Source organism: Salmo salar, chromosome 13 (genome assembly GCF_965601325.2).
Source record: "Salmo salar chromosome 13, fSalSal1, whole genome shotgun sequence".
NCBI classification, from domain to species: Eukaryota; Metazoa; Chordata; class Actinopteri; order Salmoniformes; family Salmonidae; genus Salmo; species Salmo salar.
Genome location: NC_138303.1, coordinates 15,799,762 through 16,088,119, shown reverse-complemented (window position 1 = coordinate 16,088,119; position 288,358 = coordinate 15,799,762). Strand labels below are relative to the sequence as shown.

At 43.1% G+C, this 288,358-nt stretch overlaps 2 protein-coding genes and 1 long non-coding RNA gene across 4 annotated transcripts; 2 read left to right on the top strand and 1 right to left on the bottom strand.

The window, feature by feature from the left end:
* Window positions 1-62,310: 62,310 nt before the first annotated feature.
* On the top strand, window positions 62,311-161,525 carry LOC106566490 (A-type voltage-gated potassium channel KCND1). The gene is made up of 7 exons (XM_014134563.3): window positions 62,311-62,483; window positions 64,457-66,366; window positions 140,865-141,027; window positions 141,308-141,391; window positions 157,542-157,637; window positions 157,854-158,101; window positions 158,683-161,525. The coding sequence occupies exons 2-7, from the start codon at window positions 65,252-65,254 to the stop codon at window positions 158,882-158,884; spliced, it is 1,908 nt and encodes a 635-aa protein (XP_013990038.1). The 5' UTR covers window positions 62,311-62,483; window positions 64,457-65,251; the 3' UTR covers window positions 158,885-161,525.
* Window positions 161,526-169,434: 7,909 nt separating this feature from the next.
* LOC106566489 (scavenger receptor cysteine-rich type 1 protein M130) lies at window positions 169,435-185,926 on the top strand. The gene is made up of 18 exons (XM_014134562.3): window positions 169,435-169,513; window positions 172,238-172,549; window positions 172,985-173,104; window positions 173,735-173,941; window positions 175,290-175,505; window positions 175,794-176,108; window positions 176,586-176,891; window positions 177,101-177,394; window positions 178,089-178,415; window positions 178,532-178,846; window positions 179,287-179,586; window positions 180,249-180,524; window positions 180,661-180,960; window positions 181,303-181,437; window positions 182,040-182,153; window positions 184,162-184,326; window positions 184,568-184,791; window positions 185,039-185,926. Exons 1-17 carry the CDS (start codon window positions 169,456-169,458, stop codon window positions 184,735-184,737), a joined length of 3,930 nt encoding a protein of 1,309 aa, XP_013990037.3. The 5' UTR covers window positions 169,435-169,455; the 3' UTR covers window positions 184,738-184,791; window positions 185,039-185,926.
* Window positions 185,927-194,622: 8,696 nt separating this feature from the next.
* Window positions 194,623-199,052, bottom strand: LOC106566517 (uncharacterized). Of its 2 annotated transcripts, none has more exons than XR_014379987.1 (4): window positions 198,310-199,052; window positions 196,168-196,335; window positions 195,133-195,266; window positions 194,623-194,939 (listed from the first exon to the last, which is right to left on the bottom strand). It is a non-coding gene; the product is annotated as an uncharacterized LOC106566517 (long non-coding RNA). The 2 variants fall into 2 exon arrangements; XR_014379988.1 differs by having other exon boundaries at window positions 198,379-199,051.
* Between the last annotated feature and the right edge of the window lie 89,306 nt (window positions 199,053-288,358).

Genomic DNA, 288,358 nt, shown 5'->3' with positions numbered 1-288,358 from the left:
CCTGGTCAGCTGGGTGCTGAGCTGAGCCTCCAGGTTGTTGGTGTCCTGCAGAAGGGGCACTTTGATCCCTAGATGCATCTGCATGCTCTTCAGATACTCGTCCATCAGGTCCCGTGCCTCTGAGGCCTTCTCCTCGGTAAACACCTGGCGCAGTATAGCGCTAGTGTCCAGTGGGGCCTTCTTGACAGAGATGAGGACCAGCTCCAAGATCATGGCGATGATCAGGGCTCTGATTCCCACGGCGTGAGGAACTCGAGCTAAGTCCCCCAGAGCAGAACCCAGTTTCTCCATGTAGGCTGGGGCTTGGGTGCCTGCATACTCCAGCAGACTGGAAAAATATCTCTGCAACACAGCTGTGGAGTCCAGCCTGGAGTACAGCAAGAAGGAACAGGCGATGGAGAAAAATAGATACTGTGAGAACCACTTAATTGAGTGTTTGTTTGTCTTCTCAGATCTCTTTTTGTAAGAATGTGTCAATTTCACCTCCCTCTCTGAGCGCCAATGAAATGTCCCTGAAGAGAAGTGGACAAAGGTATTTTTGGGGAGTGACACGCATGTAGCCAATAGGTATGCAGAACGCAAAGAACACATACATTTTGTAATTGTTTTTGTTTTTGAAACGAGAATGAAATCCCAACCCTTTCTCCTTTTGATATTTGTTTGTATGTTTATTTTGAGAGTTAGAATAAGAGGGTGGGTGAGAGGGATGACGGAAGAGAGTTATTATTGAAATGCTATACCAGGAAACAAACCCCAGTCTGGCATGGGGATAATATGTGGTCCGGTGTATTTGTATCTCCCTCCCCTCCTTACATGGGTGGTCCAAAAATTTAAAAGGACAGACATTGACTTACACAGGCTTACAGTAGAACCAAATCAGATTTTATGAAAGCACAGTGTTTGTTTTTTCTTCAATATGACAAGATGGGTGACAGCGAGGACTGGTGACAGAAGACGGAACTAAGTGACTGTGCTACCTTGAGCAAGCTTCACATCTTTCTGTTTGAAGCTATTGTGACTTGGAGATGAGACAGGCGATAAGGCCACTGAGAGACGTGTGTGTGTGTGTGTGTGTGTGTGTGTGTGTGTGTGTGTGTGGGGGGGGGGGGGGGGGGGGGGGGGGGGGGGGGGGGGGGGGGGGGGGGGGGGGGGGGGGGGGGGGGGGGGGGGGGGGGAGGAGATAACAGCATCTGCAGTATGATGAACGTTTATCCTCTGACAGGACTGGAGGAAAGTGATGTCCCTCTCTCACAGGCCCTGTGCTTGATACAGAATATGTCATGAGGAATCCACGTTGCTGCATAAACTGAAGTTCCCCACCTCACGTATATTGTATTGCAGTAGAGCTCTGCATTGGTGGTGGCTACGACTCACTGCTTAATATTTAATGTCAGATTATTTTAAGCAGGTTGTAGCAGGGAGGCAGAGTCATTTGTATGTTGATTACTTCCATATTGAATTAGTGCCATATTGTATGTGTACATTCAGCTGATGTGCCTAATCTAAAATGGACACAATCAAGCAACTATGAGGAAATGGATGTCCATCGCTTGGGTATTATGAACATGAGGAAGAATTTACAAAAAGACATTAACTTAGATTCAACCTTCCTTTTAGGAAACATTCATGTCAAGGTTACAATTGAATAATTCACTGAACTACGAGGGGATGCCTGAGTTCACTCAGGATTTTTTTTTTTTTGGGGGGGCTAGAGATGTGATAGAATGGTTCTCTTACACTTACATGGCTGATGTGCTAGCTTTGTACAGACAGGTGGATCCTCTTGGTATCAGTGTTGTGAGAAACTGTTCTTTGCTACTCACATTACAAACAAATGGCTAAACTTGGCTATTTAAGCATCCTTAGCAGTGTTGTTGTGTATGCCCCTGTCAGCCCCCATATAGCCTACATGGTTGTAGAAACCAGGCAACTACATACACCCAGTGGTCAGTTTATTTAGTACCAGGTCAGACCCCCCTTTGCATTCAGAACAGCCTGAATTCTTGGGGGTATTGATTCTACAAAGTGTGGTGTTCCAACGTTGCTCAATTGGTATCAAGGGACCTAACGTGTGCCAGGAAAACATCACACCACTGCCACCAGCCTGTACCGTTGACACCAGGCAGGATGAGGCCATGGACTCCTGCTGCTTTCACCAAATCCTGACTCTACCATCAGCATGACGCAACAGGAACCGAGATTCGGCGGACCAGGCAATGTTTTTCTACTCCTCAATTTTCCAGTGTTGTTGATCACGTGCCCACTGGAGCCGCTTCTTCTGGTTTTTATCTGATAGGAGTGGAACCCTGTGTGGTCGTCTGCTGCAGTAGCCCATCCGTGACAGGAACCGAGGAGTTGTGAGTTCCGGGTTTACCGCTCTGCACACCACTGTTGTACTGTGCCTTTATTTGTCTGTTCGTGCCCGCCTGTTAGCTTGCACAATTCTTGCCATTCTCCTTCGACCTCTCTCCTCAACGAGATGTTTTCACCCACAGGACTTCCGCTGACTGGATGTTTTTTTGTTGCACCATTCTCGGTAAACCCTAGGCACTGTCGTGTGTGAAAAGCCCAGGAGGCTGGCCATTACTGAGATACTGGAACCGACGCACCTGGCACCGATGATCATACCACACTCGAAATCGCTTAGATCACTCATTTTGCCCATTCTAACATTCAGTCAAACAGTAACTGAATGCCTCGATGCCTGTCTGCCTGCTTCATATAGCAAGCCACGTGACTCACTGTCTGTAGGCGTGAACCATTTTCGTGAATGGGGTACCTAATAAACTGGCCATTGAGTTTATTTTAGAGGTCAAAAACACACTAGTAAATTACTGCTATGTTCTCATGTGTCCCATTGCATCATGTCCAGTGTTTCCACACAGTGCGTACGACTTGTAATTTATAGATGTAACCTTAATGGTGCATGCCAACCAACAAACCAGGGGACACTCTTGGCAGACTGGGAGGCATAGCTTACCTACTCCTTAGTAACGCATAATCAGCTTTCTTTGTCAAGCTCATTGCGCTCTAATATACTTATCCAGTTACACACACACACACACTTCTCCATTACCAGCAGCTTTTGATTGATGTAGAGTTGCTGTCCCAGGTGCTTCTGAAATATCAGCTCTCTTAGTTCTTTCCTATCAGGTAATTCAGGTCACAACAAACTCACAACAACCTGAGCTTGTTGGGAGGTTGGTTTGTCTCGCAGGTTGTATCAGTGATGTGCCTTAATGAAAGTTGATACCTTTTATAGCTATACTTTCATACTGTATATACCCTCTGTAACATTACTCTATTTAGTCCAAGGCATCCGTACAGTGAGGGAAAAAAGTATTTGATCCCCTGCTTATTTTGTACGTTTGCCCACTGACAAAGAAATTATCAGTCTATAATTTTAATGGTAGGTTTATTTGAACAGTGAGAGACAGAGTAACAACAACAAAAATCCTGAAAAACGCATGTAAAAAATGTTATAAATTGATTTGCATTTTAATGAGGGAAATAAGTATTTGACCCCCTCTCAATCAGAAAGATTTCTGGATCCCAGGTGTCTTTTATACAGGTAACGAGCTGAGATTAGGAGCACGCTCTTAAAGGGAGTTCTCCTAATCTCAGTTTGTTACCTGTGTAAAGGACACCTGTCCACAGAAGCAATCAATCAATCAGATTCCAAACTCTCCACCATGGCCAAGACCAAAGAGCTCTCCAAGGATGTCAGGGACAAGATTGTAGACCTACACAAGGCTGGAATGGGCTACAAGACCATCGCCAAGCAGCTTGGTGAGAAGGTGACAACAGTTGGTGCGATTATTCGCAAATGGAAGAAGCACTAAAGAACTGTCAGTCTCTCTCGGCCTGGGGCTCCATGCAAGATCTCACCATGGAGTTGCAATGATCGTGAGGAATCAGCCCAGAACTACACGGGAGGATCTTGTCAATGATCTCAAGGCAGCTGGGACCATAGTCACCAACAAAACAATTGGTAACACACTACGCCGTGAAGGACTGAAATCCTGCAGCGCCCGCAAGGTCCCCCTGCTCAAGAAAGCACATATACATGCCCATCTGAAGTTTGCCAATGAACATCTGAATGATTCAGAGGATAACTGGTGAAAGTGTTGTGGTCAGATGAGACCAAAATGGAGCTCTTTGGCATCAACTCAACTCACTGTGTTTGGAGGAGGAGGAATGCTGCCTATGACCCCAAGAACACCATCCCCACCGTCAAACATGGAGGTGGAAACATTATGCTTTGGGGGTGTTTTTCTGCTAAGGGGACAGGACAACTTCACCGCATCAAAGGGACGATGGACAGGGCCATGTACTGTCAAATCTTGGGTGAGAACCTCCTTCCCTCAGCCAGGGCATTAAAAATGGGTCGTGGATGGGTATTCCAGCATGACAATGACCCAAAACACACGGCCAAGGCAACAAAGGAGTGGCTCAAGAAGAAGCACATTAAGGTCCTGGAGTGGCCTAGTCAGTCTCCAGACCTTAATCCCATAGAAAATCTGTGGAGGGAGCTGAAGGTTCGAGTTGCCAAACGTCAGCCTCGAAACCTTAATGACTTGGAGTATCTGCAAAGAGGAGTGGGACAAAATCCCTCCTGAGATGTGTGCAAACCTGGTGGCCAACTACAAGAAACGTCTGACCTCTGTGATTGCCAACACGGGTTTTGCCACCAAGTACTAAGTCATGTTTTGCAGAGGGGTCAAATACTTATTTCCCTCATTAAAATGCCAATCAATTCATAACATTTTTGACGTGCGTTTTTTTGGATTTTTTTGTTGTTATTCTGTCTCTCACTGTTCAAATAAACCTACCATTAAAATTATAGACTGATCATTTCTTTGTCAGTGGGCAAACGTACAAAATCAGCAGGGGATCAAATATGTTTTCCCTCACTGTATATGCAGTTGAAGTCGGAAGTTTACATATACTTAGGTTGGAGTCATTAAAACTCGTTTTTCAACCACTCCACAAATTTCTTGTTAACAAACTATAGTTTTTGCAAGTCGGTTAGGACATCTACTTTGTACATGACACAAGTAATTTTTCCAACAATTGTTTACAAACAGATTATTTCACTTATAATTCACTGTATCACAATTCCAGTGGGTCAGAAGTTTACATACACTAAGTTGAATATGCCTTTAAACAGCTTGGAAAATTCCAGAAAATTACGTCATGGCTTTCGAAGCTTCTGATAGGCTAATTGACATCATCTGAGTCAATTGGAGGTGTACCTATGGATGTATTTGTGCCTCTTTGGTTGACATCATGGGACAATCTAAATAAATCAGCCAAGACCTCAGAAAAAAAATTGTAGACCTCCACAAGTCTGGTTCATCCTTGGGAGAAATTTCCAAACACCTGAAGGTACCGCGTTCATCTGTACTAACAATAGTACGCAAGTATAAACACCATGGGACCACGCAGCCGTCATACCGCTCAGGAAGGAGACGTGTTCTGTCTCCTAGAGATTAACGTACTTTGGTCTGAAAAGTGCAAATCAATCCCAGAACAACAGCAAAAGATCTTGTAAAGATGCTGGAGGAAACAGGTACAAAAGTATCTATATCCACAGTTTACGTTTTAGTCATTTAGCAGACGCTCTTATCCAGAGCGACTTACAGTAGTGAATGCATACATTTCATAATTTTTTCCCCCCGTACTGGTCCCCCATGGGAATCGAACGAGTCCTATATTGACATAACCTGAAAGGCCGCTCAGCAAGGAAGAAGCCACTCCTCCAAAACACCGATTAAAATAGCCAGACTACGGTTTATAACTGCACATGGGGACAAAGATCGTACTTTTTGGAGAAATGTCCTCTTGTCTGATGTAACACAAATAGAACTGTTTGACCATAATGACCATCATTATGTTTGGAGGAAAAAGGGGGAGGCTTGCAAGCCTAAGAACACCATCCCAACCGTGAAGCACAGGGGTGGCAGCATCATGTTGTGGTTGTGCTTTGCTGCAGGAGGGACTGGTGCACTTCACAAAATAGATGGCATAATGAGGGAGGAAAATTGTGGATATATTGAAGCAACATCTCAAGACATCAGTCAGGAAGTTAAAGTTTGGTTGCAAATGGGTCTTCCAAATGGACAATGACCCCAAGCATACTTCCAAAGTTGTGGCAAAATGGCTTAAGGACAACAAAGTCAAGGTAATGGAGTGGCCATCACAAAGACCTGACCTCAATCCTATAGATGATTTGTGGGCAGAACTGAAAAAGCATGTGCTAGTAAGGAAGCCTACAGACCTGACTCAGTTACACCAGCTCTGTCAGAGGAATAGGCCAAAATTCACCCAATTTATTGTGGGAAGCTTGTGGAAGGCTACTCGAAACGTTTGACCCAAGTTAAACAATTGAAATGCAATGCTACCAAATACTAATTGAGTGTATGTAAACTTCTGACCCACTGGGAATGTGATGAAAGAAATAAAAGCTGAAAGAAATAATTCTCTCTACTTTTATTCTGAAATTTCATATTCTTAAAATAAAGTGGTGATCCTAACTGACCTAAGACAGGGAATTTTTACAAGGATTAAATGTCAGGAATTGTGAAAAACTGAGTTTAAATGTATTTGGCTAAGGTGTATGTAAACTTCCGACTTCAACTGTAAGTATTTGGACAAAGAAAAAGGTACACTGTCTGCTATAACGATAGCAGGGCCGGATCACCGCATCTGTGGCCCCGGGACACCTACCTCCAGTAGGCCCTCCCACCTGAAAAATGTATATTTTGTTATATTTTTTGGGGCCGGTTTTTATATGCCTTAACGTACCTTAAAAATGATGAGTTAAAGGAATAATCCACCCCCAGAAAAAAAAGCATGAAACTCCTGTCAATTTGCTGTAAGTGTGTAAAATATGTTTCCCATGATTTAACTTCTAAGTGGTCCATCCTGTGAAAATCTGGAAATCGTTAGCTACATAATTCTCGTCACTATATATAGGGGTAAACACTATCACATTTCATACCGCTTTTAAAACAATTACCTGCACTCCAGATCACCAAATCAGCCAATAGATGGTATGGGCATACTGTCTAGAACACATTCATCCGTTTATATGGTCAAGACAGTATACAGTACATTCAGAAAGTATTCAAACCCCTTGACTTTTGCCACATTTTGTTACGTTACAACCTTATTCTAAAATTGATTAAACATTTTTTTTCCTTATCAATCTACACCCAATACCCCATAATGACAAAGCAAAAGTTTATTTTTAATTTTTATTGTAGCAAATTTATTCAAAGTAAAAAACTGATATTACATTTACATAAGTATTCAAACCCTTTACTCAGTACTTTGTTGAAGCACCTTTGGCAGAAATTACAGCCTCAATTCTTCTTTGGTATGACGTTACAAGCTAGGCACACCTGTATTTGGGGAGTTTCACTCATTCTTCTCTGTAGATCCTCTCAAGCTCTGTCAGATTGAATGGGGGGCATTGCTACACAGCTATTTTCAGGTTTCTCCAGAGATGTTCGATCGGGTTCAAATCCGGGATATGGCTGGGCCACTCATGGACATTCAGAGACTTGTCCTGAAGCCACTCCTGCGTTGTCTTGGCTGTGTGCTTAGGGCCGTTGTCCTGTTGGAAGGTGAACCTTCACCCCAGTCAGGTCCTGAGCGCTCTGGAGCAAGTTTTCATCAAGGACCTCTCTGTACTTTAATCTATTCATCTTTGCCTCAATCCTGACTAGTCTCCCAGTCCCTATCACTGAAAAACATCCCTGCAGCATGATGGTGCTACCACTATGCTTCACCGTCGGGATGGTGCCAGGTTTCCTCCAGACGTGACGCTTGGCATTCAGGCCAAAGAGTTGGTTTCAATCATGGTTTCATCAGACCAGAGAATCTTGTTTCTCATGGTCTGAGAGTCATTTAGTTGCCTTTTGGCCAACTGCAAGCGGGCTGTCATGTGACTTTTACTGAGGAGTGGCTTTTTTCTGGCCACTACCATAAGGCCTAATTGGTGGAGTGCTGCAGAGATGGTTGTCCTTCTGGAAGGTTATCCCATTTCCACAGAGGAGCTCTAGAGCTCTGTCAGAGTGACGATCAGGTTCCTTGTCACCTCCCTGACCAAGGCCCTTTTCCCCCGATTGCTCAGTTTGGCCGGAAGAGTCTTGGTGGTTCCAAACTTCTTACATTCAAGAATGATGGAGGCCACCGTGTTCTTGGGGACCTTCAATGCTCCATGAATGTTTTTGTCCCGTTCCCCAGATCTGTGCCTCGACACAATCCTGTCTCGGAGCTCTACGGACAATTCCTTCGACCTCGTGGCTTGATTTTTGCTCTGACATGCACTGTCAACTGTGGGACATTATATAGACAAGTGTGTGCCTTTCCAAATCATGTCCAATAAATTAAATTGACCACAGGTGGACTCCAAGTAGAAACATCTCAATGATCAATGGAAACAGGATGCACCTCAGCTCAATTTTGAGTCTCATAGCAAAGGGTCTGAATACTTATGTCAATAAGGTATTTCTGGGGGGGGGGTTTTCTCCATTATTAAACATTTCAAAAAATCTGTTTTCGCTTTGTCATTATGGGGTATTGTGTGTAGATTGCTGAGGAAAATGTTTTATTTAATCCATTTTAGAATTAGGCTGTAACGTAACAAAATGTGGAAAAAGTGTAATGGGTCTGAATACTTTCCGAAGGCACTGTACATTTCGTTTAGATGTGGTCAACCTAAACAGTGTCCAAATGATTGAACAATTTTTCTCCTGCAAGTACCATGTCGCAATGCACCCTGCTTCTGTGGGAAACAGAAACGCATTACAGAAAGGAGGTGATAGGAATCCCATTGGGCATTGAATGGAAAATCGCCCCATCCAACTGACTGTCGACCCATCGCATTCACGTTGTCATGCTGTGTCTTGCGGTTGCTAAGCTAATCAAAGTCAGGGTATGATTCGAGACACCTGCCTATTTTCCTCAAAAGTAGGTAATAGAACAATTCCAAAGCTATATATTACAGAGAACAAGTAATCTCACATCTTGGAAAATATTTGCAATGTTTGTACTTCTTGTTTACGGAATTCATGCTAATGTTCGGTTTTTGAGTTAGCGCCCATTTAACTCCCATTCACAACTTGGAGAGCTCTCTTTGTCCCAGAATCACCCAGAATGCACCGCGTGTCCCATTGACGACGCATGGGCAACTTACACAATGACCGTTAATACGATTTAGAATGGATTTCCCATCTCCTCAAAAGTATCTCTGTGGGCAGAGATGCCATTTATAGCTCAGTGGCAGAGAGCCAGTGTTGCCAACTTAGCGACTTTGTCACTATATTTAGCGAGTATTTAGACCCCTCTAGCGACACATTTTCAAAAAATTGATTAGCGACAAATCTAGCGACTTTTTCTGGTGTTATTGGAGACTTTTGGAGACTGATGTGAAAGCACATATCATTCTTACTCTTCTCAACGGGTGCTGCCGTGGGCCCCACCCCTGTCCCAAAGCGCTCACAGGCGGCCCAGTCCTCACGCAGCAGTCCCTCCCAGCTGCAGTCAGAGCAGGAGATGTTCACCCCTCCGCGTCCAGACTGCAAATGAATAGCACATGCGGGAAGCTGGCTCTGACTGCTGGCTGATTCCGCCCTGGCTTACATTCAGGGCGGGATGTAATTGTAAAATGTTCTTTGTCTAAAATAAAGCACTGCACAAAAATAAATCACTTACTCACCTTGTCCACTGTGTGTGTGCTTCTCTGTGACTTAAGCTAAACATCTAGCTGGCTAGCTCATCATGTCTCAGTCTAAACTGTACACTCAAAAATACAGAAAGGAGTGGGAATCAAACCCTGAATTCAAAGGCTGGTTGAAGCTGTTTATTGGAGATGATACACAGGTATACTGCCTGTATTGTATGGCTGATTTCTACAGCAAACTTAATGATGTAAAAAAAAACATATGACAACTCAAAAACATACTCAAAAGGCAAAGCCTTATAACAGTTCCACCCAAAACAAGCTGCCATTTATGGTTAAAAAAATGTACTCTGCAAAAAAGGCTGAGGTCACCATGGCATTAGCTATCACTGAACACTGTTCCATGCTGGCATGTGATCACATTGGAGAAGCATGTAGAGCTGCTTTCTCAGACTCCACTACTGCTACCCACTTCAAAATGCACAGGACAAAGTGCACAGAAATGATTCATGGTGTTCTAGCACCATACTTTCTGAAAAAGTTGGTCGCAGATGTGGGTGACCAGCGTTTCAGCCTCCTCCTCGATGAGTCCACGGATGTAAGTGTTTCTAAGTACCTGGGGGTTGTGTTAAGGTACTTTAGTGACACCAAGCAGACAATTGTATCAACATTTCTGGGGCTTGTTGAGTTGGAGGGAGGAGATGCCAAATCTATAGCCCGTGCTGTTGTGGCTTTCCTCGAAGTGTTGTCTTAAAAAAGAGAAACTCCTGGGGATAAGGACTGACAATGCCTCTGTTATGACGGGGATTAATGGAATTTATGGGGTTCATAAAGTGCTGGAGGAGTATGGCCTCAAATATTTGGTTCTTATTTGCTGTGTGTGCCACTCTGCAGCTTGCTGTAAGTCATGCTTCCAATGACACCATCCCCCGTAGTGTGGAGTACTTGGTACGAGAGACTCATAACTGGTTTTCAGTGTCTCCAAAGCGCAGAGAGGCCTACAAGGCCATATATGAGACCATCAACTGTGGGGAGAAAACTTTACAGATAACTAATGTGTGTGCCACACGTTGGCTCTCCATTGAACCAGCGGTTTCACGCATTTTGGACCAGTGGGAGGAGCTTAGGCTGCATTTCGCAGTCACCAAGTCCAGTGAACACTGCTACATGGCTGAGGTTTTATACTCCATGTACAGTGATCCTCAAAACATATTGTATCTGACTTTTTTGAAGTCAGTGCTGGGTGAGGTACAGTTGGCCATCAAGGCTTTTGAGGGAGAGCAAGTAGATCCTCTTAAGCTACTTGATAGCTTGGTTCGCCTGATCGAGTCTGTGAGCAGCAGGGTGCTGAATCCACTGGCAAATGTTGATGTACTCAAAGGGCCAATAGATGGATACTTCAGTCCCAAACCGTACCTTGTTTACCTTTTTGAGTCAAAGACAGCTAAGCTCCACCTTGCGCCTGAGGATGAAAACAATGTCCGAATGTGGTGTATAGCCTTCACCATCTCCCTCACTAATGAGTTGAGGGTGAGACTGCCGGACAACATCAAAGCATTGCAGTACATGTCAGTTTTCAATGCGGAGGAAACTCTAAAGCACAATAAGAGCCCTGGAGAAATAGAAAAAATAGCCAAGCTCCTTGGCTACTCCCCTGCAGAGATAGACAAGATTGTCCAGCAATGGCGCGCCATCCATCTTAGTAAATGGAATGAGACAAAAAACACACTGGGCTTCTGGAGTGAGATTTGGAAGTTCAGGGATGCAGCTGATATCAACCCGTTTCAAGAACTTGCCATGGCTGCTGTGTCTGTGTTGTCCTTGCCACATTCGAATGCTGAAGTCGAGAGAGTATTCAGCCAGATGAGTGTGGTAAAAAGCAAACTTAGAAATCAGATGTCCTTGCAGACCCTTAACTCCATCATGTACATTTGATATGGACTGAAGCTGTCTGGTGAGGCTTGCTATGAGCACCAGCTGCCTGATAATGTTTTGCAGCTTTTTGACAGATCAGCTGCTTACTCATTTAAGTCAGCTCCCTCAGTTGCTGAACCTGCCATAGAGAGCCTTGACCAAATTGACGATGACCCACTCTTTCTGTGAGCCAACATGGCCTGTGTGTGTGTGGAGGGGGGTCTGGGGGAAAAAAAACTATTAACCTGAATTAGGGCCAGACTAGTTACCATAATTTTCTCACATTGCCATTGACTGTTTTTTCTATTGTCTCTTTTTGGACCATTTAGATTGTTAATGTAGATTGTATACAAAAAAAATGTAAAACATGCTATGGTTAAAAATGTTCATGTTTTACTGTGACTTGTTGTAGGCTCCTAAGTGGACCATAAAGTTAAAAACCAAACCAAATTAAGAAAACTAAACTTTTTTTTTTTTTTAAATAAACTAAAAAATAAAATATAAAACTAAGTAACTCTGCCAGTGTCTCTTTTGGGTGACTTTTGCCGGTCCCAAGCCCGGATAAAGGAGGTTGGAATTGTGACATTAAGAAAAACAAGAATCGACAGAAGAAAGTTCATTTGTAGTTCTAAACACATTTAGGGTGTTTTTTACTCACTTTTTGTCTCTCCCACGACGTTATTCCTCTCTCCTACAGCGTCCATCACAATTACATGCACATGGCCAATTATGCAAATTAGGCGATGACGTCATTTAGTGACTTCTAGCGACTTTTAGGACAGCCAATAGCTACTTTCCTTACAGAGGAGTTGGCAACACTGGCAGAGACGAACTACAAGTTGAACTCAGTGAGATATACTCCTAAATTGACAGAGCAGTTTGTTTTGGCAATTTTACAGCTAGCTAGTTCCTTCACATGCTGATATTGACTTTGGTATTATTGTGTGTAGCTACAGTTGAAGTCGGAAGTTTACATACACCTTAGCCAAATACATTTAAACTAAGTTTTTCACAATTCCTGACATTTAATCCTTGTAAAAATTCTGTGCTTCACGGTTGGGATGGTGTTCTTCAGCTTGCAAGCCTCCCCCTTTTTCCTCCAAACATAACGATGGTCATTATGGCCAAACAGTTCTATTTTTGTTTCATCAGACCAGAGGACATTTCTCCAAAAAGTACAATCTTTGTCCCCATGTGCAGTTGCAAACCGTAGTCTGGCTTTTTTTATGGCGGTTGTGGAGCAGTGGCTTCTTTCTTGCTGAGAGGCCTTTCAGGTTATGTCGATAGAGGACTCGTTTTACTGTGGATATAGATACTTTTGTACCTGTTTCCTCCAGCATCTTCACAAGGTCCTTTGCTGTTGTTCTGGGATTGATTTGCACTTTTTCCACCAAAGTACGTTCATCTCTAGGAGACAGAACGCGTCTCCTTCCTGAGCGGTATGACGGCTGCGTGGTCCCATGGTGTTTATACTTGCGTACTATTGTTTGTACAGAAGAATGTGGTACCTTCAGGCATTTGGAAATTGCTCCCATGGATGAACCAGACTTGTGGAGGTCTACAATTTTTTTTCTGAGGTCTTGGCTGATTTCTTTTCACTTTCCTATGGTGTCAAGCAAAGAGGCACTGAGTTTGAAGGTAGGCCTTGAAATACATCCAATTGACTCAAATGATGTCAATAAGCCTATCAGAAGCTTCTAAAGCTATGACATCATTTTCTGGAACTTTCCAAGCTGTTTAAAGGCACAGTCAACTTAGTGTATGTAAACTTCTGACCCTCTAGAATGGTGATACAGTGAATTATAAGTGAAATAATCTGTCTGTAAACAATTGTTGGAAGAATTACTTGTCATGCACAAAGTAGATGTCCTAACCGACTTGCCAAAACTATAGTTTGTTAACAAGAAATTTGTGGAGTGGTTGAAAAACAAGTTTTAATGACTCCAATCTAAGTGTATGTAAACTTCCGACTTCAACTGTATGTTTTCTAGCTAGCTAGCCAGCCAGCCAGCCCAGAGAGAAAGAGCATTGCATTGTGGGTTTCGTAGTAGAGATGCAACAGATTTCCAATAATAAATAAGCATTTCACGGTGAAGTCTACACCTGTTGTAATCGGCGCATGTTACAAAACATTTGATTTGACTTAGTCAGTTCATTCAACTTGGGTAACTAAACAACCACATATCACAGTCATAGCAAGTAACTCTGCTTGATAGTACTCCCTCATGTTCATTGTGCTCAGTTTTTTTTTCTTTTTTTAAAATTATTTTTATTTAGTTTCCACCAGCCTTGTTATAACGAGAATATGTAACATTTGTTCACAAAATTGTTGTTTTCACATATTACTTTTATTTAACACTGTTAATCATAGGAATTAGTGGTTTGGGTTGGATTATCCCTTTAATGCTTAAACTTAACCATAAACATTTTGAAATTTCACGTTTGGAACAACTTTTAAATATTACATTTGAGAACTTGGATGAATGTCTAATTTTGACTTCAGACTGTAAGAATTTGTAGAACTTTCTGCAATTCTATACATTTTGCCATGCGGCAGAGTGCAGTTTTACAACTAATCTCATGCTATTAAAGGTTGCTAGATCGAATCCCCGAGCTGACAAGGTAAAAATCTGTCGTTCTGCCCCTGAACAAGGCAATTAACCCTTTGTTCCTAGGCCGTCATTGTAAATAAGAATTTGTTCTTAACTGACTTGCCTAGTTAAATAAAGGTTAAATTAAATAAAAATACACATTTTGCCATGAGACTGATAGAACATTATTCAGTTTTAAAGCTAATTCCCTGCAATTCTACACATTTTTCCATGGTTTATGATGTGTTCATATGCTGCCACGGGGCCCCAAACCCTGCTTGCCCGGTTGGTAATCCGTACCTGAACGTTAGAACACTTTTTTCAACTTTAAAGGGGGTGATGTTCCTTTTTCATCTGGCTATGACATAAGATTTACAACCTGACCTAGAATTCCTTAAAATCAAATGCCGACCGCATTATCTACCAAGAGAATTCTCTTGGATCATAATCACAGTCGTGTATATCCCCCCCAAGCAGACACATTGACGGCCCTAAAATAATTTAATTTGACTCTATGTAAACTGGAAACCACATATCCTGAAAAATGTATCAGCATATCGTATGTGCGACTCGGGCTGATGCATACAAAGCCCTCCCCCGCCCTCCTTTCAGAAAATCTTACCAAGACTCCATTTTGTTGCTCCCAGCCAATAGACAGAAACTAAAACAGGAAGCGCCCGTGCTCAGGTCTGTTCAACGTTGGTCCGACCAATCTGATTCCACGCTTCAAGATTGCTTCGATCACGTGGACTGGGATATGTTCCGCATAGCGTCGGACAATAACATTGATGAATACGCTGATTCGGTGAGCGAGTTTATTAGCAAGTGCATCGGTGATGTTGTACCCACAGCGTCTATTAAAACCTTTCCCATCCAGAAACCGTGGATTGACGGTAGCATTTGCGCAAAACTGAAAGCGCAAACCACTGCTTTTAATCAGGGCAAGGTGACCGGAAACATGACCGAATACAAACAGTATAGCTATTCCCTCCGCAAAGCAATCAAACAAGCTAAGCATCAGTATAGAGACAAAGTAGAGTCGCAGTTCAACGGCTCAGACACGAGAGGTATGTGGCTGGGTCTACAGTCAATCGCGGACTACAAAAGGAAAACCAGCCCCGTTGTGGACCATGATATCTTGCTCCCAGACAAACTAAACAACTTCTTTGATCTCTTTGAGGACAATACAGTGCCACTGACACGGCCCGCTACCAAAACCTGCTGGCTCTCCTTCCTTGCAGCTAACGTGAGTAAACATTTAAACGTGTTAACCCTCGCAAGGCTGCCGGCAGTCTGCTCTTCCCACATGTTTCAAGAGGGCCACCATTGTTCCTGTTCCCAAGAAAGCTACGGTAACTGAGCTAAATGACTATCACCCCGTAGCACTCACTTCCGTCATCATGAAGTGCTTTGAGAGACTAGTCAAGGACCATATCATCTCCACCCTACCTGACACCCTAAACCCACTCCAATTTGCTTACCGCCCCAATAGGTCCATAGACGACGCAATCACACTGCACACTGCCCTAACCCATCTGGACAAGAGGAATACCTATGTAAGAATGCTGTTCATTGACTACAGCTCAGCATTTAACACCATAGTACCCTCCAAACTCGTCATTAAGCTCGAGACCCTGGGTCTCGACCCCGCCCTGTGCAACTGGGTCCTGGACTTCGTGACGGGTCGCCCCCAGGTGGTGAGGGTAGGAAACAACATCTCCACCCTGCTGATCCTCAACACTGGGGCCCCACAAGGGTGTGTTCTCTGTACTCCCTGTTCACCAATGACTGCATGGCCATTCACGCCTCCAACTCAATCATCAAGTTTGCAGACGACACTACAGTGGTAGGCTTGATTACCAACAACGACGAGATGGCCTACAGGGAGGAGGTGAGGGCCCTCGGAGTGTGGTGTCAGGAAAATAACCTCACACTCAATGTAAAAAAAAAAGAGATGATCATGGACTTCAGGAAACAGCAGAGGGAGCAGCACCCTATCCACATCGACGGGACAGTAGTGGAGAAGGTGGAAGGTTTTAAGTTCCTCGGCGTATACATCACAGACAAACTGAAATGGTCCACCCACACAGACAGCGTGGTGAAGAAGGCGCAGCAGTGCCTCTTCAACCTCAGGAGGCTGAAGAAATTTGGCTTGTCACCAAAACCACTCACAAACTTTTATAACTTTTATAGCTGACTCTGCTTTCACTTGCTCTGGAACATGATTATTTGAAGATAGGCTAGCCAGCCGTATCGATGGTTCTCAGTGGGGTGATGAGAGTAGTAGAATAGGATGGTTTGAAGAGTGGTGGATGGTCCCACTTAAATTCGCTTTTCTAGATACTTAGGACAGCTAATCAGCCGTACCAGTGAATGTCCAGGAGGTGAGCTTCTCGCCTCTACCTCGTGTTGATATTCAGAGTTTGAACCACTTTGGACGTGAGCTGCAGCTTACATGCCTCACTGGTCTGATATGTTAATTCTTAACCCACCGTTTTATTCAGTTCATTCAAAAGGGGCGGTTCGTGAGGCTGACACGCTCTCTGACCTTACTCAAGGGGCGGTGACTACTCACTTGTACAAAGTTATAGAAACAATTTCCTCTTATAGTTTCTAAGATCACATCTCTCTCTTAAAAATACTTTGATCATTTTTCATATTTCATACGCAACGTAGAGGATGGAGACTTTGAACGTGGAGACTTTTAACATTTTTAATGACATAACAAAATAACAACCAAAATTACATTATTATTCTTTAGATGGTCTCTGACCATTCATTCCCCACATTCTATGTTAGAATTATTGTTCCAGTATTCACTTTAGAACATGTTACAGTTTCCCGGGAAAACGTCTGTGAAACAAAGGCACATTCCTGTGTGAATTTGGAGAGGGAGATAGCTGAAAGTTCTAATCTTTGATTTACAACAGGGTGTGAACTGTCAACCCCCCACCAGCTCCCTTCTCCCCCCTCTATAGGGTGAGAGGTGGTCTGGCTGAAGTTATTTATTGGCAAGCTGATCTGACCTATTCGGATCCTCACCGGACAGTCATGACAATGTGGGGGGGTACAGGTTAGTTGAGGTAATTGTACATGTAGGTAGGGGTAAAGTGACTATCGATAGATAATAAACAGAGAGTAGCAGCAGTGTTAAAATAAATGGGGGGGATGTCAATGTAAATAGTCAGGGTGGTCATTTGATTAATTGTTCAGCAGTCTTATGGCTTGGGAGTAGAAGCTGTTAAGGAGCCTTTTGGACCTAGACTTGGCGCGCCGGTCTGCTTGCCGTGCGGTAGCAGAGAGAACAGTCTATGACATGGGTGACTGGAGTCTTTGACCATTTTTTGGGCCTTCCTCTGACACCGGCTGATATAGAGGTCCTGGATGGCAGGAAGCTAGGCCCCGGTGATGTACTGGGTCGCACTACCCTCTGTAGCGCCTTACAGTCGGATGCCGAGCAGTTGCCATACCAGGCGGTGATGCAACCGGTCAGGATACACTCGATGGTGCAGCTGTAGAACTTTTTAAAGGTCTGGGGACCCATGCCTAATCTTTTCAGTCTCCTGAAGGGGAAAAGGCGTTGTTGTGCCCTCTTCATGACTGTCTTGGTGTGTTTGGACCATGATAGTTTGTTGGGGATGTGGACACCAAGGAACTTGAAATTCTCTACCCGCTCCACTACAGCTCCGTCGATGTGAAAGGGGGCATGTTTGGCCCTCCTTTTCCTGTAGTCCATGCTCAGCTCCTTTGTCTTGCTCACGTTGAGGGAAAGGTTGTTGTCCTGGCACCACACTGCCAGGTCTCTGACCTCCTCCCTATAGGCTGTGTCGTTGTTATCGGTGATCAGGCCTACCACTGTTGTCATCAACAAACTTAATGATGGTGTTGGAGTCTTGCTTGTCCACTCAGTCTGGGGGAACAGGGAGTACAGGAGGGGACTATTGTCTTTGATATCAGATATTACATATAATCCATTAATTTTCTTTTTGCGTTTTGTTTGACCACATAGGGTATCACTAGCAATCTATGATGACATTTGCAGTAGGACCTTCTATACCATCTTAAATGGGCTCCTTTCTCAGTTCTTTCATTTTCCTCAGCTATCATCCCTGAATCATCCCAGCTCTCACAGCTTCCTTCAACACCAGCCAGGGAGGGGAAACCTGTGATGCAACCATTCCCTACATCAGTGCCCTCTTACTACCAGCAGACGCTGCTATCTCCTGCCCTTCAATGTGAGATGTTTTGAAGAGCACTGTAACATGTTGCTAAGGTTGTATTGATTCTCCTTCTAAGTGTCTGTGTAATGAAATCTGCCTGCGTTTTTTTTGTTTTTTTGGCCTCCAGAGTGGGTGTGCAGTGTGTCATTGAGGCAGTGCACGCACACGGCCATCCGGCGTGGGAGGCTGTCAGAGAGTGTGTGGGAATCTCCTAATTCAGAATGAAGGGTTTAAATCCAGTCTTTCTTGAAGAAACCATTTATCGGGGGGAAAAGAGGAGTCAAATGATCGTTTGCCAAATATCTCTCTTTGTGCTGTTTGATCCATTCCAGTAGTTGTCTGGAGATAATGAAAACGCCCTCCCTGGAGTTTTATTATACACTCAATCACCTTTTCACATCCCAAAAGAGATGAGAAAGATTTCCCCTCTACTATCTGAGCCCATGGAATAATCAGGATATTTTTTTTTCTCAAGTGTTAGAATAGCTCTTGTCTTAAAGGTCAGGGTTAAGAACTATATACTGTAGGACATGTCTTATTCATGTTGTACAAACTCAAAATATATATTTTTGAATGAGTGTAAAGCATTTGTCATACATTTTGCTTAGCTACTGTCTGACCGAACAGCCCATGCCTGTCCCAACGATTGATGTGATTAATTTGTGCCTAGGGTCAAGTAAAATACTAGACTAACCTCAATCATTTTTTTTACATCAAATGTTATTTTAGCTGGCTTAGATGTTTCCCCATGTGTTCTTGTCCCCTTAGGAATAAATCGGCCTTATTGTCAAATGAGAATATGGATTTTAAAGATGAACTGTTATAGCAGGAACCATTGGTAATGACCATTGCTTTATAGTTCTCTCGGGACAGTTAATTAATCTGGATAGTCCATTTCTCTGGGCCAACGTGCCCTGTCTGTCTGTCTGTCTGTCCACTGATGGCTTTTCCAACCTGTCCATTTCATTACTCTCCCATGCTTGTAAACTGGGCCTTATGATGCACTAGAGATGTGATTATATTGGTAGGAACAGTCCATTCAATTTACCATCAGGAGTCTATCTATAATGCAGTAGTAGTAGTAGCACCAGCACCAGCTGTAGTAGTAGTAGTAGTAGCACCAGCAGTAGTAGTAGTAGCACCAGCAGTAGTAGCACCAGCAGTAGTAGCACCAGTAGTAGTAGCACCAGTAGTAGTAGCACCAGCAGTAGTAGCACCAGTAGTAGTAGTAGTACTAGTAGCACTAGTAGTAGCAGTAGTAGCACCAGCAGTAGTAGCACCAGCAGTAGTAGCACCAGCAGTAGTAGCACTAGTAGTAGTAGTAGTAGCACCAGCAGTAGTAGCACCAGTATTAGTAGTAGTAGCACCAGCAGTAGTAGCAGTAGCACCAGTAGTAGTAGTAGCACCAATAGTAGTAGTAGCACCAGCAGTAGTAGCAGTAGCAGTAGCACCAGTAGTAGTAGTAGCAGCACCAATAGTAGTAGTAGTAGCAGCACCAGTAGTAGTAGCAGCACCAGTAGTAGTAGTAGCACCAGTAGTAGTAGTAGCACCAATAGTAGTAGTAGAAACACCAGCAGCAGTAGTAGTAGTAGCACCAGCAGTAGTAGTAGTAGTAGTATTTATTTATGTATTTATTTTCACCTTTATTTAACCAGGTAGGCTAGTTGAGAACAAGTTCTCATTTACAACTGCGACCTGGCCAAGATAAAGCAAAGCAGTGCGACACAAACAACAACACAGAGTTACACATGGAATAAACAAACATACAGTCAATAATACAGTATAAAAAGTCTATATACAGTGTGTGCAAATGAGGTAGGATAAGGGGGGTGAGACAATAAATAGGCCATAGTGGCGAAATTATTACAGTATGGCAAATTAAACACTGGAATGGTAGATGTGCAGAAGATGAGTGTGCAAGTAGCGATACTGGGGTGTAAAGGAGCAAAATAAATAAAATGAATAACAATATGGTGATGAGGTAGTTGGATGGGCTATTTACAGATGGGCTATGTACAGGTGCAGTGATCTGTGAGCTGCTCTGACAGCTGGTCCTTAAAGCTAGTGAGGGAGATATGAGTCTCCAGCTTCAGTGATTTTTGCAGTTCGTTCCAGTCATTGGCAGCAGAGAACTGGAAGGAAAGGCGGCCGAAGGAGGAATTGGCTTTGGGGGAGACCAGTGAAATATACCTGCTGGAGCGCGTGCTGCGGGTGGGTGCTGCTATGGTGACCAGTGAGCTGAGATAAGGCGGGGCTTTACCTAGCAACGACTTATAGATGACCTGGAGCCAGTAGGTTTGGCGACGGATATGAAGCGAGGGCCAGCCAATGAGAGACTATTTTGTAAATGACATCGCCGAAGTCAAGGATCGGTAGTAGTAGTAGTAGTAGTAGTAGCACCAGCAGTAGTAGTAGTAGTAGTAGTAGTAGTAGTAGCACCAGCAGTAGTAGTAGTAGCACCAGTAGTAGTAGTAGCACCAGTAGTAGTAGTAGCACCAGTAGCAGTAATAGCACCAGTAGTAGTAGTAGCATCAGCAGTAGGAGCAGTAGTAGCACCAGTAGTAGTAGCACCAGCAGTAGTAGTAGTAGCACAGCAGTAGTAGCACCAGTAGTAGTAGCACCAGTAGTAGTAGTAGTAGCACCAGCAGTAGTAGAGGTAGCACAGCAGTAGTAGCACCAGCAGTAGTAGTAGTAGCAGCACCAGTAGTCGTAGTAGCAGTAGTAGTAGTAGCACCAGCAGTAGTAGTAGCACCAGCAGTAGTAGTAGCACCAGCAGTAGTAGTAGCACAGCAGTGGTAGCACCAGTAGTAGTAGTGGTAGTAGTAGCAGCACCAGTAGTCATAGTAGCAGTAGTGGTAGTAGCACCAGCAGTAGTAGCACCAATAGTAGTAGTAGTAGCACCAGCAGTAGTAGTGATAGTAGTACAGCACCAGTAGTCGTAGTAGTAGCACCAGCAGTAGTAGTGGTGGTAATAGTACAGCACCAGTAGTAGTAGTAGTAGTAGTAGTAGTAGTAGTAGTAGTAGTAGCACCAGTAGTAGTAGTAGTAGCACCAGTAGTAGTAGTAGCACCAGCCGTAGTAGTGGTAGTAGCACCAGCAGTAGTAGTGGTAGTAGTAGCAGCACCAGTAGTAGTAGTAGTAGTAGTAGTAGTAGTAGTAGTAGTAGTAGTAGTAGTAGTAGCAGCACCAGTAGTAGTAGTAGTAGTAGTAGTAGTAGTAGCAGCACCAGTAGTAGTAGTAGTAGTAGTAGTAGTAGTAGTAGTAGTAGTAGTAGTGTAGTAGTAGTAGCACCAGCAGTAGTAGTAGTAGTAGTAGCACTAGCAGTAGTAGTAGCAGCACCAGTAGTCGTAGTAGTATTAGTAGCAGCACCAGTAGTAGTAGTAGTAGTAGTAGTAGTAGTAGTAGTAGTAGTAGTAGTATCAGCACCAGTAGTATCAGCACCAGTAGTCGTAGTAGCACCAGTAGTAGTAGCACCAGTAGTAGCAGCAGTAGTAGTAGTAGTAGTAGTAGCAGCACCAGTAGTCGTAGTAGCACCAGTAGTAGTCGTAGCACCAGCAGTAGTAGTGGTAGTAGTAGCAGCACCAGTAGTCGTAGTAGCACCAGTAGTAGTAGTAGCACCAGTAGTAGTAGTAGCACCAGTAGTAGTAGCAGCACCAGTAGTCAGAGTAGCAGTAGTAGTAGTAGCACCAGCAGTAGTAGTAGTAGTAGTAGTAGTAGTAGTAGTAACACCAGTAGTAGTAGCACCAGCAGTAGTAGTAGTAGTAGCACCAGCAGTAGTAGTAGTAGTAGTAGTAGTAGCACCAGCAGTAGTAGCAGTATTAGTAGCAGCACCAGTAGTCGTAGTAGTATTAGTAGCAGCACCAGTAGTCGTAGTAGTAGTAGTAGTAGTAGTAGTAGTAGTAGTAGTAGTAGTAGTAGTATCAGCACCAGTAGTATCAGCACCAGTAGTCGTAGTAGCACCAGTAGTAGCAGCAGTAGTAGTAGTAGTAGCAGCACCAGTAGTCGTAGTAGCACCAGTAGTAGTCGTAGCACCAGCAGTAGTAGTGGTAGTAGTAGCAGCACCAGTAGTCGTAGTAGCACCAGTAGTAGTAGTAGCACCAGTAGTAGTAGTAGCACCAGTAGTAGTAGCAGCACCAGTAGTCGGAGTAGCAGTAGTAGTAGTAGCACCAGCAGTAGTAGTAGTAGCAGTAGTAGTAGCACCAGTAGTAGTAGCACCAGCAGTAGTAGTAGTAGTAGCACCAGCAGTAGTCGTAGTAGCAGTAGTAGTAGTAGCACCAGTAGTAGTCGTAGTAGTAGTAGCACCAGTAGCAGTAGTAGTAGCACCAGTAGCAGTAGTAGCACCACCAGCAGTAGCACCAGCAGCAGTAGTAGTAGCACCAGCAGTAGTAGTAGCACCAGCAGTAGTAGTGGTAGTAGTAGTAGCACCAGTAGTAGTAGCACCAGTAGTAGTAGTAGCACAGCAGTAGTAGTAGTAGCACAGCAGCAGTAGTAGTAGTAGTAGCACCAGTAGCAGTAGTAGTAGTAGTAGTAGTAGCACCAGCAGTGGCAGTAGTAGCAGCACCAGTAGTAGTAGCACAGCAGTAGTAGTAGTAGCACAGCAGTAGTAGTAGTAGCACCAGCTGTAGTAGTAGCACCAGCAGTAGTAGTAGTAGCACCAGCAGTAGTCGTAGTAGTAGCACCACCAGCAGTAGTAGTGGTAGTAGTAGCAGCACCAGTATTAGTAGCACCAGCAGTAGTAGTGGTAGTAGTAGCAGCACCAGTAGTAGTAGTAGCACCAGCAGTAGTAGTGGTAGTAGTAGCAGCACCAGTAGTCGTAGTAGCACTAGTAGTAGTAGTAGTAGTAGTAGTAGTAGTAGTAGTAGTAGTAGTAGTAGTAGTAGTAGTAGCACCACTAGTAGTAGTAGTAGCACCACTAGTAGTAGTAGTAGTAGTAGTAGCACCACTAGTAGTAGCACCAGCAGTAGTAGCACCAATAGTAGTAGTAGTAGTAGTAGCACCACTAGTAGTAGCACCAGCAGTAGTAGCACCAATAGTAGTAGTAGCACCAGCAGCAGTAGTAGTAGTAGTAGCAGCACCAGTAGTCGTAGTAGCACTACTGCAAACTTCAAAAATATTAATTCAAGGCAGAAAATAGTTGGAGCACTCAACAAAAAAGGCAGATTAATTTAATTTGCTCACTTTAATCCATTGTTCTGGATCAGTACAAGTGACTAAAGTTTGGACGTCGAACTGATGTCTTCCTCTGAGAAACGTAAGTCACCTGTACTCATCCTGAACAATGGATTAAAGTGAGCAAATTAAATCAATCTTCCTTATTTGTTGAGTGCTCCAAATAAGAGGCGTTTTACTCTGCCTCTTTACTCTGTCTTGTCATGTTATCTTTATCTGGCAGTCGACCATAACCTTCTCAACATTATGGAGAAGGTTATATCACAGGCTGTATCACAACCAGACGTGATTGGGAGTTCCATAGGACAGTGCACAATTGGCCCAGCGTTGTCCGAGTTTGGCCTGTATAGGCCGTCATTGTAAATACGAATTTGTTCTTAACTGACTTGCCTAGATAAATAAAAAATATTTTACGTATTCAAATGTTGAAACCAACAGATCATGATAACATGTGACTCCTACATGGCTCTTTGTGGTCTTGGGCCTCCAGAATCACCCTGACTGTCTTTGTGGGCTTGGCCCTCCATTATCATCCTAAATAAATGTCTAAAAGTATTTGGTTTAAAATATACTTAAGTATCAAAAGTAAATGGAATTTCTCAGATGTACTCAAAGTAAAAGTATAAACCATTTCAAATTCCTTATATTAAGCAAACCAGACGGCACCATACATTTTTTTTGTTGGACGGATAGCCAGGGGCACACTCCAATACTCATACATAATTTACAAACAAAGCATTTGTGTTTAGTGAGTCCGCCAGATCAGAGGCAGTAGGGATGACCAGGGATGCTCTCTTGATAAGTGTGTGAATTGGACCATTTTCCTGTCAAAATGTAACGAGTACTTTTGGTTGTCAGGGAAAATGTATGGAGTAAAAAGTACATTATTTTCTTTAGGAATGTAGTGAAGTAAAAGTTGGCAAAAATATAAATAGTAAAGTACAGATACCCCAAAAAACTACTTAAGTAGTACTTTAAAGTATTTTTACTTTAGTACTTTATACCACTGAGTATCACCATGTATGCTACCTGGCTGTCTTTGTGGGCTTGGGCCTCCATTAACACCCTGACTGCTACCTGGCTGTCTTTGTGGGCTTGGGCCTCCATTAACACCCTGCCTCCTACTTGGCTGTCTTTGTGGGCTTGGGCCTCCATAAACACCCTGACTCCTACCTGGCTGTCTTTGTGGACTTGGGCCTCCATTAACACCCTGACTACTACCTGGCTGTCTTTGTGGGCTTGGGCCTCCATTAACACCCTGACTCCTACCTGGCTGTCTTTGTGGGCTTGGGCCTCCATTAACACCCTGACTGCTACCTGGCTGTCTTTGTGGACTTGGGCCTCCATTAACACCCTGACTGCTACCTGGCTGTCTTTGTTGGGCTTGGGCCTCCAGTAACACCCTGACTCCTACCTGGCTGTCTTTGTGGGCTTGGGCCTCCATAAACACCCTGACTCCTACCTGGCTGTCTTTGTGGGCTTGGGCCTCCATTAACACCCTGACTCCTACCTGGCTGTCTTTGTGGACTTGGGCCTCCATTAACACCCTGACTGCTACCTGGCTGTCTTTGTGGACTTGGGCCTCCATTAACACCCTGACTGCTACCTGGCTGTCTTTGTGGGCTTGGGCCTCCATTAACACCCTGACTGCTACCTGGCTGTCTTTGTTGGGCTTGGGCCTCCAGTAACACCCTGACTCCTACCTGGCTGTCTTTGTGGGCTTGGGTCTCCAGTATCACCCACTGTTTGTTGAGATAATGGTTGGGCTGACTGTTCACCTCTGTGCCAATACAACATGGCCATTTGGCCTGAATGAACACCAGACCTGTCTGCTGTATCAGCCGCTGCCAGCAGCATGGTTCTAGCAGATTAGGTTCCATAGCTTCAGTGCCAGCCAGGTTGTTGTGCCCAACTCAATCCATTATCCATGGGCTACCTGATGCTTAAGAAACGTTGACATGCCACAGGCAGACATGGGTATGAAACCGATACACATATCACAGCAAAGCAGGGCACAGCCTTTATCACTGAATGGCTGTGATATTGGTGCATAGATGGAATTTGATCTAATTGATTTCAATGAAGCAGAATGGCACATGATCATATTGCCTTCTAATAATGTCCTGACTAGTCCTTGTTCTTACCTACTCTACAATACTGTAGAAATACACAGAAAGGAAGTATGGTAACTGGGGGGACTTGAAGTGTACTACTGACCTGTTTGAAACGTACATGAATCTATTTATACATTTAAAGAGAACATTTTGTAAACAGTTGTCACAAACAATCAAGTAATTGGCCCTACAAGTCCCTTCTGCATGATGCATTGCAGTATGGTCCAATTAGAGCAGGGCAATTGTTCTGGTTTCTATTCGTCACTGATCAAATCGGATGTTTCATGAACTAAATAGGTTTTCAACTTACTCAGTGATGCACCTTATCTGTCTTGCATTCAAAGAGGTAGAATAGTATACTCACTCTCATGCACATACGAATCTATATTGACAAATGAATTGCAGAACAGAAAGACAAATCTATTCAATTCAATACAGTTGATGGTACTTTATTCTTGTGATCTCTGAATTGAGTCTTAATCAAAGAAATTGTAAGCTAGAATCCTTAGTTGAAACAATAACAAAGCAGTCACCCCTGCCTCTTTTTTTGGTAAAAAGCTGAGGGATGAGCCTGGAGAAAATGTAACTACTCAAATTCATAGACAGAGCTATGGATGCAAGTACTGACGATATATGGTGTCAAAATGATAGTTCTAACCATGTTTTGAGGCTATACAGTGTTTGTTTACATTTACATTGTTTACAAACATTGGAGTAAAACAAGCCTATTTTGGGTTGTCATGGGATATGACCGTTGAACTAAGCTCACAAGGCATTTCTAAGTTATAGACACTACCGTTCAGAAGTTTGGGGTTAGAAATGTCCTTGTTTTTGAAAGAAAAGAGTTCCTCTGTCCAGTTATTTTTATTGGTCAGTCTGACATATGGCTTTTTCTTTGCAACTCTGCCTAGAAGGCCAGGATCCCGGAGTTGCCTCTTCACCGTTGACGATGAGACTGGTGTTTTGCGGGTACTATTTAATGAAGCTGCCAGTTGAGAACTTGTGAGGCGTCTGTTTCTCAAACTAGACACTCTAATGTACTTGTCCTTTTGCTCAGTTGTGCGCCGGGGCCTACCACTCCTCTTTCTATTCTGGTTAGAGCCAGTTTGCGCTGTTCTTTGAAGGGAGTAGTACACAGCGTTGTACGAGATCTTCAGTTTCTTGGCAATTTCTCGCATGGAATAGCCTTAATTTCTCAGAACAAGAATAGACTGACAAGTTTTAGAAGAAAGGTCTTTGTTTCTGGACATTTTGAGCCTGTAATCGAACCCACAAATGCTGATGCTCCCGATACTGAACTTGTCTAAAGAAGGCCAGTATTATTGCTTCTTCTATCAGAACAACAGTTTTCAGCTGTGCTAACATCATTGCAAAAGGGTTTTCTAATGATCAATTAGCCTTTTAAAATGATAAACTTGGATTAGCTAACACAACGTGCCATTGGAACACAGGAGGGATGGTTGCTCATAATGGGCCTCTGTATGCCTATGGAGATATTCCCATAAAAAATCTGCCGTTTCCAGCTACAATAGTCATTTACAACATTAACAATGTCTACACTGTATTTCTGATCAATTTGATGTTATTTTAATGGACAAAAAAAATGTGCTTTTCTTTCAAAAACAAGGCCATTTCTAAGTGAACCGAAACATTTGAACGTGTGTGTGTATGTATAAAATCAATCATTAATTTATGTAAAAAAATGGATATAGCAGCATAGGATCCTAGCTGTAAGGTAATTTGTTGTTTTTCTCAACTACATCTATTCTTTATAGTAATAGCACAAAATAGTCTTAAATGTATAATCCATAACCGAATGTAGCTCTTTTGGGACACATTATCTGCCAATGTTGAGCATTAAAAATGAATGGGAAAGAGTGAAACTTTTTTTTGTTGTCAAGAGAGAGAGGTTAAGGGAGGACACCAATCATCAATACGCACAATGTGACCCAGGAGACAAAGAGATTGGCTTTAGAAGCAGGAGGTGAGGGAGAGAACAGCTACAGATAACTCTCACAGTCCAGCCCTTTTCTCACACTGATCCCACTCCAGAGGACAAACGGCCTTGACTCCCCCATTGCCCTGCATTGATGTTCCAGTCCGGAGTATAAAACAGACTTCAAAGAAATATAGACAGAAATAAAAAGAGATTACCTTCTGTTAATGGGCACTATCTATAAATCATTTACAGAATCATCATTATGAATAAATAATGTATTTCTGCCTCGATCTCCACCAATCTTCTAATAATGTATTTCAAATCAAATCAAATCAAATGTATTTGTCACATACACATGGTTAGCAGGTGTTAATGCAAGTGTAGCGAAATGCTTGTGCTTATAGTTCCGACCATGCAGTAATATCTAACAAGTAATCTACCAATTCCACAACAACTACCTTGTACACACAAGTGTATATCTATCTCCACCAATATTTTAATAATGTATTTATGCCTCTATCGCCACCAATCTTTTTACATTACTCACTCTCTCTCACCCGTGCTCTATTCATGCCCCACACAGCATCTTTTCTCTCCTTACTCTAACACTTCCCTGGATTTACAGGACGGGGGGAAAAGGAGACATAATTGAAATCTAATGGAGTCAATGAGGCAAGCAGTGGAGATGTAATCCTGGGTGGAGGCGAGAGAAAGAGGAGGCTGGGTAAATGAGGATATACACTGACTCAGAGCACCACAACTGTGTGAAGGACACATTCAAATCCAAACACACACTTGTGTCACATTACCTTATTAGTTTTGCTTTCCTTGCATCCCATTTCATTAAGAAGCTTACATTCAGTGCAGAGGAATGCAATTTGCTGTTATGCTAGTAAGATAGTGATGATGGATAATACATCAACAACATAGCTCAGGCAGTAGGAAGCTCTCACATCCATTTATATGCAGATGATACAGTCTTATACTCACCTGGCCCCTCCCCAGATTTTGTGTTAAACACTCTACAACAAAGCTTTCTTAGTGTCCAACAAGCTTTCTCTTCCCTTAACCTTGTTCTGAACACCTCCAAAACAAAGGTCATGTCGTTTGGTAAGAAGAATTCCCCTTTCCCCACAGGTGTGATTACTACCTCTGAGGGTTTAGAGCTTGAGGTTGTCACCTCATATAAGTACTTGGGAGTATGGCTAGACGGTACACTGTCCTTCTCTCAGCACATATCAAAGCTGCAGGCTAAAGTAATCGCTCCTATTTCACCTCAGCTGCCAAACTAACCCTTATTCAGATGACCATCCTACCCATACAGAGACGTAATTTATAGATCGGCAGGTAAGGGTGCTCTCAAGTGGCTAGATGTTCTTTACCATTCGGCCATCAAATTTGCCACCAATGCTCCTTATGGGACACATCACTGCACTCTATACTCCTCTGTAAACTGGTCATCTCTGTATACCTGTTGCAAGACACACTGGTTGATGCTTATTTATAAAACCCTCTTAGGCCTCACTCCCCCCATCTGAGATATCTACTGCAGCCCTCATCCTCCACATACAACACCCGTTCTGCCAGTCACATTCTGTTAAAGGTCCCCAAAGCACACACATCCCTGGGTCGCTCATCTTTTCAGTTCGCTGCAGCTAGTCACTGGAACAAGCTGCAAAAAACACTCAAACCGGACAGTTTTATTTCCATGTCTTCATTCAAAGACTCAATCATGGACACTCTTACTGACAGTTGTGGCTACTTTGCGTGATGTATTGTTGTCTCTACCTTCTTTCCCTTTGTGCTGTTGTCTGTACCCTGTTTTGTGCTGCTACCATGTTGTGCTGCTGCCATGTTGTTGTCATGTTGTGTTGCTACCATGTTGTTGTCATGTGTTGCTGCCATGTTATGTTGTTGTCTTAGGTCTCTCTTTATGTAGTGTTGTGTTGTGTTTTGTCCTACATTTTTATTTAATTTATTTGTATTTTTAATCCCAGCCCCCATCCCCGCAGGAGGCCTTTTGCCTTTTGGTAGGTCGTCATTGTAAATAACAATTTGTTCTTAACTGACAAGCCTGGTAAAATAAAAATAATACAGTATTTTGACATGGAATGGCAAATGAATACTTACAGAATCATCTATCCTTTAAATGTTTTGTTAAGTAGTTCAATGTCAAAAAATAATGTTGCTCTACAGGCATTTCCCACTGCACTATCCCAACCTGGACTAGGGGTTAGACGTAACATAGTAAATGAAAATCCGGGACACTCCAATTAGTATGATATGTTAGATTTCTTATGGTATGTATTAATTTGTGGATGTCCATAAACCATTTTGTATGATATGTTACGGATTACAGTTCGTATGATATGTTACGAATTGGATATAATATTCTTACAACGTTCCAAATTTGCTTAACCTTTTATATGTTACATATTCCAATTTGTTGTTGCTAACGTTAGCTAGGTGGCTAATGCTAATGTTAGCTAGGTGGCTAACGTTATCTAGGCTAGGGGTTAAAGAGCAACTTCCTTTAAAAAGCAATGAATCCCTTTGAATATGGCCTATGTGGTATTGATATGAGTCAGAAACAGTTATTCCAGTGTCAAACTTGACTACAAAGTGTAAATAGGATAATTTTGGTCTCATCTAAAACGGAGTTTGGAACATCCGTGTGTCACAACGGATTAATGAAGGTTGGGTTTTGATTTGACGATGCACATTTGCCCACTAACTTGAGATGAACAGCTGCGTTGATTGCTCTCTATCCAATAGCATAGACAGTGAGACAGACCTGCCCAGCAGCCTGACTTTGTTTACATAAGACAACACGTCTCACTTTTTTTTTTACTTGAGAAATACTGCACCAAACACCTTAGTTAGATGTAAAATTGTGCAACTAAAACATCCTCTGCAAAAACGGCAAAATTAATGACAGATTTCTTGAATTTCTTTTATTAATTCTGGGGATTTTGAGGTCATGAGGGACAACCAAACTGGTCAGGAAACACACCTCCAAGACAATTATTTTGAGCAACAGAAAAACACATGCTAATTGGCGTGTTCAGTGGTTCTTTAAGGTTAGGGTTAGGAGTTAGGTTAGGGTTTGCTAACATGCTAAGTAGTTGCAAAGTTGCTTATTAGCTAAAATGCTAAAGTTGTCTATGATGAAAATATACACCTACCCGTTCCCCCCCCGACTAACCACCCTACTTCTGTGTTTGCAGTTAAGTAACCTGTCTTATTTCACCATACCAAACGTAACATAACATACTCATTTCAGTGTCGCGGATTTTCATATACTATGTTATATGTATGGTCTATGAGACCAGTTTGACTATCCTCACCATCTCAAATGTAAAAAACACCAGTCTTTTAAGATTACTGCTGATCATTCAGATAATATTATCTGTTTCTCAAGTCATCACTGGGGCAGGGCTAGTAAATCATATGTAATATTAATATGAGCTCCCAGTAATTACATTATGAGATGTTTGATTTGTAGTTTAAGCCTAAAACAGTGCCTTCAGAAAGTATTCACACCCCTTGACTTTTTTTACATTGTTGTGTTACAGCCTGAATTTAAAATGGATTAAATATAGATTTTGTTGTCACTAGCCTACACACAATACCCCATAATTTCAGTGGAATTATGTATTTAGAAATGTTTACAAGTTAATCAAAAATGAAAAGCAAAAATCTCTAAAGTCAGTAAGTATTCAACCCCTTTGTTATGGCAAGCCTAAATAAGTTCAGGAGTAAACATTTGCTTAACAGGGCATAATAAGTTGCATGGACTCACTCTGTGGTCAATAATAGTGTTTAACATGATTTTTTTGAATTACTACCCCGTCTCTTTACCCCTCACATGCAATCATCTGTAAGGTCCCTCAGTTGAGCAGTGAATTTCAAACACAGATTCAACCACAATGGACGGGACGTTTTCCAATGTCTTGCAAAGAAGGGCACCTATTGGTAGATGGGTAAAAAAAAAAAGCAGACATTGAATATCCCTTTGAGCATGGTGAAGTTATTAATTACACTTTGGATGGTGTATCAATACACTCAGTCACTACAAAGATACAGGCGTCCTGTCTAACTCAAATCGAATCAAATTTATTTGTCACATACACATGGTTAGCAGATGTTAATGCGAGTGTAGGGAAATGCTTGTGCTTCTAGTTCCGACCATGCAGTAATATCTAACAAGTAATTTAACCAAACAATTTCACAATAACACCTTATTGTAAAAAGTGTAAAGGAATAAATACGAATATGTTCATAAAAATATATAAATGAGTGATGCCCGAACGGCATAGGCAAGATGCAGTAGATGGTAAGAGTACAGTATATACATATGAGATGAGTAATGTAGGGTTTGTAAACATTATATAAAGTGGCATTGTTTAAAGTAGCTAGTGATACATTACAGCAAGATGGCAAGATGCAGTAGATGGTATAGAGACAGTATATACATATGAGATGAGTAATGTAGGGTATGAAAACATTATATAAAGTGGCATTGTTTAAAGTGGCTAGTGATACATATAATTACATCAAGATGCAGTAGATGGTATAGCGTACAGTATATACATATGAGATGAGTAATGTAGGGTATATAAGCATTATATAAAGTGACTAGTGATACATTTATTACATCAATTTTTCCAGTATTAAAGTGGCTAGAGTTGAGTCAGTATGTTGGCAGCAGCCACTCAATGTTAGTGATGGCTGTTTAATAACAGTCTGATGGCCTTGAGATAGAAGCTGTTTTTCAGTCTCTCGGTCCCCGCTTTGATGCACCTGTACTGACCTCGCCTTCTGGATGATAGCGGGATGAACAGGCAGTGGCTCGGGTGGTTGTTGTCCTTGATGATCTTTTTGGCCTTCCTGTGACATCGGGTGGTGTAGGTGAGAGGAAGAAGAGGAAGGAGAGGAAGGAAACCACTCAGGGATTTCACCATGAGACCAATAGTGACTTTAAAACAATCACAAAGTTTAATGGCTGTGATAGGAGAAAACTGAAGATGGATAAACAATATTGTAGTTACTCCACAATACTAACCTAATTGACAGAGTAAAAAGAAGGAAGCCTGTACAGAATAAAAATATTCTAAAACATGCATTCTGTTGGCAACAAGGCACTAAAGTAATATTGCAAAAAATGCGGCAAAGCAATTAACTCTTTGTCCTGAATACAAAGTGTTATGTTTGGGGCAAATCCAATACAACACATTACTGTGTACCACTCTCCATATTTCCAAGCATAGTGTTATGGGTATACTTGTAATCGTAAGGGACTGGGGAGTTTTTCAGGATAAAAATAAATGTAGCCTAAGCACATGCAAAATCCTAGAGGAAAACCTGGTCAGTCTGCTTTCCTCCAGATACTAGAAGATGAATTCACCTTTCAGCAGGACAATAACCTAAAACACACATCTACACTGGAGTTGCTTACCAAGAAGAAATTGAATGTACCAGAGTGGCCTAGTTACAGGTCTGACTTAATCTACTTGAAAATCTATGGCAACATTTCAAAATGGCTGTCTAGCAATGATCAACAACCAACTTGACAGAGCGTGAAGAATTTTTTTAAGAATAATGTGCAAATATTAAACAATTCAGGTGACCAAAAACGTACCCAGAAATCCTCATAGCTGTAATTGCGCCCAAAGTTGCTCCCAGAAGTGTTGGCTCAGGGGTGTGAATTCTTATGTAAATTTGATATTTCTGTATTTAATTTTAAATAAATGTTCAATAAAAATCTCTAAAAACATGTTTTTACCATGTTTTCACAGGGTATTGTGTGTAGATTTTGAATTCAGACTGTAAAAACAAATTGTTAAATAGGTCAAGGGGTTTAATACTTTCTAAAGGCACTATGCATTGAATGACAGTCATTTCTAATAGGTAGATTGAAATCATTTTGGACATCTCTCAAGAGCATGTTAAGTTTAATACATTTGTTTTTGCATGTTTCCCATGTTGCTTTAGCAGGGATTGATATTTCCATAGCCCTCCACACATTCCTATTGTGACAGGAGGAGGGTGCAGCTGCTATGTGCCACCTTTTGTGAGGTCCTCTGAGTGGCGCAGCGGTCTAAGGCACTGCAACTCGATGCAAGAGGTGTCACTACAGTTCCTGGTTCGAATCCAGGCTGTATCACATCCAGCCGTGATTGGGAGTCCCGCAGGGCGGCGCACAATTGTCCCAGCGTCGTCCGGGTTTGGCCTGGGTAGGCCGTCATTGTAAATAAGAATTCGTTCTTAGCTGACTTGCCTTAGTTATATAAAGATTGCGTTTAAAAAAAAAAAACTAAATACAACTAAACATTAACAAAACACGTTGAAATGATAAGACAGAATGGAAAGCTTTCCTTATGTACTGCAGTTTAGTTTAGTTTATTAATTCGACCATTTAAAAAAACAAGCACACATAAAACTTGAAAAATCCATACATGCGCGTGAGTAAAATCATTGAGGATAACACAGTCTGTGAAGTGTTTTCATTGTGGTGAAACGGCTATGTGATCACATATACAATCATCAATAAATGGGGCGGCAGGTAGCCTAGTGGTTAGAGTTGGGCCAGTAACCTACCGGAGCTGACAAGGTACAAATCAGTCGTTCTGCTCCTGAACAAGGCAGTTAACCCACTGATCCCCGGTAGGCCGTCATTGAAAATAAGAATTCGTTCTTAACTGATTTGCCTGGTTAAATAAAGGTTATAAAATAAGAACATCTCAAAGATCCTTTCCAACATCATCTAAAGCACTAATGCTCATACAACAGGATATCCATCACAATGAACAATTCGTTTCGACAATCAATAGCATTATCTACAATAAGTGCTGACAATTGAAGTAGGGTGTGGCCTCGGAGAAGGAGAGTGGACATGGTGGGAGATGGGCACTCACGCCACACACACACACACACTTCCATGATTCAGTTTCACTGAATTTTGACTATGCCACACCGTCCTCCCACCGCACACCAACTTGTACACGTATAAAAGAGATCTGCTGGGAAACACTGGGCATTTAAATGAAAAACCCCGTCCCACTCAGGTAACATCTGGAAATAATTACAATTAGGGGATGCATGTCACGCTATCATTCGTCAAGTCGGCATGGAAGGGAGACATTGTGTAGAAGCTTTAGCACACTGACTATTATGAGATGACCATCATTCACAACACAGTAATCTACACTCAGTTGAAGGCCTCAGAGTGCAGTGTGTTCATTAAGCTACATGAGGGACTTTCACTATCCCATCAGCACCAGTTATCCCTGCAGCGATGTTGGTATCATACTGTGTCATTATGACAGACTGAGTCTACTGTGTATCTCATTGCTACAACTGTATGGGACCCAACCTGGTGAATGCCGCCCTTAAAATGAACTCATTTATTTTTCTTGGCCTCTTTTAAAATTGACTACCTGGATTTTAACAGGTTCTGTAGACCTAAAGCATAGCGTTGTCAGTGCACAAATTTATAATCTAGACTCTCTCTGAACACTTTGGCCCAGGGAGAGCATTAATACTGGGTCTAACCATGCTCCTGGGGATTATTCATTAGTCAGATGACACTGCGCCACCTCTGATACCCATCCTAACGTTGACATTTTAGTGCTACTCTTTTCCAGAGCAACTAGGGTTGAGTGCCTTGCTCAAGAGCACATCGGCAGATGTTTCATCTAGTCACCTCAGGGATTCAAACCAGCAACCTTTAAGTTACTGGCCTAATGCCCTTAACCGCTAAACAAAGACATACATTAGTCAGTTAGTCAATGAGGCCATGTATGAGACAGACAGTCAGTTAGTCTATGAGACAGACAGTCAGTTAGTCAATGAGACCATGTATTAGACAGACAGTCAGTCAATGAGACCATGTATGAGACAGACAGTCAGTTAGTCAATGAGACCATGTATGAGACAGACAGTCAGTTAGTCAATGAGACCATGTATGAGACAGACAGTCAGTTAGTCAATGAGACCATGCATGAGACAGACAGTCAGTTAGTCAATGAGACCATGCATGAGACAGACAGTCAGTTAGTCAATGAGACCATGTATGAGACAGACAGTCAGTTAGTCAATAAGGGAAAAGTAATCCCTACAATGACGTGTATGATAATTAGATCTGCAAAGGTGTCAATTTTGGAGTTGGAACTAAGGAAGTATTTTAATTAAGGAGCGAGTGTGTGTACAGATGATATCAGAGTGTATAAAAGTGGCCAGTAAGGAGTGAGTGTTCCTCCTGACTGTTCTGTTGCCACTAATGGAGACTAGTGACCTTCCTGATGGAAATCCTCTCTGGAGAGGTAGGAATTAGACATGCTCAAAAAGATATCTCTCTCTCATCTCTCTCCGCAAGGATATTCCTCTCCTAAGAATATCCCACAGTTTATCAATGTTGCATTTCATTCATGTCATGTCTCTGAGCTTCCACAGTTATTTGAGCAAACCATAGATGAGTAATGATTAAGATATCCTAACCGTCTCCCTGAGATGTCTTGTATTCTGCATTTATTGACTAAAGTCCCAGGATATCCAAAATGTCGGATACTGTTCTGTATTAATGTCCATGTAACTAAGTGTGTAGATACACCCTACAAACCATATAGATATTGGAGATGTGGACTCAAACAGGTCCCAGCTGTACAATACCACCCAAATCTGACTCTCTTTTCCAGGCAATAGTTTTGATGTAGAGCTACATTTCTCTGAGAAACCCTCAGTTCCCATTAGGTATCTCAGCCAGAGCAACTGGCCTAAATTGTAACTGTAATTAGCTGCTTACTATTTAAAGATCAAATCAATTATGCTGTAGCACAGCATTCAGCCACCTGTTGGGTAAACATTATTGAATGATTCTGTCCCGTTTGGCTAAACAGAAATATTTGTGATGAAAGAATACTACAGTATGCCATTTAAAATACATTTTTTTTCATTTGGAAGGAGCACATAATACTGTACACAGTGGTTAAGATGCCTTCATTCTCTGGAGGCAGTTTAGCTTATCGTTCTTTTTATTTGATTTGGTCCAATTAGAGTGAGATATTAGGCTTAATGGAGAAGCAACTGTATTACCAACTTATCTTGATGATCAAACCACCATCTACTCTAGTTTCTTTAGCGCTGTGGTACTTTTACTCATTTATTCAATACCAACTACCAATCCAATATTAAAATAGTGTTATTGTATTGTATGCTACTGTATTGTAAGGTATGATCAGAATCACCTTTATTCGGCAATACATTTACATATAATGTACCCAGAATTTGATTTGGTGAAATGGTGCTGCTGGAGTAGACAGAATATAAATGAAATAAAAGTTTACTGATCGCATTCACAGTTTAGCAGATCTTATAGCGAGATTCTTGAGTTACTAGCTCCTAACAGTGCAGTAAAAATGTCAGACAAGTACACAAATAATCAAAAATGAAAAACAATCACAAATGTCAGGACTAATCTAGTTAACAACATAAATAACACTATCAGTAATTAATCCTAATTCAGTCTATGCCAAAACCAACAATACAGTTGAAGTCGGAAGTTAACATACACTTAGGTTGGAGTCATTAAAACTTGTCATTAAAACTTCAACATTTCTTGAACTATAATTACTATAATTTTGTCAAGTCGGTTAGGGCATCTACTTTGTGCATGACACAAGTCATTTTTCCAACAATTGTTTACAGACAGATTATTTCACGTATAATTCACTGTATCACAATTCCAGTGGGTCAGAAGTTTACATACACTAAGTTGACTGTGCCTTAAAACATCTCGGAAAATTCCAGAAAATGTCATGGGTTTACAAGCTTCTGATAGGCTAATTGACATAATTTGAGTCAGCTGGAGGTGTACCTGTGGATGTATTTCAAGGCCTACCTTCAAACCTTCAAAACATACACCTTAGCCAAATACATTTAAACTCAGTTTTTCACTATTCCTGACATTTAATCCTACTAAAAATTCCCTGCCTTAGGTCATTGAGGATCACCACTTTATTTTAAGACAGTGAAATGTCAGAATAATAGTAGAGAGAATTACTTATTTCAGCTTTTATTTCTTTCATCACATTCCCAGTGGGTCAGAAGTTTACATACACTCAATTAGTACTTGGTAGCATTGCCTTTACATTTTTTTAACTTGGGTCAAACATTTTGGGAAGCCTTCCACAAGCTTCCCACAATAAGTTGGGTGAATTTTGGCCCATTCCTCCTGATAGAGCTGGTGTAACTGAGTCAGGTTTGTAGGCCTCCATGCTTGCACACACTTTTTCAGTTCTGCCCACAAACTTTCTGTAGGTTTGAGGTCAGGGCTTTGCGATGGCCACTCCAGTAGCTTGACTTTGTTGTCCTTAAGCCATTTTGCCACAACTTTGGAAGTATGCTTGGGGTCATTGTCCATTTGGAAGACCAATTTGCGACCAAGCTTTAACTTCCTGACTGATGTCTTGAGATGTTGCTTCAATATATCCACGTAATGTCCCTTCCTCATGATGCCATCTATTTTGTGAAGTGCACCAGTCCCTCCTGCAGCAAAGCATCCCCACAACATAATGCTGCCACCCCTGTGCTTCATGGTTGGGATGGTGTTCTTTGGCTTGGAAGCCTCCCCCTTTTTCCTCCATACATAACGATGGTCATTATGGCCAAACAGTTCTATTTTTGTTTCATCAGACCAGGGGACATTTCTCCAAAAAGTTTGATCTTTGTCCCCATGTGCAGTTGCAAACCGTAGTCTGGCTTTTTTATGGCAGTTTTGGAGCAGTGGTTTCTTCCTTGCTGAGCGGCCTTTCAGGTTTTCTGAGGTCTTGGCTGATTTCTTTTGATTTTCCCATGATGTCAAGCAAAGAGGCACTGAGTTTGAAGGTAGGCCTTGAAATACATCCACAGGTACACCTCCAATTGACTCAAATGATGTCAATTAGCCATGACATAATTTTCTGGAATTTTCCAAGCTGTTTAAAGGCACAGTCAACTTAGTGTATGTAAACTTCTGACACACTGGAATTGTGATACATTGAATTATAAGTGGAATAATCTGTCTGTAAACAATTGTTAGAAAAATGACTTGTTCCATGCACAAAGTAGATGTTCTAAACGACTTGCCAAAACTATAGTTTGTTAACAAGAAATGTGTGGAGTTGAAAAACAAGTTTTAATGACTCCAACCTAAGTGTATGTAAACTTCCGACTTCAACTGTATATGCTAGATTTAGAGTTACTTGGCAACTTTAGTTGTGACTGATACAAACCTCAGAATGTCTTAGAAATTAAAACATACATGGGTTGCATAATGCGACTACAGGCTATTTGAGAAAGTCGCAAAAAAAGCTTAAGCTCTTTTCCTTGCCTCAAGCTGCACAGCTGTTCTCTCATCAAGTGATCATCATATTTACACCCATCAGATTATTATCAATTTAATCTTGTCTTTACTAATATGTAGAATTAGTTTCGCTTTAGAATGGCCCATTATCCAATGGGCAGGAACAGGGATGTCATCTGTATGCACTCGGATAGTGAATGGAGGCCCACCGGTCAGTGAATGGTGGCCCACCGGTCAGTGAATGGTGGCCCACCGGTCAGTGAATGGAGGCCCACCGGTCAGTGAATGGAGGCCCACCAGTCAGTTTTTCAATGATGCCGGGTAGGCTACTTCGGTTTTATAGCGGAGCATGTGCTTAATATGAGCAGCTGAGAAATAAATATAAGAACACTTATTTCACTTCTCGCATTAACCACTGTTTGTATCACGACTCAGGAGAAGACCCAGATGCAGACAGTTTCAAAATAACAAAAGTATATTACAAAAACAGGGGGGCAGGCAAATGACAGGTCAAGCAGAGGTAAGTAATCCAGAGCAGAGTCAGAAAGGTACAGAACGGCCTCAGGGTCAGGGCAGGCCGAGGTCAGTAATCCAGGGTGGTGTGACAAGGTACAGAACGGCAGGCAGGCTCAGGGTCAGGGCAGGCAGAATGGTAAAAACCGGGAAAGCTAGAAAACAGGAACTAGAGGAAGACAGGAGCAAGGGAAAAACGCTGGTAGGCTTGATGAAACAAAATTAACTGTTAACAGACAGAGAACACAGGTGTAAATACACTGGGGATAATGAGGAAGATGGGGGATACTTGGAGGGGGTGGAGACAAGCACAAAGACAGGTGAAACAGATCAGGGTGTGACAGTTTGAGGAGCATGCTCTTGCTGCGCGACAGGTAATTCTGCCCAAACTCTGTATGCCATGGGCTCTCCAACCCTGTTCCTGCAGCTACCCAGTGCTTAATTTAGGAAACCAAGTGAAAATCTGTTCGGGAACATCGATTGTAACATGTTTTTGCAATAAAACATACAGAATTTCACTAAGCTGTTGACAGCCCGTCTACGCTGTCGAGAAAGGAATAAAAGAGAGAGAGGAGGAGATGGAAACTTACGGTGGTGAGATATTCTATGTAGCTAAAGGTAATGTCTCAGCCTATTAATTATGAAAATATAAAAAATGCCATATTACTAGGCTATTCAAAATCAAATACAAATGCACTATAATTATAGGCTAACTGTGAGCCTCCCTGCACAATCAATGAACCAACAGCATCGCCTAGGGCTATAGTTTCTCTCCTAGACTCGTGGATAGACATGTTTGCATTTTGGAGCGTAGCATAATGTACGTAACCAGTCCATCCAGTATGCATAATAATACAGTCCACACTCGAAGGCGTTTAACTTCTTCAAATTTATTATCACAGTGAGGTGAGTTTTAAAAGCAAGATACTGTTTTGATGATGAGTGTTTGATGTGATTTTTAGATTGTATTTGCATTGACGTCAGAGTGGTTAGAGGGACAGTAGAGCTCTGAGTACCAGGTCATTAGTGACCTGATGGTCATTAGCAAGTAGGGTACTACCAAAACATGTCCAGAGTACATAAAAGGAGATTACCGTGACTCAACGGTCATATGGAATTTTACTGTGGTCCTGACTCATGACTGCCGGTGTGTCGGTAATAAGGTCACTGCAACATCCCTCTGCCTGGCACTTACCACCATACCCCGTTCAAAGGCACTTACATTTTGTGTCTTGCCCATTCACCCTCTGAACGGCACACACACACAATCCATGTCTCAGTTGTCTCCAGGCTTAAAAATCCTTCTTTAACCTGTTTCCTCCCCTTCATCTACACTGATTGAAGTGGATTTAACAAGAGACATCAATAAGGGATCATAGACTATCCAGGTGAAAGCTGTGTCACAGAAAGAGCAGGTGTTCTTAATGTTTTGTGCACTCAGTGTATATTAGAATGAGATACGGTATGTGAAGAATGCAGTATGTAAATACACACTGTGAAAATCGGTATTAAAAGAAACAGGAAGTGTCCAGTGTTGAATTAAGCAATAAGGCACGGTGGTCATTTTTATTTATTTTTATTTAACCAGGCAAGTCAGTTAAGAACAAATTCTTATTTACAATGAAAACCTAGGAACAGTGAGTTAACTGCCTTGTTCAGGGGCAGATCGACAGATTTTTACCTTGTCAGCTCAGGGATTCAATCCAGCAACCGATCGGTTACTGGCCCAACGCTCTGACCACTAGGCTACCTGCCGCCCAATCCTTGGCCTGGCTAAGGGCTGTTATTTTGTACGACGCAACATGTAGTGCCTGGATACAGCTGTTAGCCGTGGTATATTGGCCATATACCACAAACTCCAGCGGTGCCTTATTGCTATTATAAACTGGTTACCAACGTAATTAGAGCACTTCAAATAAACGTTTAGTCATACCCTGGTATACAGTCTGATATACCACGGCTGTCAGCCAATCAGCATTCAGGGCTCGAACCACCCAGTTTATAATGTCTCTTTATATGATAAACATAAAACACAGGCGAAGAATTTACATGAATCCACAGTATGTACACTACATGATCTGTGCTGAGGTAAAAACAAAAGTTGTCATTCGCTATGAGTAGTGGTTTGTTTTTGTTCCACTGGCTGTCCTCCCAGAGGATGAGCAGATTTTGGAGGTGGCACTCAGAATTTTGAGAGTGCTTTCAAATGCAATTTCAGACACATTTCCATTCCATAGCTTTTAGCTCATAACTTTGTGTCTGAATTCTACCCAGTCTATGTGAGCTCCTCATATTTCATTCATGAATCTTAAATTATATACACTTGGTCCCTATTTCACCAGACTAACCTGTTCTGGGAAACAGAGTTATATAAAGGTCTCAAAGGCCTTGACTTTGCTATTGTATGCATCACACATACTGTCATTGTTTTAGTATTATAGGTGGCTAATTCAATTTTAGTCCTTGTGTCTTCTGGGTGATTTGAACTAGTATGAAATAGAGACGGGCGTAAAAAGGGCATGTGCCAAACAAATTTCACAGTAAATCATAGTGTACTACATGTTTATGAACATTAGAAAATGCAATGATTAATAGTGAAGGAAATGGATCTGCGCGTTCGAAAAGCAAGTGTGCATATATTTCAGCATGGTTTCTTTCCTGGTTAGCGGGCCAGGAAGTGTAATGTAGAGGTTAGTATGAGTATGTGAAGAATCACAAGTAAAGCTGTAGCCTGCTGTTAGATGAAGCTGAGTGAGCGTTTGAAGTGATGGAATGAAGTGCTATGCACAGGAGGGCTTTTTAAACCTCTCTGTAAATCATTCATAGAAAGGTGGCGATAAATTAAACATGAAACATACACTGCTCTCAGCTACAGGCCAACATGCATGGTGCTCGGATGGAAAGTATAATAACTCTTAATGTACTGTATAAAGAATAGGGTCATTGGGCTGCGTAGTACTGCTCTAAAATTTTAACATAACATCACTGAGTGGAAAATGAAAAAGTGTCAAGGGCTCATTTGTAACCAGGTTACTAAACATTACAGTAATGGGTTGTCTGATGTTGCTCACCAGACTCTGGTCATGTGACACGCTGTGCAAACATTTCAGTGGAGGGAGGAAGGAAACGAGGGAGGGAGAAAGGAAAGGCAATGTGTTGGTGATGGGAGCTAAGGCCTCTTAGCTGAGTTAACAAGAATGTAAAGCCAGCCACCAAACGTCCCTGGAGAACAGGAGGTGAAAAGAGCCCAGTGAACCACACAAGGCGAACTCAGCCAGACCCAGCCAGACCAAGCCAGACCCAGCCAGACCAAGCCAGACCCAGCCAGACCAAGCCAAACCCAGCCAGACCAAGCCAGACCCAACCAGACCAAGCAATGGAAAAAATTAAGAGGTCATACAGTAACTGTTACAGAGGAACACCAACACAGCCATCAGACAGCTACAGGGGCAGGTAGAGACCAGCCATCAGACAGCTACAGGTACAGGTAGAGACTAGCCATCAGACAGTTACAGGGGCAGGTAGAGACTAGCCATCAGACAGCTACAGGGGCAGGTAGAGACTAGCCATCAGACAGCTACAGGGGCAGGTAGAGACCAGCCATCAGACAGCTACAGGGGCAGGTAGAGACTAGCCATCAGACAGCTACAGGGGCAGGGAGAGGCCAGCCATCAGACAGCTACAGGGGCAGGGAGATAATAGCCATCAGACAGGCTACAGGGGCAGGTAGAGACCAGCCATCAGATGGCTACAGGGGCAGGGAGAGACTAGGCATCAGACAGCTACAGAGGCAGGTAGAGACCAGCCATCAGACAGCTACAGCGGCAGGGAGAGACCAGGCATCAGACAGCTACAGGGGCAGGTAGAGACCAGCCATCAGACAGCTACAGGGGCAGGTAGAGACTAGCCATCAGACAGCTACAGGGGCAGGTAGAGACTAGCCATCAGACAGCTACAGGGGCAGGTAGAGACTAGCCATCAGACAGCTACAGGGGCAGGTAGAGACTAGCCATCAGACAGCTACAGGGGCAGGTAGAGACTAGCCATCAGACAGCTACAGGGGCAGGTAGAGACCAGCCATCAGACAGCTACAGGGGCAGGTAGAGACTAGCCATCAGACAGCTACAGGGGCAGGGAGAGACCAGCCATAAGACAGCTACAGGGGCAGGGAGATAATAGCCATCAGACAGCTACAGGGGCAGGTAGAGACCAGCCATCAGACGGCTACAGGGGCAGGGAGAGACTAGGCATCAGACAGCTACAGAGGCAGGTAGAGACCAGCCATCAGACAGCTACAGAGGCAGGTAGAGACCAGCCATCAGACAGCTACAGGGGCAGGGAGAGACCAGGCATCAGACAGCTACAGGGGCAGGTAGAGACCAGCCATCAGACAGCTACAGGGGCAGGTAGAGACCAGCCATCAGACAGCTACAGGTGCAGGTAGAGACTAGCCATCAGACAGCTACAGGTACAGGTAGAGACTAGCCATCAGACGGCTACAGGGGCAGGTAGAGACTAGCCATCAGACAGCAACAGGGGCAGGGAGATAATAGCCATCAGACAGCTACAGGGGCAGGTAGAGACTAGCCATCAGACAGCTACAGGGGCAGGTAGAGACCAGCCATCAGACGGCTACAGGGGCAGGTAGAGACCAGCCATCAGACAGCTACAGGGGCAGGTAGAGACCAGCCATCAGACAGCTACAGGGGCAGGGAGAGACTAGGCATCAGACAGCTACAGAGGCAGGTAGAGACCAGCCATCAGACAGCTACAGGGGCAGGGAGAGACTAGGCATCAGACAGCTACAGCGGCAGGTAGAGACCAGCCATCAGACAGCTACAGGGGCAGGGAGAGACTAGGCATCAAAAAGCTACAGAGGCAGGTAGAGACTCGGCATCAGACAGCTACAGGGGCAGGGAGAGACTCGGCATCAGACAGCTACAGGGGCAGGTAGAGACTAGCCATCAGACAGCTACAGGTACAGGTAGAGACTAGCCATCAGACAGCTACAGGTACAGGTAGAGACTAGCCATCAGACAGCTACAGGTACAGGTAGAGACTAGCCATCAGACGGCTACAGGGGCAGGTGGAGACTAGCCATCAGACGGCTACTGGGGCAGGGAGATAATAGCCATCAGACAGCTACAGGGGCAGGTAGAGACCAGCCATCAGACAGCTACAGGTGCAGGTAGAGACCAGCCATCAGACAGCTACAGGGGCAGGTAGAGACCAGCCATCAGACAGCTACAGGTGCAGGGAGATAATAGCCATCAGACAGCTACAGGGGCAGGTAGAGACTAGCCATCAGACAGCTACAGGGGCAGGTAGAGACTAGCCATCAGACAGCTACAGGGGCAGGTAGAGACCAGCCATCAGACGGCTACAGGGGCAGGTAGAGACCAGCCATCAGACAGCTACAGGGGCAGGTAGAGACCAGCCATCAGACAGCTACAGGGGCAGGGAGAGACTAGGCATCAGACAGCTACAGAGGCAGGTAGAGACCAGCCATCAGACAGCTACAGGGGCAGGGAGAGACTCGGCATCAGACAGCTACAGGTACAGGTAGAGACTAGCCATCAGACAGCTACAGGGGCAGGTAGAGACTAGCCATCAGACGGCTACAGGGGCAGGTAGAGACTAGCCATCAGACGGCTACAGGGGCAGGGAGATAATAACCATCAGACAGCAACAGGGGCAGGGAGATAATAGCCATCAGACAGCTACAGGGGCAGGTAGAGACCAGCCATCAGACGGCTACAGGGGCAGGTAGAGACCAGCCATCAGACAGCTACAGGGGCAGGTAGAGACCAGCCATCAGACAGCTACAGGGGCAGGTAAAGACTAGCCATCAGACAGCTTCAGGTACAGGTAGAGACTAGCCATCAGACAGCTACAGGTACAGGTAGAGACTAGCCATCAGACAGCTACAGGTACAGGTAGAGACTAGCCATCAGACAGCTACAGGTACAGGTAGAGACTAGCCATCAGACGGCTACAGGTACAGGTAGAGACTAGCCATCAGACGGCTACAGGGGCAGGTAGAGACTAGCCATCAGACGGCTACAGGGGCAGGGAGATAATAGCCATCAGACAGCAACAGGGGCAGGGAGATAATAGCCATCAGACAGCTACAGGGGCAGGTAGAGACCAGCCATCAGACAGCTACAGGTGCAGGTAGAGACCAGCCATCAGACAGCTACAGGGGCAGGTAGAGACCAGCCATCAGACAGCTACAGGTGCAGGGAGATAATAGCCATCAGACAGCTACAGGGGCAGGTAGAGACTAGCCATCAGACAGCTACAGGGGCAGGTAGAGACCAGCCATCAGACGGCTACAGGGGCAGGTAGAGACCAGCCATCAGACAGCTACAGGGGCAGGTAGAGACCAGCCATCAGACAGCTACAGGGGCAGGGAGAGACTAGGCATCAGACAGCTACAGAGGCAGGTAGAGACCAGCCATCAGACAGCTACAGGGGCAGGGAGAGACTCGGCATCAGACAACTACAGGGGCAGGTAGAGACTAGCCATCAGACAGCTACAGGGGCAGGTAGAGACTAGCCATCAGACTGCTACAGGGGCAGGTAGAGACTAGCCATCAGACGGCTACAGGGGCAGGGAGATAATAGCCATCAGACAGCTACAGGGGCAGGTAGACACCAGCCATCAGACAGCTACAGGTGCTGGTAGAGTCCAGCCATCAGACAGCTACAGGGGCAGGTAGAGACCAGCCATCAGACAGCTACAGGTGCAGGGAGATAATAGCCATCAGACAGCTACAGGGGCAGGTAGAGACTAGCCATCAGACAGCTACAGGGGCAGGTAGAGACTAGCCATCAGACAGCTACAGGGGCAGGTAGAGACTAGCCATCAGACAGCTACAGGGGCAGGTAGAGACCAGCCATCAGACAGCTACAGGGGCAGGTAGAGACCAGCCATCAGACAGCTACAGGGGCAGGGAGATAATAGCCATCAGACAGCTACAGGGGCAGGTAGAGACCAGCCATCAGATGGCTACAGGGGCAGGGAGAGACTAGGCATCAGACAGCTACAGAGGCAGGTAGAGACCAGCCATCAGACAGCTACAGGGGCAGTGAGAGACCAGGCATCAGACAGCTACAGGGGCAGGTAGAGACCAGCCATCAGACAGCTACAGGGGCAGGTAGAGACTAGCCATCAGACAGCTACAGGTACAGGTAGAGACTAGCCATCAGACAGCTACAGGTACAGGTAGAGACTAGCCATCAGACAGCTACAGGTACAGGTAGAGACTAGCCATCAGACGGCTACAGGGGCAGGTAGAGACTAGCCATCAGACGGCTACAGGGGCAGGGAGATAATAACCATCAGACAGCAACAGGGGCAGGGAGATAATAGCCATCAGACAGCTACAGGGGCAGGTAGAGACCAGCCATCAGACAGCTACAGGGGCAGGTAGAGACCAGCCATCAGACGGCTACAGGGGCAGGTAGAGACCAGGCATCAGACAGCTACAGGGGCAGGTAGAGACCAGCCGTCAGACAGCTACAGGGGCAGTGAGAGACTAGGCATCAGATAGCTACAGAGGCAGGTAGAGACCAGCCATCAGACAGCTACAGGGGCAGGGAGAGACTAGGCATCAGACAGCTACAGCGGCAGGTAGAGACCAGCCATCAGACAGCTACAGGGGCAGGTAGAGACTAGCCATCAGACAGCTTCAGGTACAGGTAGAGACTAGCCATCAGACAGCTACAGGTACAGGTAGAGACTAGCCATCAGACAGCTACAGGTACAGGTAGAGACTAGCCATCAGACAGCTACAGGTACAGGTAGAGACTAGCCATCAGACGGCTACAGGGGCAGGTAGAGACTAGCCATCAGACGGCTACAGGGGCAGGGAGATAATAGCCATCAGACGGCTACAGGGGCAGGGAGATAATAGCCATCAGACGGCTACAGGGGCAGGGAGATAATAGCCATCAGACGGCTACAGGGGCAGGTAGAGACCAGCCATCAGACAGCTACAGGTGCAGGTAGAGACCAGCCATCAGACAGCTACAGGGGCAGGTAGAGACCAGCCATCAGACAGCTACAGGTGCAGGGAGATAATAGCCATCAGACAGCTACAGGGGCAGGTAGAGACCAGCCATCAGACGGCTACAGGGGCAGGTAGAGACCAGCCATCAGACGGCTACAGGGGCAGGTAGAGACCAGCCATCAGACAGCTACAGGGGCAGGGAGAGACTAGGCATCAGACAGCTACAGAGGCAGGTAGAGACCAGCCATCAGACAGCTACAGGGGCAGGGAGAGACTCGGCATCAGACAGCTACAGGGGCAGGTAGAGACTAGCCATCAGACAGCTACAGGGGCAGATAGAGACTAGCCATCAGACAGCTACAGGTACAGGTAGAGACTAGCCATCAGACAGCTACAGGTACAGGTAGAGACTAGCCATCAGACGGCTACAGGGGCAGGTAGAGACTAGCCATCAGACGGCTACAGGGGCAGGGAGATAATAACCATCAGACAGCAACAGGGGCAGGGAGATAATAGCCATCAGACAGCTACAGGGGCAGGTAGAGACCAGCCATCAGACAGCTACAGGGGCAGGTAGAGACCAGCCATCAGACGGCTACAGGGGCAGGTAGAGACCAGGCATCAGACAGCTACAGGGGCAGGTAGAGACCAGCCGTCAGACAGCTACAGGGGCAGTGAGAGACTAGGCATCAGATAGCTACAGAGGCAGGTAGAGACCAGCCATCAGACAGCTACAGGGGCAGGGAGAGACTAGGCATCAGACAGCTACAGCGGCAGGTAGAGACCAGCCATCAGACAGCTACAGGGGCAGGTAGAGACTAGCCATCAGACAGCTTCAGGTACAGGTAGAGACTAGCCATCAGACAGCTACAGGTACAGGTAGAGACTAGCCATCAGACAGCTACAGGTACAGGTAGAGACTAGCCATCAGACAGCTACAGGTACAGGTAGAGACTAGCCATCAGACGGCTACAGGGGCAGGTAGAGACTAGCCATCAGACGGCTACAGGGGCAGGGAGATAATAGCCATCAGACGGCTACAGGGGCAGGGAGATAATAGCCATCAGACGGCTACAGGGGCAGGGAGATAATAGCCATCAGACGGCTACAGGGGCAGGTAGAGACCAGCCATCAGACAGCTACAGGTGCAGGTAGAGACCAGCCATCAGACAGCTACAGGGGCAGGTAGAGACCAGCCATCAGACAGCTACAGGTGCAGGGAGATAATAGCCATCAGACAGCTACAGGGGCAGGTAGAGACCAGCCATCAGACGGCTACAGGGGCAGGTAGAGACCAGCCATCAGACGGCTACAGGGGCAGGTAGAGACCAGCCATCAGACAGCTACAGGGGCAGGGAGAGACTAGGCATCAGACAGCTACAGAGGCAGGTAGAGACCAGCCATCAGACAGCTACAGGGGCAGGGAGAGACTCGGCATCAGACAGCTACAGGGGCAGGTAGAGACTAGCCATCAGACAGCTACAGGGGCAGATAAAGACTAGCCATCAGACAGCTACAGGTACAGGTAGAGACTAGCAGTCAGACAGCTACAGGTACAGGTAGAGACTAGCCATCAGACAGCTACAGGTACAGGTAGAGACTAGCCATCAGACGGCTACAGGGGCAGGGAGATAATAGCCATCAGACGGCTACAGGGGCAGGGAGATAATAGCCATCAGACAGCTACAGGGGCAGGTAGAGACTAGCCATCAGACAGCTACAGGGGCAGGTAGAGACTAGCCATCAGACAGCTACAGGGGCAGGTAGAGACCAGCCATCAGACAGCTACAGGGGCAGGGAGATAATAGCCATCAGACAGCTACAGGGGCAGGTAGAGACCAGACAGCTACAGGGGCAGGGAGATAATAGCCATCACACATCTAAAGGGGCAGGAAGAGACTAGCCATCAGACAGGGGCAGGGAGATAATAGCCATCAGACAGCTACAGGGACAGGTAGAGACCAGCCATCAGACAGCTACAGGTGCAGGTAGAGACCAGCCATCAGACAGCTACAGGGGCAGGTAGAGACCAGCCATCAGACAGCTACAGGTGCAGGGAGATAATAGCCATCAGACAGCTACAGGGGCAGGTAGAGACTAGCCATCAGACAGCTACAGGGGCAGGTAGAGACTAGCCATCAGACAGCTACAGGGGCAGGTAGAGACTAGCCATCAGACAGCTACAGGGGCAGGTAGAGACCAGCCATCAGACAGCTACAGGGGCAGGGAGATAATAGCCATCAGACAGCTACAGGGGCAGGTAGAGACCAGACAGCTACAGGGGCAGGGAGATAATAGCCATCACACAGCTAAAGGGGCAGGAAGAGACTAGCCATCAGACAGGGGCAGGGAGATAATAGCCATCAGACAGCTAAAGGGGCAGGGAGTTACTAGCCATCAGACAGCTAAAGGGGCAGGGAGTTACTAGCCATCAGACAGCTACAGGGGCAGGGAGAGACCAGCCATCAGACAGCTACAGGGGCAGGGAGATAATAGCCATCAGACAGCTACAGGGGCAGGTAGAGACCAGCCATCAGATGGCTACAGGGGCAGGGAGAGACTAGGCATCAGACAGCTACAGAGGCAGATAGAGACCAGCCATCAGACAGCTACAGGGGCAGGGAGAGACCAGGCATCAGACAGCTACAGGGGCAGGTAGAGACCAGCCATCAGACAGCTACAGGGGCAGGTAGAGACCAGCCATCAGACAGCTACAGGTACAGGTAGAGACTAGCCATCAGACAGCTACAGGTACAGGTAGAGACTAGCCATCAGACAGCTACAGGTACAGGTAGAGACTAGCCATCAGACGGCTACAGGAGCAGGTAGAGACTAGCCATCAGACGGCTACAGGGGCAGGGAGATAATAACCATCAGACAGCAACAGGGGCAGGGAGATAATAGCCATCAGACAGCTACAGGGGCAGGTAGAGACTAGCCATCAGACAGCTACAGGGGCAGGTAGAGACCAGCCATCAGACGGCTACAGGGGCAGGTAGAGACCAGCCATCAGACGGCTACAGGGGCAGGTAGAGACTAGCCATCAGACAGCTTCAGGTACAGGTAGAGACTAGCCATCAGACAGCTACAGGTACAGGTAGAGACTAGCCATCAGACGGCTACAGGGGCAGGTGGAGACTAGCCATCAGACGTCTACAGGGGCAGGGAGATAATAGCCATCAGACAGCAACAGGGGCAGGGAGATAATAGCCATCAGACAGCTACAGGGGCAGGTAGAGACCAGCCATCAGACAGCTACAGGGGCAGGTAGAGACCAGCCATCAGACAGCTACAGGGGCAGGTAGATAATAGCCATCAGACAGCTACAGGGGCAGGTAGAGACTAGCCATCAGACAGCTACAGGGGCAGGTAGAGACCAGCCATCAGACGGCTACAGGGGCAGGTAGAGACCAGCCATCAGACAGCTACAGGGGCAGGTAGAGACCAGCCATCAGACAGCTACAGGGGCAGGTAGAGACCAGCCATCAGACAGCTACAGGGGCAGGGAGAGACTAGGCATCAGACAGCTACAGAGGCAGGTAGAGACCAGCCATCAGACAGCTACAGGGGCAGGGAGAGACTCGGCATCAGACAGCTACAGGGGCAGGTAGAGACTAGCCATCAGACAGCTACAGGGGCAGATAGAGACTAGCCATCAGACAGCTACAGGTACAGGTAGAGACTAGCCATCAGACAGCTACAGGTACAGGTAGAGACTAGCCATCAGACGGCTACAGGTACAGGTAGAGACTAGCCATCAGACGGCTACAGGGGCAGGGAGATAATAGCCATCAGACGGCTACAGGGGCAGGTAGAGACCAGCCATCAGACAGCTACAGGTGCAGGTAGAGACCAGCCATCAGACAGCTACAGGGGCAGGTAGAGACCAGCCATCAGACAGCTACAGGTGCAGGGAGATAATAGCCATCAGACAGCTACAGGGGCAGGTAGAGACTAGCCATCAGACAGCTACAGGGGCAGGTAGAGACTAGCCATCAGACAGCTACAGGGGCAGGTAGAGACTAGCCATCAGACAGCTACAGGGGCAGGTAGAGACCAGCCATCAGACAGCTACAGGGGCTGGGAGATAATAGCCATCAGACAGCTACAGGGGCAGGTAGAGACCAGACAGCTACAGGGGCAGGGAGATAATAGCCATCACACAGCTAAAGGGGCAGGAAGAGACTAGCCATCAGACAGGGGCAGGGAGATAATAGCCATCAGACAGCTAAAGGGGCAGGGAGTTACTAGCCATCAGACAGTTAAAGGGGCAGGGAGTTACTAGCCATCAGACAGCTAAAGGGGCAGGGAGAGACCAGCCATCAGACAGCTAAAGGGGCAGGGAGAGACTAGCCATCAGACAGGGGCAGGGAGTTACTAGCCATCAGACAGGGGCAGGGAGTTACTAGCCATCAGACAGCTAAAGGGGCAGGGAAAGACTAGCCATCAAACAGCTACAGAGGCAGGGAGATAATAGCCATCAGACAGCTAAAGGGGCAGGGAAAGACTAGCCATCAAACAGCTACAGAGGCAGGGAGTTACTAGCCATCAGACAGGGGCAGGGAGTTACTAGCCATCAGACAGGGGCATGGAGTTACTAGCCATCAGACAGCTAAAGGGGCAGGGAGTTACTAGCCATCAGTCAGCTAAAGAGGCAGGGAGTTACTAACCATCAGACAGCTAAAGGGGCAGGGAGAGACTAGCCATCAGACAGCTAAAGGGGCAGGGAGTTACTAGCCATCAGACAGCTAAAGGGGCAGGGAGTTACTAGCCATCAGACAGCTAAAGGGGCAGGGAGTTACTAGCCATCAGACAGCTACAGGTACAGGTAGAGACTAGCCATCAAACAGGGACAGGTACAGGGAGAGACCAGCCATCAGACAGCTAAAGGGGCAGGGAGAGACTATCCATCAGACAGGGGCAGGGAGTTACTAGCCATCAGACAGGGGCAGGGAGTTACTAGCCATCAGACAGCTAAAGGGGCAGGGAAAGACTAGCCATCAAACAGCTACAGAGGCAGGGAGATAATAGCCATCAGACAGCTAAAGGGGCAGGGAAAGACTAGCCATCAAACAGCTACAAAGGCAGGGAGTTACTAGCCATCAGACAGGGGCAGAGAGTTACTAGCCATCAGACAGGGGCAGGGAGTTACTAGCCATCAGACAGCTAAAGGGGCAGGGAGTTACTAGCCATCAGACAGCTAAAGAGGCAGGGAGTTACTAGCCATCAGACAGCTAAAGAGGCAGGGAGAGACTAGCCATCAGACAGCTAAAGGGGCAGGGAGAGACTAGCCATCAGACAGCTAAAGGGGCAGGGAGTTACTAGCCATCAGACAGCTAAAGGGGCAGGGAGTTACTAGCCATCAGACAGCTAAAGGGGCAGGGAGTTACTAGCCATCAGACAGCTACAGGTACAGGTAGAGGACTAGCCATCAAACAGGGACAGGTACAGGTAGAGACTAGCCATCAGACAGCTACAGGGGCAGGTAGAGACTAGCCATCAGACATCTACAGGTACAGGTAGAGACTAGCCATCAGACAGCTACAGGGATGGGTAGAGACTAGCCATCATATCTACAGGGATAGGTAGAGACTAGCCATCAGACATCTACAGGTACAGGTAGAGACTAGCCATCGGACAGCTACAGGTACAGGTAGAGAGTAGCCATCGGACAGGTACAGGTAGAGACTAGCCATCAGACAGCTACAGGGGCAGGGAGAGACTAGCCATCAGACAGCTACAGGGGCAGGGAGAGACTAGCCATCAGACAGCTAAAGGGACAGGTAGAGACCAGCCATCAGACAGCTACAGGTACAGGTAGAGACTAGCCATCAGACAGGTACAGGTAGAGCCTAGCCATCAGACAGCTACAGGTACAGGTAGAGACTAGCCATCAGACAGCTACAGGTACAGGTAGAGCCTAGCCATCAGACAGCTACAGGTACAGGTAGAGACTAGCCATCAGACAGCTACAGGGACAGGTAGAGACTAACCATAAGATAGCTACAGAGACAGGTAGAGACTAGCCATCAGATAGCAACAAGACAGGTAGAGACTAGCCATCAGATAGCAACAAGACAGGTAGAGACTAACCGTCAGTCATCTACAGAGGCAGGTAGAGACTAGCCATCAGACAGCTACAGGGACGGGTAGAGATTACCTATCAGACATCGACAGGGACAGGTAGAGACTAGCCATCAGACAACTACAGAGACAGAGACTAGCCAATGAGCTCCTCTTTTCCCCATAATCCATCCTTATCCACTTTTTTTATTCACTTCAACTGTTTTCTCCATCCCATTGTTTCCACTCTGCACAGGACTGCTTTGAGATTGCTGAAATATTAATAAGATAATACAGACTGCAGAAGCAGCCACTGAAATTTGACTTCAATGAAAAGCCCTCCCTTTGATTATTGTATCACTACTTCACTGATATGATTAGAGAAACTCTTCCTTTAACTAACTGCCATGATTGCCATTAATATTAGTTGGAGCAGTGAGTTTTTATGCAGCCTCAATCACTATCAACTCACTCACCTCTGCCGTGCTTTCCCTCTCTCTGCAGTTAAATGTATCTGTTGTGTTTTTATTCACTGTTGAAGGCAGGGATACCGACCCCCTATAAATCAATACCTAACGCAGTGAAGAATCCATGTTGGTTCCTTGGGGCCATTGTTTTATTATTTCAGTCACAATTACCTAGTTTAGTTTATTTGATCATTTAAAACAAGGTACTGTCATGACGTTGGCCTGTGGGTAAGGTTTATGACCCCCCCCCCCCCCCCCCATAAATACCTTTCTCTCTTCCCTCTCTCTCTGACTCTACTGAAGGACTCTTGAATAGCCTTTGTTAAACATAGAGAGTCTGGGAACATCAAACAAGTGGGGGGAAAGGAACCATATTTCGGTAATAGAACCAGTTGAAAATATGCGTTGGTACTTAATGAATATGATGTCAGTTCGGTTGTCATCTGAGACATTATGACTGATGGCAGGACGACATAAACTGTATCTGGGAAAGTCTACACATTCTAGTTATCAGAGTCACATGGAATTGTTGTGCAATTTAAATGTTTGAATATGAAACTATTTGTGAAAAGATAAAATGTAATTTTAGCTTCCAAATGAGAGAATTGGGTTTTCATAAGGTTAGAGCCCTGCTCAATCAGTGGCCCGCCCTTGTGAAGAGACATGCGTTATAAACTATGAAACACACCCTTCTCTCCCTCCACTATATAAGCCCTTGACGAAAATGTACCCTTCTGTTCCGAGGACGATAGGACGACGGTCCATACTTTAAAAAGGACTAACATGTCAACTACAGAACTAAGCCAACCTCAGCGTGAGCTTTGGTTGTGAATGGTATGAACTTTGAACTCTTATTCACTAAAGAAGTGAGACATCCTAGCCGTTGAGTTAGCAACAGCAGCTGTAAACGTGGGCTAGGAAAGGACGGACGACTTATCCAGTCTAACACACAACGAAGATATTACAACATATCCAATTTACCACCAGAGACATTCTTCTGAGGACAGCAAGCTCTCTGTTGGGCAACACGACCAGCATCTACGACCAACCTACCGAAGCGCAGCTCAGAGTAAATATTTATTGCATTTTCCTTTTCCAAATGGGCGGTAATTTAGAATGCATAAGATACTGTATTTACGATAGCACAGCTTCTCCCTTTGTTCTTCAGTCTTCCCGCTCTTTCACTCAAACCCAACCCCCTCCCTTTGTGTAACCAGCCGTCATGTCGGCTCCGTCCACCAGGGATGTTTTCTGTATGACATAATTTGCATTCTGTGTATATGTAATTCTGTGTGATTAGTTAGGTATTTAGTAAATAAATAATTAAACCCAATTTTGTATTGCTGATTCAACTTGCTAGCCAGGGTTCGTGACGATAACCAAGAATTTACAACTTTCAGATGAGACTGAAATAAGGTGACGATTAATATTGACTGCTATTGATGTAAAATATTACTAGGTCTTTAAGAGTTTATTCGGAAGATAACAGCTCTATAAACATTATTTTGTGGTGCCCCGACTTTCTAGTTAATTACATTTACAAGATTAGCTTAATCAGGTAATATTAATTACAGAGAAAGGATTTTTATAGAATAGCATGTCATATCACTTAATCCGGCATAGCCAAAGACACGACAGTACACATACAAATTACACACTTGATTAATACTCATTGAGGATAATCACAAAGAAGTATACAATTTATATCCGTTGTGGTCCTCATGCCCCAAGGAACACATTTCCACCATTTAATTAGACCAGGAGAGTTGCGTGTACTCTGTAATGGCTGTGCTGTCATTGAAAATAAACAAGTGGGCATAAAAATAGATCCAGAGAATCCACAAAATAGTTAATCAGCTCCAGATCCTTTCCATTGACAGTTTCAAAGGCAAACAGATCAATATCTGATTGCTGTGCAGTTCAATACCTCACAAGCTTCCTGCAGGTACATATGACTGATCATTACGTATGTACTCTTCTCCAATTCTGAGAACTTCTTTTTGTACAATGTGCATTAAATATATCCAGTATATATATTTTATTTACATTTTATTGAAGTTAACAGAATCAAGTCCCATTACTGTTGCAGAATTAACCAATATTTCAGTACAGTTGCATTAAATGGTGATCCCATTCACACACGTGGGATTGTGCTGTATGTTTGTTTCGGTCAATGGTCATTGGCTAGTTGTAAATGGTAGGTTGAATGAATGTCAGAGTGCTGAATGCCGCTTTTGCCCACATGAATAATTCAAGTGAGGGAATAGAATCGCCACAGCTTGTAATACTGTTTCTTTATCGTCTTATTAGGATGCTGTTGATCCTATATGTTCCTCCTCAGGCTGTGTCTGTGATCGTCACCACCTTTTCTCTTCAGCCATTCATTTGTCTAATTAAAAATGTTGCCCAGGCACAGTATCCAGGTAGGATATAGTGAGAGCTATTTGAACATGAATTTTGTATTTGTAAGTGGTAGGGCAAACATGACACCACATAACTTTATTTTAACAGTGAAGACATTGAGAACTAGGTCTCTTTTTCAAATGTGCCCTGTATGATAAGACATAAATATACACATTATATAATAATATATACACTACCGTTTGGTGTCACTTAGAAATGGCCTTGTTTTTTTAAAGAAAAGCACATTTTTTGTCCACTAAAATTACATCAAATTGATCAGAAATGCAGTGTAGACATTGTTAATGTTGTAAATGACTATTGTAGCTGGAAACGGCAGATTTTTTATGGGAATATCTACATAGGCGTACAGAGGCTCATTATTAGCAACTATCACTCCTGTGTTCCAATGGCCCGTTGTGTTAGCTAATCCAAGTTTATCATTTTAAAAGGCTAATTGATAATTTGAAAACCCTTTTGCAATTATGTTTGCACAGTTGAAAACTGTTTTCCTGATTTAAAGAAGCAATTAAACTGGCCTTCTTTAGACTAGTTGAGTATCTGGAGCATCAGCATTTGTGGGTTCAATTACAGGCTCAAAATGGCCAGAAACAAAGAACTTTCTTCTGAAACTCGTCAGTTTATTCTTGTTCTGAGAAATGAAGGTTATTCCATGCGAGAAATTGCCAAGAAACTGAAGATCTCATACAAGGCTGTGTACTACTCCCTTCACAGAACAGAGCAAACTGTCTCTAACCAGAATAGATAGAGCAGTGGGAGGCCCCGGTGCACAACTGAGCAAGAGGACAAGTATATTAGAGTGTCTAGTTTGAGAAACAGACGCCTCACAAGTCCTCAACTGGTAGCTTCATTAAATAGTACCTGCAAATCACCAGTCTCAACGTCAAGTGAAGAGACGACTCCGGGATGCTTGCCGTTTAGGCAGAGTTCCTCTGTCCAGTTTCTGTGTTCTTTTGCCCATCTTAATCTTTTCTTTTTATTGGCCAGTCTGAGATATGGCTTTTCCTTTGCAACTCTGGACTAGAAGGCCAGCATCCCGGAGTTGCCTCTTCACTGTTGACATTGCGACTGGTGACCCTTTGCTATGAGACTCGAAATTGAGCTCAGGTGCATCCTGTTTCCATTGATCATCCTTGAGATGTTTCTACAACTTGATTGTAGTCCACCTGTGCTAAATTCAATTGATTGGACATGCTTTCGAAAGGCACACACCTGTTCATATAAGGTCCCACAGTTGACAGTGCATGTCAGAGCAAAAGCCACGCCATGAGGTGGAAGGAATTGTCCGTAGATCTCCAAGACAGGATTGTGTCGAGGCACAGATTTGGGGAAGGGGACCTAAAAATGTCTGCAGCATTGAAGGTCCCCAAGAACACAGTGGCCTCCATCATTCTTAAATGGAAGAAGTTTGGAACCACTAAGACTTTTCCTAGAGCTTGCCGCCCGGCCAAACTGAGCAATCGGGGGAGAAGGGCATTGGCCAGGGAGGTGACCAAGAACTCGGTTGTCACTCTGACAGAGCTCCATAGTTCCTCTGTGGAGATGGGAGAACCTTCCAGAAGAACAACCATCTCTGCAGCACTCCACAAATCAGGCCTTTATGGTACAGTAGAGTGGCCAGACAAAAGCCACTCCTCAGTAAAATGCACATGACAATCCACTTGGAGTTTGCCAAAAGGCACCTAAAGACTCTCAGACCATGAGAAACAAGATTCTCTGGTCTGATGAAACCAAGATTGAACTCTTTGGCCTGAATGCCAAGCGTCACATCTCGAGGAAACCTGGCACCATCCCTACGGTGAAGCATGGTGGTGGTAGCATAATGCTTTGGGGATGTTTTTCAGTGGCAGGAACTGGGAGACTAGTCAGGATCGAGGGAAATATGAACGGAGCTAAGTACAAAGAGATCCTGGATGGAAACCTGCTCCAGAACGCTCAGGACCTCAGACTGGGTTGAAGGTTCACCTTCCAACAGGACAAAGACCCTAGGCACACAGCCAAGACAACGCAGGAGTGGCTGAATGTCCTTGAGTGGCCCAGCCAGAGCCCAGACTTGAACCCGGTCGAACATCTCTGAAGAGACCTGAAAATAGCTGTGCCCCATCACAGAGCATGAGAGGATCTGCAGAGAAGAATGGGAAAAACTTCCCAAATACAGGTTTGCCAAACTTGTAGCGTCATACCCAAGAAGACTCTAGGCTGTAATCGCTGCCGAAGGTCCTTCACCAAAGTACTGAGTAAAGGGTCTGAGTACTTACACTACCGGTTTTAGAACGCCTACTCATTCAAGGGTTTTTCTTTATTTTTTATTATTTTCTACATTGTAGAATAATAGTGAAGACATCAAAACTATGAAATAACACATATTGAATCATGTTGTAACCAAAAAAGTGTTAAACAAATCAAAATATATTTGAGATTCTTCAAATAGCCACCGTTTGCCTTGATGACAGCTTTGCACACTCTTGGCATTCTCTCAACCAGCTTCATGAGGTAGTCACCTGTAATGCATTTCAATTATCAGGTGTGCCTTCTTAAAAGTTCATTTGTGAAATTTCTTTCCTTCTTAATGCATTTGAGCCAATCTGTTGTGTTGTGACAAGGTAGGGGGGTATACAGAAGATAGCCCTATTTGATAAGAGACCAAGTCCATATATTATGGCAAGAACAGCTCAAATAAGCAAAAAGAAACAACAGTCAATACTGAAAATTTCAAGAACTTTTAAAGTTTCTTCAAGCGCTACGATGAAACTTGGCTCTCATGAGGACCACCACAGGAATGGAAGACCCAGAGTAACCTTTGCTGCAGAGGATAAGTATATTAGAGTTACCAGCCTCAGAAATAGCAGCCCAAATAAATGCTTCACAGAGTTGAAGTAACAGACACATCTCAATATCAACTGTTCAGAGGAGACTGTGTGAATCAGGCCTTCATGGTCAAATTGCTGCAAAGAAACCACTGCTAAAGGACCCAACAAGAAGAAAAAGACACTTGCTTGGGCCAAGAAACACGAGCAATGGACATTAGACCGGTGGAAATGTGTCCTTTAGTATTGAGTCCAAATTGGAGATTTTTGGTTCCAACCACCGTGTCTATGTGAGATGCGGTGTGGGTGAATGGATGATCTCCGCATGTGTGTTTCCCACCGTAAAGCATGGAGGAGGAGGTGTTATGGTGTGGGGGTGTTTTGCTAGTGACACTGTCTGTGATTTATTTAGAATTCAAGGCACACTTAACCAGCATGGCTACCACAGCATTCTGCAGTGATACGTCATCCCATCTGGTTTGGGCTTATTGGGACTATCAATTGTTTTTCAACATGGTTTGGGATGAGTCGGACCGCAGAGTGAAGGAAAAGCAGCCAACAAGTGCTCATCATATGTGGGAAATCCTTTAAGACTGTTGGAAAAGCGTTCCAGGTGAAGCTGCTTGAGAGATTGCCAAGAGTGTGCAAAGCTGTCATCAAGGCAAAGGGTAGCTATTTGAAGAATCTCAAATATAAAATATATTTAGATTTGTTTAACACTTTTGTGCTTACTACATGAATTCCATATGTGTTATTTCATAGTTTTGATGTCTTCACTATTATTCTACAATGTATAAAAATAGTAAAAATAAATAAAAACCCTTGAATGAGTAGGTTTTCTTAAACTTTTGACCGGTTTAAAAATATATACACATTTGCACAAAATTTCTAAGAACGTGTTGTTGCTTTGTCATTAGGGTGTATTGTGTGTAGATTGATGAGGGGAAAAAAATATCGAATCCATTTTTGAATAAGGCTGTAACGTAACAAAATGCGGAAAGTCAAGTCAATTGGTCTGAATACTTTCCGAATGTACTGTATACACATACATTAAAATAAAAAACACAGTCATGGGAAGCACAAATAAAACATCACAAATCAACCAGAAAAACAGTTACATTACTCCACAAATAAGTCCCCGTCAATGCTTTAAATTGCCTGAAAGCCACCAGAACATCAAGATGAAATGTTTTTAGAATTTTGTTCCATCAATACGGTGCATTAAAACTAAAAGCAGATTTACCTAGCTCGGTGGAGACCCGAGGATCCTCAAGAGTTAACCAATCCTGTGAATGTGTTAGGCAATCAGTTGTCTATACTTCAACAGAAAAGTTAGATAAGATGGAAGTTTATGAAGTAGGGCCTTGTAAGCAAAAAGGGAGAAATGTAGAGATCTGTGGGTCTTCAGCAAAGTCCAGCCAACCTTTTGATGCAGTGGTGAATTTCAAAACTGTCACCTGTAATAAAAAACCAAGGGCGCTATGGTAGATGTCATCCAAAGTTTAAGAGTAGTAGCAGATTCACTTTGATAAATAATATCACCATAATCAAGAACAGAGAAAAAGGTTGACTGAATCATCTGCTTCCTACTGCTTAGAGAGAGGCACAATTTGTTTTGGTAGAAAAAGCAAGTTTTAAATCTTAGCTTCTTAACTTGCTGATCTATATGTTTTTTTAAACGTCAAATCCATATCAATCCAAATGCCTAAGTTTTTTTACATGCAGGAATACGTTCAATTGGAGAACCATCTAATGAGTGAACATGTAGTTCATCTGAAACATTCTTCCTAGAGTTTAAAAACATAATGTATTCCGTTTTGCCCGTAAAGCACACGTTTTAAATCAGCAAGGGATTCCTGCATAGCTATAAAATCTGACTGTAGTTTTGACACAGCCAGATCAACAGTAAGGGCAACAGCATACATAATAGTATCATCCACATATATAGATTAAGTTTCACATTTTCAACAGATTGACCAATAGTGTTTATATAAATAGTGAAGAGAACTGGTCCCAAAATTGACCCCTGTGGTACACCTTTAAGTACATCAAGAAATTCAGACTTAACCCCATCAATCATGATGGCCTGAGTTCTGTCACTAAGATAATCATTAAACCATGAACAGGTGTCAGCTCAGGCCTATCAAGGACAACTTGGTCAATAAAATAGCATGATCAACAGTATAAAAAGCTTTTGACAAGTCCACAAACTAAGCAGCACATTTCCTTTGAGTATCTAAGATTATTAACAACTAAAGTGGTAGCTATAATAGTGCTGTGCCCAGGCCAAATTCCTGATTGGTTTACATTCAAAATGAATTTCTCAGATACATTAACTAAGGATTCAAGAATCTTAGCTAGACAAGGAAGCCTTGAAATGGGGCGATAATGATTAAGATCACTGCTATTCCCAACCTTACGAAGCTGCCCTGTCTTGTCTTCTTCTCTGGCTAGGTATTAAAGCTTAAACACTGCCTGAAATTCCACTCCTATTGCTTTCTAATCAAGCTGCCCTATAAATACTGTGGGAAAACAGAATCTTTAGGAATGGGTCGAGACTGAGTATAAAATATGAAGTGTATTCCCCCAGTAAAACTGCTGAGTCAAACTTCATTAGCTATGGTGCATTCAAACACTCTGAGCAGTCTGTAGGCTTTTGGTATATCAAATAACATTCATTATCTTTGTTTCCTATCAGCCTAATGGCGGCAGGTAGTCTAGTGGTCAAGGGTGTTAGGCCAGTAAATGAGAGGTTGCTGGTTTGAATCCCTGAGCTGACTAGGTAACATAATCTGTCGATGTGCCCTTGAGCAAGGCACTTAACCCTAATTGCTACTGTAAGTTGCTCTGGATAAGGAGTGTCTGCTAAATGACTTAAATGTATTCTGTTCTGTGTTTTCATTGGTTATGGAAGTGAGTATGTGTTATCGGAGAGAGGGAGAGCACAATAGAGAGGGTGGGGGGGGGGGGTTGAGCAAGCAAATGAGAGGTAGAGTTGGAGAGAGTGAGAGCAAGCGGAGTCACAGTGCTGAGTGAGAGGAGAGAGTGGAGCTAAGGCTAAGCATGAGAATCACTCCCCCACTATCCTGTGTGCGATATGGTTCCGTTCCAGGAGAGGGGCTTGTTCATGCCTGGTTTTAAATCTCCTATTGCCTTTGCTTTCTCTTTTCTGACACATTGGACCCTTCATCCCACGTTGTCTTCAGCTTTAGTGCATGGTAAGTAGCTATGATCTTCATTTCTCCAGATACATCGCTAGACATTTAAAAGCCTTAATAGTAATGGAACAGACACATAACTTCAAGAGTTATTCAGATGTATGTTATTCAGATGTATGTTATCCAGATGTACATAACATACTCTACAATACACTGACATATATACATCGATTTAAAAAAATAATCCATACCTGAATTTAAGTGCTAGTCTAAAGATACTTTAGTTGAAATTATGCCTTTTCCTTAGGGCTATTTCATATTTCATTTTCCTTTGACTGAGTGGCCATGTTGTTGTAAGCAACAACATGGCGAGCACAGTAACATGAGGAGCACATTAACATGAGGAGCACATTAACATGAGGCACACATTAACATGAGGAGCACATTAACATGAGGAGCACATTAACATGAGGAGCACATTAACATGAGGAGCACATTAACATGAGGAGCACATTAACATGAGGAGCACATTAACATGAGGCACACATTAACATGAGGAGCACATTAACATGAGGAGCACATTAACATGAGGCACACATTAACATGAGGAGCACATTAACATGAGGAGCAACATTAACATGAGGACCACATTAACATGAGGAGCACATTAACATGAGGCGCACATTAACATGAGGCGCACATTAACATGAGGAGCACATTAACATGAGGAGCACATTAACATGAGGAGCACAGTAACATGAGGAGCACATTAACATGAGGCGCACATTAACATGAGGCGCACATTAACATGAGGAGCACATTAACATGAGGAGCACAGTAACATGAGGAGCACAGTAACTTGAGGAGCACAGTAACTTGAGGAGCACAGTAACATGAGGAGCACAGTGACATGAGGAGCACATTGACATGAGGAGCACATTAACATGAGGAGCACAGTAACATGAGGAGCACATTAACATGAGGAGCACATTAAAGTAACACTTTACATAGAAGACTAAGTGAACACAGCGTGAAAGCCTCATTTAACTTGTAGACATTAGTACTCGACTGATATGTGAGATTTCTCTGTTTTTGTTTACTGTAGTGGATCTAATTCCTGTCCACTGCAGCAGGAATGCTGTCTTATAGTGTCTTATTGATTTTTGATTGGGGGAATATCTTGTGCACAGTTATGCATCTGGGTTGGGTCACCTGTCTGAGACGGGTCTGTTGGTTAGAGAGACCGGTCTGTTGGTTAGAGGGACGGGTCTGTTGGTTAGAGGGACGGGTCTGTTGGTTAGAGGGACGGGTCTGTTGGTTAGAGGGACGGGTCTGTTGGTTAGAGGGACGGGTCTGTTGGTTAGAGGGACGGGTCTGTTGGTTAGAGGGACGGGTCTGTTGGTTAGAGGTAGGGGTCTGTTGGTTAGAGGGAGGGGTCTGTTGGTTAGAGGGACGGGTCTGTTGGTCAGAGACGGGTCTGGGTACACTCCAGCTCCCTCACAAGGCAGACTAGATGTTTCATGGATACACCCTAACACCTCTCTTGTTCAGAAGAGTGACATTTAAATTCAAAACAAAATATAGTAATTGAATCTCGGGATTTAATGGTAACCTTTTTTATATTGAAATTCAATTCAGCATTCTTTATGTTATTACACATTGAAAGCATATTCCCTTTGTGGATTGATATTGAAGAGGTACAGTTGTGTGGTTGATATGATGTGTTTAAAGATCAAAGGAGCACAGCGCTTATTTGGGTTGAAGCTCTGTACAGATTGACAATTATTGCAAAATGGACATTTAAGTATAAGGATTGTATTTCTATTGGTACAACTGTTTGGTCTGGGTTCTAAATATCATTCAAACATGGTCAACTTCAAAGTTTCCTTTGTGAGGAACCTCTCTGTTTGTATTTTGAAGCTCAGACTTTTAAGCAGTTCACCCAAGCTGTGACACAAATAGATGTAGCATACCGTGCCTTTACAGCCTGTGCTGCTCAATATCTAAGTTGTGTGTGTTGTGTGTCTTGACAGGTATAAAAAGGGACGACCATACAAGGGATATAAACGCCTAAGACTCTAACTTTTCCATTCAGAAGGCCTCTCAGACATCAGAGAAATCGATTACACTTAAGGTTTGGTTGTGCATTTGAGAGAGAGGGATAGAGAAACTAAGGGACAAAGAGAGCCATCCATAATCAAAGTTGGAGAGCAACACTGCAAGGGAGAGAAGAAAAGCAAGAGAAAAATATGTCTATCTTGCATCTTCGGGGAACATCATCACAATTTAATACGAATTTGAAAACCACAGCACTGCAACCAATCTGTCTTCTGAGAGAGGGGAGGCCGCAAGCAAAGGCCAGAGACTTCAACCACTAGTTCTCTGGAAGTCTTTTTAAACACTACTGAAAAGCCATATACAGTATTGTTCTACAATATCACTGTGCTATTATTTATATGAGAGGTCAATAGTCTGATGTTTTATGAATCAGAGTAAGTTTTCCTGAGCTATTCCAATGGCTTGACCTTTGTTCCCGCCACAACTACCGTGACCCTTTTCTTTGACAATGAAAACACTATCATCTCTCTACCAGCATTACTTCTCCCTCTCCTGTTGAAACCGATGCACAAACAAATTGACAGACTGGGAATGGAGGCAAGCCAATCTGGTTGTTGAGGCCTTCAGTTTGGACGGATGATTAGATTGGCTATACCTATCCTTTTCCTTCTGATCAGAAAAGACCCAGAAATAACCATCAAGTACCTAGAGACTCTCTGTACCATTGCTCAACATCCCGTTTACTGCTGAAACATAAGCTACTAAACAAAATGGCTGCTGGAGTTGCAACATGGATGCCCTTTGCTCGGGCAGCAGCCGTGGGCTGGCTACCACTGGCCCAACAGACCATGCCCAAGCCTCCTGTGGACAAAACAAGTCGCAGTGATGAGATCCTGTTTGTTAATGTGAGTGGACTACGCTTCCAGACATGGAAGAACACACTGGACCGTTATCCGGACACCCTTCTAGGCAGCTCAGAAAAGGAGTTTTTCTACAATGAGGAAACTCAGGAATATTTCTTTGACAGGGATCCAGAGATGTTCCGCCATATACTCAACTTTTTTAGAACAGGCAAGCTACATTATCCCCGACATGAATGCATTCAGGCCTTTGAGGAGGAGCTGGCTTTCTATGGCATAATACCTGAGATCATAGGTGACTGCTGTATGGAAGAGTACCGGGATCGTAAGAAGGAGAACCAGGAGCGTTTGGCTGAGGACACAGAGGCAGAGAATGCCGGAGACGCTCCCCTGCCCCCAGACGCCACATTACGTGATAAGCTATGGAGGGCCTTCGAGAACCCTCACACCTCCACCATGGCTCTGGTGTTCTACTACGTCACCGGCTTCTTCATCGCTGTGTCTGTTATTGCCAACGTTGTGGAAACGGTTCCCTGCCGACCACTCAAAGGGAGTATAAAGGACCTGCCGTGTGGTGAGAAGTTTTCAGTGGCTTTCTCTTGTTTGGACACGGCCTGTGTGCTTATCTTCTCCTGCGAGTACCTCATGAGGCTGTATGCTGCCCCCAGCCGCTGTGATTTTGCACGTTCGGTGATGAGCGTGATTGACGTGGTGGCCATCTTGCCCTTCTACATCGGCCTTGTCATGCCTGAGAACGAAGAAGTCAGCGGGGCCTTTGTTACCCTGCGAGTCTTCCGGGTGTTCCGAATCTTCAAGTTCTCCCGCCACTCTCAGGGCCTGCGCATCCTGGGCTGCACTCTGCAGGCCTGCGCCTCGGAGCTGGGCTTCCTCCTCTTCTCCCTCACCATGGCTGTCATCATCTTCGCCACCGTCATGTTCTACGCTGAGAAAGGCACCAAGGGAACCACGTTTTCCAGCATCCCCGCCTCCTTCTGGTACACCATTGTCACCATGACAACACTAGGGTAAGTGTTTGGATGTTGTTATACTACTTAACCTTTATATACTGCAAGAGCATCATCACCAGTTCCATATCAACTTCTACCACCCACATACTGTTGCATAGGCCTCCGAATATTTTACTTTGCTGCTCTGAATATGAAATGGGTGGGAGTATTCCCAGTAGAATCAATCGAGAAATGTCTTGGACTGTGAATTAGTAATTTTATAGTGCCAATCCCTTGTCGTCACCTCAGTGCTACACTGCTCTCAGGTGTCACACTCTCAAACACTCTCCCTGCAGATGTGTTATGAATGGGGGAGTAATGGGTTGTGTGCTGTGAATGGGAAATGAATGGGGTTCAGAAGATTTGACAGCCCACTCCAGGCACTTGATGTACACGACCAGGGTTTAACAATACTGATTGTAGTTTGCATTTGCGATTGAGTAGTAAAAAAATCCTGTAGCATGTTTTATTTGACATAACGTTTATCATTATGTAATAATAGTACTCTGGGCTGTAGAAAGATACTGAATTTTGTATTACAGTTCCCCAATGTGGGGAACCTGTCACATCATTTCATTTACTTTGCGAACATGTAACCATTGCTAATGAATGCGGATCTTAACATATCAAAATACCACAAAAATATTTTTGGAAATAAGTGCAGCGTTTGGCAGATGAGTATCATGCTGTTGTGGAGGGGAATAAAATATGCGGAGTGAGTGCAGGAAAATAGATATTTAAGGGACTGCATGCTGTTTCAAACTGTCCTTCATCAGACTACCACTGCAGCAGAGAGTACATGTTGTTTTGGTGATTGAGGACTCATATGTTGGATTATTTCAAGTGCGGCTGGGCAATGACAGTACCCCAGTGAGCCATGGTCCTCGCCCTGTCTTCACCCAGGCCTCTTTCTTCAGTGCGCCCCATTTTCAACCTTTCACCCGGCTTGTTTTTATGGCAATCCCCCAGGCCATTAAACTCAAAACAGTATGTGTCCAAGCACTAAATAGGCTTAAGTAACGCAGCACATAAGCTTTTACTACTGTCTCCATTTTGCCTGACAAACTTCAGCCCCCATTATGATTTCAGCTTCGAACCAATTTGACTCTGAGACTATCAATGTGTTAATATGTAGAGAGATTTAATGTACCATGATGCCATAAAACTTCATGCAATCTCCTCGATTTCCTCTGCAGAATTACAAAGTCATCCAGTTGTAAAATATCTGTGTTTGCAAATTTCCTTCAATGGATTAGAAAATGGATGTGTGGTTTTGGCCTTTTAATGTAAAAAAATAAAAAAATAAAGTTATTTAACTAGGTAAGTCAGTTAAGAACAAATTCTTGTTTACAATGACGGCCTACCCTGGCCAAACGCAGACGACACTGGGCCAATTGTGCGCCACCGTATGGGACTCCCAATCACGGCCAGATGTGATACAGCCTGGATTCGAACCAGGGACTGTAGTGAAGCCTCTTACATTGAGATGCAGTTTGTTAGACCGCTGCGCCACTCGGGAGCCCATGTAGTGCCTGTAGTGTGGTAACATATATCTGTGTCCATCTTACCACATGTCGAATGACAGCCATCTAGCGCTGGCTTACGACTGTAGCTTCAACCTTAGCTAATGATCTAGCAAGAGATGCTTGATGAGCCTCTACTGAAGTGTAGCAACCATGCTATCAACGGAGAAATGGGCTCTGTCAGACGGACTGCTCCAGGTTTCTAGCTATCACCGCTACAACTGCATCTTTCCATTTGATTGATGAAGGTTGGAGCCTGTTTCAGTGTCAGCGTGCTAACGGTCAGAGCCAAAGAGATCAGAGAAGGGAGAACTAGCTTGGCCTATTGTTTTCCTCACACCAGTGGAGGCTGGTGGGAGGGGCTATATGAGGACGGGCTCATTGTAAGGGCTGGAATGGAGTAAATGGAACAGAGTCAAACGTGGTTTTCATGTTTGATGTGTTTGATACCATTCCATTTATTACATTCCAGCCATTACAATGAGCCCGTCTTCCTATAGCTCCTCCTACCAGCCTCCCCTGTGTGACACATGTATGTGTGATGTCAGGTGACCTGTTTTGACCTGGGTTTCTGCTATTGTTTGGAGGCTGCCTGAGAGTATGATGTAACAATGTAGATGCATGGGCTTTCCTCGGCAGTGACATTTTTCTGCTTTTCAAGAATTTATTAACAGTTCAATGGCAGTCAATAGCAGGGCTGTGTTAAAGGCCCAGTGCAGTGTTTAATGTATACACTGAGTGTACAAAACATTCTGAACACTTTTTGCCCTCATAACAGCCTCAATTCGTCTGGGCATAGACCCTACAAGGTGTCAAATGTTGATTCCAGTGCTTCCCACAGTTGTCAAGTTGGCTGGATGTCCTTTGGGCGGTGGACCATTCTTGATACACACGGGAAACTGTTTCACGTGAAAGACCCAGCAGCGTTGTAGTTCTTGACACACTCAAATCAGTGCGCCAGGCAACTACTATCATACCCCGTTCAAAGGCACTTAAATCTTTTGTCGTGCCCATTCACCCTCTGAATGGCACACATACACAATCCATGTCTCAGCTGTCTCAAGGCTTAAAAATCCTTCTTTAACCTGTCTCCTCCCCTTCATCTACACTTATTGAAGTGGATTTAACAAGTGATATCAATAAGGGATCATAGCTTTCACCTGGATTCACCTGGTTAGTCATGGAGAGTGTGTGTGTAGAGTGCTGGTGTTCTTAATGTTATGTACACTCTGTGTATTTTCACCCTATGAGGTTGGAATAATACTATCAAATTGTGAAAATGATGATAATGCCCTTTTAGTGTAAGAGCTGTTTGAAAAGACCACCTGAAATTTCTGCCTGTTTTGGTGGAATGATGTTTTGGCCTGCCTGGCAACATCACCATTCGGAAAGAGAGTTCCTAACATCTCTGCCATTAACAGCTAGTTTTCAGTTTCCCCTCCCCACTCGGACCAGTCCCAGACGATCCTAGCTAAATTCTTGCGTGAGAAATTGCTCTTTGCTAAGAAAGCTATTTTTGTTTTCAATTAAAATGGTTAAAAAAAGAATCACAGTAAGGTACTTATTTGTTACCCATAAATCATTTGATATATGAGACAAAAACGGCTGCATTGGACCTTTAACCACCATTTCAGATCAAAAGCTTTGCCTACTCATTCTAAAGAAAATGACCATGACAGAGGGAAGGAACATGGGGATGGAGATTACTATACTGTGGTTATTCTATGTTATACAGTAAGCTGTTTATTATTGTGCAATTATACAACAGAAAGGGAAAGTAAAGATATATTCTGGTATTATACTGTAGTCTGCCGGGTCCCCAACATCCGGATGTTCCGGTTTTCAGGGGAAATGGAAAGAGAGCCTGTGACGTTAAGAAGGTGACACTCCATCTTAACTCCTCCTCCACATTTACTGGATTGGTTGAGCAGTGCAGAAGAGAACCTCACCCAACAGTTATTTTTCTTCTCGTCAAGATCAGTATGTAGGGGACCTACTTTCAGGTCTTTCTTTTACGCCTGCTACGTTAGGTTAGCACCTACTTTATCCTCTCAGGTTTGGAGCACGTCCGGGTTATATGTATGACACCATCCTCCCAAAATGGAAACATGCATAATTATCCAAAACCCCTTATTCTTGCCGTTTCCTCTTGGAATGCTATCATAATTAAACTGAAGAGGAAAAAGGATTTGAAAACTGCAAATCTCACATTCTCATGATAACTGTTACACTATTACAGAACTTGTGTTTTCCTTTGATATGTTTTAATTTTCAATAATGATCTTAGATATTGTCAGAGCAGACTACTTTGAAGTAACTTGATGTCCCTGAAATTGACCTTATTTTGTCTAGATATAGGCGGCAGGTAGGTAGCCTAGTGGTTAAGAGAGTTGGGTCAATAACCAACAGCTTGCTGGTTTGACTCCCCTGAGCCGACTAGATGATAATCTGACTGTGCCCCTTTGAGCAAGGCACTTAACCCTAATTGCTCCTGTAAGCCGCTCTAAGAGTGTCAGCTAAATGACTGTAAATGTCTAAGCATGTAAATACAGTACTGGGCTGTAGTAGAATGTGCATACTGAAGAGGAATCAAAACACATTATCAGCCTGTCAACGTTTGACTTTTTGAGAGTGGATCCTGGCAGAATTACAGACAGATGGAACCGTTCCCTAATAGTGTAAAGAACTGCTACTGCTCAGAATAGAGCGCTATACAGTCATTCTTAATGGTAATTAAGCATTTTGTTTATGCTGGCATGGTTATACATTTTCCTATAATGTACTCTCTATCTGTTCAGGTTCTGAGTAATGTACTCTTTGTCTGTTCAGGCTAGACTCTGGGTAATGTATTCTCTATCTGTTCAGGCTAGACTCTGGGTAATGTATTCTCTATCTGTTCAGGCTAGACTCTGGGTAATGTATTCTCTATCTGTTCAGGCTAGACTCTGGGTAATGTATTCTCTATCTGTTCAGGCTAGACTCTGGGTAATGTATTCTCTATCTGTTCAGGCTAGACTCTGGGTAATGTATTCTCTATCTGTTCAGGCTAGACTCTGGGTAATGTATTCTCTATCTGTTCAGGCTAGACTCTGGGTAATGTATTCTCTATCTGTTCAGGCTAGACTCTGGGTAATGTAGTCTCTATCTGTTCAGGCTAGACTCTGCGTAATGTATTCTCTATCTGTTCAGGTTCTGAGTAATGTACTCTCTGTCTGTTCAGGCTAGACTCTGGGTAATGTACTCTCTATCTGTTCAGGTTCTGAGTAATGTACTCTCTATCTGTTCAGGCTAGACTCTGGGTAATGTATTCTCTATCTGTTCAGGCTAGACTCTGGGTAATGTATTCTCTATCTGTTTAGGCTAGACTCTGGGTAATGTATTCTCTATCTGTTCAGGCTAGACTCTGGGTAATGTACTCTGTCTGTTCTGGGTAATGTATTTTATATATTTTCAGGCTAGACTCTAGGTAATATGCTATGCTCACTGATGATAGTTCATTAAACATTATGCTTTAGTCTTCCTTTGCAGAAGTATTGCATGTAATGTAGCTATGCTGATCAAAGCAGAGGGGAAAGACTTATGGAGGCTCCAATAAGTGCATTTTTCTATTTGTAATTACTTGACCATGTCTCTAAGGCAACTGACTTGATTCCTCCTTAATAGGACTTCATATCTACCTTTTTTTCATTCCCCGTTTGAGCTTGGCCTATTCCCATCCAGCACATTGGCTAATAGTTTAGAAGGAAAGGAATTATTCAAGATAGTAGTACGAAATAACTAGCCGTGAAAACCTTCCCACAATATCATCACAGTCCCTTTTTCCTATATGCAGCAATTATTTATTTACTCTTATTACAAATATTATTAAGAAATAACCATTATTATATACAGTATTTATACATCATGCATACCTTGTTCATTGTGAAACTCTCCAATCCCATCAGGAACAGGTGAAATACATTACAAAAGGAGGTGAAATACCTAATTGACTTTGATCCTTGATTTTGGTTAAATGACAAGCCTCTTTACTTCTGTTGCATCATTTTCCTCTCTCTTGAGTAATTCACTCCCAACACACATCAGTCACCATCTGTTACTGTATTACGTAAGTGCCTTTTGGGAGCGCCTCTATCCTTGAACAATAATAGGCTGACTGACTGGGCTCACCAACACCAAAATGTTTTATGAGTGAGTGCACGTATCTTCCGTGACAAACTGTTGTATCTCAACGTGTAGTTCTGACTAAGAGCTCCTTTGCCTGAGATTGGGTTTAGTATTTATGAACAAATTGTTATCTTGTGATGTAACGTTCCTTAATCTTCATTTCTAATGTATGTGATACTTAGAAATCGCCTTCTACTTTCCAAATACTGTACCGGACGGCATGTCTTTTCTACCTACCTGCTGGTGGTATTAACATTGCTACTGGAGGTTGAGAACACCCATGAAGAGAAACTGATTTTAGTTGACTTGAAATTAGTTTTGTTTCCTTTTGTTGAAGAATCTCATTTTAACCATGTCAGCCAAGTACCATATATCGTATGATTTTTCATACTGGTCTGACCTTTTGTTCTCAAACTGCTCTCGCCCACTGGATGGCAGAACACAGTGTTCGCAGAAGTCAACACTCCTCAGAGAGAGAGGTGGAGAACAGCCGGTGCCAAAGCAGCGATCCAACATTCACTATATATTTTACTTTTCTGAGACGCTGACTGTTTGTCAGGACATGCAAGGGTTCGTTTTTCATGGAGCCTTTTCTAAGCTCTTTTCTATACCATTAGATGGATTGTCATGTATTATTATGCTATCATTTTGACAGTACTCTGCAGCTTGAAAATGACAAGCTATCCATAATCTTTGGAAAAAGCAGACAACTGGATTTTCTACAGATAACTGGATTTGTTGACCCATTAAGGTGTCCAGATTGGCTGTGCGTTGCGCGGATTAGTGTCATGTGAAACCATTTACATTTACATTTACATTTAAGTCATTTAGCAGACGCTCTTATCCAGAGCGACTTACAAATTGGTGCATTCACCTTATGATATCCAGTGGAACAACCACTTTACAATAATGCATCTAAATCTTTTAAGGGGGGGGGGGGGGGGGTTAGAAGGATTACTTTATCCTATCCCAGGTATTCCTTAAAGAGGTGGGGTTTCAGGTGTCTCCGGAAGGTGGTGATTGACTCCGCTGTCCTGGCGTCGTGAGGGAGCTTGTTCCACCATTGGGGTGCCAGAGCAGCGAACAGTTTTGACTGGGCTGAGCGGGAACTGTGCTTCCTCAGAGGTAGGGGGGCCAGCAGGCCAGAGGTGGATGAACGCAGTGCCCTTGTTTGGGTGTAGGGCCTGATCAGAGCCTGAAGGTATGGAGGTGCCGTTCCCCTCACAGCTCCGTAGGCAAGCACCATGGTCTTATAGCGGATGCGAGCTTCAACTGGAAGCCAGTGGAGAGAGCGGAGGAGCGGGGTGACGTGAGAGAACTTGGGAAGGTTGAACACCAGACGGGCTGCGGCGTTCTGGATGAGTTGTAGGGGTTTAATGGCACAGGCAGGGAGCCCAGCCAACAGCGAGTTGCAGTAATCCAGACGGGAGATGACAAGTGCCTGGATTAGGACCTGCGCCGCTTCCTGTGTGAGGCAGGGTCGTACTCTGCGAATGTTGTAGAGCATGAACCTACAGGATCGGGTCACCGCCTTGATGTTAGTGGAGAACGACAGGGTGTTGTCCAGGATCATGCCAAGGTTCTTAGCACTCTGGGAGGAGGACACAAGGGAGTTGTCAACCGTGATGGCGAGATCTTGGAACGGGCAGTCCTTCCCCGGGAGGAAGAGCAGCTCCGTCTTGCCGAGGTTCAGCTTGAGGTGGTGATCCGTCATCCACACTGATATGTCTGACAGACATGCAGAGATGCGATTCGCCGCCTGGTTATCAGAAGGGGGAAAGGAGAAGATTAATTGTGTGTCGTCTGCATAGCAATGATAGGAGAGACCATGTGAGGATATGACAGAGCCAAGTGACTTGGTGTATAGTGAGAATAGGAGAGGGACTAGAACAGAGCCCTGGGGGACACCAGTGGTGAGAGCGCGTGGTGCGGAGACAGATTCTCGCCACGCCACCTGGTAGGAGCGACCTGTCAGGTAGGACGCAATCCAAGCGTGGGCCGCGCCGGAGATGCCCAACTCGGAGAGGGTGGAGAGGAGGATCTGATGGTTCACAGTATCAAAGGCAGCAGATAGGTCTAGAAGGATGAGAGCAGAGGAGAGAGAGTTAGCTTTAGCAGTGCGGAGAGCCTCCGTGACACAGAGAAGAGCAGTCTCAGTTGAATGCCCAGTCTTGAAACCTGACTGATTAGGATCAAGAAGGTCATTCTGAGAGAGATGGCAGGAGAGCTGGCCAAGGACGGCACGTTCAAGAGTTTTGGAGAGAAAAGAAAGAAGGGATACTGGTCTGTAGTTGTTGACATCGGAGGGATCGAGTGTAGGTTTTTTCAGAAGGGGTGCAACTCTCGCTCTCTTGAAGACGGAAGGGACGTAGCCAGCGGTCAAGGATGAGTTGATGAGCGAGGTGAGGTAGGGGAGAAGGTTTCCGGAAATGGTCTGGAGAAGAGAGGAGGGGATAGGGTCAAGTGGGCAGGTTGTTGGGCGGCCGGCCGTCACAAGACGCGAGATTTCATCTGGAGAGAGAGGGGAGAAAGAGGTCAAAGCACAGGGTAGGGCAGTGTGAGCAGGACCAGCGGTGTCGTTTGACTTAGCAAACGAGGATCGGATATCGTCAACCTTCTTTTCAAAATGGTTGACGAAGTCATCCGCAGAGAGGGAGGAGGGGGGGGAGGGGGAGGAGGATTCAGGAGGGAGGAGAAGGTAGCAAAGAGCTTCCTAGGGTTAGAGGCAGATGCTTGGAATTTAGAGTGGTAGAAAGTGGCTTTAGCAGCAGAGACAGAAGAGGAGAATGTAGAGAGGAGGGAGTGAAAGGATGCCAGGTCCGCAGGGAGGCGAGTTTTTCTCCATTTCCGCTCGGCTGCCCGGAGCCCTGTTCTGTGAGCTCGCAGTGAGTCGTCGAGCCACGGAGCAGGAGGGGAGGACCGAGCCGGCCTGGAGGATAGGGGACAGAGAAAATCAAAGGATGCAGAAAGGGAGGAGAGGAGGGTTGAGGAGGCAGAATCAGGAGATAGGTTGGAGAAGGTTTGAGTAGAGGGAAGAGATGATAGGATGGAAGAGGAGAGAGTAGCGGGAGAGAGAGAGCGAAGGTTGGGACGGCGCAATACCATCCGAGTAGGGGCAGAGTGAGAAGTGTTGGATGAGAGCGAGAGGGAAAAGGATACAAGGTAGTGGTCGGAGATTTGGAGGGGAGTTGCAATGAGATTAGTGGAAGAACAGCATCTAGTAAAGATGAGGTCAAGCGTATTGCCTGCCTTGTGAGTAGGGGGGGAAGGTGAGAGGGTGAGGTCAAAAGAGGAGAGGAGTGGAAAGAAGGAGGCAGAGAGGAATGAGTCAAAGGTAGACATGGGGAGGTTAAAGTCACCCAGAACTGTGAGAGGTGAGCCATCCTCAGGAAAGGAACTTATCAAGGCATCAAGCTCATTGATGAACTCTCCAAGGGAACCTGGAGGGCGATAAATGATAAGGATGTTAAGCTTGAAAGGGCTGGTAACTGTGACAGCATGGAATTAAAATGAGGAGATAGACAGATGGGTCAGGGGAGAAAGAGAGAATGTCCACTTGGGAGAGATGAGGATTCCAGTGCCACCACCCCGCTGGCTCGATGCTCTAGGGGTATGCGAGAACACGTGGGCAGACGAGGAGAGAGCAGTAGGAGTAGCAGTGTTATCTGTGGTAATCCATGTTTCCGTCAGCGCCAGGAAGTCTAGGGACTGGAGGGTAGCATAGGCTGAGATGAACTCAGCCTTGTTGGCCGCAGACCGGCAGTTCCAGAGGCTGCCGGAGACCTGGAACTCCACGTGGGTCGTGCGCGCTGGGACCACCAGGTTAGAGTGGCAGCGGCCACGCGGTGTGAAGCGTTTGTATGGCCTGTGCAGAGGGGAGAGAACAGGGATAGACAGACACATAGTTGACAAGCTACAGAAGTGTTGTTTCTTGTATTATTGTCTCTTGTGTCTTTAGAGAACTGTTTCACTTTGATATCCTTTTTCTTCTGTCCTGATTTTCTCTTTCTTTTCTTCTGTTAACTAGATATTCTTTGTTGTTCTTCGTTAGCTAGCTAGCTTCTTCCAAAAGAGTCCCTAGCAACTGCTTAGCAACTGGTAAACAATTCAGCTAGCTAAGATAACTACAATTTTATGAAAAATAGTTTAAAAATAGTTATTTTTCAAAAGCCTATCTTCTTTGTTTGTTGCTTGTTTTTTCTCCTATTCAGTCTTGCAGTTTTCTTTTGCTTTTTTCCGATGTACTTCACTCTAAAAACCATGTAAATTTCAATATTTGTAGGAGCTCATTTTTCAGCTGCTGCTGCTCAAATTGGAATTCCGGAACCTTCAAACCACACACTGACAAGGACCTGGAAGTTGGGAGTCAGAAGAGTATGCTACTTTCTCTGGTCAATCAAATCGGTCAATAGAAATTGAAAAGATAATTGGTATTAGGTTAAAACTCTTGTTATAACCCAGTTATTGTAGAAGAGATTCAGTGTGCACTGTGCAAATGCTAAGCTGATTTGAGTTCTTTCAGGGACCATTCTGAGGTCACAGCAATTGAAAGCTGTTTTGTGGACTTTGATGAACCTCCAGGATAAAGCACACGTGAGGAGAGGTGGCTCCGTAGGGGATTCTATTCCAAAGAAGACAACATAAGCAAAACACAACAGGTTGAGGTAATGGCCCTTGGCTTAATTGATGTCATGCAGCCGATAGGGCAGCAGGTAGCCTAGTGGTTAAGAGCATTAAGCCAGTAACCGAAGGGTTGCTGGTTCGAATCCTAGAGCTGACTAGGTGAAAAATATGTTCGACGTGCCCATGAGCAAGGCACTTAGCCCTAATTGCTCCTGTAAGTCGCTCTGGATAATAGCACCTGCTAAATGACTCACATATAAAGTGGTATACGTCTGCACTGCAGTCAGGGAGTTTAACATAGACTGAACAAATAGAAGGGAAGATCTGCACCATGATGTCTTCTTTAATTTAATGGTACTGTATACTGTACAATCAATCACAATGCTGATCTCTGTTGTCCATGTAGCTTACAAGTTAAATAGCCACTCTGCATACATTGCATGACATGTAGTAAGTAGGTAGGTAGGCTATATCACAACCGGCCATGATTGGGAGTCCCATAGGGCGGCACACAATTGGCCCAGCGTCGTCCGGGTTTGGCCGGTGTAGGCCGTCATAGTAAATAAGAATTTGTTCTTAACTGACTTGCCTAGTTAAATAAAGTGTAATGACCAGGCTAGATCATAAATGAACAATTGTCCGGAAAGAGGTTTGAGTTTACGAAATCCCGGTTTATTAACCCAACTCAACACAGGCTACTGTTGAACTGTAGCTCACGCCAAATAAATGAAGGATACCCGTATAAAACAACTGTGACCATCTCTTGTTAAGACCTGACGTAAGAGAGAGAGAACAATGGCTAAACATGATCTTAAACTTGTGATGCTCCACCCCCCTGCCAAACCCCCTTCCGCCGCTCCACCAACCACCAGGATGCCCGGCACCAGAACATTCCAGGCATTCCCGTGGTTGGCAGATGGCAGGTTGACTGGCATGTCGGACCCCGTGAACACTGGATACTGCCTTCAGAAGGCAGGGACATGGGGGTCAAGGATGAGGGAACGGGAATACAGTCCGTGGCTCTGGGGAACCACGCGATAACACAGGGAGGGAGACCACGCGATAACACAGGGAGGGAGACCACGCGATAACACAGGGAGGGAGACCACGCGATAACACAGGGAGGGAGACCACGCGATAACACAGGGAGGGAGACCACGCGATAACACAGGGAGGGAGTCAGGGTGAGCGGGCTGTCTGGAGCCTTGTCTGCGGCGCCTGGGGGTGGGTGCTTGGGGAATGTCATTGCATGAAAGGGGAATTGTGGGAGAAAGGTGCACCCGGTACACAACCTCCCCTACCCTCTCCAGGACGCTGCAGGGCCCCACCCAGTGGCTGTCCAACTTGGGGCATCTGTCTTTCTTTCTCAGGGGGCTGTAGACCCAGACCAGCTCCCCAGCCACAAAGTGCCTTCCCCGGGTGTGCATGTCATAGTTCCTCTTCTGCCTCACACCTGCATTCACCAGCTGCTCTCTGGAGAAGGTGTGGGCTGTCTCCAGGCGGTCCTGGAGTCTCCGGGCATACTCTGGCCCCTGGGGGAACAGGAAGGCTATCCAGGGGCCGACCAAATGTCATCTCCACAGGGGTGCGGCTCTCTCTCCCCAGCATGAGGAGGGCAGGTGTGCAGGAGGTGGAGTCTTGGACAGCGGGGCGACATGCCATGAGGACCATGGGCAGGTGCTTGTCCCAGTCACGCCGGTGTTTGGCAGAGACTATGGCCAGCTGCTGTCCAAGCGTTTTGTTGAAGTGCTCCACAAGGAGTAGTGCGGGTCTTGTGCATACCCAGCCTCTCACACATGGTGGCGAACACACAGGACTCAAAGTTTCTGCCTTGGTCGCTGTGAATGGACTCCGCAGCTCCAAACCTGCTGAACATCCCCGCTGTCAGTGCGTTGACGATGGTCTCTGCCACCTGGTCAGGCAGAGCATAGGCCTCGGGCCATTTTGTGAAATAGTCCATGGCCGTGAGCACCCAGCGGTTTCCACTGTCTGTGGTGGGGAACGGCCCAACTACATCCACTCACACCCTCTCCATGGGAGCCCCAACTGGGAACTGTTGGAGCTGAGCATGAAAACGGCCTGGAGGGCCCTTTCTCGCTGTGCAGTTGTCACAGCGACGGCAAAAGTCCTCCACATCCCTCTTGTGCTACCCCCAGTTTTGTGACCCCAAAGTGTCCAGTCCCCATCTCCCCATGAGTGCTCTGGAGCACAGCCTCCTGCAGTGCTTTTGGGACTGCCATCTTTCCTCCCGTAGCTGGCTCCTTCCATGCCTGCTGTAGCACGCCATCAGCCAGCCACAGTCTCTCAAACTTTGACCACAACCCTTTGGTCACGAGTGAGAGCGCTGCCACCTCTTCCCACGGTGGTCTCAGCTGTGCCTCTACCCACTGTAGCACTGGCTGTAGGTCTGTGTCCCGTCCCTGCTGCTGTCCCCATTCAGCCACGTCGACAGTCTGCAGCTCACAGCAGACAGGGCCGCTCACCCGACACACTGTGGCACAGACCCCCTCCTCCCCACACAGCTCTCTCTCACGGCCCTTTCTCCACTCACAGTGGCATCACCCATCTGTAGTATAGGGCCGTCGGGACATGATGTCGGCATTGCCCCTGCCCTGTGCACCACTGTGAAGTCGTACGGCTGAAGCTCCTCCAACCAGCGTGCCAACTGCTCCTCTGGCTCTCTGAAAGACATGAGCCACTGGAGAGCAGAGTGGTCAGTCCTTACTGTAAAGGTACTTGAAGTGTTTGATGGAAGCCACAACAGTCAGGAGCTCCAGCCAGGTAACACAGTAGCAGCACTCATGTTTGTTGAATGTTTTGCTGAAGTACGCCACCACTCTCTCCCCTCTGGCCCCACCCCACACATGCCCACATTGCTTGCGTCTGTGTCCAGGAGAAAGGGCAAGGTGAGGTCATGGAGGGCTAGCACAGGGGCCTCGATCATTGCACGTTTGAGGGTGTTGAAGGCCTCCTCACACTCCACTGTCCAAGTGAAGGCCTCCTCACACTCCACTGTCCAAGTGAAGGCCTTGAACTTCGGCAGCAGGCAGTTCAGGGGAGCAGCGACGCTTGAGAAGCCCCGTACAAACCTCCTGTAGTACAAGGCCAGGCCCAGGAAGCCCTGTACAAACCTCCTGTAGTACGAGGCCAGCCCCAGGAAGCTCTTCATCTGATGCTTGTGGGGGTGGGCCAGTCTCAAACAGCCCCAACTTTGTCCTCCATGGTGCTGATACCCTCCTTCCCCACTTGGTGGCCCAAGAAGGACACCTCTCTTCTCATGAAGAGTCACTTCTCGGGATGGAGCTTCAGGCCTGCGGCAGCCACGCTCTCCAGCACACGCTGTAGCGCCCCCAGGGCTGACTGGAAGGAGCTGCCATGGGCCAGGATGTCGTCGAGGTATACCAGACAATCCTGTCGGGGGATGCCATCCAGCACCCTATCCATCAAACGCTCAAAAGTAGCTGGAGCGTTGCACAGGCCTGAAGCACAGGACCTTTAACTGCCAGTGTCCTCTGTTAGTGGAGAACTTAGTTTTGGCTCTGGCCTCTGGGGAGAGGGGCACCTGCCAGTAGCCACTGTGGAGGTGTAGTGAGGAGAACCAGGAGGACCCCCTAACCAGGTCCAGTGAGTCATCGATACGTGGTATGGGGTATGAGTCCTTCCTGGTTACCTCATTCAGCCGCCTGTAGTCTGCACAGTACCTCAGCTTGCCCCCCTTCTTAGGAACTATGACGACTGGTGCCACCCAGGGGCTGTCAGAGGGCTGCATCTCCAACACAGCCTTGTCTGCCGCCTCCTGGCGTGCCAGTGGGATACGGCGGGGCGCATCTTGATGGGCCGAGCATCACCTGTGTCGATCTCATGCTGCACCAGATGTGTCTGACCCACCTCTTCCTTAGTGCAAAGCTGTCTCTAAATTCAAAAAGCAACTGCCACAACCGTTCCTGCTGCTCGGGGTCAAGACCAACACAGTTCCTCCCCCATCTCTCCCTCACTGCAGACAGTGTCCTCTCCTCTCCCATCTGGGGTAGCTGGGCCGGGGGAGACGCGGCCCGGGCTCACGGCGTGATGTGTCATGGAGGTAGCTGGGGGAATGTAACACACAGCCGTAGGTGACAGAGGGGCTGGGGAAAAGTCACACACAGATGTGGGGGAGGGGGGGCAGCCATGAGTCTCTGCTGCTTCATCTGTTGGTGTAAGGGGGTTGTTGGGTTGTGTTAATGTGACATTAGGGGGGGCCATGGTAACTGCCGGCCCTCCCTGGAAGCTCAGTGTGCCCCCATTTAGGTCTAACTGGCAGCCTGTGCTCCTAAGTCCAACCCCAGGATACAAGGGTCCTGCACAGCCGCCACCCACACAGGATGACACACAGACCTGCCCCCTACTGTCAGTCATTATTCCCTTCCCTTTCATGGGTGCCAGCTCACCTGTGACTGTGCGGAGCTGCACAGTTGTGGGCTCAAACTGAGTCCAACCTGGCACAATATCCGGCCTCATCGGGGTTACTGTGGACCCAGTGTCCACCAGGGCAGGGCAGGGCACCCCCTCCACAGTGACAGGGACATGACAAAAGTCCCCAACACAGGTCCGGCCCATCACAACAACAGGCTCCATCCGCTTGCCCTCGTCTGCTTCTGAGGGATGTGGAGCCTTGCTTCCCCGTCTGTGTTGGTGGGCTCCTCCTGAAGATGGTGGTGGTTGGGAAAGAGAGCCATGGGTCCGCACTACCCCGTCTATGCGGACCCCGAGCTGTTTCCCTGAGCACTGGGGGACATGGAGCAATTCCGGCGCAGATGGCGTGTTGTGTGCCACCTGTAGCGACACAGCACGAATGAGTTCCGTCATTTCAGCCACCCATGCAGGCTTTTCCGGCTCTGGGTAGCTCTGCCCCGGTTAGTGGGTGTGTCTCCCTGCACCCCCAGCTGAAGCCCCAGCCCACAGGTGCTCCCTATCCAAAGCCATCTCCAAGGCTATCTGCAATGACTCAGGATGAACTAGCTGGGTCTGTATGCGCAGCTCCGTAGGAGAAAGCGCCTGGATGAACTGGTCCCGTGCTAGCTCGCTCTGCACGGAGGGGGGCATGTGAGCGAGAGAGGCTCTCAATGTCATTAGCTAGCACCCGTAGTGGCTCTCCAGGCTGCCTGTGTCTATGACTCAGTTCGGAGTGCAGCAGCCCGGGTTGTACACACTGTCCAAAGCGCCTCCTCAGTGCTCCCACTAAGGCACCATAATCACGTCTGTCCTCGGGGCTAATCAATATCAAACAGGACAGAGCCTCATCCGTGAGGCACAAAGCCAACTGCAGTGCCCCATCTTCATTCGACCACCCCCCAAAATGAGCTAACAGTTCAAACTGAGCATGAAAAGCTTCCCAATCCTCCTTACCGGAGTACTTTGTGGGTCTTAACAGATACGGATGCAATCGGAGACTGGGCGCCGCCATGTTTGTTAACATCCTGAGCCCCAGTCTCCTCGTCACGCAGCGTCGACGTCACCCCTTCGGTCCGCCCACCAGAATCCGCACAAACCACAGTCGACGAAGCGTTCATGCACGCTTCAGCCGCCATCATTCTAGCCGTCACCCTCAAGCGGTCTCTGTGCTCCGATGCCCTGGCGATCTCCTTGGCCGGATCCTCCGATGTCCATACACACGCACCTCCTTGGCCATAATCGTCCCCTACCTCCACCTTCACTTTCGGATTCCCTCGAAGCATTTTTAACACCCGTTCACCACGTAACGTTAGCTAGCCACAGTAGTCAGTTAGCTAGCTGGCTAACTTGTATCTAAGTTTTTACTTCTGACACCAATGTAATGACCTGGCTGGATCATAAATGAACAATTGTCCGGACAGAGGTTTGAGTTTACGAATTCCCTGTTTATTAACCCAACTCAACACAGGCTACTGTTTGGCCGTAGCCACGCCAAATAAATAATAAATCAAGGATACCCGTATAAAACAACTGTGACCATCTCTTGTTAAAACCTGACGTAAGAGAGAACAATGGCTAAACATGATCTTAAACTTGCGATGCTCCACCCCCCTGCCAAACCCCCTTCCGCCGCTCCACCAACCACCAGGATGCCCGGCACCAGAACATTCCAGGCATTCCCGTGGTTGGCAGATAGCAGGTTGACTGGCATGTCGGACCTTGCGGACACTGGGTACTGGTACGTACAACACAACCAATGAATAGCATAACACAACACACAGCTGTCTGTGCGGGTCGCTACAAAAGGTTAAATAAAAAAAGTATAGTAGTAAGTTAGTAGATAGGACGTTAGTAGGACGTTGGTAGTAAGTAAGTAGTACGTTAGTAGGAAGTTGGTAGTGAGTAAGTAGGAGGTAAGTAGTATGTTAGTTGTAGGTAAGTAAGTGCTTAGCATGAAACCTTAAACGAGGTCAGTAAAACGTATGACTAAGAGCACCAGTCTTACATGTTTCAGTAGAAAAAATACATCCTATTCTGCTATTCCTTTTTTCCCCTTCCTGTTCTTTATGTAGCTTTGTGTTGGCTTCCTCTCTAAGTAATTGGATGTGCTCACAGATTTGGGCAGGCTCTCGCTGTGGCCCTTCTGCCTTCTCAGGCTGACCTATTTACAGGCTGCGTGGAGCGATGACAACGCTGACGTATCTTCCTCCCAAGTCCCCGTCTGCCTCAGTAGTATCCACACCTCTCCCCGCGGAGCTCTCAGGAATGGGCCGACACTGTACAGCTGTGGCGCTTAGACTCTGTCTCTGAATATCTCTCTCGCTGAGGCAGAGAGCACAGCCACTGAACAAAAAAACTCCAGCGAATACTCTACTTTCATCAATTATTTTCATTAAGTTTCCTTGCACTTATAACTGCATCACAGTGTATATTTAAAGGGCCTGAAATCCACACTGGGCTAAGCTGGGTTATATCATTCTTTTGTTTCCATGGTTTTGTGTTACTTGATAATATAAACACTTGCATGCACGCACGAATACGTATGTAGCCTAGCCAAAATGTGAGATTGTGAGTTATTAGTGGAATATAACTCGGCTCAACCTCCACAATAAGATGAAAATAACAAAGATGACCCTCTGAGGACATACTGTACAGTGATCCATATTAATTTGTTCAAAATGGGAGCTCCTTAGCTCTAGCATAGCACCAAATCAATAACACAATTTGCTAAAATGGCAATACAATGCTTGAGATGAGCAATTTAACTGCATCTAACTGGGTCTTTACTGCAAATGAATTTCTGGACAGTTTACTCCATCAGTACTTATTGCAGTTTCCTTCTCTCCAAGAAAATCTACAAAAAAATGTTTTCTCTGTGCAGTGTTTATATTCTGTCTCTACTGTATGTGTTTAACATATATGACCCACATATTGCTACAGTAGATAGCTCTGGTTTGTTAGAAGCACACGCACATGCCATTGCTCTCGTTGTGTGATCAACGTAACACTCTCAATGGGGGAAAAATACATGTAATTGTGCCCATTCTGTGGTTAATCATCGTTCATTTATATGACTATAATGAGCAAAGCATGTTTCTTGTCTTGAGTGGGGGGAACACGGGATTCAGTCATGGCTCTCCAACCCTGTTACAGAAGGGTAGATCTCCAGGAACAGAATTGGAGTGTAAACCTACAGGAGAGTAGCTCTCCGGGAACAGGGTTGGAGTGAAAACCTACAGGAGACTAGCTCTCCAGGAGCAGGATTGGAGTGAAAACCTACAGAAGGGTAGCTCTCCAGGAACAGGATTGGAGTGAAAACCTACAGGAGACTAGCTCTCCAGGAACAGGATTGGAGTGAAAACCTACAGGAGACTAGCTCTCCAGGAGCAGGATTGGAGTGAAAACCTACAGAAGGGTAGCTCTCCAGGAACAGGATTGGAGTGAAAACCTACAGGAGACTAGCTCTCCAGGAACAGGATTGGAGTGAAAACCTACAGAAGGGTAGCTCTCCAGGAACAGGATTGGAGTGAAAACCTACAGAAGGGTAGCTCTCCAGGAACAGGATTGGAGTGAAAACCTACAGAAGGGTAGCTCTCCAGGAACAGGATTGGAGTGAAAACCTACAGAAGGGTAGCTCTCCAGGAACAGGATTGGAGAGTGGAATCCACTGGCACTTGGACTTGTCACAACAATCACTACCATTTCAATTACAGCACCATATGTTTTTCCTACCTGAATCTTGACGACATTTCCGCCCCATTTCACTGTGAGAAGATGCAAGAAGATAGCCTCTGTACTCACTATAACAAAATGTTTACATGGACTTCTTTTGCACAGCTTTCTAAATCAATTCTTACTTTCATCTGGATAAGAGCGTCTGCTAAATGACTCAAATGTAAATGTAAACAACAACAAAAAACATTGACAATACAGTTTCAGAGGCTATGACTCCTCATCCAGAGAGCATTATCAGAAGTATTCATCCCTTTGTTATGGCAAGCCTAAATAGGTTCAGGAGAAAACATGTGCTTCACATACTAAATTGCATGGACTCACTCTGTGTGCAATTATAGTGTTTAACATGATTTTTGAATGACTACCTCATCTCTGTACCCCACACATATACAATTATCGGTAAGGTCCCTCAGTCGAGCAGTGAACTTCAAACCCAGATTCAAACACAAAGACCAGGGAGGTTTTCCAATGCCTGGCAAAGAAGGGCACATATTGGTAGATGAGTAAACATTTTTAAAAAAGCAGGCATTGAATAAGCTTTTCAGCATGGTGACATTATCAATTACACTTTGGATGGTGTATCAATACACAGAGTCACTATAAAGATACAGGCATCCTTTCTAACTCAGTTGCCGGAGAGGAAGGGAACCGCTCAGGGATTTTACCATGAAGCCAGTGGTGACTTTAAAACAGTTACAGAGTTTAAAGTAAAGATTCACCCATTTTGAATGTTATATTGTGTTATATTTCTTATGTTTTATGTGTATCTGAGCTATGGCCGTTCAAGCAGGCAGAAATTCTGCCGGTATGATGCAGCATTGTGATAAAGTCTCTCACTACACTGGAAGTTAATAGGAATACGACTTTTAGATTGCGAAAATGTCTTTTATGCATGTCCATTCTGTGAGGCACATCGATCTGCAGGTTGAACATGGTGAGATTGTAGACTCCTAAATTGATAGCTGTAAAATCACCTAAACAAACTGTACTAACCTCTTGCATCTAGACGTTCCGCTAGTGGAACGCCTCGCCAAATATCCAATGGAAGAACGTGGCGCGAAATACAAATACCTCAAAAATGCAATAATTTCAATTTTTCAACCATACGACTATTTTACACCATTGGAAAGATAAGACTCTCGTTAATCCAACCACATTGTCCGATTTCTAAATGGCTTTACAGCAAAAGCAAAACATTAGATTATGTTAGGAGAGTACACAGCCCAAAAAAATCACACAGCCATTTTCAAAGCAAGCATATATGTCACAAAAATCCAAAACACAGCTAAATGCAGCACTAACCTTTGATGATCTTCATCAGATGACACTCCTAGGACATTATGTTATACAATACATGCATGTTTTGTTCAATCAAGTTCATATTTATATCAAAAAATAGCTTTTTACATTAGCATGTGATGTTCAGAACTAGCATTCCCACCTAAAACTTCCGGTGAATTTACTAAATTACTCATCATAAACGTTGACAAAATACATAACAAATATTTTAAGAATTATAGATACAGAACTCCATTATGCAATCGCTATGTCAGATTTTAAAATAGCTTTTCGGCAAAAGCACATTTTGCAATATTCTGAGTACATAGCTCAGCCATCACAGGCTAGTTATTCAGACACCCGCCAACTTCGGGGCTCACTAAACTCAGAATTACTATTAGAAAAATTGTATTACCTTTGCTTTTCTTCATCAGAATGCACTCCCAGGACTGCTACTTCCACAACAAATGTTGTTTTTGTTCCAAATAATCCATAGTTATGTCCAAATATCCCCGTTTTGTTCGTGCTTTCAGGTCACTATCCAAAGGGTAACGCGCGAGTGCATTTCTAGACAAAAAAATTCTAAATGTTCCATTACCGTACTTAGAAGCATGTCAAACGCTGTTTAAAGTCAATTTGTATGCTATTTTTCTCGTAAAATAGCGATAATATTCCAACCGTACAATGCTGTATTCATTCAAAAAGGAAGAGAAAAAATGGCGAGGTCTCGTGAACGCGCATCTCCAATCTCTGTCACCAGGCAGTCCACTGACAAACTGTGCTCCTGTTATCTGCCCAGAGACAGGAGATGCCTCAATCCGGTTTCTGAAGGCTTTAGAGAGCCAATGGAAGCCTTAGAAAGTGTCACGTAACAGCTCAGATACTGTAGTTTCAATAGAGAAGCAACAGAAGGACTACAAATTCGCAGAAAGGCCACTTCCTGCTTGGAATCTTCTCAGGTTTTTGCCTACCATATGAGTTCTGGTATACTCAGACACCATTCAAACAGTTTTAGAAACTTTTTAGAGTGTTTTCTATCCAAATCTACTAATAATATGCATATTCTCGTTTCTGGGCAAGAGTAGTAACCAGTTTAAATCGGGTATGTTTTTTATCCGGCGGTGAAAATACTGCCCCCTAAGTAGCTAATTCACATGCTGATATTGACTTTGGTATTATTGTGTGTAGCTTCGTTTGCTAGCTAGCTAGGCAGCCAGCCCATAGAGAGACCATTGCATTGTGGGTTTTGTAGGCAACTTGAGCTCCAACAGATTTCCACAACAATTTGAACATGTTGCTACCAACCTTATTATAACGTCAAAATAAAACTTTTGTTCACAAAAAATATTGTTCTCACATAGTAATGTTGTGTAACACTAAATTACAGGAATGAGTGGTTTTGGGTGGATTTTTCCTTTAATGGCTGTGATAGGAGAAAACTGAAGATGCATCAACAACATTGTAGCTACTCCACAATACTAACCTAAATGACAGAATAAGGACTTAATTAAACTGCAAAAAATATGGCTAAAGTGTTTACTGTATGTCCTGAATACAAAAGCCTTACTGTATGTTTGGGGCAAATACAACACATTACTGAGTAACACTCTTCATATTTCCTAAATAATCTGCCGTTTCCAGCTACAATAGTCATTTACATCATTAACAATGTCTACACTATTTCTGATCAATTTGATGTTATTTTAATGGACAAACATTTTTGCTTTTCTTTCAAAAACAAGGACATTTCTAAGTGACCCCAAACTTTTGAACGGTAGTGTATATTTCAGCAATTACATTTACTTTTGATGCTTAAGTATATTTAAAACCAAATCCTTTTAGACTTTTACTCAAGTAGTATTTTACTAGGTGACTTTCACTTTTATTTGAGTCATTTTCTAATAAGGTCTCTTTACTTTTATTCAAGTATGACAATTTGGTACTTTTTCCAACACTGCCCAGAAAGACTCAGCTGTAATCACTGCCTACGGTCATTCTAACATGTATTGACTCAGGGGTGTGAATACTTATGTAAATTAGATATTTCTGTATTTCATTTTCAATAAATTATCAACATTTCTGAAAACATGTTTTCACTTTGTCATTATGGGTTATTGTGTGTAGATGGGTATATTCAATCCAATCTGAATTCAGGCTGTAAGACAACAAAATGTGGAATACATAAAAGGGTATGAATACTTTCTGAAGGCACGGTACGTGTAAGAATAAGTGTTCTCATGCTTTTAAAACATTTACTTTAGATATGTTTTTTGTTTTTTTTGCAAAACACTTGTTTCATACCAAAACGCACTATATACCGAGCCATGTGTTTACATAGTTGGGACAATGAAGTTCCTGCATTATGATGCATTTACATAACTAAATACATGGCTCTGGCTATAGCCACTGTCCAGATGGATGGAACAGTCCATATAATTTTTACGATGGCATGGAAATGTGTGTCATTTAGCGAATTGTTTTCATATTTGTCTGTTCAGTCGTAAGTTAAGTTTCTCTAAATACTTTTTCCACACTTAGAAACGTAATCAGAACCTTATCTTATTCATTTAGGCTATCAGCTGTCACTCTCAGCTGGCTACCTAGTGTTACATTAGCTTTGAACTCTTGTGTGTCCTGGACCTTTTGATTATGGATCCCTTCAGCAGTTTATTGGAGCCTGTGATATCTGTTCCTGTTGGCTCATGGGTAATATTGCTGCAAACATATACGGAGGCTGCAAACATATACTGAAGCTGCAAACATATACTGAGGCTGCAAACAGCAGCCTGTGTCACTCTGACTATAAGAATCCGGCAGACTTTCAATGTCCTTACTAGTCCTTAAATCCTTCCCTTACTGTAAATAATCAAACAAAAAAACTGCCCTTGATTTATCCTAACGAAAAAACCTGTACATTTTTTCTAAAAGTTGCTTAAATGTCTGCAAAGAAAACACATTTTATACGCTGCTCACCCTCTGGATACAATAAATCGGTTATGTGATATGCATTCGGAAAGTATTCAGACCCCTTGACTTTTTCCACATTTTGTTACCTTACAGCCTTATTAGAAAATGTATTGTTTTTTTCCCTCATCAATCTACACACAATACCCCATAATGACAAAGAAAATACAGGGGTTTAAATTGAAATATCACATTTACATAAGTATTCAGACCCTTTACTCAAGTACTTTGTTGAAGCACCTTTGGCAGCGATTAAAGCCTTGAGTCTTCTTGGGTATGACGCTACAAGCTTGGCAAACCTGTATTTGGGGAGTTTCACCCATTCTTCTCTGCAGATCCTCTCAAGCTCAGTTAGGTTGGATGGGGCGCGTTGCTGCACAGCTTTTGTCAGGTCTCTTCAGAGATGTTTGATTGGGTTCAATTCTGGGCTCAGGCTGGGCCATTGAAGGACATTCAGAGACTGCTTCCACCACCATGCTTCACCATAGGGATGGTGCCAGGTTTCCTCCAGATGTGACGCTTGGCATTCAGGCCAGAGTTCAGTCTTGGTTTCATCAGACCAGAGAATCTTGTTTCTCATGGTCTGAGAGTCCTTTAGGAGCCTTTTGGCAAACTCCAAGCAGGCTGTCATGTGCCTTTTACTGAGGAGTGGCTTCTGTCTGGCCACTCTACCATAAGCGCCTGATTGGTGGAGTGCTGCAGAGATGGTGGTTCTTCTGGAAGGTTCTCCCATCTCCACAGAGGAACTCTGGAGCTCTGTCAGAGTGACCGTCAGGTTCTTGGTCACCTCCCTGACCAAGGCCCTTCTCCCCAATTGCTCAGATTGGGTGGCCAGTCTTGATGGTTCCAAACTTCTTCCATTTAAGAATGATGGAGGCAAGTGAGTTCTTGGGGACCTTCAATGCTGCAGAAATGTTTTGGTACCCTTCCCCAGATCTGTGCCTCAACACAATCCTGTCTCCGAGCTCTATGGACAATTTCTTCCACCTCATGGCTTGGTTTTTGCTCTGAAATGCACTATCAACTGTGGGACCGTATATAGACAGGTGTGTGCTTTTACAAATCATGTCCAATCAATTGAATTTACCACAGGTGGACTCCAATCAAGTTGTAGAAACATCAAGGATTATCAGTGGAAACAGGATTTACCTGAGCTCAATTTTGAGTCTCATAGCAAAGGGTCTGCATACTAATGTAAATAAGGTATTTCTGTTTTGTTTTTTCTACATTAGCAAAAATTGCTAAAACCCTGTTTTCACTTTGTCTTTATGGGTTATTGTGTGTAGATTGATGAGGGGAAAAAAATAATTTAATACATTTTAGAATAAGGCTGTAACGTAACAAACCTTGGAAAAAGAGAAGGGGTCTGAATACTTTCCGAATGCACTGTATACACACATAACCTATATAGTTGAAACAAATTGATTATTTTAATATTTATGTATCAATACTTTTTTACTTGTAGCCCAACCGGGATACAGTACTTTTTCTTATTTAACCAGGTAGGCTAGTTGAGAACAAGTTCTCATTAACAACTGCGACCTGGGAAAGATAAAGCAAAGCAGTGCGACACAAACAACAACCCAGAGTTACACATGGAAGAAACAAACGCAGTCAATAACACAATAGAAAAAGTCTATATACAGTGTGTGCAAATGACGTAAGATAAGGGAGGTAAGGCAATAAATAGGCCATAGTGGTGAAATAATTACAATTTAGCAATTAAACACTGGAGTGATAGATGTGCAGAAGATGAATGTGCAAGTAGAGATACTGGGGGTGCAAAATAAATAAATAAATAAATAAAAGTATGGGGATGAGGTAGTTGGATGAGCTATTTACAGATGGGCTATGTACAGGTGCAGTGATCTGTGAGCTGCTCTGACAGCTGGTACTTAAAGTTAGTGAGGGAGATATGAGTCTCCAGCTTCAGTGATTTTTGCAGTTTGTTCCAGTCATTGGCAGCAGAGAACTGGAAGGAAAGGCGGCCAAATGAGGAATTGGCTTTGGTGGTGACCAGTGAAATATACCTGCTGGAGCGCGTGCTACGGGTGGGTGCTGCTATGGTGACCAGTGAGCTGAGATAAGGTGGGGCTTTACCTAGCTATTTGTCACGTGCGCCGAATACAACAGGTGTAGACCTTACAGTGAAATGCTTACTTACAGGCTCTAACCAATAGTACGAAAAAAAGGTGTGTGTGTGTGTGTGTGTGTGTGTGTGTGTGAGTGAGTAAAGAAATAAATATTGCATAGCGGTGTCTTTGTTTAGGTATTTGTAGTTGTCCACATATTCTAAGTCAGAACCGTACAGAGTAGTGATGCTGGATGGGCGGGCGGGTGCGGGCAGCGATCGGTTGAAGAGCATGCATTTAGTTTTTTTTGTATTTAAGAGCAGTTGGAGGCCACGGAAGGAGAGTTGTATGGCATTGAAGCTCGTCTGGAGGTTAGTTAAGTGTCCAAAGAAGGGCCAGAAGTATACAGAATGGTGTCATCTGCGTGGAGGTGGATCAGAGAATCACCAGCAGCAAGAGCAACATCATTGATGTATACAGAGAAAAGAGTCGGCCCGAGAATTGAACCCTGTGGCACCCCCATTGAGACTGCCAGAGGTCCGGACAACAGACCCTCCGATTTGACACACTGAACTCTGTCTGAGAAGTAGTTTGTGAACCAGGCGAGGCAGTCATTTGAGAAACCAAGGCTGTTGAGTCTGCCGATAAGAATGTAGTGATTGACAGAGTCGAAAGCCTTGGCCAGGTCGATGAATACAGCTGCACAGTATTGTCTCTTTTTGATGGCGGTTATGATATCGTTTCGGACCTTGAGCGTGGCTGAGGTGTACCAATGACCAGCTTGGAAACCAGATTGCATAGCGGAGAAGGTACGGTGGGATTCGAAATGGTTGGTGATCTGTTTGTTAACTTGGCTTTCGAAGACCTTAGAAAGGCAGGGAAGGATAGATATAGGTCTGTAGCAGTTTGGGTCTAGAGTGTCTCCCCCTTTGAAGAGGGGAATGTCCGCGGCAGCTTTCCAATCTTTGGGGATCTCAGACGATATGAAAGAGAGGTTGAACAGGCTAGTAATAGGGGTTGCAACAACTTCGGTGGATAATTTTAGAAAGGGAGTGTCCAGATTGTCTAGCCCGGCTGATTTGTAGGGGTCCAGATTTTGCAGCTCTTTCAGAACATTTGGAAAAACGCATGTCAAAAATGTTATAAATTGATTTGCATTTTAATGAGGGAAATAAGTATTTGACCCCCTCTCAATCAGAAAGATTTCTGGCTCCCAGGTGTCTTTTATACAGGTAACGAGCTGAGATTAGGAGCACACTCTTAAAGGGAGTGCTCCTAACCACAGCTTGTTACCTGTAAAAAAGACACCTGTCCACAAAAGCAATCAATCAATCAGATTCCATGTCAGGGACAAGATTGTAGACCTACACAAGGCTGGAATGGGCTACAAGACCATGGCCAAGCAGCTTGGTGAGAAGGTGACAACAGCACAAAAGAACTGTCAATTTCCCTCGGCCTGGGGCTCTATGCAAGATCTCACCTCGTGGAGTTGCAATGATCATGAGAACGGTGAGGAATCAGCCCAGAACTACACGGGAGGATCTTGTCAATGATCTCAAGGCAGCTGGGACCATAGTCACTAAGAAAACAATTGGTAACACACTACGCCGTGAAGGACTGAAATCCTGCAGCGCCCGCAAGGACCCCCTGCTCAAGAATACATACACAGGCCCGTCTGAAGTCTGCCAATGAACATCTGAATGACTCAGAGGATAACTGGTGAAAGTGTTGTGGTCAGATGAGACCAAAATGGAGCTCTTTGACATCAACTCAACTCGCCATGTTTGGAGGAGGAGGAATGCTGCCTATGACCCCAAGAACACCATCTCCACCGTCAAACATGGAGGTGGAAACATTATGCTTTGGGGGTGTTTTTCTGCTAAGGGGACAGGACAACTTCACCGCATCAAAGGGACAATGGACGGGGCCATGTACTGTCAAATCTTGGGTGAGAACCTCCTTCCCTCAGCCAGGGCATTGATAATGGGTCGTGGATGGGTATTCCAGCATGACAATGACCCAAAACACACGGCCAAGGCAACAAAGGAGTGGCTCAAGAAGAAGCAGATTAAGGTCCTGGAGTGGCCTAGCCAGTCTCCAGACCTTAATCCCATAGAAAATCTGTGGAGGGAGCTGAAGGTTCGAGTTGCCAAACGTCAGCCTCGAAACCATAATGACTTGGAGTATCTGCAAAGAGGAGTGGGACAAAATCCCTCCAGAGATGTGTGCAAACCTCGTGGCCAACTACAAGAAACGTCTGACCTCTGTGATTGCCAACAAGGGTTTTGCCACCAAGTACTAAGTCATGTTTTGCATAGGGGTCAAATTCTTATTTCCCTCATTAAAATGCAAATAATTTTATAACATTTTTGACATGTGTTTTTCCCGATTTTTTGTTGTTGTTATTCTGTCTCTCACTGTTCAAATAAACCTACTATTAAAATTATAGACTGATCATTTCTTTGTAAGTGGGCAAACGTACAAAACAAGCAGGGGATCAAATACTTTCCCCCCCCCACTTGTATCTGGATTTGGGTGAGGGAGAAATGGGGCGAGGCTTGGGCAAGTTGCTGTGGGGGGTGCAGGGCTGTTGACCAGGGTAGGGGTAGCCAGGTGGAAAGGATGGCCAGCTGTAGAAAAATGCTTGTTGAAATTCTCAATTATCGTGGATTTATTGGTGGTGACCATGTTTCCTAGCCTCAGTGCAGTGGGCAGCTGGGAGGAGGTGCTCTTATTATCCATGGACTTTACAGTGTCCCAGAACTTTTTGGAGTTTGTGCTACAGGATGCAAATTTCTGTTTGAAAAAGCTAGCCTTTGCTTTCCTGACTGCCTGTGTATATTGGTTCCTAACATCCCTGAAAAGTTGCATATTGCGGGGGCTATTCAATGGTAATGCAGTACACCACTGGATGTTTTTGTGCTGGTCAAGGGCAGTCAGGTCTGGAGTGAACCAAGGGCTATATCTGTTCCTGGTTAATAAAAAATGAATGGGGCATGCTTATTTAATTAAGATAGTGAGGAAGGCACTTTTAAAGAATAACCTGGCATCCTCTACTGACGGAATGAGGTCAATATCCTTCCAGGATTCCCGGGCCAGGTTGATTAGAAAGGCCTGCTCGCTGAAGTGTTTTTGGGAGCGTTTGACAGTGATGAGGGATGGTCGTTTGACCGTAGACCCATTACGGGCGCAGGCAATGAGGCAGTGATCGCTGAAATCCTGATTGGAGACAGCAGAGGTGTATTTGGAGGGCAAGTTGGTTAGGATGATATCTATGAGGGTGCCCATGTTTACAGATTTGTGGTTGTACCTGGTGGGTTCATTGATAGTTTGTGTGAGATTGAGGGCATCAAGCTTAGATTGTAGGATGGCCGGGGTGTTAAGCATGTCCCAGTTTAGGTCACCTAACAGCACGAGCTCTGAAGATAGATGGGGGCAATCAATTCAAATATGGTGTCCAGGACACAGCTGGGGGCAGAAGGTGGTCTATAGCAAGCGGCAACGGTGAGAGACTTGTTTCTGGAAAGGTGGATTTTTAAAAGTAGAAGCTCAAATTGTTTGGGCACAGACCTGGATACTAATACAGAACTCTGCAGGCTATCTCTGCAGTAAATTGCAACTCCGACCCCTTTGGCAGTTCTATCTTGTCGGGAAATATTATAGATAGGGATGGAAATTTCAGGGTTTATTGAGCAGGGCTGGAGGCTCTACAGTGAAATAAGACAATAATCACTAACCAAAACAGCAATGGACAAGGCATATTGACATTAGGGAGAGGCATGCATAGCCGAGTGATCATAGAGGTCCAGTGAGTAGCTAGGCGGGCTGGAGACACGGCGATTCAGACAGCTAGTGGGCCGGGCTAGCAGAAGGGCCTTATAGGGACATCGCGGCGGAAGAAGTCTGTTGTAGCCACCATCGTGCGGTTACGTCGGCAGACCGGTCGTGATGGATCAGCAGGGCTCCGTGTAGTAAAAGGGTCCAGGCCAATTGGCAAAATAGGTATTGTAGCCCAAGAAATTGGCTGATGGACCTCTTCAGCTAACAGTCCGATATGCTCTTTACAGCTAGCGGGCCGCAGCTAGCAGGCTAGCAGATGGGCATTCAGGGGTCATTGCGACAGAGGAGCCTGTTGAAAAAAACCCTCGGGCGGATTACGTTGGTAGTCCAGTCGTGATGAATCGGCGAGGCTCCGTATCGGAAGTAAAAGGGGTCCAGGCCAATTGGCAGAAGAGGTATTGTAGCCCAAAGAGTGGCTGATGGACCTCTTCAATTAGCTGGGAGATGTGCCTAGCATATGCTAGCTCCAGGCTAATTGGTGCTTGCTTTGGGACAGAGACATTAGCCAGGAGTAGCCACTTGGATAGCAACTAGCTAGCTGCGATGATCCAGGTGAAAAGGTTCAGAGCTTGCGGTAGAAATCTGGAGATATGGAGAAGAAGTCCGATATGCTCTGGTTTGAGTCGCGCTGTGCAGACTGGCAGGAGTTGTCCGGGCTAAAGGTTAGCTGATGACCGCTAGTTAGCTGGCTAGCTTCTGTTGGGGGTTCTGGTTCTAAAGTAAAGAAAATAGCAGATCCATACCACATTGGGTGAGGCGGGTTGCAGGAGAGTATGTTGAAGTTGAGGTTCAAATCAAATCAAATTTATTTGTCACATACACATGGTTAGCAGGTGTTAATGCAAGTGTAGCGAAATGCTTGTGCTTCTAGTTCCGACCATGCAGTAATATCTAACAAGTAATCTACCAATTCCACAACAACTACCTTATACACACAAGTGTAAAGGAATGAAAACGAATATGTACATAAAAATATATAAATGAGTGATGGCCGAACGGCGTAGGAAAGATGTAATAGATGGTATGGAGTACAGTATATACATATGAGATGAGTATTGCAGGGTATGAAAACATATAAAGCGGCATTGTTTAAGGTGGCTAGTGATACATTACATCAGGATGGCATAGAGTACAGTATATACATATGAGATGAGTAATGTAGGTTATGAAAACATTATATAAAGTGGCATTGTTTAAAGTGGCTAGTGATACATCTAATACATCAAGATGGCAAGATGCAGTAGATGGTATAGCGTACACTATATACATATGAGATGAATAATGTAGGTTATGTAAACATTATCTAATATAAATAATATAAAGTGGCAAGTGATAAATTGATTGCATACATTTTCCCAGTATTAAATTGGCTTGAGTTGAGTCAGTATGGTGGCAGCAGCCACTCAATGTTAGTGATGGCTGTTTAACAGTCTGATGGCCTTGAGATAGAAGCTGCTTTTCAGTCTCTCGGTTCCAGCTTTGATGCACCTGTACTGACCTCACCTTCTGGATGTTAGCGGGTGAACAGGCAGTGGCTCGGGTGGTTGCTGTCCTTGATGATCTTTTTGGCCTTCCTGTGACATCGGGTGGTGTAGGTGTCCTGGAGGGCAGGTAGTTTGCACCCGGTGATGCGTTGTGCAGACCTCACTACCCTCTGGAGAGCCTTCCGGTTATGGGCGGAGCAGCTGCCGTACCAGGCGGTGATACAGCCCGACAGGATGCTCTCGATTGTGCATCTGTAATAGTTTGTGAGTGTTTTTGGTGACAAGCCAAATTTCTTCAGCCTCCTGAGGTTGAAGAGGCGCTGCTGCGCCTTCTTCACCACGCTGTCTGTGTGGGTGGACCATTTCAGTTTGTCCGTGATGTGTACACCGAGGAACTTAAAACTCTCCACCCTCTCCACTACTGTCCCGTCAATGTAGATAGCGGGCTGCTCCCTCAAGTCCACGATCATCTCTTTTGTTTTGTTGACATTGAGTGCGAGGTTATTTTCCTGACACCACACTCCGAGGGCCCTCACTAGGCCGTTTCGTCGTTGTTGGTAATCAAGCCGACCACTGTAGTGTCGTCGGCAAACTTGATGATTGAGTTGGAGGCGTGCATGGCCACGCAGTCATGGGTGAACAGGGAGTACAGGAGAGGGCTGAGAACACACCCTTGTGGGGCCCCAGTGTTGAGGATCAGCGGGGTGGAGATGTTGTTACCTACCCTCACCACCTGGGGGCGGCCCGTCAGGAAGTCCAGGACCCAGTTGCACAGGGCGGGGTCGAGACCCAGGGTCTCGAGCTTAATGACGAGTTTGGAGGGTACAATGGTGTGAAATGCTGAGCTGTAATCGATGAACAGCATTCTTACATAGGCATTCCTCTTGTCCAGATGGGTTAGGGCAGTGTGCGGTGTGATGGCGATTGCGTCGTCTGTGGACCTATTGGTGTGGTAAGCAAATTGGAGTGGGTCTAGGGTGTCAGGTAGGGTGGAGGTGATTTGGTCCTTGACTAGTCTCTCAAAGCACTTCATGATGACGGAAGTGAGTGCTACGGGGCAATAGTCATTTAGCTCAGTTACCTTAGCTTTCTTGGGAACAGGAACAATGGTGGCCCTCTTGAAGCATGTGGGGACAACAGACCGGGATAAGGTTGATTGAATATGTCTGTAAACACACCAGCCAGCTGGTCTGCGCATGCTCTGAGGACGCGGCCGGGGATGCCGTCTGCTGCGTCCTCAGAGCATGCGCAGACCAGCTGGCTGGTGTGTTTACAGACATATTCAATCAACCTTATCCCGGTCTGTTGTCCCCACATGCTTCAAGAGGGCCACCATTGTTCCTGTTCCCAAGAAAGCTAAGGTAACAATCAATCAATCCTTATCCCAGGTTAAGAAAAATATAAAACAATATATGCGAAGAAAAAAGATATTAAAAGATATATACAGTGCCTTGCGAAAGTATTCGGCCCCCTTGAACTTTTCGGCCTTTTGCCACATTTCAGGCTTCAAACATAAAGATATAAAACTGTAATTTTTTGTGAAGAATCAACAACAAGTGGGACACAATCATGAAGTGGAACGAAATTTATTGGATATTTCAAACTTTTTTAACAAATAAAAAACTGAAAAATTGGGTGTCCAAAATTATTCAGCCCCCTTAAGTTAATACTTTGTAGCGCCACCTTTTGCTGCGATTACAGCTGTAAGTCGCTTGGGGTATGTCTCTATCAGTTTTGCACATCGAGAGACTGTAATTTTTGCCCATTCCTCCTTGCAAAATAGCTTGAGCTCAGTGAGGTTGGATGGAGAGCGTTTGTGAACAGCAGTTTTCAGTTCTTTCCACAGATTCTCGATTGGATTCAGGTCTGGACTTTGACTTGGCCATTCTAACACCTGGATATGTTTATTTGTGAACCATTCCATTGTAGATTTTGCTTTATGTTTTGGATCATTGTCTTGTTGGAAGACAAATCTCCGTCCCAGTCTCAGGTCTTTTGCAGACTCCATCAGGTTTTATTCCAGAATGGTCCTGTATTTGGCTCCATCCATCTTCCCATCAATTTTAACCATCTTCCCTGCCCCTGCTGAAGAAAAGCAGGCCCAAACCATGATGCTGCCACCACCATGTTTGACAGTGGGGATGGTTGGTTCAGGGTGATGAGCTCTGTTGCTTTTACGCCAAACATAACGTTTTACATTGTTGCCGAAAAGTTCGATTTTGGTTTCATCTGACCAGAGCACCTTCTTCCACATGTTTGGTGTGTCTCCCAGGTGGCTAGTGGCAAACTTTAAACGACACTTTTTATGGATATCTTTAAGAAATGGCTTTCTTCTTGCCACTCTTCCATAAAGGCCAGATTTATGCAGTATACGACTGATTGTTGTCCTATGGACAGAGTCTCCCACCTCAGCTGTAGATCTCTGCAGTTCATCCAGAGTGATCATGGGCCTCTTGGCTGCATCTCTGATCAGTCTTCTCCTTGTATGAGCTGAAAGTTTAGAGGGACGGCCGGGTCTTCGTGGATTTGCAGTGGTCTGATACTCCTTCCGTTTCAATATTATCGCTTGCACAGTGCTCCTTGGGATGTTTAAAGCTTGGGAAATCTTTTTGTATCCAAATCCAGCTTTAAACTTCTCCACAACAGTATCTCGGCCCTGCCTGGTGTGTTCCTTGTTCTTCATGATGCTCTCTGCGCTTTAAACGGACCTCTGAGACTATCACAGAGCAGGTGCATTTATACGGAGACTTGATTACACACAGGTGGATTCTATTTATCATCATTAGTCATTTAGGTCAACATTGGATCATTCAGAGATCCTCACTGAACTTCTGGAGAGAGTTTGCTGCACTGAAAGTAAAGGGGCTGAATAATTTTGCACGGCCAATTTTTCAGTTTTTTATTTGTTAAAAAAGTTTGAAATATCCAATAAATTTTGTTCCACTTCATAATTGTGTCCCACTTGTTGTTGATTCTTCACAAAAAATTACAGTTTTATATCTTTATGTTTGAAGCCTGAAATGTGGCAAAAGGTCGAAAAGTTCAAGGGGGCCGAATACTTTCGCAAGTCACTGTACACGGGACAAGACAAAGACGCCTGACTGCTACGCCATCTTGGATTGTTTAGTAGTTCTGTTCTTGTAGTTCTGTTCTTTGAAGTGCGTTTTGCTACAATACATGATTATTAGTCTCTCAAAAATAATCACCTTGCAATTATATTTCAAACTAAATCACGTCTGTCTGTTCACTAGCCCATGTCATGGTAAGATAAAAAAAATTATAGCTGTCTTTCACAGATGTATTTTTAATAAATGTCAAGTTACCAACATTTCTGAAAATGTATATATTGCGTTTTGGAATGAAACTCTTCAATTATGTTAATCCAAGTTATATATATACTGCTCAAAAAAATAAAGGGAACACTTAAACAACACATCCTAGATCTGAATGAAATAAATAATCTTATTAAATACTTTTTTCTTTACATAGTTGAATGTGCTGACAACAAAATCACACAAAAATAATCAATGGAAATCCAATTTATCAACCCATGGAGGTCTGGATTTGGAGTCACACTCAAAATTAAAGTGGAAAACCACACTACAGGCTGATCCAACTTTGATGTAATGTCCTTAAAACAAGTCAAAATGAGGCTCAGTAGTGTGTGTGGCCTCCACGTGCCTGTATGACCTCCCTACAACGCCTGGGCATGCTCCTGATGAGGTGGCGGATGGTCTCTTGAGGGATCTCCTCCCAGACCTGGACTAAAGCATCCGCCAACTCCTGGACAGTCTGTGGTGCAATGTGGCGTTGGTGGATGGAGCGAGACATGATGTCCCAGATGTGCTCAATTGGATTCAGGTCTGGGGAACGGGCGGGCCAGTCCATAGCATCAATGCCTTCCTGTTGCAGAAACTGCTGACACACTCCAGCCACATGAGGTCTAGCATTGTCTTGCATTAGGAGGAACCCAGGGCCAACCGCACCAGCATATGGTCTCACAAGGGGTCTGAGGATCTCATCTCGGTACCTAATGGCAGTCAGGCTACCTCTGGGGAGCACATGGAGGGCTGTGCGGCCCCCCCAAAAAAATGCCACCCCACACCATGACTGACCCACTGCCAAACCGGTCATGCTGGAGGATGTTGCAGGCAGCAGAACGTTCTCCACGGCGTCTCCAGACTCTGTCACGTCTGTCACGTGCTCAGTGTGAACCTGCTTTCATCTGTGAAGAGCACAGGGCGCCAGTGGCGAATTTGCCAATCTTGGTGTTCTCTGGCAAATGCCAAACGTCCTGCACGGTGTTGGGCTGTAAGCACAACTCCCACCTGTGGACGTCGGGCCCTCATACCACCCTCATCCAGTCTGTTTCTGACCGTTTGAGCAGACCCATGCACATTTGTGGCCTGCTGGAGGTCATTTTGCAGGGCTCTGGCAGTGCTTCTCCTGCTCCTCCTTGCACAAAGGCGGAGGTAGCGGCCCTGCTGCTGGGTTGTTGCCCTCCTACGGCCTCCTCCACGTCTCCTGATGTACTGGCCTGTCTCCTGGTAGCGTCTCCATGCTCTGGACACTACGCTGACAGACACAGCAAACCTTCTTGCCACAGCTCGCATTGATGTGCCATCCTGGATGAGCTGCCCTACCTGAGCCACTTGTGTGGGTTGTAGACTCCGTCTCATGCTACCACTAGAGTGAAAGCACCGCCAGCATTCAAAAGTGACCAAAACATCAGCCAGGAAGCATAGGAACTGAGAAGTGGTCTGTGGTCCCCACCTGCAGAACCACTCCTTTATTGGGGGTGTCTTGCTAATTGCCTATAATTTCCACCTGTTGTCTATTCCATTTGCACAACAGCATGTGAAATTTATTGTCAATCAGTGTTGCTTCCTAAGTGGACAGTTTAATTTCACAGAAGTGTGATTGACTTGGAGTTACATTGTGTTGTTTAAGTGTTCCCTTTATTTTTTGGAGCAGTGTATAAATGTCCTCAAAGAAAATACAAAATACCACCAATTTATGTAGTTATTTATCTTGAAAATCAGGGAGGGAATCCATTAACTTTCGAATAGCCAGAGTATTTAAAAATAGGATTTCTCCATGGAGAAAAATAATGCATCTACGTATTCTAACAGTCCCCAAGGCATTCCACTGCGAATTATAATAATATATGCAATGAAATATCTTAGCACAAGCCATAATATAATCAGCCTACCATGGATAGTGTTTGTTTAGTGAAACTGGGTGTTTTTTTATGTAAAGGATCAGGGAAGACTAATGGATGTTCTGGATCCACTAATGTAGCCTAATAATGAAACAGTATAATGTATCGCTGCTGAGAAACATCTTTCAAAGGAAATTATGTCATTTCCGTCATTATGAATTCAATGTTTTGTTTCGATATAAATTTAAAGCTGTAATACTCTTCTACAGCCCACTATAAATGAACTACTTCCCCAATTTCGGTCATGCCACAAGGTATGGTCATTTTTTTAAATGAAATTTAGATGCCTCATGGTGACAGTGAAGAGCTAACACTTTTATACATATTTTATTTGGCCCCCAAAACATGTTCCTGATAGCCTGAGCAAGTACCCCTCCCTGTCCTGCCCCCGCTTTTTCCAGAGTCAGTGAACACATTAACTACAAGATGCCTTCCCCTAAAATACGTTGGAAGAAAATCGATCAGCTCTGCATCGCACAGCATTCTCTCTTATTCAGTCACATACACACATATCCACTTACTAAGGATACAAGAAAGCAATTATAGAATTATACAATTATATTTACAACAGTATGCCCATAACTGGACATTGAAGATGATGTGTAGCAACCAGTACAGTGGCATATGTCAAGTTGTAACTCAATTGGCGGTTGAGATATGCACATTGGATTATGTTATTATGCTTCTTCCAAAATCACTCCACCATATCATCTTCTCTCTTGTCTACTGCTGTGCCTTAACTAAATTAAGACCACTGTTTACATTGTGCAGAATGTTCTGGCATTGGCTGTTCCTAACAATACCTGATACTGCCAACCCATGTTACAGCTATTGAACAATGTTGATTTAACGAAACAAACTCTGTCTGCAACACTTTTTAAAACTGTCTACACACAAACCAAACAGCAAAAAGAGAATGTTATATACAGTTACAGTAGACATGGTCAGCAACACACTTACTTACATACAACAGTCTTGTGCAGAAAAGGTCCATGCCGGGATGTGAGAGATGATTACTCCCTGTGTTTCTTCAGCCCCAACTCTTACAGGTAGACTACAGCAGAGCCATGTATTTAGAGAAATGGGACATTGAGGATTGTATATTATGATGCATTTACATGACACTATAACATTCTATGGCAGCCATGTTAGTGCCCCATTATGTCACGTCCTGACCAGTAAAGGGGCTGTTTGTTATTGTAGTTTGGTCAGGGCGTGGCAGGGGGTGTTTGTTTAGGGTGTTTCGGGGTTGTTTGGGTTATGTTCTATGTTAGTGTATTTCTATGGTTTCTAGTTGGTCTATTTCTATGTGGTGTTTATTGGGTTGACCTTCAATTGGAGGCAGCTGCTTCTCGTTGCCTCTGATTGAAGGTCCTATTTATAGGGGTGTTTGTTCTATGGGGGTTTGTGGGTAGTTATTTCCTGGTTTAGTGTTTGTTGCACCTGACGGGACTGTTTGGAGTCGTTTGTTTTGTATACGTGTTTATTTTGTTTTTCCTTCTTCAAATAAAAAAAGAAGATGAGTATACATTTTCCCGCTGCGTTTTGGTCCACTCCTTACGACAGTCGTGACACTTTAAGTATTCCCCATGTAATGTTAATGTAACTGTCCAGTGAAATCCTCACTTTAAATGTTCATATTCTGTTAACTCATACCCAAATAATGTTGTTGACTCATCCTATACTCGTATTTGTGGCCAAAGCAAACATTGGAGAAAAAACACTTAAAGAAAACCCCTGGAAACACTGGACAGTTACTTTAAATAACTCTATCTAACTGTATGTCTAGAATTACAACAATATCAAAAATGACAAGTTTGCCCAACTCTCTAAATATATGGCTTTGGCCTACAGTACCTGTATTTTAATACAGTATAGCCTACAGTACCTGTATTTTAATCCAGTATATCTCCAGGATCTCATTGTCCTCGTGATGTGTGGTCCTCGTGATGTGTGGTCCTCGTGATGTGTCGTCCTCGTGATGTGTGGTCCTCGTGATGTGTGGTCCTCGTGATGTGTCGTCCTCGTGATGTGTCGTCTCCAGGAGACAGCAGCTCCCAATCGCTCTCTGAAAATAAACAGACAGGAACACATTTCTAAAGCGAGCTTCCTCATAATCATGAAATGTTTTCTGCAAATTCCACTCCTCTGTATGCTAATGAACTCTCAGCCATCAATCAGAATTACATAAATGGAAATAACCATTGCAACTGTAATGTAATAACACTCTTTTTTTATATATGTGTACATTTTCTCACCTTGTTGCTGTAATCCTGAGGTACAGTAGTTTAAGATGCCTTTTGTAGTCTTGTACATCCAATCATATAACTACAATATTTGTTGAGACAATTAACAGGTGGTCTAAATCTTTATTTCTGGTCTACAAACAACCTCTGCCCATACTTCACCTACTGTAGGCCTAAATGTGGGTAGTTTAAGGTTTGGAAACTGAGTAATTGAACATGAACAATCAGCGCGTTAATGTACAGTTGAGGTGTCAAAACCTGTAAAAATTGCCCAAATGGCAATTCAGTGTCATGTTTCTCCTTAAATTATGAGGTAATTTGCAGTGTTCAGAGGACTTTGTTGCGAGGGGCGATGCCTCACATTCATTCTCAGCACAGCCACTAATTTAACACCTTTTATGCACAGTTCTGGATTTATGTCCTCTGTCAATTCTAACATTAATCACAGGAGATGGCTGGGATGCATCGCCTCTGCTTTCAGCCATTACAGCCAGCCTTGTCAGACTGGGCTGGGGTCAGCACCGGGACTGGGCAGGGCAGTGTTTTCACCGGGACTGGGCAGGGCAGTGTTTTCACCGGGACTGGGCAGGACAGTGTTTTCACCGGGACTGGGCAGGGCAGTGGTTACTGGGCGGGGCACTGGTTACACTGAGACTGGGCAGGGCACTGGTTACACTGAGACTGGGCAGGGCAGGGTACCAGTTACACTGAGACTGGGCAGGCCTCTGGTTACACTGAGACTGGGCAGGGCACCGGTTACACTGAGACTGGGCAGGGCAGGGCACCGGTTACACTGAGACTGGGCAGGGCACCAGTTACACTGAGACTGGGCAGGGCGGGGCACTGGTTACACTGAGACTGGGCAGGCCTCTGGTTACACTGAGACTGGGCAGGGCACCGGTTACACTGAGACTGGGCAGGGCAGGGCACTGGTTACACTGAGACTGGGCGGGGCACTGGTTACACTGAGACTGGGCGGGGCACTGGTTACACTGAGACTGGGCAGGGCACCAGTTACACTGAGACTGGGCGGGGCACTGGTTACACTGAGACTGGGCAGGGCACCAGTTACACTGAGACTGGGCAGGGCACCGGTTACACTGAGACTGGGCAGGGCAGGGTACCAGTTACACTGAGACTGGGCGGGGCACTGGTTACACTGAGACTGGGCGGGGCACTGGTTACACTGAGACTGGGCAGGGCACCAGTTACACTGAGACTGGGCGGGGCACTGGTTACACTGAGACTGGGCAGGGCACCAGTTACACTGAGACTGGGCGGGGCACTGGTTACACTGAGACTGGGCAGGGCACCGGTTACACTGAGACTGGGCAGGGCAGGGCACTGGTTACACTGAGACTGGGCAGGGCACTGGTTACACTGAGACTGGGCAGGGCACCAGTTACACTGAGACTGGGCAGGGCACCGGTTACACTGAGACTGGGCAGGGCACTGGTTACACTGAGACTGGGCAGGGCACTGGTTACACTGAGACTGGGCAGGGCAGGGCACTGGTTACACTGAGACTGGGCAGGGCAGGGCACCAGTTACACTGAGACTGGGCAGGGCACTGGTTACACTGAGACTGGGCAGGGCACTGGTTACACTGAGACTGGGCAGGGCAGGGCACTGGTTACACTGAGACTGGGCAGGGCAGGGCACCAGTTACACTGAGACTGGGCAGGGCACTGGTTACACTGAGACTGGGCAGGCCTCTGGTTACACTGAGACTGGGCAGGGCAGGGCACTGGTTACACTGAGACTGGGCAGGCCTCTGGTTACACTGAGACTGGGCAGGGCAGGGCACTGGTTACACTGAGACTGGGCAGGGCACCGGTTACACTGAGACTGGGCAGGGCAGGGCACTGGTTACACTGAGACTGGGCAGGGCAGGGCACTGGTTACACTGAGACTGGGCAGGGCACCAGTTACACTGAGACTGGGCAGGCCTCTGGTTACACTGAGACTGGGCAGGGCACCAGTTACACTGAGACTGGGCAGGGCAGGGCACTGGTTACACTGAGACTGGGCAGGGCACCAGTTACACTGAGACTGGGCAGGCCTCTGGTTACACTGAGACTGGGCAGGGCACCGGTTACACTGAGACTGGGCAGGGCAGGGCACTGGTTACACTGAGACTGGGCAGGCCTCTGGTTACACTGAGACTGGGCAGGCCTCTGGTTACACTGAGACTGGGCAGGGCACTGGTTACACTGAGTCTGGGCAGGGGAGACTGGGCAGGGCACCGGTTACACTGAGACTGGGCAGGGCACCGGTTACACTGAGGCAGGTGGAACATACACTGAGTGTTTAGGGGGGGGAAATAGTCTCCCTCCCACATTAACAATGTTTCCATAGCGCTGTTTCCCTACATCTGGGATTTAATAGACTAGGAAAAAGTTGTACAACATGACTGGGACTACTGACTGCTCAATACCCCAACGTTGTATCTTCAGTACCAGCCTCATTCAGGCTGTATCTACCAGCCTACCGCTGTATCTACCAGCCTCATTCAGGCTGTATCTACCAGCCTCATTCAGGCTGTATCTACCAGCCTCATTCAGGCTGTATCTACCAGCCTACCGCTGTGTCTACCAGCCTCATTCAGGCTGTATCTACCAGCCTACCGCTGTATCTACCAGCCTCATTCAGGCTGTATCTACCAGCCTACCGCTGTGTCTACCAGCCTCATTCAGGCTGTATCTACCAGCCTACCGCTGTATCTACCAGCCTCATTCAGGCTGTATCTACCGCTGTATCTACCACCCTCATTCAGGCTGTATCTATCAGCCTCATTCAGGCTGTATCTACCAGCCTCTCAGGCTGATCTACCAGCCTCATTCAGGCTGTATCTACCAGCCTCTTTCAGGCTGTATCTACCAGCCTCTTTCAGGCTGTATCTACCAGCCTCTTTCAGGCTGTATCTACCAGCCTCTTTCAGGCTGTATCTACCAGCCTCATTCAGGCTGTATCTACCAGCCTCATTCAGGCTGTATCTACCAGTCTACCGCTGTATCTACCAGCCTCATTCAGGCTGTATCTACCAGCCTCATTCAGGCTGTATCTACCAGCCTCATTCAGGCTGTATCTACCAGCCTACCGCTGTGTCTACCAGCCTCATTCAGGCTGTATCTACCAGCCTACCGCTGTATCTACCAGCCTCATTCAGGCTGTATCTACCAGCCTCATTCAGGCTGTATCTACCAGCCTCATTCAGGCTGTATCTACCAGCCTCATTCAGGCTGTATCTACCAGCCTCTTTCAGGCTGTATCTACCAGCCTCTTTCAGGCTGTATCTACCAGCCTCTTTCAGGCTGTATCTACCAGCCTCATTCAGGCTGTATCTACCAGCCTCATTCAGGCTGTATCTACCAGTCTACCGCTGTATCTACCAGCCTCATTCAGGCTGTATCTACCAGCCTCATTCAGGCTGTATCTACCAGCCTACCGCTGTGTCTACCAGCCTCATTCAGGCTGTATCTACCAGCCTACCGCTGTATCTACCAGCCTCATTCAGGCTGTATCTACCGCTGTATCTACCAGCCTCATTCAGGCTGTATCTACCAGCCTCATTCAGGCTGTATCTACCAGCCTCATTCAGGCTGTATCTACCAGCCTCTTTCAGGCTGTATCTACCAGCCTCTTTCAGGCTGTATCTACCAGCCTCATTCAGGCTGTATCTACCAGCCTCATTCAGGCTGTATCTACCAGCCTCATTCAGGCTGTATCTACCAGCCTCATTCAGGCTGTATCTACCAGCCTCATTCAGGCTGTATCTACCAGCCTACCGCTGTGTCTACCAGCCTCATTCAGGCTGTATCTACCAGCCTACCGCTGTATCTACCAGCCTCATTCAGGCTGTATCTACCAGCCTCATTCAGGCTGTATCTACCAGCCTACCGCTGTGTCTACCAGCCTCATTCAGGCTGTATCTACCAGCCTCATTCAGGCTGTATCTACCAGCCTACCGCTGTGTCTACCAGCCTCATTCAGGCTGTATCTACCAGCCTCATTCAGGCTGTAACTACCAGCCTACCGCTGTATCTACCAGCCTCATTCAGGCTGTATCTACCAGCCTCATTCAGGCTGTATCTACCAGCCTACCGCTGTGTCTACCAGCCTCATTCAGGCTGTATCTACCAGCCTCATTCAGGCTGTATCTACCAGCCTCATTCATGCTTTATCTACCAGCTTCATTCAGGCTTTATCTACTAGAGATAACGTTCCCCGGGACGAGAGATAACGTTCCCCGGGACGAGAGATAACGTTCCCCGGGACGAGAGATAACGCTGCCCCCATTGCCACTCACACTATTTTACAGTTTGATTCTGATAAATCAATGCACATACTACCCATAATCTAAAGGTTTCATACCTCCATTTGATTCTACTGCTGCACAACACTACTTAAACTGCTCCTTCATTTTAAACCACTGAGACGAGCACGTCAAAGCCGTTAAAGGTGTGAACAAAGTTGATGTTTATACTGTAATAAAACAATTATAATCTCTTCAGGTCTGTCAAGCAGAATGGAGTGAACGTGTTGAGTAGCGATCTACAAGCAACTTCAATGCACAGTGCTCTTGTGTCTCACTAGGGTGTGTGTGGTTCTGTCGCTCCATTTCAGCTGCATACCACAGGATCACTGAAGAAAGAGGTGTAAACAATTCAATATCAGGGACTAGCAAAGAGCATAGTAACACAAAATACCAATCCTTCCGCCTGCAACTTTTATACGTTTCTTATCAATAAATAATATTCAATTGAATATTACACTGTTTTGATGAACTGTTGGAATGGGAGAAGATATGCACACGCTACCTACTGTATGTGGTACTGAAAAGGACATAGACGCTTAGCTAAGTCTTTTTGAATTGAGTGATTTAAAAAATATATATATTGCATAGTGCTATTTACATTATTCATGAACATACTTTACAGTAATATATAAGCAAATGGCTCAATGGAACAGTAATGTTGGTCCTTTAGTTCCTTCTATGAAAAGACAGTTTCTCTGACAACTACATGACAGTTCTCCGTTGCACTTGAGCAATCTGCTATTATGGAGACTTGATTTAAATGTAATTTCCCTGACAGAAGATTGTCTTTAATATTCATGGAAAATCTAATGAAATTGTATTTGTCACATTCGTTGAGTACAAAAGCTTGTCTTGGTCGACAATGGCAGTCTACAGTCGGTTATTCTGTTAGTATGATAAAATACAGTTTTATTCCAGACCTATAGTAGGCCAAATAGAATTATGTTCTTATCGTGTTGATATTTGGTCATGCATAAAATGACAGTGTAATGGTTATAATAAGATTCTCTAAATGCTCATGAGGACTTACTTTGACCGAGTCATTCTTTCGAGAATACAGTACTGTACATGATGACTGAAAGTAGACTATATGAGAATGTTATGTCACGGGTGTCGTAGGGTAGAGACCAAGACGCAACAGGGAAGTGTATACTCATCTTCTCTTTTTTAATATATAAGAAGGAGAAACTAAATAAACACGTATACAATTAACAGAAACGACACTAACAGTTCTGTCAGGTGACAAGCACAAAACAGAATACAACTACCCACAATACAAACACCCCTAATTATAGGACCTTCAATCAGAGGCAATGATAGACAGCTGCCTCCAACTGAAGGCCCCAACACCAATTAACTAAACATAGAAATACAAATGACTAGACAGAACATAGAAATAAGCTAACATAGAACAATAACCAAAACCCTGGACTAATAAAGCAAATACCCCTCTCTACATGGACACATACACACAACCACCCTGAACCACATAAAACAAATACCCCCTGCCACGTCCTGACCAAACTAAACACTAACAAATAACACCTTTACAGGTCAGAACGTGACAGTATATCTCTTTATGAAGGCCATTATAAACCACGTCGTTCAAGCCCTAGATGCTGATTGGCTGAAAGCCGTGGTATATGAGACAATATACCACGGATAAGATGCACAACTACTTGTTTACTGTTCTAATTATGTTGGTGACCTGTTTGAGGTATATGGCCAATATACCACGGCTAAGGGCTGTATCCAGGCACTTCGCTTTGTGACTAAGAACAGCCCTTAGATGTAGTATATTGCCCATATACCTCAAACAGGTTACCAACATAATTAGAACAGCAAACAAGTAGTTGTGCATCTTCCCCTCTGGCCTTATTGCTTAATTATGACATTATAATTCCTAATGTCATTTATAAATGACAGAATATCTCATAAATCATCTCTGGGTGAAAATACAAGGATCATTAGTTAAAGGTTAAAAGGTTAATGTGATGGAGTTACGCATTATGTTCTCTAAGAGGTACTGTATCTGTAGCCCTTTTCTGCAGTCAAAAGACAAGTGGCCTCATGGGTGGAATGTTATTCATCTTTTTCATAATTTCATCATGTTTTTTTTTTTTACAGCCGGAAATGTAATGCATTTCAACTCTATACCTAACATGGTCCAGGTGTCTTCGTTTTTAAACCCATTAACCATGTGTTTGAGGTGTATACTTTAGTTTCAAAGACTACCAAGATACTGAGAGGTGTCTTCTGAGAAGTGTCTTCTGAGAGGTGTCTTTAAGAGGTATCTTGAAGAAGTATCTTTCTCTAGTAGATTTGCAAATGGCAAAGGCGTTATTTGCAAAGTGATCTTTGTGTTCATTGCATTAACCCTCTGCATGGACGTGGCTATATTTAGAACAGAAAATAAGTCCCTATTTGAAGTAGCGGACGTGAATTGCTCTGCAGTGATGTGTTCACTGCAATTCATTGAGGCTTTGTCATTATTATCTGAGAGATATAAGAAACATTTGTTATTTTTTTTAACATGTATTTAACCCTTTATTTTTGGTACTAAACAATCTAAACTCTGTCTAAGCCGGCGGAGGATAATTTTGCTATTTGATTTAGAATTTTAATAACTCTTGAAGTATCCAAAACACTTTTTATTTGGCCTTACTGCTATTAGCCCATAAAAACGCGTTGAATAACAGATTCACTACATGGAACAACAGATAGTCCCCTCAAAAAAAGTTTGTCCTGAAGTGTCTATCCTATATCTGAGAGACATAAGAAAGACATAAGAAAGATCAAGAAACAATATATATATTATATTATACATATTTAACCCCTTATCTTTGGAACTAAACAGTGGATGTGGATTAAGGCAGCCCTCCACACCTCTCTGATTCAGAGGGGTTGGGTTAAATGCGGAAGACACATTTCAGTTGAATGCATTCAGTTGTACAAGTGACTAGGTACCCCCCCCCCCTTTTCCTTTTCCATATATACTTCCATACATTTTTTTCAACTGGTTCCGGGAGACCTTCAGACGAGTCTTGTGAGGCCTGTGGGAGTCCTATATTAAAACAACAAACATGCATGTGTTCGTGAGAGTCTCACCTTTACCCAGAGGATCATAGTGTGTAGCACTAATTGTTCGGACGCTACATACAGAAGTTGGCAGATTGGCTGTACCGACTTCAGATAAGTCCCAAGACACCTATGGGGTTACATTTTGTGAGAATACCGATTTTTGGGATGTCTCATGGTCTGACAAACACAGCTCTAGCTCTGTCACCTTTCACCGCATATGCGGAAGTGTGACATAGGCGGATGTGGTGGATTGAGACGCTGGTGGATTGAGACACATCCAATGCAAAAACGGATAGCTCTAGCTTAAACTGACAGATTTGTATGGGGATTTTTGTATTATGCTAATTCGATTTCCATGAGGGTTAAGTTATAGGCAGAGTATGGATTAGATAGCATGGTGCTAGGCTTTGAAAGAGTGGACCTCTGCTTTTAATTGCATTCTTTGTTTCTCCCTAAGCCCCAAGCTGTAGGGAGGTATATATTTTACTGTAGCTTCTAGTAGTATAGAATTGATATTCCACCAGATGCTGGTGGAATATACCTCTTCTCTGGGGTAATATTTACCTCACAATACCATTATCCTTCCAGGTCCTGCACTCCAGTCAGACAATTTATACATAATAACCAGAGGCCGAACTTACTGTATATTTTTTGATATTTACAAAAATCTAATATCACTTCCCCTCAAGTTTTAGCTGGGGCACAGAGAATAACCAACTGGCCACCCAGAAGATAGAAGTTCAATGCAGTGGTTTTTAAAAGAGAGAGATTTCACAGTATATTGTTTGTTTGGGTTATGATAATTCAATTTTAATGCACCAGTAACTAAGCCTAAGTAAATTGAATGGGCCGATCGTGATCGTTCATCTTAAGAATAATTACTTTTGCCTACGTAATTTATTTTTAATTGCATGTACAGTATAAACAAATATTAACTTAGAGAAAAGTTCATGAGCTACTTGCAAAAATGTGCATGTAGGCTAGCTGAAAAATATTGACAAAACAATATAATTAGTCTATTCTGAAATAGTGTAGTAAACCAGGAAATGACCATTAGCAAAAATACTTAAAACAAACAACCACATATGGCATCCAAACCAAAGTCAAATCAAATCAAATTGTATTGGTCACATACACATGGTTAGCAGATGTTAATGCGAGTACAGCGAAATGCTTGTGCTTCTAGTTCCAACAGTGCAGAAATATCTAACAAGTAATCTAACAATTCCCAACAACTACCTAATACACACAATCTAACAAGTAATCTAACAATTCCCAACAACTCCCGTGTGGCTCAGTTGGTAGAGCATGGAGTTTGCAACGCCAGGGTTGTGGGTTCGATTCCCACGGGGGACCAGTGCGGAAAAAATGTATGCATTCACTACTGTAAGTCACTCTGGATAAGAGTGTCTGCTAAATGACTAAAATGTAAAAATGTACCTAATACACACAATCTAACAAGTAATCTAACAATTCCCAACAACTACCTAATACACACAAATCTAAAGGGGGTGAATGAGAATATGTACATATAAATATATGGATGAGCGATGGCTGAGCAGCATAGGCAAGGTGCAGTAGATGGTATAAAATACACTATATACATGTGATATGAGTAATGTAAGATATGTAAACAATATTAAAGTGGCATTATTTAAAATGACTAGTGATCCATTTATTAAAGTGTCCAGTGATTGGGTCTCAATACAGTATATATTTTTTATTTAACTAGGCAAGTCAGTTAAGAACAAATTCTTATTTACAATGACGGCCTAGGAACAGTGGGTTAACTGCCTTGTTCAGGGGCAGAACAACAGATTTTTACCTTGTCAGCTCGGGGATTCGATCCACCAAACTTTCGGTTACTGGCCAAACGCTCTAACCACTAGGCTACCTGCCGCCCCACATATACATGTGATAAGAGTAATGTAAGATATGTAGACATAATTAAAGTGGCATTATCTTACATTACCATCATTAAGTTTGCTGATGATACAACAGTGGTAGGCCTGATCACCGACAACGATGGGACAGCCTATAGGGATGAGGTCAGAGACCTGGCCGTGTGGTGCCAGGACAACAACCTCTCCCTCAATGTGATCAAGACAAAGGAGATGATTGTGGACTACAGGAAAAAGAGGACTGAGCACGCCCCCATTTTCATCGACAGGGCTGTAGTGGAGAATTCTGAGAGCTTCAAGTTCCTTGGCGTCCACATCAACAACAAACTACCATATTTTATTTATTTTTTATTTCACCTTTATTTAACCAGGTAAGCTAGTTGAGAACAGGTTCTCAATTACAACTGCGACCTGGCCAAGATAAAGCAAAGCAGTGCGACAGAAACAACAACACAGAGTTACACATGGAATTAACAACCGTACAGTCAATAACACAATAGAAAAAAAAGTCTACCTTGGTCCAAGCACACCAAGACAGTCGTGAAGAGGGCACGACAAAACCTATTCCCCCTCAGGAGACTGAAAAGATTTGGCATGGGTCCTCAGATTGTCAAAAGATTTTACAGCTGCACCATCGAGAGCATCCTGACAGGTTGCATCACTGCCTGGTATGGCAACTGCTCGGCTTCCGACCGCAAGACACTACAGAGGGTAGTGCATACGGCCCAGTACATCACCGGGGCCAAGCTTCCTGCCATCCAGGACCTGTATACCAGGCGGTGTCAGAGGAAGGCCCTAAAAATTGTCAAAGACTCTAGCCACCCTAATCATAGACTGTTCTCTCTGCTACTGCAGGGCAAGTGGTACCGGAGCACCAAGTCTAGGTCCAAGAGGCGTCTAAACAGCTTCTACCCCCAAGTCATAAGACTCCTGAACAGCAAATCAAATGGCTAGCAAGACTATTTGCACCCCCCCACTACGCTGCTGCTACTCTCTGTTATTATCTATGCATAGCCACTTTAACGACCCTACCTGCCCAACCCAACCCTACCTATACATAATTATCTCAAATACCTCGACACCGGTGCCCCCGCACATTGACACATTGACTCTGTACCGGTACCCCCTGTATATAGCCCCGCTATTATTATTTACTGCGGCTCTTTATTTGTTTTTCTTATCTCTTACTATAAAAAAAGTAAGGTTAAGGGTTCGTAAGTAAGCATTTCACTATAAGGTCTACACCTGTTGTATTCGGTGCATGTGACAAATACGATTTGATTTGAAAGTGGCATTGTTAAAGTGACTAGTGATCCATTTATTAAAGTGTCCAGTGATTGGGTCTCAATGTAGGCAGCAGCCTCTCTGAGTTAGTGATTGCTGTTTAACAGTCTGATGGCCTTGAGATAGAAGCTGTTTTGAAGCTTCTCGGTCCCAGCTTTGATGTACCTGTACTGATCTCGCCTTCTGGATGATAACGGTGTGAACAGGCAGTGGCTCTTGATGATCTTTTTGGCCTTCCTGTGACATCGGGTGGTGTAGGTGTCATGGAGGGCAGGTAGTTTGTCGCTGGTGATGCGTTGTGCAGACCACACCACCCTCTTGAGATCCTTGCGGTTGAGGGCGGTGCAGTTGCCGTACCAGTCGGTGATACAGCCCGACAGGATGCTCTCGATTGTGCATCTGTAATAGTTTGTCAGGGTTTTGGGTGACAAGACAAATTTCTTCAGCCTCCTCTTGTTGAAGAGGCGCAACTTCTTCACCACACTGTCTGTGTGGGTGAACCATTTCAGTTTGTCTGTGATGTGTACACCCAGGAACTTAAAACGTTCCACCTTCTCCACTACTGTCCCGTCGATGTGGATAGGGGGGGTGCTCCCTCTGCTGTTTCCTGAAGTCCGCGATCATCTCCTTTGTAGCTGCAGTAAACATTACGTTTAGTTGCCCTTTCTCGTCTCCTTCTGAAATCAGATTAGATGTGGGTTGTGTATGATATACTGTTGATTGCGATCTAATGCCTCTCTCTGCCTTAGTCATCACAAATGGATTTGTATCTGCTCAATCTGGCTCGACACAACCAGCTAAGGATGCTCTCCGAGTACTCTCTTTGATATGCTGAACAATTAATCAAATGGCTACCTGGACTATTTACACTGACTCCCCCCACCCTTTGTTTTTACACTGCTGCTACTGGCTGTTTATTATTTATGCATAGTCACTTTACCCCTACCTACATGTACAAATTATCTCGATTTACCTGTACCCCCGCACATTGACTCGGTACTGGTACCCCCTGTATATAGCCTCATTATTGTTATTTTATCGTTTAACTTTTTACTTCAGTTTATTTAGTAAATATTTTCTTAACTGTATTTTTACAGCTTACTGAACCTCTGTTTAGTGTATAATCCATGTATAATCCATCAGGTTTCATTTAACTCCAATGGGTCTGCTTTGATTGATCTAATATTTTGGTAGGGTTATCCCTTAGAGCAATGGTCACCTCAAGCTCAAAATGAAAATGGAAGATGGCAACATCTAATTAGAGGTAAATAAATGGTGCCAATCTTTTATTTGGGATTTACTTTGTTTTCTGTTTGATATAGAGTACTTTGAGTGCCATGCAAAGATTAAAGTCATTGTTATTATTATTCTTGCGTAATGACTTTCTGTAATCTGCATTAGAATATTCGCTCAAAATGAATGTACACATTGTCTACACTGTGTACTTCCAGGACATTCAGATCCCCTGGCACACTGGCTGACTCCTCTAAATAGCAGACTCCTTATCCATTGGAGCATAGGGGGCATTTCGAATGCCCTTCCTGCTAAGAGAGCCACAACATTCCACCTGACCCCTTTGACATGGTCACAAACAGCCACTCTGGGGATGTGTACAGGTTTTATGTTCTATCTCAAGGCCCTGCTCCTTTTATCAGCATGTTCACTGGTGTCCTCTTGATCATCAGCCTGTTCCCCCATGCTCCTCTTGTTTCCTTGACCTCTCCTGGACTTCCTCTTCCTTACCCTTTTATTTGTCCTTGGCCCACCTCTTCCACTTATCCACCTCTGGCGTCCTGACAAGCCGGCACTCACACCTCCTTTCCTTATTATCACTACACCTTTACATTTAGCTGGTGTCCATTTCTCTGCTCTTTCCTTTTTACCTTCACTACTCTCTCTTCCTCCTCTCTCTCTCTCTGTCTCTATGTGTCTGTCTCTCTGCGCTTTCTCTCTCTGTCTGTCTCTCTGTCTCTCTCTCTGTCTCTCTTCCTCCTCTCTGTCTCTCTGTCTCTCTCTGTCTCTCTTCCTCCTCTCTCTCTGTCTGTCTGTCTCTCTCGCTGTCTCTCTGTCTCCCTGTGTTTGTCTCTGTCTGTCTCTCTGTTGCTCTTGCTCTCTCTGTACCCTGCCCCTGCCCCTCTCTCTCTCTCTGTCTCTGCCCCTCGCTGCTGTCCTACCTAGACTATAGGATGGATTCCTGTCTCGATACTACACTCAGATAATAACGTCAATGTCTAACAGAGATGAGTGAGAACAGGTCTGGAGAGGAGGGTAGAGGGGTAGACAGGTACACAGTCTGGAGAGGAGGGTAGAGGGGTAGACAGGTACACAGTCTGGAGAGGAGGGTAGAGGGGTAGACAGGTACACAGTCTTGAGAGGAGGGTAGAGGGGTAGACAGGTACACATAGAAGGATACAATCTTAGAAAAAATGGTTCTATCTAGAACCTTAAAGGGTTATTCAGCTTTCCCCATAGGAGAACCCTTTGAAGAACCATTTTTATAAATAAATACAGTAGGGGAAGAGGTAGTTGTTTGGGCTATTTACAGATGGGCTATGTACAGGTGCAGTGATCTGTGAGCTGCTCTGACAACTGGTGCTTAAAGCTTGTGAGGGAGATATGAGTCTCCAGCTTCAGTGATTTTTGCAGTTCGTTCCAGTCATTGGCAGCAGAGAACTGAAAGGAAAGGCGGCCAAAGTAAGAATTGGCTTTGGGGGTGACCAGTGAGATATACCTGCTGGAGCGCGTGCTACGGGTGGGTGCTGCTATGGTGACCAGTGAGCTGAGATAAGGCGGGCTTCCTAGCGGCGAGAGCCGGAGCCAGGGGGGCGGCGGTAGGCGAGGCCGCCCGGGGCGGTCGCAGTGGTGGGTAGTATATGGGGCTTTGGTGACAAAACGGATGGAACTGTGATAGACAAAAAAATATATATATATTTTTTTTTTTTTTTTATTTTTTTATTTCACCTTTATTTAACCAGGTAGGCAAGTTGAGAACAAGTTCTCATTTACAATTGCGACCTGGCCAAGATAAAGCAAAGCAGTTCGACAACATACAAAAACAGAGTTACACATGGAGTAAAACAACATACAATCAATGATGCAGTAGAAAAAAATTAAAAAATAAGACTATATACAATGTGAGCAAATGATGTGAGATAAGGGAGGTAAAGGCAAAAAAATGCCATGGTGGAAAAGTAAATAAAGTATAGCAAGAAAAACACTGGAATGGTAGATTTGTAGTTTGAAGAAAGTTCAGAGATAAAATATAAATAATATGGTGCAAAGGAGCAAAATAAATAAAATAAATAAATACAGTAGGGGAAGAGGTAGTAGTTTGGGCTAAATTATAGATGGGCTATGTACAGGTGCAGTGATCTGTGAGCTGCTCTGACAGCTGGTGCTTAAAGCTAGTGAGGGAGATAAGTGTTTCCAGTTTCAGAGATTTTTGTAGTTCGTTCCAGTCATTGGCAGCAGAGAACTGGAAGGAGAGACGACCAAAGGAGGAGTTGGCTTTAGGGGTGACCAGAGAGATATACCTGCTGGAGCGCGTGCTACAGGTGGGTGCTGCTATGGTGACCAGTGAGCGGAGATAAGGGGGGACTTTACCTAGCAGGGTCTTGTAGATGACCTGGAGCCAATGTGTTTGGCGACGATTATGAAGCGAAGGCCAGCCAACGAGAGCGTACAGGTCGCAGTGGTGGGTAGTATATGGGGCTTTGGTGACAAAACGGATGGCACTGTGATAGACTGCATCCAGCTTGTTGAGTAGGGTATTGGAAGCTATTTTGTAAATGACATCGCCGAAGTCGAGGATTGTTAGGATGGTCAGTTTTACGAGGGTATGTTTGGCAGCATGAGTGAAGGATGCTTTGTTGCGAAATAGGAAGCCAATTCGAGATTTCACTTTGCATTGGAGATGATTGATGTGAGTCTGGAAGGAGAGTTTACAGTCTAACCAGACACCTAGGTATTTGTAGTTGTCCACAAATTCTAAGTTAGAACCGTCCAGAGAAGTGATGCTGGACAGGCGGGCAGGTGCAGGCAGCGATCGGTTGAAGAGCATGCATTTAGTTTTACTTGTGTTTAGGAGCAGTTGGAGACCACGGAAGGAGAGTTGAATGGCATTGAAGCTCGTCTGGAGGGTTGTTAACACAGTGTCCAAAGAAGGGCCAGAAGTGTACAGAATGGTGTCGTCTGCGTAGAGGTGGATCAGAGATTCACCAGCAGCAAGAGCGACATCATTTATGTATACAGAGAAAAGAGTTGGCCCAAGAATTGAACCCTGTGGTACCCCCATAGAGACTGCCAGAGGTCCAGACAGTAGGCCCTCCGATTTGACACACTGAACTCTGTCAGAGAAGTAGTTGGTGAACCAGGCGACGCAATCGTTTGAGAAACCAAGGCTACTGAGTCTGCCGAAGAGGATGTGGTGATTAACAGAGTCAAAAGCTTTGGCCAGGTCAATGAATACGGCAGCACAGTATTGTTTCTTATCGATGGCGGTTACGATGTCGTTTAGGACCTTGAGCGTGGCTGAGGTGCACCCATGACCAGCTCTGAAACCAGATTGCATAGCGGAGAGGGTGCGGTGGGATTCGAAATGGTCGGTAATCTGTTTGTTGACTTGGCTTTCGAAGACCTTAGAAAGGCAGGGTAGGATGGATATAGGTCTGTAGCAATTTGGGTCAAGAGTGTCACCTCCTTTGAAGAGGGGGATGACAGCAGCTGCTTTCCAATCTATGGGAATCTCAGACGACACGAACGAGAGGTTGAACAGGCTAGTAATAGGGGTTGCAATAATTTCGGCAGATAATTTTAGAAAGAAAGGGTCCAGATTGTCAAGCCCAGCTGATTTGTAGGGGTCCAGATTTTGCAGCTCTTTCAGAACATCAGCAGAATGGATTTGGGAGAAGGAGAAATGGGGGAGGCTTGGGCGAGTAGCTGTGGGGGGTGCAGTGCTGTTGAATGCAGTAGGGGTAGTTAGGTGGAAAGCATGGCCAGCCGTAGAAAAATGCTTATTGAAATTCTCAATTATAGTGGGCTTATCGGTGGTGACAGAGTTTCCTATCCTCAGTGCAGTGGGCAGTTGGGAGGAGGTGTTCTTATTCTCCATGGACTTTACAATGTCCCAGAACTTTTTAGAGTTGGAGTTGCACGAAGCGAATTTCTGTTTGAAAAAGCTAGCCTTGGCGTTTCTAACTGCCTGTGTGTATTGGTTTCTAACTTCCCTAAAAAGTTGCATATCGCGGGGGAAGTTCGATGCTAATGCAGAACGCCACAGGATATTTTTGTGTTGGTTAAGGGCAGTCAGGTCTGGGGAGAACCAAGGGCTATATCTGTTCCTGGTTCTAAATTTCTTGAAAGGGGCATGCTTATTTAAGATGGAGAGGAAGGCATTTAAAAAAAATAACCAGGCATCCTCTACTGACGGGATGAGGTCAATATCCTTCCAGGATACCAGGGCCAGGTCGAATAGAAAGGCTTGCTCGTTGAAATGTTTCAGGGAGCGTTTGACAGTGATGAGTGGAGGTCGTTTGACCGCTGACCCATTACGGGTGCAGGCAAAGAGGCAGTGATCGCTGAGATCTTGGTTGAAAACAGCAGAGGTGTATTTAGAGGGCACGTTGGTTAGGATGATATCTATGAGGGTGCCAGTGTTTGCGGCTTTGGGGTTGTACCTGGTGGGTTCATTAATAATTTGTGTGAGATTGAGGGCATCAAGCTTGGATTGTAGGATGGCTGGGGTGTTAAGCATGTCCCAGTTTAGGTCACCTAGTAGCACGAGCTCTGAAGATAGATGGGGGGCAATCAGTTCACATATGGTGTCCAGAGCACAACTAGGGGCCGAGGGGGGTCTATAGCAGGCGGCAACGGTGAGAGACTTGTTTTTGGAGAGGTGGATTTTTAAAAGTAGAAGTTCAAATTGTTTGGGTACAGACCTGGATAGCAGGACAGAACTCTGCAGGCTATCTCTGCAGTAGATTGCAACACCGCCCCCTTTGGTCGTTCTATCTTGTCTGAAAACGTTGTAGTTAGGGATGAAGATTTCAGAGTTTTTGGTGGACTTCCTAAGCCAAGATTCAGACACAGCTAGGACATCCGGGTTGGCAGAGTGTGCTAAAGCAGTGAATAAAACAAACTTAGGGAGGAGGCTTCTAATGTTAACATGCATGAAACCAAGGTTATTACGGTTACAGAAGTCATCAAAAGAGAGCGCCTGGGGAGTAGGAGTGGAGCCAGGCACTGCAGGGCCTGGATTCACCTCTACATCCCCAGAGGAGCAGAGAAGAATAAGTATGAGGGTACGGCTAAAAGCTATAAGAATTGGTCGTCTGTGACGTCCAGAATAGAGAGAAAAAGGAGCAGGTTTCTGGGGGCGATAAAATAGCTTCAAGGTATAATGTACAGACAAAGGTATGGTGGGATGTGAGTACAGAGGAGGTAAACCTAGGCATTTAGTGATTATGAGAGAGATATTGTCTCTAGAAACATCATTGAAACCAGAAGATGTCATAGCATGTGTGGGTGGAGGAACTGAGAGGTTGGATAAGGTATAATGAGCAGGGCTAGAGGCTCTACAGTGAAATAAGCCAATAAACACTAACCAGAACAGCAATGGAGAAGGCATATTGACATTAAGGAGAGGCATGCTTAGCCGAGTGATCAAAGGGTCCAGTGAGATTCAGACAGCTAGCCGGGCCATAGGTAGCAAGCTGGTGGAAGATGGGAGGGAGGTCTGTTTTTAGCCACCTCGTGCGTTTCCGTCTGTGGGTTAGTGGGGTTCCGTGTGGAAGGGGGGACCAGTCCAAGTTGGCAAAATAGTTAGTTATAGTGGCCCAAGAAAAGTGTCCGATAGACCTATTCAGATCGCAGCCGAAAAGACAGCTAACGATTAGCGGGCCGCAGATGGGCGATCAGGTTACGTCGCGACGGAGGGGCAGTTGGATAACTCCCTCGGGCAGATAACGTCGGTGGTCCAGTCGTGAAGACCCGATGGGGCTCCGCATCGGCAGTAAAACGGGTCAGGATAGGTGAGTTGTAGCCCAGGAGACACTTCAGCTGGCTAGCTCATGAATAGCCCAGGAGTGGCTGACGGAACTCTTCAGCTGGCTAGCTGGCTAGCTCCGTAATAATGTGTGTTAATTCCGTGACCGACGTTGCCAATAGTCACTCAGGTAGCAGCTAGTTAGCTGCAAGATCCAGGTGTAAATGTCCAGAGCCTGCGGTAGAAATCGGGGAAAGGAGAGAGAATAGGTCCGGTATGCTCTGGTCTGAATCGCGCTGTACAAAAACTGGCGATAGCTTTTCGAGCTAATGGATAGCTGAGGACAGCTAACCGTGGCTAGCTGAACTTCAACGTTAGCCAGTGAAAATGGCTAAACACTTGCTAGCTTCTGTTGTGGAATTCAGATGAGGTAAATAATACTTTCTTTTTTAAATTGGTGAGGCGGGTTGCAGGAGGTGCTGAGTATTTAGAATTAAGAAAAAAAAAAAAAATATATATATATATATATATATATATATATATATATATATATATATATATAAAGATAAGTGAAGAAAAAAAAATATGTAAATATATATATACACGGGACACGACAAGAGGAGGGTAGAGGATGTCTGAACTGCTACGCCATCTTGGAAAATAACTCACTTCTCTTTGTATTCACACTGCCACTGCCTTTGAATGAGGACTCAACTCTTTTGCCAGTTAACTTCTCCTATATTGTGGTCCGAGTCCTCTTTGCATTCACATTGCTATGTTTTGAAAGGAACCATGATCTTTTTTGTAACATTCACTCAATGATCTCTGGGTTTTTACAAAGTGCAGGACAAGCCATTCCATCAGAACGTGTTATCGGACGGCTAGATATACATACTTACATTTTGTCAAAAAGATGAGACATAATAATTGTAATCAGAAGATGCTATTAACATGTAGATATTATTGGTAAGAGAATAAATAGCAGAAGAATAACTGCAGTTTATATAATGCTGTAATTGAACATTGTACTCCCAATGTAGGCTACTGGCCCTTTAAGAGCTAGAATAGATTTTGTACCCTATGTTGTGATTCTCACCAAATATGTTGTTGTCTTCTCACACTATTCAAACCCCACAATGGAATAAACAGCTTATGAAGCTCTCTTAGCATTTAAATCACATATTGCAGACAAATCATCAGAAATAAAAACTCCACACATACTGTATTTTGGCATTTCTGTGCGTCCTTGACAATCACTAATCATTAGCTCCCGAGTGGTGCAGCGGTCTAAGGCACTGTATCTCTGTGCTAGAGGTGTCACTACAGACCCTGGTTCAATCCCGGGCTGTATCACAACTGCTGTAATTGGGAGTCCCATAGGGCAGTGCACAATTGGCCCAGCGTCGTCCGGGTTTGGAGGGTTTGGCTGGGGTAGGCCGTCATCGTAAATAAGAATTTGTTCTTAACTGACTTGCCTCGTTAAACAAAGATAAAATAATCAATATCCAAAAATCTGCACATAATTGAACCCCCCCAAAAAGTATCTTACTGTTGAGAGTTAGAATTGTAGAATACACAAATTTGCTTCTGCATCAGAAATGTTTTTATTTTTATGTCAATCACTCACAGTCACTCAATTAGCCATGTCAGCTACCAGTTTTCAGATTGGTAAATTAGTCTAGCTAGCAATCTAAAACTTGTAGTAATCAAGGCCACATACCGACCTGTCATGCAGGGCATGTGCCCAGGGGTCCTGACCTCCAGGGGTCCCACATTGATTTTGTTAGTCACAAAATGTGTAGAATTTCAGGAAATTTGCTTTAAAACTGAAAAAAGTAAGTATTTCAGTTAGTCCACACCTGTTGTTTACGAAACATGTGATGAATACAAATTGTTTTGATTCTACCCCATTGCCAAATGGGTAGAATTGCAGGAAATTAGCTGTTTGCTCAACCAAATCTTGCTTAGGGCCCCCACAAACCTACAGCCGGCCCTGCACATTTCCCTCTCACGATGGTCTCAATTCGGTTCGATTCAGGGACTCTTTTAAGGGGTCTGAGTTCCTTTGGAGTGTTCACACTAATCAAAAAAATCACAAAGATTGGCTGTAAGGGAGCAGGTGTGAATACACCATAAGAATGTAGTTATCCGCAATATCCATCCGTCAAAACTCTTCTGGAGGCCTTTCACTCTTTGTCATTAGATTCCAGTTGAGTATCTGTTACCAGTTCCTCAATATTTACTTCAAAGCCACAATCATTTTTAAACGAGTTAGCCTGCTTTAGACAGAGCAAAATCCTGATTTTATGAAAGCAAGCAATGAACCTCGGTCGTGCTGAGGGAAGTAGCCTACTTATACTGTAACTTATGACGTCATCAGCTTTAGCGCTCGGCTATGCAGACCGAAGGCTCTGGGTATGGTGGTAGAACATTCCAGATTAAATATTGAAAGGCAAAGAACAAAAACCTCAAATGATCATCCTCTGAATAAAGTTCCATTAAAAAGTTATCTGTTACAGCCAGACTGTCAATGACTTGTCTGTATAATTAAAATTTTCTTGATTGTAAATCCATATCTTGGGGATATTTTTAGTAATATATGTAGATTGTCCTTGGTCTGAAATAGCGTGTTGGTCCCGGTCTAGTCTGACAGCGATGCTGCAGTCTCTCAGTCCTTCGCCCTGGGCTTGAAGCCAATAGACGCTGTCGGCTTGGGTTGCATTTCCCTTTTTAAACAGAGGTATCTTGAAGGGCAAGGCTAAAAGCAAATATGATACAACTGCCTGCATTGTGTCTGTCCATTATTTATCATGAGAGCTCTGCACACTAAAATCATTTCAGCCATAATGAGGTGCGGGTACTTATTCAAACCACTGAGATGCAGATAGGAAGCCCCAGTGCAGGTGATATAATGTAATGGTTAGCTGTGTATTCCCCTCTAGCGTTGGAAAGGTTTATTAAGACTGGCGTACACCTGAACAAGCATACCTTATAAACAGGCAAGCATATTTCTAGAACTGGTATTAATATGACATTTTGAGACAAAACAGCTCTGAAACAAAATTATGAACCAAGTCTGTAAGTTAAGTAGATGGAGGAAGAGGAGGAGGGGGAGGAGGAAGGGGGATTATGAAATCTTGTGGATGCATTATTGCTTTTGCTAGAAAATGAAAACACCCATTGAGGAACAGTTCTGTTTTGAGATTATGAAATGGACGTTTTTTATTTTATTTTTGGTATTATTGTTGGTAATTAGTCTTCGTCATTTGTGTTCCCTGTAGAATGACATTTACAATGGAATGAGAGTGCTTCCAGAATGACCTCAAATGGAATGTTGTGCCCGTCCAAGGCCTGGCATACAGCAGACATTGGAATGTAGAGGTACACACGTCATAGTCATGCTTTATGTGGCTGAGGATGCCGAGCATCAGGTGGAAGGTTCAGGTTTATGTTAAGGATACATACAGTACAGCACACAACAGTAGTTGTAGTGAATGACGGCATGAGAAAGACGTATAGTGTGTCATCAGTAAACTGATTGACCTTTTCATACATGATGACACACTGTACGGTACGTCTTTTTATGAGGTCATTTACTACAACCACTGTTGTTGTGTACAGTTTCCATCCGTGTCACATGTGGTAACTCTTTATTTCAGAGGCCTTCAGTTGATCCCTCTGGGGAGGAATAACACATTCTCTCTGTGCTACTATGTGGAATCCCATGGGAGGAATAACACATTCTCTCTGTGCTACTATGTGGAATCCCATGGGAGGAATAACACTATCTCTCTGTGCTACTATGTGGAATTTGTGTATATTCTGCAGTGGCAATACAGAATGTTCTTCCTCAAATTAGATGTAGCTTCACTGTTTTTAATAAAGGATCCTGAATGAGATCTAGCTTCACTGTTTTTTAATAAAAGATCCTGAATGAAATCTAGCTTCACTGTTTTTAATAAAGGATCCTGAATGAGATCTAGCGTCACTGTTTTTAATAAAGGATCCTGAATGAGATCTAGCTTCACTGTTTTTAATAAAGGATCCTGAATGAGATCTAGCTTCACTCATTTTAATAAAGGATCCTAATGAGATCTAGCTTCACTGTTTTTAATAAAGGATCCTGAATGAGATCTAGCTTCACTGTTTTTAATAAAGGATCCTGAATGAGATCTAGCTTCACTGTTTTTAATAAAGGATCCTGAATGAGATCTAGCTTCACTCATTTTAATAAAGGATCCTAATGATATCTAGCTTCAATGTTTTTAATAAAGGATCCTGAATGAGATCTAGCTTCACTCATTTTAATAAAGGATCCTGATGAGATCTAGCCTCACTGTTTTTAATAAAGGATCCTGAATGAGATCTAGCTTCACTCATTTTAATAAAGGATCCTGAATGAGATCTAGCTTCACTGTTTTTAATAAAGGATCCTGAATGAGATCTAGCTTCACTCATTTTAATAAAGGATCCTGAATGAGATCTAGCTTCACTCATTTTAATAAAGGATCCTGAATGAGATCTAGCTTCACTGTTTTTAATAAAGGATCCTGAATGAGATCTAGCTTCACTCATTTTAATAAAGGATCCTGAATGAGATCTAGCTTCACTCATTTTAATAAAGTATCCTGCATATAGTGCTCAGCTAATGAAGACCTTTGACCTAATTATCTAGTTTGTAGCGTCAACACCTCAATGAGCATCATGTCAAGATGGCTTATTGAATGTAAAAAGTGTCTATTCGCTCAAGAGAACCATTTAGCTAAACCTGTGAAAAAGAGGAGAACAGTTTGTTTTGAGTGAATTCCTTCAGGCTGTTTTGTTAACTCACTTAACGGTGCAGTTCAGTATTTGGATTCCTTATCTCTGGAGTGTAAAACAGTCAAACAAACACAAAGGAGAACTTCATCCACATCTTTCTCACTGAGAAAACGGAAAGGTTTTTCTTCACTTTATCTCCATCAGTACAGAACTGGATGTAATCTGTTTTCTGAGGATAATGTAAAGTCATTTATATTGGTCCAGAGATCCAATAACACAGTCAACATTCTCATACAGTATCACTCTGCATGTATGTCTTGCACTCCCACGTTAGTCACCTTGTCATGTTTACATTTACAGTCATTTAGCAGACACTCTTATCCAGCGTGACTTACAGGAGCAAATGCCTTGCTCAAGGGCACATAAATAGATTGTTGACCTAGTCGGCTTGGGTGTGATGCTACAAGCTTGGCACACCTGTATTTGGGGAGTTTCTCCAATTCTTCTCTGCAGATCCTCTCAAGCTCTGTCAGGTTGGATGGGGAGCGTCGCTGCTCAGCTCTTTTCAGGTCTCTCCAGAGATGTTTGAGTCCGGGCTTTGGCTGGGCCCTGAAGGACATTCAGAGACTTGTCCCGAAGCCTTTCCTGCATTTTCTTGGCTGTGTGCTTAGGGTTGTGGTCCTGTTTAAAGGTGAACCTTCGCCTCGGTCTGAGGTCCTCTTGGAGTTCAATCTTCGTTTCATCAGACCAGAGAATCTTGTTTCTCATGGTCTGAGAGTCCTTCAGGTGCATTTTGGTCAATTCCAAGCGGGCTGTCGTGCCTTTTACTGAGGAGTGGCATACGTCTGGCCACTCAACCATAAAGACCTGATTGGTGGAGCGCTGCAGAGATGGCTGTCCATCAAGGAGTTTCTCTCATCTCCACAGAGGACCTCTGGAGCTCTGTCAGATTGACCATCGGGTTCTTGGTCACCTCCCTGACCAAGGCCCTTCTCCCCCGATTGCTCAGTTTGGCCGGACGGCCAGCTCTAGGAAGAATGTTGGTAGTTCCAAACTTCTTCCATTTAAGAGTGATGGAGGCCACTGTGTTCTTGGGGACCTTCAATGCTGCAGAAATGTTTTGGTACCCTTCCCCAGATCTGTGTTTCGACGCAATCCTGTCTCGGAGCTCTATGGACAATTTCTTCGACCTCATGGCTTGCTTTTTGCTCTGACATGCACTGTCAACTGTGGGACCTTATATAGACAGTTGTGTGCTTTTCCAAATCCTGTCCAATCAATTGATGTGAAAATGGGGTCGCGAAAGACACTCTGTGCTTGGTTCATAGAACAGGGGTTATTAACCTTTGTTAGCTGCTAGATGCGGTTGTAGTAAACAGAGCAGTTTCTGTTTTATTCCTACAAATGTGGCTCTACCTTTTGAATGGTTTAAGCTACAAAATAGTCTATAGACTGAGGGAAAAAGAACATCATCAATGATGAAAGTCTTTTCTACACAGAAGATCATACAAAATGATTGCCTGATGATCTTCTGAACTTCTCAAGACCATACTTCCTTCAGATTGAAACACTGTCAAAAGTACTGACAGACTCATTTGTAATAGACTGTCATAGCCCCAATAAAAAAAGTAAATATTGGCCGTTGATTACATCACCTTTTTTTTTTACATGGTGGAGTCTCAATTCTTTTTTAATATCAAAATGAGGTCACGGGCCAAAAGAGTTTGGAAACCTCTCCATAGCAGCTGTTTATCATGTACAGTGGATCAGTTTTAAACCAATCACAGCTGCCGCACACAATCACCATTCCACTCACAACTAACAAGTCAATATCAGTTCCATGCATATTATGTGATAGTCAGTATTGATTAGGTGAGACTCCTGATCTTAGACGGTAGGTTCAACTTGGGTGACTCCAGCACAATGGACTTGTTTGTGGTCACTTCATGAACTTGTCTTCTAACATTTTAGGTTCGGATCATCCTATGAGAACGCTGGATGTGGCTCGTTTGAATCAGACCTCTTAGTCACAGTTGGGTTTTTTTCTCAGGCTTGCCGTCCAACACAGGAGGTTGGTGGCACCTTAATTGGGGAGGACGGGCAAGTGGGGATGGCTGGAGTGGAATCAGTGGAATGGTATGAAACACACTGTTTCCGTTCATGTCATTTCGTTACACTGTTCCATCCATTATTATGAGCTGTCCTCCCCTTTAGCAGCCTCCACTGACGTGCAACATATAGCACTGTTATTAGACATGAAAACAGCCTTTGGGCTGGATACATTGATCATGGACAAAACCTCTCCTTCAAGCAGCCAAATATCATGACTTGATTGTAAAGAGACAGGCATAAAGCGATGCAGTGTCTGTAGTGCTAATGGTGTTTCATCTGAAAAGCATTGTTGTACTGCATTCACATGGCTACCAAGCATTTTGGGTAGCCATAGAAATAACAGTTGACCTTAAAAGACATGTTCAAAATGAATTTTGTGAATCATTTACCAGTAGGGCTGTTTTTAGAAAAAGAGGAGTTAACAGTCTTTTTACATTTTTCGGTTCACTCCTCTCTTCTCAATCTTACATTTTAACTACTGAAATCCATCCCTTGACCCTTTTCTGGACCCACATCTAGGCCAGGCTGCCTCTCTCTCTCCTCTTTCTCTCCTCTTTCTCTCTCTCTCTCTCTCTCTCTCTCTCTTTCTCTCTCTCTCTCTCTCTTTCTCTTTCTCTATTGCTCTTTCTCACAGCGGGGAGGCATCTGTCTAAGACATTATTCTATTATGGCTGATGAGAAACACATGGATATTGCTGTGTAAGAAAACACAGATACGCTGATACTGATCGCCTGCCTGTGTACAGTAGTTTTCTGGTTTTCATATCAAATTTTCATTTGAATAATATTAATGCCTGTGTTCAATCGAATGTAAATATTCCCTTGGTAAAATTGATATGGTTTGCAATTATGCAGTATAGCTTTCATAGCATGATATCAATGAGCATTAACATTCGTTGCACATAGAGAGACAATTATGATAATGACCATCTTTCTACAGATCTATGTATATCATTGAACCCAGAGCCATCTGCAGATATCATTCCTTTTGATCGTTTTGATGTTTTCCAGTGCGGAGATTAGAGGCTGGGGTTGATGTAGATTGGTCCAGGGAGCGCAGAGCCCCTTAAGGGCTATTGAAGAAAGGGAATGCAACAATGGGCAGCATCTTCCCATTAGAAGCAGGCAGCAGGCAGGATTTGAGCAAACACTTTGTGTTATGGGCTTTCTGAGAATTATTCTTCCGGGTATGGGCTGGTCGCTTTGTTTCCTCGCTAACTTGCAACCAGGTAAAACGTTGCTCACATTCATCTATTTTTTTATTTCAAAGGGAAAACAGTTAGCTGTGGAATTTATTAGGATCAGACCTAGGATGGATTTGAATGATTCTGCAGTAAACAAATATATACTGTTGTTTCTTATACTTCATAAAGTCCCATTTGCTTATGATAGATTACTTGTTTAATAAGACGTGTGAGTCTCGCTGTGAGCATGTCAATTCTGTCCTGAATGAAGATATACAGTTTTCATGTACAGTATCAGCATACTAAACCAAAGGCCAATACTAATTCTACTAATATTACTGAACAACCATCTCCACTGCAGCTCTACCTTTACAGTGCTCTTACAACTACTGAGATGGTTGTAAATGGCTGAAGCTCTACCTTCACAGTGCTCTTACAACTACTGAGATGGTTGTAAATGGCTGAAGCTCTACCTTCACAGTGCTCTTACAACTACTGAGATGGTTGTAAATGGCTGAAGCTCTACCTTCACAGTGCTATTACAACTACTGAGATGGTTGTAAATGGCTGAAGCTCTACCTTCACAGTGCTCTTACAACTACTGAGATGGTTGTAAATGGCTGAAGCTCTACCTTCACAGTGCTATTACAACTACTGAGATGGTTGTAAATGGCTGAAGCTCTACCTTCACAGTGCTATTACAACTACTGAGATGGTTTTAAATGGCTGAAGCTCTACCTTCACAGTGCTGTTACAACTACTGAGATGGTTGAAAATAGCTGAAGCTCTACCTTCACAGTGCTATTACAACTACTGAGATGGTTGAAAATGGCTGAAGTTCTACCTTTACAGTGCTATTACAACTACTGAGATGGTTGTAAATGGCTGAAGCTCTACCTTTACAGTGCTATTACAACTACTGGGATGGTTGTAAATGGCTGAAGCTCTACCTTCACAGTGCTATTACAACTACTGAGATGGTTGTAAATGGCTGAAGCTCTACCTTTACAGTGCTATTACAACTACTAAGATGGTTGTAAATGGCTGAAGCTCCTAAGCATGATTATGGTGTGTTGCAATAACTACAATTTGAGGCACAAAAAAAAGGCTTCAAATGGTGCCAATCTAAAGGGCTTGGTTGGTTTACAAATGTCCCCAGTCCCAAGTAACTCCATTAGCTTTCCTATCAATTGTAGAGTCATCTTTCTCAGCACTCTGTTTCCCCCTGCAGTTATCCAGCACTGATTTCAACTGTAGAAACAAGGGTTCCAAAAGGGTTATTCGGCTGTCCCCATAGGAGAACCCTTTTTGGTTCCAGGTAGAACCCTTCTTGGAAATGATTCTACATGGAACCCAAAATAGTTCTACCTGGAACCAAAAGGGTTGGACCTGGAACCAAAACGGTTCTTTAAAAGGGTTATCCTATGGGGACAGCCGAAGAACAATTTTAAGCTCTAGATAGCATCTTGTTTTTCTAAGGCTGTGTGCCTTGAGGAGTCCATCAGTAGCTTAACATTTCAGCAGTAAATCAAATATGTTTGTGGGCAGTGTTCCTATATATTTTAATCCTACAGCATTAGACTTTTGTATCAATATTTTCTGAATCAATATACTACTGTAACAGTGATTGGCTGTTTAGGTATGCAGATCCCAATATGTTCATGCTTGTTATTGTACCTACAGAATGTTGTCAAATGGGCAACCTGTTGAGAATATTAGTGTGCTACATACTGTAGTACCACTGTGTGGTCTGATTGTTGTTACATACTGTAGTACCACTGTGTGGTCTGATTGTTGTTACATACTGTAGTACCACTGTGTGGTCTGATTGTTGTAACATACTGTAGTACCACTGTGTGGTCTGATTGTTGTAACATACTGTAGTACCACTGTGTGGTCTGATTGTTGTTACATACTGTAGTACCACTGTGTGGTCTGATTGTTGTAACATACTGTAGTACCACTGTGTGGTCTGATTGTTGTTACATACTGTAGTACCACTGTGTGGTCTGATTGTTGTTACATACTGTAGTACCACTGTGTGGTCTGATTGTTGTTACATACTGTAGTACCACTGTGTGGTCTGATTGTTGTTACATACTGTAGTACCACTGTGTGGTCTGATTGTTGTAACATACTGTAGTACCACTGTGTGGTCTGATTGTTGTTACATACTGTAGTACCACTGTGTGGTCTGATTGTTGTTACATACTGTAGTACCACTGTGTGGTCTGATTGTTGTAACATACTGTAGTACCACTGTGTGGTCTGATTGTTGTTACATACTGTAGTACCACTGTGTGGTCTGATTGTTGTAACATACTGTAGTACCACTGTGTGGTCTGATTGTTGTTACATACTGTAGTACCACTGTGTGGTCTGATTGTTGCTACATACTGTAGTACCACTGTGTGGTCTGATTGTTGTTACATACTGTAGTACCACTGTGTGGTCTGATTGTTGTAACATACTGTAGTACCACTATGTGGTCTGATTGTTGTTACATACTGTAGTACCACTATGTGGTCTGATTGTTGTAACATACTGTAGTACCACTGTGTGGTCTGATTGTTGTAACATACTGTAGTACCACTGTGTGGTCTGATTGTTGCTACATACTGTAGTACCACTGTGTGGTCTGATTGTTGTAACATACTGTAGTACCACTGTGTGGTCTGATTGTTGTTAAATACTGTAGTACCACTATGTGGTCTGATTGTTGTTACATGCTGTAGTACCACTGTGTGGTCTGATTGTTGTTACATACTGTAGTACCACTGTGTGGTCTGATTGTTGTAACATACTGTAGTACCACTGTGTGGTCTGATTGTTGTAACATACTGTAGTACCACTGTGTGGTCTGATTGTTGTAACATACTGTAGTACCACTGTGTGGTCTGATTGTTGTAACATACTGTAGTACCACTGTGTGGTCTGATTGTTGTAACATACTGTAGTACCACTATGTGGTCTGATTGTTGTAACATACTGTAGTACCACTGTGTGGTCTGATTGTTGTTACATACTGTAGTACCACTGTGTGGTCTGATTGTTGTTACATACTGTAGTACCACTGTGTGGTCTGATTGTTGTTACATACTGTAGTACCACTGTGTGGTCTGATTGTTGTAACATACTGTAGTACCACTATGTGGTCTGATTGTTGTTACATACTGTAGTACCACTGTGTGGTCTGATTGTTGTTACATACTGTAGTACCACTGTGTGGTCTGATTGTTGTAACATACTGTAGTACCACTGTGTGGTCTGATTGTTGCTACATACTGTAGTACCACTGTGTGGTCTGATTGTTGTAACATACTGTAGTACCACTGTGTGGTCTGATTGTTGCTACATACTGTAGTACCACTGTGTGGTCTGATTGTTGCTACATACTGTAGTACCACTGTGTGGTCTGATTGTTGTAACATACTGTAGTACCACTGTGTGGTCTGATTGTTGTAACATACTGTAGTACCACTGTGTGGTCTGATTGTTGTAACATACTGTAGTACCACTGTGTGGTCTGATTGTTGCTACATACTGTAGTACCACTGTGTGGTCTGATTGTTGTAACATACTGTAGTACCACTGTGTGGTCTGATTGTTGTAACATACTGTAGTACCACTGTGTGGTCTGATTGTTGTAACATACTGTAGTACCACTGTGTGGTCTGATTGTTGTAACATACTGTAGTACCACTGTGTGGTCTGATTGTTGCTACATACTGTAGTACCACTGTGTGGTCTGATTGTTGTAACATACTGTAGTACCACTGTGTGGTCTGATTGTTGCAACATACTGTAGTACCACTGTGTGGTCTGATTGTTGTTACATGCTGTAGTACCACTGTGTGGTCTGATTGTTGTAACATACTGTAGTACCACTGTGTGGTCTGATTGTTGTAACATACTGTAGTACCACTGTGTGGTCTGATTGTTGTTACATGCTGTAGTACCACTGTGTGGTCTGATTGTTGTAACATACTGTAGTACCACTGTGTGGTCTGATTGTTGTTACATACTGTAGTACCACTGTGTGGTCTGATTGTTGTAACATACTGTAGTACCACTGTGTGGTCTGATTGTTGTAACATACTGTAGTACCAGTGTGTGGTCTGATTGTTGCTACATACTGTAGTACCACTGTGTGGTCTGATTGTTGCTACATACTGTAGTACCACTGTGTGGTCTGATTGTTGTAACATACTGTAGTACCACTGTGTGGTCTGATTGTTGTAACATACTGTAGTACCACTGTGTGGTCTGATTGTTGTAACATACTGTAGTACCACTGTGTGGTCTGATTGTTGTTACATGCTGTAGTACCACTGTGTGGTCTGATTGTTGTAACATACTGCAGTACCACTGTGTGGTCTGATTGTTGTTACATACTGTAGTACCACTGTGTGGTCTGATTGTTGTAACATACTGTAGTACCACTGTGTGGTCTGATTGTTGTAACATACTGTAGTACCACTGTGTGGTCTGATTGTTGCTACATACTGTAGTACCACTGTGTGGTCTGATTGTTGTAACATACTGTAGTACCACTGTGTGGTCTGATTGTTGCAACATACTGTAGTACCACTGTGTGGTCTGATTGTTGTTACATACTGTAGTACCACTGTGTGGTCTGATTGTTGTTACATACTGTAGTACCACTGTGTGGTCTGATTGTTGTTACATGCTGTAGTACCACTGTGTGGTCTGATTGTTGTAACATACTGTAGTACCACTGTGTGGTCTGATTGTTGTAACATACTGTAGTACCACTGTGTGGTCTGATTGTTGTTACATGCTGTAGTACCACTGTGTGGTCTGATTGTTGTAACATACTGTAGTACCACTGTGTGGTCTGATTGTTGTTACATACTGTAGTACCACTGTGTGGTCTGATTGTTGTAACATACTGTAGTACCACTGTGTGGTCTGATTGTTGTAACATACTGTAGTACCTGTGTGTGGTCTGATTGTTGCTACATACTGTAGTACCACTGTGTGGTCTGATTGTTGCTACATACTGTAGTACCACTGTGTGGTCTGATTGTTGTAACATACTGTAGTACCACTGTGTGGTCTGATTGTTGTAACATACTGTAGTACCACTGTGTGGTCTGATTGTTGTAACATACTGTAGTACCACTGTGTGGTCTGATTGTTGTTACATGCTGTAGTACCACTGTGTGGTCTGATTGTTGTAACATACTGTAGTACCACTGTGTGGTCTGATTGTTGTAACATACTGTAGTACCACTGTGTGGTCTGATTGTTGTTACATGCTGTAGTACCACTGTGTGGTCTGATTGTTGTAACATACTGTAGTACCACTGTGTGGTCTGATTGTTGTTACATACTGTAGTACCACTGTGTGGTCTGATTGTTGTAACATACTGTAGTACCACTGTGTGGTCTGATTGTTGTAACATACTGTAGTACCTGTGTGTGGTCTGATTGTTGCTACATACTGTAGTACCACTGTGTGGTCTGATTGTTGCTACATACTGTAGTACCACTGTGTGGTCTGATTGTTGTAACATACTGTAGTACCACTGTGTGGTCTGATTGTTGTAACATACTGTAGTACCACTGTGTGGTCTGATTGTTGTAACATACTGTAGTACCACTGTGTGGTCTGATTGTTGTTACATGCTGTAGTACCACTGTGTGGTCTGATTGTTGTAACATACTGCAGTACCACTGTGTGGTCTGATTGTTGTTACATACTGTAGTACCACTGTGTGGTCTGATTGTTGTAACATACTGTAGTACCACTGTGTGGTCTGATTGTTGTAACATACTGTAGTACCACTGTGTGGTCTGATTGTTGTAACATACTGTAGTACCACTGTGTGGTCTGATTGTTGTAACATACTGTAGTACCACTGTGTGGTCTGATTGTTGTAACATACTGTAGTACCACTGTGTGGTCTGATTGTTGTAACATATTGTAGTACCACTGTGTGGTCTGATTGTTGCTGCTCCAAGGTGCTGACAGTGCCACAGCTGCCATATGTGTCTTACTGTATGGACTTTTTTGTGCATTTATTATAAATGTTCAATTGGTAGTTACAGTCTTGTCCCATCGCTGCAACTCCTGTACGGACTCACAGGTCGAGAGCCGTGTGTCCTCCGAAACACGACACAATACTCGCTTAACCCAGAAGCCAGCCGCACCAATGTGTCGTAGGAAACACCGTACATCTGGCGACCGTGTCAGCGTGCACTGCGCCTGGCCCGCCGCAGGAGTCGCTAGAGCGTGATGGGACAAGGACAAACCGTCTGGCCAGACCCTCCCCTAACCCGGACGACGCTGGGCCAATTGTGCGCCGCCTCATGGGTCTCCCGGTCGCGGCTAGCAGCGACAAAGCTTGGGATCGAACCAGGATCTGTAGTCATGCAGCTCGCAATGCAATGCAGTGCCTTAGACTGAGGCGCCTCTCGGGAGGCCCAAGAGACTGTATGTTGATAAGCAACTGCTTGCTAAGGTTAGGGTTAGGTTTATAATAAGGGTATTGGTTAAGGTTAGGGTTAGGGTTAGTGGACAGTAAGTTGAAATGTGGTTGACAGTTATTGACCATCTACAAACCATCTACAAACCATCTACAAACCATCTATCCAAATAAAGTGTTACCGGGGTTTGTAGTGTTTGTCTCGGACAGCAGCCCCCTTCCCTGTTGGAGCACAGCTTCTCTATGTACAGTAGGGTAGTCCTTACTGTAATGAGACAGCTTCTCTATGTACAGTAGGGTAGTCCTTACTGTAATGAGACAGCTTCTCTATGTACAGTAGGGTAGTCCTTACTGTAATGGGACAGATTCTCTATGTACAGTCAGGGTACTCCTTACTGTAATGGAACAGCTTCTCTGTGTACAGTAGGGTAGTCCTTACTGTAATGGGACAGCTTCTCTATGTACAGTAGGGTAGTCCTTACTGTAATGGGACAGCTTCTCTATGTACAGTAGGGTAGTCCTTACTGTAATGGGACAGCTTCTCTATGTAGGGTGGTCCTTACTGTAATGGGACAGCTTATCTATGTAGGGCAGGCCTTACTGTAATGGGACAGCTTCTCTATGTAGGGCAGGCCTTACTGTAATGGGACAGCTTCTCTATGTAGGGTAGTCCTTACTGTAATGGGACAGCTTATCTATGTAGGGTAGGCTTACTGTAATGGGACAGCTTCTCTATGTAGGGCAGGCCTTACTGTAATGGGACAGCTTCTCTATGTAGGGTAGTCCTTACTGTAATGGGACAGCTTCTCTATGTAGGGCAGGCCTTACTGTAATGGGACAGCTTCTCTATGTAGGGTAGGCCTTACTGTAATGGGACAGCTTCTCTATGTAGGGCAGGCCTTACTGTAATGGGACAGCTTCTCTATGTAGGGCAGTCCTTACTTTAATGGGACAGCTTCTCTATGTAGGGCAGGTCATACTGTAATGGGACAGCTTCTCTATGTAGGGTAGTCCTTACTTTAATGGGACAGCTTCTCTATGTACAGTAGGGTAGTCCTTACTGTAATGAGACAGCTTCTCTATGTACAGTAGGGTAGTCCTTACTGTAATGGGACAGCTTCTCTATGTACAATAGGGTAGTCCTTACTGTAATGGGACAGCTTCTCTATGTACAGTAGGGTAGTCCTTACTGTAATGGGACAGCTTCTCTATGTACAGTAGGGTAGTCCTTACTGTAATGGGACAGCTTCTCTATGTACAGTAGGGTAGTCCTTACTGTAATGGGACAGCTTCTCTATGTACAGTAGGGTAGTCCTTACTGTAATGGGACAGCTTCTCTATGTAGGGTGGTCCTTACTGTAATGGGACAGCTTATCTATGTAGGGCAGGCCTTACTGTAATGGGACAGCTTCTCTATGTAGGGCAGGCCTTACTGTAATGGGACAGCTTCTCTATGTAGGGTAGTCCTTACTGTAATGGGACAGCTTCTCTATGTAGGGTAGGCCTTACTGTAATGGGACAGCTTCTCTATGTAGGGCAGGCATTACTGTAATGGGACAGCTTCTCTATGTAGGGTAGGTCATACTGTAATGGGACAGCTTCTCTATGTAGGGCAGGCCTTACTGTAATGGGACAGCTTCTCTATGTAGGGCAGGTCATACTGTAATGGGACAGCTTCTCTATGTAGGGTAGTCCTTACTTTAATGGGACAGCTTCTCTATGTAGGGCAGGTCATACTGTAATGGGACAGCTTCTCTATGTAGGGCAGGCCTTACTGTAATGGGACAGCTTCTCTATGTAGGGTAGTCCTTACTGTAATGGGACAGCTTCTCTATGTAGGGCAGGCCTTACTGTAATGGGACAGCTTCTCTATGTAGGGCAGGTCATACTGTAATGGGACAGCTTCTCTATGTAGGGCAGGCCTTACTGTAATGGGACAGCTTCTCTATGTAGGGTAGTCCTTACTGTAATGGGACAGCTTCTCTATGTAGGGCAGGCCTTACTGTAATGGGACAGCTTCTCTATGTAGGGTAGGCCTTACTGTAATGGGACAGCTTCTCTATGTAGGGCAGGCCTTACTGTAATGGGACAGCTTCTCTATGTAGGGTAGGTCATACTGTAATGGGACAGCTTCTCTATGTAGGGCAGGCCTTACTGTAATGGGACAGCTTCTCTATGTAGGGCAGGTCATACTGTAATGGGACAGCTTCTCTATGTAGGGTAGTCCTTACTTTAATGGGACAGCTTCTCTATGTAGGGCAGGTCATACTGTAATGGGACAGCTTCTCTATGTAGGGCAGGCCTTACTGTAATGGGACAGCTTCTCTATGTAGGGTAGTCCTTACTGTAATGGGACAGCTTCTCTATGTAGGGTAGGCCTTACTGTAATGGGACAGCTTCTCTTTGTGGGGTAGCCCTTACTTTAATGGGACAGCTTGCTGATCAGAAATCAGGTGGCATATTCCTCCAATGCACTGCAATGGTTATGATGAATGTGGGAAATGTTGTCTCCACCACACCTGAATGGCTTCTGACACCCCTCCACTTTAATTTATTTTCAACAGTCGCTCAGCTCAGCACCAATGGAACAAACTATGCCAATCAGAGGCCAGATGGTGTACTTCATGAGGCAACCACCAGCAACTTGTGTGCATGATAGCATGTGCTAACAGAAAGTGGAAAAAAAGTGTGTGCGCGTGTGTGTGTTCAGTCAGAGGGAAGGAGAGAGACAGAAATATTTTTCTTAACTGCTCTGGCGTGATCATTCTCAGTCATGATAAGGGATGGATGGAAATGTACAGAGTGGTTACCTGGATGAAAATGGGGGAGGGTCATGCTTTTTCCATTTCAGTCAAGGGCAGGTTTAGTATTATTTAGATCTAGTCCTGGGGAGGGTCATGTCATTTGTAATTGATGAAGTGTCAATATTTCTCTGTGTTTTAGAATGAGTTGGTTGTTAGGCTGTATATCGATGTGTGCCCGATGCTGCCCCTCATCTCTGATTCTCCGCTGGGCGCACAATATCAAGTGTACCTATATGCTAGATTAGTGTGGTCTCAATAAAATGATCCCTAGCCTATAGGCTATTTAGTGTGGTCTCTATCAAATGATCCCTAGCCTATAGGCTATTTAGTGTGGTCTCAATAAAATGATCCCTAGCCTATAGGCTATTTAGTGTGGTCTCAATAAAATGATCCCTAGCCTATAGGCTATTTAGTGTGGTCTCAATAAAATGATCCCTAGCCTATAGACTATTTAGTGTGGTCTCAATAAAATGATCCCTAGCCTATAGGCTATTTAGTGTGGTGTCTATCAAATGATCCCTAGCCTATAGACTATTTAGTGTGGTCTCTATCAAATGATCCATAGCCTATAGACTATTTAGTGTGGTGTCTATCAAATTATCCCTAGCCTATAGGCTATTTAGTGTGGTGTCTATCAAATGATCCCTAGCCTATAGACTATTTAGTGTGGTGTCTATCAAATGATCCCTAGCCTATAGACCATTTAGTGTGGTCTCTATCAAATGATCCCTAGCCTATAGACTATTTAGTGTGGTGTCTATCAAATGATCCCTAGCCTATAGACCATTTAGTGTGGTCTCTATCAAATGATCCCTAGCCTATAGACTATTTAGTGTGGTCTCTATCAAATGATCCCTAGCCTATAGACTATTTAGTGTGGTGTCTATCAAATGATCCCTAGCCTATAGACTATTTAGTGTGGTCTCTATCAAATGATCCCTAGCCTATAGACTATTTAGTGTGGTGTCTATCAAATGATCCCTAGCCTATAGACTATTTAGTGTGGTGTCTATCAAATGATCCCTAGCCTATAGACTATTTAGAAGCTATAGACTCTGAGAAGCTGCTGGGATGGTGTAAACAAAACTAAACTGCATTACACCCTGCAATGCGCTCTAAAAAGAAAAGGTTCCTGGAGTATCTTTTAGGGGTTCTTCAAATTGAAACTGTTGTGGAACCTCTATAAGTTCTTTAAAGAACCCCTTTTAATGGGTCCTCGAAAAACCTTTTGAAGAACCTTTTGGGGTAAATGTTTAACTACCCCCCTCCCCTATTATTATTATTAATAATATGCATAACAATAACAACAATAACAACAATAACACAATATTTTAGTTCTCAGTGTTTATTATGATTTTAGTGGCAAAGCAATATGCTTACAGGACGAAGTTCCTGGTCTGTCCAAGAAGTGAGGGTAAATGGTAGGCATGTTCTCTGCTATCCACTTTATGTTTTAATTATTATTTCGGGTTTAGGTGATGTTCACTTGTTTTTTTTAAGCGTTCAGGGAAGGTTTAGTTCAAATATATTTTGCTAAAGGGAGAGCCATCCATTCTCATTTCAGAGAGGTCTGATTTTTCTACAGGTAACCCTTATTATAAACAACGTACACTCCCTAATCAGCCTTTCTTTAATGAAGTGTTCAATTACAAAGATACGGTTCTGAATTTGGACAAGTACTGAATTATAAATATGTTCATACATGCGCAGTGAAGACCTGTCACCATGGACATACAGTATTGAAGTCTCACTACACATACTGCAGTAAGAGTATGCTTCAGTTGATTTCATTCTCTTCTCACCCTATGTGTTTCCAATCTGAATATGTTTTCTCACTGGTGGTAGAGTGCTGTAATTGTCATCTATTTCTGCCACATTGAAATTCAAGGCAGGACGATTGACACGCTTACACTCACAGCCGCTGGTTTGTACCTCTTTCTGTCTGTCTATACTGTGATGTTGAGATACAACTGTTCCGTCGCACTAGTCCCCGTAATGCCCCGAGAGAAGCGTTGCTCACATTAACCCCCCGCTGGCTTGTTGTTGCTGTTTTCAGATACGGAGACATGGTTCCAGACTCCATAGCGGGCAAGATATTTGGCTCCATCTGCTCTCTCAGTGGCGTGCTGGTGATTGCTCTACCTGTGCCTGTCATAGTCTCCAACTTCGCCAGGATCTACCACCAGAACCAAAGGGCAGATAAGATGAGGGCACAGCAGGTAAATGAGAGAGAGGCATGATGTCATTCTTATCATGTGTGTGTCACATTGTTGTTCTTTTGCTGTATTGTGTGATATGTGTGATAACTAAGTAGGAGGAATCTACCTTCAAATAACAAGGTGCGCTTGTCAGGTAAAAAGCCTATTGTAAAGCTACGAGGAAACACACTGTCTTGTGAAATGGGAGTGTTGTTTTTATTCCCCAGATATTGCTCACTGGGTTGTATGTGGAACAAGTGCTGACACAGGCATTTTTGTCCATTTCTTTTCCATTCTCCAGAAAGTGCGTCAGGCAAGGATTCGAATGGCTAAAAAAGGGGCCACCAATGCATTCTTGCAGCACAAAGAGGATGGGGGATTGCAGGTGAGGAATTCACATGAACAAATGTTACCTTATGGTCATACACAGACAATCAAGGTTATTTCACGTGTTCACGTTTGGATTTGAAATGTACAGAATACAGTATTTAATCTAAAGTATGTTCAACACAGTAGGGAAGAGTGAATAGTGAAAGGTTAAATATACCTACATTAATGCTTTTAGCAGAGGCTACAAAGTGCTGGGATGGACTGATAAGATCAAGCACTTGTTCAGCCTTGTGATGAAACAAAATAACACTAAAGCTTTTTTCTCTGAAGCTTTTTCTGTTCAGGAGACAGTTTTGTTGCCATGGTATCATTTATTGTAGCTTGTAACTAACTGCAGCTTGTAACTAACTGTAACTTGTAACTAACTGTAGCTTGTAACTAACTATAGCTTTTAACTAACTAGAGCTTGTAACTAACTGGAGTTTGTAACTAACTGGAGCTTGTAACTAACTGCAGCTTGTTCTTGGCCAGTAATGACTGTATTCACTTCAGAATTAGACAGATAACTGTTCTCTCTGTCTCTCTTTCTCTCTCTCTATTTCTATCTCTTACGCTCTCTCTCCATTCTGGAACACCTTCCTTTCACCAGCACGTTCTGCTGCAGTTCCACTAAATCTGCATAAGAATGTCATGTCACTGTGATTGTTGTGGGGATCAGTCATCTTCAGTTCTCATTTACAACTGCGACCTGGCCAAGATAAAGCAAAGCAGTTCGACACATATAACAACACAGAGTTACACATGGAGTAAAACAAACATACAGTCAATAATACAGTAGAAAAATAAGTCTATATACAATGTGAGCAAATGAGGTGAGATAAGGGAGGTAAAGGCAATAAATAGGTCATGGTGGCGAAGTAAATACAATATAGCAATTAAAACACTGGACTGGTAGATTTAACAGTAGATGAGTGTGCAAAGTAGAAATACTGGGGTGCAAAGGAGCAAAATAAATAAATAAATACAGTAGGGGAAGAGGTAGTTGTTTGGGCTATTTACAGATGGGTTATGTACAGGTGCAGTGATCTGTGAGCTGCTCTGACAGCTGGTGCTTAAAGCTAGTGAGGGAGATAAGTGTTTCCAGTTCCAGAGATTTTTGTAGTTTGTTCCAGTCATTGGCAGCAGAGAACTGGAAGGAGAGGCGGCCAAAGGAGGAATTGGCTTTGGGGGTGACAAGTGAGATATACCTGCTGGAATGCGTGCTACGGGTGGGTGCAGCTATGGTGACCAGTGAGCAGAGATAAGGCGGAACTTTACCTAGCAGGGTCTTGTAGATGACCTGGAGCCAGTGGGTTTGCCGACGAGTATGAAGCGAGGGCCAGCCAATGAGAGCGTACAGGTCGCAGTGGTGGATAATATATGGGGCTTTGGTGACAAAACGGATGGCACTGTCATAGACTGCATCCAATTTGTTGAGTAGGGTGTCGGAGGCTATTTTGTAAATGACATCACCAAAGTCGAGGATCGGTAAGATGGTCAGTTTTACGAGGGTATGTTTGGCAGCATGAGTGAAGGATGCTTTGTTGCAAAATAGGAATCCATTTCTAGATTTAACTTTGGATTGGAGATGTTTGATGTGAGTCTGGAAGGAGAGTTTACAGTCTAACCCCCACCTAGGTATTTGTAGTTGTCCACATATTCTAAGTCAGAACCGTTCAGAGTAGTGATGCTAGTCGGGCGGGCGGGTGCGGGCAGCAATCGGTTGAAGAGCATGCATTTAGTTTTACTAGCATTTAAAAGCAGTTGTAGGCCACGGAAGGAGAGTTGTATGGCATTGAAGCTCGTCTGGAGGGTTGTTAACACAGTGTCCAAAGAAGGGCCAGAAGTATACAGAATGGTGTCGTCTGCGTAGAGGTGGATCAGAGACTCACCAGCAGCAAGAGCGACATCATTGATGTATAAAGAGAAGAGAGTCGGCCCGAGAATTGAACCCTGTGGCACCCCCATTGAGACTGCCAGAGGCCCGAACAACAAGCCCTCAGATTTGACACACTGAACTCTGTCGGAGAAGTAGTTGGTGAACAAGGCGAGGCAGTCATTTGAGAAACCAAGGCTGTTGAGTCTGCCGATGAGGATGTGGTGATTGACAGAGTCGAAAGCCTGGCCAGGTCAATGAAAACAGCTGCACAGTACTGTTTCTTATCGATGGCGGTTAAGATATCGTTTAGGACCTTGAGCGTGGCTGAGGTGCACCCATGACCAGCTCTGAAACCAGATTGCATAACGGAGAAGGTACGGTGGGATTCATATTTTATTAATAATTAATATTTCATCCCAAACTTCCACTTGATTAAATCTATCCACTGGAGTCAGTCCTGCAATTATGAAGGGTCACTTGCTACACAAAAATGGAATCCTGGCAAATATGAACCCCCTCCCCCTTCCTCAGAATGAGACAAAGTCTCATTGACACTGTGTTAACCAATGACATAAGGTCCCTGGCTATATGTGGCATTCTTGTGAGGTGTGTGTTTGTAATGTGGAATCCTATTGTGAGGTCATCGAGTCAGAGGACAGAAAGCAGATGTTGTGGACAGGTGGGTTATGGACACACAGAGATAATGATGTTAGCAACGGGGACCAGAACAGATAAAGAGAGTTACTAGAGGATGAGTTGCAATGCACTGCTCTCAGTAGTCACCCTCCACTCCTAGCTGTTTTCACCTCAGTTGTATTTCCAGTACCCAGAACCTCACCTAAATGAAACATTCTAACATACAGTATCTAGCTTGTTATCACTTGGATTTCCCTAGTTATTGCCCTCCTGAGGAAAAATCACATCATATACTGTAAAATCATGTCATATAGTATAAAATCATGTCATATAGTATAAAATCATGTCATATAGTGTAAAATCATGTCATATAGTGTAAAATCACATCATATAGTGTAAAATCATGTCATATAGTATAAAATCACGTCATACAGTATAAAATCACGTCGTATAGTGTAAAATCATGTCATATAGTATAAAATCATGTCATACAGTATAAAATCATGTCATATAGTATAAAATCATGTCGTATAGTATAAAATCACGTCATATAGTGTAAAATCATGTCATATAGTATAAAATCACATCATATAGTGTAAAATCACGTCATATAGTAAATTGGCCATATCCTGTTTTGAAATGCCCTGTCCTATATGGAATATAGGCATTGGGTAACTATTCTAATGTTATCATCATTGCACATAACACATAACCCCTCCAGGATGACCCCTCCTCACAGAGATTTTACCCCATGTAATTATTGCAGTTCATGGGGTTGCTATGCCAACGGCGGTTGGTAATCATTGGTTGTTTTATTTGTGTTGTTTGATTTTAAAGAAATTCTGCATTCTACCGTAAGAGGAGAGAATAGCCTGTGGGTAAAGCTTTGACTGCAGCTGTACCTACAGACATACAGTACTGTGTGCATGGCAGATTAGTGTATTTAGTAACTGTGTGTTGAATGCATTCTTAGAACAGAAGGTGCTACCTAGAACCATAAAGTATTCTTCAATTGTCAAATTACTATTGTTTTGGTTCCAAGTGGAACCCTTTCACAAATACAAGGTTGTAAGTGTTATATTTACCTTTATTTAACTAGGCAAGTCAGTTAAGAACAAATTCTTATTTACAATGACGGCCTACACCGGCCAAACCCGGACGACACTGGGCCAATTGTGGACCGCCCTATGGGACTCCCAATCACAGCCGGTTGTGATACAGCCTGGATTCAAACCAGGGTGTCTGTAGTGACAACTCTAGCACTGAGAGTGCCTTAGACCGCTGTGCCACTCGGGAGCCATATCCATATACATGGAACCCTTTCACCACTAAAAAGTATTACCTGCTTCACCACCAAAGGGTTTGACTACCTGAAACCAAAAAAGGGTTCTCCTATGGGGACAAACGAAGAATTCTTTTTTTTTCTAAGAGCGTGCCAATTATGATTGAAAACAATTCAACTGTAAATATCTCCTGTAACTTTCCTTAATAGCCGTAGCCAGGGGAAGGAGGTGAAGAAGTGTTCCATCTTCCTTGCAGACATATTTCAGTATCCTAATCTCTCTTCACACCAGTGGAGGACAGAAGAATATGAGAAGACATTCTGCTGATTTAAGGACTAGAGGTGATAGAGGAGGAGGAGGAGGCAAAGATAGAGAGAAATTGAATTCCCATCTTTACTAATGTACCAGGTTGAGTCCTGAGTAGTCTTTATTCTGTTTCTTCTCAGCAGTTGAAGTCACTATAATCCAATATTTACAATCCCAGAGTGAGATCAGGGATCTATAAACCCATTACTAGCAGGACTGCAGAGCTATTTATAAATCTAGAGGGGTTGTTTTCTCTCCCAGGTCTTTTCTTGGTTTTGGCTGCAGTGTAGTCTCTATATCAGTTCGTGGGACGATGTTATCAGACATGTCTGTAGTGAATCCAGCAGGTCTCCAGACTGGCTTTGTGACTAACAGAGCTATTTCCCTGCTCCCTCCCTCCCAGCCTGGCACACTCATGTCTCTCAGTCTAACAAAGTAGATCATCTGTATGCTAAGGATTTTGACAGGCTGTTCACCGTCTATAACAGTTATGATGGTGATCAACCACCTTGACCTGGAAATCTCAGCTCCACAGCCAGTTATTTATCTCTGAACGAACCACAAAGAAACAGCTTTTTAGGAAGCATCTGAGGTGCCACTGGTTCTCTGGGGTTCTGTGTTCAAATCAGAGTTTATTATTCACAGATGTACAGTAATTGAAGGGTACAATGAAATTCTTAAGCTTAAGCTGCAAGCTCCATCAATGCAGGTCAAAGATAAGTGAGTGAGACAATAGTAATAATACCAGTAATAATACAATAAATAATATTACCAGTACTAATAATAGTAATAATACTAGTAGTAATATAAGTAATCATAGCAATAGTACTAATAATAGTAACAATACTAATAATAAAGTAATAATTGCAATAATACTAATACCAGCACTAATAATAGTAATAATGATAGTACTCACACATGCAATAATAATAGCACTACTAGTAATAATACTAGCAATAATAGAAATAGCAACAACACAAGTAATAATACTAGTAATATTACTAGTAATAATACAAGTAATAATATTAGTAGTAGTACTGGTAATAATACAAGTAATAATGGTAATAATAATAGTAATAATAGTAGTACGAATACCAGCAATAATACAAATAATAATACTAGTAATACAAGTAATAGCAATAATACAGTAACACCAGTAATAACACCAGTAATAATAGCGATAGTAATAATAGTGATAGCGATAATACACGTAATAATACTAGTAATAATACAATTAATAATAGTAACAGTAATAATAATAGTACTAATAACAGTAACAACAACAGTAATAACACTAATAATAATACTAGTAATACTAGTAATAATAATAGTACTAATAATAGTAATAATACCAGTAATAATACCAGTAACAATAGTGATAGTAATAATAATAGTACCGATAATAGTGATGATACAAGTAACAACACTAGTAATAATAGTACCAACAATAGTAATAATATCAGTGATAACAGTAATGGTAATAATACTGGTAATAATTCTAGTAATAATAGTAATAAAACTAATAACTGTAATAATAATAGTAATAGTAATAAAAATAATACCATTGATAACACTAGTAATAATAGTAATAGTAATAATACTAGCACTAATAACAGTAATAATAACAGTACTAAAAATACTAATAATACAACTAATAACATTTATAGTAATAATAATAGTACTAATAATAGTAATAACACCAGTTATAATACCAGTAATAATACTAGTGGTAATAGCAACTATAATAGTAGTAACAGTAGTAATAATACTAGTAGTAATACTACTAGTAAGAGTAGTAACAGTACTAATAATAGTATCAATAAGAGTAATAATAATAATACTAATAATAGTAATAATAATAGTAATAATACTAGTAGTGGTACCAGTAATACTAGTAATAATAGTAGTGGCAAAATAATAGTACAAATACTAGTGATAATACCAGTAATAATGGTAATAGTAATAATAGCACTAATAACAGTAATAATAACAGTACTAATAATAGTACTATCACTAGTAAAAACACCAGTAATAATACTAGTAAAATTGGTAAAAGTAATACTAATAGTACTAATAACAGTAATAATAACAGTACTAATAAAAGTAATAATACTGGTAATGACAGCAATAGTAATAATAATAGTACTAATAATAGTAATATCACCAGTAATAATACCAGTAATAATACTAGTAATAATACCTGTAATAATACCTGTAATAATAGCAATAAATGATACTAGTAATAACAGAGATAATAATACTATTGATAGTAATAGTACTAATACCAGTAACATTAGTAATACCACAAGCAATAATAGTGGTGATAATAGTAGGAATATTACAAGTAATAATACTAGTAATAATGTTAATAGTAATAATAATAGTACTAGTGTTAGTAATGATACTAGTAATAATAGTAACAACAATAATAATACTGCTAACAATAATAGTAATAATACTTGTAATAATGCTGGTAATGATACTAGTGATAATAGTAATAATAATAATAATAATTATAATAATAATACTGGCAATAATAATAGTAATAATACCTGTAATAATACTAGTAATAATGCCAGTAATAATATCAATATTACTAATATCAGTACTAATACTAGTAATAATAGTAATAGTAATAATACCAGTAATAATACCTGTAATAATAGCAACAGTAATAATAATAGCACTAATAATAGTAATGATTCTAGTAACAATGCTAGTAATGACACTAGTAATAACAGTGTTAATAATACCAGTAATAATAATTGTACTAATACTAGTAATAACACCAGTAATAATAGTAGTTCTAATAGCAGTAATAATAGTAGTAGTATTACTAGTAATAATAGCAATAATAATAGTACTAGTGATAGTAATGATACTAGTAATAATGCTGGTAATGATACTAGTAATAATATTAATAATAATACTTGTAATTATACTAGTAATATTACAAGTAATAATACCAGTAATAGTAGCAATAGTACTAATACTAGTACTGATACCGGTACAAATACAGGTAATACTAGTAATAGTAATAATATTAGTAATAATACTCGCAATAACAGTAATAGTAATAATACTAGTACTAGTAATAGAAATGGTACTAGTAATAATAGTAATAATAATAATACAAGTGATAATAAATGTACTAATACCAGTAATAACACGAGTAATAATACAAGTAATAATACCTGTAATAATAGTAATAGTAATAATAATAGCAATAGTAATAGTACTGGTAACAGTAATGATACTAGTAATAATACTAACAATAATAATACTGGTAATAATAAAAGTACTACCACTAGTAATAACACGAGTAATAATACCAGTAATAATACCAGTAGTGATAGTACTGATACTAGTATTAATACTGGATAATAGTAGTAATAGTTACAATAATAGTATAGATAATAGTAATGATACCAGTAATAATACTAGTAATTATACCAGTGATAATAGCAACAATAATAATACTAGTAATAGCAATAGTAATAATACTAGTAGTTATGTTGGTAATAATACTAGTAATAATACAACTCGTAATAATACTAGTAATAATGGCAGCGATAATAGCAGTAGTACTAATAATAGTACCAACAATAGTAATAATACTAGTGATCATACTGGTGATACTACTAGTACTAATAGCAATAGTAATAATAATAGTAATAATAGTAATAATAATAGTACTGATAATAGTAATGATACTGGTTATAATGCTAGTAATTATACTGGTAATACTAGTAACAATAATAGTACTTGTGGTAATAGTAATAATACCAGTAATAATAGTAATAGCAATAATACTAGTAATACCACTAGTAATACTACTAGTAATAATAGCACTAATAATAGTAATAATAATGGTAATAATAATAGTAATAATACCAAGTAAAATAATAGAATATCGAAAGATCACAAGACAGCACCTTGTCTTGTCTACATTTATATATTTACAATTAGTTAAAAATTCTATACAGTTGCTGCAGTTAAGTGGCGAAGTGTGTAAACAAAGATTGTGACAAGTGACTAACAAGTATAAATGTTTATTGGGGGGTGAGGGGGTGCAGGGGCCAGTGGATAAATATATGTTTGGGGGGAGAACAGGCTGGCTCAGGCTGGGTTCCCTGATGATTTTCTTTGCCTTCCTGTGACACCTGGTGTTGTAGTTGTCCTGGAGGACAGGCAGTGTGCAGCCAGTGGTGCGTTCGGCTGAGCATACAACCCTCTGTAGTACCTTGTGGTCAGCGGTGGTGGAGTTGCTGTACCAGGCTGTGATGTAGCCTGACAGAATGCTCTCGATGGTAATCCTGTAGAACACTGTGAGTGCTCTCAGGGACAGGCCGAATTTCTTCAGTCTCTTGAGGTTGAAGAGTTGCTGTCGTGCCTTCTTCACTACGGTGTCTGTGTTGTTTGACAATTTCAGCTCCTTGAAGATGTGGGACTTTACAAGGGACTTGACGTTTTTGACCGTCTCCATGGCGGCTCCGTTGATGAGGATGGGGGCGTGCCCAGCCTGGTTCCTCCTGAAGTCCACAATCAGCTCTTTTATTTTGCTGACGTTGAGGGAGCGGTTGCTTACCTAGCACCACGACGTCAGAGTACCTACCTCTTCTCTGTAGGCCGTCTCGTCGTTGTTGGTACTCAGGCATAATATTGTCGTCTGCAAACTTGATGATGTAGTTGGAACCGTGTGAGACCACGTAATCGTGGGTATAAAGGAAACAGTTCTTTGTGTCCGGGTTAACATCACTAGAGAGGGAGAAGACTTACTGTACAATCAGACAGTCAAGGGCAGTCACTCAGTAATAAGCTGTGGAGGTATACTGTCTACTCATCAGTATACCGTCTACTCATCACTATACTGTCAACTCATCAGTATACTGTCAACTCATCAGTACACTGTCTACTCATCATGATACTGTCGACTCATCAGTATACTGTCTACTCATTTGATTTATTTATTTTAATTTTATTTGACCTTTATTTAACCAGGTAGGCTAGTTGAGAACAAGTTCTCATTTACAACTGCGACCTGGCCAAGATGAAGCAAAGCGGTGCGACACAAACAACAACACAGAGTTACACATGGAATAAACAAACATACAGTCAATAACACAATAGAAAAAAAGAAAGTCTATATACAGTGTGTGCAAATGGCGTGAGGAGGTAGGCAATAAATAGGCCATAGTAGCAAAATAATTACAATTTAGCAGATTAACACTGGAGTGATAAATGAGCAGATGATGATGTGCAAGTAGAGATACTGGTGTGCAAAAGAGCAGAAAAGTAAATAAAAACAATATGGGGATGAGGTAGGTAGATTGGGTTGGCTATTTACAGATGGACTATGTATAGCTGCAGCGATCGGTTAGCTGCTCAGATAGCTGATGTTTAAAGTTGGTGAGGGAAATATAAGTCTCCAGCTTCAGCGATTTTTGCAATTTGTTCCAGTCACTGGCAACAGAGAACTGGAAGGAAAGGCGGCCAAAGGAGGTGTTGGCTTTGGAGATGACCAGTGAGATATACATGCTGGAGCGCGTGCTACGGGTGAGTGTTGTTATCCTGACCAGTGAGCTGAGATAAGGCGGAGCTTTACCTAGCATAGACTTATAGATGACCTGGAGCCAGTGGGTCTGGCGACGAATATGTAGCAAGGGCCAGCCGTCTAGAGCATACAGGTCGCAGTGGTGGGTGGTATAAGGGGCTCTGGTAACAAAACGGATGGCACTGTGATAGACTGCATCTAGTTTGCTGAGTAGAGTATTGGAAGCTATTTTGTAGATGACATTGCCCGAAGTCGAGGATCGGTAGGATAGTTAGTTTTACGAGGGTAAGTTTGGCGGCGTGAGTGAAGGAGGCTTTGTTGCGAAATAGAAAGCCGATTCCAGATTTGATTTTGGATTGGAGATGTTTAATATGAGTCTGGAAGGAGAGTTTACAGTCTAGCCAGACATCTAGGTATTTGTAGTTGTCCATATATTGTAACTCAGAACCGTCCAGAGTAGTGATGCTAGTCGGGCGGGCGGGTGCGGGCAGCGAACGGTTAAAAAGCATGCATTTGGTTTTACTAGCGTTTAAGAGCAGTTGGAGGCCACGGAAGGAGTGTTGTATGGCATTGAAGCTCGTTTGGAGGTTAGTTAGCACAGTGTCCAAAGAATGTCCAAAGCAGGATGGATATAGGTCTATAACAGTTAGGGTCTAGAGTGTCACCCCCTTTGAAGAGGGGGATGATCGCAGCAGCTTTCCAATCTTTAGGGATCTCGGACGATACGAAAGAGAGGTTGAACAGACTGGTAATAGGGGTTGCAACAATGCCGGCGGATAGTTTTAGAAATAGAGGGTCCAGATTGTCTAGCCCAGCTGATTTGTACGGGTCCAGGTTTTGCAGCTCTTTCAGAACATCTGCAATCTGGATTTGGGTGAAGGAGAAGCTGGGGAGGCTCGGGCAAGTAGCTACGCGGGGGACGGAGCTGTTGGCCGGGGCTGGGGTAGCCAGGTGGAAAGCATGGCCAGCCGTAGAGAAATGCTTATTGAAATGTTCGATTATCGTGGATTTATCGGTGGTGACCGTGTTACCTAGCCTCAGAGCAGTGGGCAGCTGGGAGGAGGTGCTCTTGATCTCCATGGACTTTACAGTGTCCAATAACTTTTTGGAGTTAGAGCTACAGGATGCAATTTATTTTAGAAAAAGCTAACCTTTGCTTTCCTGACTGACTGCGTGTATTGGTTCCTGACTTCCCTAAACAGTTGCATATCGTGGGGACTATTCGATGCTATTGCAGTCCGCCACAGGATGTTTTTGTGCTGGTCAAGGGCAGTCAGGTCTGGAGTGAACCAAGGGTTATATCTGTTCTTAGTTCTACATTTTTTGAAAGGAGCATGCTTATTTAAGATGGTGAGGGGATTACTTTTAAAGAACGACAAGGCATCCTCGACTGACGGGATGAGGTCAATATCCTTCCAGGATACCCGGGCGAGGTCGATTAGAATGGCCTGCTCACAGAAGTGTTTTAGGGAGCGTTTGACAGTGATGAGGGGTGGTCGTTTGATCGCGGACCCATAGCGGATGCAGGCAATGAGACAGTGATCGCTGAGATCCTGAATGAAAACAGCAGAGGTGAATTTGGAGGGCAGGTTGGTCAGGATAATATCTATGAGGGTTACATGTTTACGGATTTAGGGTTGTACCTGGTGGGTTCCTTGATGATTTGTGTGAGATTGAGGGCATCTAGCTTAGCTTGTAGGACTGCCGGGGTGTTAAGCATATCCCAGTTTAGGTCACCTAACAGAACAAACTCTGAAGATGGATGAGGGGCAATCAATTCACATATGGTGTCCAGGGCACAGCTGGGAGCTGAGGGGGGTCTATAACAGGCGGCAGCGGCAAGATACTTATTTCTGGAGAGATTAATTTTTAAAATTAGAAGCTCGAACTGTTTCGGCATAGACCTGGAAAGTATGACAGAACTTTGCAAGCTATCTCTGCAGTATAGTGCAACTCCTCCCCCTTTGGCAGTTCTATCTTGACGGAAAATGTTGCAGTTGGGTATGGAAATCTCCGAATTTTTGGTGGCCTTCCTAAGCCAGGATTTAGACACGGCAAGGACATCAGGGTCGGCGGAGTGTGCTAAAGCAGTGAGTAAAACAAACTTAGGGAGGAGGCTTCTGATGTTAACATGCATGAAACCAAGGCTTTTTCGATTACAGAAGTCAACAAATGAGAGTGCCTGGGGACACGCAGGGCCTGGGTTAACCTCCACATCACCCGAGGAACAGCGGAGGAGTAGGATGAGGGTACTGCTAAAGGCTAGCAAAACTGATCGTCTAGTGCGTTGGGGATAGAGAATAAAAGGAGCAGATTCCTGGGCGTGGTAGAATAGATTCAGGGTATAATGTGCAGACATGGGTATGTTGGGTTGCGGGTACAGCGGAGGTAAGCCCAGGCACTGAGTGATGATAAGAGAGGTTGCATCTCTGGACGTGCTGGTTATACTGGGTGAGGTCACCGCATGTGTGGGAGGTGGGACAATGGAGGAATCTGAGGCATGTTGAGTGGGACTAGGGGCTCCACTCTAAACTAAAACAATGATAACTATCCTAAACAACAGTATACAAGGCATATTGACATTTTGAAAGAGACATAAAGCGAGGCATAAAGCAATCACAGGTGTTGATTGGGAGAGCTAGCTAAGACAACAACGAGTAAGACAACAACAGCTAATCAACTAAGACAACAAAAGGTAAAATGGCGATGAATGGGCAGAGAGGGTCGGTTAACTACACACAGGGCCTGAGTTCGGGGCTAGGGCCAACAGATAAAAAAAGTATACTGTCTACTCATCAGCATACTGTCTACTCATCAGTATAATGTCTACTCATCAGTATACTGCCTACTCATCAGTGTACTGCCTACTCATCAGTATAATGTCTGCTCATCAGTATAATGTCTGCTCATCAGTATACTGTCTACTCATCAGTATAATGTCTACTCATCAGTATAATGTCTACTCATCAGTATACTGCCTACTCATCAGTGTACTGCCTACTCATCAGTATACTGCCTATTCATCAGTATAATGTCTACTCATCAGTATACTGTCTACTCATCAGTATACTGTCTACTCATCAGTATACTGTCTACTCATCAGTATAATGTCTACTCATCAGTATACTGCCTACTCATCAGTGTACTGCCTACTCATCAGTATAATGTCTGCTCATCAGTAAAATGTCTGCTCATCAGTATACTGTCTACTCATCAGTATAATGTCTACTCATCAGTATAATGTCTACTCATCAGTATAATGTCTACTCATCAGTGTACTGCCTACTCATCAGTGTACTGCCTACTCATCAGTATACTGCCTATTCATCAGTATAATGTCTACTCATCAGTATACTGTCTACTCATCAGTATACTGTCTACTCATCAGTATACTGTCTACTCATCAGTATACTGTCTACTCATCAGTATACTGTCAACTCATCAGTATACTGTCTACTCATCATGATACTGTCTACTCATCAGTGTACTGCCTACTCATCAGTATACTGTCGACTCATCAGTATAATGTCTACTCATCAGTATAATGTCTACTCATCAGTATAATGTCTGCTCATCAGTATACTGTCTACTCATCAGTATAATGTCTACTCATCAGTATAATGTCTACTCATCAGTATACTGTCAACTCATCAGTATACTGTCTACTCATCATGATACTGTCTACTCATCAGTGTACTGCCTACTCATCAGTATACTGTCGACTCATCAGTATAATGTCTACTCATCAGTATAATGTCTACTCATCAGTATACTGTCGACTCATCAGTATAATGTCTACTCATCAGTATAATGTCTACTCATCAGTATACTGCCTACTCATCAGTGTACTGCCTACTCATCAGTATACTGTCTACTCATCAGTATAATGTCTACTCATCAGTATAATGTCTACTCATCAGTATACTGCCTACTCATCAGTGTACTGCCTACTCATCAGTATACTGTCTACTCATCAGTATAATGTCTACTCATCAGTATACTGCCTACTCATCAGTGTACTGCCTACTCATCAGTATACTGTCTACTCATCATGATACTGTCTACTCATCAGTATACTGTCTACTCATCAGTATAATGTCTACTCATCAGTATAATGTCTACTCATCAGTATACTGTCTACTCATCAGTATACTGTCTACTCATCAGTATACTGTCTGCTCATCAGTATAATGTCTACTCATCAGTATACTGTCTACTCATCAGTATACTGTCTACTCATCAGTATACTGTCTGCTCATCAGTATAATGTCTACTCATCAGTATAATGTCTAGTCATCAGTATACTGCCTACTCATCAGTTTACTGTCTACTCATCAGTATACTGTCTACTCATCAGTATAATGTCTACTCATCAGTATACTGCCTACTCATCAGTATAATGTCTACTCATCAGTATAATGTCTACTCATCAGTATAATGTCTGCTCATCAGTATACTGTCTACTCATCAGTATAATGTCTACTCATCAGTATAATGTCTGCTCATCAGTATACTGTCTACTCATCAGTATAATGTCTACTCATCAGTATAATGTCTACTCATCAGTATAATGTCTACTCATCAGTATACTGTCTACTCATCAGTAAAATGTCTACTCATCAGTATAATGTCTACTCATCAGTATAATGTCTGCTCATCAGTATACTGTCTACTCATCAGTATAATGTCTACTCATCAGTATAATGTCTACTCATCAGTATACTGTCTACTCATCAGTATAATGTCTACTCATCAGTATACTGCCTACTCATCAGTGTACTGCCTACTCATCAGTATAATGTATGCTCATCAGTATAATGTCTGCTCATCAGTATAATGTCTGCTCATCAGTATACTGTCTACTCATCAGTATAATGTCTACTCATCAGTATAATGTCTACTCATCAGTATAATGTCTACTCATCAGTATACTGCCTACTCATCAGTGTACTGCCTACTCATCAGTATACTGCCTACTCATCAGTATAATGTCTACTCATCATGATACTGTCTACTCATCAGTATACTGTCTACTCATCAGTATACTGTCTACTCATCAGTATACTGTCAACTCATCAGTATACTGTCTACTCATCAGTATACTGTCTACTCATCAGTATACTGTTTACTCATCAGTATACTGTCTACTCATCATGATACTGTCTACTCATCAGTATACGCTCTACTCATCAGTATACTGTCTACTCATCAGTATACTGTCTACTCATCAGTATACTGTCTACTCATCATGATACTGTCTACTCATCAGTATACTGTCTACTCATCAGTATACGCTCTACTCATCAGTATACTGTCTACTCATCAGTATACTGTCTACTCATCAGTATACTGTCTACTCATCAGTATACTGTCTACTCATCAGTATACTGTCTACTCATCATGATACTGTCTACTCATCAGTATACGCTCTACTCATCAGTATACTGTCTACTCATCAGTATACGCTCTACTCATCAGTATACTGTCTACTCATCAGTATACTGTCTACTCATCAGTATACGCTCTACTCATCAGTATACTGTCTACTCATCAGTATACTGTCTACTCATCAGTATACTGTCTACTCATCAGTATACTGTCTACTCATCAGTATACTGTCTACTCATCAGTATACTGTCAACTCATCAGTATACTGTCTACTCATCAGTATACTGTCTACTCATCAGTATACGCTCTACTCATCAGTATACTGTCAACTCATCATGATACTGTCTACTCATCAGTATACGCTCTACTCATCAGTATACTGTCTACTCATCAGTATACTGTCTACTCATCAGTATACTGTCTACTCATCAGTATACGCTCTACTCATCAGTATACTGTCAACTCATCATGATACTGTCTACTCATCAGTATACGCTCTACTCATCAGTATACTGTCTACTCATCAGTATACGCTCTACTCATCAGTATACTGTCTACTCATCAGTATACTGTCTACTCATCAGTATACGCTCTACTCATCAGTATACTGTCTACTCATCAGTATACGCTCTACTCATCAGTATACGCTCTACTCATCAGTATACTGTCTACTCATCAGTATACTGTCTACTCATCAGTATACGCTCTACTCATCAGTATACTGCCTACTCATCAGTATACTGTCTACTCATCAGTATACGCTCTACTCATCAGTATACTGCTCTACTCATCAGTATACGTCTACTCATCAGTATACTGTCTACTCATCAGTGATACGCTCTACTCATCAGTATACTGCCTACTCATCAGTATACTGTCTACTCATCAGTATACGCTCTACTCATCAGTATACGCTCTACTCATCAGTATACTGTATTCTACAATGTTTGTTGGACAAAATCACCTCCCATTTGTGTTTATAATGTGAAGTTTGCTTACCACAGCAATAAGTTGCCAACTACTAATTCAACTATTGATGTGATCGTGTTTACACTGACAATGTCTTTTCATGTGTGGCTATGTTGGGCTAAGCGAGTTGCTATCTTGCTGTGTCCCTCAGGGTGGTGATGGTGACAGCACAGCCCTTTGTGTGAAGAACAGGTCCGCCTTTGAGCATCAACATCACCATCTATTGCAGTGCTTGGAGAAAACCACTGTGAGTGCTGCTTTTTTTATCTCATGGATTATTTTGTCTGATATGTTTATTGCTCACTTTGATGTACTGTATCTATACTCGGCAGTGTTTCACACTGTTTCACACTTTCAGCAGTTATGAGAAGTTATCATATAGTATACAGCCACCTGCAGCTAGTTTAAAGATGGCCATTCAGAGGCCAGGATAGACGTCTTTCTTTCTTTTATGTGTCGACAGAATCACGAGTTCACCGATGAAGTCACCTACAGTGAGGTGTGTATGATGGACTCGATGGGCTTCCGCACCAGCCGCAGCACTTCCTTGTCCAGCCAGCAGGGGGCCACCACCACCTGCTGCTCCCGGCGGGCCAAGAGGAGGGCCATCCGCCTTGCCAACTCCACCGTATCTGTCAGCCGGGGAAGTGTGCAGGAGCTGGACACGCTGCACGTCACCAAGACACCTGTTGGTACTCAGTACCCACAGAGGTACTGTACAGCACACACTACCCACCTGATCCAAGGAGCCCACTCCTCCCTTTCTATCTTTGCCTCACCACTTAATCACCTGTAGAGGCTGTTGATGTTTTACTACGTTTAGCTCTGGCCGATTAATTAACAAGAACATTCTGCTGATCCTGAATTACAAGCTGAGTTCGAACCGTTTCTAAGTTGTTCAAACTCTGCTTGCTCTAACTATTTTGATGCTGTTGATGTTTTTCAAAACAACCTCCATGGATTTAATGAGAAATGTTTTATTGAGCGCTTGCATTTTTATACATAGTTGCTATGATGGATGTATCACTATACAGACGGTGGAAGAACAAACTACTAGAATACACTGATCTAATTACAATGATGACACATAAAAGTCCTCTCAACATAAACACATTTTGACTATTTTGGGGTAATAGTGACAGATACGTGCATTGTCTAACTTTATTTCTCTCTCTCTGTGTGTGTGTGTGTGTGTGTGTGTGTGTGTGTGTGTGTGTGTGTGGTGTGTGTGTGTGTGTGTGTGTGTGTGTGTGTGTGTGTGTGTGTGTGGGTGTGTGTGTGTGAGAGAGCAGTCGCTCCAGTCTAAACGCCAGAACTGAAGACCTGAAGCTGAACTGTACTGACTACACAGCAGCCATCATCAGTATCCCCACTCCCCCAGCCAACAGTCCTGATGAGAGTCTACCTAACTCACCCGCCATCCCTGGCATCCTACGCAACTCTCGCTCCAGTATCTATAACACCCAGGAAACTGTCAAGATCTCCTCTTTATAACCCTCTAAAGCACAGGACCTTGACCCATTGCACAAAACAAGAGGAATGGGGTCCGTCAGAGAAGGACATTGGAAAGAAGGATGATAACGTCCACACTCTTTGCAAATGCTTCACTCTGATACCAACGTAATGTCTACTGAATAGTCAAGGTAGGGGAAGCGTGAGAAAAAATATATAAATGAATTGTAACTATTTGATGTGCTGGAACAGATACTGTGAGGTTGACCTTTTGGCCCAAGGAGATACGGGGGGGTGTTGAAGCAGTACCACAGACACAATCTGAGCTGACCAGGAACAGATGACAATGCCTGTTGGACTCAGAGAAGGGACACAGATGGATGGTGTGGTTAGTAAGAGTGCTTTTCAACAATAATATACCCACCGTGGCATCGAAAGCCTTTAACTTTTTCAAGATATGCAACGTTAGAACAAGCAGGAAAAACTAATATACATAATTGGTGTAAAGAAATTGCAGGGAGAGATTATAAAGGTTATGAATAATTGCACAATCATATTGATATTTAAATACATCTTTACAGACGGAAATATGAATACTGTATTCTGCAATAGATATTCTTAACACAAATGAATGAGAAAATAAAGGAGTGATCGTTAGATGGAACTACATATGTAACATATTTTGTATCATACGTCTCTAAATCACATGCATCTTCAAACTTTACCAAAAAATGTCAGTGTACTGACTAGCTTAATACAGCAGTGCATGTTCCTGTTCAGTAGACGGTGGAGAAGAGAAGCTACTGATATTAGTGGTGTCAGATATGACTTGCTCATCTGGTTTTTTGCATGTTATCTTATTCTTTCTCTCAGAACAGTTTGTTTGATTTATTTTTCCTGACAACAACATTGTAACGTAATAATGATGTCTGCACCGGAAGTGTACATTAGGTAAAAAATGAATTAAATAAAAAACATTCAGGCATGTTCCTCGCCAGAATGCAAAGTGGGTGAGTCCGATTGTATGGTCTGTGTGTAGTAGGTTGGGAGGACTTGTGTTAATTGATCGCAGATATGCATGGATACCGTTTTAGGTATTTTACATGTTTTTTCCCTTGGGAAATCAAATGTAGAGGAGGGATTGAGCAACATCCATTGTCAATGAGTCAGAAATAAGGGAGAAGAGGTTACCAGTAAGAAAAAAGTATCTATCCATCTTTGAGTTCACAGTAACCTATCATTGACATCCATTATCATCACAGTGTTATTCAGTTTAGACCCTCTTGTAATATTATGTTACAGGTTTAAGTGTATGCAGCCTGTTGACGGCTGTGTAATACACAAACTACTTTTCTGTTCAACATGCTAACATATCGGTGCTGTTACTGTACTTGATTGGACTATGAGATCTGGCGTTTACAATCCTACTTTTTTTCTCCTACAATTATTATTATTTGCATAATATTGCAATGAAAAATCTGAAACTGTGCACTACAGCTGTTTTAAAGTTACTTTAGTATTTATTCGTTAGCTTTATTTTGGGTTATATAATGCAGATAGGACTAGAGTAATGAGCACTGTTATGGATAACTACAGATTGTACACCAGACAATGAGATATAACCAAAGATTTTTGGCATCTATTCCTGGACACTACAGGTTTGCCTATTCAAAACGATGCCATAGATTCTTCAACAACTTGAGGCTCCCGAGTGGCGCAGCAGTCTAAGGCACTGCCTCTCAGTGCTAGAGGCGTCACTACAGACCCTGGTTTGATTCCAGGCCGTATCACAACGATTGGCCCAGCGTCGTTAGGGTTTCGCTGGGGTAGGCCGGCATCGTAAATAAGAATTTGTTCTTAACTGACTTGCCTAGTTAAATAAAAATAAAATACTAACCTGGTATTGGCGATACTCTTTCTTTTGAAATCTGGAAAACAGTTGTCTTATACAGTAAAGGTCGTTTATAAGACAACTGTTTTCCAGAATCGAGAACGAAGAGAGTATCGCCAATACCAGGTCAGTTGAAGAAGCTATGGCAGCGCTTTGTGTAGGCCAACCTGTAACGTGCAGTAATGGATGCCAAAAATCTGTGGTTATATCTCATTATCTGGTGTACAATCTGCAGCTATGTTATGGACATCTCACACATATTTGCCAACATTAATTTCCAAACATATATAGCTATATGAATCACATTATTTACACAATGTCATTTTCTGATGGAAGTGATAACAGCTGGGTAAAGTTGTGTCATATGATATATATATATATGGATGGTGTACGAATAAAATAAATGTTTGCGTGGAAGGTTGTGTAGTAGCCATGAGAACCTTATACATACTGCTCCTCATAAACCTGATCCAATGACAAGTGAGCGGATGTGCAGGTTCAGCAGAGGTGGCACCAGTACTCATGCTGGCAATAGAGATACACTGATTCCCTAGAGCAGGGGTATTGAACTCTGAGCCTGCGAGGTCTGGAGACGACTGCTGGTTTTCTGGTCTACCTGATAATTAACTTTCACACACCTGGTGTCCCAGCTCTAAAGCAGTCCCTGATTAGAGGAGAACAATAAAAATATGCAGTGAAACTGACTTGGAGGTCCAGAGTTGAATTTGAGGGCCCTAGAGGATGATGGCTGAAAGAGACCAGAGGCACAGAGGTGCGTATTCTGTTCCACAAATAAAGCAACAAGAATTCAGAAAATGGTTTTGCTATCAAGTTGTTTGTTTGTTCTAGTGTTTCTCCCCCTGAATGATGGTGATATGTTTATATTTTTATTTTACATATATTATTTGTTTTTACCTATAATGCCCTCCATGGTGAGATTTGATAAGTCACCAGTAGGGGGCGCTACAGTGTGTGATACAAAATCTTCACCTTTCACCTTTACGCTCAAATGACGGTAGAGTCCTGTTTCTTAATCCTGGTCCTGGGGACCTAAAGAGACAAACTTTTTGTTTTTTGTCCTAGCACTACACAGCTGATTCAAATGATCAACTCATCATAAAGCTTTGATTATTTGAATCAGGTGTGTAGTGCTTGTGCAAAAAATTAAATGTTTGTCCCTTTAGGTCCCCAGAACCAGAATTAAAAAACACAACTGTAAATGAAAAATGTCTCCCCTTTGTGTCCCCAGAACCAGGATAAAGAAACACTGCAAGTAGACAACGGATGACATAATCCCAATAGTTTATTCTTTTTTTCATTTATTACAATTACCAACGGTCTGTTTTCATAAATAGTGCAGAATAAATACCTTGCAGTTAAAATCTCAAGTACTGTGTGATTAGTTTAAGACCACTGGATGATCTAACCATAATATGACCTGTATTCGCTGACGCTGTCCATCTCTGTCTGTCAGTCTGTCTTAATCTTCCTGACATTGGCACTGACCTTTGAAGTGCCACTTAACCTGTTTAAAATGACATCACTAACATGATTTGTGGCATTGACTGTCAGAGCTAGCTAGAGAATGACTGAATGGTATTCACGGCTTCACTCCTATATGACAATAGACCATTAGGCCTCACTGTCACCATGGTTACTGGGGTGTCTTATGCAATAGCCCGTTTTAGAAACCCACATGCTTTGTATTACACCTAAACTTTTTCAATGAAATAAATGAATAACAAACAAAGAAAGAGATGGAGACACCGTATAATATAAGAGTTCATCTAAATTGCAAGTTCAATTTAAGGACATTCAATACCTACAGTATGTGAAAGAAACAGTCAGTGCATCGCCTCACTACGATGGAAGATGTGGTTTCTGTTAGCAGAGATGTCTCTGTGGTATGTGTTTTTCTCATGAAATGAAAGCAAGCATTGCAAGTACAGTAGTTTTATGATAATCATCATCGTAGACATCCAAGCATTTCTTTAACACATGTTGGCTACTAAGTTACATCCAAAGCAAAAATTAATTAACATAAACATGATGCATACAATTATTATCTTCAGTCATATTGCAACAGAGGAAAGTTTCAGAGTGCATTTTATCTGTGCTTAACTAAGTGCTTCTTTAAAAGTACCCTGGCAGGCAGCCCTGCCACAAAAAAAGATCTTGGCTCTTAGATGGCAATCACCTCACAATTAAGGCCTGGACAAATATACTTGACTCCGTAAAGAATAATCTCAGCTAAAGCCCAATACATACAGTTTACATATACCTTAGCCAAAGACATTTAAACTCAGTTTTTCACAATTCCTGACATTTAATCCTAGTAAAAATTCCCTGTTTTAGGTCAGTTAGGATTACCACTTTATTTTAAGAATGTGAAATGTCAGAATAATAGTAGAGAGAATGATTTATTTCAGCTTTTATTTCTTTCATCACATTCCCAGTGGGTCAGAAGTTTACATACACTCAATTAGTATTTGGTAGCATTGTCTTTAAATTGTTTAACTTGGGTCAAACATTTTGGGTAGCCTTCCACAAGCTTCCCACAATAAGTTGGGTGAATTTTGACCCATTCCTCCTGACAGAGCTAGTGTAACTGAGTCAGGTTTGTAGGCCTCCTTGCTCACATACGCTTTTTCAGTTCTGCCCACAAATTTTCTATAGGATTGAGGTCAGGGCTTTGTGATGGCCACTCCAATACCTTGACTTTGTTGTCCTTAAGCCATTTTTCCACAACTTTGGAAGTATGCTTTGTCCATTTGGGAGACCCATTTGAGACCCATTTGCAACCAAGCTTTAACTTTCTGACTGATGTCTTGAGATGTTGCTTCAATATATCCACATCATTTTCCTTTCTCATGATGCCATCTATTTTGTGAAGTGCACCAGTACCTCCAGCAGCAAAACACCAATACAACATGATGCTGCCACCCCTGTTCTTCACGGTTGGGATGGTATTCTTCGGCTTGCAAGCCTCCCCCTTTTTCCTCCAAACATAACGATGTTCATTATGGCCAAACAGTTCTATTTTTATTTCATCAGACCAGAGGACATTTCTCCAAAAAGTACGACCTTTGTCCCCATGTGCAGTTGCAAACCGTAGTCTGACTTTTTTATGGCAGTTTTGGAGCAGTGGCTTCTTCCTTGCTGAGCGGCATTTCAGGTTATGTCGATATAGGACTCGTTTTACTGTGGATATAAATACTTTTGCACCTGGTTCCTCCAGCATCTTCACAAGGTCCTTTGCTGTTGTTCTGGGATGGATTTGCACTTTTTGCACCAAAGTACGTTAATCTCTAGGAGACAGAACGTGTCTCCTTCCTGAGCGGTATGACGGCTGCGTGGTCCCATGGTGTTTCTACATGCGTACTATTGTTTGTACAGATGAACGTGGTACCTTCAGGCGTTTGGAAATTGCTCCCAAGGATGAACCAGACTTGTGGTCTACAAAATGTTTTCTTAGGTCTTGGTTGATTTCTTTTGATTTTCCCATGATGTCAAGCAAAGAGACACTGAGTTTGAAGGTAGGCCTTGAAATACATCCACAGGTACACCTCCAATTGACACAAATTATGTAAATTAGCCTATCAGTAGCTTCTAAAGCCATGACATCATTTTCTGGAATTTTCCAAGCTGTTTAAAGGCACAGTCAACTTAGTGTATGTAAACTTCTGACCCACTGGAATTGTGATACAGTGAATTTTAAGTGAAATAATCTGTCTGTAAACAATTGTTGGAAAATTATTTGTGTCATGCACAAAGTAGATGTCCTAACCGACTTGCCAAAACTATAGTTTGTTAACAAGAAATTTGTGGAGTGGTTGAAAAATGAGTTTTAATGACTCCAACCTAAGTGTATGTAAACTTTTGACTTCAAATGTACAAATAAACAATCTTTACAGCCCAACACATATATAAGAAAATATAAACACAACATGCAACAATTTCAAAGATTTTACTGATTTACAGTTCATATAATCAAATCAGTCGATTGAAAGATGTGAAGTTTCGGGATGTTGGCGGGAACTGGAAAATGCTGCTGTACACGTCAATCCAGAGCATCCCAAACATACTCAATGGGTGACATGTTTGGTGAGTATGCAGGCAATGGAAGAACTGGGACATTTTCAGCTTCCAGGAATTGTGTACAGGTCCGTGTGACATGGGGCTGTGCATTATCATGCTCAAACATGAGGTGATGAATGGCACGACAATGGGCCTAAAGATCACATCACGGTATGTCTGTGCATTCAAATTACCATCAATAAAATGCAATTGTGTTTGTTGTCCGTAGCACGCTGTTCACAACATTGACATCAGCAAACCGCATCAGCAATCCGCTCGCCCACATGACGCCACACACATATATATATATATACCTACCGTACCAGTCAAAAGTTTATACCTATTTTAATCTGTGTGTTACTTTCTTTGCTTTCAGACCCATGGGGAAGGGGTAGTATGTAGACGGTTTTCTCTGTTCACTGGGGGGAGGGGGGGAATCTAGGGGGTGAGGGGTGACTAGTTTATAGGTGGGTTGGGAAGGGTGGAAACATTGTTTCCAGGAGTGGGGGGTGGGGGGAGGGGTTGGATGGAGACATGCTAGCTGGGTGGGGTTTGGTGAATGGGATGGGAGGTTGGGGTGGAGGCGTGTTGGCTGGGTGGGGTTGGGTGAATGGGATGGGAGGTTGGGGTGGAGGCGTGTTGGCTGGGTGGGGTTGGGTGAATGGGATGGGAGGTTGGGGTGGAGGCGTGTTGGCTGGGTGGGGTTGGGTGAATGGGATGGGAGGTTGGGGTGGAGGCTTGTTGGCTGGGTGGGGTTGGGTGAATGGGATGGGAGGTTGGGGGTGGAGGCGTGTTTGCTGGGTGGGGTTGGGTGAATGGGATGGGAGGTTGGGGGTGGAGGCGTGTTGGCTGGGTGGGGTTGGGTGAATGGGATGGGAGGTTGGGGTGGAGGCGTGTTGGCTGGGTGGGGTTGGGTGAATGGGATGGGATGGGAGGTTGGGGTGGAGGCGTGTTGGCTGGGTGGGGTTGGGTGAATGGGATGGGATGGGAGGTTGGGGTGGAGGCGTGTTGGCTGGGTGGGGTTGGGTGAATGGGATGGGAGGTTGGGGTGGAGGCGTGTTGGCTGGGAAGGGTTGGGTGAATGGGATGGGATGGGATGGGAGGTTGGGGTGGAGGCGTGTTGGCTGGGTGGGGTTGGGTGAATGGGATGGGAGGTTGGGGTGGAGGCGTGTTGGCTGGGTGGGGTTGGGTGAATGGGATGGGATGGGAGGTTGGGGTGGAGGCGTGTTGGCTGGGTGGGGTTTGATGAGTGGGATGGGAGGTTGGGGTGGAGGCGTGTTGGCTGGGTGGGGTTTGATGAGTGGGATGGGAGGTTGGGGTGGAGGCCATGTTAGCTGGGTGGGGTTGGGTGAATGGGATGGGAGGTTGGGGTGGAGGCGTGTTGGATAGGTGGGGTTGGGTGAATGGGATGGGATGGGAGGTTGGGGTGGAGGCGTGTTGGCTGGGTGGGGTTGGGTGAATGGGATGGGAGGTTGGGGTGGAGGCATGTTGGCTGGGTGGGGTTGGGTGAATGGGATGGGATGGGAGGTTGGGGTGGAGGCGTGTTGGCTGGGTGGGGTTTGATGAGTGGGATGGGAGGTTGGGGTGGAGGCGTGTTGGCTGGGTGGGGTTGGGTGAATGGGATGGGATGGGAGGTTGGGGTGGAGGCGTGTTGGCTGGGTGGGGTTTGGTGAATGGGATGGGAGGTTGGCTTGGAGGCGTGTTGGCTGGGTGGGGTTGGGTGAATGGGATGCGAGGTTGGGGGTGGAGGCGTGTTGGCTGGGTGGGGTTGGGTGAATGGGATGGGAGGTTGGGGTGGAGGCGTGTTGGCTGGGTGGGGTTGGGTGAATGGGATGGGAGGTTGGGGTGGAGGCGTGTTGGCTGGGTGGGGTTGGGTGAATGGGATGGGAGGTTGGGGTGGAGGCGTGTTGGCTGGGTGGGGTTGGGTGAATGGGATGGGATGGGAGGTTGGGGTGGAGGCGTGTTGGCTGGGTGGGGTTTGATGAGTGGGATGGGAGGTTGGGGTGGAGGCGTGTTGGCTGGGTGGGGTTGGGTGAATGGGATGGGATGGGAGGTTGGGGTGGAGGCGTGTTGGCTGGGTGGGATTGGGTGAATGGGATGGGAGGTTGGCTTGGAGGCGTGTTGGCTGGGTGGGGTTGGGTGAATGGGATGCGAGGTTGGGGGTGGAGGCGTGTTGGCTGGGTGGGGTTGGGTGAATGGGATGGGAGGTTGGGGTGGAGGCGTGTTGGCTGGGTGGGGTTGGGTGAATGGGATGGGAGGTTGGGGTGGAGGCGTGTTGGCTGGGTGGGGTTGGGTGAATGGGATGGGAGGTTGGGGTGGAGGCGTGTTGGCTGGGTGGGGTTGGGTGAATGGGATGGGATGGGAGGTTGGGGTGGAGGCGTGTTGGCTGGGTGGGGTTTGATGAGTGGGATGGGAGGTTGGGGTGGAGGCATGTTAGCTTGGTGGGGTTGGGTGAATGGGATGGGAGGTTGGGGTGGAGGCGTGTTGGCTGGGTAGGGTTTGATGAGTGGGATGGGAGGTTGGGGTGGAGGCGTGTTGGCTGGGTGGGGTTTGATTAGAGGGATGGGAGGTTGGGGTGGAGGCCGTGTTAGCTTGGTGGGGTTGGGTGAATGGGATGGGAGGTTGGGGTGGAGGCGTGTTGGCTGGGTGGGGTTTGATTAGTGGGATGGGAGGTTGGGGTGGAGGCCGTGTTAGCTTGGTGGGGTTGGGTGAATGGGATGGGAGGTTGGGGTGGAGGCGTGTTGGCTGGGTGGGGTTGGGTGAATGGGATGGGAGGTTGGGGTGGAGGCGTGTTGGCTGGGTGGGGTTGGGTGAATGGGATGGGAGGTTGGGGTGGAGGCGTGTTGGTTGGGTGGGGTTGGGTGAATGGGATGGGAGGTTGGGGGTGGAGGCGTGTTGGCTGGGTGGGGTTGGGTGAATGGGATGCGAGGTTGGGGGTGGAAGCGTGTTGGCTGGGTGTTTTTTAAATGTATTATTACTTCAACTTTATAATATTATCAAAATGATCAATACTTTTTAGTTATGTGCAGCAGGTAGCCTAGCGGTTCAGAGGGTTGGGCCAGTAACCGGAAGGTGTAGGTTTGCATCCCTGAGACGGCAAGGTGGGAAAAATGCCGTTCTGCTCTTGAGCAAGGCAGTTAACACCAACAACAACGGCTCCCTGGGTGCAGTGGACGTCGGTTAAGGCAGCTCCCCGCACCTCTCTGATTCAGGTTGGGTTAAATGCAGAAGACGCATTCAGTTTTGCAACTGACTAGGTATCAGTCTGTATTGTATTCATTATGTTCTGTGGGAAATAATGAATTGAAATATATGAACAGAATATGGATTGAGGTTCATTTAAATATTGTAACTTTAACCCACCCGCCCACCCCCACCTCCCAACAAAAAAATGACAAAACATGTTTAAATATTTGCCACAAAAAAAAAGTACACTTGGATGATTGATAGGCCTACTCATAGTCTGAAGAGGTGTCCTCTTTGGAGAAGGAGAATTTCCCCTTCTACACATATAGAAGAACAGTGTGTACGAATGAAAATGCCTCTGCTAAAGACGATGAGCTTAATAAAAGTGTCCCTACCCTTTCCTCCTCTGAGATGGTAGGAGATAACTGCATCTCCCTCAGTAAGCAGACAGACCACAAAGCCACAGATCACTCAACATTTCCACTTAGCTGTCAAATCTCTTATCTCAGCCACAGCCACAGCCTGGCATAATGACGTCTTGCTGAGGGTCTCAGATTCGTTTTTTTGCTCATGAAAAACATAGTTGTTCAAGTTAAACTCATTTATATACCATGTTGAAAAATGCCATATGATACCTTACATGTTAAAAAAAATAAAAAAATAATGTTTTATTGTCACATACACCAAATAGCTGCATTGAAATGTGTTGTTTTACAGGTTCAGCCATAGTTGTACAGCGTCTCTGGAGCAAATTATGGTTATGTTCCTTGCTCAAGGGCACATTAAACAGTTTTTACACTTTGTCGGCTCGGGTATTCAAACGCAGAAACCTTTCAGTTACTGGCCCAATTCTCTAACTGCTAGGCTTCCTGCCACTCTATTGGTTACAAGAAGTGTGTGTTTACAGTAATTTAGGCTAATATAAGTTGCATTTGGTGTTCATATCTGGTTTTCACATGTCCTTTTTCTTTCTTAAGAGATATGAAACTCGATAATAACCTCTACTCTTGTAGTTATTTTAACAGTTGTAAGCACTCTGTGACAATAATGCATGTACCTTTACTGTAAATATATCAACCCTACTAAACTACATCTTACTATCATGAAATACTGATTCATATGACCACAAGAAAACCATGGTTTATCTAAGTGTGGATGGCTACTTTGTGTCAATATGCAAGGCCTCTTCATTTACAATGGACACCTACAGTAAAATGTAACTTTATTTGTCAATTTAAAATGACTCTGTAAAATATAATATAGCTTTATCAAAGTGTGTAATTTCTTAAACTCGGAATACAGTAATGTAACAAATAGTGGGATTATTGGAGCTACATTGTATGGCGTTTTCTAGGTGTGGTGACAAAGATGACCTGTATTTAAAGTTTAAGGAAATGCAACCCTTCCTTATAAACCAAGGTAGTTTTTCTCTGCCTCATTTTTTGGTTCTGTTGTGACTATGTGGTTCCTGCTACTGCTCTGGTATGCATCATCCCCACACCTGTCCTCCACTCAAGGCAAGTAGAAACTTTGATTAATAATGGAAGTCAATAGGATAGTAAATGTATTTTATATAAGGGATATGTAGCCTTCTTGGCGTGCGTTATAGATAATATAACTGAAACAATTTCCCTCCACGCATTTACAGTTCCGGACAAATATATTGGTACCCTTGCACTTTTCTTAAACAATTTCCTATTTCTTCTAAATTCAGTTGAAATTGAAAAAAACTTTTGGTCTCCACACATTGTTGCTGAATTTTCAACGTTGTAGAACAAATTTTGTTTTTTTAAACTTAAATTAGCATTTTTTTTATGGAGAAAACTAATACTTGGTTGTATGGCCATGATAACTACTGACAAACACTTCTTGTAGCCATCAATGAGCTTGCTGCACCTATCTGCTGGAACTTTGGCCCACTCTTCAGCTGCAAACTGCTCCAATTCTGCAATATTTGAGGGGTGCATTCCACCAACTGCTTTTTTCAGAACAGGGATTCAGATCTGGACTCAATGCTGGTCACTCTAGAAGAGCGTTTCTTTTTTTGAACCATTCTTGGGTGCTTTATGATGTGTGCTTGGTGTCATTGTCCCTCTGGAAGACCCACAACCTTTGGTGGAGATCCAGTTATTGGACACTGTGTTAAACATTGGACTCCAAAACACCTTGATAATCTGCTGATTTCATGATGCCTTGCCCCCGGGAATCAGAAGCAGCAAAGCAACCACACAGCATTATCAAACCTCCTCCATGTTTGATTGTAGGGAGGGTGTTATTTTCTTGGAATGCTCCAATAAGTTGGTTTACATAGGAATACCCCAATGCTGAAAGAGACACAAGGGCCTTCAGGGCCTCGTTTCCGAGAGCGTTCGTAGTGTTAAGATCATCGTTAGAACCTTCTTACGATGTATCTTTAGTAGCCGAGGTGTTTCCCAAAGCCTTCGTTAGTAACGTGGTTCTTAAAAACCTTTACACATCTACTAGTGCTCCAGACCATTCGTAGAGCAGCCAAAGTGCGTCGTTAGATGCTTTTTTTTTGCCCTTCTGCATCACTTTATTCACAGAAGATCTCCGCTAAACATAGAATCCAGATGTTTCTCCGTCTGTGTGACGGTGACTGCCGATAATTTCAGAACGAAGTTGACTACAAATACAAAGTTGCCAAAGTATTTGCAATCGTTACAAATAAGTGAAGAATAAAATGAAGCTTCAAATGAAAAATTGAGATGACGGCATTAAAAGATACGTAGGCTACATGGGCGTATATAGGCTATTTCAATCATATTGAAATACATGTAATGTTCAATCAATTGAGTTATATTTTGCGACTGGGCTACTGTCTGAAATGTTTGCCTCAATGTGTTTCATGATGTGCCCAGTCTGTGATTTAGTGCATTGTTATTGATTAAGCATAATAAGCCTCCTCAATAGCCTATTTGCAGCCTTGGGTGGTAATATCTCTCTAGGGTCATTTTCACCGCTTTTCAACCTAATTTTCAATATCTCCAGCACAACACTAGGTTCTACATACAGTGAATGTACAAAATATTAGGAACACCTTCCTAATTTTGAGTTGCACCCCTTTTTTCCCTAAGAACAGCCTCAATTCGTCGGGGGCATGGGCTCTACAAGGTGTCAAAAGCGTTCCACAGGGATGCTGGCCCACGTTGACTCCAATGCTTTCCACAGTTGTATCAAGTTGGCTGGATGTCGTTTGGGTGGTGGGACATTCTTGAAACACACGGCGGGAAACTGTTGAGCGGGAAAAACCCAGCGGCGTTGCAGTTCTTGACACAATTTCAACTTATTTTAGAAAAAATATATTTAAGAAAAGTGCAAGGGTGACAATATATTTAGCTATAACTGAATTATTTCTATAAGATGTTAACACTGGAAGTAAATTGTCCAACAATACATACAGTATCCCTTCATAGGCCTACAATGTATTTGTTAATTATAGATCATACAGATGTGCCTGCATTAGGCCTAGTTCTAAATGAGTAAATCAATTATTTTGTATGATTTCTAAACGTATGTTATTAATATTTGTACAATTATTGTCCTGGATTTTGGTTTAAAAGCTTTTTTTTGTTGTCTAATCTTAACCTGTCCTAGATGCTTTTAACAAGCAATCAAACAAGCAGTTTTGTCTTTTGAAGAATAATACAAAAAATACGTACTGTAGAGCCAAACTGAGTATACTCCTCTATCATATCAGATTATGAATATTGTGCCATATTTCTATTACATTCAAAAATTGGGGCTAACATTTTTTGGTAATATCCCCACCATTAAATAGCTAGTAAATGAGGATTTCACTCCGAGATTTCCCCAATTACAGTAACCTAATAGCCGACCTGGGTTCAAATATCTCAATTACTTTAAAATACATTTCAAAGTAAGTATTCAGATGTTTATTTTAAGAGACAAGTAGTTGAATATTGGAATTAACTTTGGAAATAGACTTGGAAAGTATTGGCATACAAAGACACTGACTCAAATACATTCCCAAGCATTTAACCTAGGTTTTTGAAAATAGTATTAGAAATAAGTATTTGAAAATACTTTCAAATATTATTGCAAAATATCTTCAAATACTTCCAATAGAAGTAGTTGATTTAGGCCTCATTATTAAAACATACTAAAATATACAGAACATTTGTATTTAAATAAAAGATAATCTACACATGTATATAAACCACAGGTCTGGTTATTAGAATAATATCTATTTTACTGTGCAGTGGCGGACAGGTTGATCCTGCAGGGTGGGGATGGTCCATGTGAGGGCTATGTTGAAGTCTTCCATGATAAGATATGGGGTATTGTTGGTGACCAGAAATGGCGGTTGAATAATGAGGAGGTCATCTGCAAGAGCATCGGCTGTGGGACATCCATGAGCTCTAAAGACATTCTGTTGACAAAGGCTAGGCCTACCACATGGATGAACGAGGTGGAATGCAATGGAAATGAGAAGTATCTATGGAACTGCATGTTTCCAGGGTGGAACAGAAGTTCTTATACCAAGGATACAGTCAAAAAAATCACATGTTCGGGTAAGTGTTCTTTTGAGTTATACACATTTGCTGTTGTGTATTGGTAACTCTATCAGGTTGGATATTTTACTACATTGACAGACATTCTTTCTTCCCCCTTTCCTCCCCCTTGTAACAATGTATTTTGTTGTTCTTTGGCTGTTTGGTAATTTACTTATGTTAATTGTTGGCTAATACTGACACCTCAATATTTTCTTTGTCACAATGGCCGATGCCTATATGCTATACCAAATATCAATATAAAAAAAGTTGTGTTACTAACTTTGATATTTAGCAAAATGACTTGTTACATCATCTGACTGTCAACTCGAATATTGAAAATATGGATTTTATTTTGTGTTGTATTTGCGATATTTAATTCCATAAGTTAAACACAAAATGAAGCATTTGAATGACATTTTGAGCCTCACAAGTCCTTTTTAACATTGTCATCAGAGAAGATTCAGCTTGATCTTGAGAGTTTGCCTGGGTTCAGATGTGCTGGAACTCTCAGGTACAAAACAACATCAATGGAGAAGGCCAACAAAATGGGCTACTTTTGTAGTCTGAACTGGGGTAAGAGCTACATCTTGTTAACTTGATTTCTGATAGTAACAATAAATACTATACTTTTTAGTTTTAGTTTTACCATTCGCATGGGTGAAATATGAATGAATCATTTTAGGCTGATTTTATTTTGTGTTATTATAAATTACTTTAAAATTTGGGACCCATGTAATTTTTTTTAAATGTACAATCTAATTATGCTTTATATCATTTCATAACAATTAACTTTCATTAGAACTTACTTTATATGCTTAATTAGGTTCTGCAAGCAATCACTATCCAGATTTTGTTTTAGGTAGTGAATAGCAAAACTACCAATGTGTCAATTATCCAGGTTGTTTCATTTGAAGATATTTCTTCTCCTTTATTTTAGAAAATGTATTTCAAGAAGTATGGCTAGACTGTGTGAGCAGTGAAAACAATCCTTTAGTGATGGTCTTAACATAGACAAAATTGTATTTTATTTTTGGGGGGTTAGGGGCATTTGCAGAATTGCAGAAAATTGCGAAAATGTGTTTTAATTGTCAAAACCAATTCCGGGGAGATACCCGGGACCCTCGTCTACTGTTCATCTTCCCCAATATCGACACCACAATTTCACCCTTGGGTCATAATGTCTGTTCTTTACCTCTGGCTCAGATAAAAAGCAGGCTGATCTTGTGTGTGAACATCTCAAATGTGGCCAATCTAAGCGTCTCCCAGCAGCCGGAACGTTCTCACAAACTGAGAAAGTTGTCAGCCTCCAAACTATACAGTGCAGCAACGTAGAGCATCTGAAACATATCTGGCAATGTATAACCACGACTGAAGAGTCATGTACAGAACCTGTCTCCGTGATTTGCTCAGGCAAGTATTTCATATTCACCTCACCACATTCACTGCTAACAGTCATTGATCTTACAACCACTATCTTATGCTCTAATCACAATTGTTTCATATAATTCTTACGCTGTATGTGTGATGCATTAAGGTGCTTTAGTGCCTAACTGTTTGCAGATTTCACACTTCACTTTTGGGGTTACATTCATAAGGTTTTGCAGTTCTATGCCCACTGAGTAGTTACAGTTAGTGGAACTGTATGTACAGTTAGTGGAGGTCTTAGTGGAACAACCTGGTCTCACAGCATTTCGTATTATTCTGTACGTAAACTCTGTGACACTCCGTTTAGTGTGATATCTTACGTTTCATACGGTATGTATTAATTTGTGGATATTCATCACATGATGATATGTTACGAATTACAATTTGTATTATATGTTACAAATTTACCAAACGTATGATATGTTACGAATTCTAGCTATGTGGCTAACATCCAGTCGAAGCTCCCATCAACTACAAGACCATGGTGCTTGCCTACAGAGCAGCAAGGGGAAATGCCCCCCCCCTACCTTTAGGCTATGCTCAAACTTTACACCCCAATCCTAGCACTTCGTTCTGTCACCTCTGGTGTCCTGAACCAACACTTGCACTTGATTCCCCTCCACCCCCCTCATTTCTAGCTTTGACTCTGATAACTACTTTATTGAGGAAAGTGTACTTACTGTTGTTAGCTATTTATTCTTCAATAACACAAACTCCAAAGCAAATGAGGGGGAGAAAAATAGGTTTATTTGAGAAGGACAAATCAAGATGTTATGCTGGGAGGTAGATGGTCAGTCTCCCCTGTCCTCAGCTTTTCTCCACAGAACAAAGGAACAGGATGCCATTTATAACCCTCCACCCTAGTCTGGGGTTGACCAATCAGAAGTCCTTGCAGGACAATTGGCCAATGGCCAAATACCAAGTATCCTGCCCCAGACTCAATGTACAGAACGTAGCACACGTGGCTCTGAGTTCAGGACTGACAGCACACAGATTCTAACAGATGTTGAACTGAAAACCAACTCCTGTTGATCGTTAATCCCAGTCATCTCATCCTCCGCGTTGTGCATTTATCTTCAAAATATTCTTATACTGTGACTGTGATATGTGGTTGTCCCACCTAGCTGTTTGAAGATGCTAAATGACTCAAATGTCAATGTATATGTATCAAAGTTCCGATTTTGGTATCTGCCTGTGCACTATGATCCCCTTCTGATTTTGACTAATTTAACAAGATATACTGTCTATGTCAACTCATTTTATAAAAGTGGAACGTTTACTGTTACCTTTGTAGGTGTAATTACAAAAAAAATGTATGATTTATGTCCAACAGATCATCACAACTTTCGTCTTCAAGGTGGAAGCAATGTCTGTTCTGGACAGTTGGAAGTGGAAGAGGATGAAGGTGTTTGGAAACCTGTATGCCAAAGCCAATACAAGCTGAACAAATCAAGTGATGATCTGTGCTCACACATGTTGTGTGGCAAAAGTCACAGTCAGGAAAACATGGTCTGTGACAGTTCCAAAAACATCTCACTGAATTGTACAGGTAAAGCTCTCTAAGAGGTCAATTTTTCATTCTTTGAGACAGCGCACAGTGTTCTCTAGACAAAAATCACAAATGTTCTAAGGTTTTGAATCATGAGTAAAGCTTTAAAAAGGCAATCTTAAAAAGGGAAAAGACTATCAGAGTAAAAGGCATTTATTGTATTTCTTTAATTTATTTGATATCCAAATACTGCATGTTTTTGTTTGTTGGTCTAAAGCAATGTGCATGGGAAAAAGAAAATAATATCTTTCTAGAAGTTTTTGAGAATTATTGTTCAATGTGTTTCAGACAAAGTCAACATATCCCTGTTGAAAGATGACCAAAGCCAGAATGTCAATCCTTGTTTTGGGTCAGTACACATCAACCACTCTGGTACCCTGGAGGCTGTGTGTTCTACTAGTTGGGATGAGAAGGATGGACGAGTCGTGTGCCGAGAGTTGGGTTGTGGAGAGGTTGTGTCAGTCAGCTATGGGAGTAAACTCCAGGAAGTTGGAAAGCATGACCGAGTAGATTGCAAAGACTCTGAGGCTTCACTGTGGCACTGTCTGGCCAAGCATTATAAGAACCCAACCTTATGCAAGAAAGCCAGTGTCATCTGCTCAGGTACTATACATTACACAACACAGAAAACTTGAGAGCAGTAGGATTGTTTTCAGCGTTGATTATAGAATTACAACAACATGAAAAATATGTGGAAAACTATTACCACTATTTTGTTAATTTCAAATGCTATATCTAAAGAAGTAGATTTTTGGTTTCTAATCTTCAAAAGGCAATTGCACATCTGAGCTATCTTAGTAGCAGGTGCATGGTAACAGCCGAATAAGATGAGAAAAGAAGAAGAAGGCCACACACTGCTCTTGCTAGTATCACTGCTCTTTATTTAGCTTGACGTATCGGCCTCAAGGCCCTCTAGGAGCAGTGATGCTAGTAAGAGCAGTCTGCAGGTTTCTTCTTCTTTCTCATTGGTTTATAATTTTCACATTTTTGCATTTGTAATGTGCTAAGTTGTAGGTTTATTAATACTTGGAATAATATCAATCGTTTTTCATACTCTTTTCCCCTGACATTGTTCTCCAGGTAGTGTGAAAGTGCGTTTGTCAGATGGCCCTGGGAGGTGTGCTGGAAGAGTAGAGATTCAGTATGAAGGGGTGTGGAAGAGCGTCCGTGCAAGCAACTGGAATGATGAAAACTCCAAAGTGTTCTGCAATCAAATGATTTGTGGTGATGCTTTGGCTGATACTGATTCCTTCATTCAAGGAACGAGTCAAGTATTGAACAATGAGGTGACCTGTACTAGTGACTCTAAATCTATCTCTAACTGTATCAAGTCAACCAACAAACGACAACAAGAACAGGATAAAAACAAGATGTTAATCTGCCAAGGTATCTGTTTTTTTCCTTTTTGTACAAAAAAGATATGCATATTAAACTTTACAGTTTGTTATGGAAAGTTTGTTTTAATCATAGGTACACTTTTACCCAAATATAACTATTTTCTGCTTTGATGCTGCAGTTTAATATGGTTTGTTTAGGATTACATGTGTTTTACTGATTTGTGGAACCTTTCCCCTGCCTCTCTTCTGATTGTTTAGAGCATGCGGTGGTGTTTCTGATGGGGGACTGCTCTGGCAAGGTGGGCATAGAGCAAGCTGGGAAGAATTACTGGCTGTCTGGGTCCAACGCCACTTTTGATCGTCAAACTGCCATGGTGGTGTGTCAACAGATGGACTGTGGGGATGCTACCTCATTTACCTTTGAATCCACTAGTGGAACCACTGATTTGTGGAAATACACTTACAACTGCCTGGAAAGGAAAAAATCCCTTTTTGACTGCGAGCAGAGTGAGCGTCTGTCAAACCACAGTACAGTCTCTGTCGTCTGCTCAGGTACACAGCATTCTATTGACAAAAAATGTGATATCCCATTCCATCGCGTCCCACTCCACTCCATCCCACTCCATCCCATTCCATCGCGTCCCACTCCATCCCATCCCATTCCATCCCATTCCATCGCGTCCCACTCCATCCCATTCCATTCCATCCCATTCCATCCCATTCCATCCCATTCCATCGCGTCCCATTCCATCGCGTCCCATTCCATCCCATTCCATTCCATCGCGTCCCATTCCATCCCATTCGATTCCATCGCGTCCCATTCCATCGCGTCCCATTCCATCGCGTCCCATTCCATTCCATCGCGTCCCATTCCATCGCGTCCCATTCCATTCCATTCCATCACGTCCCATTCCATCGCATCCCATTCCATTCCATCCCATTCCATCGCGTCCCATTCCATCGCGTCCCATTCCATTCCATTCCATCACGTCCCATTCCATCGCAACCCATTCCATTCCATCCCATTCCATCGCGTCCCATTCCATCGCGTCCCATTCCATTCCATCGCATCCCATTCCATCCCATTCCTCTCTCTCTCTCTCTCTTTATTTATAATGGTTGATTATTTTGTTTTTCGAAGGAGAATAACTGTATATGATGATAAAAGGTGATGAAATAATTTGATAATAATACTAATAGTAGGTCTTCATGGTGTTCCTCCTTATCTCGGGCTTTGCCCTGACAGGTAGTAAAACAGTAAGCCTGAAAGTTTCCACTAAAGACGAGGGGGAATGCTGGGGAAAGGTGGATGTGTGCCTCAACGGAGCGTGTGGAGGTGTTTGTGAGGATGCCTGGACGGATAATAAGTCTGACATGTTGTGTAAAGACTTGGATTGTGGATCAGCCATCTTTCCTCTGTCCAACCTGATAAAATCACCATCAGCTTTAGACAAAATCACCATCAGCAGTTTGCACAATACCCAGCATACAAAGAACATCAGTCAGTGCAACATGGTCAAAAACCTTGACCAGTCTAACTGTCAGGACAAGCCAGCCTATGTTGTTTGCTCAGGTAATATCATGTAACAGTCCCTGTTTTCCATTATATCCATATTTTTGTCATTTTATTCTCACATTATTTTGCTAATGCATGATTGTTTTTAATTTGATGTTATTGTTCCAATGCAGGAAGTGTCAAGGCCAGGCTAATGGAGCATAGAGAGAGATGCTCGGGCAACGTGCAGATGTTCTACCAAGGAAGTTGGATGCCTGTCTGTAAGACTGCCCTAACGAAACAAGATGTCCAAAACACTATCTGCCGAGAGCAGGGTTGTGGACATGGTGTCCAACCTCTCTCGTTCTTTGGCCCTTCATCTGCAAACAGTGGTGCTGTTGTGTCAGACCTCACATGTGGTGCAAACAGCAATTCTTCGGCAGAGTGCACAGTTACAGGTTCTAAGACCAACAACCAACACTGTGTCCTCGGTGGTCTCCAATGCTCTGGTATTTTGTTTGTTTCTATGTTTTCAACACCGGAGTCAAAATGAGAGAATATATTGTGTAAAGTTTATAATAATAGCTATACTTTTTTTTACTATTTACAATCTTCATATGAAAGTCATTATGTACACAATAACTCGTTCGTCTTTTTGTAAAAAGTATAGTTTGGGGCCCTTGCATTCTTAAAACTGTATTTGCCTGAGGGTTTCCTCACTTATCTTTGCAGTTTAGTCATTTAGCAGATACACTTATGCAGAGCAATTTGGATCAAGTATCTTGCTCAAGGGCAAATCCACACATTTTTCAACTAGTAAGCTCTAGGATTTGAACCAGCAACCTTTCGGTTACTGGCCCAACGCTCTTAACTCCTAGGCTACCTGCTGCACATTGTTTGCTGTGTTTAACTTGACCCAACCTTCACTGTGCCTTGTGTTATTTCACAGAATGGAGGAGAATGGTGTTGAAGCTAGGGAACGGGGCTTGTGAAGGCTACGTGTTCGTGTACAGTGAAGCAGACAGACGGGCTGTCAGCAGCGATGGTTGGACTGAGACAGAGAGCAAGGTTTTGTGCAAAGACTTGGGCTGTGGAGCCTACATAAAACATACTGCTAAGGAAAAGGCAGATTATCATGATCTCTTTTGGGGGAAGAAGTACAGCTGTAAAGGGGAGACAAACAGCATCTGGGACTGTGAACTAAACGACAGGCCCTCTCAAAACCAGTCGATCTACTTACAGTGCCAAGGTAAGATACTGATCAAATAATTGTACAAGACAAATAATTCCAAATACTCTCACTGATAATGGTATGATTTTTGCCTCTGCATATCTTTATTCCAAAATGACAACATTAGTCACTATAGAAACATATACACAATGAGCCTTAGGCCCCACGTGACATCCTATATCTATGAACACAGGGGTGATGTCCCAAATATCTCCCCTTCATTCCAAAGTGTGCACTTGTTCACCTGCCTTCACTGATTTGAAAGGAAAATAATGAAACTTCCAACATGGAGTAGGGAGATATGATTGGGATGTACCTAATATTTTCCTGAATGTACTGTATATTTAAGCAATAATGCCCGAGGGGGTGCGGTATATGGCCAATATACCACAGCTAAGGGCTGTTCTTATGCACGACGCATTGAGGAGTGCCTGTACACAACCCTTAGCCGTGGTATACTGGCCGTATAACACAAACCCCTGAGGAGCCTTATTGCTATTATAAACTGGTTATCAACTTAATTAGAGCAGCAAAAATAAATATTTTGTCATAGTACAGGCTCAAACCACCCAGTTTATAATACCATATAAATGTTGTGCTATCTAAGTTGCCAAGATTAGTGATGTTACTGCTGAAGGACTGAGAGGCCTATATATTCTTACACCTATGTTTCCCCATAGATGATCTCATAGCAAGCCTGGGAGAACCAGGTACCTGCTATGGGCAGGTGAGGTTAAATAACTTGCCAGTGTGTTATGATAACTGGGATGACAGTCACTCCAAAATAGTATGTCAAGAGCAGCGGTGTAGCAACATCATCTCATTCGAAAAAATCGACAAAGGAAGTCAAGGTGATGCACATTTCGTCAGCTGCATTGGCTCAGAGTCCAAACTCGGGCAGTGCAAAACAAGAAGAGGAAAGTGTGGTAGTGGATTGGTTTCTGTGTCCTGTGCAGGTAAGAGTTCAATATTAACTTTGAAGACGTGTAGATGACAAGCGATAACTAATCGTGTAGTTAATGCAGTAGTGATGTTTCCATAACAGAGGTTAACAGTGCAGTAAGTTGTGTAGCTTTATCATTTATTTTTCAGGTGGTGTGAAATTCAATTCAACTCAGAAATGTGGAGGGGAAATTAAGATATTTTATCGAGGCACCTGGAAGTCGGTATGTCAACCGAATGTGTTCGGAAAAGAAGGTGTTTTACTTTGCAAGGAGCTAGGATGTAGCTCTCCTATAGGTTTACGACGGGATCAGATTGAACAGTCAGAAGAGGAAAAAGAACAAACAATACCAGAGATATCTCTCCAATGTTCCCCTGAGAATCGCAAGTTACAGCATTGCGTCATCAAGAAGAATGAATGTAAAAAAACTGGTGTAATCTACTGTGCAGGTACTGCAACAATCACACCACCATTAGTTGTTCAAAGTCAATTTGTAAGTCGCTCTGGATAAGAGCGTCTGCTTAATAACGTAAATGTAAAGTGCTAATTTCCAATGTTTCAGGTTGTAAGTAGCTATAGTGTGATGTGGGAGGTAACCTTGTTTTCAGATATGTTGCTGACTGTGGGGCTCTATCTAGCTATAGAATGGCAAAACGATTTCTCTCAGAGTTGCTTTTGCCATCTTAGTAAAACTCAAAACACTCTTTCCCTAAAATCTTCGATTGACAAAATGTGTACAGTCTATGTCTTAAATTATAAAATTTCTCCCCAATCATGTAATATGATTTCAGGTTATCCAATCAAAGACTCCATTCCCCCGACCCCCATCAACTTGTATGTTGGTCTTTCCCTCGGACTGTTGTCTCTGGTCATGGTCGTTGCCCTCTGTCTCTTCCTGCGAAGACGATTTGTAACCAGGTTCAAGTGTAAGTGCAATTTCAACGGCTGATAATAATACTGTAGCGATTTACCAACTAAAGCCACTTACAGTAAAATAGCCAAATTGAAGGACGCCTTTGTAATAATTTGTGTATCTGTTTAGTTCTGTCACAATTAGGAAATTATCCTAAGGTGGTATAGATCCTAAACCATAGATATAAGACTCATCTTTTTATCTTTGCCATTATTGCGTCTGTGACGCATGGGCAGCGAAGTAGTCAATTTTCTTCTTCTTCATTGGCTGATTGCTCCCAATTTATAGGAATCCCCACCCAGTTGACTACTTTAAAATGGTGGAGCCCTCAATGGCAATGTTCATGCTAAAATAGGTTACATCCGTGATGAGTCCTCTATCTATCTCTATGTCCTAAACACATTATAAATGCATTTGTACAATTGAGCCACCACTAGAGGGCATTCAGTGAGCACTTTGACAGCATGGTCTAAACTAGAAACAACAAGTGACATTGAATCAAATGTTATGGAATATGTGAAAACAACAACTCGAATGCATTTAAATAAATGTTCTTAATATGTATGCTTTGGAGAGACTGAAAATGTTTTCATTTGTGTAATATTCTGGATCCAGCGAGATTCTCAATGAGAAAAGAGTCTGCTTTTGAGAGTGGAGACTATGAGGACGTAGAGACCAACGGAAGTGAGCTATTCGGACCATTGGAAATGAGAGATTTGAATCGCCACGGTGAGTCCAGCCCTTTTTGTTAAAACAACTCCACAAACATGCCTGTCATCCATTAAATTATTCGAATTTTCATTAATAAAACTATATATGTAAATATATATATATCAACAAAACATTATATAGTATTTATATTCAGTGCTTAGTGTAGCAGATACAGTGCCTTCGGAAATTTACAGACCCCTTGACTTCTTCCACATTTTGTTACGTTGCAGCCTTATTCTAAAAATGACTCGGCAATCTACACACAATACCCCATAATGACAAAGCAAAAACAGGTTTTTAGTAATATTTGCAAAATTATTCAACTTTAAAAACAGAAATACCTTATTTACATAAGTATTCAGACCCTTTGCTATGAGACACAAAATTGAGCTCAGGTGCATCCTGTTTCCACTGATCATCCTTGAGGTGTTTCTACTTGAAACTGTGGTAAATCCAATTGATTGGACATGATTTGGAAAGACACACACCCGTGTATATATAAGGGCCCACAGTTGACAGTGCATGTCAGTGCAAAAACCAAACCATGAGGTCGATGGAATTGTCCGTAGAGCTCCGAGACAGGATTGTGTTGAGGCACAGATCTATGGAAGGGTACCAACAAATTTCTGCAGCATTGAAGGTCCCCAAGAACACTGTGGCCTTCATCATTCTTAAATGGAAGAAGTTTGGAACCACCAAGACTCTTCCTAGAGCTGGCCGCCCGGCCAAACTGAACAATCGGGGGAGAAGGGCCTTGGTCAGGGAGGTGACCAAGAACCCGATGGTGACTCTGACAGAGCTCTATAGTTCCTCTGTGGAGATGGGAGAACCTTCCAGAAGGACAACCATCTCTGCAGCACTCCACCAATCAGGCCTTTATGGTAGAGTAGCCAGAGGGAAGCCACTCCTCAATAAAAGTCACATGACAGCCCGCTTGGAGTTTGCCAAAAGGCACCGATTGCTTAGACTCTCAGATCATGAGAAACAAGATTCTCTGGTCTGATGAAACCAAGATTGAATTCTTTGACCTGAATGCCAAGCATCACGTCTGGAGGAAACCTGGCACCATCCCTACGGTGAAGCATGGTAGTGGCAGCATCATGCTGTGGGGATGTTTTTCAGTGGTAGATGAATATAGCAAAGACAAGAGAGATCCTTGATGAAAACCTGCTACAGAGCACTCAGGACCTCAGACTGGGGTGAAGGTCCACCTTCCAACAGGACAACAACCCTAAGCACACAGCCAAGACAACGTAGGAGTGGATTCGGGACAGGTCTCTGAAGGTCCTTGAGTGGCCAGCCAGAGCCCGGACTTTAACCCGATTGAACACCTCTGGAGAGACCTAAAAATAGCTGTGCAGCGGACCTCCCCATCCAACCTGAAAGAGCTTGAGAGGATCTGCAGAGAAGAATGGGAGAAACTCCTCAAATACAGGTTTGCCAAGCTTGTAGCATCATACTGAAGAAGAGGACTCGATGCTGTAATCGCTGCCAAAGGTGCTTCAACAAAGTACTGAGTAAAGGGTCTGAATACTTAAGTAAATGTGATATTTCAGTTTTTTATTTGTAATAATTTTGCTAAAATTTCTAAAAACCTGTTTTTGCTTTGTCATTATGGGGTATTGTGTGTAGATTGATGAGGAAAAAAAACAATTTAATGAATTTTAGAATATGGCTGTAATGTAACAAAATTTGGAAAAAGTCAAGGGGTCTGAATACTTTCCGAAGGCACTGTAGACAATAGAAGGGATAACTACTGTAATGATCAGGGGTAGAGAATGGATCACTGTAGACAACAGAAGAGAGAACTACTGTAATGATCAGGGGTGGAGAATGGATCACTGTAGACAACAGAAGAGATAACTACTGTAATGATCAGGGGTAGAGAATGGATCACTGTAGACAACAGAAGAGATAACTACTGTAATGATCAGGGGTGGAGAATGGATCACTGTAGCTGTCCTGGTAAAATGCAGTGCTGCGTTGCTGTACCATCACATCCCTCTCTGTATCTCCGTTCCTACAGAATCAGAGAGTGGCGGAGACAAGGAGAATGGCCGGCGAAGTGCTGCGTCTTCCCTGTCTTATGACGACATTGCTGAGGAGGTGAATGTCCCAGCTCAACCATTATCCAGTGGAGAAGATGGAACTAGTAGCCCAGTCCCAGGTGCTGGACCTTCTGCTACCCACGGTAATATAAAGGTCCAGCTCAGTTACATACATGAATGTGTTGTGTCTTTGGTCCTGTGTGGCTCCGTCGGTAGAGAATGGTGTTTACAACACTGAGGGTCTTGGGTTTGTTTCCCACTGGGGCCACCCATACGAAAAATGTATGCATGCATGACTACAAGTCGCTTTGGATAAAAAGCGTCTGCTAAATAGCTTAGATTATAATATTCTTCATGTGCTGCTCTGTAATACATTTTTTACAGAACATGTTACCTACGAGGTGGAGGAAGATCAACAGGAGAGCTACGATGATGTGGTGTCAATGATCACGCCAGCTGAGACCAGAGAGGAGATTGCAGAGGTCCATGAGAGACCCAAGCCCAAGGGCCTGGCGATCCATGATGACGAGGATTACCTGGAGCCTGATGGCTAGAAGTGGGCAACATGGAGGCTTGACATGATCTGTTGTCAAACAGAACTATGAGAGGTGATTATGGTGTTTTGATGACATGGTTTATATCGGCACCATGCATCATTGAATGATATACATCATTGTTTCTACTTTATGAAGGAATTAGCCAGTAATTTGTAACTTTAATCATGTCATGTAAAATTACTACTGTATGGTTGGTTGAATTTTACAAAATAGAAAAAAACACATATTACCACATCAAATGTTGTCTGAAGGGTATTAACCCAGTATGTCTGTCAATTTGATTCTCATTGGTCTTTAGGATCCCAAAGTTGGAGGGGAAAAGCTGCCTGCGTAAAAAAACTCACATACCTTCATATAATATCAGTATTTCTTTTTCATATGTAAAGATACAATTATTCAAATTTCTTGACTTTTTTTTGTCTAATATTTGATATTGCTTTTCAAATCATCTGTTTTGATTAGTTTGTTGTGCCATGGCCTGTAAAACAGAACTGATTGACACAGAACGGAATCAATAGTGTCTGTCTCACCACAACACATGTATTCATGAAACATGATCTTGAAATGTGATATTTCCTTCCACGAAGACCTGCAAAATGAACTGCTTTTAGTGTATGCATCAAAGCTCATAGCCAACAGCTGTTTTACAACCTTTTTATTGTACTTTTTTTACCATTTATAAATGTAACATTTTAAACATTTGTATTTTTAATTACAATAGCATTGTGCAAAAAATTATGTTTTTATTCTTATCTTCAACTTCTCAGTAAAAGGTTTCTGGAAGTAATTTTTCTGATCTTACATCAATAATAGTCTTTTTCTTCCTTTAGAAGTTGTTTGATGTTAAGGTTTATAAAGTATGAATGTAGTAGTTAAGAGCTTGTCTGTCTTTTATTCGTTTAAACATGTTTGTTTAGTGTTTTGTTTTATCTATGAAATCATGTTTGGGATTTGGTGACTGGAATTTAAGAATATTATCAATAGGGAAAAAAATGTAATATCAAGTGTAAAGTTAAAATCAGTCGACTTAAAAAATTTTAACATTTGAGATGATGATGAGAAAATATAAGTATAAAATATATAATTAAGAATGCTGGCCCTGATTATGTGATTAAAGTGTCCGATTGTTTTTATTATGTAATTCACTTTTGCCAAAAATGAAAATGCACTGCTATAATAACATATACTGTGATGTCAGTATAGTGTTGTTTTGTAATGAGATCGAATTATTGCCTTTATTGATCCTGTCGTGTTTATACATTTCACATTATGAAATTATTCAAATGATGGTAATTATATAGTATATGGTTTTCCTACATATTTTTTAGGTTTACAATGCTCCAAAAATATTACAGTTTAGAGAAGTGAAAACAGTTGAGGGACATGCACATACTGTAGGTAAGAGTTGACAATACTGTGAAAAAGGACAATAAATGAATCTTAGTTAGACTGTAATATAATCTACTGTAAACACGGACTGACCAGGTGCTGAAGACATAGGAGATTGCTTTGGTGTTGTGTATTAAACTGTATGTTTTTGAACAGCTATAGTTTGATACACAGCATAAAAAGCCATTTACCATCACGTCACATTCTCTCAGGCAAACAAAAATGATTCTGTGACACACAGCCTGTTATATCTACAAAAAAAAGATTCCTATGGCCAGCTATGGTATTTCTTATGAGAGTACTGATATATGTTGTCCCTTTACGGGAGAGACATGCAGTACAACAGTATCCCGTAACCATGGATGTGTTAACCTTCAGAGCATTACATGTGCTGCCAGAAGGTATTCCGTGCCCATTGAGGTCCCAGGACTGAGGCTATACCCAGCGGGATTCATTTTTAACTGGTGATTCTAGTGTTATATGTAAACATCACACCCAGCCTCCCACTCTAGCAGGGGGCTCTTGTAAGGGTAGGGATGCATGATTAAAAAAGATACAGGCAGATCCTGGTTCGATCCCAGGCTGTGCCGCAGCCGGCAGCGACCGGAAGACCAATGAGGTGGCTTACAATTGGCCCAGCGTCGTCCGGGTTAGGGGAGGGTTTGGCCAGCCGCGATGTCCTTGTGTCATCGCGCTCTAGCGACTCATGTGGTGGGCCGGGTGCATGCATGATGACATGGTCGTCAGGTGTACGGTGTTTCCTTCGGCTGCGGCTGGCTTCCAAGTTAAATCAAGAAGCAGTGCGGCTTGGCGGGGTTGTGTTTCGGAGGACGCACTGCTCTCGACCTTAGCCTCTCCCGAGTCCGTATGGGAGTCATAGCGATGGAACAAGAATGTAACTACCAATTGGATATCACGAAAAAGGGGGAAAATAGGTTGCATATAAACAGAAATAGAACAGAGTACATACCAATATCTAAATATTGGATGGATAAAACAATGTTAAAATTATTTATTTTATTGCATTTAATTACACTACAATTAATAGCTAAATTAAAATGCAATTAACTAAGACCCTGCAGTTTGTGGAACTAACTGCTGAAATGTCAACCAGCTAACCTCTTTCACTTGATATTCAAAACAACAGCTCTGACATCACTAGCCTGCCATGGCCAGTTGCTGTGATTTTCATAGACAGCTTTGTTGGCCATGGACAAAGTAGGTGGAGCAAACTGCTGTGAAATGTTTCTTTAACTCATCACACGTGCCTTTTGATTGGTGTAATGGGGAGGCCAGTGGCTGTGCAACCTGGTGTCAGAGCATTTCGTATTATTCTATACACAAATCGAGACACTCCATTTAGTATGATATGTATTTATTTGTGGATGTCCAGCACCCATTTTGTATAATATGTTCCGAATTACAATTCGTATTATATGTTACAAATTTACAAAACGTACAATATGTTAAAAGTTTTTACGAGAATCATGCATCTAGCTAGGTGGGGGTTAAGTTTAGTAGTTAGGTTAAAGGGTTTAGGTTAGGGTTATGGGAAGGGTTAAAGTTAGGGTTATGGGAAGGGTTAGCTAAAAGGGTGTGCCATCGTAAATATGTGATTGGAACAGTAGCAACAGAAAGTATGATGCAACAAACGTGTCTAAACAGCATTGTTGTCTGAAAAGAATCTAAACAGTGTTTTGTACTGATGGGAAATAAAGGTCTTCACAACTTTATTCCTCAATTTCACTTTTTATTGTAAAAGATAATGTGAACTTCATCATCCAAGCATCACACAGAACACATCCACAGCCAAACTCATTCCATAAACCAGTCTAAATAATAGGTTTCGCTGACATAAAACAAAACATAAGTTAGCGACCTGACAGCTAGACTTGTTTAATATGTATGTTACGAATCCCTTTGGCCCTGCAGTCTAGGGGGGGATGGATACGAGACCCGTAACATAAATCATGCAAATTATAATAGTGATGAGTAACAATGAGAACAAAAACCACAGACAACTGAAATCTACCGTCAAACTCTAAAGGTTTATTGCTAAACACACGGTAATGGGGTGTGAGAAAAGGGGCTGAGCTGGACCCAAGCAAAGAAACAATAATCAAAAACACCCCTAAGCTAGACTAGCCTATTTCCACAACATCTAGCTAACTAACCAAAAATACATTGGGTGGTCCGCCCAGTTCTAACTAGGGTACCTAGACAAAGTATTCCCGCGGGTAATGTATGCCCATGGGCGACTTGTCTTGGTACCCCCTTTTCCCACCAAACAAACAGTCAAACAACACTCACAGGATTACCGGACAAATGTGACATGTAGTTGCAAAAACAAAAGAGATCAATACTGCGATAGAGAGAGGGGGACACAGAGAGAGATTGAGAGAATGAACACAAAGATTGATCACAGAGTGAGAATGAGCTAGCGAGAGATTGCAACTGACTGGGGTTTTAAACCAAGGGAAAGGGACTGTGATTGGGTGAGGGAAGAGGAGCAGGTGTCTTCTGATTGGGGACTGGTTGATGACTGATCGGGGAGTGATGATTGTCACCTGTGAGGAGGAGAAGGAGAGAAAAGAAACACAGGATACACACTTGTATCCGTAACAATGTACCACATCTCTGGTGAGCACAAGGAAGAAATGTAATATTGTTTAGAAAAGAGATGCGTGTCAGCTAAACTAACAGCAGCTACATTCTTTATGGTGGCAGCCATGTTTGTTTATGTTTGGCAAACGAGAACTCCCTAATCCCAGAACGCCATTCACTATAAGACGCAAATAAACAAAGTTAAAGATGGCCCATTACCTGAAAAATATTAACTTAGTTTGGCCACTTTTCAGCATATTACAAATCTCTGATGTACTTGTTACAGTGAATACAAGAACCGAAGCGCATGACTTGACAAGTTGTTTACAGTTTTTGACAAATCACAAAGCAAATAAAATGTTATCACCTCACAGATCATCACCCCAAATATGGTGATTTGCCTAGCCTAACTGCCCTAGCCTAACTGTAGAGCGGAAGCTAAACAAGATTGCCAGATATGGATGAAACCACTTTTGGTGGCAGGGTTCATTTAATTTGTGGGGGGGAAATACTACTATGGTGGGGGATTTATCAATATATGGGGGGCAAACAAAGGAGAAGTCTATAAGCTAAATAAAATAAAAAATATATACAAATAAAACCCCAGGAAGGGGGGGTCTGAGCTAGCAACACTGAGGTACCATAGTTACAATCTGATGCTGTGTTCAAAACAACTGGGAACTGGGAGCTGGGAACTCGGAAATCTCAGACTTCTGACTTTAGTGTGTTCAAAACAACTGGGAACTGGGAGCTGGGGACTTGGAAATCTCAGACTTCTGACTTTAGTGCATTCAAGACAACTGGGAATTTTTGAACTGTCATCCAACTGGGAATTCCAACTTCGGAACTCGGGCCTCTTTCTAGAGCTCCGACTATCCAACTTGAAGATCACTGACATCATGATTTGACCTTGTGTTTTTTCCGAGTTCCCAGTTGTCTTCAAAGCACCATAAAACCTTAAAAAAAGTATTTTACACACATCATATGTGTCTATTACAATCTATGCAAAAATCTGAATTCATGATGTGCCACCAGTACTTGAAAAATTTGAATAAAACAGAAAATACATGATGCGTCATACATACATACAGTGCGCTACAGTAGAAATGACAACATGATATATGCACACATGTCTAAAGTTATTATTTGTAAGGAAAACAACAATGAAGGCAATGCGGGTGTGTGGTGGTTCATTTCTTTACCATAAAATGAGGAGAGACAAGCTTATCACACAAGTCAGAGTTATACTTAAACTAAATCTTTAATAGTGAGAGCTTTGCAATAGTGATGGCTGGTCGACGAATCACCATCTCTGATGATCTGTTGAGAGCGCCAACACAAAGGCTACTGAGATCTTTTATAGCAAAGATCCACCCCCTAGTCTACATAACAAACCACAGATGTTTGGAATGGGTCACAAGGTGAGACTTTTTAAATGAGAAAGGAATATCCCGTAGCCAGATAGCATTCACTATATATTATCGTTCAGTTTGGCCCCTAAGACGAGGTTACGATCTCGTTCCTGGTACTCATAGCACAAAACCACCAACTCGACCAATGGCATAAATCAATTGTCAACTCCAGATACTCCCATCTCAAGTAAAACCCCTTCTTGACCACACTCCTGGACAAGCTCACTGAGGGGAGTGAGCCTCTAGGTCATACACTATTCCAGGACAAGTGCAACATCAGAGATTACATACAATGGTTCCAGACACTACCACACACATCCCCCAATGCCAAAGGAGGGAGTGACTGGTGCACAGACATTGTGGAGACAAGTAATTGGTTCCCCATTAATCACGCCATCCCTTCACATGGTTTAAGAGTAGGTAAAGACACATTCACGTATGAAGACAATGTTCCCTCCTGTCCTCTTCCCTTTCTGATATTCTGCATAGCACCAGGGACATGTGAAAGACAAGCCTGACCTCTCCCCTCTCTGGGCCCCAGGTGACTGAGCCCCAGCTGAGGGAAGAAGTGCAACTACCATACCAGAGTCCAAAGGGATACATTCTAATAACAAGTATATCACATAAGCATATTATGCAGATAAGACATCTTAATTATCTATGTTACACAACTAATTTGGATTCTTCCACCACAGGTGCCAGACAGAAAATGTGTCAGGGGGAAAAAGTTTGTGATATGGGAAGGGTTTGCTAAAAGGGTTCTGAATAGAGATGCGAAAATGTCTGCATACTTGATCTGGGGAAGTGCTTGGGCTCTCGTGTTGTCCAGTTAAGTAAAGCCTCAAACATAAATTGTCCGCAACAGTGAAATGGGCAACTTCTATGCAAACTAATGAGGAGGCGGAACATACCTCAATTCAAACTGTTGTTAGAAAATAATTACAAATTGAGAAGTTGAAACATAGCCTTTAGATAATTAGCAGGCAGCGTGCCTTGGTTTGAGGGTAGCGCGGGTTAACTGTACATGTTGCGTAACAATCACATTCTGACATCACGCACATAAAAAAAATAAACTCACACTGACGACCGTTAATGATATTTGGAACTCACAAAGGGAAAAGGTTAAGTAACCATCATTCTTATGTAACCATACCAAACATATCACATCATACTCATTTCACTGTCCCGGATTTACTTTTATCTATGTTATGTCTAGTCTATGAGACCAGGCTGGGATGTGAGAAAGGCCCAGTTCTGTTGATTTGTGTAATGGGGAGGCCTTTGGCTGTGACAAAGGCCCAGTTTTGTTGATTTTCCATAACATGACGAGATGCATTAATTGGTAGTGCTTCTGCTTGGTGAAATCAATGATGTGCAAACAGTCCACCACATCAATGGCATGCTGTACAGGAAAGTGGTAAATGTTGTGATTGAGGAATCTGCCAAAGTATTAGATGACCAAATCGTGTGCACTGTTATGTCGTGTTAGGATGACTAATGGAAAATACTAGGAAAAGACTAGTTTAACAGGCGTTCCATTTTTGCAAAGCATTCTAACATTAGAATCCACTTATATATACTGTAGTTGACAGAATGACCATCAATGAATAGGCTTGTCATTTTACATGATTTTGTTCACATGTTTTATATATGCTGTGTATTACTACAAAAGTGTGGATTATATGCATCGGAAAGCATGTATGGACATAGATAAACCCCAATACCAGATAAACCCCTATACCATTTGAGGGACCTGTAAGAAGACTGATAATTCATCTCTGTAGTTTCCTGGAAGTGACACCGCAAGAACCTGTTACCACGAATAGACATGTTCTCACATATATACTGCATGACCAAAAGTATGTGGACACCTGCTTGTCGAACATCTCATTCTAAAATCAGGGGCATTAATATGGAGTTAGTGCCTTTTCTGCAACATCATCCTCCACTCTTCTGGGAAGGCTTTCCACTAGATGTTGGAACATTGCAGGGCTCTGTGCAGGCCAGTCAAGTTCTTCCACCCTGATCTCGACAAACCATTTCTGTAAGGACCTCACTTTGTGCATGGAGGCATTGTCATGCCTTCCCCAAACTGTTGCCACAAACTTGGAAGCACAGAATCATCTGGAATGTCATTGTATGCTGTAGCATTAAGATTTCCCTTCACTGGAACTAAGGGGCCTAGACTGAACCATGAAAACAGCCCCAGATCATTATTCCTCCTCCACCAAACTTTACAGTTGGCACTATGCATTGGGGCAGGTAGCGTTCTCCTGGCATCCGCCAAACCCAGATTCGTCCGTCAGACTACCAGATGGTGAAGCATAATTCATCACTCCAGAGAACGCGTTTCCACTGCTCCAGAGTCCAATGGCGGCGATCTTTACACCACTCCAGCCGACGATTGGCATTGCGCATGGGGATCTCAGGCTTGCATGCGGTTGCTCGGCCATGGAACCCCATTCATGACGAACAGTTCTTGTGCTGACGTTACTTCTAGAGACAGTTTGGAACTCGGTAGTGAGTGTTGCAACCGAGGACAGATGATTTTTACACGCTATGTACTTCCGCACTCAGCGGTCCCGTTGTGTGAGCTTGTGTGACCTGCCATTTTGCGGCTGAGCCATTGTGGCTCCTGCACGTTTCCACTTCAAATAACAGCACTTACAGTTGACCGGGGCAGCTCTAGCATGGCATGCTATGACAGTGCCATGTTGAAAGTTAATGAGCTCTTCAGTAAGGCCATTCCACTGCCAATGTTTGTCTATGGAGATTGTGTGGCTGTGTGCTCGGTTTTTATACACCTGTCAGCAATGGGTGTGGCTGAAATATCCGAAACCACAAATTTTAAGGGGTGTCCACATTCTTTTGTAACTGTGTGTGTGTGTGTGTGTGTGTGTGTGTGTGTGTGTGTGTGTGTGTGTGTGTGTGTGTGTGTGTGTGTGTGTGTGTGTGTGTGTGTGTGTGTGTGTGTGTGTGTGTGTGTGTGTGTGTGTGTGTCTCTCTCTCTCTCTCTCTCTCTCTCTCTCTATATATATATATATATATATATATATATATATATATATATATATATATATATATATATATATATATATATATATTACACACACACAGTGCCCTTGGAAAGTATTCAGACCCCTTGACTTTTTCCCCATTTTGTTACGTTACAGCCTTATTCTAAAATGGTTTAAAAAATATATAAAAATCCTCAGCAATCTACACACAATACTCCATAATGACAAAGAGAAAACAGGTTTTTAAACATTTTAGCAAATTTATTACAAATAAAAAACAGAATACCTTATTTACATAAGTATTCAGCCCCTTTGCTATGAGACTTGAAATTGAGCTCAGGTGCATCCTGTATCCATTGATCATCCTTGAGATGTTTCTACAACTTCAATGGAGTCCATCTGTGGTAAATCCAATTTATTGGACATGATTTGGAAAGTCACACACCTGTCTATATAAAGTCCCACAGTGGACAGTGCATGTCAGAGCAAAAACCAAGCCATGAGGTGGAAGGAATTGTCCGTAGAGCTCCGAGACAGGATTGTGTCGAGGCACAGATCTGGGGAAGGGTACCAAAACATTTCTGCAGCATTGAAGGTCCCCAAGAACACAGTGGCCTCCATCATTCTTGAATGGAAGAAGTTTGGAACCACCAAGCCTGCCTAGAGTTGGCCGGCAGCCAAAACTGAGCAATCAGGGAAGAAGGGCCTTGGTCAGGGAGGTGATGGTCACTCTGACAGAGCTCTAGATTTCCTCTGTGGAGATGGGAGAACCTTCCAGAAGTGCAATCATCTCTGCAACACTCCACCAATCAGGCCTTTGTGGTAGAGTGGCCAGACAGATGCCACTCCTCAGTAAAAGGCACATGACAGCCCACACAGAGTTTGCCAAAAGGCACCTAAAGACTCCCAGACCATAAGAAACAAGATTCTCTGGTCTGATGAAACCAAGTTTGAACTCTTTGGCCTGAATGCCAAGTGTCACTTATGGAGGAAACCTGGCACCCTCCCTAAGGTGAAGCCATGGTGGTGGCAGCATCATGCTGGGGGGATGTTTTTCAGCAGCAGGGACTGGGAAACTAGTCAAGATCGAGGCAAAGATGAACGGAGCAAAGTACAGAGAGATCCTTGATGAAAACCTGCTCGGGAGCGCTCAGGACCTCAGACTGGGGCGAAGGTTCCCCTTCCAACAGGACAACGACCCTAAGCACACAGCCAAGACAACGCAGGAGTGGCTTCGGGTCAAGTCTCTGAAAGTCCTTGAGTGGCCCAGCCAGAGCCCAGACTTGAATCCGATCGAACATCTCTGGAGAGACCTGAAAATAGCTGTGCAGCAACGCTCCCCATACAACCTGACAGAGCTTGAGAGCATCTGCAGAGAAGAATGGGAGATACTCCCCAAATACAGGTGTGTCAAGTTTGTATCGTCATAGAACCACTGTCAAAAGTTTGGACACACCTACTCATTCCAGGGTTTCTCTTTATTTTGAAAATGTTTGACATTGTTGAATAATAGTGAAGACATCAAAACTGTGATATAACACATGAAATAGCACTATTGGTTAGAGCCTGTAAGTAAGCATTTCACTGTAAGGTCTACACCTGTTGTATTCGTCGCATGTGACAAATAAACTTTGATTTGATTTGTAATACAAAAAAAAGTGTTAAACAAATCAAAACATATTGTATATTTGAGATTCTTCAAAGTAGTCACCCTTCGCCTTGATGACAGCTTTGCACACTCTTGGCATTCTCTCAACCAGCTTCATGAGGTAGTCACCTGGAATGGATTTCAACAAAGTACAGAGCAACGGGTCTGAATACTTATGTAATTGGGATATTTCAGTTGTACATTTGCAAACATTTCTAAAAAACCTTTTTTTTCTTTTTTTCTTTGATCTTTTTCTGAATAAGGCTGTAACAAAATGTGGGAAAGGGGAAGGGGTCTATATATAATTTCCAAATGCACTGACCCAGCAGCAGTGGCTGTCCAGCAGCAGGATGTTCTCAGGCTTGATGTCACGGTGGACCAGACCATGCTCGTGGATGAACTCCAGGGCACTGGTGATCTGAAGGACACAGCGCTTCACAGCACACTCTTGGATACCTACCGGGGAGCAGAGGGGTGGTGTGTTGTTTGTGTTAATAACATAAAGCCTACACTACCCATAATGCAATGCGCACCCATGCAGTGGTTATGGATAGTGTGCCTTGCAGCATGGCTACACCATTTGTTCTGGGGTCATTGTACCTGTCTAACATGTGAATTAGAAGACTGTACAGTCCATATGGAATTTGTTTGACAACACATTGAGCTTATGGATACTCAAAGGAATAACATTGATAACATGCACATTTTAATTGTTTTCTTTAACCCTTTATAGGTCATAGATTTACTACATCAACATGAAACAATGAGTTAAGTTTACTCTTTTACTTTCACTTGGATGACGGCAAAAAGGTGCCTCCCAATAACAAGCTCCTGGGCAACGCCGTAGTGCTCATTGGATTGGAAGGCGATTCCGAAGAGACCCACAATACAGGAGTGGTGTTCCTGCAAATCCTCCATAGTTTCTATTTACATTTTCATAACAACTTTCCAAGTGTGACCACTGACCATATGAGGTTTTTGAGCAGAAAACACTGTCCAGTTAGAAGACAGAATACATTGTATTAGTGTCTATAAAGGTTTATCTGGACAGTTTGTATTTTTGTAACAACTTGGCAAAATGTTATGACCATAGTCAATGTTTTGACCACTGTAGACAACTGTAGAAAACACTGTAGAAAACACTGTAGATATGGCAGACGGTATAAATTATATTAGCAGATTTTTTTGCCAGAATTGGCAGTAGTCTACACTAGGAAGCCAATTCTAAGGATACTTTGATATGAAAACTTTCAACCACTTTCAAGCTACGTGAAATAAATGAACCTTTCATTGTGTCATTGAACCAAAGAAAAGCTAATAGTATTTCAACCTATTAAACTATGAGTAGACTACTTACCCCTGCAGCGATGGGTGACCAGCAACACCTTGTCATACTCCCCCCGGACCATTTCCTTGATGATGTTGAAGTGCTCTTTAATCTCTAGGTGGCTCAGGCTCTGCGCCGTCAGCTCGATCAGCTCATCAAGGCCCAGCTCAATCAACTCTCTCTTTCTGTCTCTCAAATCTGACAATCAGAGAGCAATTGGGTTAATGATTGCTATGGTCCAATCAATGCCTCTGTACAATTCACAACAAACAAGTATTGATGTAAACACACTACAGATGTAGGATCTTAATTTGAGCTGGTTTGCTACAGCAGGAAAAGAATACTGCAGTAACAGGAAATGTAAATTATAATTAATGGACGTTTTTGTAGGGGTTGATACCTTTTTCGTAAGGGAAAATCATGTCTGAAATTTCTAATTAGAAACTACAAACTTTAGAAGCCTTTTTAAACCTCAAATACACTTCAAATTGGACATTTCCTGCATTGTAGGAAAGTTCTCCTGCATCAGGGTGATGAGATTCTACATCTGTAGATATTCCCAGTTTATACCAAGACAACAGAGCTCATTTTTGAGTATTTAAAAAAAAAGATTTTTACAAATGTATTTATCAAGCCAATCCTAATAATTGATTGACAGTCAATAAGGGGTGAACCACAATGACAATCTCCAGAAAAGAGAGGAATCCATAGCCAGTCTTACTACTGTAGATGTATGTCCCTCTACCTCTGTGACACCTTTCAGCTGAGCGGAGCTGGCCACCCAGTCTCTGTACAATGCTTACTCATGCACACTAATACAAAACCTACCATTTTACAGTATCACATGGTGTGAAGAACAATTATGGGATTAGATTAAATGTTGTGTAGACTTGTTGCAGGTGTTCAGAATTATCAGTGGATTATTTGTATGACAGGGTGGATTACTCCGAACATGTATTTCTGTATGGCCTGGTGATCTTATACGTGACAGCCTAAATACTTCTCAAAGATTTGTATGTTTTGTGAAGGCTGAGGTAAAATAAACGAGCAAATAATCACACTGACTGCTGAAACTCAGCAACAGTGATTCATAACAAACCTAATCAGGAAATTATTTTCCCCATTATACGGTACTGTGAAAGAACATGTCACTGTAATTGTAGCAGTATACTGTAATTGTAGCAGTATACTGTAATTGTAGCAGTATACTGTCATTGTAGCAGTATACTGTAAATGCCTCATTAAAATGTAGACAATAAAGAGACATTCAATTAATTCAACAACAATTTATTATAATTGCCTATGTAAATAATGTAAACTACTACAGTACAAATATCCAATTCTGTTGGACTTAAAATGAGTTACCCCAAATTAGTTATTTTGAATTATTGTATAATAAAATGTTCTGAAAAGGATGCATACTGTATGTACAGTTTATTTCACAATTATCAATAAATATAAAAAAAAAAAAATTGTGCTCCTACAAAATCATTTCCAATGTTATTTATTTAGGTTATTTCATAGATTTAATTTAATGCTTGAACCAAAAATATATAACATTAGAAATTATTTTGTAGGAACACTATTTTTTACATTTATTTCCAATCCTTAAAGTCCTAAACAAAAGGAAGCAATGTGTGTTTCACAATCACAATTGATAGTTTTTCACATTCAATATTGAAAAGTTCTATTTATAAATGTAGACTACTTTTAGTGTTTCTGTCATCATATCGTGTGTTATCATAAAAAATTACCCTGTTTTGCAATACCCAAGCCATGCCTGCAAGACGTATTAATGCACATTTTGTAGGCGTAGATATATAATTGGTGTCTAAGTACATATAAAATCTCATACCTATATAATATGCATAACAAAAACTATGGTTTCACAAATCTGCTATTTTTTCATTGCATTTGGCACTACATACTCAAGCATTAAAATTACATCAACCGAAATACTGTTTAGAAAACGGATTCATTGATGATTCATGGTTACCTGTCTTACCTTTTTAGTAGAGGATCCGATTGGCCTTGAACAACCAACATGCACACACGTTGCATCAAACACACAAACACAAACACCCATACACACAACCGGCATGTGACATGCATGTACAAATTAGTGTAGTAGCATAGCTAAGGTGAGCGACTGTCCCTCTGTCCTTCCCTCACCTTACTGCAGCTGTGCTGTGGATCAGAGAGCCGTGTGGCTGGCTGAGTGTCCCTCTGTCCTTCCCTCACCTTACTGCAGCTTTGCTGTGGATCAGAGAGCCGTGTGGCTGGCTGAGTGTCCCTCTGTCCTTCCCTCATCTTACTGCAGCTTTGCTGTGGATCAGAGAGCCGTGTGGCTGGCTGAGTGTCCCTCTGTCCTTCCCTCATCTTACTGCAGCTGTGCTGTGGATCAGAGAGCCGTGTGGCTGGCTGAGTATCCCTCTGTCCTTCCCTCACCTTACTGCAGCTTTGCTGTGGATCAGAGAGCCGTGTGGCTGGCTGAGTATCCCTCTGTCCTTCCCTCACCTTACTGCAGCTTTGCTGTGGATCAGAGAGCCATGTGGCTGGCTGAGTATCCCTCTGTCCTTCCCTCACCTTACTGCAGCTTTGCTGTGGATCAGAGAGCCGTGTGGCTGGCTGAGTATCCCTCTGTCCTTCCCTCACCTTACTGCAGCTTTGCTGTGGATCAGAGAGCCATGTGGCTGGCTGAGTATCCCTCTGTCCTTCCCTCACCTTACTGCAGCTGTGCTGTGGATCAGAGAGCTGTGTGGCTGGCTGAGTGGACCAGGGTGAGAGGAGGGATACAGCTACTACAGAGACCACTTCTGAATGCCCCAGTATGGGCACACACACACACACACACACACACACACACACACACACACACACACACACACACACACACACACACACACACACACACACACACACACACACACACACACACACACACACACACACACGTGCTAAATACACACCAATATAACTCCTCGTGGGAACCAAGGGTACATGTGCTCACACCACTATAACCTCTCAATGTGCTCCATGCTCACAGGACAGTAAAATGACACATTGGCAGGTGTGTTTAACAATACAATCATGCTTATCTTTAGTAAAGACTTGAGCACAGTGAAGAGAGTATACTGTATTAGCCCTGTATCAGTCTCAGTCACACACAGTGAAGAGAGTATACTGTATTAGCCCTGTATCAGTCTCAGTCACACACAGTGAAGAGAGTATACTGTATTAGCCCTGTATCAGTCTCAGTCACACACAGTGAAGAGAGTATACTGTATTAGCCCTGTATCAATCTCAGTCACACACAGTGAAGAGAGTATACTGTATTAGCCCTGTATCAGTCTCAGTCACACACAGTGAAGAGAGTATACTGTATTAGCCCTGTATCAGTCTCAGTCACACACAGTGAAGAGAGTATACTGTGTTAGCCCTCTATCACTCTCCAGTCACAAATGTAATAGGATAAAAAGTTGTTGCCTGATATTGCTTTCAATAAGCAAACATTTATTTGTATAAAAGATTTGAGAGCAAAACAGGTGTGTAGGGCGGGCCCCTTTTCCGTTTTACAGTTGGCGCCGCAACCCCCCCACCCACACTTTCAACCACGTTGTATTTAAGTCCTCATTGCTCTGTAACCAAGCCGACGTAAGCACTCTGAGAATGTACTCATTGAACAGACCACATATGCTCGAACTGATGTTCTGACTAGATTACCTCACCACACGCAGTGTGGTTTAGCTGTCACTGCTGACATGAAGGAAACTGATAATAACTCAGCACGGAATCCTTTATCTTATTACAGGATCTAAAGCAGATCCAAAACCTCTATTTGTTAAACCATATATACTGGTGACACATCCAGCCTGTTGCAACCAGCTTTCTATTGGCTTTTGGGTCACCGCTGGGTCACCGCTGGTTGTCCTGGCTGAAATGGATCCAGGTCCTGTGCAACACGGGGCTTATCTGCAGAGCCCAAAGTGCCAGCAATGAATGTACTCAAACAGTGTATACGGAAAGTATTCAGACCCCTTCCCCTTTTCCACATTTTGTTACGTTACAGCCTAATTCTAAAATGAATGTTAAAAAAAAGTTTCCTCATCAATCTACACACAATACGCCACAATGACGAAGCGAAACTGGTTTTTGGAAATGTTTGCAAATGTATTAAAAATTAAATACAGAAATACCTTATTTACATAAGTATTCAGACCCTTTGCTATGAGACTTGAAATTGAGCTCAGGTGTATACTGTTACCATTGATCATCCTTGAGATGTTTCTACAACTTGATTGGAGTCCACCTGTTGTAAATTTAATTGTCTATATAAGATCCCTCAGTTGACACTGCATGTTAGAACAAAAACCAAGCCATGAGGTCAAAGGAATTCTCCTTAGAGCTGCGAAACAGGATTGTGTCAAGGCACAGATCTGGGGAAGGGTACAAAAAACATTTCTGCAGGTCCCCAAGAACACAGTGGCCTCCATCACTCTTAAATGGAAGATGTTTAGAACCACCAAGACTCTTCCTAGAGCTGGCCGCCCTGCCAAAATGAGCAATCGGGGGAGAAGGGCATTAGTCAGGGAGGTGACCAAGAACCTGATGGTCACTCTGACAGAGCTCCAGAGTTCCTCTGTGGAGATGGGAGAACCTTCCAGAAGGACAACCATCTCTGCAGCACTCCACCAATCAGGCCTTTATGGTAGAGTGGCCAGACGGAAGTCACTCCTCAGTAAAAGACACATGACAGCCCGCTTGGACTCAGTCCATGAGAAACAAGATTCTCTGCTCTGATGAAACCAAGATTGAACTCTTTGGCCTGAATGCCAAACATCACCACTGGAGGAAACCTGGCACCATCCCTACGGTGAAGCCATGGTGGTGGCAGCATCATGCTGTGGGGATGTTTTTCAGTGGCAGGGACTGGGAGACTATTCAGTATTGAGGGAAAGATGAACGGAGCAAAGACAAGAGAGATCTCTGATGAAAACCTGGTCCATAGCGCTCAGGACCTCAGACTGGGGCAAAGGTTCACCTTCCAACAGGACAATGACCCTAAGCACACGGCCAAGACAACACAGGAGTGGCTTTTGGACAAGTCTCTGAATGTCCTTGAGTGGCTCAGCCACAGCCCAGACATGAACCCGATCGAACATCTCTGGAGAGACCTGAAAATAGCTGTGCAGTAACACTCCCCATCCAACCTGACAGAGCTTGAGAAGATATGCAGAGAAGAATGGGAGAAACTCCCCAAATACAGGTGTGCCAAGCATCATACTGAAGAAGACTTGAGGCTCTTATCGCTGCTAAAGGTACTTCAACAAAGTTTTTTGCAAAATAATTCTAAAAACCTGTTTGTGCTTTGTCATTATGGGGTATTGTGTGTAGATTGATAAGGGGAAAAAACAATTTAATCGGTGGGTTCCCACGGTGGGAACCATACATGTGGAGATCATCCGTTCACCTACTCTGCGTCTCACAAAGACACGGCGGTTGGAACCAAAAATATCAAATTTGGACTCGTCAGACTAAAGGACAGATTTCCACCAGTCTAATGTCCACTGCTCTTGCTTCTTGGCCCAAGCAAGTCTCTTCTTCTTATTGGTGTCCTTTAGTAGTGGTTTCTTTGCAGCAATTCGACCATGAAGGCCTGATTGATGCAGTCTCCTCTGAACAGTTGATGTTGAGATGCGTCTGTTACTTGAACTCTGTGAAACATTTATTTGGGCTGCAATTTCTGAGGCTGGTAACCATGAAGGCCTGATTCATGCAGTCTCCTCTGAACAGTTGATGTTGAGATGCGTCTGTTACTTGAACTCTGTGAAACATTTATTTGGGCTGCAATTTCTGAGGCTGGTAACTCTAATGGACTTATCCTCTGCATCAGAGGTAACTCTGGGTCTTCCTTTCTTGTGGCGGTCCTCATGAGAGCCAGTTTCATCATCTTGATTATCTTTTACAACTGCACTTGAAGAATTTTCCGTATTGACTGACCTTCATGTCTTAAAGTAATGATGCACTGTCATTTCTCTTTGCTGATTTGAGCTGTTCTTACCATAATATGGACTCGGTCTTTTACCAAATAGAGCTATCTTCTGTATAACCCTACCTTGTCACAACACAACAGATTGGCTCAAACGCATTAAGAAGGAAAGAAATTCCACAAATTCACTTTTAACAAGGCACACCTGTTAATTGAAATGCATTCCAGGTGACTACCTCATGAAGCTGGTTGAGAGCGTGCAAAGCTGTCTTCAAGGCAAAGGGTAGCTACTTTGAAGAATCTCAAATATGTTTTGATTTGTTTAACAGTTTTCTGGTTACTACATGATTCCATATGTGCTATTTCACGCACGCACGCACGCGCGTGCACACACACACACACACACACACACACACACACACACACACACACACACACACACACACACACACACACACACACACACACACACACACACACACACACACACACACACACACACACACACAGACAGAATATTTGCTTCGAGGCAATGTCAGACTGACAACGTCAGATGGGAGGTAAAATGCTGCCATCTAGTGAAACTAACCTATCTCTGAATTGTTGATCTCCACAGCACCAACTGAAGACATATTACTTTATTTTGGAGCAAAACATATGAATGTAAATGTCGCTCAAAGCCTCTGCTAACTATCTGACCATATCCAGAATGTTAAATGTTCTCAATGAAGGTCTTGATGAATGTAATTCAATAGTTGGATAACCATGTTAAACCTCTTTTCGAGGCCCTTGATTTAACCTGTTCCTGACTTGAAGTATGCAGTGATATGATTCCCATGGGAGCCGTTGATGTGCTTTTCTTACATTGACTAATGTGTTGAATACTGCATTGAATCACAACAGAAATTTGATACAGCAAACAAGATGCTTCATCTGCTGTAGGCCTTTAAGTCCACGCAGCATTACGCATTAAGATCTGTGACGGTATGGACACTTTTAAAGGGATTATCATCTCTCCCTGTGAAAAGGGGTAAACATAACTTGATCATAAGATTGTTCACAGGTACATTTTTCTACTTAACAAACCCCTTTCACATGACAGGTGTGTGGGCAGGCTATTTACCCAACCTGGCCGTTCCAATTCGTAACAAAGCATTTGAATTGGAGAACATAACATATCATGTTAAATGGAGGTACACAAATGTAAATTAACTAGCGTATTTTACATCAACCTCTGAATTCAAGTTGATTTATCAATACAGGATTTTCTGATTCTTTTTGTTTTGAGTGGAAATTGGAGCTGATGACCTATGTCTGACCTGTACCAACAATATAAATTCCTATCTGTCACGTGAACTGATTGAGATGGGGGTTGCTTCTCTTGAGAATAAAGTGACGTTTTACGAGCTCCTGTATGCAGCTTTTGTCTTGTCTAGTCCTCATTTTCTTTATAGTTGTTGTTCCATTCTCCGACCCATCAACACAGTTGGATAAGCCTACTAGCGTATCATAGGGATCAATGTCCAAGTCCAAATTCATCATACAGTGGTTCATTCCTTCTCAGTTTTGGTTAATGAATCAATTGATATGCGTTGGATAAAACAGCTAGACTACTTACCTTTGATCAAATTAGATTATTAGGCATTGAGCATCGTTTCCACTATCTATCAACTATTAGCTTACCTGCTTATGTCAAGATTCCATGCTCTGAATTGATTTAGCGCTAAGCATTATATATTTTTTTAAGTCAGTCATTTCACTTCTACTTGAGTTGGATATTTTCAGTACTTTTTCCACCCCTGGTGATGGAGTTTGTGAGGGAATGAGTGTCAAAGTAAGGGAAAGAGTTGGTGAATAGGAAACAGAGTTACCTAGTCAGTTATACAACTGAATGCCTTCAACTGAAATGGGTCTTTCGCATTTAATCCAACCCCTCTGAATTAGAGAGATGCGGGGGGTTGCATTAATCCACATCTACGCCTTCAGCGCCCGGGGAACCATGATTTAACTGCCTTGCTCAAGGGCTGAACGACAGATTTTTGACCCTGTCGGCTCTGGGATCTGATGCAGCAACCTTTCAGTTACAGGCCCGACGCTCTAACCACTAACCAGTCCTATGGACAAGTAAAAGTAAAAGAGGGGTGAATGAAGGCTAAGAAAGAATTAGACATGTTTATTTCTGGAGTCAGAAGTACAGTATATTGAATTTCTGGCAGCTTTATTGTTTATTAACTTTATTTTGTATTGCTTTTTAATTCATCAATACGTTTTAATTGCTTTGAATGTTCAATTTATATTCAAATGTTAATAGTATATTTTTGACAAAAAAATGTGTTTTTTACATACAGATGTGCCTTGTTGCAACATTATATAAGTGAACTTAGTTCGTACTGTACATTCATTTCTCTCTTCTTTTTTTAAATTTAATGCATGGAAAAGATCATGTTTAACAATGTTCCGTTAACCTTAGGGAAATGAGCTAATTATCAAGGTCAGTAGTTTTAATAGTAGTTTTACACCAGTCATTTTAAATGTCATTAAAGTAAATGTACTCCTACTTGAGTAGGATATTTCAATACTTTCCACCCCTGTAGTAGGCTTATGTGTTTCTTTTTTTGTTATAGGCAATCACACAAAAAAAATTAGGGATCCTCAAGGGTTCTTTGGGAAGGGTGATGGTTCTATGTGGAACCATAATGACTCAAAGAACCCTTTGAGCTCTTCAATGGTTCTTTACATTTCACAAAAGGGTTTCTTGCTCTTTTGCTGATAATTAAAATGTAGTTGAATATTTTGGGCCGTGGTTTGCTCACAGCTCTTTTTGTCCAACCATGAGTGAGTGTCATTCAGTCTACATAACGGGTTGTGCTTATGTCATTACATATTACAGTGCCTTCAGAAAGTATTCACACCCATTTACTTTTTCCACATTTTGTTGTGTTTCAGCCTGAATTTAAAATGTATTAAAATAAAAAATAAAATGTGAAAAGCTAAAATGTCTTGAGTGAATAAGAATTCAACCCCGTTGTTATGGCAACGCCTAAATAAGTTCAGGAGTAAAAATTGTTTTAGCAAGTCACATAATGAGTTGCATGGACTCACTCTGTGTGCAATACTAGTGTTTAACATTATTTTGAATGACTACCTCATCTCTGTACCACACACATACAATTATTTGTAAGGTCCCTCAGTCGAGCAGTGAATTTCAAACAGATTCAACCAGAAAGACAAGGGAGGTTTTCCAATACATCGCAAAGAAGGGCATCTATTGGTAGATAGGCAAAAAAAAAGCAGACATTGAATATCCCTTTGAGCATGGTGACGTTATTAATTACACTTTGGATGGTATATCAATACACCCAGTCACTAAAAAGATACAGGCGTCCTTCCTAACTCAGTTGCTGGTGCGGAATGAAACCGCTCAGGGATTTCACCATGAGGCCAATGGTGACATTAAAACAATTGCTGAGTTTATTGGCTGTGATAGAAGAAAACTGAGGATGGATCAACAACATTGCAGTTACTTCACAATACTAACCTAATTGACAGAGTGAAAATAAGGAAACTTGTACAGAATAAAAGGCACAAAAGTAATACTGACACATTTTTGTTTTTTTGTCCTGAATCCAAACTGTTATGTTTGGGCCAAATCCAATGCAGCATATTACTGAGTGCCACTCTCCATATTTTCAAGCAAAGTGGTGGCTGCATCGTGTTATGGGTATGTTTGTAATCGTTAAGGACTGAGGAGTTTTTCAGGATAACAAATAAACGGAATGGAGCTAAGCACAGGCAACATCCTAGAGAAAACCTGCTTCAGTCTGCTTTCCACCAGACACTGGGAGATTTATTCACCTTTCAGCAGGACAATAACCCCAAATACATAGTCAAATCTACACTGGAGTTTCTTAGCAAGAAGACAGTAAATGTTCCTGGGCAGCCAAGTTACAGTTTTGACTTAAATCTACTTGAAAATCTTTGGCAAGACCTAAAAATGGTTGTCTAGCAAAGATCAACAACCAATTTGACAGAGCTTGAAGAATTAAACAAATAATAATGAGCAAGTGTTGAACAATCCAGTTGTGGAAAGCTATTAGAGATTTACCCAACTGCCAAAAGTGCTTCTACAAAGTATTGAATCAGGGTTGTGAATACTTACGTATGTAAATTCGATATTTCTGTATTTAATTTTCCATACATTTGCTAACATTTCTAAAAACAGTGTTTTCACTGTGTCATTATGGGGATTTTGTGTGTAGATGGGTGAATTAAAAAATATATATATATTTTGAATTCAGGCTGTAACAACAAACTGTGGAATAAGTCAAGGGGTATGAATAGTTTGTGAATGCAATAAGAGGAACATCTATCCAACATATTAAGTTACATTTCTGAAATTCTCAAGATGTTTCATAATTTAAAATATATATAAAACGTTGATCATATTCACAGGAGTTAAAACCATATTTTCAGTTCGTATTTGGTAGACTGGGACAAAATGTTTAATAAACTGGGACACCATCATTATAGTCCTAATTGTACCAAAATGACAATTACATTTTTGGTGATTAGGAAACATCTAAGGATTTCAGAAATGCCTAATGTGTTGGGATAATATGTCGAATAGACGTCTGACGGGGTAACAGAAGACGGAAATGTAAAAAGTTTTCCACTTTTTCAGAATTAACTCAAATAACCGTACTAATAACAGTACTAATAACAGTACTAATAACAGTATTAATAACAGTATTAATAACAGTATTAATAACAGTACTAATAACAGTATTATTAACAGTACTAATAACAGTACTAATAACAATATTAATAACAGTACTAATAACAGTATTAATAACAGTATTAATAACAGTACTAATAACAGTACTAGTAACAGTACTAATAACAGTACTAATAACAGTATTAATAACGGTGCTAATAACAGTACTAATAACAGTATTAGTAACAGTACTAATAACAGTACTAATAACAGTATTATTAACAGTACTAATAATAGTACTAATAGCAGTATTAATAACAGTACTAATAACAGTATTATTAACAGTACTAATAACACTACTAATAACACTACTAATAACCCTACTAATAACAGTATTATTAACAGTACTAATAACAGTACTAATAACAGTATTATTAACAGTACTAATAACAGTACTAATAACAGTACTAATAACAGTATTAATAACAGTACTAATAACAGTGCTAATGACAGTATTATTAACAGTACTAATAACAGTACTAATAACAGTATTAATAACAGTACTAATAACAGCACTAATAGCAGTATTAATAACAGTACTAATAACAGTATTATTAACAGTACTAATAACAGTACTAATAACAATATGAATAACAGTACTAATAACAGTATTAATAACAGTATTAATAACAGTACTAATAACAGTACTAGTAACAGTACTAATAACAGTATTAATAACAGTATTAATAACGGTGCTAATAACAGTACTAATAACAGTATTAGTAACAGTACTAATAACAGTACTAATAACAGTATTATTAACAGTACTAATAATAGTACTAATAGCAGTATTAATAACAGTACTAATAACAGTATTATTAACAGTACTAATAACACTACTAATAACACTAGTAATAACCCTACTAATAACAGTATTATTAACAGTACTAATAACAGTACTAATAACACTACTAATAACAGTATTATTAACAGTACTAATAACAGTACTAATACCAGTACTAATAACACTGCTAATAACACTACTAATACCAGTACTAATAACACTACTAATAACACTACTAATAACACTACTAATAACAGTATTATTAACAGTACTAATAACAGTACTAATAACAGTACTAATAACAGTATTATTAACAGTACTAATAACAGTACTAATACCAGTACTAATAACACTACTAATAACACTACTAATAACACTACTAATAACAGTATTATTAACAGTACTAATAACAGTACTAATAACAGTACTAATAACAGTACTAATAGCAGTATTAATAACAGTACTAATAACAGTATTATTAACAGTACTAATAACAGTACTAATAACACTACTAATAACAGTATTATTAACAGTACTACTAACACTACTAATAACACTACTAATAACAGTACTACACGAAAAAAAGAACAGGACATACAGTAGTACTTCAAGAACCAGAGCCCCCCCCAAACCTGAGTACAGGGGGTCCCGAATGTAAACTGGATCTCTTTCCTCAATTGGAAAAGCATATAAGACTGTCCCACTTTAGTTACTTCAAGTTGTCCTACTTGTCCCACTCTTTCCGAATTCACCCTATGACTATGGTCAGTAACGGTGTCTTGTGAAAGACTCCCGTACGGCCTAGTGCCATTTGAGAAAGGTTGTCTAAATCAGTCAGTGGTTCTTACTTCTCTCCCCAGGGACCGCCAGCTGTTCCAGAGGTATCTCTCTTGATTCAACTTGTCAATTAACACAATAATAACACCTATGGAATTTTCACTATATAATATGACTGACCAGAATACAAATCCCTGTACACTATAAAAGGAAAAGGTTCCTGGAGTATCCTTTAGGAGTTCTTCAAATTAAACCTATGGGGGAACACCTACAAAGAACCCCTTTTCATTTATCCTCAAATAACCTTTTGAAGAACCTTTTGAAGAACCTTTTGGAGAACCTTTTGAAGAACCTTTTGGAGAACCTTTTGGAGAACCTTTTGGGGTAAATGTTTTAACTACCCTCCCCTATTATTATTAATAATAATATGCATAACAATAACAACAATAACACAACATTTTAGTTCTCAGTGTTTATTGTGATTTTATTAGAAAAGCAGAGTTCTAAAATCCCAATATGAGGTAAACTCCCAGCAGAGTCCCAAGTCCAATGGGTTTATCCTCTGTCCTGTTGATGTTAATGTGTTGTTGTTCTCCGTATCCTCTGTCCTGTTGATGTTAATGTGTTGTTGTTCTCCGTATCCACAGCCAGAATGATTTTACAGTGCATGGTGATCTAACAGGTTTCTTGTTATATTCATCAGAAGTGTAGGTAGGGTGATGTCTGTGAATAAAAAATACAGATGATCAACAAAACATGCACTCAACAATATTCATACCTTGGTTTTTGTGGTAAAAATGAATGAAAAAAACTGTATTATGGACATACCTGGTCCATAATGTAGAGGACTATGGGATTTTCATTGAAGAGGTAAGGGAGGAGGATGGTTCATGTGATCTGCATAACACCTTTACCTACTGACATACCTTTTTATGCCTCCTCATATACCTACAGACACAAAAGTGTGCAGTTCAGTCATCCCAATACAGCTAGCCTTTAACATATTATTATAGCCTACAGTACATAGTCTTACCTCTTTGTTGAATGATATCCATTGAATTGTGTCCATTTGCACAAATATGAATAGATAGATAGTGTCATCAGAAAACAAAATCAATTTAGATCATACAAGGGACAAACCTTAAATTGAGGAGATCTTTACATTTTTCAGTTAAGTGCCTGCACCTGCTATCCTTTCAAATTCAAATCCAAATGTTTCAGTTGGGCAGTTAGGTTCCTGCAAGAGCCCCCACCAACTAAGGAGGTTCCTCGATGAACCCCACCTCCTATGGGGTTCTTGGAAGAACATTTTGGGGGCAATTTTCATCGTCAAGAGCCCTAAGATTCTTCAAAGAACTTTGAGGATCTTGGAAGAACCCTTGTTGATCCCCTAATACAGTGGGGCAAAAAAGTATTTAGTCAGCCACCAATTGTGCAAGTTCTCCCACTTAAAAAGATGAGAGAGGCCTGTAATTTTCATCATAGGTACACTTCAACTATGACAGACAAAATGCGAAAAACATTTCCAGAAAATCACATTGTAGGATTTTTAATGAATTTATTTGCAAATTATGGTGGAAAATAAGTATTTGGTCAATAACAAAAGTTTCTCAATACTTTGTTATATACCCTTTGTTGGCAATGACACAGGTCAAACGTTTTCTGTAAGTCTTCACAAGGTTTTCACACACTGTTGCTGGTATTTTGGCCCATTCCTTCATGCAGATCTCCTCTAGAGCAGTGATGTTTTGGGGCTGTCACTGGGCAACACGGACTTTCAACTCCCTCCAAAGATTTTCTATGGGGTTGAGATCTGGAGACTGGCTAGGCCACTCCAGGACCTTGAAATGCTTCTTACGAAGCCACTCCTTCGTTGCCCGGGCGGTGTGTTTGGGATCATTGTCATGCTGAAAGACCCAGCCACGTTTCATCTTCAATGCCCTTGCTGATGGAAGGAGGTTTTCACTCAAAATCTCACGATACATGGCCCCTTTCATTCTTTCCTTTACACGGATCAGTCGTCCTGGTCCCTTTGCAGAAAAACAGCCCCAAAGCATGATGTTTCCACCCCCATGCTTCACAGTAGGTATGGTGTTCTTTGGATGCAACTCAGCATTCTTTGTCCTCCAAACACGACGAGTTGAGTTTTTACCAAAAAGTTATATTTTGGTTTCATCTGACCATATGACATTCTCCCAATCCTCTTCTGGATCATCCAAATGCTCTCTAGCAAACTTCAGACGGGCCTGGACATGTACTGGCTTAAGCAGGGGGACACGTCTGGCACTGCAGGATTTGAGTCCCTGGCGGCGTAGTGTGTTACTGATGGTAGGCTTTGTTACTTTGGTCCCAGCTCTCTGCAGGTCATTCACTAGGTCCCTCCGTGTGGTTCTGGGATTTTTGCTCACCGTTCTTGTGATCATTTTGACCCCACGGGGTGAGATCTTGCGTGGAGCCCCAGATCGAGGGAGATTATCAATGGTCTTGTATGTCTTCCATTTCCTAATAATTGCTCCCACAGTTGATTTCTTCAAACCAAGCTGCTTACCTATTGCAGATTCAATCTTCCCAGCTTGGTGCAGGTCTACAATTTTGTTTCTTGTGTCCTTTGACAGCTCTTTGGTCTTGGCCATAGTGGAGTTTGGAGTGTGACTGTTTGAGGTTGTGGACAGGTGTCTTTTATACTGATAACAAGTTCAAACAGGTGCCATTAATACAGGTAACGAGTGGAGGACAGAGGAGCCTCTTAAAGAAGAAGTTACAGGTCTGTGAGAGCCAGAAATCTTGCTTGTTTGTAGGTGACCAAATACATATTTTCCACCACAATTTGCAAATAAATTCATTAAAATCCTACAATGTGATTTTCTGGATTTTTTTTTCTCATTTTGTCTGTCATAGTTGACGTGTACCTGTGATGAAAATTACAGGCCTCCCTCATCTTTTTAAGTGGGAGAACTTGCACAATTGGTGGCTGACTAAATACTTTTTTGCCCCACTGTAAATATTATTTATAGAACCATTCTCCATAAATGTTCTATAAAGAACCATACAAAAGGGTTCTATATAGCTCCCAAAAGGGTAGTAACCATAACGGAACCCTTTCTTGGTGCTATATAAAACCTTTTTAAATAGTTGTTTATTGGAGAGTTTCCCAAACTCGGTCCTGGGGCCCCCCTGGGTGCATGTTTTGTTTTTTGCCTTAGCACTACACAGCTAATTCAAATAATCTAAGCTTGACGATGAGTTGGTTATTTGAATCAGCTGTATAGTGCCAGGGCAAAAACCAAAACGTGCACCCGGTGAGGGGTGGGGTTGGTAAAAGGAGGATAAAAGGTCAAGACTGAGTCCCTAAATGTGTCCTCTGACGTGAGGATAAAAGGTAAAGACTGAGTCCCTAAATGTGTCCTCTGACATGAGGATAAAAGGTAAAGACTGAGTCCCTAAATGTGTCCTCTGACATGAGGATAAAAGGTAAAGACTGAGTCCCTAAATGTGTCCACTGACGTGAGGATAAAAGGTAAAGACTGAGTCCCTAAATGTGTCCTCTGACATGAGGATAAAAGGTAAAGACTGAGTCCCTAAATGTGTCCTCTGACATGAGGATAAAAGGTAAAGACTGAGTCCCTAAATGTGTCCTCTGACATGAGGATAAAAGGTAAAGACTGAGTCCCTAAATGTGTCCTCTGACGTGAGGATAAAAGGTAAAGACTGAGTCCCTAAATGTGTCCTCTGACATGAGGATAAAAGGTAAAGACTGAGTCCCTAAATGTGTCCTCTGACGTGAGGATAAAAGGTAAAGACTGAGTCGCTAAATGTGTCCTCTGACGTGAGGATAAAAGGTAAAGACTGAGTCCCTAAATGTGTCCTCTGACGTGAGGATAAAAGGTAAAGACTGAGTCCCTAAATGTGTCCTCTGACATGAGGATAAAAGGTAAAGACTGAGTCCCTAAATGTGTCCACTGACGTGAGGATAAAAGGTAAAGACTGAAGCTCTGTGTCCCACCTCACTGTCACACCTCCCTGACAATGACAGTCATTCAGTTTGTTGACACATGGACTGTGAAGTGACAGCTTTATGGGAGGCTCAGATCTGGCCAATGTCCCCTCACCACACTCATTTCTTATAGTGGACCTGTACTGACCTTCCTGTGCGTGTGTGTGTGTGTGTGTGTGTGTGTGTGTGTGTGTGTGTGTGTGTGTGTGTGTGTGTGTGTGTGTGTGTGTGTGTGTGTGTGTGTGTGTGTGTGTGTGTGTGTGTGTGTGTGTGTGTGTGTGTTAGTGTGTGCATTTTGGTGTGAGACATTGAAAAACAGGAAGAGGGTTGTCTTAACAAGAACGAGGAAGTCCTGGAGCCAGTTACTGGAAAGGGCCCGCCTGTTTTCTCATAGTCTCTTTTTTTTGTGTGGCTATTTTGTTATTCATAGTGCATTCATCAAACCAAAGACCAGCATACATTTCAGTAGTATTTCCTCTGTCAAACATTTGTGAGAACAAGAAAAAAAGTATTTGCCAAATGGTTTGTGAAAGTGTGGGGCTCTGTGGAATGTATAATGTAGCCAGTAGGGGGAACTAACAGATCATCCAACAACAAGAGTCACCAGAGTAGAGCCTGTAGTCAGGTCTAATTTGTTGCCCCCTTTACAAAATACAACCCATTAACGTAACATAATTGTCCTAATTTTAATCAAAACCATTTTAATAGCAGACTTATTGAGGATATGATATGATTCGATCCACTCTTTCTTTGTCTTGGTGTGTAGAGGGGACGTGGCTATTGGAAAACACCAGGGGCCTTATGAAACGCTTCTTATCACTCGTTCAGTGGCTACAGCGGTGACTGTTGTTTTAAAGGTCAGCAATGTGCTTCCTATCTAGCAATAGAACAGATCACATTCCTTTCTAGGAGCTCATGCTGACTATACATTTTGCCATGGGGCTTAATTGAACTATGACCTATAACGTTTGTAAACTCAGTATCTTTAACACTGATAACGGAAGGGGATACCTAGTCAGTTGTCCAACTGAAATGTGTCTCTGCATTCAACCCTCTGAATCAGAGAGGTGCGGGGGGTTGCCTTAATCCACGTCCACGGCTCCTGGGGAGCTGTTGTTGTGTGTTAACTGCCTTGCTCAAGGGCAGAACAGCAGATTTTCCCACCTTGCTGGCACAGGGATTCAAACCAGAAACCTTTCGGTTACTGGCCCAACACTCTTAACTGCTCTTAACCACTAGGCCACCATCTTGTTCTGCACTGAGAACTGGGGTATTTTGGAGACAGAAGTTCCTGCTCTGCTATAAAATACAATGTTAACTGTGGTCTTCTCCAAGTCAGTGGTCTCTTTAGATAGAAGTCTGTTCCACCATGCAATACTCTGAACTGGCAACTCATTTCTAATGTACCCCCATGGGCTAAATGACTAAAATCTAATGATAAAATAACAAATTCCATTTTAGGTACAAGGGGTTAGGGGAGTGGAAAATGACTGAAAAAGAAGGAAATGGTCAAAGAATTGGTTTGTTGAATTGATCCACTACAATGAGATAATGCAAAATATTCTGAGTTGTAAGCAAACCAGAGCAGCACTAGTAGGATTGGCTGTGTAGTAGCGTGCTTGAAAAGGCAGAGTTTTCTGTGACGTGTTTTGGAGAGCCAGACTCAGTCACAAGGGCGAGGCCAAAAATGCTTAAATTAGGTTGCTCCCCTCTGATGCCAGGCTGCAGCACGTTTCCAAGGTAACAGAGGAGTTTGGGCTTGAAGCCAGACCCTGCAGTGCAGAGTGCCACTGCATAGGAACCATCCTAAATATATCCACACACACACTCTACTTCAACGTAATACATACACACACACACACACGCGCACACACACACAGACACACACACATACACACACATTACGTTGAGCATTCTTCTCATCTTGTGTGCCCCAGACATTAGACATTATATAATGATATAAAATAATGTAGTGGACACACAGTGATAGTGGTGAAGTCTCTGGTCTGTATAGTAAGTCATCATAATACATGTGACAGTGAAGGTCTGGGGTTGGGTGGGAGTGCGTGCATGCTTGCTGATGTCAGAGCTGGAGTCAGCGTGCCGTGGGGCTGTGTGAGTTCCTGTGTCTGACGTCAGACTAGCATCATTCATTTAATCTGGAATATGGACAGCCCAAAAGTGTTTTTAAAATGTAGCCTACAGTACTGGGTTAACCTGGTGCAGCGTAGAATAATTATACAATCAAAAACGTTAAGAATGTATCTTCTCTTCATTGTGAATGTGTAGTTAATTGAACACCCTTGTGCATTTCTGTTATGGGTTCTGTATGTACTATTATTTGGATAGATTATGTATATAGATTATATATATATATATATATATCTAAAAAAATGTGCCTTTATTTAACTAGGAAGTCAGTTAAGAACAAATTCTTATTTACATGGAATAGTGCAGGGTTTTGACTTTAAACATCAATTAGGAGGTGTAAATTAAGGTATCGAGGGCCATGAATGTATATCAACTTCAGATGGTGTCATATTCAGATTCACAAAACGTTTTTCACCTTGTGAGTGAAGACCATAGCAGGGAAAGTCCACTGAGGATTAATGGTCCACACACTGTAGTTACTGGGACTGTCTCCAGGTTAGTCAGTCCACAGCATATCACAAGACATCCTTCTACTAATCTATTATGATTATACAAGCAACAATCCTAAAAATGTGTAATGTTAAGGATGATTTTCTATTCTGTCTGAATGTCAAAATGACCCTTTTCTGGAGAGGTTGTCTTTGTCCCTGAGCTTCTGGAAGTCTCCTCATGTCTGCAGCCATGCTCTGTAGAGGGGAGGAGCCACATGGTCGCCCCACGTGCAGGAGCCCCCTCTCCCCAGCCCAACATGTTTCTCCTCTGCTTGCTCTCTAAGGGTTTAAAAAAAGAACAGCTTTCAGATTCTGATGTCATTTGTGTTTTAGGACACCAACTGAACTTAATCGAACTGTATGTCGCTCTGAATAAGAAAGAGCGTCAGCTAAATGAAAAAAATTTGAAATGTAAAAAAAATTGAATCTGCTGAGCTTACATTTACATTTAAGTCATTTAGCAGACGCTCTTATCCAGAGCGACTTCATGAAAGCTATGTACAAGAGCCTTTTTTCTAAAAGCTCCTTTTCAAAAAGCTTCTTCCCAAACTTAATGTTGTCAAGCGGATTAGTATGCTACAGTGCAAGGTTTTGTTTAATTCAAAGTGCCATTCCAATAGACAGACGGACAAAGGTCTCCAGTAGCCCTGTGCACTACAAGATACTCCATAACCTCATAGCCTTCACCACATGCTTCTAAATTCACTGGGACCCCAATTTCATCCTCTAGTCTACTTTTATGGGAACCCCACATCACCAGTAATGGGTAGTGACCGTATTCTCCCCAATGCGTGTGTATGTGGGGCCTGGTGTGGTCCCATGTCCAGAGAGACCATGAGAAGATGTGTGTAACCCAGCCCAGAAGCAACTCCACCTTTCATCTCTCAGAGCTGCCTGCCTGCCTGTCTGTCTGCCGGAATCCCAACCATGGAATGCTGCCGGCAGCATAGTTCCGCCCACCCATCAGGCATTCCAACAAGGCATTGTGGGTGGGATTCAACAGGGTCACAGCCAAGGAAGTGAACTGGGAAGTTTTCACAAGAAGCTTCTATTTACGACCTCTTTAAACCACTCAAAGTGGCCCTCGTCTGCAACTGTGCATTCATTTCGGCAAACAAAGTCTGTGACAGTCATTTGAAAGCTCATTAACAGAAGATACACAGGGCCCTTGTATGTGTGTTATGTTTGAATATTGCATCTACAGCTATACTACCGCCACTCTTCTACAAATCCAAATTATTATTGCTATCATGAGAACGAAATGTTGATACAATAAAAATACAAATATATTTTTTTATATATATATATATAATATTTACACAGAGCTTATGTAAGTAACAATAAACAGTACTTTAATAACAAAAAAACTCATGACCAAAATTTCATGACCAATAAATGAAATTCTGGATATTTATTGCTGGAGTGTAGAACAGGCTAGGTTACAGAGGAAGGCCTGCTGAGAGTGAAGATTGGTGGTTCTAACTCTCTGAAAGGAGTGGTGTGTGGCAGCAGTGGCTGCAGAAGATATCTGGGACCATTCTTCTCAGCAGGCTTTGTATTAGATCCAAGGCCAGCAAGTTCACAGAGACACAAAGACCCTGGAAAAAGGGAGGGAAAAGGCCTGGACAGGTTTTTTTCAAAGGCAATTCCAGCGTTTGGATTACCATCATGATTCACACATGCAGCAGGGAATTCAAAAGATGCAGAAATGGCTTTGTTCCCCAGCTCTACTTTAGAAATCATTCCAGACATTCTTAATGCAACAAAGATGTCTCAAAAGAATGTGCAGTAGTACTGTTATGTTCCAGTAGTACTGTTCCAGTAGTACTGTTCCAGCAGTACTGTTCCAGTAGTACTGTTCCAGTAGTACTGTCCCAGTAGTACTGTTCCAGTAGTACTGTTTCCAGTATGTTCTAATTGTTAATCTCAGGTAAGAGGCTGATGCACATGAGTTCATGTGTAATCCGACCCTCCTACAGTTCAGTGGGTATGGATCTATTCACCACGCTTTCCCACTCGCTGAGCTATACAGTTACATCAAAATAAAAAAAATCCCCTTTCACTACAGTATCAGTCCTGATCAAATAAAAATACACATCACGTTGACTAATGCTCCATTTCTTTTTCATCCAACAAGAGAGACCCTCTGGAAAGAGTTTGAATTATCATCTGACTTGGAATCATCAGTTTCTCTTATTGAATCTTCTCCGTTAGACTGGGAATCAAGTCTCTCTCACACAGATGCTACTTTGTTGTACACAACTCAAGCAACAAGAGCCTTACATATGCCCCGATATTGCTTTTAGAGTGTTTCATCTGTGTTCACTTGTTGCTAATGAATGGTGCTGAGATGGGGAAGCATTTCCTCCTGCATTCCTCGGTTCTCCATTAATGTCCTAATCAATCACAGGAGAGGTTCTAACAGTCTGCCCTCCTGGGGCTGTGTTGGGGCTGTGACCTTGGGGAAGAAGAATGAAGAAGAGAGAGAGAGGAGCCCTCTGGGTACAGTGGAGCTGATAAACCTGATCTTTGTTGTGTTGAGGAAAGGCTGAGGGCATGCTGAGACACCGGCAACCCAGAGAGCGCAATGTGGATAACAGAACCAACAGGGATGACCTTTCCTCCACGCTGCCCCTGGGAGGTTGAGGGGGCCGCGGCACAGCGCGCCTGCCTCTCAACACTCCCCAGTCCCCAGTACCCAGCCCCCACTCCCAAGTCCCCACTCCCCAGTGCCCACTCCCCAGTCCCCACTCCCCAGTCCCCACTCCCCAGTCCCCAGTCCCCACTCCCACTCCCCGTCCCCACTCCCCAGTCCCCACTCCCCACTCCCCAGTCCCCACTCCCCAGTGCCCACTCCCCAGTCCCCACTCCCCAGTGCCCACTCCCCAGTCCCCACTCCCCAGTCCCCAGTCCCCAGTCCCCAGTCCCCAGTCCCCACTCCCCAGTGCCCACTCCCCAGTCCCCACTCCCCAGTCCCCACTCCCCAGTCCCCACTCCCCACTCCCCAGTCCCCACTCCCCAGTCCCCACTCCCCAGTCCCCAGTCCCCAGTCCCCAGTCCCCAGTCCCCACTCCCCAGTTCCCACTCCCCAGTTCCCACTCCCCAGTCCCCACTCCCCAGTCCCCACTCCCCAGTCCCCACTCCCCAGTGCCCACTCCCCAGTCCCCACTCCCCACTCCCCAGTCCCCACTCCCCAGTCCCCACTCCCCAGTGCCTGGGAGAGCTGGGGGAGGGGCCTCGTGGCGGGAGGGTGGATGGTTCTCATAGCTCTCTCTCTCTTCCTACAGGATTCCCGCCACTTCACTCCCCAATCTTGTTTCACGGCCAGTGGGTCTCAATGGCTGGCTCTGAAGGGGGGTTGGGGGGGGGGGTACTGTTGCACAGTGAATGGGTTTATTTTGGATTGTAGATTCTGGGTCTGATGGGTTCACAGAGAGCTGAGCTGTGTGGGGGGGGGGGGGGGGCTTCATTCTCTCAAAGTGGGTCAGGTGCTCGCTGTGTGAAAGTCTGGGAAACTCTAACAGAAAACGGAGTTCGGAGCAAATGAACATTTTTACGACAATGCTAACTGGTTGTTGAAAAAAAAAAACATTGCTGACCTAATGAGACTTTATTGCATGTCTGGTTGCTCTGGAGATGGTGAAGATGAGCTTTTGGATGGAAATTCAAGTTAACCGGTTCACTTTAGAACTGTTACTGTACGTAGTCATTTCAAATATTTTACATTATGATGATTTCAATTGGTTTCTTGAAAAGACTCGGATCAAGCAGCTAGTGGGATTGGATCCTCAGACCACCATGACTATACATCAACTGCCTACATTCTAAATGATTATCTGATGCCTAGAAAACTCACTGCTCCAAGCAGAGGATGTGAAAAGAACCCTTTGAACTCTCCGTTTGCCCCCCCCCCCCCCCCCCCCCACACACACACACACACACACACGGTCACAGATTGTAGAGAATGAGGATGGGATCACAGATCACTTAACTAGTCACATGAAGTAGTAACAATGTGTATGTGAAGTGGTTAACCCACGGACAGCCCCCTGTGGCACCATTCTCTGTGACATAAATCACCCTATAGTGGACGTTTGTCAGGGACTGGTCTCCTGGACAATGAGCTGCTCTCAATGACGGTGAAAGCGACAAACTCAACGGATGATGTGAAGATGAGAGAGAAGGGAGGTGGTTTTCTTCTGAGGTGCCCTGTCTGTAGAGGTTATTCAACATGAGTTATGCCTGTCAGTAAGATACTGGGTTCTGTTTGAATTTGTATCAAATACATTTAAAATGTCAAACAAATATGGAGGCACAATCATTTTAAGATGGTGTATGTTTAGTAATTACCTTCTTGTACCTGTGTGTTGTGAAAAAGAGATATGGTGAAATTACAGACCAGGGTAGGTTATGTTTATGTTTATCCCATAAGGAATCATGTTTACATACTGTAATTTACAATATATAAGTTATGAAACTATACATAATTTTCATAATTTTAAAGTACACAAAAAATGTATACACTGTATGTTGGGAATAACATCAGACATTTATCAGAATAAGTAACACATGAATTCTTCCCACAGAGCAATAAATCCAATTTGCTTATCTCCTGTGATAAAATATACGATTTTTATTATCAGCGTTTGTAGCTGCCTCATTTGTTTCTTCATTTAATAGCTAATTAAGAAATTTGGTATGAATTAATAAGTCTATCTCTTATGAATTCATTTGTGTGCTACCGTGTGTAAAACATACACACACGTTGTATGTGTTTGTCTGAGTGGCACACTGCTGCAAATGATAATAGTGTTAGCCTGGGAAAGGCTTCCAGTCTTCAATCTTCAGTCTTCCTCCATCTTGTGGTCCTGCAGTTGTAATCCTCATGCGGTAATGAGGCTGGGGGTGGGGAGGGGGGGGGGGGGGGGGGAGGGGTAATGAACAGGGTGCAGTGGGTTCACTCTAGTGGGAGGGGGAGGGGGTAATGGAGGGATAAGGGCAAGGAGAGGGAGGAGTTTTCAAGTCCTTTTGAATTAAATTCACTGTGGAGAAGACTAGCCTATCCATACCTCTATATCTGTTGTCATAGTTAATATTTGAAATGTTAGGGAAGGGTAAATGGTACAGAGATAATGCTCTGTTAATATTAGGAATGTTAGGGAAGGGTAAATGGTACAGAGATAATGCTCTGTTAATATTAGGAATGTTAGGGAAGGGTAAATGGTACAGAGCTAATGCTCTGTTAATATTAGGAATGTTAGGGATGGGTAAATGGTACAGAGATAAGGCTCTGTTAATATTAGGAATGTTAGGGATGGGTAAATGGTACAGAGATAATGCTCTGTTAATATTAGGAATGTTAGGGAAGGGTAAATGGTACAGAGCTAATGCTCTGTTAATATTTGGAATGTTAGGGATGGGTAAATGGTACAGAGATAATGCTCTGTTAATATTAGGAATGTTAGGGAAGGGTAAATGGTACAGAGATAATGCTCTGTTAATATTAGGAATGTTAGAGAAGGGTAAATGGTACAGAGATAATGCTCTGTTAATATTAGGAAAGTTAGGGAAGGGTAAATGGTACAGAGATAATGCTCTGTTAATATTTGGAATGTTAAGGAAGGGTAAATGGTACAGAGATAATGCTCTGTTAATATTAGTAATGTTAGGGAAGGGTAAATGGTACAGAGATAATGCTCTGTTAATATTTGGAATGTTAGGGATGGGTAAATGGTACAGAGATAATGCTCTGTTAATATTAGGAATCTTAGGGAAGGGTAAATGGTACAGAGATAATGCTCTGTTAATATTTGGAATGTTAAGGAAGGGTAAATGGTACAGAGATAATGCTCTGTTAATATTTGGAATGTTAGGGAAGGGTAAATGGTACAGAGATAATGCCCTGTTAATATTAGGAATGTTAGGGAAGGGTAAATGGTACAGAGATAATACTCTGTTAATATTAGGAATGTTAGGGAAGGGTAAATGGTACAGAGATAAAGATCTGTAGATGTTTTATTAAGCTCGATTTATAGAAAAATGCGCTTTGTCTCGTGCCTCATCCACATAGAACCATTACATGTCTATGTCTGCTGGTCACCCTGGGGGCTGTGGAGGTGGGGGGGGGGGCAAACAAAGAGGTCCTTGAAGAGGCCTGTCCTGTACCACGTGTCAGATGAGACTCAGGGTGTAACTGTCTGTGCATACGCTCATTTAACACTAATCATGTGAAGGATTTTTTAGGGACATATGAGGACAATATCAGAAAGGCTGTAGGATGTGCAGGGTTGGGTAGGTTATGTTCCGTTAAAGTTACTATAAAGTCTGTAGTTTGTGCGCATTTAAAATCAGTAAGGGTTTCCTGCACAACTGCAAAATGGGACTGTAGACTTGTCACAGCCAGGTCAGCAGCAGTCTGGGTAATTACCTACATGTAGCCTTGTCACAGCCAGGTCAGCAGCAGTCTGGGTAATTACGTACATGTAGCCTTATCACAGCCAGGTCAGCAGCAGTCTGGGTAATTACGTACATGTAGCCTTATCACAGCCAGGTCAGCAGCAGTCTGGGTAATTACGTACATGTAGCCTTGTCACAGCCAGGTCAGCAGCAGTCTGGGTAATTACGTACATGTAGCCTTGTCACAGCCAGGTCAGCAGCAGTCTGGGTAATTACGTACATGTAGCCTTGTCACAGCCAGGTCAGCAGCAGTCTGGGTAATTACGTACATGTAGCCTTATCACAGCCAGGTCAGCAGCAGTCTGGGTAATTACGTACATGTAGCCTTGTCACAGCCAGGTCAGCAGCAGTCTGGGTAATTACGTACATGTAGCCTTATCACAGCCAGGTCAGCAGCAGTCTGGGTAATTACGTACATGTAGCCTTGTCACAGCCAGGTCAGCAGCAGTCTGGGTAATTACGTACATGTAGCCTTGTCACAGCCAGGTCAGCAGCAGTCTGGGTAATTACCTACATGTAGCCTTGTCACAGCCAGGTCAGCAGCAGTCTGGGTAATTACGTACATGTAGCCTTATCACAGCCAGGTCAGCAGCAGTCTGGGTAATTACGTACATGTAGCCTTGTCACAGCCAGGTCAGCAGCAGTCTGGGTAATTACCTACATGTAGCCTTATCACAGCCAGGTCAGCAGCAGTCTGGGTAATTACGTACATGTAGCCTTGTCACAGCCAGGTCAGCAGCAGTCTGGGTAATTACCTACATGTAGCCTTATCACAGCCAGGTCAGCAGCAGTCTGGGTAATTACGTACATGTAGCCTTATCACAGCCAGGTCAGCAGCAGTCTGGGTAATTACGTACATGTAGCCTTGTCACAGCCAGGTCAGCAGCAGTCTAGGTAATTACGTACATAATAGTATCATCTGCATATAGATGAAATTTACAATTTTTAACAGATTGACCAATAGCATTTATATACAGTGTATTCGGAAACTATTCAGACCGCTTGACTTTTTCCACATTTTGTTACATTACAGCCTTATTCTAAAATGTATTAAACACATTTTTTTCCTTAGCAATCTACACACAATACCCCCTAATGACAAAGCGAAACAGGTTGTTCAAAATCTTTGCAAATTCATAGACATTTACAAACAGAACTGCCTTATTAACATAAGTATTCAGACTCTTTACTAGGTACTCTGTTGAAGCACCTTTGGCAGCGATTACAGCCTCGAGTCTTCTTGGGTATGACGCTACAAGCTTGGCATACCTGTATTTGGGGAGCATCTCCCATTCTTCTCTGCAAATCTTCTCAAGCTCTGTCAGGTTGAATGAGGAGCATTGCTGCACAGCTATTTTCAGGTCTCTCCAGAGATGTTCGATCGGGTTTAAGTCCGGCCTCTGGCTGTGCCAGAGAATATTGTTTCTCATGGTCTGAAAGTCTTCAGGTGCCTTTTGGCAAGCTCCAGGCAGGCTGTCATGTGCCTTTTACTGAAGAGTGGCTTCTTTCTGGCCACTCTACCATAAAGGCCTGATTGGTGGAGCACTGCAGAGATGGTTGTCCTTCTGGATGGTTCTCCCATCTCAACAGAGGAACTCTAGAGCCCTGCAAGAGTGACCATCGGGTTCTTGGTCACCTCCCTGACCAAGGCCCTTCTCCCCCTATTGCCGGGTGGCCAGCTCTAGGAAGAGTCTTGGTGGTTCCAAACTTCTTCCATTTAAGAATGATGGAGGCCACTGTGTTCTTGGGGACCTTCAATGCTGCAGAAATGTTTTTGTACCCTTCCCCAGATCTGTGCCTCGACACAATCCTGTCTCTGAGCTCTACGGACAATTCCTTTGACTTCATGGCTTGGTTTTTGCTCTGACATGCACTGTCAACTGTGGGACCTTATATAGACAGGTGTGTTACTTTCCAAATCATGTCCAATAAATTGAATTTACCACAGGTGGACTCCAATCAAGTTGTAGAAACATCTCAAGGATGATCAATAGAAAGAGGATGCACCTGAGCTCATCTTCGAGTCTCGTAGCAAAGGGTCTGAATACTTATGTTAATAAGGTATTTATGTTTTTTATTTTTAATACATTTTCCCCCAAAAAAATGCAACCTGTTTTTGCTTTGTCATTATGGGGTATTGTGTGTAGATTGCTAAGGAACAAAATATTTGTAATCATATTTAGAATAAGGCTGTAACGTAACAAAATGTGGAAAAAGTCCATGGGTCTGAATGCTTACGGAAGGTACTGTAAATAGTGAAAAGAACAGGTCCTAGTATCGACCCCTGCGGAACACCTTTATGTACTTCATGAAATGTGGACTATTCAGACAATATCAATATAAAGCCATGCCTTTCACGCTATCTTGTATTTAGCTATGCATCAACTACCGTTGTGTTTGTCCATTTACACCTGCTAATCTTCTCTAAGTTCACCATTCAGCTCAAATTCTACCTGCCTCACTGTCAGTTCCCCCCTCACAATGAAGGCCTGTTCCCACAACCACACCTGGTCAAATCCTACCACAGCCTAACAATCTCCATAGACAACCCAGGTCTGCAGTAACAACTCCACACTCAGACAGATGTGGTCATTATCTAATTGAAATTTGGAAATTACTGAGTACATTCATGTCGTTTGTCATGGTATGTAACCACCTCTAACAAAGGTGCCATACTCTGTGTTTATGGCATACCAGTCTGTCACCGCCTCTCATCTCTCCAGGTCTACCTGTTCCAACATGGACCCAACAGGAGACCCCAAGGGGACGGAGAACAGCTCTCATCTCTCCAGGTCTACCTGTTCCAACATGGACCCAACAGGAGACCCCAAGGGGTCAGAGAACAGCTCTCATCTCTCCAGGTCTACCTGTTCCAACATGGACCCAACAGGAGACCCCAAGGGGACGGAGAACAGCTCTCATCTCTCCAGGTCTACCTGTCCCAACATGGACCCAACAGGAGACCCCAAGGGGTCAGAGAACAGCTCTCATCTCTCCAGGTCTACCTGTTCCAACATGGACCCAACAGGAGACCCCAAGGGGACGGAGAACAGCTCTCATCTCTCCAGGTCTACCTGTTCCAACATGGACCCAACAGGAGATCCCAAGGGGACGGAGAACAGCTCTCGTCTCTCCAGGTCTACCTGTCCCAACATGGACCCAACAGGAGATCCCAAGGGGACGGAGAACAGCTCTCATCTCGCTAGTTCTACCTGTTCCAACATGGACCCAACAGGAGATCCCAAGGGGACGGAGAACAGTTCTCATCTCGCTAGTTCTACCTGTTCCAACATGGACCCAACAGGAGATCAGCTCTCGTTTCTCCAGGTCTACCTGTCCCAACATGGACCCAACAGGAGATCCCAAGGGGACGGAGAATCGCTCTCAGTTACAGGTGTCTAACATCTGTCCGGTCATTAGTTTTAATTGAAGGAGAATTTATGCATTGCGTTAAATCTGGTGTTAGCTATATGGAACAAAGGAGAGGGTCATTTTTAAAATGTCACCTTTATTTTAGCAGGGAGTCCCATTGAGACCAAGGTATATTTTACAAGGGAGCCCTGAATATATACAATTTACAAATACAACATTATACAAATATACAAGATTACAAAACAAACTCAAGAGAAACAATCACATTCCTCAGCAAAGAGGTCTTCAATCAACCATGAGAAGTGCCTGAGAGGCACCAGTTCATGTGGTTGTAGGAACTCTCTAGATTGTTCCATATGTGAAGTGCATAGAAACTAAACTCTGTGAAGACCGAAGGGATCTCCAGTTATCCATCCCTCAGACTGGGTATGGTAACTTTAAAAGTTATTCTTCCTGTTAGGTACGGCAAAGAAGATTCTCTACAAGAGCTAAATAAATAAGAGTACAGTAATGAATCGACCAAAGTGACTTCAAAAAGGGCCAGCCTATTTTCTGGTAAAGAATGCAGTGATGTGTACCGAAACAGTCGTTCGTAATGAAGCATAGTGCACTATAATAAACTGCATCTAACGGCTTTAATTTAAAAAATATTACATTTTACAGACGCTCTTATCCAGAGCGACTTACAGTAGTGAATGCATACATTTCATACAATTTTTTTTGTTGCATACTGGTCCCCTGTGGGAATCGAACCCACAACGCTGCCGTTGCAAACACCATGCTCTACCAACTGAGATACACGTGACTTTTATTTAACTGGCAAGCCAGTTAAGAACACATTTTTATTTTACAATGTTGGCCTTCCCCGGGCCAAACCCTCCTCTAACCCGGACGACGCTGGGCCAATTGTGCACCGCACTGCTTTCTGCTATTTAGCAAGAGGCATGATCTATTTCTATAGAAGAAGCCCATTTTTAACTAGAAGCACTAGCATCTTCAGTGCATCTTCATTTTACTCTGCTTCTAACAGAAGGAAAATAATCCTGCAGGAACAGGAAATGTGAATTATTATGTGAATTATAATTCATGGACATTTTTGTAAGGGTTTATACATTTTTCGTTAGGGAAAATCAAGTCCGGCATTTTAAAGTGGACATTACAAACTTTAGAAGCTGTTTAAATGGTTCTCTGCAACAACAAATTGATCAAATTAAGATAGCAGATCTGTAATTCATCAATATGCTTTTTAAAAGATAGCTTTTCGTATATCCAGATACCCAGATATTTATAAGCAGTGACACAATCAAGGTGGGCACCATCCAGTGTACAATTATGCCTAAATAATCAGATACATTTTGAAGTGTTTTGGAAAACATCATACACTTGGTTTTACCTGCATTCAGCACCAATTCAACAAAGATATTCTGTAAAGCAATACATGCAGACTGTAGCTCAGAAAGAATCTGGTCAACAGTAGGGGGAACAGCATACACAACAGTGTCATCAGCAAGTGCAGGATTATTTTAATATTTTTTTACAGATAAACCAATGTGGGGCAAGCTAGGAGCGTAACTCAGGTGGGGTGGGAGCGTCATCGCCCTGATGCTTGTGGAAAGCCCACTAGGCTCCATCAGAGGGAATTCCTGACTTCATCCCAAAATGGCACCCTATTCCCTATGTAGTGCACTACCTTTGACAAGAAATAGTGTACTATATAGGGAACAGGGTGCCATTTGGGATGCATTACTTGACGTAAATAGCCCAGGTAGAGAGTGCTGTTCCTCCTGATAGAGGAAGCAGGTCCTGCTCTAATGAAACTGATCCGGGGAAGGAGACAGACACACATCCCTGCATGGCATCTACAGCCTGCTCAGCAGTGGTGGAAAATACTTAACTACTACTTAATAAGTAGTTTTTTGGGGTATCTGTACTATACTATTTATATTTTGACTACTTTTACTTTTACTTCACTACCTTCACTTCCTAAAGAAAATAGTGTACTATTTACTCCATACTTTTCCCCTGACACCCAAAAGAACTCGTTACATTTGGAATGCTTAGCAGGACAGGAAAATGGTCCAATCCACACACTTATCAAGAGAACATCCCTGGTAATCTCTGCTGCCAGTTGATCTGGCAGACTTGTAAATTATGTCGGAGTGTTGGAGTGTGCCCCTGGCTATCCGTAAATAAATACAAAACTAGAAAATCATGCCGTCTGGTTTGCTTAATAATACGTGGAATTTGAAATAATTTATACATTTACTTTTACTTTGATACTTAAGTATATTTTAGCAATTAGATTTACTTTTGATACTTACATACATTTGAAACAAAATACTTTTAGACTTTTACTCAAGTAGATTTTACTTTCATTTTCTATTAAAGTATCTTTACTTTTACTCAACTATGACAATTGGCTACTTTTTCCACCACTGCTGATCAGGTAATCTCATTTTCAAATTCAAGTTACTGTGTGTGGACCTCACTCCTACTTGTTACTGTGTGTGGACCTCACTGCTACTTGATACTGTGTGTGGACCTCACTTCTACTTGATACTGTGTGTGGACCTCATTTCTACTTGTTACTGTGTGTGGACCCCACTCCTACTTGTTACTGTGTGTGGCTCTCACTTCTACTTGATACTGTGTGTGGACCTCACTGCTACTTGTTACTGTGTGTGGACCTCACTGCTACTTGTTACTGTGTGTGGACCTCATGCTACTTGTTACTGTGTGTGGACCTCACTGCTACTTGTTACTGTGTGTGGACCTCACTTCTACTTGTTACTGTGTGGACCTTACTTCTACTTGATACTGTGTGTGGACCACATTGCTACTTGTTACTGTGTGTGGACCTCACTTCTACTTGTTACTGTGTGTGGATCTCACTTCTACTTGATACTGTGTGTGGCTCTCACTCCTACTTGTTACTTTGTGTGGACCTCACGTCTACTTGTACTGTGTGTGGATCTCACCTCTACTTGTTACTGTGTGTGGACCTCACTACTACAGGTTACTGTGTGGACCTCACTCCTACTTGTACTGTGTGTGGACCTCACTTCTACTTGTTACTGTGTGTGAACCTCACAGCTACAGGTTACAGTGTGTGGACCTCACTTCTACAGGTTAGTGTATGTGGACCTCACTGCGACAGGTTACTCTGTGTAGACCTCACTGCTACAGGATACTGTGTGTGGACCTCACTCCTACTTGTACTGTGTGTGGACCTCACTTCTACTTGTTACTGTGTGTTGACCTCACTGCTACTTGTTTCTGTGTGTTGACCTCATTGCTACAGGTTACTGTGTGGACCTCACTGCTTCAGGTTACTGTGAGGAGCTCACTGCTATTTGGTACTGTGTGTGGACCTCATTGCTGCAGGTCACTTTGTGTTGAATTCACTGCTACGTGTTATTGTGTTTGGACCTCACTGCTGCAGGTTACTCTGTGTTGATCTCACTGCTTCAGGTTAATTTGTGTGGACCTCACTGCTAGAGGTTACAGTGTGGACCTCAATGCTACTTGTTACAGTGTGTGGACATCACTTCTACAGGTTACTGTGTGTGGAACTCACTATTAATGTTACTGTGTATGGACCTCACTGCTACTTGTTATTGTGTGTGGACCTCACTTCTACAGGTGACTGTGTGGACCTCACTGCTACTGGTTACTATGAGGACCTCACTGCTATTTGGTACTGTGTGTGGACCTCACTGCTACAGGTCACTTTGTGTTGAACTCACTGCTTCTTGTTACTGTGTGTTGACCTTACTGCTTCATGTTACTGTGTGTGGACCTCACTACTAAAGGTTACTGTGTGTGGACCTCACTGCTACTGGTTACTGTGTGTGGACCTCACTGCTACTGGTTACTGTGTGTGGACCTCACTGCTACTGGTTACTGTGTGGTTCTCACTGCTACAGGTTACTGTGTGGTTCTCACTGCTACAGGTTACTGTGTGGTTCTCACTGTTACTGGTTACTGTGTGGTTCTCACTGCTACTGGTTACTGTGTGTGGACCTTACTGCTACTGGTTACTGTGTGGTTCTCACTGCTACAGGTTACTGTGTGGTTCTCACTGCTACTGGTTACTGTGTGGTTCTCACTGCTACAGGTTACTGTGTGGTTCTCACTGCTACAGGTTACTGTGTGGTTCTCACTGCTACAGGTTACTGTGTGGTTCTCACTGCTACTGGTTACTGTGTGGTTCTCACTGCTACTGGTTACTGTGTGTGGACCTCACTGCTACTGGTTACTGTGTGGTTCTCACTGCTACAGGTTACTGTGTGGTTCTCACTGCTACTGGTTACTGTGTGGTTCTCACTGCTACAGGTTACTGTGTGGTTCTCACTGCTACTGGTTACTGTGTGGTTCTCACTGCTACAGGTTACTGTGTGCTCTGTGTGGTATTCATTGTCAATGGGATTCAGAATCAGAATGAATACAGATCTTAGTTTTAAAATGCAGCCATTCCGGTGTTGAATCCAGGGTTCTTCTCCTGTTCTGTCGTCATCTGGTCAGCAGATCACAGGAATCAAAGGACCGAAGCAGCAGAACAAGGCCAGAGTTCCTCATGACCTTATTAAAGCCTACAGAATCCACGCGTCACTCACGCCACTTCCCCTCATTCCTGGCATTCCAGGCCGGCATTCCAGGCCAGCATTCCGCTCGCCATGCCGCCACAGGCCTGGGGTTGCTTCTGGCTCTGCTCTGATCACATCATTCCTGGCTCGTGACTCCACTTCACTGTTAACAGTCAGGCTCTTTCAGATAAAAGGTCTGGTTGACGACAGTGACCAGCTCATCGCTTGGGGCCTCCTCTTTAAAACCATATAAGGAACTCTCTCATTCATGTTAGTCTCGCTATTATTAGTAAGTCTGGTTTCCCAGTGAGAGCAAAACAGACTGGAGGTTAATTCCCTTCGCTCAGCATTACGGTTAAAGACCAAACTAAGCTGTGTTTTGGTCTGACAAGCACATTGAATAAGATGTTTGCAAAACTGGACATGTGTAGGTTGCCAAGTAAACACTGATAGAATTTGCTAGAAATTCCTGGATAGTTACGCCTTGTGTTGATGGGATAGGCTAGATGTCACAATTTAATATTTATCAAAGACAATCAATAAAGCCACTAAAATAATTGAATGATGCGATGACATCCCAGATTTTATTTCAGGCTACTCACTGGCTTAGATAATGTATATCGTGGTTGTTTGTCATGTGTACCTCCATGCAGCCCCCTGGGGCCCCCCCAGGCTATGCCTGGTTTGGAGTCACCCTGCCTGGTGTAAGGCAGAGCAGCTGCTCCCCCCCTCCCATGCAGCTAAAGATGTAATCTTTCCCTGTGTGCAGAGCCAGGCTAAGCCACAGCACTGCACTGCACAGTGAAATCTGACCTAAGAGCTGTCCATGCTTAGGTCATGTTACCCCAGGAAAGCATAGCTATACTTAACTGGGTGAGGTATACCCGAAACTGGGTCTCACTTTCCTGTTCCTTCTGTTGCTGCACAGGATTCCATGTAGGTGAGGGGCCCCAGAACTGTAAGAACAGAAATGCACAGAAATGTACGTTTTTTTGGCTTGATGTGTGTGTTTCAAGTTTCAAGTTTTTATTATCACGTGCACAAGCTTGCTCTTTACCAACAATGCAGTAATCAAAATCAAATCAAAGTTTTTTTTGCAGATGTTATCGCAGGTTTCTAGCTCCAACAGTGCAGTAATATCTAGCAATACAAAACAATACACACATAATCCCCCAAAATGTAAGAAAGAAATGAAGAAATATCAGAACGAGCAATGTCAGAGACCGGAATATCCTACTGAGACTCGAAAAAAAACATGTGAAGAAATATTGTTATTTATCCTTGATTGTAAGTGCAAAAATGGCCTCTGTAGTGGTCATTAGGACATACATGTGAAAACGTAACATTACAGTCAATGGGTACAGTCGGTGAAAAACATAGCTGTGGCATTCGGGTGTCCACTACAGAGGTCATTTTCTTGATAAGCTCTTATTTATCTCTTATATAATGTGAAAACAATTATTACACAGTCCAGACAACTCACTTAACTTTTCCTGAGAAATTGACTTACCAGAAACAATTTTAATATCAAACTCACAAAAATGATCATTAATAATTAATCACACTTCTTTAAAACTTTTGATCAAATGTACTAATTTTGACTTTAACCATTTTTTTTTTAAAGAACCAGGAAGATAAAGTTGTCGAGGTCAAACCCCAACGAAAAGCCCAGACTGCTCTCTCAAAGGAACAACAGTAATTCGTACTGTGGTTTGTATGGCCCAGAGATACAGACCAAGAACGAATGCCCACAAAAATCAATTGCTGCGTCTCAGGAGGATATATATATATATAATGGTGTGTATAGAGATTGTGGACAGTATATCAGTAGAAAAGGTGTGTGCAGCAGTAGTTATATAGGATGAGCCATGACTAGAATACAGTATGTACATATGAAATAAGTAAAACAGTATGTAACATTATTAAAGTGACCAGTTTTCAATGACTATGTACATAGGGTAGCAGTCTCTAAGGTGCAGGGTAGAATAACAGGTGGTAGCCTGCATTTAACAGTGACTAAGGTTCAGGGCTGGGTACTAGGAGGAGGCCGGCTAGTGGTGACTATTTAACAGTGACTAAGGTTCAGGGCTGGGTACTAGGTGGAGGCCGGCTAGTGGTGACTATTTAACAGTGACTAAGGTTCAGGGCTGGGTACTAGGTGGAGGCCGGCTAGTGGTGACTATTTAACAGTGATGACCTGGAGATAGAAGCTGTTTATCATTCTCTTGGTCCCAGCTTTAATGCACCCTTACTTCCCTTGCCTTGTGGATGATAGCGGTGTGAACTGGCCGTGTCCCTGGTGAGTGAGGTCCTTGATGATCTTCTTGGCCTTCCTGTGACACCGGGTGCTGTAGATGTCCTGGAGGGCAGGCAGTGTGCCCCCGGTGATGCGTCTGGCTGACTGCACTACTCTCTGGAGAGCCCTGCGATTGCCATACCAGGCGGTGATACAGTCTGACAGGATGCTCTCAATGGTGCATCTGGAGAAAGATTGTTAGTGTTGTAGGGGCGAAGCCGCATTTCTTCAGCCCACCCATATGCCTTGCGACCATGATATACAGGCCTAAAGGCAGAGACAATAAGAAGGCACAGTGGCAGAATAAATTCAACCACACCTTTGTTTCATCACAAAACCGGATACCAATCTCTGTCCAGTGAAGTCCACAAAGCATAGTGCATGTACAGTAACAGACAGTTACATGACCTGTAGCATGGTTAAGCAAGTTAATGTTTCCCACATTTTCTGACCACTGAACTACTATTGATTTAGAACCGCAAGTCGCAAAGAAAACATGAGTTGGCTCCACTATTCCAGCGCCACCAACTTCAACCTTTCATCGTCCTCAAATCAAACCACCTATACTTAGTCTAATACCGTGACAACTAAAACATACCAAAAACGATTTAGTCAAATCAACGTAAGCTAAATATGATGTGGTTGTCCATGGTTCTGATTTCTGTGTGTGCGTGCATGTGTGTATGTGCACATTCGTGCAAGTAGAAAAACATGTTGACTCACCCTACTTGTAGAGAAAAGCCAACATCATCCTCCTCTCTTTCAAGTTGACGAAACGGTCTGTCACTCTATCATACAATACACGCTTTTATTTTTTGTTGTCCTAGGCTACCTGGCTAAAATGCTTTCTTGTTAGCTTAACTTCCATTCTTTGGCAACGTTAGCTAGTTAACATTAGCCTTCTACATCTAGCTACATATTGAACTTCCATCCTCTCAGGCCAGGGGCACAACAAACAATGAATGAATTAATGGTTGGATCGGAATCGCCGTTATAATCATTGGCCAGTACAAAGAATGAAGTAAAACCACAAGTCCAAATCCCTATGTCCATCCATTGCTAAATTAGGAAAGAGACATTTTTTCAAGCTGGCTTCCCTTAGCACTTTTTGGGGGTTTGCCAAGACCATTCACAGTTGAGCTCGCTCAGTTTAGCTCAACGCTGATTGGCACATTTTTTGTACTTTTTTTGTCAAAGGAGGCCAGATGCTAACTGGCTTCCCTTCCTTCATTGCTACAGGTGGCAACAATGTCATACTCACTTGGACCAGACAGCATCAGATAGATGGCCTACACATAGAGAGACAGAGGGGCGCTGTTTGGCTCGCTCAGATGCTTTCTCCTGTGAGATAAATTCAGCCTCTTGAATGAAACACAGAGAGATGAAAGATGAATCATTTTATATATTTAGTATTTTTTTATTGGTCCATTTTTGGGGGGAAGCCTGGCTTCCCTTGGCATCCATGAACACACTCCACTGCTGGGACAAGGAGAGGTTGAAAATGACTGTGAATATGCCTGCCAGCTGTTCTGAGAACGTGCCCTGGAATACCGACCAGCCCCATGGCCTTAGGAGTGTTTACCCGAATAAAAACCTTACTCACGTCGAGCGTGAAATCACCCAGTCCCCTGGGTCAACCGTGTGTGTGTGTTTGTGTGTTTGTGTTTGTGTGTGTGTGTGTGTGTGTGTGTGTGTGTGTGTGTGTGTGTGTGTGTGTGTGTGTGTGTGTGTGTGTGTGTGTGTGTGTGTGTGCCTGTGAGGACAGCATCTTGAGCTACTGTCTTTCTGCTGGTAGAGTAGAGCTTACTGGTGAATTCAAACTAACCCTAACCCCTAAGACAGACTTATTCTGGTCTGTCAGTGTGGGACTCAAATAGTCTGCTATTTGCACAATTTTAAGGAATGTGTGCGTAAATTCATCAACCAATTAATGTAAATGATCAATTATCCCCCTCACCTTTCCCTCAATTATGGAATTCTCTCAATGGAAGCCATTATATATTGCAATTATAATGCACCCAGAGTACAAAGATATCTCAAATGGCATGGGGTTTAAAATGATCATAGAAAAGCCAACTCCGGCATGCATCCCAGAGGACCATTCACATTACTTTTTGTCCTGCTTGCCCTTTGTGATATCTGGAGATAATCAGCAAATTCCAGCCTTGCCCTGCCTCTCCTCAAACGTGACTCTTGGGACTGTGCCTGCCTGCCTGCCTCCCTGCCTGTCTATCTGTGTGGGGGATGGGCGGCAGAGCCAAAGGTCAGCCTGTGGTTAAGTCCTTATTATCTCCCCAGAAACAAATTAAGAAAATTACTCAACTGCGCTGTGAAGAGAGAGGGCATGACCACTGGCAGCTAAAGGGACTGAGTTCAGGGGTCAGAGAGGCTGTGATCAGTGACCCAGAGAGGCGCAACTCAACTCCCAAAATTCCTCTGGGGTGGGGAAGTGGGTCACCCTTCCGGGGCGCCTTACGGCTCCCTCTCTCTCTCTATTGTCACCCCCTCTCTTCTCTCTCTCTCTTTCTCACAGTGCATGGGCACAGGACGGGCAGGAAGGGCTGAGCATGGCCGAGCCTGGATGGGGTGGGGGTAACACTGGAATGGGGTTAGTCGTTTAGGATAACTGACAATCTGTCTGTGTAGGATTCCATGACCTGACATTGACAGAATTAACTTTCACAGATCTTTAAGTAATGTATACCTTAACCCATTTACCAATGGCTTTGATAGCTGTATGTTCATGACATGGAAAATGATTGTTAAATTTTTTTTTACCAACAAAATGTGACTGCTTGAATTGAATGGAACAAAATGTGCCTACATAAGCACCCTTTGGTCGTAAATATCAACCATTGTTATGAAACCCTCCACGGTTATGTCTGCGTTAAATTGATTATTTCAGAAGATTTACACCACGTAGACACAGGCAGGGCCGTGAATCTGAACGATGTTCAGCATGAACAAGAGTCAGCATCTGCTTCATCATCTTTCTGCTCATCTGTTCCCGTGTCTGCTGTGCCTCCCTCTGCAGCACCACAGAGTCAACCAGTGAGGCTGTTCCACAGTTTAGCCAACCCTCTTCTCTGCAGCAGCAGCAGCAGCAACCCTCCCCACCCTCTGTAATGCATCAGCACCACGCGCTCTGACGAAAGCAGAGCGCGTCCTCTGCTGCACTGCACCCCCCGTCAGTCCCATCCACACGAGTCCCGTAGCTGCAGGCAAGCAGGAAGGCAGGCTTGTTAAGTTCCTCTCAGTTCATCCTCCACAAACGCTAGTAGTTTTTGTGCTGGGTGGTGTTGTGATGAGCAGTAAGCCTACAGTAACCTCTTGTAGTTTTTGTGCTGGGTGGTATTGTGATGAGCTGTAAGCCTACAGTAACCTGCAGTAGTTTTTGTGCTGGGTGGTGTTGTGATGAGCAGTAAGCCTACAGTAACCTGCAGTAGTTTTTGTGCTGGGTGGTGTTGTGATGAGCTGTAAGCCTACAGTAACCTGCAGTAGTTTTTGTGCTGGGTGGTGTTGTGATGAGCTGTAAGCCTACAGTAACCTGCAGTAGTTTTTGTGCTGGGTGGTATTGTGATGAGCTGTAAGCCTACAGTAACCTGCAGTAGTTTTTGTGCTGGGTGGTGTTGTGATGAGCTGTAAGCCTACAGTAACCTGCAGTAGTTTTTGTGCTGGGTGGTGTTGTGATGAGCTGTAAGCCTACAGTAACCTGCAGTAGTTTTTGTGCTGGGTGGTGTTGTGATGAGCTGTAAGCCTACAGTAACCTGCAGTAGTTTTTGTGCTGGGTGGTGTTGTGATGAGCTGTAAGCCTACAGTAACCTCACCATTTCACTGAGCGCAGCACAATCATGCACAGTCATTCTCTCTCTGTCACAATGGAGATGCCTCATTTTCCACACGTCCTCATCGAGCGAGCACACGCTACAGGGAGTCACGACTCTTTCATCTCTCTCACCGGATGCTTTTTGCAGCCCGAGTTCTCTCACTCAGAAAAAAGACTATTGTTGTCAGTTTTAGGATTACATTTTTTGTTGTTGTTGCTGACAGCATATTATTCTCAGACTGGATTCTGTCAATGAAGTAGCTTTATTGTGAACTCTTTTGAACACAGTCCCCCCAGCTAGTTGGTAACCTTGACTGAGGGGCAGATCATCGATTAAGTATCACGCTGCATGCCATGCCATGTGAAGCTGTGCTGTGGACATCTGTGTTCTTCACCTATGGGACAATGTGTTCTGTTTGTGTGACCGTGCTGAAGGCTGATTGATCAGCCACACCAGTCCCCACAGAGAGAGCAGTGGCTTGGGATGAACAGGATAGGACAGGACAGGACAAGACAGGGCAGGACAGGGTTTTTTAAACAAGAGAGAGAGAAGAGGATCAGATCAGCGCTAACTACACAGCTCGGGATGTTCCCGTGATGCTGCCTCCCTCCCTCCCTCCCATCCCGCGTGACTCCACGGGTCATGGAGGACGTTCACGGCTGGGCCTTCTGGACATTTGTGTAAATTCCTAATGAAGCAGGGTCGGGAAGTGCATCCTGTAGAGTCTGGGGGAGGGAGGAAGGGAGGGGGGAAGGGAGGGGGAAGAGGAACTGCAGATCTGTCCTGTGGGGTGAGGAGGAACACAGGAAGTGTGGCATCCCCTGCTGACCTCTGGGCTCCCAGCTGAAGGTCAGAACTCAGAGCAGAGCCCATCTATACCCATTTATACCCATCACTATACCCACCTCTATACCATCTCTATACACATTTATACCCATCACTATACCCATCACCAGACCCACCACTATACCATCACTATACCGTCTATACCCATCTCTATACCCGTTCATAACCATCACTACACCATCACTACACCCATCTATACCCATTTAAACCCATCACTATACCCATCTCTATACCATCACTATACTCACCACTATACCCACCTCTATACCATCACTATACCCATCACCAGACCCACAACTATACCATCACTATACCCATCTCTATACCCATTTATACCCATCTATACACCATCACTATACCCATTTATACCCATCACTATACCCATCTCTATACCATCACTATACCCACCACCAGACCCACCACTATACCATCACTATACCATCACTATACCCATTTACATCTCCATACCCATTTATACCCATCTCTACACCATCACTACACCCATCTATACACATTTATACCCATCACTATACCCATTCATAACCATCACTACACCATCACTACACCCATCTATACCCATTTAAACCCATCACTATACCCATCTCTATACCATCACTATACCCACCACCAGAACCACCACTATACCCATCAACACCATCTCCATACCCATTTATACCATCTCTACACCATCACTACACCCATCTATACACATTTATACCCATCACTATACCCATCACCAGACCCACCACTATACCATCACTATACCATCTCTATACACATTTATACCCATCACTATACCCATCTCTATACCCATCACCAGACCCACCACTATACCATCACTATAGCAATCTATACCCATCTCCATACCCATTTATACCCATCTCTATACCATCACTATACCCATCACTTTACCCATCTCTGTACCCATCACCAGACCCACCACTATACCATCACTATACCCATTTATACGCACCACTATACCCATCTATAACCATCTCTATACCAACACTATACCCATCGATACCCATCTCTATACCATCACTATACCCATCTATAACCATCTCTATACCAACACTATACCCATCGATACCCATCTCTATACCATCACTATACCCATCTCTATACCATCTCTATACCATCTCTATACCCATCTCTATACCCATTTCTATACCATCACCAGACACACCACTATACCATCTCTATACCCATTTTTACCCATCTCTATACCAACACTATACCCATCTATGCCCAATTCTATACCATCTCTATACCCATTTCTATACCAACAAGGGGTCCCGAGTGGCGCTGTGGTCTAAGGCACTGCATCTCAGTGCTAGAGGCGTCACTACAGACCCTGGTTCGATTCCAGGCTGTATCACAACTGGCCGTGATTGGGAGTCCTATAGGGCAGCACACAATTGGCTGAGCGTCATCCGGGTTAGGGTTTGGCTGGGGCAGGCAGTGATTGTAAATATGAATTTGTTCTTAACTGACCTGCCTAGTTAAAAAAAGGTTAAATAAAATATTTATACCCATCTATACCCATCACTATACTAATCTATACCCATTTATACCATCACCATACTCGTCTCTATACCATCACTATACCCATATATTACACATCTCTATACCTATCTCTATACCATCTATAATACAACACTATAACCATCTATTACCCATCTCTACACACATCTCTATACCAACACTATACTCATCTATACCCATCTCTACACCCATCACTACACCCACCTCTATACCCATCTCTATACCCATCTCTATACCCATCTCTACACCCACCTCTATACCCATTACTATACCCATCTCTACCATCACCATACCCATCTCTAATACAACACTATACCCAACTATACCCATATATTACCCATCTCTACACACATCTCTATATCAACACTATACTCATTTATACCTATCTATACCCATCTCTATGCCCATTTCTATACCCATCTATACCCATCTCTATACCCATTACTATACCCATCTCTATACCCATCTCTATACCCATCTATACCCATCTCTATACCCATCTCTACCATCTCTATACCCATCTCTACACCAATCACTATACCCATCTATACCCATCTCTACACCCATCTCTATACCCATCTACACCCACCTCTATACCCATCTCTATACCCATCTCTATACCCATTACTATACCCATCTCTACCATCACCATACCCATCTCTAATACAACACTATACCCAACTATACCCATATATTACCCATCTCTACACACTTCTCTATATCAACACTATACTCATTTATACCTATCTATACCCATCTCTATGCCCATCTCTATACCCATCTATACCCATCTACTATACCCATCTACTATACCCATCTCTATACCCATCTATACCCATCTCTATACCCATCTCTACCCATCTCTATACCCATCTCTACACCAATCACTATACCCATCTATACCCATCTCTACACCCATCTCTATACCCATCTACACCCACATCTATAGCCATCTCTATACCCATCTCTATACCCATTACTATACCCATCTCTACCATCACCATACCCATTTCTAATACAACACTATACCCAACTATACCCATATATTACCCATCTCTACACACATCTCTATATCAACACTATACTCATTTATACCTATCTATACCCATCTCTATGCCCATCTCTATACCCATCTATACCCATCTCTATACCCATTACTATACCCATCTCTATACCCATTACTATACCCATCTCTATACCCATCTCTATACCCATCTATACCCATCTCTATACCCATCTATACCCATCTCTACCCATCTCTATACCCATCTCTACACCAATCACTATACCCATCTATACCCATCTCTACACCCATCTCTATACCCATCTACACCCACCTCTATACCCATCTCTATACCCATCTCTATACCCATTACTATACCCATCTCTACCATCACCATACCCATTTCTAATACAACACTATACCCAACTATACCCATATATTACCCATCTCTACACACATCTCTATATCAACACTATACTCATTTATACCTATCTATACCCATCTCTATGCCCATCTCTATACCCATCTATACCCATCTCTATACCCATTACTATACTCATCTCTATACCCATCTCTATACCCATCTATACCCATCTCTATACCCATCTATACCCATCTCTATACCCATCTCTACCCATCTCTATACCCATCTCTACACCAATCACTATACCCATTTATACCCATCTCTACACCCATCTCTATACCCATCTACACCCACCTCTATACCTATCTCTATACCCATCTCTATACCCATCACTATGCCCATCTCTATGCCCATCTCTATACCCATCTATACCCATCTCTATACCCATTTCTATACCCATCACTACACCCACCTCTATACCCATCTCTATACACATCTCTATACCCATTATAATACCCATCTCTATACTCATCTCTAGTCCCATCTCTATACCCATCTCTACACCCATCACTACACCCACCTCTATACCCATCACTACACCCACCTCTATACCCATCTCTATACCCATCTATATTCCCATCACTATACCCATCTATACCCATCTCTATACCAATCACTTTACCCATCTATATACCAATCACTTTACCCATCTCTATACACATCTATACCCATCTCTATACCCAACTCTATACCCATCTCTACACCCATCTATACCCATCTCTATACCCATCACTATACCCATCTCTATTCCCATCACTATACCCATCTCTATTCCCATCACTATACCCATCTATACCCATCTCTACACCCTTCTCTACACCTATCTCTAGTTTATGCTACTATTAATGAAGGATTTCTAGGTCATTATTAGGATGCTTTTCAGGCCTTGTCATCATGGTTAGTGCATATTTTTCATGGATTCTTTCATTCTTCAGGAAAGTCAATTCCAGTGATTGGTCAACTATGAAATTACACTATTGTTGACGATCCATCAGAATTGTCTTGCTTCCCTTGATGTTTGGTGTGACTGAATACTTACCATGATGTTTGGTGTGACTGAATACTTACCATGATGTTTGGTGTGACTGAATACTTACCATGATGTTTGGTGTGACTGAATACTTACCATGATGTTTGGTGTGACTGAATACTTACCATGATGTTTGGTGTGACTGAATACTTACCATGATGTTTGGTGTGACTGAATACTTACCATGATTTTTGGTGTGACTGAATACTTACCTTGATATTTAGTTTGACTGAATACTTACCTTGATATTTAGTGTGACTGAATACTAACCATGATGTTTGGTGTGACTGAATACTAACCTTGATGTTTAGTGTGACTGAATAATAACCTTGATGTTTGGTGTGACTGAATACTAACCTTGATGTTTAGTGTGACTGAATACTAACCATGATGTTTGGTGTGACTGAATACTAACCTTGATGTTTGGTGTGACTGAATACTAACCTTGATGTTTGGTGTGACTGAATAATAACCTTGATGTTTAGTGTGACTGAATACTAACCTTGATGTTTAGTGTGACTGAATACTTACTTTGATGTTTAGTGTTTCCAAAAGACAGACCAACCCAATGCCCCACTTGAACCCAAAGAGATCGTGTCGCCTGTGGCTGATATGAGCTGAAGTGCTTTAATGAGAGGTGTGTTTTCACTGGATACCTTCCCCCGTCTGTCTGTCTGTCTGTCTGTCTGTCTGTCTGTCTGTCTGTCTGTCTGTCTGTCTGTCTGTCTGTCTGTCTGTCTGTCTGTCTGTCTGTCTGTCTGTCTGTCTGTCTGTCTGTCTGTCTGTCTGTCTGTCTGTCTGTCTGTCTGTCTGTCTGTCTGTCTGTTCTCTTTCATCTGTCCCAGCTATAAACATTAAAAACAGGAGATAGTGAAAGCGCTGAAGGTCATCCATGTCATCCGATGGAACATGAAGCCGGAAGAATTTGAAGTGCACCATATTGCTGAATGGGGCTGAATGGCACCGAAAAATCGCCAAGGATCCAAGTGAAAGTGGCCGTAACTAGCAAAGCATCATGGTCGATGTAGTCATTTTCATCCTGCCTGAGAGAGTCACCTTAATGTCTGTGGACCCTCCTCGTAGGCTGCCCGTTTGGTCCAGATTGGTCTACATATGTCAGCAGTTGGTCCTGTTTGACCACAAATGTAGTAGTCAGAATGGATCCCTATTTAATTAAATATCTTGGTTTGTAGCCAACTTTAAAATAATTCAATGTGGCAATCAAACTTGATTATAATAAGCATATTTTTGAGCCCAAAACAGCTGTTCTGGTTTGGCCATTCTCGCGATGGTTATTTACATAGGCTTTCTAGGGCATACCAGGGCTTTTGGCACCGCTAGGTTGCTATGCAGTAGCCAACCAGCAGAGCTAGCTGACCAGCAGAGCTTAAGACTTCACGCTCCAGACCGGACACTGGGGGCCTGGTCCCAGCAGCTGACGTGGAGTGGCAGACTCATCTCTCATCCTGCCTCTTATTGAGCTTCAGCTGCTGTTTGATAAGGGACACGTTCCCCAGTGGGTCCGGTCACACCGCTGAGCCAGCCACACGGATGTTATTAAACCACCAGTCTGTTAAGCCAGACTGAATGTCAGCTAAAAATGTCCCTGCATGAGGACATACCCTCAGACAGACGCAAATAAGGTATCTTATTGAGGAATATTTCTGACTGTAATAATGCCTTTCGTGGGGAAAAACTAATTCTGAATGGCTGGGCCTGGCTCCCAAGTGGGTGGGCCTGGCTCCCAACCATGGCTGCACCCCTGCCCAGTCATGTGAAATACATAGATTAGGGCATAATTCATTCATTTCACATGACTGATTTCTTTATATGAACTGTAACTCAGTAAAATCTCTAGAGATTGCTGCATGTTGCGTTAATATTTCTGTTCAGTATACAGTGCATTCAGAAAGTATTCAGACCCCTTGCCTTTTTCCACATTTCGTTACATTACAGCCTTATTCTAAAATGTAGTAAATAAATTAAAATCCTCATCGAGCTACACACAATACCCCATAATGACAAAGCAAAAACAGGTTTTAGACATTTTTCTAATGTATTAAAAATGAAAAAAAAACAGATATACCTTATTTACATAAGTATTCAGACCATTTCTATGAGACTCAATATTGACCTCAGGTGCATCCTGTTTCAATTGATCATTTGTTATATGTTTCTACAACTTGATTGGAGTCCAACTGTGGTAAATTCAATTGATTGTATATAATTTGGAAAGGCACACACACCTGTCTATATAAAGTCTCACAGTTGACAGTGCATGTCAGAGCCAAAACCAAGCCATGAGGTGGAAGGAATTGTCCGTGGAGCTCCAAGACAGATTTGTGTCAAGGCACAGATCTGGGGAAGGGTACCAAAACACCAAGACTCTTCCTAGAGCTGGCAGCCCGGCCAAACTTAGCAATCGGGGGAGAAGAGCCTTGGTGCGGGAGGTGAGCAAGAACCCGGTGGTCACTTTGACAGAGCTCCAGAGTTCCTCTGTGGAGATGGGAGAACCTTCCAGAAGGACAACCATTTCTGCAGCATTCCATCAATCAGGCCTTTATGGTAGAGTTGCTAGACAGAAGCCACTCCTCAGTAAAAGGCACGACAGCCCACTTGGAGTTTTCCAAAAGGCCCCTAAAGGACTGATGAAACCAAGATTGAACTCTTTGGCCTGAATGCCAAGCGTCACGTCTGAAGGAAACGTGGCACCATCCCTGCAGTGAAGCATGGTGGTGGCAGCATCATACTGTGGGGATGTTTTTCAGCGGCAGGGACTGGGAGACAAGTCAAAATCAAGTAAAAGATGAATGAAACAAAGTACAGAGAGATCCTTGATGAAAACCTGCTCCAGAGCACTCAGGACCTCAGACTGGGGCGAAGGTGCACCTTCCAACAGGACAACGACCCCAAGCACACAGGCAAGACAACGCAGGAGTGGCTTCAGAACAAGTCTCTGAATGTCCTTGAGTGGCCCAGCGTTATCACGGACATGAGAGGATCTGCAGAGAAGAATGGGAGAAACCAAATACAGGTGTGCCAAGCTTGTTGGGTCATACCCAAGAAAACTCAAGGCTGTAATCGCTACCAAAGGTGCTTCAATAAAGTACTGAGTAAAGTGGCTGAATACGTATGTAAATATAATACTTCATTTTTTTAATTATAGATCTGCAAAACATTCTGAAAACCTGTTTTTGCTTTGTCATTATGGGGTATTGTGTGTAAATTGGAGAGGGGGAAAAAACTACTTAATGTCACGTCCTGGCCAGTATAAGGGTTAATTGGTATTGTAGTTTGGTCAGGACGTGGCAGAGGGTATTTGTTTTATGTGGTTCAGGGTGGTGTTTTTGTAGTAAGGGCATTTGATTTAGTATTCCGGGGTTTTTGGGCACTGTTTGAGATTCACGTATTTCTATGTTGATCTAGTTAGATGTATGTCTATGTTTGGTTAATTGGGGTGGACTTCCAATTGAAGGCAGCTGTGTGGTGTTGCCTTTGATTGGAAGTCCTATATTAGTTGGGTGTGTTTGTCTGTTTAATTGTGGGAGATTGTTCCGTGTTTAGTGTGTGTAAACCTAACAGGACTGTCAGTGTATCGTGCGCTCGTTTTTTTGTTATTTTGTATGTTCGTTTTGGAATTTATTAAAAGTTCAAAATGAACCATCTCAACTCTGCTGCATATTGGTCCTCATTTTCCGATGATGATTTCGCCATATCGTCCTCCGACGAAGAAATCCCTGACACTTAATCCATTTTAGATTGTAACATAACAAAATGTGGAGAAAGTCAAGGGGTCTGAATACTTTCCGAATGCACTGTACTTTGTGAAAAATTATCATAGTCGTAGTCCATGACATCTGAAATGTCATGGAGTACAAATCTCAAGAACAGATCACTTTGGGGTTATATGTCAACAGAATGTGTAATTTAGCCTATCAAACACAAAACTATGCTTCAAATGAGAATTAGGTTGGTCTGATGCCAAAAAAGAAAGAAAATAATTGCCTATCTCACCCATATTTTGTTAGTGCGTAGTTCCAGTAGTTAGCTATACTACAACATGGCAAAAAAATATATTAACAACTGAAGTCATAACCTAGATTAGAATTTTGTTGAACTATCACCAATTATCTGGAAAATGTAGTTCAATGACTAGTTTAACTACTCCCCAACACTGGGCGGATGACAGACAAAGCACGGAGGCAGGAAGGGATTAGGGTCCTACCTCCATCCATCAATGTCAACGAACACAACCCTACTTCAGACAGATTCAGAGTATACTCATGCACACAAAGAAAGCCATATAGTCTTGGAAATGTTAATAAACCCGCCAGCATTTGAAAAGATGAGAGGCTTTGAAAGGGGGATTAGTGAGTTACAACAAAACCACAGTATTAATGTGATAGGTTACCACATAACCACAGCATTATTGTCATGGTTATCACAAAACCACAGTATTATTGTCATGGTTACCACATAACCACTGTATAATTGTCATGGGGTTACGCATAACCGCAGTATTATTGTCATGGTTACCACATAACCATATTATTGTCATGGTTACCACATAACCATTGAATTATTGTCGTAGTTACCACATAACCACAGTATTATTGTCATGTTACCACATAACCGCTGTATTATTGTCATGGTTACCACATAACCACAGTATTATTGTCATGTTACCACATAACCATAGTATTATTGTCATGGTTACCACATAACCATAGTATTATTGTCATAGTTACCACACAACCATAGTATTATTGTCATGGTTACCACACAACCACAGTATTATTGTCATGGTTACCACATAACCACAGTATTATTGTCATGGTTACCACGTAACCACAGTATTATTGTCACAGTTACCACGTAACCACAGTATTATTGTCACAGTTACCACATAACCACAGTATTATTGTTTTTTTGTCTTATTTATTGTTTGTTTCACAATAAAAAATATTTTGCATCGTCAAAGTGGTAGGAATGCTGGGTAAATGAAATGATACAAACCCCCCAAAAATCAATTTTCATTCCAGGTTTTAAGGCAACAAAATAGGAAAAATGCCAAGGGGGGTGAATACTTTCGCAAGCCACTGTAACCACAGTATTAATGTCATGGTTACCACATAACCACAGTATCATTGTAATGTTTACCACGTAACCACGGTATTATTGTGATGGGTTACCACATAACCACCGTATTATTGTCATGGGTTACCACATAACTACAGTATTATTGTCATGGGTTACCACATAACCACAGTATTATTGTCATGGTTACCACAAAACCACAGTATTATTGTCATGGTTACCACATAACCACTGTATAATTGTCATGGGGTTACGCATAACCGCAGTATTATTGTCATGGTTACGACATAACCATATTATTGTCATGGTTACCACATAACCATTGAATTATTGTCATAGTTACCACATAACCACAGTATTATTGTCATGTTACCACATAACCGCTGTATTATTGTCATGGTTACCACATAACCACAGTATTATTGTCATGTTACCACATAACCATAGTATTATTGTCATGGTTACCACATAACCATAGTATTATTGTCATAGTTACCACACAACCATAGTATTATTGTCATGGTTACCACACAACCACATTATTATTGTCATGGTTACCACATAACCACAGTATTATTGTCATGGTTACCACGTAACCACAGTATTATTGTCACAGTTACCACGTAACCACAGTATTATTGTCACAGTTACCACATAACCACAGTATTATTGTTTTTTTGTCTTATTTATTGTTTGTTTCACAATAAAAAATATTTTGCATCGTCAAAGTGGTAGGAATGCTGGGTAAATGAAATGATACAAACCCCCCAAAAAGCAATTTTCATTCCAGGTTGTAAGGCAACAAAATAAGAAAAATGCCAAGGGGGGTGAATACTTTCGCAAGCCACTGTAACCACAGTATTAATGTCATGGTTACCACATAACCACAGTATTATTGTAATGTTTACCACGTAACCACGGTATTATTGTGATGGGTTACCACATAACTACAGTATTATTGTCATGGTTACCACATAACCACAGTATTATTGTCATAGTTACCACATAACCACAGTATTATTGTCATGGTTACCACATATCTACAATATTATTGTCATGGGTTACCACATAACCACAGTATTATTGTCATGGTTACACATACCAAAGTATTATTGTCATGGTTACCACATAACCACAGTATTATTTTCATAGTTACCACATAACCAAAGTATTATTGTCATGGTTACCACATAACCTCAGTATTATTGTCATGGTTACCACATAACCAAAGTATTATTGTCATAGTTACCACATAACCAAAGTATTATTGTCATGGTTACCACATAACCAAAGTATTATTGTCATGGTTACCACATAACCACAGTATTATTGTCATGGTTACCACATAACCAGTGTATTATTGTCATGGTTACCACATAACCACAGTATTATTGTCATGGTTACCACATAACCACTGTATTATTGTCATGGTTACCACATAACCACAGTATTTGTAAGGGTGTGTGCTGGTGGCAGGGAAGTCAGGCGCAGGAGATCGAACTTGGTATAAAACGGAGCAGTTTAATAAACGCTCAAAAACTCTGAAAACCAAAATATACAAAATAATACAAGTGGGTACAAAACCCATCGCACACCAGAACATATCTTGCACATAGCTTACAAACACAATCACCGACAAGGACAATGAGGGGGAACAGAGAGTTAATACACAACATGTAATGAATGGGATTGGAACCAGGTGTGATACAAGACAAGACAAAACCAAAGGAAAATGAAAAGAGGATCAGCGATGGCTGGAAGGTCGGCGACTTCGACCGCCGAATGCCGCCCGAACAAGGAGAGGGACCAACTTCAGCGGAAGTCGTGACAGTATTACTGTCATGAATACCACATAACCACAGTATGATTGTCATGGGTCACCACACAACCACAGTATTATTGTCATGGTTACCACATAAAAATAGTATTATAGTTATAGATACCACATAACATATTATTATTGTCATAGTTACCACATAACCACAGTATTATTGCCATGGTTACCACATAGCCACTGTATTATTGTCATGGTTACCACGTAACCACAGTGTTATTCTCATGTGTTACCACATAACCACAGTATTATTGTCATGGTTACCACATAACCATAGTATTATTGTCATAGATACCACATAACCACAGTATTATTGTCATGTTTACCACGTAACCACAGTATTATTGTCATGGTTACCACATAACCATAGTATTATTGTCATAGATACCACATAACCACAGTATTATTATCATGTTTACCATGTAACCACAGTATTATTGTCATGTTTACCACGTAACCACAGTATTATTGTTGTGTTTACCACGTAACCACAGTATTATTGTCATGTTTACCACGTAACCACAGTATTATTGTCGTGTTTACCACGTAACCACAGAATTATTGTCATGTTTACCACGTAACCACAGTATTATTGTCATGTTTACCACGTAACCACAATATTATTGTCATGTTTACCACGTAACCACAGTATTATTGTTGTGTTTACCACGTAACCACAGTATTATTGTCATGGTTACCACATAACCACAGTATTATTGTTGTGTTTACCATGTAACCACAGTATCATTGTCATGTTTACCACGTAACCACAGTATTATTGTCATGTTTACCACGTAACCACAGTATTATTGTCATGTTTACCACGTAACCACAGTATTATTGTTGTGTTTACCACGTAACCACAGTATTATTGTCATGTTTACCACGTAACCACAGTATTATTGTCATGTTTACCACGTAACCACAGTATTATTGTCATGTTTACCACGTAACCACAGTATTATTGTTGTGTTTACCACGTAACCACAGTATTATTGTCATGGTTACCACATAACCACAGTATTATTGTTGTGTTTACCACGTAACCACAGTATTATTGTCATGTTTACCACGTAACCACAGTATTATTGTCATGTTTACCACGTAACCACAGTATTATTGTCATGTTTACCACGTAACCACAGTATTATTGTTGTGTTTACCACGTAACCACAGTATTATTGTTGTGTTTACCATGTAACCACAGTATTATTGTTGTGTTTACCATGTAACCGCAGTATTATTGTCATGTTTACCATGTAACCACAGTATTATTGTTGTGTTTACCATGTAACCACAGTATTATTGTCATGGTTGAGGAGATATGGTTCAAACCACATTCTCCTTTCTCAGTTGGGTCTGTAACAATGCCATGAAATCATTTTTTTCTTCCTAAAATTTAATGTTGTGGTCCACTGTCCTCTTAGGACTGCAAGCATCTGTCTCTCTTCCTCCTTGTATGACAAGCCATGATATATGATTGCAGTCCACTCCTGAGGTAGATCTCTTGATTTCTCTTAGTAATCAGAGATCTTATCCCCTTCTGCTGAGATGATGGGTCCATGAAGAGGCTGTATGTGTGGTCAGCTCCCCTTGCACTCTGAGAGGATACAGCTATCAGCCCCCTCTGGCCCTAACCGTGTTAAATGGATACTGATTCAGGAAGTGCTGTTATTGATTGGAGAGGGTTTCATGGTTATTAATAGCACCAGAGGAGATCCTAATGGGACTTCTACATCCTGGGGTTGCTTTATTCATCTCATTTGATCCATAATGAACTTCTTCCTGTCTGTCTGTCTGTCTGTCTGTCTGTCTGTCTGTCTGTCTGTCTGTCTGTCTGTCTGTCTGTCTGTCTGTCTGTCTGTCTGTCTGTCTGTCTGTCTGTCTGTCTGTCTGTCTGTCTGTCTGTCTGTCTGTCTGTCTGTCTGTCTGTCTGTCTGTCTGTCTGTCTGTCTGTCTGGCTGTCTGTCTCCCATCCATCTATTGTCTATGTGCTCACGTACTGTTTCTGTCAGTCTGTCAGTCTGTCAGTCTGTCCGTCTGTCCGTCTGTCCATCTGTCTGTATGTCTGTCTGTCTGTCCATCTGTCAGTCAGTGGTGTCACCACATATCCTGTTAGCAAGCTGGCTGAGGAGCAATGCTCTGATCAGGCAGCTAAATAATGTCTCTTGCAATGGCAAATAATTAATACAAAAATGTTCCTCCTATTAAAAATTGGCTTTTAAATAACTTTTTCTGCTCTGCAGTTGCAGTGCATCAAGTGTTAGCGCAGGCATGCACCTTATCTGCTCTGTGTTTCCTCACCAGGTTGGCCCAGAGCACGGCCCCAGGCACAGATCCAGTGGTACCGTACACTGCTGTGTGTTACTCCCTGCTGGTTAGGTCTTCCAGCTGGCTTGCTATAGCCTATTGCCCTACAACTCCCTGTTGCCCAACAGACAACCGTAGCCAGAGGCTCCTTCATTTCACACCCAGGAATCTAATCTCCTCTCTCCTGGCCTGCTGCCTCTCACTGCCCACCCACGCATCCTACCGCCTCAGATAACATTCTACCGTGGAGCTCAACTCTTTGTAGCTCAGTTGGGAGAGCATGGCGCTTGTAACGCCAGGGTAGTGGGTTTGATTCCCCAACACCACCCATATGTAAAATGTATGCACACATGACTGTAAGTCACTTTTGATAAAAGCGTCTGCTAAATGGTATACTGTATAATAACCTGCAAAGGCTTAATGGAGGATGCATTTACATGGTCTCTGCTCTTTATTTGTACTGGGGTATTTATTGTATTTTGTACTGGGGTATTTATTGTATTTTGTACTGGGTTATTTATTGTACTTTGTACTGGGTTATTTATTGTATTTTGTACTGGGGTAAATATGCTGCATAAATAAAGCGTGTAATGATGACCTGTCATTAAGAAACCATTTCTATGTTATTAGGACCTATTACATGTAGGATAATTTTTGTCATTCGGGGCAGAGAGAGAGTGTTGTCTTTCCTCCCCTCTATCTGTATCTGGGCTCTCCCTCTCTTCTAGCTGTACCTGGTCTCGTCCTCTCTTCTAGCTGTATCTGGTCTGTTCCTCTCTTCTAGCTGTATCTGGTCTCTTCCTCTCTTCTAGCTGTATCTGGTCTCTTCCTCTCTTCTAGCTGTATCTGGTCTGTTCCTCTCTTCTAGCTGTATCTGGTCTCTTCCTCTCTTCTAGCTGTATCTGGTCTCTTCCTCTCTTCTAGCTGTATCTGGTCTCTTCCTCTCTTCTAGCTGTATCTGGTCTGTTCCTCTCTTCTAGCTGTATCTGGTCTCTTCCTCTCTTCTAGCTGTATCTGGTCTCACCCTCCCTTCCTCTCTTCTAGCTGTATGTTGTCTCTCGCTCTCTTCCTCTCTTCTATCTGTATCTGGTCTCTTCCTCTCTTCTATCTGTATCTGGTCTCTCCCTCTCTTCTAGCTATATCTGGTCTCTTCCTCTCTTCTAGCTGTATCTGGTCTCTCCCTCTCTTCTAGCTGTATCTGGTCTGTTCCTCTCTTCTAGCTGTATCTGGTCTCTTCCTCTCTTCTAGCTGTATCTGGTCTCTCCCTCTCTTCTAGCTGTATCTGGTCTCTTCCTCTCTTCTAGCTGTATCTGGTCTCGTCCTCTCTTCTAGCTGTATCTGGTCTCTTCCTCTCTTCTAGCTGTATCTGGTCTCTTCCTCTCTTCTAGCTGTATCTGGTCTCTTCCTCTCTTCTAGCTGTATCTGGTCTCTTCCTCTCTTCTAGCTGTATCTGGTCTCTTCCTCTCTTCTAGCTGTATCTGGTCTGTTCCTCTCTTCTAGATGTATCTGGTCTCTCCCTCTCTTCTAGCTGTATCTGGTCTCTTCCTCTCTTCTAGCTGTATCTGGTCTCTTCCTCTCTTCTAGCTGTATCTGGTCTCTTCCTCTCTTCTAGCTGTATCTGGTCTCTTCCTCTCTTCTAGCTGTATCTGGTCTCTTCCTCTCTTCTAGCTGTATCTGGTCTCTTCCTCTCTTCTAGCTGTATCTGGTCTCTTCCTCTCTTCTAGCTGTATCTGGTCTGTTCCTCTCTTCTAGATGTATCTGGTCTCTCCCTCTCTTCTATCTGTATCTGGTCTGTTCCTCTCTTCTAGCTGTATCTGGTCTCGTCCTCTCTTCTAGCTGTATCTGGTCTCTCCCTCTCTTCTAGCTGTATCTGGTCTCTTCCTCTCTTCTAGCTGTATCTGGTCTCTTCCTCTCTTCTAGCTGTATCTGGTCTCTTCCTCTCTTCTAGCTGTATCTGGTCTCTCCCTCTCTTCTAGCTGTATCTGGTCTGTTCCTCTCTTCTAGCTGTATCTGGTCTCTTCCTCTCTTCTAGCTGTATCTGGTCTCTTCCTCTCTTCTAGCTGTATCTGGTCTCTCCCTCTCTTCTAGCTGTATCTGGCCTCTTCCTCTCTTCTAGCTGTATCTGGTCTCTTCCTCTCTTCTAGCTGTATCTGGTCTCTTCCTCTCTTCTAGGTGTATCTGGTCTCTTCCTCTCTTCTAGCTGTATCTGGTCTCTTCCTCTCTTCTAGCTGTATCTGGTCTCTTCCTCTCTTCTAGGTGTATCTGGTCTCTTCCTCTCTTCTAGCTGTATCTGGTCTCTTCCTCTCTTCTAGCTGTATCTGGTCTCTTCCTCTCTTCTAGCTGTATCTGGTCTCTTCCTCTCTTCTAGCTGTATCTGGTCTCTTCCTCTCTTCTAGCTGTATCTGGTCTCTTCCTCTCTTCTAGCTGTATCTGGTCTCTTCCTCTCTTCTAGCTGTATCTGGTCTCTTCCTCTCTTCTAGCTGTATCTGGTCTCTTCCTCTCTTCTAGCTGTATCTGGTCTCTTCCTCTCTTCTAGCTGTATCTGGTCTCTTCCTCTCTTCTAGCTGTATCTGGTCTCTTCCTCTCTTCTAGCTGTATCTGGTCTCTTCCTCTCTTCTAGGTGTATCTGGTCTCTTCCTCTCTTCTAGCTGTATCTGGTCTGTTCCTCTCTTCTAGCTGTATCTGGTCTCTTCCTCTCTTCTAGCTGTATCTGGTCTGTTCCTCTCTTCTAGCTGTATCTGGTCTCTTCCTCTCTTCTAGCTGTATCTGGTCTGTTCCTCTCTTCTATCTGTATCTGGTCTCTCCCTCTCTTCTAGCTGTATCTGGTCTCGTCCTCTCTTCTAGCTGTATCTGGTCTCTTCCTCTCTTCTAGCTGTATCTGGTCTCTTCCTCTCTTCTAGCTGTATCTGGTCTGTTCCTCTCTTCTAGCTGTATCTGGTCTCTTCCTCTCTTCTAGCTGTATCTGGTCTCTCCCTCTCTTCTAGCTGTATCTGGTCTCTTCCTCTCTTCTAGCTGTATCTTGTCTCTTCCTCTCTTCTAGCTGTATCTGGTCTCTTCCTCTCTTCTAGCTGTATCTGGTCTCGTCCTCTCTTCTAGCTGTATCTGGTCTCGTCCTCTCTTCTAGCTGTATCTGGTCTCTTCCTCTCTTCTAGCTGTATCTGATCTGTTCCTCTCTTCTAGCTGTATCTGGTCTCTTCCTCTCTTCTAGCTGTATCTGGTCTCTTCCTCTCTTCTAGCTGTATCTGGTCTCTTCCTCTCTTCTAGCTGTATCTGGTCTCTTCCTCTCTTCTAGCTGTATCTGGTCTCTTCCTCTCTTCTAGGTGTATCTGGTCTCTTCCTCTCTTCTAGCTGTATCTGGTCTCTTCCTCTCTTCTAGCTGTATCTGGTCTCTTCCTCTCTTCTAGCTGTATCTGGTCTCTCCCTCTCTTCTAGCTGTATCTGGTCTCTTCCTCTCTTCTAGCTGTATCTGGTCTCGTCCTCTCTTCTAGCTGTATCTATTCTCTTCCTCTCTTCTAGCTGTATCTGGTCTCTTCCTCTCTTCTAGCTGTATCTGGTCTCTTCCTCTCTTCTAGCTGTATCTGGTCTCTTCCTCTCTTCTAGCTGTATCTGGTCTCTCCCTCTCTTCTAGCTGTATCTGGTCTCTTCCTCTCTTCTAGCTGTATCTGGTCTCTTCCTCTCTTCTAGCTGTATCTGGTCTATCCCTCTCTTCTAGCTGTATCTGGTCTCTTCCTCTCTTCTAGCTGTATCTGGTCTCTTCCTCTCTTCTATCTGTATCTGGTCTCTTCCTCTCTTCTAGCTGTATCTGGTCTCTTCCTCTCTTCTAGCTGTATCTGGTCTCTTCCTCTCTTCTAGCTGTATCTGGTCTCTTCCTCTCTTCTAGCTGTATCTGGTCTCTTCCTCTCTTCTAGCTGTATCTGGTCTCTCCCTCTCTTCTAGCTGTATCTGGTCTCTTCCTCTCTTCTAGCTGTATCTGGTCTCTTCCTCTCTTCTAGCTGTATCTGGTCTCTTCCTCTCTTCTAGCTGTATCTGGTCTCTTCCTCTCTTCTAGCTGTATCTGTTCTCTTCCTCTCTTCTAGCTGTATCTGGTCTCTCCCTCTCTTCTAGCTGTATCTGGTCTCTTCCTCTCTTCTAGCTGTATCTGGTCTCGTCCTCTCTTCTAGCTGTATCTGGTCTCTTACTCTCTTCTAGCTGTATCTGGTCTCTTACTCTCTTCTAGCTGTATCTGGTCTCTTCCTCTCTTCTATCTGTATCTGGTCTCTCCCTCTCTTCTAGCTGTATCTGGTCTCTCCCTCTCTTCTAGCTGTATCTGGTCTCTCCCTCTCTTCTAGCTGTATCTGGTCTCTTCCTCTCTTCTAGGTGTATCTGGTCTGTTCCTCTCTTCTAGCTGTATCTGGTCTCTCCCTCTCTTCTAGCTGTATCTGGTCTCTTCCTCTCTTCTAGCTGTATCTGGTCTCTTCCTCTCTTCTAGCTGTATCTGGTCTCTTCCTCTCTTCTAGGTGTATCTGGTCTCTTCCTCTCTTCTAGCTGTATCTGGTCTCTTCCTCTCTTCTAGCTGTATCTGGTCTCTTCCTCTCTTCTAGCTGTATCTGGTCTGTTCCTCTCTTCTAGCTGTATCTGGTCTCTTCCTCTCTTCTAGCTGTATCTGGTCTCTTCCTCTCTTCTAGCTGTATCTGGTCTCTTCCTCTCTTCTAGCTGTATCTGGTCTCTTCCTCTCTTCTAGCTGTATCTGGTCTCTCCCTCTCTTCTAGCTGTATCTATTCTCTTCCTCTCTTCTAGCTGTATCTGGTCTCTTCCTCTCTTCTAGCTGTATCTGGTCTCGTCCTCTCTTCTAGCTGTATCTGGTCTCTCCCTCTCTTCTAGCTGTATCTGGTCTCTTCCTCTCTTCTAGCTGTATCTGGTCTCTTCCTCTCTTCTAGCTGTATCTGGTCTCTTCCTCTCTTCTAGCTGTATCTGGTCTCTTCCTCTCTTCTAGCTGTATCTGGTCTCTTCCTCTCTTCTAGCTGTATCTGGTCTCTCCCTCTCTTCTAGCTGTATCTTGTCTCGTCCTCTCTTCTAGCTGTATCTGGTCTCTCTCTCTTCTAGCTGTATCTGGTCTCTCCCTCTCTTCTAGCTTTATCTGGTCTCTTCCTCTCTTCTAGCTGTATCTGGTCTCTCCCTCTCTTCTAGCTGTATCTGGTCTCTCCCTCTCTTCTAGCTGTATCTGGTCTCTTCCTCTCTTCTAGCTGTATCTGGTCTCTTCCTCTCTTCTAGCTGTATCTGGTCTCTTCCTCTCTTCTAGCTGTATCTGGTCTCTTCCTCTCTTCTAGCTGTATCTGGTCTCTTCCTCTCTTCTAGCTGTATCTGGTCTCTTCCTCTCTTCTAGCTGTATCTGGTCTCTCCCTCTCTTCTAGCTGTATCTGGTCTCTTCCTCTCTTCTAGCTGTATCTGGTCTCTTCCTCTCTTCTAGCTGTATCTGGTCTCTTCCTCTCTTCTAGCTGTATCTGGTCTCTCCCTCTCTTCTAGCTGTATCTGGTCTCTCCCTCTCTTCTATCTGTATCTGGTCTCACCCTCCCTTCCTCTCTTCTAGCTGTATGTTGTCTCTCGCTCTCTTCCTCTCTTCTATCTGTATCTGGTCTCTTCCTCTCTTCTATCTGTATCTGGTCTCTCCCTCTCTTCTAGCTGTATCTGGTCTCTTCCTCTCTTCTAGCTGTATCTGGTCTCTTCCTCTCTTCTAGCTGTATCTGGTCTGTTCCTCTCTTCTAGCTGTATCTGGTCTCTTCCTCTCTTCTAGCTGTATCTGGTCTCTTCCTCTCTTCTAGCTGTATCTGGTCTCGTCCTCTCTTCTAGCTGTATCTGGTCTCTTCCTCTCTTCTAGCTGTATCTGGTCTCTTCCTCTCTTCTAGCTGTATCTGGTCTCTTCCTCTCTTCTAGCTGTATCTGGTCTCGTCCTCTCTTCTAGCTGTATCTGGTCTCTTCCTCTCTTCTAGCTGTATCTGGTCTCTTCCTCTCTTCTAGCTGTATCTGGTCTGTTCCTCTCTTCTAGCTGTATCTGGTCTCGTCCTCTCTTCTAGCTGTATCTGGTCTCTTCCTTGGCCTTCCCTGTAGCTCAGTAGGTAGAGCATGGTGTTTGCAACGCCAGGGTTGTGGGTTCGATTCCCACGGGGGGCCAGCACAGAAAAACAAAAATGTATGAAATGTATGCATTCACTACTGTAAGTCGCTCTGGATAAGAGCGTCTGCTAAATGACGTAAATGTAAATGTTCCTCTCTTCTAGCTGTATCTGGTCTCTTCCTCTCTTCTAGCTGTATCTGGTCTCTTCCTCTCTTCTAGCTGTATCTGGTCTCTTCCTCTCTTCTAGCTGTATCTGGTCTCTCCCTCTCTTCTAGCTGTATCTGGTCTCTTCCTCTCTTCTAGCTGTATCTGGTCTCGTCCTCTCTTCTAGCTGTATCTATTCTCTTCCTCTCTTCTAGCTGTATCTGGTCTCTTCCTCTCTTCTAGCTGTATCTGGTCTCTTCCTCTCTTCTAGCTGTATCTGGTCTCTTCCTCTCTTCTAGCTGTATCTGGTCTCTCCCTCTCTTCTAGCTGTATCTGGTCTCTTCCTCTCTTCTAGCTGTATCTGGTCTCTTCCTCTCTTCTAGCTGTATCTGGTCTATCCCTCTCTTCTAGCTGTATCTGGTCTCTTCCTCTCTTCTAGCTGTATCTGGTCTCTTCCTCTCTTCTATCTGTATCTGGTCTCTTCCTCTCTTCTAGCTGTATCTGGTCTCTTCCTCTCTTCTAGCTGTATCTGGTCTCTTCCTCTCTTCTAGCTGTATCTGGTCTGTTCCTCTCTTCTAGCTGTATCTGGTCTCTTCCTCTCTTCTAGCTGTATCTGGTCTCACCCTCCCTTCCTCTCTTCTAGCTGTATGTTGTCTCTCGCTCTCTTCCTCTCTTCTATCTGTATCTGGTCTCTTCCTCTCTTCTATCTGTATCTGGTCTCTCCCTCTCTTCTAGCTATATCTGGTCTCTTCCTCTCTTCTAGCTGTATCTGGTCTCTCCCTCTCTTCTAGCTGTATCTGGTCTGTTCCTCTCTTCTAGCTGTATCTGGTCTCTTCCTCTCTTCTAGCTGTATCTGGTCTCTCCCTCTCTTCTAGCTGTATCTGGTCTCTTCCTCTCTTCTAGCTGTATCTGGTCTCGTCCTCTCTTCTAGCTGTATCTGGTCTCTTCCTCTCTTCTAGCTGTATCTGGTCTCTTCCTCTCTTCTAGCTGTATCTGGTCTCTTCCTCTCTTCTAGCTGTATCTGGTCTCTTCCTCTCTTCTAGCTGTATCTGGTCTCTTCCTCTCTTCTAGCTGTATCTGGTCTGTTCCTCTCTTCTAGATGTATCTGGTCTCTCCCTCTCTTCTAGCTGTATCTGGTCTCTTCCTCTCTTCTAGCTGTATCTGGTCTCTTCCTCTCTTCTAGCTGTATCTGGTCTCTTCCTCTCTTCTAGCTGTATCTGGTCTCTTCCTCTCTTCTAGCTGTATCTGGTCTCTTCCTCTCTTCTAGCTGTATCTGGTCTCTTCCTCTCTTCTAGCTGTATCTGGTCTCTTCCTCTCTTCTAGCTGTATCTGGTCTGTTCCTCTCTTCTAGATGTATCTGGTCTCTCCCTCTCTTCTATCTGTATCTGGTCTGTTCCTCTCTTCTAGCTGTATCTGGTCTCGTCCTCTCTTCTAGCTGTATCTGGTCTCTCCCTCTCTTCTAGCTGTATCTGGTCTCTTCCTCTCTTCTAGCTGTATCTGGTCTCTTCCTCTCTTCTAGCTGTATCTGGTCTCTTCCTCTCTTCTAGCTGTATCTGGTCTCTCCCTCTCTTCTAGCTGTATCTGGTCTGTTCCTCTCTTCTAGCTGTATCTGGTCTCTTCCTCTCTTCTAGCTGTATCTGGTCTCTTCCTCTCTTCTAGCTGTATCTGGTCTCTCCCTCTCTTCTAGCTGTATCTGGCCTCTTCCTCTCTTCTAGCTGTATCTGGTCTCTTCCTCTCTTCTAGCTGTATCTGGTCTCTTCCTCTCTTCTAGGTGTATCTGGTCTCTTCCTCTCTTCTAGCTGTATCTGGTCTCTTCCTCTCTTCTAGCTGTATCTGGTCTCTTCCTCTCTTCTAGGTGTATCTGGTCTCTTCCTCTCTTCTAGCTGTATCTGGTCTCTTCCTCTCTTCTAGCTGTATCTGGTCTCTTCCTCTCTTCTAGCTGTATCTGGTCTGTTCCTCTCTTCTAGCTGTATCTGGTCTCTTCCTCTCTTCTAGCTGTATCTGGTCTCTTCCTCTCTTCTAGCTGTATCTGGTCTCTCCCTCTCTTCTAGCTGTATCTGGTCTCTTCCTCTCTTCTAGCTGTATCTGGTCTCTTCCTCTCTTCTAGCTGTATCTGGTCTCTTCCTCTCTTCTAGCTGTATCTGGTCTCTTCCTCTCTTCTAGCTGTATCTGGTCTCTTCCTCTCTTCTAGCTGTATCTGGTCTCTCCCTCTCTTCTAGCTGTATCTGGTCTCTCCTCTCTTCTAGCTGTATCTGGTCTCTTCCTCTCTTCTAGCTGTATCTGGTCTCTTCCTCTCTTCTAGCTGTATCTGGTCTCTTCCTCTCTTCTAGCTGTATCTGGTCTGTTCCTCTCTTCTAGCTGTATCTGGTCTCTTCCTCTCTTCTAGCTGTATCTGGTCTGTTCCTCTCTTCTAGCTGTATCTGGTCTCTTCCTCTCTTCTAGCTGTATCTGGTCTCTTCCTCTCTTCTAGCTGTATCTGGTCTCGTTCCTCTCTTCTTTAGCTGTATCTGGTCTCTTCCTCTCTTCTAGCTGTATCTGGTCTCTTCCTCTCTTCTAGCTGTATCTGGTCTCTTCCTCTCTTCTAGCTGTATCTGGTCTCTTCCTCTCTTCTAGCTGTATCTGGTCTCTTCCTCTCTTCTAGCTGTATCTGGTCTCTTCCTCTCTTCTAGCTGTATCTGGTCTCTTCCTCTCTTCTAGCTGTATCTGGTCTCTTCCTCTCTTCTAGCTGTATCTGGTCTCTTCCTCTCTTCTAGCTGTATCTGGTCTCTCCCTCTCTTCTAGCTGTATCTGGTCTCTTCCTCTCTTCTAGCTGTATCTGGTCTCGTCCTCTCTTCTAGCTGTATCTATTCTCTTCCTCTCTTCTAGCTGTATCTGGTCTCTTCCTCTCTTCTAGCTGTATCTGGTCTCTTCCTCTCTTCTAGCTGTATCTGGTCTCTTCCTCTCTTCTAGCTGTATCTGGTCTCTCCCTCTCTTCTAGCTGTATCTGGTCTCTTCCTCTCTTCTAGCTGTATCTGGTCTCTTCCTCTCTTCTAGCTGTATCTGGTCTATCCCTCTCTTCTAGCTGTATCTGGTCTCTTCCTCTCTTCTAGCTGTATCTGGTCTCTTCCTCTCTTCTATCTGTATCTGGTCTCTTCCTCTCTTCTAGCTGTATCTGGTCTCTTCCTCTCTTCTAGCTGTATCTGGTCTCTTCCTCTCTTCTAGCTGTATCTGGTCTCTTCCTCTCTTCTAGCTGTATCTGGTCTCTTCCTCTCTTCTAGCTGTATCTGGTCTCTCCCTCTCTTCTAGCTGTATCTGGTCTCTTCCTCTCTTCTAGCTGTATCTGGTCTCTTCCTCTCTTCTAGCTGTATCTGGTCTCTTCCTCTCTTCTAGCTGTATCTGGTCTCTTCCTCTCTTCTAGCTGTATCTGGTCTCTTCCTCTCTTCTAGCTGTATCTGGTCTCTTCCTCTCTTCTAGCTGTATCTGGTCTCTTCCTCTCTTCTAGCTGTATCTGGTCTCGTCCTCTCTTCTAGCTGTATCTGGTCTCTTCCTCTCTTCTAGCTGTATCTGGTCTCTTCCTCTCTTCTAGCTGTATCTGGTCTCTTCCTCTCTTCTAGCTGTATCTGGTCTCTCCCTCTCTTCTAGCTGTATCTGGTCTCTCCCTCTCTTCTAGCTGTATCTGGTCTCTTCCTCTCTTCTAGCTGTATCTGGTCTCTTCCTCTCTTCTAGCTGTATCTGGTCTCTTCCTCTCTTCTAGCTGTATCTGGTCTCTTCCTCTCTTCTAGCTGTATCTGGTCTCTTCCTCTCTTCTAGCTGTATCTGGTCTCTTCCTCTCTTCTAGCTGTATCTGGTCTCTTCCTCTCTTCTAGGTGTATCTGGTCTCTTCCTCTCTTCTAGCTGTATCTGGTCTCTTCCTCTCTTCTAGCTGTATCTGGTCTCTTCCTCTCTTCTAGCTGTATCTGGTCTGTTCCTCTCTTCTAGCTGTATCTGGTCTCTTCCTCTCTTCTAGCTGTATCTGGTCTCTTCCTCTCTTCTAGCTGTATCTGGTCTCTTCCTCTCTTCTAGCTGTATCTGGTCTCTTCCTCTCTTCTAGCTGTATCTGGTCTCTTCCTCTCTTCTAGCTGTATCTGGTCTCGTCCTCTCTTCTAGCTGTATCTATTCTCTTCCTCTCTTCTAGCTGTATCTGGTCTCTTCCTCTCTTCTAGCTGTATCTGGTCTCTTCCTCTCTTCTAGCTGTATCTGGTCTCGTCCTCTCTTCTAGCTGTATCTGGTCTCTTCCTCTCTTCTAGCTGTATCTGGTCTCTTCCTCTCTTCTAGCTGTATCTATTCTCTTCCTCTCTTCTAGCTGTATCTGGTCTCTTCCTCTCTTCTAGCTGTATCTGGTCTCGTCCTCTTCTAGCTGTATCTGGTCTCTCCCTCTCTTCTAGCTGTATCTGGTCTCTTCCTCTCTTCTAGCTGTATCTGGTCTCTTCCTCTCTTCTAGCTGTATCTGGTCTCTCCCTCTCTTCTAGCTGTATCTTGTCTCGTCCTCTCTTCTAGCTGTATCTGGTCTCTCTCTCTTCTAGCTGTATCTGGTCTCTCCCTCTCTTCTAGCTTTATCTGGTCTCTTCCTCTCTTCTAGCTGTATCTGGTCTCTCCCTCTCTTCTAGCTGTATCTGGTCTCTCCCTCTCTTCTAGCTGTATCTGGTCTCTTCCTCTCTTCTAGCTGTATCTGGTCTCTTCCTCTCTTCTAGCTGTATCTGGTCTCTTCCTCTCTTCTAGCTGTATCTGGTCTCTTCCTCTCTTCTAGCTGTATCTGGTCTCTTCCTCTCTTCTAGCTGTATCTGGTCTCTTCCTCTCTTCTAGCTGTATCTGGTCTCTCCCTCTCTTCTAGCTGTATCTGGTCTCTTCCTCTCTTCTAGCTGTATCTGGTCTCTTCCTCTCTTCTAGCTGTATCTGGTCTCTTCCTCTCTTCTAGCTGTATCTGGTCTCTCCCTCTCTTCTAGCTGTATCTGGTCTCTCCCTCTCTTCTATCTGTATCTGGTCTCACCCTCCCTTCCTCTCTTCTAGCTGTATGTTGTCTCTCGCTCTCTTCCTCTCTTCTATCTGTATCTGGTCTCTTCCTCTCTTCTATCTGTATCTGGTCTCTCCCTCTCTTCTAGCTGTATCTGGTCTCTTCCTCTCTTCTAGCTGTATCTGGTCTCTTCCTCTCTTCTAGCTGTATCTGGTCTGTTCCTCTCTTCTAGCTGTATCTGGTCTCTTCCTCTCTTCTAGCTGTATCTGGTCTCTTCCTCTCTTCTAGCTGTATCTGGTCTCGTCCTCTCTTCTAGCTGTATCTGGTCTGTTCCTCTCTTCTAGCTGTATCTGGTCTCTCCCTCTCTTTTAGCTGTATCTGGTCTGTTCCTCTCTTCTAGCTGTATCTGGTCTCTCCCTCTCTTTTAGCTGTATCTGGTCTCTTCCTCTCTTCTAGCTGTATCTGGTCTCTTCCTCTCTTCTAGCTGTATCTGGTCTGTTCCTCTCTTCTAGCTGTATCTGGTCTCGTCCTCTCTTCTAGCTGTATCTGGTCTCTTCCTTGGCCTTCCCTGTAGCTCAGTAGGTAGAGCATGGTGTTTGCAACGCCAGGGTTGTGGGTTCGATTCCCACGGGGGGCCAGCACAGAAAAACAAAAATGTATGAAATGTATGCATTCACTACTGTAAGTCGCTCTGGATAAGAGCGTCTGCTAAATGACGTAAATGTAAATGTTCCTCTCTTCTAGCTGTATCTGGTCTCTTCCTCTCTTCTAGCTGTATCTGGTCTCTTCCGCTCTTCTAGTTGTATCTGGAGGGAGGAAAGGAGAGAGGAAATAGAGCCACAGAGGAAAGCAAAGGAGAAGAGATGGAGAACGGGCTGGGGCTATATTTAGCAGGCCCTGGAAGGTGGACAGGGCTATAACAAGTCTATATATAGAGGTTGACTGGCTGGCTGCAGGTTGGGGAGTACTGGGTATTGAGCCATGGAGATGGGCAGGATGACTGTTCTCTGGGTCCTGGGTTCTGGGTCCTGGGTCCTAGTTTCTGGGTCCTGATCCTGGGTCCTGGGTCGTGGCCTGGGACACTTCCTCTGGCTGTTGTTCTGGTGTCGCCGCTGCCGTCATGGCAACCAGTCAGACTAGACCCCCCCCTTGCTGCTCTTCAATGCAACATAAAACAACACAATTGTAGGATGGCTGCGAGTACAAACAATAACATTAATATCATCCTGACACTTTGCTCTGATTCAACTCTTTGTTGGGATCACTGCTGAGTGAAGCGACAATGCAGAGAATATTTGAACACTTTCCAAAGCTGTCTTATTTAGCGGGGTATCTAAACTTACTAATGATCTGTTACAATTCTGGAATTAGTTTATGGACAGGTTCCTTTGTTGACATACCAACGTCTGCGAATGTTGTAGAGCATGAACCTACAGGATCGGGTCACTGCCTTGATGATAGTGGAGAACGACAGGGTGTTGTCCAGGATCACGCCAAGGTTCTTAGCACTCTGGGAGGAGGACACAAGGGAGTTGTCAACCGTGATGGCGAGATCATGGAACGGGCAGTCCTTCCCCGGGAGGAAGAGCAGCTCCGTGTTGCCGAGGTTCAGCTTGAGCTGGTGATCCGTCATCCACACTGATATGTCTGACAGACATGCAGAGATGCGATTCGCCGCCTGGTTATCAGAAGGGGGAAAGGAGAAGATTAATTGTGTGTCGTCTGCATAGCAATGATAGGAGAGACCATGTGAGGATATGACAGAGCCAAGTGACTTGGTGTATAGCGAGAATAGGAGAGGGCCTAGAACAGAGCCCTGGGGGACACCAGTGGTGAGAGCGCATGGTGCGGAGACAGATTCTCGCCACGCCACCTGGTAGGAGCGACCTGTCAGGTAGGACGCAATCCAAGCGTGGGCCGCGCCGGAGATGCCCAACTCGGAGAGGGTGGAGAGGAGGATCTGATGGTTCACAGTATCAAAGGCAGCAGATAGGTCTAGAAGGATGAGAGCAGAGGAGAGAGAGTTAGCTTTAGCAGTGCGGAGAGCCTCCGTGACACAGAGAAGAGCAGTCTCAGTTGAATGCCCAGTCTTGAAACCTGACTGATTAGGATCAAGAAGGTCATTCTGAGAGAGATAGCAGGAGAGCTGGCCAAGGACGGCACGTTCAAGAGTTTTGGAGAGAAAAGAAAGAAGGGATACTGGTCTGTAGTTGTTGACATCGGCGGGATCGAGTGTAGGTTTTTTCAGAAGGGGTGCAACTCTCGCTCTCTTGAAGACGGAAGGGACGTAGCCAGCGGTCAAGGATGAGTTGATGAGCAAGGTGAGGAAGGGGAGAAGGTCTCCGGAAATGGTCTGGAGAAGAGAGGAGGGGATAGGGTCAAGTGGGCAGGTTGTTGGGCGGCCGGCCGTCACAAGACGCGAGATTTCATCTGGAGAGAGAGGGGAGAAAGAGGTCAAAGCACAGGGTAGGGCAGTGAGAGCAGGACCAGCGGTGTCGTTTGACTTAGCAAACGAGGATCGGATATCGTCAACCTTCTTTTCAAAATGGTTGACGAAGTCATCCGCAGAGAGGGAGGAGGGGGGGGGGAGGGGGAGGAGGATTCAGGAGGGAGGAGAAGGTAGCAAAGAGCTTCCTAGGGTTAGAGGCAGATGCTTGGAATTTAGAGTGGTAGAAAGTGGCTTTAGCAGCAGAGACAGAAGAGGAGAATGTAGAGAGGAGTGAGTGAAAGGATGCCAGGTTCGCAGGGAGGCGAGTTTTCCTCCATTTCCGCTCGGCTGCCCGGAGCATTGTTCTGTGAGCTCGTAGTGAGTCGTCGAGCCACGGAGCAGGAGGGGAGGACCGAGCCGGCCTGGAGGATAGGGGACAGAGAAAATCAAAGGATGCAGAAAGGGAGGAGAGGAGGGTTGAGGAGGCAGAATCAGGAGATAGGTTGGAGAAGGTTTGAGCAGAGGGAAGAGATGATAGGATGGAAGAGGAGAGAGTAGCGGGAGAGAGAGAGCGAAGGTTGGGACGGCGCAATACCATCCGAGTAGGGGCAGAGTGAGAAGTGTTGGATGAGAGCAAGAGGGAAAAGGATACAAGGTAGTGGTCGGAGATTTGGAGGGGAGTTGAAATGAGATTAGTGGAAGAACAGCATCTAGTAAAGATGAGGTCAAGCGTATTGCCTGCCTTGTGAGTAGGGGGGGAAGGTGAGAGGGTGAGGTCAAAAGAGGAGAGGAGTGGAAAGAAGGAGGCAGAGAGGAATGAGTCAAAGGTAGACGTGGGGAGGTTAAAGTCACCCAGAACTGTGAGAGGTGAGCCATCCTCAGGAAAGGAATTTATCAAGGCGTCAAGCTCATTGATGAACTCTCCAAGGGAACGTGGAGGGCGATAAATGATAAGGATGTTAAGCTTGAAAGGGCTGGTAACTGTGACAGCATGGAATTCAAATGAGGAGATAGACAGATGGGTCAGGGGAGAAAGAGAGAATGTCCACTTGGGAGAGATGAGGATTCCAGTGCCACCACCCCGCTGGCTCGATGCTCTAGGGGTATGCGAGAACACGTGGGCAGACGAAGAGAGAGCAGTAGGAGTAGCAGTGTTAGAGACCATAAGGGACGGTTTGGGGTTTTGATGCTGTTTTTTATAACTATGACACCCTGCTGTTGTAATGCAGGTCTCAGCCACGCTGCTGGTCTCAGCCACGCTGCTGGTCTCAGCCACGCTGCTGGTCTCAGCCACGCTGCTGGTCTCAGCCACGCTGCTGGTCTCAGCCACGCTGCTGGTCTCAGCCACGCTGCTGGGGTCAGCCACATGGTGTGATCATCTGTTGTTTCAGGTGTCACATAGTGAGCTGAGGAGTGGACAGCTGCACACTTGACCAGTTAAATGAAATCAAAGCTCACTGGGATGCAGTTGGAGTCCCTTGTAGAGCAGGGATATCTGCTCAGAGGTAGAACCACATCTGGATGATCTACAACATGGAATTAATATATGGCATAATGGAATCATTCCATCAGGGAGCTATGACTAATTGACTAATCACGTTAAAAGGCATTCTAACCAGTTGATGAACAAAATGTTGCATTATATAAGAAGAACTCCCATATATCATAGTATCAGTAATGACTGGAGGAACAGAACAGAACAGTAGTATCAGTAATGACTGGAGGAACAGAACAGAACAGTAGTATCAGTAATGACTGGAGGAACAGAACAGTAGTATCAGTAATGACTGGAGGAACAGAACAGAACAGTAGTATCAGTAATGACTGGAGGAACAGAACAGAACAGTAGTATCAGTAATGACTGGAGGAACAGAACAGTAGTATCAGTAATGACTGGAGGAACAGAACAGTAGTATCAGTAATGACTGGAGGAACAGAACAGTAGTATCAGTAATGACTGGAGGAACAGAACAGTAGTATCAGTAATGACTGGAGGAACAGAACAGAACAGCGTAGTATCAGTAATGACTGGAGGAACAGAACAGTAGTATCAGTAATGACTGGAGGAACAGAACAGTAGTATCAGTAATGACTGGAGGAACAGAACAGAACAGTAGTATCAGTAATGACTGGAGGAACAGAACAGAACAGTAGTATCAGTAATGACTGGAGGAACAGAACAGTAGTATCAGTAATGACTGGAGGAACAGAACAGTAGTATCAGTAATGACTGGAGGAACAGAACAGTAGTATCAGTAATGACTGGAGGAACAGAACAACAGTAGTATCAGTAATGACTGGAGGAACAGAACAGTAGTATCAGTAATGACTGGAGGAACAGAACAGTAGTATCAGTAATGACTGGAGGAACAGAACAGTAGTATCAGTAATGACTGGAGGAACAGAACAGAACAGTAGTATCAGTAATGACTGGAGGAACAGAACAGAACAGTAGTATCAGTAATGACTGGAGGAACAGAACAGTAGTATCAGTAATGACTGGAGGAACAGAACAGTAGTATCAGTAATGACTGGAGGAACAGAACAGTAGTATCAGTAATGACTGGAGGAACAGAACAGAACAGTAGTATCAGTAATGACTGGAGGAACAGAACAGAACAGTAGTATCAGTAATGACTGGAGGAACAGAACAGAACAGTAGTATCAGTAATGACTGGAGGAACAGAACAGAACAGTAGTATCAGTAATGACTGGAGGAACAGAACAGTAGTATCAGTAATGACTGGAGGAACAGAACAGTAGTATCAGTAATGACTGGAGGAACAGAACAGAACAGTAGTATCAGTAATGACTGGAGGAACAGAACAGAACAGTAGTATCAGTAATGACTGGAGGAACAGAACAGTAGTATCAGTAATGACTGGAGGAACAGAACAGTAGTATCAGTAATAACTGGAGGAACAGAACAGAACAGTAGTATCAGTAATGACTGGAGGAACAGAACAGTAGTATCAGTAATGACTGGAGGAACAGAACAGTAGTATCAGTAATGACTGGAGGAACAGAACAGTAGTATCAGTAATAACTGGAGGAACAGAACAGAACAGTAGTATCAGTAATGACTGGAGGAACAGAACAGTAGTATCAGTAATGACTGGAGGAACAGAACAGAACAGTAGTATCAGTAATGACTGGAGGAAAAGAACAGTAGTATCAGTAATGACTGGTGGAACAGAACAGTAGTATCAGTAATGACCGGAGGAACAGAACTGTTGTATCAGTAATGACTGGAGGAACAGAACAGAACAGTAGTATCAGTAATGACTGGAGGAACAGAACAGTAGTATCAGTAATGACTGGAGGAACAGAACAGTAGTATCAGTAATGACTGGAGGAACAGAACAGTAGTATCAGTAATGACTGGAGGAACAGAACATTAATATCTGTAATGACTGGAGGAACAGAACAGTAGTATCAGTATTGACTGGAGGAACAGAACAGTAGTATCAGTAATGACTGGAGGAACAGAACAGAACAGTAGTATCAGTAATGACTGGAGGAACAGAACAGTAGTATCAGTAATGACTGGAGGAACAGAACAGAACAGTAGTATCAGTAATGACTGGAGGAACAGAACAGAACAGTAGTATCAGTAATGACTGGAGGAACAGAACAGAACAGTAGTATCAGTAATGACTGGAGGAACAGAACAGTACAGTAGTATCAGTAATGACTGGAGGAACAGAACAGAACAGTAGTATCAGTAATGACTGGAGGAACAGAACAGAACAGTAGTATCAGTAATGACTGGAGGAACAGAACAGTAGTATCAGTAATAACTGGAGGAACAGAACAGAACAGTAGTATCAGTAATGACTGGAGGAACAGAACAGTAGTATCAGTAATGACTGGAGGAACAGAACAGAACAGTAGTATCAGTAATGACTGGAGGAACAGAACAGTAGTATCAGTAATGACTGGAGGAACAGAACAGAACAGTAGTATCAGTAATGACTGGAGGAACAGAACAGAACAGTAGTAGCAGTAATGACTGGAGGAACAGAACAGTAGTATCAGTAATGACTGGAGGAACAGAACAGAATAGTAGTATCAGTAATGACTGGAGGAACAGAACAGTAGTATCAGTAATGACTGGAGGAACAGAACAGTAGTATCAGTAATGACTGGAAGAACAGAACAGTAGTATCAGTAATGACTGGAGGAACAGAACAGTAGTATCAGTAATGACTGGAGGAACAGAACAGAACAGTAGTATCAGTAATGACTGGAGGAACAGTACAGTAGTATCAGTAATGACTGTAGGAACAGAACAGTAGTATCAGTAATAACTGGAGGAACAGAACAGCACAGTAGTATCAGTAATGACTGGAGGAACAGAACAGTAGTATCAGTAATGACTGGAGGAACAGAACAGTAGTATCAGTAATGACTGGAGGAACAGAACAGAACAGTAGTATCAGTAATGACTGGAGGAACAGAACAGTAGTATCAGTTATGACTGGAGGAACAGAACAGAACAGTAGTATCAGTAATGACTGGAGGACCAGAACAGTAGTATCAGTAATGACTGGAGGAACAGAATAGTAGTATCAGTAATGACTGGAGGAACAGAACAGAACAGTAGTATCAGTAATGACTGGTGGAACAGAACAGTAGTATCAGTAATGACCGGAGGAACAGAACAGTTGTATCAGTAATGACTGGAGGAACAGAACAGAACAGTAGTATCAGTAATGACTGGAGGAACAGAACAGTAGTATCAGTAATGACTGGAGGAACAGAACAGAACAGTAGTATCAGTAATAACTGGAGGAACAGAACAGAACAGTAGTATCAGTAATGACTGGAGGAACAGAACAGTAGTATCAGTAATGACTGGAGGAACAGAACAGTAGTATCAGTAATGACTGGAGGAACAGAACAGTAGTATCAGTAATGACTGGAGGAACAGAACAGAACAGTAGTATCAGTAATGACTGGAGGAACAGAACAGTAGTATCAGTTATGACTGGAGGAACAGAACAGAACAGTAGTATCAGTAATGACTGGAGGACCAGAACAGTAGTATCAGTAATGACTGGAGGAACAGAATAGTAGTATCAGTAATGACTGGAGGAACAGAACAGAACAGTAGTATCAGTAATGGCTGGTGGAACAGAACAGTAGTATCAGTAATGACCGGAGGAACAGAACAGTTGTATCAGTAATGACTGGAGGAACAGAACAGAACAGTAGTATCAGTAATGACTGGAGGAACAGAACAGTAGTATCAGTAATGACTGGAGGAACAGAACAGAACAGTAGTATCAGTAATGACTGGAGGAACAGAACAGTAGTATCAGTAATGACTGGAGGAACAGAACAGTAGTATCAGTAATGACTGGAGGAACAGAACAGTAGTATCAGTAATGACTGGAGGAACAGAACAGTAGTATCAGTAATGACTGGAGGAACAGAACAGTAGTATCAGTAATGACTGGAGGAACAGTACAGTAGTATCAGTAATGACTGGAGGAACAGAACAGTAGTATCAGTAATGACTGGAGGAACAGAACAGTAGTATCAGTAATGACTGGAGGAACAGAACAGTAGTATCAGTAATGACTGGAGGAACAGAACAGAACAGTAGTATCAGTAATGACTGGAGGAACAGAACAGAACAGTAGTAGCAGTAATGACTGGAGGAACAGAACAGTAGTATCAGTAATGACTGGAGGAACAGAACAGAATAGTAGTATCAGTAATGACTGGAGGAACAGAACAGTAGTATCAGTAATGACTGGAGGAACAGAACAGAACAGTAGTATCAGTAATGACTGGAGGAACAGAACAGTAGTATCAGTAATGACTGGAGGAACAGAACAGTAGTATCAGTAATGACTGGAGGAACAGAACAGTAGTATCAGTAATGACTGGAGGAACAGAACAGTAGTATCAGTAATGACTGGAGGAACAGAACAGAACAGTAGTATCAGTAATGACTGGAGGAACAGTACAGTAGTATCAGTAATGACTGTAGGAACAGAACAGTAGTATCAGTAATGACTGGAGGAACAGAACAGTAGTATCAGTAATGACTGGAGGAACAGAACAGAACAGTAGTATCAGTAATGACTGGAGGAACAGAACAGTAGTATCAGTAATGACTGGAGGAACAGAACAGTAGTATCAGTAATGACTGGAGGAACAGAACAGAACAGTAGTATCAGTAATGACTGGAGGAACAGAACAGTAGTATCAGTTATGACTGGAGGAACAGAACAGAACAGTAGTATCAGTAATGACTGGAGGACCAGAACAGTAGTATCAGTAATGACTGGAGGAACAGAATAGTAGTATCAGTAATGACTGGAGGAACAGAACAGAACAGTAGTATCAGTAATGACTTGTGGAACAGAACAGTAGTATCAGTAATGACCGGAGGAACAGAACAGTTGTATCAGTAATGACTGGAGGAACAGAACAGAACAGTAGTATCAGTAATGACTGGAGGAACAGAACAGTAGTATCAGTAATGACTGGAGGAACAGAACAGAACAGTAGTATCAGTAATAACTGGAGGAACAGAACAGAACAGTAGTATCAGTAATGACTGGAGGAACAGAACAGTAGTATCAGTAATGACTGGAGGAACAGAACAGTAGTATCAGTAATGACTGGAGGAACAGAACAGTAGTATCAGTAATGACTGGAGGAACAGAACAGAACAGTAGTATCAGTAATGACTGGAGGAACAGAACAGTAGTATCAGTTATGACTGGAGGAACAGAACAGAACAGTAGTATCAGTAATGACTGGAGGACCAGAACAGTAGTATCAGTAATGACTGGAGGAACAGAATAGTAGTATCAGTAATGACTGGAGGAACAGAACAGAACAGTAGTATCAGTAATGGCTGGTGGAACAGAACAGTAGTATCAGTAATGACCGGAGGAACAGAACAGTTGTATCAGTAATGACTGGAGGAACAGAACAGAACAGTAGTATCAGTAATGACTGGAGGAACAGAACAGTAGTATCAGTAATGACTGGAGGAACAGAACAGAACAGTAGTATCAGTAATGACTGGAGGAACAGAACAGTAGTATCAGTAATGACTGGAGGAACAGAACAGTAGTATCAGTAATGACTGGAGGAACAGAACAGTAGTATCAGTAATGACTGGAGGAACAGAACAGTAGTATCAGTAATGACTGGAGGAACAGAACAGTAGTATCAGTAATGACTGGAGGAACAGTACAGTAGTATCAGTAATAACTGGAGGAACAGAACAGTAGTATCAGTAATGACTGGAGGAACAGAACAGTAGTATCAGTAATGACTGGAGGAACAGAACAGAACAGTAGTAGCAGTAATGACTGGAGGAACAGAACAGAACAGTAGTATCAGAAATGACTGGAGGAACAGTACAGCAGTATCAGTAATGACTGGAGGAACAGAAGAGTAGTATCAGTAATGACTGGAGGAACAGAACAGAACAGTAGGAGCAGTAATGACTGGAGGAACAGAACAGTAGTATCAGTAATGACTGGAGGAACAGAACAGAACAGTAAGTAGCCAGTAATGGACTGGAGGAACAGAACAGAACAGTAGTATCAGTAATGACTGGAGGAACAGAACAGCAGTAGTATCAGTAATGACTGGAGGAACAGAACAGTAGTATCAGTAATGACTGGAGGAACAGAACAGTAGTATCAGTAATGACTGGAGGAACAGAACAGAACAGTAGTATCAGTAATGACTGGAGGAACAGAACAGTAGTATCAGTAATGACTGGAGGAACAGAACAGTAGTATCAGTAATGACTGGAGGAACAGAACAGAACAGTAGTATCAGTTATGACTGGAGGAACAGAACAGAACAGTAGTATCAGTAATGACTGGAGGAACGGAACAGAACAGTAGTATCAGTAATGACTGGAGGAACAGAACAGTAGTATCAGTAATGACTGGAGGAACAGAACAGTAGTATCAGTAATGACTGGAGGAACAGAACAGAACAGTAGTATCAGTAATGACTGGAGGAACAGAACAGTAGTATCAGTAATGACTGGAGGAGCAGAACAGAACAGTAGTATCAGTAATGACTGGAGGAACAGAACAGTAGTATCAGTAATGACTGGAGGAACAGAACAGTAGTATCAGTAATGACTGGAGGAACAGAAGTAGCATTAATGACTGGAGGAACAGAACAGTAGTATCAGTAATGACTGGAGGAACAGAACAGAACAGTAGTATCAGTAATGACTGGAGGAACAGAGCAGTAGTATCAGTAATGACTGGAGGAACAGAACAGTAGTATCAGTAATGACTGGAGGAACAGAACAGTAGTATCAGTAATGACTGGAGGAACAGAACAGAACAGTAGTATCAGTAATGACTGGAGGAACAGAACAGAACAGTAGTATCAGTAATGACTGGAGGAACAGAACAGAACAGTAGTATCAGTAATGACTGGAGGAACAGAACAGTAGTATCAGTAATGACTGGTGGAACAGAACAGTAGTATCAGTAATGACTGGAGGAACAGAACAGTACTATCAGTAATGACTGGAGGAACAGAACAGTAGTATCAGTAATGACTGGAGGAACAGAACAGTAGTATCAGTAATGACTGGAGGAACAGAACAGAACAGTAGTATCAGTAATGACTGGAGAAACAGAACAGAACAGTAGTATCAGTAATGACTGGAGGAACAGAACAGAACAGTAGTATCAGTAATGACTGGAGGAACAGAACAGTAGTATCAGTAATGACTGGAGGAACAGAACAGTAGTATCAGTAATGACTGGAGGAACAGAACAGAACAGTAGTATCAGTAATGACTGGAGGAACAGAACAGTAGTATCAGTAATGACTGGAGGAACAGAACAGAAGTATCAGTAATGACTGGAGGAACAGAACAGTAGTATCAGTAATGACTGGAGGAACAGAACAGAACAGTAGTATCAGTAATGACTGGAGGAACAGAACAGTAGTATCAGTAATGACTGGAGGAACAGAACAGAACAGTAGTATCAGTAATGACTGGAGGAACAGAACAGTAGTATCAGTAATGACTGGAGGAACAGAACAGAACAGTAGTATCAGTAATGACTGGAGAAACAGAACAGAACAGTAGTATCAGTAATGACTGGAGGAACAGAACAGAACAGTAGTATCAGTAATGACTGGAGGAACAGAACAGTAGTATCAGTAATGACTGGAGGAACGGAACAGTAGTATCAGTAATGACTGGAGGAACAGAACAGTAGTATCAGTAATGACTGGAGGAACAGAACAGTAGTATCAGTAATGACTGGAGGAACAGAACAGAACAGTAGTATCAGTAATGACTGGAGGAACAGAACAGTAGTATCAGTAATGACTGGAGGAACAGAACAGTAGTATCAGTAATGACTGGAGGAACAGAACAGAACAGTAGTATCAGTAATGACTGGAGGAACAGAACAGTAGTATCAGTAATGACTGGAGGAACAGAACAGTAGTATCAGTAATGACTGGAGGAACAGAACAGTAGTATCAGTAATGACTGGAGGAACAGAACAGTAGTATCAGTAATGACTGGAGGAACAGAACAGTAGTATCAGTAATGACTGGAGGAACAGAACAGAACAGTAGTATCAGTAATGACTGGAGGAACAGAACAGTAGTATCAGTAATGACTGGAGGAACAGAGCAGTAGTATCAGTAATGACTGGAGGAACAGAACAGTAGTATCAGTAATGACTGGAGGAACAGAACAGTAGTATCAGTAATGACTGGAGGAACAGAACAGAACAGTAGTATCAGTTATGACTGGAGGAACAGAACAGAACAGTAGTATCAGTAATGACTGGAGGAACAGAACAGAACAGTAGTATCAGTAATGACTGGAGGAACAGAACAGTAGTATCAGTAATGACTGGAGGAACAGAACAGAACAGTAGTATCAGTAATGACTGGAGGAACAGAACGTAGTCAGTAATGACTGGAGGAACAGAACAGAACAGTAGTATCAGTTATGACTTGAGGAACAGAACAGAACAGTAGTATCAGTAATGACTGGAGGAACAGAACAATAGTATCAGTAATGACTGGAGGAACAGAACAGTAGTATCAGTAATGACTGGAGGAACAGAACAGTAGTATCAGTAATCACTGGAGGAACAGAACAGAACAGTAGTATCAGTATTGACTGGAGGAACAGAACAGAACAGTAGTATCAGTAATGACTGGAGGAACAGAACAGAACAGTAGTATGATTTGAGTTGATTTGATTTGATTTGATTTGATTTGAACAGAACAGTAGTATCAGTAATGACTGGAGGAACAGAACAGAACAGTAGTATCAGTAATGACTGGAGGAACAGAACAGTAGTATCAGTAATGACTGGAGGAACAGAACAGAACAGTAGTATCAGTAATGACTGGAGGAACAGAACAGAACAGTAGTAGCAGTAATGACTGGAGGAACAGAGCAGTAGTATCAGTAATGACTGGAGGAACAGAACAGTAGTATCAGTAATGACTGGAGGAACAGAACAGTAGTATCAGTAATGACTGGAGGAACAGAACAGAACAGTAGTATCAGTTATGACTTGAGGAACAGAACAGAACAGTAGTATCAGTAATGACTGGAGGAACAGAACAGTAGTATCAGTAATGACTGGAGGAACAGAACAATAGTATCAGTAATGACTGGAGGAACAGAAGTAGCAGTAATGACTGGAGGAACAGAACAGTAGTATCAGTAATGACTGGAGGAACAGAACAGAACAGTAGTATCAATAATGACTGGAGGAACAGAACAGAACACTAGTATCAGTAATGACTGGAGGAACAGAACAGAACAGTAGTATCAGTAATGACTGGAGGAACAGAACAGTAGTATCAGTAATGATTGGTGGAACAGAACAGTAGTAGCAGTAATGACTGGAGGAACAGAACAGTATTATCAGTAATGACTGGAGGAACAGAACAGTAGTATCAGTAATGACTGGAGGAACAGAACAGTAGTATCAGTAATGACTGGAGGAACAGAACAGTAGTATCAGTAATGACTGGAGGAACAGAACAGTAGTATCAGTAATCACTGGAGGAACAGAACAGAACAGAACAGAACAGTAGTATCAGTATTGACTGGAGGAACAGAACAGAACAGTAGTATCAGTAATGACTGGAGGAACAGAACAGAACAGTAGTATGATTTGATTTGATTTGATTTGATTTGATTTGATTTGATTTTAACAGTAGTATCAGTAATGACTGGAGGAACAGAACAGAACAGTAGTATCAGTAATGACTGGAGGAACAGAACAGTAGTATCAGTAATGACTAGAGGAACAGAACAGAACAGTAGTATCAGTAATGACTGGAGGAACAGAACAGTAGTATCAGTAATGACTGGAGGAACAGAACAGTAGTATCAGTAATGACTGGAGGAACAGAACAGTAGTATCAGTAATGACTGGAGGAACAGAACAGTAGTATCAGTAATGACTGGAGGAACAGAACAGCAGTATCAGTAATGACTGGAGGAACAGAACAGAACAGTAGTATCAGAAATGACTGGAGGAACAGAACAGAACAGTAGTATCAGAAATGACTGGAGGAACAGTACAGTAGTATCAGTAATGACTCGAGGAACAGAACAGTAGTATCAGTAATGACTGGAGGAACAGAACAGTAGTATCAGTAATGACTGGAGGAACAGAACAGTAGTATCAGTAATGACTGGAGGAACAGAACAGTAGTATCAGTAATGACTGGAGGAACAGAACAGTAGTATCAGTAATGACTGGAGGAACAGAACAGTAGTATCAGTAATGACTGGAGGAACAGAACAGTAGTATCAGTAATGACTGGAGGAACAGAACAGAACAGTAGTATCAGTAATGACTGGAGGAACAGAACAGAGCAGTAGTATCAGTAATGACTGGAGGAACAGAACAGTAGTATCAGTAATGACTGGTGGAACAGAACAGTAGTATCAGTAATGACTGGAGGAACAGAACAGTAGTATCAGTAATGACTGGTGGAACAGAACAGTAGTATCAGTAATGACTGGAGGAACAGAACAGTAGTATCAGTAATGACTGGAGGAACAGAACAGTAGTATCAGTAATGACTGGAGGAACAGAACAGTAGTATCAGTAATGACTGGAGGAACAGAACAGTAGTATCAGTAATGACTGGAGGAACAGAACAGTAGTATCAGTAATGCCATGAGGAACAGAACAGTAGTATCAGTAATGACTGGAGGAACAGAACAGTAGTATCAGTAATGACTGGAGGAACAGAACAGAACAGTAGTATCAGTAATGACTGGAGGAACAGAACAGTAGTATCAGTAATGACTGGAGGAACAGAACAGTAGTATCAGTAATGACTGGAGGAACAGAACAGAACAGTAGTATCAGTAATGACTGGAGGAACAGAACAGAACTGTAGTATCAGTAATGACTGGAGGAACAGAACAGTAGTATCAGTAATGACTGGAGGAACAGAACAGTAGTATCAGTAATGACTGGAGGAACAGAACAGTAGTATCAGTAATGACTGGAGGAACAGAACAGAACAGTAGTATCAGTAATGACTGGAGGAACAGAACAGTAGTATCAGTAATGACTGGAGGAACAGAACAGTAGTATCAGTAATGACTGGAGGAACAGAACAGTAGTATCAGTAATGACTGGAGGAACAGAACAGAACAGTAGTATCAGTAATGACTGGAGGAACAGAACAGTAGTATCAGTAATGACTGGAGGAACAGAACAGTAGTATCAGTAATGACTGGAGGAACAGAACAGAACAGTAGTATCAGTAATGACTGGAGGAACAGAACAGAACAGTAGTATCAGTAATGACTGGAGGAACAGAACAGTACAGTAGTATCAGTAATGACTGGAGGAACAGAACAGAACAGTAGTATCAGTAATGACTGGAGGAACAGAACAGAACAGTAGTATCAGTAATGACTGGAGGAACAGAACAGTAGTATCAGTAATGACTGGAGGAACAGAACAGTAGTATCAGTAATGACTGGAGGAACAGAACAGTAGTATCAGTAATGACTGGAGGAACAGAACAGTAGTATCAGTAATGACTGGAGGAACAGAACAGTAGTATCAGTAATCACAGGAGGAACAGAACAGAACAGTAGTATCAGTATTGACTGGAGGAACAGAACAGAACAGTAGTATCAGTAATGACTGGAGGAACAGAACAGAACAGTAGTATGATTTGATTTGATTTGATTTGATTTGATTTGATTTGATTTGAACAGAACAGTAGTATCAGTAATGACTGGAGGAACAGAACAGAACAGTAGTATCAGTAATGACTGGAGGAACAGAACAGTAGTATCAGTAATGACTGGAGGAACAGAACAGAACAGTAGTATCAGTAATGACTGGAGGAACAGAACAGAACAGTAGTATCAGTAATGACTGGAGGAACAGAACAGTAGTATCAGTAATGACTGGAGGAACAGAACAGTAGTATCAGTAATGACTGGAGGAACAGAGCAGTAGTATCAGTAATGACTGGAGGAACAGAACAGTAGTATCAGTAATGACTGGAGGAACAGAACAGAACAGTAGTATCAGTAATGACTGGAGGAACAGAACAGTAGTATCAGTAATGACTGGAGGAACAGAACAGTAGTATCAGTAATGACTGGAGGAACAGAACAGTAGTATCAGTAATGACTGGAGGAACAGAACAGTAGTATCAGTAATCACTGGAGGAACAGAACAGAACAGTAGTATCAGTATTGACTGGAGGAACAGAACAGAACAGTAGTATCAGTAATGACTGGAGGAACAGAACAGAACAGTAGTATGATTTGATTTGATTTGATTTGATTTGATTTGATTTGATTTGAACAGAACAGTAGTATCAGTAATGACTGGAGGAACAGAACAGAACAGTAGTATCAGTAATGACTGGAGGAACAGAACAGTAGTATCAGTAATGACTGGAGGAACAGAACAGAACAGTAGTATCAGTAATGACTGGAGGAACAGAACAGAACAGTAGTATCAGTAATGACTGGAGGAACAGAACAGTAGTATCAGTAATGACTGGAGGAACAGAACAGTAGTATCAGTAATGACTGGAGGAACAGAGCAGTAGTATCAGTAATGACTGGAGGAACAGAACAGTAGTATCAGTAATGACTGGAGGAACAGAACAGTAGTATCAGTAATGACTAGAGGAACAGAACAGTAGTATCAGTAATGACTAGAGGAACAGAACAGAACAGTAGTATCAGTAATGACTGGAGGAACAGAACAGTAGTATCAGTAATGACTGGAGGAACAGAACAGTAGTATCAGTAATGACTAGAGGAACAGAACAGAACAGTAGTATCAGTAATGACTGGAGGAACAGAACAGTAGTATCAGTAATGACTGGAGGAACAGAACAGTAGTATCAGTAATGACTGGAGGAACAGAACAGTAGTATCAGTAATGACTGGAGGAACAGAACAGTAGTATCAGTAATGACTGGAGGAACAGAGCAGTAGTATCAGTAATGACTGGAGGAACAGAACAGTAGTATCAGTAATGACTGGAGGAACAGAACAGTAGTATCAGTAATGACTGGAGGAACAGAACAGAACAGTAGTATCAGTTATGACTGGAGGAACAGAACAGAACAGTAGTATCAGTAATGACTGGAGGAACAGAACAGAACAGTAGTATCAGTAATGACTGGAGGAACAGAACAGTAGTATCAGTAATGACTGGAGGAACAGAAGTATCAGTAATGACTGGAGGAACAGAACAGTAGTATCAGTAATGACTGGAGGAACAGAACAGTAGTATCAGTAATGACTGGAGGAACAGAACAGAACAGTAGTATCAGTAATGACTGGAGGAACAGAAGTAGCAGTAATGACTGGAGGAACAGAACAGTAGTATCAGTAATGACTGGAGGAACAGAACAGTAGTATCAGTAATGACTGGAGGAACAGAACAGTAGTATCAGTAATCACTGGAGGAACAGAACAGAACAGTAGTATCAGTATTGACTGGAGGAACAGAACAGAACAGTAGTATCAGTAATGACTGGAGGAACAGAACAGAACAGTAGTATGATTTGAGTTGATTTGATTTGATTTGATTTGATTTGATTTGAACAGAACAGTAGTATCAGTAATGACTGGAGGAACAGAACAGAACAGTAGTATCAGTAATGACTGGAGGAACAGAACAGTAGTATCAGTAATGACTGGAGGAACAGAACAGAACAGTAGTATCAGTAATGACTGGAGGAACAGAACAGAACAGTAGTAGCAGTAATGACTGGAGGAACAGAGCAGTAGTATCAGTAATGACTGGAGGAACAGAACAGTAGTATCAGTAATGACTGGAGGAACAGAACAGTAGTATCAGTAATGACTGGAGGAACAGAACAGAACAGTAGTATCAGTTATGACTTGAGGAACAGAACAGAACAGTAGTATCAGTAATGACTGGAGGAACAGAACAGAACAGTAGTATCAGTAATGACTGGAGGAACAGAACAGTAGTATCAGTAATGACTGGAGGAACAGAACAATAGTATCAGTAATGACTGGAGGAACAGAACAGAACAGTAGTATCAATAATGACTGGAGGAACAGAACAGAACAGTAGTATCAGTAATGACTGGAGGAACAGAGCAGTAGTATCAGTAATGACTGGAGGAACAGAACAGTAGTATCAGTAATGACTGGAGGAACAGAACAGTAGTATCAGTAATGACTGGAGGAACAGAACAGTAGTATCAGTAATGACTAGAGGAACAGAACAGAACAGTAGTATCAGTAATGACTGGAGGAACAGAACAGTAGTATCAGTAATGACTGGAGGAACAGAACAGTAGTATCAGTAATGACTGGAGGAACAGAACAGTATTATCAGTAATGACTGGAGGAACAGAACAGTAGTATCAGTAATGACTGGAGGAACAGAGCAGTAGTATCAGTAATGACTGGAGGAACAGAACAGTAGTATCAGTAATGACTGGAGGAACAGAACAGTAGTATCAGTAATGACTGGAGGAACAGAACAGAACAGTAGTATCAGTTATGACTGGAGGAACAGAACAGAACAGTAGTATCAGTAATGACTGGAGGAACAGAACAGAACAGTAGTATCAGTAATGACTGGAGGAACAGAACAGTAGTATCAGTAATGACTGGAGGAACAGAACAGTAGTATCAGTAATGACTGGAGGAACAGAACAGAACAGTAGTATGATTTGAGTTGATTTGATTTGATTTGATTTGATTTGATTTGAACAGAACAGTAGTATCAGTAATGACTGGAGGAACAGAACAGAACAGAAGTATCAGTAATGACTGGAGGAACAGAACAGTAGTATCAGTAATGACTGGAGGAACAGAACAGAACAGTAGTATCAGTAATGACTGGAGGAACAGAACAGAACAGTAGTAGCAGTAATGACTGGAGGAACAGAGCAGTAGTATCAGTAATGACTGGAGGAACAGAACAGTAGTATCAGTAATGACTGGAGGAACAGAACAGTAGTATCAGTAATGACTGGAGGAACAGAACAGAACAGTAGTATCAGTTATGACTTGAGGAACAGAACAGAACAGTAGTATCAGTAATGACTGGAGGAACAGAACAGAACAGTAGTATCAGTAATGACTGGAGGAACAGAACAGTAGTATCAGTAATGACTGGAGGAACAGAACAATAGTATCAGTAATGACTGGAGGAACAGAACAATAGTATCAGTAATGACTGGAGGAACAGAACAGTAGTATCAGTAATGACTGGAGGAACAGAACAGAACAGTAGTATCAATAATGACTGGAGGAACAGAACAGAACAGTAGTATCAGTAATGACTGGAGGAACAGAACAGAACAGTAGTATCAGTAATGACTGGAGGAACAGAACAGTAGTATCAGTAATGATTGGTGGAACAGAACAGTAGTAGCAGTAATGACTGGAGGAACAGAACAGTATTATCAGTAATGACTGGAGGAACAGAACAGTAGTATCAGTAATGACTGGAGGAACAGAACAGTAGTATCAGTAATGACTGGAGGAACAGAACAGTAGTATCAGTAATGACTGGAGGAACAGAACAGTAGTATCAGTAATGACTGGAGGAACAGAACAGTAGTATCAGTAATCACTGGAGGAACAGAACAGAACAGTAGTATCAGTATTGACTGGAGGAACAGAACAGAACAGTAGTATCAGTAATGACTGGAGGAACAGAACAGAACAGTAGTATGATTTGATTTGATTTGATTTGATTTGATTTGATTTGATTTGATTTGAACAGTAGTATCAGTAATGACTGGAGGAACAGAACAGTAGTATCAGTAATGACTGGAGGAACAGAACAGAACAGTAGTATCAGTAATGACTGGAGGAACAGAACAGTAGTATCAGTAATGACTGGAGGAACAGAACAGAACAGTAGTATCAGTAATGACTGGAGGAAAAGAACAGTAGTATCAGTAATGACTGGAGGAACAGAACAGTACTATCAGTAATGACTGGAGGAACAGAACAGTAGTAGCAGTAATGACTGGAGGAACAGAACATAACAGTACTATCAGTAATGACTGGAGGAACAGAACAGTAGTATCAGTAATGACTGGAGGAACAGAACAGTAGTATCAGTAATGACTGGAGGAACAGAACAGTAGTATCAGTAATGACTGGAGGAACAGAACAGTAGTATCAGTAATGACTGGAGGAACAGAACATAACAGTAGTATCAGTAATGACTGGAGGAACAGAACAGTAGTATCAGTAATGACTGGAGGAACAGAACAGTAGTATCAGTAATGACTGGAGGAACAGAACAGTAGTATCAGTAATGACTGGAGGAACAGAACAGTAGTATCAGTAATGACTGGAGGAACAGAACAGTAGTATCAGTAATGACTGGAGGAACAGAACAGTAGTATCAGTAATGACTGGAGGAACAGAACAGCAGTATCAGTAATGACTGGAGGAACAGAACAGAACAGTAGTATCAGTAATGACTGGAGGAACAGAACAGAACAGTAGTATCAGTAATGACTGGAGGAACAGAACAGTAGTATCAGTAATGACTGGAGGAACAGAACAGTAGTATCAGTAATGACTGGAGGAACAGAACAGTAGTATCAGTAATGACTGGAGGAACAGAACAGTAGTATCAGTAATGACTGGAGGAACAGAACAGTAGTATCAGTAATGACTGGAGGAACAGAACAGTAGTATCAGTAATGACTGGAGGAACAGAAGCAGTAGTATCAGTAATGACTGGAGGAACAGAACAGAACAGTAGTATCAGTAATGACTGGAGGAACAGAACAGTAGTATCAGTAATGACTGGAGGAACAGAACAGTAGTATCAGTAATGACTGGAGGAACAGAACAGTAGTATCAGTAATGACTGGAGGAACAGAACAGTAGTATCAGTAATGACTGGAGGAACAGAACAGAACAGTAGTAGCAGTAATGACTGGAGGAACAGAACAGTAGTATCAGTAATGACTGGAGGAACAGAACAGAACAGTAGTATCAGTAATGACTGGAGGAACAGAACAGAACAGTAGTATCAGTAATGACTGGAGGAACAGAACAGTAGTATCAGTAATGACTGGAGGAACAGAACAGTAGTATCAGTAATGACTGGAGGAACAGAACAGAACAGTAGTATCAGTAATGACTGGAGGAACAGAACAGTAGTATCAGTAATGACTGGAGGAACAGAACAGAACAGTAGTATCAGTAATGACTGGAGGAACAGAACAGAACAGTAGTATCAGTAATGACTGGAGGAACAGAACAGAACAGTAGTATCAGTAATGACTGGAGGAACAGAACAGAGCAGTAGTATCAGTAATGACTGGAGGAACAGAACAGTAGTATCAGTAATGACTGGAGGAACAGAACAGTAGTATCAGTAATGACTGGAGGAACAGAACAGAACAGTAGTATCAGTAATGACTGGAGGAACAGAACAGTAGTATCAGTAATGACTGGAGGAACAGAACAGTAGTATCAGTAATGACTGGAGGAACAGAACAGAACAGTAGTATCAGTAATGACTGGAGGAACAGAACAGAACAGTAGTATCAGTAATGACTGGAGGAACAGAACAGTAGTATCAGTAATGACTGGAGGAACAGAACAGTAGTATCAGTAATGACTGGAGGAACAGAACAGTAGTATCAGTAATGACTGGAGGAACAGAACAGCGTAGTATCAGTAATGACTGGAGGAACAGAACAGAGCAGTAGTATCAGTAATGACTGGAGGAACAGAACAGTAGTATCAGTAATGACTGGAGGAACAGAACAGTAGTATCAGTAATGACTGGAGGAACAGAACAGTAGTATCAGTAATGACTGGAGGAACAGAACAGTAGTATCAGTAATGACTGGAGGAACAGAACAGTAGTATCAGTAATGACTGGAGGAACAGAACAGAACAGTAGTATCAGTAATGACTGGAGGAACAGAACAGTAGTATCAGTAATGACTGGAGGAACAGAACAGTAGTATCAGTAATGACTGGAGGAACAGAACAGTAGTATCAGTAATGACTGGAGGAACAGAACAGTAGTATCAGTAATGACTGGAGGAACAGAACAGAACAGTAGTATCAGTAATGACTGGAGGAACAGAACAGTAGTATCAGTAATGACTGGAGGAACAGAACAGTAGTATCAGTAATGACTGGAGGAACAGAACCAGTAGTATCAGTAATGACTGGAGGAACAGAACAGTAGTATCAGTAATGACTGGAGGAACAGAACAGTAGTATCAGTAATGACTGGAGGAACAGAACAGTAGTATCAGTAATGACTGGAGGAACAGAACAGTAGTATCAGTAATGACTGGAGGAATCAGAACAGTAGTATCAGTAATGACTGGAGGAACAGAACAGTAGTATCAGTAATGACTGGAGGAACAGAACAGTAGTATCAGTAATGACTGGAGGAACAGAACAGAACAGTAGTATCAGTAATGACTGGAGGAACAGAACAGTAGTATCAGTAATGACTGGAGGAACAGAACAGTAGTATCAGTAATGACTGGAGGAACAGAACAGAACAGTAGTATCAGTAATGACTGGAGGAACAGAACAGTAGTATCAGTAATGACTGGAGGAACAGAACAGAACAGTAGTATCAGTAATGACTGGAGGAACAGAACAGAACAGTAGTATCAGTAATGACTGGAGGAACAGAACAGTAGTATCAGTAATGACTGGAGGAACAGAACAGTAGTATCAGTAATGACTGGAGGAACAGAACAGTAGTATCAGTAATGACTGGAGGAACAGAACAGTAGTATCAGTAATGACTGGAGGAACAGAACAGTAGTATCAGTAATGACTGGAGGAACAGAACAGTAGTATCAGTAATGACTGGAGGAACAGACAGTAGTATCAGTAATGACTGGAGGAACAGACAGTAGTATCAGTAATGACTGGAGGAACAGAACAGTAGTATCAGTAATGACTGGAGGAACAGAACAGTAGTATCAGTAATGACTGGAGGAACAGAACAGTAGTATCAGTAATGACTGGAGGAACAGAACAGTAGTATCAGTAATGACTGGAGGAACAGAACAGAACAGTAGTATCAGTAATGACTGGAGGAACAGAACAGAACAGTAGTATCAGTAATGACTGGAGGAACAGAACAGTAGTATCAGTAATGACTGGAGGAACAGAACAGTAGTATCAGTAATGACTGGAGGAACAGAACAGAACAGTAGTATCAGTAATGACTGGAGGAACAGAACAGAACAGTAGTATCAGTAATGACTGGAGGAACAGAACAGTAGTATCAGTAATGACTGGAGGAACAGAACAGTAGTATCAGTAATGACTGGAGGAACAGAACAGAACAGTAGTATCAGTAATGACTGGAGGAACAGAACAGAACAGTAGTAGCAGTAATGACTGGAGGAACAGAACAGTAGTATCAGTAATGACCGGAGGAACAGAACAGAACAGTAGTATCAGTAATGACTGGAGGAACAGAACAGTAATATCAGTAATGACTGGAGGAACAGAACAGTAGTATCAGTAATGACTGGAGGAACAGAACAGTAGTATCAGTAATGACTGGAGGAACAGAACAGTAGTATCAGTAATGACTGGAGGAACAGAACAGTAGTATCAGTAATGACTGGAGGAACAGAACAGTAGTATCAGTAATGACTGGACGAACAGAACAGTAGTATCAGTAATGACTGGAGGAACAGAACAGAACAGTAGTATCAGTAATGACTGGAGGAACAGAACAGTAGTATCAGTAATGACTGGAGGAACAGAACAGAACAGTAGTATCAGTAATGACCGGAGGAACAGAACAGTAGTATCAGTAATGACTGGAGGAACAGAACAGTAGTATCAGTAATGACTGGAGGAACAGAACAGTAGTATCAGTAATGACTGGAGGAACAGAACAGAACAGTAGTATCAGTAATGACTGGAGGAACGGAACAGTAGTATCAGTAATGACTGGAGGAACAGAACAGTAGTATCAGTAATGACTGGAGGAACAGTACAGTAGTATCAGTAATGACTGTAGGAACAGAACAGTAGTATCAGTAATGACTGGAGGAACAGAACAGTAGTATCAGTAATGACTGGAGGAACAGAACAGTAGTATCAGTAATGACTGGAGGAACAGAACAGTAGTATCAGTAATGACTGGAGGAACAGAACAATAGTATCAGTAATGACTGCCTTTAGATTATCTGCATCAGAAGCCTACTCTACAGATAAAGACACCTTGAATTATTCAACCGATGAGTGTGTGTGTGTGTTTCTGTGTGTGTGTTCGTGTGTTCGTGTGTGTGTGTGTGTGTGTGTGTGTGTGTGTGTGTGTGTGTGCGTGCGTGTGTGCGTGTGCGTGTACGTGTGTGTGTGTGTGCACGTGCGTTTGTGCGTGTGCGTGTGTGTGTGTGTGCGCTTGCGCACGGTCGTGTGCGTGTGTGTGTGCGTGTGCGTGTGTGTGCGTGTGTTTGCTGTGGACATGCCATTGCTGAATATCACATATCAAACACCTTGGCCTTTCTACATGCGCTTCAAAGGTCTTGTTCTTTTGCTCTATCACACATTGATCATTTTTTAGTTAGTTATTTTGGAATAGGAGAAAAGGTATCCTTGCTTTTCTGACCTGCTCTTTACTTTCCTCCAATTTTTTTGAATTTGAATTATGCTAGACTAGATATTGAATTTATGTGAAGTTAAAGGTGCAATATGCAGACGGAATTGTCTTCTAATTTGTTGCCTTTTATATTTGGAATATTTGACTGATAACTGTTCTCTCCAGATTGATATGAAAACATTTACATGCATTTAACCTTATATTAAGGATGGAACAGAAACAGAAAACTACTACAATCAGGTTTTTGTTTACCGCCTCATCATTTCAAATTCTATAGGGATCTTCCTGTAACATATGGTTGAATTCATACCTGTCGGATCATTCCACCGTGAAGTAGAAACACAACTCTGCTGTTTCACCTGCACTGCATCCGTTTGTGTTGGCGTGGCTTTTAGCTGGGTGACTGCACAGATGTGCTCTTTCCTCTCTCATGCAAACACACACACAAACACAAACACAAACACAATCTGCAAACGGTAGATAAGAACACTGCTGTGCTTGGACTATCCTCCATTCCCTAACCCCCCCTCCCCCCACCTGCTAGGACTCCCCACCTGCCTCTCCCTCTCCATTCAATTGCAGCAGATACTAAACAAGCAGATTTCTTTTTTTTTCTTCAGAAAACCAATTCATGTTCTCCAGTGGCCTTCAGACTCAAAGTGTTTGGCATAGATTTAACCATCAATTAAATCACACGCATGCCCACATATTTACAGACTGGCATGGGCACTCTGGCATGGGCACTCTGGCATGGGCACTTACAATAACTGCCCACAAAATCACTTAAGGATGCATGCTAGCTTCCTGGCATCCACGCACATAGACGCAGTGAAGAGTGTTTGCACACATGCTCTCCTGCAGTGCTCTATTTTCTCTACATACATCCACACACAATGCGTGTCCCAGTCTCACAGCCTCGCCCTGAACTCATTAAAATAGAGGCACTCTTCACCCAAACACGATCAAGGAGCACTAACCACTCACTTGTTGTTTGCTACAGAAGCTTATTACAGGGCAGGTTTCTCACACAAAATAAGAGAGTGGATTGTTGTTAAGACTCTGAGTGATCTCTGTCTGTTTGCATGTCTTGGAGCGTGTAGAAGTTCAAAACACAAAAACTGGTGGGTTGAATGGCCCCTCACATACCCTACTAGGAAGGACCTACCATGATCGGTCTGTCCATTATCTCGCTCCCCAGTCCAGACAGGTCACCCGTGATACAAGTTAGTATTCAACGTCCATCCATGTCCATGGACGTCGAGAGATGACATGAAAACCGGCCACTAGGGGCAACAGTGAGCGCTGTTACCTTCAAGTAGGTTTGGGTATCGCCTGGGTGATGGGGTAGGAACGGACCGATGGGGGAGGGATGGCACCATGGGGGAGGGACAGTACCATGGGGTAGGGACGATGCGATGGGGGAGGGACGGTACCATGGAGGAGGGACGGTACCATGGGGGATGGATGGTGCTAAGGGGGAGGGACGATATGATGGGGGAGGGATGTACCATGGGGTTGGGACAGTGCTAAGGGGGAGGAATGGTATGATGGGGGAGGGACGGTATCATGGGGGAGGGACAGTATGATGGAATAGGTCGGTGCTAAGGTGGAGGGACGAAACGGTGGGGGAGGGACGGTACCATGGGGGAGGGACAGTATGATGGAATAGGTCGGTGCTAAGGGGGAGGGACGAAACGGTGGGGGAGGGACGGTACCATGGAGTAGGAACGGTGCTAAGGTGGAGGGACAAAACAGTGGGGGAGGGACGGTACCATGGGGGAGGGACGGTGCTAAGGGGGAGGGACGATACGATGGGGGAGGGACAGTACCATGGGGGAGGGATGGTACGATGGGGGAGAGATGGTACAATGGGGGAGAGACAGTATGATGGGGTTGGGACAATGCTAAGGGTGAAGGACGGTAACATGGGGGAGGGACGGTATCATGGGGGAGGGACGGTACGATGGGGGAGGGGCAGTACAGTGGGGGAGGGGACTGGTAGAGCAGCTGCTCCTCAGATATAATTGCCTCAATTTGTTGACAGGGCTGCTACAGCAACAGTGTTTGCCATGTAGCCATGGAAACCACGCCACGGCTGCTCCCATGGGGATGCCAGTCTGATGGCTGGGGGGGGTCAGACTGAAGAATTGACCTCTTCTTCACGTGGATTGGTTAGTTGAGGCTGGTGACCAGTTGCCTTAAGACTGGGGTGCAACATGTCACTTTCCCTGATCTCCAAGACGGATGAGGCTGGCCAGACAGCAGCTGTCACCTTCTCGTCATTGGCCCAGAGAACAGAAATGTTGGCATTGACAGGGACAGGACTGGCAGTATTGAGGTGTGTGATTTATCTGTCCTCGACGCTGTGGAGTAAATACATGAGGCTGAGTGGAGCAGAAAGCGCTGAGTGAGCGGAGCGTGCTGAGATGAGATGCTGTACACGCCGGTGGCAGCAGTCTTCACCATGCCTAGAGAAGAAGCTGTAATGGATGACAGCTGCAGTGTATATAATTCAGCTGTAAAATCCATCTTCATGAAGAGGGGCTGTTCAGTAAGGGGATCGCCATCGCCCACAGTTAAAGAGATAAGGACAAGGTGTGTGTTTGTGTGTGTATGTGTGTTTGCGTGCTTGTGCTTGTGTGTATGTGTAGCAAAATACTTGTGCTTCTAGTTCCGACAGTGCAGCAATATCTAACATGTAATCTAACAATTCCACAACAACTACCTAATAGACACAAATCAAAGTAAAGGAATGGAGTAAGAATATATACATATAAATATATGGATGAGCAATGACAGAGCGGCATAGGCAATGTGCAATAGATGGTATAAAATACAGTATATACATATGAGATGAGTAATGCAAGATATGTAAACATTAT

What these genes read in the sequence shown, in the direction of transcription:
- LOC106566490 (XM_014134563.3), top strand. Translation starts at nt 65,252, where the DNA reads ATGGCTGCTGGAGTTGCAACATGGATGCCCTTTGCTCGGGCAGCAGCC. An exon ending in ATAAGATGAGGGCACAGCAG is followed by an intron (nt 141,028 to 141,307) that starts GTAAATGAGAGA and finishes TCCATTCTCCAG; the next exon opens with AAAGTGCGTCAGGCAAGGAT. An exon ending in AGTGCTTGGAGAAAACCACT is followed by an intron (nt 157,638 to 157,853) that starts GTGAGTGCTGCT and finishes ATGTGTCGACAG; the next exon opens with AATCACGAGTTCACCGATGA.
- LOC106566489 (XM_014134562.3), top strand. Translation starts at nt 169,456, where the DNA reads ATGTGGTTCCTGCTACTGCTCTGGTATGCATCATCCCCACACCTGTCC. An exon ending in CTTTTGTAGTCTGAACTGGG is followed by an intron (nt 173,105 to 173,734) that starts GTAAGAGCTACA and finishes CCTCTGGCTCAG; the next exon opens with ATAAAAAGCAGGCTGATCTT. An exon ending in CGGTGGTCTCCAATGCTCTG is followed by an intron (nt 178,847 to 179,286) that starts GTATTTTGTTTG and finishes GTTATTTCACAG; the next exon opens with AATGGAGGAGAATGGTGTTG.